At 40.6% G+C, this 286,048-nt stretch overlaps 3 protein-coding genes and 2 long non-coding RNA genes across 11 annotated transcripts; 2 read left to right on the top strand and 3 right to left on the bottom strand.

Moving 5' to 3' along the window:
- Positions 1–69,039: 69,039 nt before the first annotated feature.
- On the bottom strand, positions 69,040–70,194 carry LOC110679174 (ribosomal RNA processing protein 36 homolog). Its single transcript, XM_021853271.1, has 3 exons — positions 70,087–70,194; positions 69,834–70,021; positions 69,040–69,773 (listed from the first exon to the last, which is right to left on the bottom strand). Exons 2-3 carry the CDS (start codon positions 69,918–69,920, stop codon positions 69,066–69,068), a joined length of 795 nt encoding a protein of 264 aa, XP_021708963.1. The 5' UTR covers positions 69,921–70,021; positions 70,087–70,194; the 3' UTR covers positions 69,040–69,065.
- Positions 70,195–77,974: 7,780 nt separating this feature from the next.
- Positions 77,975–78,589, top strand: LOC110674548. Its single transcript, XR_002498974.1, has 3 exons — positions 77,975–78,252; positions 78,314–78,379; positions 78,435–78,589. It is a non-coding gene; the product is annotated as an uncharacterized LOC110674548 (long non-coding RNA).
- A 1,803-nt stretch (positions 78,590–80,392) lies between these two features.
- LOC5575196 (spastin) lies at positions 80,393–262,844 on the top strand. Of its 7 annotated transcripts, none has more exons than XM_021853233.1 (8): positions 80,393–80,719; positions 85,469–86,147; positions 138,836–139,006; positions 153,805–154,089; positions 168,873–169,096; positions 169,714–170,578; positions 261,075–261,159; positions 262,743–262,844. In XM_021853233.1, exons 2-8 carry the CDS (start codon positions 85,553–85,555, stop codon positions 262,819–262,821), a joined length of 2,304 nt encoding a protein of 767 aa, XP_021708925.1. In that variant the 5' UTR covers positions 80,393–80,719; positions 85,469–85,552; the 3' UTR covers positions 262,822–262,844. The 7 variants fall into 7 exon arrangements, with proteins under 7 accessions (XP_021708925.1, XP_021708915.1, XP_021708916.1 ...); XM_021853253.1 differs by lacking the exon at positions 262,743–262,844 and having other exon boundaries at positions 80,395–80,719; positions 85,469–85,476; positions 85,808–86,147; positions 261,075–262,049; XM_021853223.1 differs by lacking the exon at positions 262,743–262,844 and having other exon boundaries at positions 80,394–80,719; positions 85,495–86,147; positions 261,075–262,049.
- On the bottom strand, positions 142,557–143,493 carry LOC110679165. Its single transcript, XM_021853261.1, has 2 exons — positions 143,139–143,493; positions 142,557–143,074 (listed from the first exon to the last, which is right to left on the bottom strand). The coding sequence occupies exons 1-2, from the start codon at positions 143,168–143,170 to the stop codon at positions 142,870–142,872; spliced, it is 237 nt and encodes a 78-aa protein (XP_021708953.1). The 5' UTR covers positions 143,171–143,493; the 3' UTR covers positions 142,557–142,869.
- On the bottom strand, positions 206,396–218,059 carry LOC110679170. The gene is made up of 2 exons (XR_002502279.1): positions 218,006–218,059; positions 206,396–206,733 (listed from the first exon to the last, which is right to left on the bottom strand). It is a non-coding gene; the product is annotated as an uncharacterized LOC110679170 (long non-coding RNA).
- Positions 262,845–286,048: the final 23,204 nt, after the last annotated feature.

Below are 286,048 nucleotides of genomic sequence, written 5' to 3'. Positions count from 1 at the left end.
GGAGCACTCGATGGGTTAAAATGCCAATATATTCCATCGTTGGCACATTCTCTGGAGACCTGCTCACGGTGTTTTTCTTCTTTCAGCAAACCGAATAATTCTTGCATTTGGTTTTTCGCTCCTACAAAATTAGTCCCGTTGTCCGAGTAGATGTCCGTACACCGACCTCGGCGCGCAAAGAATCTTCGCAATGCCTGCAGGAATCGTTCCGTAGAGAGGTCTGACACCAGCTCCATATGGACGGCCTTTGTGGCCATACACACGAAGAGAGCTACGTATGCCTTTGACGGTTTTCGTCCTCGACCAACTCGTAGATACACCGGTCCAAAATAATCGACGCCAGACTTCGAGAACGGTCTCGAAACGGTAACTCTTGCTGCCGGTAATTCACCCATTTGTTGTCGTATAGTTGTTGGTTTTGCACGAAAGCATTTTCGACACTGATGAACTATCCTTTTCGCCAGATTTCTGCCACCGAGTGGCCAATATCGCTGCCGGATTGTACCCAGAAGTAATTGGGGACCAGCGTGCAGATACATCTCATGATAGTGACGGAGAATCAACTCAGTTAAGACGTGCCTAGCCGGTAAGACGATTGGATGTTTAGCTTGCTGCGTCTCTTCAGAATGAGCCAACCGGCCACCGACTCGTAGAATACCCTTTTCGTCAATGCGTGGATTGAACCAGCGCAGGGGAGAATTTCGTGCCACAGGTGTGCCATCTGTTAGCTTGCTGATTTCGTCCGGAAACGATTCCGCCTGAACCTTACGGATGATGATTTGTTCTGCGACTTGTAACTCGTCCGTGGAAAGGAATCCTGATCGTTTTTCAGTCACCGGACACCGCAAGTTGTTCAAGAAGCGCAACCAGTATGCGGTCATCCGAATCAACCTTGTAAAGGAAGAGAATTTTGCTAACAAATCCGAAATAAACCCAGATTTCTTCGACATATTGCACTCCACCACGTTGCGTCTCCTTTCCAATTCATCTCCTGGGATGGTATCCACGAATTTAGGCCATTTTTCAGGGGTTTCCAGCAGCCAGGTAGGTCCATGCCACCACATATCGTTTCCGAGGATGCTGTTTGGTGAGATTCCTCGTGAAATCAGATCAGCAGGATTAGTATTTCCTGGAACATGTTTCCACTGACCAGCTTCCGTCAAACCTTGAATTTTCGCAACTCTGTTTGCGACGAAAGTTGTCCACGTTCCTGGTGGCGATTTGATCCAGTTAAGCACACAGGTCGAATCCGTCCAAAAATGGACCTTTTCTTCTGCTTTCAGCGATTCTGCCACCTTTTCCCAGAGCTGCGATAACAGAAGCGCGCCGCAAAGCCCAACCGTGGTAGAGATTGAACCTTGAGTGGTGCCACCTTTGATTTCGAAGTGAGCAGGTGCACCGAAACTGAACCATCATCTCTCTGACTCCGAACGTAGATTGTCGCACCGTAAGCGACTATCGAGGCGTCCGAAAAGCAGTGATACTCTACAGATACTGATCCTGGACTGATTACGCAACGAGGGATCCGAATTTCGTTTAAAATGGGAATTTGCTCATGGAATGTTCGCCATTCCTCACCCACCATTTCGGGTAGAGGGTCGTCCCATTGGATACTGCTGCCTGTTTCGTTCTTCAGACACCAGAGTCGCTGCATGAAGACCTTTGCTGATGTGATAGTTGCTCCCAGCAGACCAAGCGGGTCGAAAAGCCTAGCTATGTAGCACAACACCTGTCGCTTTGTGAGGATTCGATTTTCCGTGATAGTAGGGATCTCAAATTTGAAGCGGAATTGATCTGCGTTGGGAAGCCACGTCAGGCCCAATGCCTTCACCTCTGCATTCTGGTCCCAATCAATACCATTTGAATCAGGTAGCGCAAGATTTTCGCAAGGAATACCTTCCAGTACTTCAGGACGGTTGGAAGCCCACTTTCGCAATTTGAATCCACCACTGTCCATCATTGCGTCGACTTGCCGTCTCAATTCGATAGCAGATTCGACGTCGTCTGCTCCAGAAATAACGTCGTCCATGTACACGTCCTCTTCGATTGTAGGTGCTGCTAGTGGAAACCTTTCTCGCTCATCGAATGCCAGTTGTTTCAAGGTTCGAGTGGCGAGATATGGTGCGCATTTGGTGCCGTATGTTACAGTGAGGAGCTCAAACGGTACCACCTTCCCATCCGGAGTACTCCACAGGATGCATTGTAGCGGCGTGTCCTCCAAACTTGTCCATATTTGCCGAAACATTTTCTCTACATCAGCTACGACCATCACCTGACGAATTCTACTGCGGAGAACGATCGACCTCAAATCTTGCTGAACGACGGGTCCAGCATACAGAGCATCATTCAACGACACACCCGTAGAAGTTTTACAGGAGGCATCGAAGACCACTCTCACCTTCGTCGTGGTACTTGACTCCTTGATAACTGGGTGGTGGGGCAGAAAACACTGTTTAACTGTCATTTCCTCGCCTTCGTTCACCATTCGCATGTGACCGAGCTCCAGATATTCGGTCATGAAGTCGCTATACTGTTTCCGAAGACGTTCGTCTCTTGACAACCTTCGTTCCACCGCTCGCAGCCGCTTCAGAGCGATGTCCTTCGATTCACCGAGTCCTGCCAAAACCTCGTTGTTCTTGGGAAGAGAAACCGTATATCGTCCATCCGAGCCTCGCTGGACTGTGCGCTCGTACTGCTCCTCGCAGAGCGCTTCTTCTGGAGAGTATTTGCTGGCGGCTCCCACTTCCTCGCAGGACCAAAACCGTTCCATTAGTTCCTCCAGATCATCGGAAACTGCCATGTTGCAAGTGTATTTGGTGCCTTGACTTGCCGAAGTGACTTCGCCTGTCACTATCCATCCAAAAACAGACTCGGTGAGTACAGGCAGGCCTATGCCCAACTGGATTTCCCTTTCAGACGGGAAGAAACTGAAGAAAGCTTGGATTCCTAACACCAAGTCGACCTTTCTTGATCGGAAAAACTCCGGATCCGCTAATTCGATGTCCACCGGTATGTCCCATCCATTTGCCTTAACTGTAGAGGTTGGAAGGCAAGCTGTAACCTTCGGTAGGACCAGAAATTCCATCGTTCGAGAGTATGACGAAGTTCGAGATCTGACGGCCGCCTTGATTTTACGAGATGCTCTTGTGCCAGACTGTCCAATTCCCATAATCGAAATGTTGGCCCTTTGAACTGAAACCCTCATCATCTGGTACAGATTCTCGGAGATGAAGTTGCACTCTGACCCTGAATCCAGTAGTGTGTAACTTGCAGGCCGTGTTACTCCCAGCCTAGATGAGACCCCCGTCTCCAAGCCTCAGGGTCGGCGCTACGCTCGTGACACTCCGCGAAAGAAAACACTTACAGATCGGCTCTAGTAAAACTCCCTCTATTTCGTGGTCTATGTGCACACTTATATTTCCACTTCCTTGACGTCCTACTTCCTGTTCTACTCCTGACCCTCTCCTAATCTTTCCTTCTCTTTACCTTCGTCCGTCCTTAACACCGGACGACGCCTCCCACTTTCTTATCCTACTCCTACCTTACAATTCCTTCACTTCTTCGGGGCCCCGTTCACTGCAGCACCTTCTCCACTCCTCCTTCACCGTTGCTCCTTCACCGACCGCTCAGACGTCTCCTTCTCTTCTGGCCAGGGGTGACGATGCTTCCTTCTCTATTCTTCTTCGGCTGCAGCCTCTCGTGGACCTCCTGCCTGTCCCGTGCGCCCCTCGAGTGTGGTGACGGACTCGAGGCTTCAGTGATCCGTGGATTCACTGGAAAGCCTGGGTTTCCAAGCGCACTTGGTTGTCGTTCTGGGGTACAGGTCTTCACGGATTCACTCCTGAATTAGTCGCCTAGGGTCAACGCAGGGATTACGGTGGAACGGCTCAAACGACAATGGCGATTTTAAATAAAAACCGCGAGGTCCTGGATGTCCAGTTCAACTTCACTTCCTTTCTCCTCTTCAAAATATCTAGTTTCTTAAACTTCTTCAAACTTTCTCTTATAACTTTATAACTTTTTGGAAAGCACTTCTGCTGTCTTCAACGATCACCAGGCTTATCATGTTTCGTTTTGGTGATCGTTGACCCCGAACCTCTGGCCGTTGACCCATGTCCATCTACGTCATCGATGATCCGCCTCATCATGGCCACCCATTTCGCCACCCCCATGGCCGCCCATTCGTGTGGTTTAGCGCAGCCCTGGTGGTGACTAGCGGTACTACTCTCGTCCTTCTATAGGGTGGAGCTGTGTTGGCTGCGTTCGTGGGAGCTTTCGGGACATCTTACTTAAATCTATCTACAAACGTTTTCTTTTTTTCAACAATACATTTACGAAACTAAACGCGACAAATCTCATCAACACTAGACATCACACTGACACTGGTTACACTCTCCCCCCGCTCGGGTAAAAAAAAAATATTAGTGGAGCTAATATTTTTTTCATTTACACACTCAACACTCTGACAACTTAACACGTACCTCTGAACCTGAAATTCACAAACTTCGTTGACAGACACTTATTTTTTTACAATGAAATAGACAAAATCTTGACACACTGCTCCACTCCTTCAATTTCAGAAATCCACCCGGGTAAGAGAGCATTTTATTTTAGCATATACATGGGACGGGGTCATAAGGCATCATCGTTGGCTTAGCCAACTCCACGCAATTTAAAGGTCCAACCTTCTACTGACCATCAACGTACTAAGACTCCGGTCTCCAACGTACCCAAGATACTAAATTTTATTGACCAACATTGATGAGAAACAATTTAAAAATATTTACAACGAATTAAAAAAAACCTATCACCAAATAAAAATGTTGCTTATACAACTTTAAAACTACTACACAATCTACAATTGAAACTACATGCAAAATAATCAAACTAAATTCCGGAATTATTATTTACAAAAACAACGTTGCAGAGATACCCTCTACTATGGTACGAAACATTTCGTTTAGTACTTTGTAATATTTCTCAGTGTCGGAGTTCACTGTCGATCGGCCGATCTACTATTATATACGCGCGTTATCGTTATCATGATCAACTGTGTGCTGTTCGGGAAGATCGAGCTATACTTATGGACTGCATATGTGGCTATTGTTAGCACGTGGTAAGTATCCAATGTGGTTCTAGTTAGGATAAATTTGTGAAAACAGGCATTTTAGAGCTTTTTTTTTATATCATTTTAATGACATTTCGTCGACGAAAGTTTGGCCAAATGATCATTTTGATGGTTCAATTCTCATAAAAAGGCCTAGCTTTCCAGGTTTATTCCTGACTAGAAGCTCATTGTGGTGCTTGCCATGAGGCATGATTCCAGGTAAGTACCTTTAATTGTACTGTGCACCGTTAAACTATTGTGAGCGGTTAATTGGTTATCCTAAATTTGTTTGTCTATTGATGTGTTTCCTACAATTATTGTGGTAAGAGTTTATGTGGCTCGATCTTGCCTAGCCCATGCTCTATGGATATACTATTTTCCATACTCACTCTCATCTACCACTAACATAGCAACCTTAGACTGGTCCATTTACAAGGAAGCTAGCTAAATGATAAAACGTACTTTGCATTTGAATACATATTTAATTCTATAATTTCCAACACGGTTTAAAACAAACAAATTAAAAACAAAAAGAGAAAATAACACATAAAATTTTACTTCACAAAATTATTAAAATATTCTACGGTTTCCTAGGATTTTTGAATGGATGCGATGCCTCGTTCGTTAACGATGGGCATTGATGAATGAATGCATCTGCAGCTGCACACATTTGAATGTGTCCGTTTGTTCCATCCCCGAATTGAGCTTATGCGAATGGTATCTGACGTGACTTCCTGATGAGGATTTTACGGAAAACCTGTCGTCAACCGATCCGACCACTCGATTCTCAGGAACAAGACGTACCATGGAGAAATTGTTGACTACGCCTTTAAATCTGCCGACGAAAAGACGCCGAGAGATTTGCCATTCATATCGGAGACTTCGTATGAGCTGGTACCTTTTTTGGCAACAATGATGCAGGGAGTGTAGATTGGGCCGAGCTTGGCGTTGTAGTCGTGCCCAGCTGAGGATTGTCGGAATAACCTCTTATACACTCGCTGTCCTACATCGAATGTTGGTGAGTACCTCTTGTGCCGTAAATCGTACTGCCTTTTCGTACTCTCGTGTGTCCTTTTTAGGTTTTTTACAACCATCTCCCACACCTTTTTGGACACACCTCTCATCTTCTCCATGCGATCTTCAACGGTGAGTTCCTCGTTACTCTCTAAACGATGATCAGATCCACGAGTCATGATCTCATTTCCGAACACGATTCGATGTGGAGAGAATTTGGTTGACGAGTGAACTGTGTTGTTCAACACGTATTCCATCTCCGACACTTTAGTGTCCCACAGACGTTGATCTGATCGGACGTATGATCTGATCATCGCGTTGATTGTACGGTTCAAACGTTCCGCAGGATTCGCCTGACTCCTGTGACGAGCATTCGCTCAGTGTTGAATCTCGTACTTTTTCAACAGTTCTTGGAACTCTTTCGACAAGAACGTTGTTGCATTGTCGGAAATCAGATATTGGGGCACCGACAACTTTCGCAGCCACAACTCTTCCACGATCTTGCACAGACTAGCGGACGAGATCTTCTTCACCGGGACAAGCAGGCAATACTTAGAGAAAATGTCAAGAATGACCAATAAGTGTGCATTTCCCTGCTTGCTCCGGGGTAAAGACTGAATGTAGTCCATACAAATGATCTGGAACGGTTTGGTTGCGATCCGTTGTTGGCCCATTTGAGGTGCAGTAGAAATTGTCGACGGTTTGTTTTCTTTGCACGAAACGCAGTTGTTTATATACTTTTTTAGGTTGGCACTCATTCGAGGCCAGTAATACCGCCTTTTGAGTTTTTCCACACATTTTTTCGAAGCCGATGTGCAAGTTATCATCGTGCTCCTGCTTCATGATTTGTGGACGAGATGATTCTGGAACGCATTCCTTCCACTGGAAGCTGTAATCCAGGACATCTGATCGGGCTGACACAAGTTTGTACAATTTGCCACCGTCTATTCGGAAATCCATATAATTTTCGGGAGCTTCTTCGACAGCATTGTACAAATTTTTGTACCACTCGTCCTCATCCTCTACTTCTAGAGCTTCGATTGATCGGGAAAGGGCATCCGGTACAATGTTGTCCTTCCCTTTCCTGTGCTTCACTTCCATGTCGTATTGCTGTAGCGTAATACTCCACCTGCTCAGACGTGAAGATGACCTCCATTTGGCCTTCATTATAAAGGTCAAAGCTGACGAATCGGTCATTAGAATAAAGTGTGTGCCCTCAATGTAGCACCTGAATTTATCAATGCAGCGTAAGGCGGCTAGTCCCTCTTTTTCCGCTGCATGATAGTTCAGTTCTGCGCCCTTCAACTTTTCGGAATGGTACGCAATCACCCTTTCCTCCCCATTCTGGACCTGCGTAAGAACTCCAGCGATTGCCGTGTCACTTGCGTCTGTTTGGACACAAAAGGGCAGACTAAAGTCTGGGTTGGCCATCACAGGCGCTGATATCAGCCTCTCTTTGATGGCCTTGAAAGCTTCATTTGCTGCGTTGTTCCACTGCACTCTCTTTGGCTTGTTTTTAAGCAAGTCGGTGAGAGGTGCAGTGAGTTCACTAAATTTGTCGATGAACCTACGGTAGTAGTTGACCATACCGAGGAATCGCCTTAATGAACGCACCGAGTTTGGGACCTCAAAACCCAATATCGCTTGGACTCGATCTGGGTTAGGTCTAAGACCTGCTCGGGATAAAATGTAGCCCAAATAGGGCAGTTCTTGGCAGCAAAAGTTAGACTTCTCAAGGTTTATGTAGAGATTTGCCTCCTTGAGACGTCTCGCAAGTTCTCGCAGTTTTTGGATATGATCCGCAAACGTATGACTGGCCACTACAATATCATCCAGATATACAAAAATGAAGGGTTCCAGGGCACCATACCCTAAAACACGGTCCATAAGTTTGCTTAAGGTGGCTGGGCTGTTTACCAGTCCGAACGGTAAACGTGTGAACTGATATAGACCCTTCCCTGGGACTGAGAATGCCGTAAATTTACGAGATTCTTGCCCCAAGGGCACCTGTAAAAAGGCTTGGGATAGATCTATAGTGGACAGATACTTAAATGGTCCTAAATGGCTTAAAATGCGATTTTGGTGGGGGAGAGGGTACGCATCCCTTTTTGTGCGCTCGTTGAGCTTTCTAGCATCAAGGCACAACCTTACTTCTTCGCTATCACGTTTCTTTACTGGTACTACAGGTAGAGCCCAGTCAGATTCAGAAGGTTCGATGATGTTGTCTTGGAGCATTTTGTCGACGGAATTATGGATTTTCTTCTGTATTTCTGGACTCCAGGGGTACGGATTCTTCCGAACAGGTTCCGCTCCCTGAAACTCCTCCTTAAAATCTATACGGTGTTCAATAAGATCCGTCTTTCCAAAATTCCCAGGACTGGCTACCAAGAACAACTTTTTCACCTCCTCTAACTGTTGAACCTGCTCTTCGCTCAACTGTTCTTCTTCTTCTAGATCCCTGTTAGTGTCTTCGTCAACGGACTCAACAGACTGGCTAAACGTCGGACGAATCCCAAATTTTCGCCAAAAATCGTACCCTATGATGCATCTACGATTGAGTTTTGGAGCAATCACTACGGGTAAGATCTTCGTTTCACCGTTGAAACTAATTGGAATGTCTGCTGAACCAATCACCTCTAACCTTTCTCCAGCTGCTGTTCTCAGATTTGTGTTCGTGGGTTTAATTTTCAGTTTTAATGAACTAATCAGCCTCCTACTTCCTACACCTAATACAGTCCTCTCCGCACCGCTGTCTAACAAACCTAACACAGAAATACCTAGAATCTCAACCTTCGCAAATGGTCTCGGATCGTTGCTCAGCGTGACAATGGTTGCGATCTCTTCACTTCCTGAGTTCTCACCGAGTACCTGCTCATAGCCGAGTTGGTTCAGTATTTCTGGAGGTTCTGACGCGACAATTTCGTGAGGACTTTCTACGTTATTTGGGAGACTGACTTGCCTCACTGAGCAGTCTCGTGCATGTTTTTTGATTGACAGTAAGGGCAGTTTTTCAATGTGAATCCAGGGAATCCACATTTGAAACAAAACATATGTTTCTCCTTAGGACATTCCTCAAAACTGTGATCATTTTCATGGCAGTTGAAGCAAATGCCCTTCTTAATTGGAATGTAAGCCTTGACAATACGCTGTAAGGCACTACTTCCACTCGGTCCTGGAGTTGGACTTTTCTGTCTCTGAGGATTGTGAGTTTTGTTGTCTGATTTCTCCGATTTCTTGTACTCATCCCTTTTTTGGTTTTCCTCACCCGAACTGCGCTGCTTCCAATAACCTTTCTGCCCATTGCCTTTATTGAAATTCTGCCTGAAATTTCCCGATTCCTTCCTCCTATCTGGTTCATTTTTGTTGTATCTATCCGGTCTATTTGGGAAATTCTGTCGGTGGTAATTAATCTCATCTACCCGAATTGGCCTATTATTGAAGAATCTTTCATTTCTCTGGTAAAGTTGCCAGTTTATCGCATCAAACTTCTTACCGAATTCTTTCATTTTAGCTACGTCGGTCACGTTGGCAGCAAGCATGGCGATACGCACGTCCTCACGCGTATTGCGGAAGAGCACATCAAATTTGCGCCTATCATCCCAGGGGTTGGACATACCTCGGAAAATACGGACCATGTCCAAGTAATAGTCCTGAAACTTTTCCTTGGCGCCCTGTTTCCGATTATACGCCTGTCTTTCGTAGACGTAATCGATGTCAATTGGTAAGAATTCGTTTTTAAGTTCGCGAACTAACACTTTCCAAGACCCTAATTCGTAATCACCATTCACCTCCATGAACCAAGCTCTGGCTTTGTTAGTGAACAGGTGATGAGCACTCTGAAACAGTTCATCTTCAGAGAACCCTTCTGAACGAGCATTGAACTCAACCTCCTTCACAAACTCATTCAGGCGTTTACCGTTGTCCATGCCGTCATACCGAATCGTCCATTTATGCACCGGCAAACGGTTGCTATTTACTTTCGTCCATTCTCTCTCTGACGATTTCGGTTGGCTAGGATCAACCACTACTTTTCTTGGTTCTGCTAACTGCTCTGAACTATCCATTGAACTGTTCCTGTCTTTCAACCACTCCAGAAAATCTGTCGGCTTTGGCTGAGAAGATTTTGGTGGAACCTTCTCAGTTTCGCCTAAGTGGGTGCTGTTGAACGTTTTGGATTGTTGTTCTTGTATCACTTGTTTTGGTTGCTTAGCCTCCAAAACTTCGATACGTTGAAGCAACTGGCTGACTACCTCTAACAATTGCTTGTTTTCGGCGGACAGCTTTTCCTGTTCTTTCTTCAACTTTTCTACATTTTCGTCTTCCTCAAGATTTCCTTCAACGGCATTTTCATTCTCATCTACTCTTTGCGTCATTCTACGCTCCTGTTCTCCTCCATTCTCATCTCCATCTAAGTTGACTAGCTCTTCTATTTCTTCTTCAAGCTGTTGATTTCCTTCAACTAACTCGCCTCTCATACGATTTAAACTTTCGTTTACAATCGCTAACTCGGCTGCTCTAATCTCCGGGAGATGTGAGGTGGCAGAAAAGTATGTGTTTAACAATCGCAAACACTCTCCAGCAATTACAGCCAGGCTATTCATACACTCTTCGCTCAACTCCCGATCTTTCAATCTTTCCATACGAAATAGAATGTGAAATACCCTGCTCTTGAACACCTGGTCTGGAGCTTTCTTCGATCGTCTGTTCTCCAAAAATGCCTTGATCGAATTCAATTTATCGTCACATGTTTCTAACTCTTCAACAACATTTACTTTGGCAAAATCGTATGTAACATTTGACTGACTATCCTCTTCTTTCAGACGACTACGCAACGCTCTCTCCAAACTGGCACGAGGTGCGAGTTTGTCCATGCGACGGATCACTAACTCATGTTCGAGTTCATCCACGGTGAGGTGGGCAGTATTCAACGTACTGTACTGTGCACGCAGCACTGACATCTCCATGATTGCAGCTCTATCCACCGGAAATCAGTAGAATTAAATTAAAAAGAAAACTATTTCAGCACAAAGCTGTAAAATTTGAAAAAAAAACCTAGTTTTGTAAACGGTTTCGTTTTTCGAAAGCTAAATTAATTTGAAAAAGTACCTAAAATTTGTTCACGCTTCTTAGCAAAAGCTCTAAATAATTTGAAAATCCTAGAAAAATGCTGACCAAGTCTGATTGGTTCACTCGGTTAAAATTGAAATATAGTTCCTAGATTTGCTCGGTGTTTCTCTACACTCTTCTCCGAAACACACAGGTCAAGATAACTTCCGGAATTCTATCGCGAAATTTAACAAATCACTCCGATTCTGTTTTAAATTCGTTCTCAACAATGATTGGTAGCTATCTTGCCACTTGGGACTTCCAAGACCTCCGTTATGGTAACAATGATTACAAGTTCTGAACAACTCCAAAGTAGTTCGTGACGTCAATTCCGTAAGTGACTTCGGGATGTTTTCCCAGAGACCTCCGCAAAGAAAAGTTATCAGAATCTAAAGTGTTTCCCTAGCACGGAATGCCAAAGACAATTCACGTTGGGTGCCAAAGTGTAACTTGCAGGCCGTATTACTCCCAGCCTAGATGAGACCCCCGTCTCCAAGCCTCAGGGTCGGCGCTACGCTCGTGACACTCCGCGAAAGAAAACACTTACAGATCGGCTCTAGTAAAACTCCCTCTATTTCGTGGTCTATGTGCACACTTATATTTCCACTTCCTTGACGTCCTACTTCCTGTTCTACTCCTGACCCTCTCCTAATCTTTCCTTCTCTTTACCTTCGTCCGTCCTTAACACCGGACGACGCCTCCCACTTTCTTATCCTACTCCTACCTTACAATTCCTTCACTTCTTCGGGGCCCCGTTCACTGCAGCACCTTCTCCACTCCTCCTTCACCGTTGCTCCTTCACCGACCGCTCAGACGTCTCCTTCTCTTCTGGCCAGGGGTGACGATGCTTCCTTCTCTATTCTTCTTCGGCTGCAGCCTCTCGTGGACCTCCTGCCTGTCCCGTGCGCCCCTCGAGTGTGGTGACGGACTCGAGGCTTCAGTGATCCGTGGATTCACTGGAAAGCCTGGGTTTCCAAGCGCACTTGGTTGTCGATCTGGGGTACAGGTCTTCACGGATTCACTCCTGAATTAGTCGCCTAGGGTCAACGCAGGGATTACGGTGGAACGGCTCAAACGACAATGGCGATTTTAAATAAAAACCGCGAGGTCCTGGATGTCCAGTTCAACTTCACTTCCTTTCTCCTCTTCAAAATATCTAGTTTCTTAAACTTCTTCAAACTTTCTCTTATAACTTTATAACTTTTTGGAAAGCACTTCTGCTGTCTTCAACGATCACCAGGCTTATCATGTTTCGTTTTGGTGATCGTTGACCCCGAACCTCTGGCCGTTGACCCATGTCCATCTACGTCATCGATGATCCGCCTCATCATGGCCACCCATTTCGCCACCCCCATGGCCGCCCATTCGTGTGGTTTAGCGCAGCCCTGGTGGTGACTAGCGGTACTACTCTCGTCCTTCTATAGGGTGGAGCTGTGTTGGCTGCGTTCGTGGGAGCTTTCGGGACATCTTACTTAAATCTATCTACAAACGTTTTCTTTTTTTCAACAATACATTTACGAAACTAAACGCGACAAATCTCATCAACACTAGACATCACACTGACACTGGTTACAAGTGCACGTGCTGGATAGCGAGAACCCTGGTCGTCCTCGATCACGACGACTGCTGTAGCCAGAAGAATCTGCGATGAAACACACTGTGCCGCGTTGGAAGAAGTAGATTCAACCGCTGAGGCATTCGCTGCCTTCGAATTTGCACTTGTGTCGTTCTGCTGAGAATTGTCTCTCAGATTCGCCTTCCCTGAAGATTCTTGGCTTCCGTTTGTTTCTCCTGCCTTGAAACACAGCAACGTATGGTGTCGAGCCTTACAATACCGACAAGAAAACTTTGACGAGCATTCTCGAGCTAGATGACCACGCTTGAGACAATTGCGGCAGAGTGACTGAGCCCGCAAAAGGGACTCTCGACTAGAAATTGACATCTTCAGAAAGTCTGGACACGTGTGAAGTCCATGAATCTCCGTACACGAGGGACACTTAGCGTTGTTCGACTGTACGGCGTTATTGCTGACTTTCGATGAAAATGGCTTCCGTTTCGGTTGAAGGACTTGATCGACCCTTGATTCTACCTTCGTCGGTAGAGCCTCGAGAATTTGGATTCTCCGCTGTAGAAATTCCAGCAAGTCCTTAAAGGTGTCCTGCTGTTTCGTAGACGAATGTTCTTCCCACCCTCGTCGTGTAGTGGGATCGAGACGAGAACTAAGGAGTTCCACCAGCAATAAATCCTTGTATTCGGCTGGTTGGATTATCTGGTCGAGTGTCTGAACCACACGGTCGAATCCATCAACCAATTTGTGGAGTTCCGTAATTGATTCCTGGCTAAGCGAAGGCAGTTTGATAATTGCTTGCACTTGCTTCTTCTTTAGAAGTTTGTTGTTATTGTAACGTTTTAGCAACGTCTTCCAAGCAACTTGATAGTTGTCCCTGGTGATCTTTAGCGGATCGATTAGTGCCTTAGCCTCGCCTGCTAAGCACCCCTTGAGATAGTGAAACTTCTCAACTTCCGGTAAATCTGGCTTCTCGTGGATCAAGGAGGTGTAGAGATCCCTGAAACTCAGCCAGTCATCGATATTACCATCAAAACATTGAAGTTTGATTTGAGGCAATCGAACGTGATCCATTACGCCATGTAGAGTGGAATCTCCGGACCGAATTGATTGATTCTGGATGGAATTGCTCTGGAACACTTGAGCCTTCTCCGCTAGAAACGATTTCGCATCGTAGTAACGATTTTCCATCTCCAATTGATCCTTCTGAAGACTCTCTTGCTCCTCGAATTCCTCGTGCGCTTCGATTTCCCAAATATTTTCACTAATCTGTACCCATAGCGAATCTAACTTTTCAAGACGAACATTGATTTGACTAGCGGAAGTATCATCCTTAAAGTTCCTTACAAACTGGCAAATATTGCTTAAAGATAATTTAAGCCCCTTCAGCCTTGTAATCAACGACTTCAGGGAATCGGCATTTCTTGTGATGGGTTTCGACATGGTTGCTTGCCTCTCACGTTGGAACTCGCACTAAAGTTGGCAGTTAGGCAGGATACTCCACTCGCAGTTATGTAGGAATCCAAAATCGAGAGAAGACGGAAATGTAGTATGCAGAATTGTCCGCTTCGGCTGGACATATACTGTTCAGCTCACCTGTGAGAAACAGTAGCACCACCGAAGCCAAAAGCAGCCAATTTCGATTTCGTTCACCGTAACGTACGATCAGTTATCTCAGATTCCAATGTAATGCGAAGGAGTGAAAACCAATGTAGTATCCAAATTTGAAACTTCGGCTAGACATATACTGTTCGCCTCACCTATGAAACAACAGCGTGCAATGGTAGCCGAGTCCAAAAACGCCTCAATTCGTCAAAATATCAATTTCGTGAGTAGAAATAGGAAATCGTCTCGTTTCAGATCCAATTCGGTGCAGCGAAGGTAGAATAATCAATGTAGTTTCATAAAACGGCCTGCTTCGGCAGGACATATACTTAGTCTCACCTGGAGAACTAAAGATGGCGCTGAATGCAGTAGTTCAAGTCCGAAAACCAACGTAAACCTCAGGGATTGCGTCCATAAATGAGTTGACTCGCAACGGTCCAATTTACATCGAAAGGAATTAAATTTATTCAAGTGTGTAGAATCAATCATCCAGCTTCGGCTGGACATATACTTTAAAGTGTATTTACCTGACCGCGATGGCCGTTCAGTGATGCCCAGGCTTCGAAGCTACTGCGACGGCTTGCTAGCTGTCCAGTGGTCGCAATCGATCGTTCGTCGTCGTTGAACACAATCAAATCGTCGTCCTCGTCGTACGTAATCGTCACCGCTTTCGCCGATGGAGGGAAGTCCCAAATCAGTTCTTCGCGAACCGAATTCTTCACCGACGTATCCGTTGATTGATGGTCCACACTCTCCACACCGAAGAATCGCAGCGTGGCAGCTCAATACACCAGATTGCCGTCCAGTTGGGGCTCGATGAATCACAGTCACACAAGAGATCGAAGGGTTTGCGTTAGTGGGGAATATTGAACATGCTTCGGCAAGACATTTACTATATTTGTTCTTACATACCTGACCGGTAGTAGAACAACGCTCCGGTTATTCTACAATCCTGTAGACGCTCCAAGAATGCAGGCCGAGTTCAATTTCCCACTCGAAGGCTTCAGTCGATGTCGCTTCTAATTAATGACGGCAAATGGTTTCGGCGCGAACCGTCCTTCCGATCAATTCCTATTGCCTAGATGAAGGATGGCGGATGGATCCTTTCACACGATCTTGAATGGCCGAAGGATCCTTTGAAGACGGCTTGAGATGGCGACTACTCCCTTTGAAGATCCTTGAGATGGCGATGGATCTATTCAAGGCACTGTAGTATGGCGGAAGTCCTTTGTCCAAAGAATGGCCTTTTGATGGACGTTCTTGGCGCGAAGTGGTCGAAGCGTCGAGATTCGACCGATCTGATGTCTGGCGGTAGTGGAAATCCGGCTCGAAGGACCAGCTTATGTCGGGGAATCGTCCGACCAAAATTGATTTTGACCTCCACTCGACCTTCACCAGAACGTACCTTCCTTAGTCCTTATCCAATCCAAATCCTTGTTCCTGGCAGTCCTTGATCCTTTCTTCCTTCAGATCCTCGTCATCCTTGTGCCTTCCTTCGCATGCAGTTAAACACAAACAGTTTCACTTAAAACACAGACTTTATTACATTAAAATACACTACATAACTTTATTAATTACGACACTATTTATTCTTAAGGCTAACACATTAAACTTGGACAAGGGTTCGCCCCTTGCGACTGTTCGCGACGACGAATTGGTATGAAGTGATTCTCTTGATCATCCTCTGGCTCTTCTCTCGATGACCAGCGATGACCATCGGATCCGCAGTAGTAGTGGCACGTCGGTGCGAACCGGGTCACTAATACGACCGTAACCGGAACAGTAGCGCAATTACGATGTGATCGCACTTGGAGTCCCTAAAACTCTGTGAGTGTAGTTACGGTTGGCTGCATCCATATAAATGTTGTATCTTGCAGACAGGTCCAAAATTCGTCCGTTACCCTATTCCTTACAGCTTATTTTTCATGAGACATGTTTATTACTCTTTGTGCAATGTAGGTTTATTGGATATTGTATTTATGCACTCACTAATTCGTACTATAAGTAAGAACTCCTAAAAAAACACAAAAATAAAAACAAGAGACGTCATAATATATTTAGCTAGCTTAATTTTTCGGGAACATAACATGACAATGACGTGTCATGGGTGCTGGGGAGCTGGTTATGTTTACAAATATCACCAAGCCGCTTTAAGGGACGGCTTTAATTTCATCCACGATCAAACAAACGAATATACTTGACACGAACGAAAAGAAAAAAAACCTGAACGGAAAACCTATGTTGAAACACTCGATCATGCCACCAACACATTTGTAACTCACTCCCACCATTAACAGCTTCAGATCAAACATAACCCCAAAAAAACCATTTCGGTAGTTCATGAATGGTGCTATGCCCGCGGCGTTTTTGGGGCCCCTTTTTTTTGTGGTCTAAAATCTAATTTTTCTTCCTTCCCAATAAATTTCCACCACTCCGGTGGAAATTTTGAAAAACCACATAGTTGCTGGCTGCTATTTTCACAACTGAATAATTATTCAACACTTTCCGGACGATTCGGCTTTTCTTTCACTTTTACTCACCAATTTTTAAACTCGTCGTCATTGTACCGGTGTGCTCGCGTCTATGTCCAACTGAAAACTGCCGTAGTTCAATCGCTCTCTTACACACACACACACACATTCATTATCTCTCGGTGTACAGATCTGTCCCATGACCAAAGTAACTCACGTTTCAGGTATACTAGTTTTGCGCACAAGATGAATGTACATTTGGTAAAGATATCACTTCGATACAGTCGTGAAATACGGAGACGCATCATCAGTGGAAGTCGCGCCTACTATGGGCTCCAGAAGAAGCTGCGGTCGAGAAAGATTCACCCTCGCACCAAATGTACCATGTACAAAACGCTTATAAGACCGGTGGTCCTCTATGGACATGAAGCATGGACCATGCTGGAAGAGGACCTGCAAGCACTTGGAGTGTTCGAACGAAGGGTGCTTAGGACGATCTTTGGCGGAGTACAGGAAAACGGTGTGTGGCGGCGGAGAATGAACCACGAGCTCGCTAGGCTCTTCGGCGAACCCAGTATCCAGAAGGTTGCGAAAGCCGGAAGGGTGCGCTGGGCAGGGCATGTTGCAAGACTACCGGACAACAATCCTGCAAAGATGGTGTTCGCGTCGAATCCGGTTGGCACAAGAAGGCGAGGAGCACAGCGAGCGAGGTGACTTGATCAAGTGCAACAAGATCTGGAGAACGTGGGCCAAAATCGAAGTTGGAGAGACACAGCCATGGACCGAGTAAATTGGCGTAACATCGTTAACGAGGTTTTATCAAATTAATTGATGTAATACCATCTAAATAAATAAAATAATTGTGTTTATTCCTCGAGTGGCGTGAGGGGAGAATAGTCGTCTCACTTTGAGTGAGCGATTCCGACACTCGAATGCAGTGAGAATGGTCACTATGAATGAACTCGAGTGAACTCTCGCTGTATTCCGAGAGTCGGTGTTTATCGACTGTGGTCGTTGTCTCGTGACTTTTCCATCCTGACAAGAGTCGTAACGTCTTGACGTATCGACTGACTAAGGAATGGATGTGGAGAAGTAAGTTTCATAAAAAAAAATTGAATTCAGGCATGTGCATTATCAAGTAGGTTGATCTATTGGAGTATTAGCCCAAAATTTCACGTGGCCTCCCCCTGAGGGTCCGACGCGCTGCACTTTTCTTCTTCTTTTTGGTGCTACGTCCCTACTGGGACAGAGCCTGCTTCTCACCTTGGTGTTCTTATAAGCTTTTGTTGCCAATTGACCATTTTTGCATGTGTCTATCATGCGGCAAGCATGAAGATATGCTATGCCCAGGGAAGTCGTGAACATTTCCTTCAAAAAACAGATCCTTGACCGGTGGGAACCAGTCGAACCCACGACCCTCAGCTTGGTCTTGCTAAATAGCTACACGTTTACCGCTACGCCAATCCAGACCCCACACTTCTCTCACCTCGTTTACTTCATGCATATAAGAGAATAACATTGGGGATCATTCCAAAATGCCGTATATCATATGAGTGGGGGAGCGATTGGTTTATGAAAGTGTGACATGTGCATGTATTTGATATTTGAAAAAAAAGTGTAAAAGAGGGGGGGGGGGGGCTTGAGGGGCTTGAAATTCCTAAAAAACGATGGAAGTCATACTTGAATTCTCGCGTAACATTACTAAAGGACCTATCTAACATTGAGAGGCTCTCTTTGTTTACTTTCTCTTTCATTAATAACTGAGTCACATTAATCTCTTCTGTTGCTTTTTTTGTATGAAACGCTAGTCAAGGAAATTGACTTTCGATCTATAGTGAAAAACTTCCCAAAATCTTTAGTATTCCACTCCCGGTCAACCAGTCAGTAATTTTCGATAGCGATCGACATCGATTCGTTTTGAATCGTTGGCGATCGCCATCGCTAGATAAAGATCTATAAATAAATTGTAACACTGGTTGATCGGGCTGTTATAATCAAGACGAAAATGTTTTCGTTAGGCTGATTAAATCATAAACGCGAATTGTTCTAATACTTCATGATTTGATTGAAGAAATGCGCTGTTTTCTAATCAATTGCCTATCAAAAGCAAAAGTATCTCTACATGATATGAAAAAAAAACTTGGAAACTGCTCAGCAATTTATTTAATTATTTCTGAGAACTATCGATATTAAAAAATTTCAATCTTTAATTTAAAGTTTAAATAAGGTACTGTGGGGCAAGTGGGTAATGGAATTCGCATAGTTGAGATTCTTAAAATTCTAGGGACTTTAAATTGAAACAAATGAGGTTGTGTATATTTTTTAGCTTGACTCCCACCATATATAAGCAGCATGCTGAAATTGATTTTTATGAAAAATTAAAGAAAAAATACAGAAAAAGTTTTTGAAAAATGTCTCTTTACTTTTCACTTGTCTCACAAGTGGGGCAAGTGAAAAGTTTATCGTTTTGAGCAATAATTTCAAAAACTAACAGTTATATTCACGATTCCTATTACCTTTAACATTTATTAAGGCGTCCCAATGAACAATAACATAAGTAACATGTAAACAAAGAACATTTTATTCTTGTTACTTGAAGTTTCTTCTGTTCAGTTATGTTGGGTGAAATGATTCGACAACATTATAACTGCAACATTTCCAATGGTAGTTCTTACATCATGGGACAGCAAATGCTTTTCTGCTCTGTAGAATTTTCACCGCTCGTTATTTGTTTTTATGAAAATCGGATTTGGCGTCGGATAACTCTTCGTAAGAAATCAAACGGAATCCTTCAATAAAGTATTTCGAAACTTTCTTATGTGGGTAGACCAATACCCCATTTTTTATGTTTTGAACTAGCTTTACATAAACATTCCACGAGATTTCCGTGCGTTCTCTTATATTGGAACTTTTCAATCAACGTCTTACTTTTAATCGGTTGTCCGAAGTACACATATTAATATTATAATATTTGGCAACCTTTATTTAGAGAAATGCCATGATAATAGCTTTTAACGCTTTGAGTATAGTGTTTCTTGAATTATCAGCACGTTCAGCTATTCTATGATAATTGCGCACCTTATATACTTATAGCTACCTAAGGAGAAAACACAAATTTTATCTCTAATGAGAAACTTTTCACTTGCCCCACGTGATTGGAAAATTGACGGTGTTTTAATTTAGTTGTTTTTAGTTCTATGTCGAATTAATTCTAAAACTTTTTTCATTGCAGTTTAAAACTGTCAGAGGGGACAACTTAAAAGTGGTACAGAAAAATATTTTCCGCAACTTTTTTCCGCTGAAAATATTAAAATAAAATTGCACGCCGCCAACTTGTTACGGAGTCATATTTAACAGGTTAACAATCTTTCGCTGTATTATGCAATAATGGTTGAAAAATCTCAGGAATCTATTACCTATCGTAATGTTTGGAATGGTTTCGAAGGTTTACGCATGAGTTTAAAACGTTAATTAACATATTCAGTAAAATATACCAATTATTTTCACTTACCCCATTTACCCACTTGCCCCGCGGTACCTTAGTAGTTAATTCGGTTTTCATTTAATTATAGGTATTCCACTAATGAGCTCAAATATGTATTATCTTAAAAGCTCGTTATAATTTTCACTGAAAAAAAAAATATTCTGGGTTAGAACGATTTGCCCTTGGAAAAAAAGACGAACATATTTTCGTTAAGCTGATCAAAACCATAATACGTATTTTTTTTTAACTTTTTTTGAGCAAATATAATCTTTTCTAAAGATAATTTAAAAAAAATCATACCAATAGTCAAGAATTGTTGTTCAATACATATAACATCGTTATTTTTGAATATTTACTTTTTTAGGTTTATTTGAAAGATTTAAGTTATCGATGAATGACCTCAAATTTTGACCAATAATATAAATGAACATTTCATAAAAAATATTTGGTAAAAGAAAATTTGAAAAAAGAGTAATAACACAGCGTAACAAAAATGACATTTTTGCGTGTCTCAAGGATTCAAATTATGTGTCTCGAGTAGATTTGGGGTTGCTGAATCTGATGCCATTTCAAGAAATGTTCCAGCACGTCACAATTTTTAGCTACAGGTCGCCAAATTTCTATAAAACTCTGATTTCATTGATGTTTACATAAAATTTAAAGTATGATTTATCAAACTTTTTTGTTATTTAACCCACTAAGCATGCTATTTTGCAGTGAAACTTTCAATTTAGATTAAATTTGGTTGAAATTGCGCGATTAAATTTAGATTAAACCGATTTTTTCGACATGTTTGCTGTTTCCATACAACATTCTTCGTTTCTCTCATATGGGAAAATACAATACTTTTTCAAACCATCAAAAACTAATTTCTCCGCATCGAAAGTATTATAAACTTTACCGATATGTATTTTTATACTCATAAAGATTGAATTATGTGGCAAATTAGGAAAATAAATTTCCTTAAAAGCCGGCAAACTTGCATGCAAGTTGGCTGCAATAGTCAATTTTTACATTTTCAACAGACAATATCTCGAAAACTAGATATGCTATGATATTTTTAAAAACGGCAATGGAATCAGCAATCCTTAATTGAGTGAATAGCTGTATTTTGGTGCTTGAGACAAAAACGTGTTCCGCAGTGTAATAGGTTCAATTGCCGGAGTCATCTTCAAAATAAGTCTTCCCAAATTTAGCCTCAATTTTAGGCTAGATTTTGGAAAATGTTGCTGTTTAAATTTGAAAAATTTCAAAAAATAAATGTTTCATCAAATCGGGGACTTTTTGCTTATGAATAGGTCACATATTATAAGTTTAAATTATAATATATGACCTATTCATAAGCAAAAAGTAAATCAGAAGCTTGTGCCGTCTACAAATTATAGTTTAACTTTGAATGAGAATCATACTTGGGTACGTTGAATGGTTTTTCTTTTGATCTTCGTGAGTGCAGCTCTAGTTGTTCGTTTGATTCTAGTTGTTTTGCAATGTGTTTGTATCTTATCGTTTTATTTGTATCTTATGTTTTTTAATACCGGAGTGTTCCTAAGACGTTATTCCAGGATTACCTTTAACGAGTTGGACCATGAATTTCCGGAACACGTCTTGGGATTTCCTCAATTTTTTATCAGGAAATCCCTCAGAGATCATTCCACCATGTGTTTCATCAGGAACTATTCAAGGTATTCTTATAATAACTCAACAAAAGCTCTACGAGTATTATTCCAGTAATTCCTCCCGCTTTTTTTAGTTGTCTCGAGGAATCAATTGATATCTAGATTTTTGCAGTTAATGACTACTGTAGCAATTTCTTTGAGGTTTTCTCAGGTGATTTTAACAGGAAAGAAAGAAATAATTCAAATACATTGTAGAGATTCTTTGGGGGATGCCCATAAATCACGTGGTCATTTATCATGTTCTTTTGTCCACATACACAAAAAAATAAAATTTTCGAGACTTTTTCGGCGATTTATTAAAAGAAGCTACTTATCCCAAAATTATTTTATTTATTTATTTACCTTTCAAATTGTACATCGGTTTTTCCAATATATGCTGAGATATTCCAGACTACGTTTTGACTCATTCTCCAGTAGATAATTCTTTAAAAGTTTCTGAAAGATATACTGAATATATATGCTGTTGAAAAAAAAATTAGAACATTTAATCACTGTAGATATGATTCAGTACAAACCCTGCAATTTCTGTTGTTAGAAAACCCTCATTATATTCGTAAAGAATTTGATACCTGAAATTTTGAAGAAAATGTGAAAAAGATCCATTAAAATTTGAATTTAGCGATGTGCGTCAACATACACTTCGGAATTCCTCCACGGATAATTTCAGGGATCTTCTAACGTTAAGACATTCATCCGGTGTTCCTCCAGCAATTCATCTGGATCAGAGGCGCGTCCACGGTCGAAACCATGGGTAGGACAAATTTTGGCAAATATTTTTTGCACAGTGAAGCTACGAAAAATTTTACCTCTGGACTGGACATTGAAAATTACTATATTTGAATGGCTCAAACGTAAAGCAGTGTACGTGACATTTTGGTCGGTTTTGAGTTGAATTGAGCTAATTGTACTGTTTCCAAGCGTTTTAACGATTTTTCCGCTTAACAGAAAAAAACATTAATCTTTAAATACCGGCTTGTATACAATTTGTATAGAATGAAAAACTAATAAAGTTGATTTTCTTAAAACTAGGTGTTTGTCACTGATACCCCTTTGCTTATAACTCCCGCATTTTTATGCCAGTCGTTATCACAAGACTAAGAAATCTTTTCGTCTTTACAGAGCTGGTAGCGACTGAATGCCTTTAATATAGGAAATTGCAGACCTTTTGACAGAAAAAAATATGCCTTAAAGGAAACCAAAATATTCTGAAAATCGACCAAACAGGAACTTAAACAACAAAACGAATCGTAATGAAAGCCATTAGATAAGAGTGTGATTCTTCATAGCATCATGGCAGACATTTCTCTAAAATCTAAGACATTTTTTGAGAATTACTCGTGACATTACGATAAGTTCTTCTTCTTCTTTCTGGCGTTACGTCCTAACTGGGACAAAGCCTGCTTCTCAGCTTAGTGTTCTTATGAGCACTTCCATAGTTATTAACTGAGAGCTTTCTATGCCGATTGACCATTTTTGCATGTGTATTTCGTGTGGCAGGTACGAAGATGCGCTATGCCCTGAGAAGTCGGGAAAATTTCCAATCCGAAAAGATCCTCGACCGGTGGGATTCGAACCCACGACCCTCAGCTTGGTCTTGCTGAATAGCTGCGCGTTTACCGCTACGGCTATCTGGGCCCCTATTACGATAAGTATTTACGACAATTATGACGACAAAACTGAACGTTTGTTCAAAGTTGTCTTGAAAGGTCTCTCAAGTGACTATAAATCACCTGAAGAGATCAAAAATGGAATAAATGATTTACTTGGATTTTCCCCAGTCCAAGTAATCATTATGAAAAAGAGAACCCAATCTGGCATTGTTCGGAAAGGGCTTTCTCAAGAATATTATTTAGTTCACTTTAACAAAAAAGAACTAAATAATATTAAAGCTTTAGAAAAAGCAAAACTTTTGTTTGATGTCCGTGTGACATGGGAACATTTCCAGAAACCTGGAGGAAATTACCAGAACCCCACTCAGTGCCGTCGGTGCCAAAAGTGGGGTCATGGTACAAAAAATTGTCGCATGGATGCTAAATGCATGATTTGCGGAGGTTCTTCTCACGCCAAAGACGTCTGTCCAGTGAAGGAAGATACCACCAAATTCGTATGCTGTAATTGCGGGGCTAACCATAAGTCCAATTTTTGGAATTGTCCTTCACGCAAAAGGGTCATTGAGGCTCGTGCCAGGCAGATGAAAGATAATATCCGTTACGATAACGGTCGTTTCCGGAATTTGCCTGGTAGAGTATCGAACAATGCTCATTTTTCAGTTAACGATCGCTTGATCACATTGGCGTAGCTAGGATTTTTTTCTGGAGGGGGCCTAGGGGGGGCCTGGAAAATTATTGTTTTCAAAAGCATGCCTTGCAATAATCACGGTTTTGTTTTTAATTGTTACTTTGTCTCATTTCGCGGCACATCAGTGATATTTGTAAATTTCAATTTTCGCTACGGAAAAGATTCATTCCTTCAGTAATCCGATCAAAAATCCTTCAAGTATTCATGCAAAAAAAAGCTCACAAGGAATGTTCTTCATGATTCTTTCACGAACTTTTCCTGTATTCCATTATCTGTTTTGATCAGATTCCTTTGAAAATTCCTGCGGGAATTTGAATTATTTTCGTACTTTTCAGTGCCTTCTCCAAGAACTCTTTTACTAATTTTTACTGAGTTCGTCCTGTGATTCTCACGGTAAATCATTCCCAGATTTTCTGATCTCATTAGAATTTTGAAAAAGTCAGATAATGCATTAAAAATTCTTTTAATCATTACTCCTGGAAGGACCTCTTCGTACATACTAAACATTCATTCCAGTTGTCAATTTAAAGTATGCTCCGCTTGTTCATTAATAAGGCCGGAACAAATTTGTAATATACTTTTGTCTCCCCCCCCCCCCCCCCCCCCCTTTCAAAATTTTCAAAAAATCAGAAGGGGAAAGTAAATAAAACATCTTATTTTCAGTGTAGATTTTCATTATTCTTCGTGTTTTTAGCTAGCTTTGTAATTCGTATTTACTGTATTATATGAGCTAACAGGTGTTATTGGATATCAAGTCCTCAATCTGTTTGTTTTACTGTAACAGAGTTGTCTATGAAAAGAGATTTTTTTTATGATTTACATGAATTCTTCTTCTTCTTAGCATTTGCAAGAGAGATTTTGCAATATATTCTTGAACTACTCAAAAAATGTTTATTCATTCAAGAAGTTCCATCAATCAATCAATTCTTTCAGTTCTAGAAATAACTGTCATTTTTTCCGAATGGTTATCTAATGATTCTTCCATAAATAACGTTTTAAAATTATCCAATCCACATTATTTAATTCAAAAACTACTTCAGGAATAGCTCAATATTTTTAGGGATTGCTTTACAAATTCCTCTACGAATCACTTCATATCGGATTTCTAGGGAAACACATACAGAAAAGATTTGAAAGGAGTTTGTTGGTAATTTTTTGAATAATTGTAGCTTTAAATATGCCGTTTTGTCTGTAATTTCGAACACTCGGTATTTATATGGCGATATGGTTGAAATGTTTCACTGAAATATGTCATTACATCACCAGGAAACGGCAGTCAATTGCAATTCAATTTTAACGTAGAACTAGTTCAAATGAAATTATTTGCTAAATTGTTCATTTGAATACGATTTATTCGTGCTGTTCGAAATTTGAATCAAGGTGTTCGGAATATAAGACAGAACAAACACAGTTTTCGGCATTTGAATAAAAAGTTTAAGGCGAAGTAGGCCGTCATTGAAATTTGTACGCGTTGTTGATGATTGTTGCTAATTCATCTTACGATTTCAAATCAAAGAAAATCAGTCAGTGCAAACACACCTGAAAAAGTATCAGCATACTTAATGCATGTTTGCACGTACAGTGATACTTTTCAAGTCAACATAAACTATCAAGACTGATTTTTTTCACTTTGAAATGCAAGCTGAAAAGTCATCATTGTTGCGTAAACGAATGACGGGCTACTTAGCCTTAAATGAACATTTTTAACAGTAAACCGAACAACTCTCAGTTAGACTATGCGTAGAAATCAAAATTTTCACAAATATCAGCTAATTTATGTCTATCAGCATTTGAAGTCACTGTTGGCCTTAAGTGTTCGGAATATGAGTCAAAACGGTATTTCGGAAAAATTTATCAAATTCTTATTTTCTTAAATTCTTATCGTAAAATTTAATTTCTAAAACTTGTTGGCAATGTACCTCACAAAAAAGCTTAAGTATTTCTTGTAGGATTTGCTAGAAAAAATCTTGTTCTGTTTAGTTGTTAAAACGGATGGAATTTTTACTGAAAGTGTTTGTAACTAATATCTTAGATAATATATTGTATGAACTCCGAAACTTCTACACTATGGTAAACATATTGATGTAGAACCAATTTTTCCTACCTTTAAAAATCCAAACAAACTTTTTTGAATGGTCTATTATCGATTATTTTACAGTACTGTAGAAGTTTAATGCGAAAACATTGCCTGTATGTTTTAAGAACATTACGGAATATGTATTGTGGTTAAATTCGTGATGTATGATTTTATTGAATTACCCAGCAAACACATGATCGTATATGGTAGGGTATAAGAGTATAAAGGTGGAGGCGATATACTACACTTTGCATGCAGCCTTATGGCACATGTACGTATATCACCTCCACATTTGTACTTTTATGCACCATCTTATACGAGTTAGTGTTTACTGGGTAAAATCTCAGGGGAAACTTTTGCACTACTTTGAAAATTTGTTGTGGAATTTCTGATGGACTTTTAAAAATCAGGAAACACACGTATAAACATTCTGCCATTTTTCGAAACTCCTATAATTTTCCTATTTCTAAATCCAGGGAAACAACAAAATGTTGAAGCAGGTAGAATAATAGATGGGCAATGGTACAATGAATGATAAGTTATTATTTATAATCTTTTCTCTAGAGGTAAATTAGAGGATAGTTAGAACTTCTTTGATGAATTTACAAATAAAACAAATCTATCAAGAAGCTCCATCAGAAACTTCTTAAGAAGTTATCCTTGTCATCTATTATTTCTTTACTTTTGGTTCTCTAGAATTCCGGGGATTTGAAGAAAAATTTCTAGAAAAAGAAAACATAGAAGAATTTTTGACGCAATTTTTTATGTATTTTGGAAATATTTATTAAGGACTCTAGATGAATTTCTCGAAATTTGTAATAAAATTTTTGGAAGAACTATTTGAAGGAATTTACGGAAGAAGTTATAGTTAAAAGTGAGCGTAATTTTTAGGTAAATTCAAGAACATATTCCGGAATCAATTTGTTAATAAAAAGTAGACAGAATAAATTTATGTCCACCAGGAGGAATCCACTTTGAAAGTATAATCAAGTCCCACAATATTATTTGACTAATTTCCAAGAGATTTGCAAAAGTTCTGAAGCCGCCCTTCAATATTCTATCTTTTCAATTTTTTTTTTCGAGCATTATTCGGGTTGATTAATGTACGGATTTATTTAGTGAATTCTCATGAGGAAATTATCATCACTGGACAGTGAATTTGCTGCTTTAGCTGAAACAGCATTATTTGGATAATTCAGAAAAAAAATCGAATTTTGGGAATCAAATTTCCAGTATTTTGACACTTTTTTGTACCACGGTATTTTTTGCAAGACGTCAAAAAATCGCATATAACAAATATAACAAATATTATTATCTTCATCAACGAGATTTGCAGCCCGAGGCTGGCTCATCTCGGTCGTATACAAACAAGTTCTATCAGTAACCATTCGATCGACAGTCGGACGGTTAAGCTTTCGGTTGTAGCGCGATTCACCAAAGCCAGAACCGCCACGCTGATGTTGTGTGAGACAGGCTAGGTTTTCTCATAGTTGTACAACATAGAATAACGTTACTACTGAAAAGATTCTAATGTCACCAACAAGAGTCATGTACATAGATTCATAAGATTTTGCTTCATGGTAAATAGTTTTTTTATATCTTTTATATTTTTTTGTCATCAAAATTTCTGGGGGGGGGCCTGGATGGCTCTGGAGGGGGCCAGGCCCCCCTGGCCCCCCTGTTCCTACGCCAATGCTTGATCATGAATCATACCCATCAGGAAGATCATAATCATGCTCATTCACAAACTAATTTTAATCCGTCGGGTAGCCGTTCGAATCTTTCAATTTCGAATATATCTACCCACGGTAAATCCTTTGCCGATATCGTAGCAGGAAATTTGAACTCCTCCCCTGTTCGATCCATGGGTACCAATTCTACTTGTTTCAAATCAAATGGAAAAAAAACCCTACCGCCACAGGTAACTCCGCTTCTTCGTCTACCGGAAATTCTAATGGGAAATCACATGACATGTCGGCCTCTGATTTTAATTTTCTAACTGAACAATTGAATCTAATGATTGATGCAATGTTCAAAGCCACCACTATGGCTGAAGCAGTCCAAGTAGGTGTAAAATTTACAAATCAAATTGTTATTGAATTACGTTTTTCTAATGGATCCAAATAATAAGTTAAATATTTTAAATTGGAATGCTCGTTCTCTGAATGGTAAAGAGGACGAGCTGTTTAATTTTCTTACGGTTAATAACGTGCATATAGCAGTTATTACCGAAACGTATTTAAAACCTGGATCTAAACTCAAAAGAGATCCTAACTTTTTTGTTTATCGTAATGATCGACTTGATGGGGCATGTGGGGGAGTTGCAATCATCATTCATAGGCGTATAAAACATCAACTGTTTTCATCATTTGAAACACAGTCTGGTAAATATACTTTCATAGCTGCCTATTTGCCTTTTCAATGCTCTGGACAGCAAGTTAATTTGCTCCAAACTGACTTGCGTTAATTGACTCGCAATAAGTCAAATTTTTTTGTCATTGGTGACTTTAATGCCAAACATCGGTCATGGAATAATTCTCAAAGTAATTCCAATGGCAGAATTTTATTTGATGAGTGCTCTTCAGGATATTTCTCAATTCAATACCCTGATAGCCCCACATGTTTTTCCTCTTCTAGAAATCCATCTACGATTGATTTGGTCTTAATCGACTCTAGTCATCTTTGTAGCCAACTGATTACTCATGCTGATTTTGATTCTGATCATGTCCCTGTTACATTTCAAATATCCCATGAAGCGATTCTCAATCCTATCAGCTCCACTTTCAATTATTTACGAGCCGACTGGAATATATATAAAACGTATGTTGACTCTAATCTTGATGTTAACATTTCTTTAGAAACTAAACTTGATATTGACAATGCTCTTGAAACTTTAACAAATTCCATTGTTGAAGCCCGGAGCATTGCAATTCCAAAATGTGAAGTAAAATTTGAATCTGTGATTATAGACGATGATCTTAAACTCTTGATCCGTCTTAAAAACGTGAGGAGAAGGCAATTTCAACGCACTCGCGATCCTGCTATGAAAATTATATGGCAAGATTTGCAGAAAGAAATCAAGAAACGTTTTGCTCAATTAAGAAACAAAAATTTTGAAAATAAAATTTCTCAATTGGACCCTGGCTCTAAGCCCTTTTGGAAATTATCTAAAATCTTGAAAAAACCTCAGAAGCCAATACCGGCATTGAAAGAGGAAAACAAATTATTACTAACTAATTGCGAAAAAGCTCAAAAACTTGCTATGCAGTTTGAAAGCGCGCACAATTTTAATTTAGGACTTACTAGTCCAATTGAAAATCAAGTTACTCAGGAGTTCGAAAATATTCTCAATCAAGAGAACGTTTTCGAAAATGCCTGGGAGACTGATTTGGAAGAAGTGAGAACTATTATTAAAAAATTCAAAAACATGAAAGCTCCTGGCGATGATGGAATTTTCTACATCCTCATCAAGAAACTTCCAGAAAGTAGCTTATCATGTTTAGTTGATATATTTAACAAATGTTTTCAATTAGCATATTTTCCTGACAAATGGAAAAATGCTAAGGTTGTTCCAATTTTAAAACCAGAGAAAAATCCTGCAGAAGCTTCTAGCTATCGTCCAATCAGTTTGCTTTCCTCCATCAGTAAACTTTTTGAAAAGGTTATTTTGAACAGAATGATGGCCCACATCAACGAAAATTCAATTTTTGCCAATGAACAGTTCGGATTCCGCCATGGACATTCGACCACTCACCAACTTTTACGTGTAACAAATTTGATCCGTTCCAACAAATCTGAAGGCTATTCTACTGGTCTTGCTCTTCTAGACATAGAAAAAGCATTCGACAGTGTTTGGCATGAAGGTTTGATTGTAAAATTAAAAAAACTTTAATTTTCCAACATACATTGTTAGAATAATTCAAAGTTATCTGTCAAATCGTACACTTCAGGTTAATTATCAGAACTCCAGATCTGAAAGACTTCCTGTACGAGCTGGTGTTCCTCAAGGCAGCATTTTGGGACCAATATTATACAATATTTTCACATCTGACTTACCTGAGTTACCTCAGGGATGTCAAAAATCTTTGTTTGCGGATGACACAGGCCTCAAGCCTGCGTGTCATCTGTAGTCGATTGCATACGGCTGCTTGGTCGTTCATAGAAGTTAATATTCAATGTTATCTTCTTTTCCAAGCAGCCTAGATAGCCGTGTAGTGTCGGTAGTGGTTGTCTCAACTGGCTAAGAATAACACTACGGATTGCCTGATCCTGTAGTAAAAATCTACTAATCAGGTAACCCCAATCCCAAGGTGTGATGCGACCCGTGCTGATGGATGAATGGTTGAGGGGGTTCAAAATATGCTCAATCGCTAACGGAGCCTGGAGAGCACCAGGGCGAACTCTCCAGTATGTAGCTCTTACTGCATTAGGGCGGGGCAATGATGCAGTGGACCGTCTTTCCCCAGCGACTCGTGGGACCAAAAAATGAGTGCAAATAATCAAACCAAAATAAAAGGTGTCGACTGCCTCCCTCAGTTCGAAAAAGGTGACGACTGCCTCTCCCAGTCGGACGAAACGGAAACAGAGAATGCTTTTGGTAAGCTTGGACTGACCGAAGATGAGCTTCTCAGTAGTTCGCATGAAAACATGGAAACCGACCTCCCTCTGACACTCCCGAACGACCCAGGACTCCATCCTTCGGTTGAATCAATGGACGACGAAGAGGATGGAATTACAGTCACAATAAACTTGACAGGATCGCAGCCATCAATCACAGGATCGAACGTCACCTCGGGTCCTATTGATGGGAAGACCGATCAACATCCAACAGATGACGCGAACAAACAAAAACCTACTGGCACCAAAAAGATCACTCGGAGCCAAAGGAAGCAGCTAAAAGCACTCCGACAAAGTGGCTTAAGCCGCCCTGAGGCCCTATCCAGAATCACGGGGGGTGAGGCTATGGCGTCAACTCCTTCGAAACGCACTCGGCAGGACCTTGACAAGTCTACAAATGCTGAAGAAGAACATAAGCAGAAACGGATGAAACAACACCTGAATCCGAGAAAGCGCGTTGGGCAACAGGAAACCAACAGCTCAACAGCCTCGACGATCAACAAACCCCCTCCAGAAGATAAAAAACAGACTAGTCTAAGCTACGGTGAAAATACCAGTCGCAGGAGAGTCGGAATAATCCCAAAAGACTTCCCCACGACCCAACTTTCAACGACTCAGCTGGACGTTCTCCAGGAGGCACTGCTGCTTCGGGTTGAACAACAACGGAACGCGACAATGAAGCTTCTCTAACCTTATCTACAAGTCTGGCCATATGGTTCTTATTTGTAAGGATCAGGAGACTGCGGAATGGGTAAAGGAGATAACACCTGCATTAAATCCCCTGGAAGGCGTTGAGTTGGTTGCAATGGATGAGGATAAGATTCAACGTCCAGAACTGATTCGAGCCTTCTTCCCTCAAAGCGCACAATACACCGATGATCGTATCAAAGCTCTCATCGAGAGTCAGAACGATCTGATAACCAACAACTGGCGTGTCATGCAACGGCTCACTCCTAACAACAAGCATGTGGTGTGGGTCTTTAATGTAGATGGACCGTCCATGGAAAAACTCATTCAATCCAAGTTCATCCCCAAATACCGCTTTGGAGAAATACAGTTGAGGAAAGTAAAGAGCACAACCCCAAACTCCAATGACAATCCAACTGGACAGCCGACCCAAGAGAAATCTGAGGAGGCCTCTGTGGTGTACAGAGTCTGCGTTATTTAAATAATAATAAAGTGATTCATTCCGTGCATATGTCAATGAAAAAATAAGGTCTGTTTGTCTCAGTGTTTTCGTAATTTGTTCTGATCACGACGAGCTTTCCTTGTGACGTGTGAGCTAGCGAAAGCTCATGTTTGGTTTTGTTCGAATTGGTTCGAATATGATGCGAACACGCACAGCCTTCGGTTGTATTTGTGGAGGCATGAATGAAATGCGTGTTTAATAAACTATGACTATGCGAGGAAGAAAAATGAGAGAGGATGATACAATGCATAGGTGTGCAAGAAACAGAACGATCGGTGATTGATGATTGATGCATGAGTATGAGTGGCAGATTTCGGAAAAGATTGCGGTTGAAATCTGATCGGTTGGCTGGCAGGTTCAGTTCATTAACAGATTTTGCGGCGAACGCATATCGTTTGCGTTCGTGAAAAGTTATTTCGCGGAAGGCAAGCGTCATTTACCACAATGGCGTAGTTGGTAGGTATTCGTTGATGAAAATATGGAACTTTCTTGGAGCGACAGGTCTCCACACTGAATTAATTTGGAACGGTAAGATTCCGATCGAATTTTTCCGGAGCGACAGGTCTCCGATGACGATTTTTCCGGAGCGACAGGTCTCCGTGATAATATGCCGAAGCGACAGGTCTTCGAGCTAGTATATTCTGGAGCGACAGGTCTCCGAATTGAAGTTCTCCGAAGCGACAGGTCTTCGAGATAATTTTGCTTGGGGCGACAGGTCCCCAAGAAAAATTTTATGGAGCGACAGGTCTCCGTGATAATTTGAAAATACGATCGGAGGTTGTCCACAATGAAATTTTGTGGAACACGGAAGATTATTGTAACTAATGCGATACGATGTTTACTCTCAATTCCGGATTTTTATGCAGAAGTTAAGAAACAAATGCGTATGGTTTTGAGATTCAATTGAAGAAATCTAATTTTTATTGAATTCGGATTAGGATTTGTTTTCGAATGAAAATTGATATGATAGTGATTTAGATCTATAATGTTTGAACTTTAGATTAGATTTGGAATGGATTTCAATGGTAATTAGATAGAAATGAATTTTGCTGGTATGTGGATTGAATTGGATTAGGCTGGAATTTCATTCGAATACGCTTTGTGCATGAAGTGATGAGTGATTTAAAAATTGAATTCGATATGATTTGAAAAAAAAAGTAAGCCTCAAACTTATCTGAACTTTTATAAATTTAAATTGGAGGCGAACTTTAATTCGTAGAAGTGAATTTTGATACGATTTGGATTTGATTCGGATTGAAATCGCGCTGGATTCAAATTGGACTTGTATTGAATTTTGATTACATTACATATGGATTGGATATGTATCGGAAAAAAATCTGAATTATGATTGATTTCAATTAATTTGAATTTGATTTGAATTGAACTTTGATTGGGATCGGATTGGATTTAAATTTGGATTAGGATTGGATTGCATTAGACTTGGATTTGAATTGGATTTATATTGAATTCATATGCTTGGATTTGAAGTGGATTGGATTAGATTTGAATTGGATTTGGATTGGTGGTCGATTGGATTTGATTTGGACAAGATTTGGATTGGAATACATTTGGATTTGGATTGGATTTTGATTGAATTTGGATTGGTGTTCGATTGGATTTGGATTGGATGTGGATTGAATTTGGATTGGATTGGATTTGGATTGGATTGGATTTAGACTGGTGTTGGATTGGATTAGATATTGATTGGACATGAATTGTATTTTGACTGGATTTGGATTTAGATTGGATTCGAAATGGATTGGATTGGATTAGATATGAAATGGATTTGGATTGGTGTTCGATTGGAACTGATTTGAACACGATTTGGATTGGAATGGATTTGGATTCGATTTAGACTGGTGTTGGATTGGATATTGATTGGATTTGAATTGTATTTTGATTGGATTTGGATTGGATTTATATTGAATTCATATGCTTGGATTTGAAGTGGATTGGATTAGATTTGAATTGGATTTGGATTGGTGTTCGATTGGATTTAATTTGGACATGATTTCGATTGGAAGGGATGTGGATTGTATTTGAATTGTATTTGGATTGGATTTGGATTTAATTTGGATTGGATTTGAATTGGATTTGAATTGGATTTAGACTGGTGTTGGATTGCATGGGATATTGATTGGAACTGAATTGTATTTTGACTGGATTTGGATTTGAATTGGATTAAGATTGGATTTGAAATGGATTGGATTGGATTAGATATGAAATGGATTTGGATTGGTGTTCGATTGGAACTGATTTGAACACGATTTGGATTGGAATGGATTTGGATTCGATTTAGACTGGTGTTGGATTGGATATTGATTGGATTTGAATTGTATTTTGATTGGATTTGGATTGGATTTATATTGAATTCATATGCTTGGATTTGAAGTGGATTGGATTAGATTTGAATTGGATTTGGCTTGGTGTTCGATTGGATTTAATTTGGACATGATTTCGATTGGAATGGATGTGGATTGTATTTGAATTGTATTTGGATTGAATTTGGATTTAATTTGGATTGGATTTGAATTGGATTTAGACTGGTGTTGGATTGCATGGGATATTGAATGGAACTGAATTGTATTTTGACTGGATTTGGATTTGAATTGGATTTGAAATGGATTGGATTGGATTAGATATGAAATGGATTTGGATTGGTGTTCGATTGGAACTGATTTGAACACGATTTGGATTGGAATGGATTTGGATTGGATTTGGATTCGATTTAGACTGGTGTTGGATTGGATATTGATTGGATTTGAATTGTATTTTGATGGGATTTGGATTGGATTTACAGGGTGTCCGCAAATTATCCGTACAAACTTTGAAGACATGGCTCTATACAATCAAGCATAATAAATTCAATATTCTTGCATGGTTTCAAACATTGGCTTATTATATTCTTAAGAAGTGAGTTTGACATAATTCCGATTTCAAATAATTGCAAAACCAACCCAAATGTGTTGAGGTGTCTTAAAGGGAGCTATTTTCCGAGCTTTATGACGGAAAAGAAATGTCCATAGAACTCACTGAATTTGAACCGTACAATTTTCTATTTCCAGTCTTACTTGAAGCCATTAACCTGTAGATTACTTCAAATAATAATTGGACATTTGGATTCATCTCTTTTAGGTTTTAGGGATAACACAGCTCCAGTATGACTAGCGGCCCTCAGGAAAAACGTCTCCTAAAAATTTAAATTTGCCTATCTCAGTAACAAGCAATCATTTAGAATTTTTTCAAAGTTGTATTTTGTGTTAACATATAGATGTATTATAAAAGTTACATGGACATTTATTTTTCATTGTTTTCAATGCGAGATCATCTCTCCAATATTTTGCTGTTCGGATAATTCGCGGACACCCTGTATATTGAATTCATATGCTTGTATTTGAAGTGGATTGGATTAGATTTGAATTGGATTTGGATTGGATTTGGTTTGGACAAGATTTGGATTTAGATTGGATTTTTGATTGAATTTGGATTGGTGTTCGATTGGATAAGAATTGGATGTGGATTGAATTTAGACTGGATTTGGATTTGGATTGGATTTAGACTGGTGTTGGATTGGATTAGATATTGATTGGACATGAATTGTATTTTGACTGGATTTGGATTTGAATTGGATTTGGATTGGTTTTCGATTGGATTTGATTTGGACAGGATTTGGATTGGAATAGATTTTGATTTGGATTGGATTTTGATTGATTTTGGATTGGATTTGGATTTGGAATGAAGTAAGACTGGATTTAGATTTAATAGGGTCCTAAAGCCCTGTCCCAATTTTAGTGCCAAACGCTCAAGTTTAGGCCAAAAACGCATGTTTACTCAATTTTCTAATGTTTTCCGTTGGTTTAAGCCCAAAAAACATTTTTTTAGATTTTGTCACATCCTTTGGCTTAAACTCAAATTTTGGGTGTATTTTGTTTTCCGTGTCCCTTACGAAATGTCAGATAGGAACAACCCCAGTGGTCGAACTAAACCCCTGTGGTGTTTTTGTCGACTAAGCGAACGTCAAACATGATCACAAGTGTCAAGGTTCATTTATGGAACAAATTTTTAAATTAAAGTTTAAACATGATATAGCCATTATTTGAGCGGGGAAAAATGCTTAAGTAGTTACAGTAACATGCTTTTTCGTGTTATTGAATAAAAACAAGATTTCATTAAAAATTTTAGGACCCAATTAGATTGGATTTGAATTGGGCTTGGATTGGATTGGATTTGGATTAGATTTGAATTGGGGTTGGATTTGTGTTCGATTGGATTTGATTTGGATAAGATTTGGATTGGAATAGATTTGGATAAAATTTGAATTGCAATTGCAATTTGATTGGATTTGGATTGGTTTTGAATTCGATTGAATTTTAACTGGATTTTGATTGGAATTGGGTTTTGATTGGATTTGAATTGGTTTTGATTTGTATTTTGACTGGAATTTGATTGAGTTTGGATTAGAATTGTATTTGCATAGGATTTGAACTTGATTTGGATTGGATTTACATTAGATTTGAAATCTTGAATTGTATTTTAATTGGATTGATTTTGAATTGGATTTTTATTAGATTTGGATTGGACTTGGTTTGGATTCGATTTTGATGGGATGTAAATAAGATTTGGGTTTGATTGAATTGTATTTGAGTTCGAACAAATAAGGATTTGAATCTGATTTGGGTTTCATCTGTAATAGATTATTTAATTTGAATTTTGTATTAGATATAGATTGTTTTGGATTTGAATGGAGATAAAATATCATTTCTAAAATCTTACTGCTAATCATAGTTTGTTGCAGTTACATTTCAACGGTTCATATTGAACTATAATTATATATAATATATAGCAATACAGTTTGATGAGTATATCATTTGTCTCAAATAGTGAGTAGAGAAGGGAGCGATTGTGGTGTACAGAGTCTGCGTTATTTAAATAATAATAAAGTGATTCATTCCGTGCATATGTCAATGAAAAAATAAGGTCTGTTTGTCTCAGTGTTTTCGTAATTTGTTCTGATCACGACGAGCTTTCCTTGTGACGTGTGAGCTAGCGAAAGCTCATGTTTGGTTTTGTTCGAATTGGTTCGAATATGATGCGAACACGCACAGCCTTCGGTTGTATTTGTGAAGGCATGAATGAAATGCGTGTTTAATAAACTATGACTATGCGAGGAAGAAAAATGAGAGAGGATGATACAATGCATAGGTGTGCAAGAAACAGAACGATCGGTGATTGATGATTGATGCATGAGTATGAGTGGCAGATTTCGGAAAAGATTGCGGTTGAAATCTGATCGGTTGGCTGGCAGGTTCAGTTCATTAACAGATTTTGCGGCGAACGCATATCGTTTGCGTTCGTGAAAAGTTATTTCGCGGAAGGCAAGCGTCATTTACCACAGCCTCTAGTAGCATCCCACAACCAACTCCCACCATACAGGCTAGCTTGTCTTCCTCTGATGGAAAAGATGCATATTTGACCTCACTTCCTGGCCCAAGCGGTGTCACCTCAATGGCTCCCAATAAGGGCAGTGGAAATGTCAAAAGTGTAAAATTGACCACAGGGGATAAGCCAGCAGGCCTAGGTAAGGGAAAGGACAAAAACCAAAATCTAAGACATCCCCCAAAATCAAAAGTTGATGATCCGCAACATCCAAAGAAGGACGGCAAACGTCCGGAAAATGCGGAACGCCTCAGCAATGATTAAAATCCTCCAAGTGAATCTCCATCATGCTCAGTGCGCAACAGATGTGCTTTGCAGGAGATTCACAAAAGAACACCTTTCCGTGGCACTGATTCAAGAGCCATGGGTCAACAAAACTCGAATACAAGGTATTCAACTAAACTCGTGTAGGTTGGTATATGATGACAGCCAGCTCTCTCCCAGAGCAGCTATTCTAATACGCAATGATACTAAATGTTTTCCAATTACAGAATTCATCAAAAGGGACATCTGTCCGATCAAAACAGTTAGTTCGAACAGAGATGTTCCATGGTGGAACTTCAGCCTTGATAAACTCAGAAAAACTGCTCGGAAGGAATTCAACCGAGCCAAACGCACTTCTGATTGGAGTCTATACCGAAAGGCTCTGACAGAGTATAACAAAGAAATGAGACGAGCAAAACGGAAATCATGGGTTCTCATGTGTGAAAGCATTGAGAAAACTCCCGTAGCTGCTCGACTTCATGAAACTCTTTCGAAGCAACACTCCAATGGTTTGGGAAGTCTTCAAAGAACTGACGGTTCACTCACTGTGGAACCTCGTGAAACACTGAGTGAAATGCTAAGAGTTCACTTTCCTGATTCAATCCCACAATCGAGTCTAAATGCTGAAGGTGCCAGACTTGACGTCTCAGTTCCACACGGGTTCCTATCAGGGGACTCAGGAGCAAAAAGGGACGCAATAAAGGTTGCCAAAGAAGCTTTTACTCGCGATAGGGTTGTTAGGGCAGTGAGATCTTTCGAGCCATTCAAATCTGCTGGCATGGATGGAATCTTCCCAGCGCTTATCCAAAAAGAGGAAGAGACACTGATTCCACACATGGTAGAGATTTTTAAGGCAAGTTTAGTTCTGGGACACATTCCAAATGATTGGCGTCAAGTTCGAGTTGTCTTTATTCCAAAAGCAGGAAAAAAGGACAAAACCAACCCTAAAGCATTCCGACCGATAAGCCTATCCTCGGTAATGCTTAAAATCATGGAGAAGGTATTATGCGAGTATATAGATTCTAAATTTATGAAAACTATGCCTCTTTCTAAATCCCAATTTGCTTATCAAAGCGGAAAATCAACGGTCTCAGCACTGCACACGCTAGTGAACAAGATCGAGAAAACCTTTAATGCAAAAGAAATCGCTCTTATAGCATTTCTTGATATTGAGGGCGCGTTCGATAACGCTTCTTATTCGTCTATAGGTTCGGCAATGTTGAGGAGAAACTTCGACCCATGCATTGCAACCTGGGTACATGCTATGCTAGCAAATCGACAGATCTCATCTGAGCTGAGTGATTCGCGCATTACTGTAATGGCTACAAGGGGATGCCCTCAAGGGGGTGTACTATCTCCCTTATTGTGGTCATTAGTGGTGGACGAACTGCTAGATAGCTTAGAAAGAAGGGGTTTTGAAGTTGTTGGATACGCAGATGACGTAGTCATTATTGTACGAGGCAAATTTGACAGCGTTATTTCATCAAGGATGCAAATTGCTCTCAATCACACACTCTCCTGGTGTCAAAAAGAGAAACTAGGAATAAACCCTTCAAAAACAACAATTGTACCGTTCACAAAAAGACGAAAGGTACAACTCCACCCTCTTTTCTTGAACCAAATACAATTAGTTTACTCAAATGAGGTCAAGTATCTTGGCATCACACTTGACGCAAAACTAAATTGGAACACCCATCTTCAAACAATCATAAATAAAGGTCTCAATTCACTCTGGGTTTGCTCAAAGACCTTTGGTAAAACATGGGGTCTAAAACCCAGTATGATCATGTGGATCTATAAAACAATCGTTCGGCCTAGAATAACCTATGCGTCCCTTGTTTGGTGGCCTAAGACAAAGGAAGCTACGGCTAGAGCTAAGCTGAACAAAATTCAACGTACTGCCTGTATTGCCATAACCGGTGCAGTTCGTAGTACCCCCTCGTTTGCCCTAGATGCTATACTCAATCTGCCCCGGCTGGATCAATTCATAAAGCTGGATGCTGAGAAAAGTGCTCTTCGGCTAAAACGATCAACAGTCCTACTGTCAGGGGACTTAACAGGTCACCTCAGTATATTAAACGAATTTTCGATAAATCCTATTGTTGAAAAATGTAGTGACTGGATGGAAAAAGTGGTAAACTATGACTCGCCATTCACGGTGGTCTTTCCTTCTCGTGAGGAATGGGAAGGAGGTGGACCCACCATTTCACCGGGATCTATTAAATTCTACACAGATGGTTCAAAAATGAATAATTTGACAGGGTCTGGAGTATACGGACCGAAAACCAAAATCTCTGTCTCTCTTGGACAGTGGCCTACAGTATTTCAAGCAGAAGTCTATGCAATCAAGGAATGTGCGCAGCTGTGTCTGAAAAGAAATTACAGGCATGCCACCATCTGTATTTTCTCTGATAGTCAAGCAGCGCTTCAATCTTTGAAGGCTTTCACTTGCAACTCAAAACTTGTGTGGGAATGCATTCTTGCACTGAAATCCCTAGCTGAACGCAATCGAGTTACACTATATTGGATCCCAGGACATACGGGTCTAGAGGGTAACGAAATTGCCGATCAGCTAGCAAGGAATGGATCAACCAATATGTTCATTGGTCCAGAGCCATTCCTTGGCATTTCAAACTCTGCACTAAACACGGAATTGAACAACTGGTTGTTCGGTCAAATTCAATCAAATTGGAATACAGTTTCCAATGCGAATCAGTCCAAAAGGTTCGTAACAATAAACACGACACAAACACAAAAACTTATAGGTCTCAACAAAAGGGATCTCAGAACATACATCGGTCTAATAGTGGTTTTCACGCCCAATGGTATGGGTACCCTAGTATAGATGTAGTTGTGAACCTTAGAGGAAAACAATATGCACTCAGTCTCGAAAAACACGCAGAAAACGGGTTTAAATTTTTCAAATTGGGTAATATTTCCATATGCATTTTGGTGAGTCTAGAAAGCGTGTGCAAGTTTCTTTGAGGAAAACAAAAACAAACTGTGTATGACGAGCGTATGCTAGGCTTCGTGTGTTCAAATGTCACTAAGCTCTATAACTGGTCACTGCCCAAGCAGATACCACTTATACAAGATCGGTGTCGTCCAAAACACAAATTGCCGTTTCTGTGACGAGACGGACGAAACCTCACAACACCTTCTCTGCTCTTGCAGTGCACACATCCATCGTAGGTTCAAAATATTTGGCAAGCACTACTTACAGCCAGCTGATATTTGGAACGCATCCCCCAGGGAGGTGGTTAGCTTTATTAGGCTGATCACGCCAGATTGGGGGAACTACAACACTGCAACCTAGGACTTCTGCCCATCAATGGCAGATGGTTCAAAGTTCAGTCAAATGCGCAAAGTATTCCGGAGGCACATTTGCTACTGGAAAACATTGTGTACATAGAGTAATAGGGTATATCACAATAGTCCTAAAAAATGGACGCAGTGATCCCACACCCGACAGAAGAAGAAGAAGTAGTCGATTGCAAAAAAGTTTGGATATTTTTTCTTCATACTTGCAAAAATGGAAGATTTCTCCTAATGCTTCCAAAACTCAACTAATAATATTCCCACATAAACCAAAAGCTCTTTATTTGAAACCTTCAAGTAGACATGTTGTCACGATGAGAGGGGTTCCAATAAATTGGTCAGATGAAGTTAAGTATCTAGGGCTCATGCTAGACAAGAATTTAACTTTCAAAAATCACATTGAGGGCATTCAAGCCAAATGTAATAAATATGTAAAATGTCTCTATCCCCTTATTAATAGAAAATCAAAACTTTGTCTTAAGAACAAGCTTTTGATATTTAAACAAATTTTCAGGCCAGCCATGTTGTATGCTGTACCAATATGTGTTGGAGTAAAGTAGTGGCAGCCCCCTGGTAGAATAGACACTCATCATTGATGTTCAATGATGACAGTTGACGATGACTTTATGTTGAATATGTATATATTGTGTAATGAAGAAATTGACAAAAACAAACTGTTGTATTGTGTACATGAATATTTGTTGTTAGTCCGTACTAGTCCGTTAAAGAGTAAAGTTGTTTGTATCGAGTAAAATCCTGTGTAATCTTTCTTCGTTTTATCACGCGAACCCGGGGACGGATATTATCCGGTCAAACGGTAGTGTAGCCGTGTCTACTGCGCCTGGGTTTCCAACAGGTTTTGGGCCCAGATTACGCGAAGAAAGTGAGATGTAAAACTATGTAGAGTGAAAAGTGTTGTGCAAATGCACGTTCTGATGAATCGTCATTATTATCCCGGAGGATGCAACTGATGTGTTGCTGTTGAAGAAAGTTCAAGTAGGAAAGAGGAGTTGGCGTAATTGTCAGGGCCAACAACGGAAAACTACGGACAGGTGTGATTGTTTTGTTCGAGGAGTGAAATTGGACGTTTCGCCAAAGGTTGTGCGGAAACATTTTGTTGTGAATTCATTTTGTTATTTCCCCTGCTTGATTTGTTTTGTTCTACGGACTAGTGTTGGGAAAGAAATAATTGAATTGGGAAGAACGCTCTGCACAGTGGTCCAGGAGGAAGATTTTGTTTTGTGCCAATACGTGAGCTGAAAAGTTGAAAATGTCTGAAACAAAACTTGTTTTCGATCGGCTGAATGAATTCAACTGGGGAACTTGGAGGTTTCGTATGGAGTTGATGCTCATGAGAGAAGATCTTTGGTCAACGGTTAAGGATTCAAAGCCCGAGTCAGCGGATATAACATCAGCATGGATGAGAAAAGATGAGAAGGCTCGAGCGATGATCGGATTGGCATTGGAAGATAGTCAGTTGAGCCACATTTTGGACGCAGTAAGTGCAAATGAGATGTGGGAGAAGCTCAAAGGCTATCATGAGCGAGGATCGTTGTCGAACAAGATCCATGTTCTACGTCGCCTTTGTTCAATGCGATTAGAAGAAAGCGGAAACATGTCTGATCATCTGATGAAGATTGCGGAATCGGTCCATCGCTTGACACGGATGGGAGAGCCTTTGAAAGAACACCTGGTTGTAGCGATTGTTTTGTCGAGCTTACCAGAATCCTACAATCCGCTAGTCACCGCTCTTGAAGGTCGCCCAGAAGAGGACCTCAAATTGGAATATGTGAAGGGGAAGCTTCTAGATGAATGGCGGAGAGGGTGTGAAGATCGAAAACAAGGAATGGCGGAAGAGCAAGTGTTGAAGACGTCAGTGTTACCAGAACAACGAAGGTCCAGCGTCCGGAAGTGCTATTATTGCGAGAAGGAAGGTCATATTCAATGGTATTGTCCTGTTTTGATGGAGGATAGATCAAAGGTAAAAAGAAAACAAGATCAAGAAAAATCAATGGCAGTGCAGCATCCGAATCCAGGAAGTAGTCGAGGTAACGGAGTGTGTTTCATGACGACTACAAGGAATAATGTGTCTGTCAGTGAAAAGTGGGTTATCGATACCGGTAGTTCGAAGCACATGACTAGCTCGACAGCGAGTTTGGGCTGGTGGAATCCTTGTGCTGAAAAAGTGTCGCTGGCAGACGGACGAACAGTAGTGGCCAAAGGAAGCGGGCAAGGGCAAATCGTCGGATGCGGATTGGAAGGCGAGTCCGTGAAAATAAAAGTGAAAGAGTTGCTATTTGTTCCTGGATTACATACTAATGTGTTATCAGTGAGTCGAATGACTGATGAAGGCTACTATGTGCAGTTTGGTCCAAAAGATTGCCATATAATGGATGCTGGAACTGTAGTCGCTGTTGGTGTGAAAAAAGATGGTTTGTACTACCTTGTGCAGTAGTAGAGTAGTTTTCAAAGTTAGGAGGAGCTCGATGAAGTAAGTTGGTTGACCGGTCTCAGTTTTGAGCCAGGAGGAGTCTGGTTATTGAGAGGGCTGCACTAAGGAGGAGTGTTGGAGTAAAGTAGTGGCAGCCCCCTGGTAGAATAGACACTCATCATTGATGTTCAATGATGACAGTTGACGATGACTTTATGTTGAATATGTATATATTGTGTAATGAAGAAATTGACAAAAACAAACTGTTGTATTGTGTACATGAATATTTGTTGTTAGTCCGTACTAGTCCGTTAAAGAGTAAAGTTGTTTGTATCGAGTAAAATCCTGTGTAATCTTTCTTCGTTTTATCACGCGAACCCGGGGACGGATATTATCCGGTCAAACGGTAGTGTAGCCGTGTCTACTGCGCCTGGGTTTCCAACAATATGGACTAGCTGTTGTAATACCAGGAAGAAAGCTCTGCAGAGAATTCAAAATAAAATTTTGAAAATGATTCTGAGACTTCCTCCCTGGTATAGTACCAATGAGTTACATAGAATATCCAATGTTGAAACATTGGAACAAATGTCAAATAAAATAAAGAATAATTTCAGGCAAAAATCGTTACAATCTTCTATTGCCACGATTAATGCGTTATATGTTTAGGTTAAGTTAGGTTAAGTATATTCAAAGCATTTTTTTTTACTCTTATAAGCAGGTGAAATCAACTTACCTGTAAAAAATCTGAACTGCTACGGCAAATGAAATGTAATATGTTGTTAACGAAATGTTAATTAAATCTTAAATTTGTTTTACCAAATTATGATGATAGTGTTGTCTAATAACACAGAACACCTAGATATAAGAAATGAATGTAATGTTTGGAATGATACTAATAAAAAAATTAAAAAAAAAAAAAAAAAAAAACGTCTTCTAAAATACAATTAATATTTTTTCCAGTTATTTCGAGTGATTCGTTTGCAGGATTATATAAGATTTTAACTAGGGATTTCTGGAAAGATACCTCCTGCAATTGTTCCAAAGATTGCTTCTAAGATTTTAAGGAGGTAACATGAATGTATTCTTGAAGGTATCCACGTGAACAGGTGGGGGAATTTTTGTAAAGTTTTTTGAAAAAAAAACCTTAAGTTATGTTATTAAATACTTTGGATTAATTTAAAAACATTGTGAATTTCCTTGGAATAAATTCTGTAGAAATCTTTGGAAGATCTCCTAGAGTAACAACTGCAGAATTCGAATAAAGGATTAGTGGAAAAATATCTGGAGGGAATTATACGAGAGATTTGGAAAAAAAATCAAAGTAATACCTGAGGAAACTATTGGAGGTGGTAGCCTTAGAGTTCACAATGATTTCCTGGAGCAAATTCTGGAGAAATTCTTATAAGCATCCTTTGAAGAATAGCTGGAACAATTTCTGGGAGAACTTTTATACAAAAGTCCAACAGAATTTCTAAAAAGATCCCTGTCCCTGTAGTACAAGGAAGAATTCTATATAAAATCAATATGGTAATTGCTGATGTTTTTCCTCGTGGAATTTGAGATGAAATTCTCGAAGAGCCCCTGTTGAACCCTTTATAGTTTCTTTTTCGAATTCTGGATAATTTTACATCAGGATAAAAGATACTTCAGAGAACTTGCATTAAAGATAGAGACTTTTTAGAGATTTGTATTCAAATTGAGATTGAGTCTCTAAAAAGAAGCTGTCTGCCAGTCCTTTTCTTAAAATCATTCATTAGATTATGTTTTGTTATCATGTTATCATTCATATTAGAAATTATGAACATCCCTTATATTTATATCCTTTCTAAATCAACAAATTTGACAAAGAAAATTGACCAAACTGCTTGCCGCTACAACCAGTGAGGTTGATCTAGTTTCCTCATCTACTTTTAGATAACAAATGGCTGAATTATCTTGTGAATCTGAGTTTTTTTGTATCGAAGTGGCCTGGCTAATCACAAAAGTTTTCAGAAGAAACGATTTAAAATGTTTCATCGCGCAGAAACTCCATCAAATATTTCGCTAGAATTTCTTCAACAATTCTGCAAGAAAATCTTTCAAAAAATCGTCATAATCTGCTCTAAAATTTGATCAAATATTTTTTAGAAATAAACATCCAGGAATTTTTACGGCATTACTTCCAGGAATGCTAACGATACGTATTCCCAGAACATATACATGGTGGCTTGTAGTTATTTTAAAAAAACTTTCCATTGAATCCTTCAGAAATGCCATAGAGTATTTTGCTCAATTTGTTTTTCTTACAGTTAAGAAGTTTCTGGTTTCAATTATTACAGTAAGTTTCGTAGGATTTTAACTATAGATATTCTCAACCGTTCTCCTCACGTGCAAGAACCTTTAGGGTCAGTTCTGTGCCTGTGCCATGCTTTACTTTACTAGACATGAGAATATCATGGAAAAACTTATCGTGTCTTTCAACCTTCATAAAAATAAGTACAACGTTGATCGAGTTTGTATGTATCGATATACATATTCAATAACAGATAGTTTAATTTATTTTTATAGCTTACAATTGATCTTAAGACAGTTGTCTTTTTTTGTCGAATCGTGGGTAGGACAATCCTTTGACTGTCCTACCCAGGTGTTTTAGTGCGTAGTACATGTCCTACTTGTCCTACCCACTTCCCGCGCCACTGATCTGGATTGCATCCAGCGATTCCTCTGAACCTCTACTGGGAATTCCGCCGGAGTACCTCGAATAATTCATTAAGAGTTCCTCCGGGAATTTCTCAGAAACTCCATCGAGAATACCTTCGAATTCCGGTCGGGTTTTTCTACAGCTTTTCCGGGATTTTTCTCGGTGTTTTCCAGGAGTTCATCTGAAGCTCCACCAGAAATTCATCAAGAGTTCTTCCTGGAATTCCATCGTAAATTACTCCACAGTTTCTCCATAAATTCACCGGAGTTCATCCGGTTTATTCAGGAAGTTCTCCCAAAAGTCTCTGTAAGCACCCCCGAAAATTCATACAAAAATTACTTCATGAGCTTCTCCAAGAATTACCGAGGACTCCCATCCCGAGAGTTCCTCCAAAAATTGCTTAAGTTTTCCTCCAACTCCACTAATAATTTCTCCGGAGATTCCATGATTTTTACAACAAATACCAGGAATTCTACGAGCCATTACTTCGGGAATTACTCCAGAAATTCCGTTAGGGGTCATTCCAGGTGTTCTTTAAGTGATTTCTTCAAGAACTCCTCCAGGGATTCCTCTGATGTGCCACCGGAAATTCCTTCAAAGATTCCTCCGCCTTTCCTTAAATAATTCCTGTGGAGTTCCTACAGCAGTCACATCGCATCCTTCCAGATTTTACTACAGGATTTTCTTTTCGAGTTCCTCCAGGAATTTCTTTGTAAGAGGATTCCACTGGAAGTTCCTCCAGGAATTACTCCGGGAGTTCCTCCAAGAATCCCCCGACAGTTCCTCTGAAAATTTCTTCAGAAGTTCCTCCAAGATTGCTTCAAATTTTTCCGGTTATTTATGCGGAGCTCTGCCGAAAATACCTTCAGAGCTTCTCGGGAAAATCCTTCGGATTTCTTTCATGGTTCCTCCAGAAGAGGTTGTGATAGATTTCGCTTTCAGGTTGGCCAGCGTTTTGTGGCGTAGATGATTGCGTCCTGTCTAGCGTGCTTCGTGCAATTTCCTGAGAAATTGAAGATTATTGGTTTTATTACAGAATTGCTCTTATATTTTTTCTACAAGGCATTACTCCAGTGATTCCTTCTGGAATTCATTCAAGGATTATGAGGCCCTTAATAGTCATAAGAATAATTCTTGCCTGCTAGATTTCCTGATAAACTATTCATGAAAATCACCCCTCTAAAAATATTTCGAGGAAAACATTACTTGACTGTCGTGTTGAGCATTTTGAGTGGTATTCCAAGTGTTGCTAAACATTGTAAATCAACTATGTGTCTCATATGGAACAACAACTTTTAATTTGTTTGTAACAGCTCTTCTTCTATTATTATCAAGAGGTTGTAAGATAATATGTATCCATAACCAACGTTGTTTACACTCTTATTCAATCAACTTTCAAAAACACTTAGAAATGAGGAACTGAAGCGATGTCAAGGTTATATTCAACGTTTGATCGTGACTTTATATATTATGTATCCGGTAGAAATCAAGACAGACATTTATTTATAATTATTGTTTTCTCGGGCCCCGTGCGTCGCAGCTACTATGTGAATAGTGCGCTGTGTTCATAAAAATCGTAAGAATGCAGCGCCACACTAAAAAAACTGATTTCAAAATCGAGCGAGTTGAGGCGCGTCGCGAGTCTCACTGGCGCGCTCCGGTTTGGTGGCGGTGCGACAATAACACATACCCTAATTCAACTGATGTGGCTATTATAAAATGCTAGTTAAGCAACATGTTTATTAATTGCCCTGAATTATTTCTTGGGAATAGTAGATATTTTTGGAATTGTACTATTACTTCCAATATTCTTCTAAAATTTCAGCAACTACTTATTCTATTAGTTGTTTTACCAATTTCTTTCTTCTTTTTTACGTTTCATTGTTTTAATAACTACTAGCAGTTTGGTTCAACAATATTTCTTGTTGAATTTGACAGGTGGTTTCAATGTGATTCAAAAAAATAGATTTTTGATTTGAAAATTTATTTTTTGAAACAACAATATTTTTTCATTAAAATAAAAATTTCCATTTTTAAAACAATGGTCTGTTATTTGTTGATATTATAATATTTTTATTTGAAATATTAATCCTTTTTATTCTTCCTGGCCCCTCTCTTTTTATTGTCCTTTATTTTGAAATGAACAAAAACGACTATGGCTTTCAAAAAGCTTAGTTTATTTACACTTCTATGTGTTACAATTCACTATAATACATTAAAAATCTGTTATATGTACTTGCGTCTAATTGGCGAATGAATTTGATCCGCACCGCAAACGACGGGGTTAGACTCGTCTGCTTAATTTTCGTTTGTTAAAAACAACAAATATAACTATTGTTTTGAATAGTTGTCAATTCTCTACGTGTTGGAGTTCTTCCTGAAAAAAAAACGTAATGGAATCACTGAAGAATTATTGAAAGATCCCCTGCCAATTTCGGTTATGTAAAAAAATGTTGTTTAGAAGAAACTTATAAAATTATGCCAGATCCTTGAACATCTTCGTAAGGAATCTATTTTAGAAATCTTGGGTAAATTCCTATAAAATCCCGAAAACGAGATTTAGATGAACGTCTTTCTGGATGAATTCTCGGGAAATGCCAGAATACTAAATGAAATCCATGTAGGAATTTGTTAGGAAATACTCAGAGCAATTTTTAGAGGTATTTTTAGTGTAATTCCTGGTCATATCCTTCGTTTATTCTTAGAGTGATTTCTGAACTATCATTTTATTTTTAGTAAAATGTTATATTGTCGTGAAACTGAGTGTTGTGAAATATAAGACTATCTAAAAGCTGATTTGCTGCTGACAAGAAAAGTAATCACCTATCTCGATGCGTGTAAAATTACTCGCATGGAATGGTCAAGAAAACCACACTTCTTTGATCGCACACGGTGAAAATTGAAAATACTAATTAGTATAGTGTTTAATATTTCCTTGACATTTTTCATGTTTATCCCTTGCGATGCATATGAAACATGCACTACATGATTATAATTTATACTTTGTAATGAATATTTAACGTTTATCTTTTCCTGTGCATAAGCATGACCTTTTGCTAATCTTGAAACTTGTGTAAATTCATTTTATTTTCCTGGCAAACCAGCAAGCAACGACACGTTTGCTGATAGTTTTCCATCGTTTTGTTTGACTGTTTCGTTAGAAATACTTTAAAATAATGGCAAAAACAGGACCGGGCTGCTGAAATTGTATGCAGAGGTAATTTAAACATTGAAAGTTCTAATTCCAAATCAAATCATTTAGGATATTCAAGTACGCAGTTGAAAAGAAATGTCATTTCAAATGGGGCTCTGTAGGAAATATCTTGACCCATTCAGTCAAGCAATTTCTTTACTTTTCTTGAGAGAAACAGCATACTTAGCTTAAGCCTAAACTGTTTTCAGGTGTTTCTATTATTATTCCATGGCTAAAATTTGAGAATAGTTTTAAAAAGTACAAACATGAAAATATATGAAGAAGTCAATAGAAATCTTGTAGATTTTTTTTAAGGTGAAGATGAATCGAAGCCAAACCTCAAATTTTCAAGAGCACGGATCTGGAGAACCAAACACCCATTTGAGCTGAAAACTTAATCGATTGGTCACCACCAGCGAGTAACCAATCGATTAAGTTTTCAGCTTAAACGGATGTTTGGTTCTCCAGATCCGTGCTCTTGAAAAATTGAGGTTTGGCTTCGATTCATCTTCACCTTAAATTGAGCAATTCTTAGTGTGCTCTAATGGTTTTTCTTGCATTTTCCAGGATGTTCTCATATATCTATAGATATCTATAGATCCTATAGGAATTATTAATATCATATATTGGCAATCTGATTATCCGTAATTGAATAAGTTTTATTATCCTCAAATGTTGTTTTCCTTTAACTTTCTTTCATTCCTAACTTAAATTTGCCAAACTTACCGGAGACAAATTTTATAATTTAACCTAAAAGTTTTTTTACAGTTTCTCGGGTATAAAATATATAAAAAAACAATATTGCAAAATTCAAAAACAAATTTTTGATGTTTTATCTAAGCTAAATTGCAAAAGAGCAAAATACAGTGAAACCTCCATGAGTCGATATTGAAGGGACCATCGACTCATGGAAATATCGAGTCATGGAACATAGACCCTTGGGAAGCTGTTTCAAGGGACCATCATAGTAGTAAACATGAAATTTTGTTTATTGTATGGTTCTATGAGTCGATATCGAGTCATGGAACATCGACTCATGGAGGTTTCACTGTATACCAATTCTCCAATTGAAATCATATTATCGTACGTTATCTGACCTTATCAATTGTTCTAGACAGATGATACAAATATCACAAACAAACAGACGTAACACTTAGAACAAATCTCGATCAAAACCATAGTCATGAGGATATGTACTCCCAATGCTAAAATCGGTGTTTTTAGTCGACGGGCCAACAGATGGTGGTAGTGTTTAAACGCCAAATATGAACAAAAACGATGCGAGCGCTTCGGGTGGCGCATTGGCCACCTACCATATTTTTGAATCGACCGTTGAAAAGATGGTCGATGGACAATGGTGAGAGTTAGACGTCCGTTTGTCTGTGCAAATATTTTCATTTCAAACCACGAATGTCTTTCGAAAACATAGTTAATAATAATCCTACAGTACTTCTGTATAACTTATGTGTATAAAATGGATGAATTTTGCTCCAAAATGTTCTAGTTACTATGTAACAAAAAAACATGGTTTGGGTCATTTGGCGCAATTTGAGAAGTCCTTCATATACAATATATAAAAATCAGAAAAATCGAAATAAATAACGATTTGAAGTATATAAGTCCCTTATTTGTTAACCACAAAAAATAATTACCTTATTCACGTTATCTCAATATAAAGATGAAGTTAACTATTGATTGTTTTGGAACAACTTACCCCACCATACCTTACATGCGAACAGTTTGTAAAAGTATTAATATTGTCACAAAGTTTAAAAAAATTCTGCTGCAATCTCATTTCTATCTGAATTTCCCGATTGAAAATGAAATTTCCGACCTTTCCCTGCAAATTTCCCGATGGTTCAATTACCCACTTTTCCCGCATTTACAAATTTTCCCGAGAGTGTGGCAGCCCTGTACTTTGAGAATTCCTTTTTAAAATTTATAAGAATATTCCGAGGAATCATTTTTTCCCTTTTATCCTTGCAGTGAACCTTCTAGAGATACCTTTAGAGTCCTTTAAGCGAATAGTTCATCAGGAACATCTTCTCAGATTCCTTGAGTGAATGGGAATACTCTCGGTGACTCTTCCTGGCATCCTTCCAAAACATTCTCCAGAGATCCCCCACTTATTCTTCTATAAATTCCTCCAGAGTTTTTCAATGGATAAGAGGACTTTCGCAGAGTTTGCTCCAGCAAATTCAACGCAACTAAATCAAGCAATATTCACTAGGATTATTTCAAAATTGTCCTAGGGAGTTTTTCAAGATTTTCTCTGATGACTCTAGTAGTAGTAGTTACTCTAGCAGATCATTCAAAGATTCTTACAGGAGTACTTAAAAAAAACCCGATTACTCGTTTTTGAAAAAAAAATATCATTTCGGATTTTTTACAGGAAAGCCTACAAGAATTCTTCTCGAAGTTTCTACACCGAATTTTCCAGTTATTCTTCCATCAATTTTTATATAAATTTCTTCTTGAAACCTATTATGGTTTCTCACAGAAATTTCTCAAAAATTCCTTCAGAAGTTATTGCTTGGGGATATACAAGTTTATAAACAATTGTGTTTATTCCTCGAGTGAGCGATTCCGACACTCGAATGCAGTGAGAATGGTCACTATGAATGAACTCAAGTGAACTCTCGCTGTATTCCAAGAGTCGGTGTTTATCGACTGTGGTCGTTGTCTCGTGACTTTTCCATCCCGACGAGAGTCGTAACGTCCTGGTCTATCGACTGACTAAGAAATGGATGTGAAGAAGCAAGTTTCATCAAAAAGTTTTGAATTCAGGCAAGTATTTATCAAGTAGGTAAATCTATTGGAGTATTCGGCCAAAATTTCACGTGCCCCCCGCCCCCCCCCCCCCCTCCGAGGGGACGACGCGCTGCACGTTTCTTCTTTCTGGCGCTACATCCCAACTGGGACAGAGCCTGCTTCTTAGCTAGGTGTTCTAATGAGTACTTCGACAATTGTTCACTGAAAGCTATCATAGCCAATTGACCATTTTTGCATGTGTATTTCATGTGGAAATCACAAATGCCCTGCAAGTTTCAGAAAATTTCCTTCGCGAACAGATACTTGACCGGTGGGATTCGATTCGAACTCATGACACTCAGCTTGGTCTTGATAAATGGGTGCGCGTTAAACGCTACGGCTATTTGCCCCCCACACTTTTCTCATCCCATTTACTTGATTCTTATTGGGTACCATTCAAAAATGACGTCCGTTATTTGGGGGATGAGGAGGTCTACGAATGTGTCACATGTGCGTGTATTTAGTATTGGAAAAATTTCGGAGGACTCATACAAAAAACGTAACATAGGTGGGGGAGGGGTCAAAAATGTTGAAAATTTGTCTTTGATTTAGCGTGACATAATTTGTGTACTATCCCTGTAAAGAAATTGGCTCTAAGGGCCGATTTCTTCACCTTCGCTTAAGCTGTAAACCACGTTTACCCATATGTTTAAATTAGGTTTAAACAAAGATTTTGAAGAAACCGCTTATAAGGAAGGTTAATGATCATTTTTTGACTATCAATGGGGCCATCCTTAGCCGAGTGGTTAGAGTCCGCGGCTACAAAGCAAAGCCATGCTGAAGGTGTCTGGGTTCGATTCCCGGTCGGTCCAGGATCTTTTCGTAATGAGAATTTCCTTGATTTCCCTGGGCATAGAGTATAATCAATATACGAATATATGAATGCGAAAATGGCAACTTTGGCAAAGAAAGCTTTCAGTTAATAACTGTGGAAGTGCTAATAAGAACACTAAGCTGAGAAGCAGGCTCTGTCCTAGTGAGGACGTAATGCCAAGAAGAAGATGAAGAAGACTATCAATGGTTTCTGATTAACATGCATTGTATATTCTGCATCAAGCTATACATTTTTATTTTTGTGTGTGCAGAAAATTCCTGAATAATTTCACAATTTGGAAATATAAATGAATTGCATATTTTATTTTACTAGAAATGGAAGGAAACGATGAGGAACTACTGTATAACGGCTTAATTTTATGAATACATGCTAACCAACAGATGTAATAGTATTTAAATTATTTCGAAAAAAATCTCGGGGTAATGTAAAGTTTTTTTTTTTTTGATGATTTTTTTCTTTATATACTAAAAGATTCTTCAAAATTTATGAAATGTTGACTGAGAATCAGAAATTTGGGAAAAATATTATTAGAAGACAAATGTCTTATTTTGTACTGGTCATTTGTTACAAAAAACTCAATGGTAATTTACTCATATTTTCAAATTCATGTTATTTCTAATAACTGTTTTGAAGGGTAGTACAGTTAACTCTCCCTTACTCGATATAGAGTTAGAGAACCATAGTAAAAGTTGGTTATCATGGCTACCTTGATGGTCCCTTGGATCGCATTTGCACTGGTTTTGTGTTCTGTAACTCGATACCTCCCTAACTCGATGGTCCCTTCAATATCGAGTAAGGAAGAGCTGACTGTAGTATGGATGAACCTCAATTCAACAGTGTATAACGATATTATAATAAAAGTAATTTAATCAGTTTCCAAATTGAGGCGTGCTCATCTTGCCCCGTCCTTCCCTACGTGTTTTCGAGAAATTTCTGGATAATTTTACCATGGGATTGACATGAAGTTAATTTTTGTTATGTTAAATAATTTATCAAAATTTAGAAGAGAATTAAAGAAATTCGGAAAAACAATTGATTTGTTTTGTGAAATCTCTGGAAGAATTCTCGCGGAACATTACTAAAGGACCTATGTACAAATGAGAGATTCTCTTCTCTCTCGTTCTCTTTCGATTATAACAGTGGAACACTAAAGATTTTGGGAAGTTTTTCACTATAGATCGAAAGTCAATTTGCTTGACTAGCGTTTCATACAAAAAACGCAACAGAAGAGATTAATGTGACCAAGTTATTAATGAAAGAGAAAGTAAACAAAGAGAGCCTCTCAATGTTAGATAGGTCCTTTAGTAATGTTCCGCGAGAATTCATAGTTGAGTTTCTTCTTAAATTAATTCCCACTTAGAAAAATTCCTCAAATAATCGGTCGTTAAATCACTGGATGAAATTATAGAGAAATTATTTTATAAATACTATGGACCGATGCACGTGTTCACTAATGTGACGTTTGAGCGGTGCCAAATTCACTCGTTATCATATCTACATAAATAACACGGCACCGCTCAAACTTCAAATAGTGAACTCGTGCATTGGTCCATGGAGAAAATCATCAAACAATTGTTTGGACCATTTCTGCATAAAAACACTCTTGAGGTATCCTTAGATAAATTACTGGTTGAATTTTAGTGGGAATAGGTTATCTGGTCATATTCGCATAATAGTCCCATGTATATAGGAAATATCATAGAACATGTGACTGTTATGCGAATATGTCGGGCCTGTTTGGACCCCTCAAATCTTATATATATATATATTTTTTAAATTGTTGTTATTTTTTTAATTTTTTTTTTGCATTCCGCCATACAAACATTTTTGGGGTACGTTTTAGTAATTTTTCGTGCATAGATAATAGCGCTACGCGTTACCATGTTATGAGTAGCGAATCCATTGTTACGAAGTATCACAAGATAAATAAACGTTAGAAGAAATACCATCAGTGCACCTGTACCCACTCATGCCCCTTTTTTCGCCCACTAGTGTAGAAATTGATTTTCCGTGTCAAAACCTACCATATATTCTAGCAATACTAACAACTTTCAAATGAAGTTGTCTGACATTATTTTCATTCGATTAAATAATTCTTTAGGGGCAATGGGGGCAATATGAACATACGGGGCAATATAAGCCACCCCGGTTTTTACCTCAAAAACAGTGTTTTAATGTCTAGTGTCATTATGATCTGCTAAAGGATGCCGCAAATAGCCACCACAATAAAAACCGTAAGAATATTCGTTTGAACACTCAAGATTTTTACAAAAATGTACAAATTTGTCCTTCGTCATGAAAAAGCTTATAATTTTGGCAGTTTTTAGTTAAGCCTATAAGACAATTATATTTATAATTCTGATAAATTTTACCAATCCATTGATACTTCTGATCATAATGAACAGTTCGTGAGCGAAATTAGATTTGTTCGTAAACAAAATTATTGAAAAACAATATATTATTTTCAAGATTAAGGGGCGGGGCAAAATGAGCCACCTAGATTCAAGCAAAACAAATGATGTTTTGGGCATAAAAATGCATTGCCTGCAATAATGTACTCTTCACCACTAACTCTTCTCTATACTGTTTTAAATAAAAATCATTCGATTGAAAGAGGTGGCTCATACTGCCCCGTAGGGTGGCTCATAATGCCCCATATGGTTGGTGACCACGTAGAAAAACATGGTTTTCCAAAAAGTTCCTGAAATAATTTGCAAGTTGATGCTAACATTAATTATCGACGTAACATGGAAGATAACATTTTATAGTACAAGTCACTTGCATTTAAACCATAATTTTTGCTGTTTTTCTATGCATTCCATGACGTTTTCCTTAGGCGGCCCATATTGCCCTGATTACCCCTATATTGAAAACACAAGACCTCGTGAGCGGTTATTGGGTCACTAGGTATTTTTGTGTGTTCCAATAACTGCTCATGCAAAAAATTAAACAATTGTTTTAAGAAATGTCGATTTTAGTATACAGCCTTCTTTATTGCAGTAGTAGCTATGGTTTGACCATAAAAAATATCAGGATAAATAACGAAATTTTCATTTTTCAGTAAGTTCGTCACGAAGTCTGTTTACCGTGAGCGGAAATAGAAACACTTAGATGCTTAAACAAATGCAATCAAATGTTTTTTTATTAAAGTTTTTCAAATTATTTTTATTTTGCCGCTGATTACCTATACTTTGAGCTACATTGTGACATTGTGTATTGATCGACACAATAGTTAAGGTACCGTGGGGCAAGTGGGTAATGGATTTCGCATAGTTGGGATTCTTCAAATTCTAGAGACCCTAAATTAATTTAAATGAGGTCGTGTGTATTTTTAAGCTTGACTCCCACCAAATACAAGCAGTATACTGAAATTGATTTTTATGTAAAATTGAAGAAAAAAGTACAGAAAAAGTTTTTGAAAAACGTCTCTTTACTTTTCACTTGCCCCACAGGTGGGGCAAGAGAAAAGTTTATCGTATTGAACAATAAATTCAAAAAGTAACAGTTACATTCACGATTTGTATTACCTTTAACATTTGTTAAGGCGTCCCAATGAACAATGACATAAGTAACATGTAAACAAAGAAAATTGTATTCTTGTTACTTGAATTTTCTTCTGTTCAGTTATGTTTGTTGAAATGATTCGACAACATTATAACTGCAACATTTCCAATGTTAGTTCATCATGGGACAGCAATTGCAATTGCTTTCCACCGCTCGTTATTTGTTTTCATAAAAATCGGATATGACATCGGATAACTCTTCAAGATAAATCAAACGGAATCCTTCAATCAAGTATTTAGAATTTTTTTATGTGGATACACCTATACCCCATTTTTTATGTTTTGAACTAGCTGTACATAGACATTCCAGCAGATTTTCGTGCGTCTTATATTGGAACTGTTTAATCAACGTCTTCCTTTTAATCGGCTGTCCGAAGTAAACATATTAATACCGTTATATTGGGCAACCTTATTTTTTAGAGAAGTTCTATGATTTGGGCATGATAATAGGATTTAACGCTTTGAGTATAGTGTTTCTTGAATTATGAGTACGTTCTGTTGTTCTATAATATTTGCTAACCTTTTATACTTATAGCTACCTAAAGAGAAAACACAAATTTAATATCTAATATAAACTTTTCACTTGCCCCACGTGATTAAAAAATTGACGGTGTTTCAATTTAGTTATTTTTAGGTCTATGTCGAAATAATTCTAAAACTTTTTTTTATTGCAGTTTAAAACTGTCAGAGGGGACAACTTAGAAGTGGTACAGAAAATTATTTTCCGCAACTTTTTTCCACTGAAAATGAAAATAAGATTGCACGCCGCCAACTTGTTACGGAATTATAGTTGACAGGTCAACAATATTCCGCTCTATTATACAATAATGGCTGAAAAATCTCAGATATCTCTTACCTATCGTAATGTTCTCAATAGCCTCAAAGGTTTACGTATGAGTTTAAAACGTTAATTCACATATTCAGTAAAATATACCAATTATTTTCACTTACCCCATTTACCCACTTGCCCCGCGGTACCTTATTTTATAATAAACATTTGAACACAAAACTTCCCTTAAATGAGCGGAATCTGATGCACTGATGGTATATTAAAAGCTTCCTTTGGAAATATCGAAAAGAAAGCAATCGAATCTCGCGATTACTCAGCACCACGTTCTTGCTGGCACCCTTTAGCTTCACCTTAAGGTCCTGGATCTCCGAGCGGACCTTGCGTTGCTTCTTGCGCATCTTGACGTCCACTGGGCGGATTAGCATTCAAATATGCTCAGCGCACAGCTCCGCGAGCAGCTCGCGGAATTCCGCCTTGATCGATGTGGCCATGTTTCAGCGAGACGTTTTTCACCTTGTAGACCTGCTTGTCCTGGTCTTGAAACTGGAGCACGGCGATTCTCGATTATAAACAGAAACATAAACAGCATAACATGCGATTAGGGCGAATTAGGTATAATCTTCACTCGCAACAAAATATTAATTCGTGGTTATTTGAAACTGTTTTCGAAAACATGTTGCAATTAGATTTGATTCGATAGGTATTAAATTACACATCGATCAATCTCTGCAAAAGATGAATGGTTTACAAGGGACTAGACTTAAACCCTCAATGTTTACAAATTGGGTTCCGCCCTAATCGCAAGTAATGCAGCTTATTATGATTGACGTTTCTTCTGATGAACACATCCAATGAGAATATATACCGAGGTGCGGAAGAAGACATTTAGTGTGCGTGACATCCGTGTACGGTGCAAAATGTTTCACAACTACAATCGAGCGAGCTCCCATAAGAAGCCGTGTAAATTAGTGACGTAGTTATTTTTGTTTACGTTTTTTCTCTTTACTAATACATAGCCGTTGCTTCTTCTTCCACACCTTAGTATATATTCTCATTGGAACACATCTATTTAAACGTGAGGTTCACTTCGTCGCTCGAATGGAAATGAACTTCTCACCTCATTCGAGTCGACTCTCGGAATCGCAAAAAAGAGTTCATTCGAGAGCGAAGTGACCATTCTCGACTCCTCTCACTCCAGTCGTGGAATAAGCACAAATAAGAACATTTAAAAAAAATCTAAAGATATTCCTGGTGGAATCTTTGGACAAGTTTCTAGAATATCCATAGCAAAATTCCAGTTTGAATTCTTGAAGGTATCTTACACAAAATTTTTGGAGTAAATCCATAGAATGCTCGTATAAGAATTACTGAATGAAATCCTGAAGAAGATAATTTAAGATTTGATCTTGGGAGTAATAACTGATGTTTGAGGATGAATGAGTAAATATCTGAATTAGATTCTGAATAAATTCGTGGACAAAATCACGAAAATATGTACTTAATGTACGTACAACGAGCAATATTACTAGTCATAATTCCAAATAAACAATGACATATCCTTCTAAAAAATTTTGCCCAGAGTTCTTTCAGGAAATTCATTGGAATACCTTCAAAAATGACCCTGGGAGTTCCTTCCAAAACCTCCCCGGGAGTTTTTCTTGGAATCATACCGGGAATTCCTCCACTTGAATGCAATTCTCAGCACCTCCTCTGAAAAATTCCACAGGGCATTACTCCGGGAATTCTTCCAAGAAATTTTGGGGAAAATATTAACGAAATTCCCGGATGAAGTTCCATCCAACACATTTCCTCCAAGGATTCCTATTATTCCTCCAGGAATATTTTTGGGAGTTTGTCATGAAATTCCTTCCAGAGTTCCTCCAACAATATACGAAAGTTTCACCAAAAATTGATTCGACAGTACTCCCGAGAGTTTCTCAAAGAATTCCTGAGGTTTCCCTTCCCGGATGTTCATTCAACAAATTTTGCGGGAGTTCCTGCAATAATTTCTTCTTCGCCATATTTTTTTCGGACATTCCAGAAATTTCTTAAATAGTTCCACCAATAATTTCTCTTATTCTATTATAAACTTACCGATAAATTTTCGGAAGATTTCCCGGAAATATTAGTGAGAAGTTCTTGGAGAAATACTTGAAGGAATTGCTATAGGAATCTCGGAGGAATTTCTGGTTTACTTCAGAATTTTGGGAGGATCTCCCGAATAAACTCTTAGAGAAATTTCCGAGAAGGAACTCCTCAGAAATGTTTAGAAGAACTCCTGAAGGATTTTTTGGAAGAACTCCCAGGATGATTCATGGCAAAAAAATTTTCAGAAGATTTCCCGGAAATATTAGTGAGAAGTTCTTGGAGAAATACTTGAAGGAATTGCTATAGGAATCTCGGAGGAATTTCTGGTTTACTTCAGAATTTTGGGAGGATCTCCCGAATAAACTCTTAGAGAAATTTCCGAGAAGGAACTCCTCAGAAATGTTTAGAAGAACTCCTGAAGGATTTTTTGGAAGAACTCCCAGGATGATTCATGGATAACCTCCCGAGAGAATCCGTGCAACTCCCGAAGAAATTCTTGGAGGAACTGCAATGGAGCTCGTGGAACAACTCCGGAGGATTCCCTAAAAGAACTTTGGTGGACTTACCAGAGGAACTTCGGAGGGATGCCGGAAATTTTCTGGATTCCTGGAGGAACCTTGCAGGATTAGATGGAGGATTTTCCCGGAGGGAAAACACGGAAGAATTCCTGTAGAAAATACCCGGATCAGCTCCTGGAGGGAATCCTTGGATGAAATCGCCGGCGGAATTTTTGGAAACGATCCGCGAAGGAATTCCGAAACGACAGCATTTTTTCCAAATTTCTTCTTTTCCATTCAAATTGTCTCCATCACTAAACTAACCGACCGAAGCGAAACGAATCAAAACAACATCGCACTTGGAAAAGGGCCACATAATGAAATTGGATTGTGTCAACCTATCAATGAATAAAAACGTTAAAAACTCTTTGATTATTATGTAAGTCATCCTCAAAAATGAAATTTATTTATTTTTTTGCAATATAGCTTAGTTTGAGTTGAAAATTTAGGAAATTAACTCAAATTCAAGTATATTTTATTAGCAGTAATAAATTAATACGCTCTTATCGCAGCGTTGTCCAGAAACATTTGTAATTTGACAGTGGACTGATGCACGAGTTCACTATTTGACTTTTGAGCGGTGCCGTGTTATTTACGTGGCCATAGGCCAGGAGAAGTGGATGAACTTGTCATTCATTTTCATGTCAATTTTCATACAAAATCTACTTTTTCTCTGCTATAAATTCACTCTGGGTGAACCACTTCCCCTGGCCTATGGCAACGAGTGAATTCGGCACCGCTCAAACGTCAAATTAGTGAACCCGTGCACTGATCCGTTCTCCGAATGAACGCTGTGAAATGAACCAGTCGTCTCACCTACCGCTTCGTCGCTCGCATGAAAATGAACTAGTCACCTCATTCGAGTCGACTCTCGGAATCGCAACAAAAGGTTCATTCGAGAGCGAAGTGACCATTCTCGATTCCTCTCACTCCACTCGAGGAATAACCACGAATAATCAAGCTTATTCCACGACTGGAGTGAGAGGAGTCGAGAATGGTCACTTCACTCTCGAATGAACTCTTTTTTGCGATTCCGAGAGTCGACTCGAATGAGGTGAGAAGTTCATTTCCATTCGAGCGACGAAGTGAACCTCACGTTTAGATGTGTTCATCAGAAGAAACGTCAATCATAATAAGCTGCATTACTTGCGATTAGGGCGGAACGCAATTTGTAAACATTGAGGGTTTAAGTCTAATCCCTTGTAAACCATTCATCTTTTGCAGAGATTGATCGATGTGTAATTTAATACCTATCGAATCAAATCTAATTGCAACATGTTTTCGAAAACAGTTTCAAATAACCACGAATTAATATTTTGTTGTGAGTGAAGATTATACCTAATTCGTCCTAATCGCATGTTATGCTGTTTATGTTTCTGTTTATAATCGAGAATCGATCTGAGAGTAACTGTTGTTGTTCAACTAAATTTTCTCACGGATTTGATTTGTGGACTTGTGGTAAGCGCTTATGTTTGCTATTTTTGCTTACATTATTACATATCTAGTACTTTATAGGAACAAAAACAAAATTGTATAGGCGCACGCATTATGGAACCGACAACGCCAAAAGGCCGTGACCAGATCACCTCAAATCAAGTAGTGCTTCCACCAGCAAGTCTTCCAAAAATTCTTCAGTGGTACTTCAAGAGATGCGTTGTGGAATTTCTTCAGAATTGGTTCCAGGAAATGCATGAGGCATTTCTATATGGTTTGCTTTAAGCATTTACCCCAGAAATTGCTCTATAAAATCCTCCAGTGATTATCCAGGGCATCAATCTGGGCGTGCGGGGCCAAATCATCATGATCCAGCTGGGTACGACCCGGGACGAGGCGTTCATCTTCGACGTGGCGTCCTATCCGGACATGCTGAAGAATGCGTTCGATACGCAGTCGGCCCACGCCGTGCTCCAGTTTCAAGACCAGGACAAGCAGGTCTACAAGGTGAAAAACGTCTCGCTGAAACATGGCCACATCGATCAAGGCGGAATTCCGCGAGCTGCTCGCGGAGCTGTGCACTGAGCATATTTGAATGCTAATCCGCCCAGTGGACGTCAAGATGCGCAAGAAGCAACGCAAGGTCCGCTCGGAGATCCAGGACCTTAAGGTGAAGCTAAAGGGTGCCAGCAAGAACGTGGTGCTGAGTAATCGCGAGATTCGATTGCTGAGGTACCTGGACCTGACGGAAGACGAGAAGGAAATACTTCGCGTCTCGTACAAAGTGGCGAAGAAGCTAGACAAGCTGGAGAACTTCGACCGGGTCTGTGGCGATGCGAGCGACTCCGACGATGATTGTGACGTCATCGAGCAGGACTACCAGAGCCTGGACAGCATGCCGTCAGATAACTCGCTACCGGGCACGTTTTCACCCAAGAACTCCGAAACGCCGAGCTTGACCGAGTCGATGCAGCTGATGGACGAAATCCTGTCCAACACCACCATGGACCGGATGGCCAAGATCGACAAGCTGGAAGCGATCCTGTCGGCTGCGACCCTTCTAACAAACGATCAGCCGGCGAAGAAATAGGAACCTAAGGGACGAACGCCAAAGTCCTCCTCCGTAATGGTTTGAGGTTTTGCTTTGATTCATCTTCACCTTAAGTAACACGTTATGGCTTCTTTGAAAGTTAATTTAATGTTTAATATACGCCAATACTACAGTAATTTCTCCGATCATTCCGACGCATGATATTATCCCGAGATTTATTTGCTATTTTTTAAATTTTCTAAGCCATTTTTTTTCACGAAATCTTTTATAACTTCTTCAACAATCTTGTGGCATGACCAGATGTTGCTTAAGAATATTCTACTGAAGCAATTCTCATATTTTTTTTTCTTTTCGATATTTCCAAAGGAAGCTTTTAATATACCATCAGTGCACCAGATTCCGCTCATTTAAGGGAAGTTTTGTGTTCAAATGTTTATTATAAAATAAGGTACCGCGGGGCAAGTGGGTAAATGGGGTAAGTGAAAATAATTGGCACAGACAAACAGACGTAACACTTAGAACAAATTTCGATCAACATCATAGTCACGAGTACATGTACGCCCAATGCTAAAATTGGTGTGTTTGGCCGACGGGCCAACAGATGGCGATAGTGTGTAAACGTCAAACGCGAACAAAAACGATGCAAGCGCTGCAGGTGGTGGATTGGCCACCTACCATATTTTTGAATCGACCGTTAAAAAGGTGGTCGATGGACAATGATGAGAGTGTGACGTCTGTTTGTCTGTGTAATTGGTATATTTTACTGAATATGTGAATTAACGTTTTAAACTCATACGTAAACCTTTGAGGCTATTGAGAACATTACGATAGGTAAGAGATATCTGAGATTTTTCAGCCATTATTGTATAATAGAGCGGAATATTGTTGACCTGTCAACTATAATTCCGTAACAAGTTGGCGGCGTGCAATCTTATTTTCATTTTCAGTGGAAAAAAGTTGCGGAAAATAATTTTCTGTACCACTTCTAAGTTGTCCCCTCTGACAGTTTTAAACTGCAATAAAAAAAAGTTTTAGAATTATTTCGACATAGACCTAAAAATAACTAAATTGAAACACCGTCAATTTTTTAATCACGTGGGGCAAGTGAAAAGTTTATATTAGATATTAAATTTGTGTTTTCTCTTTAGGTAGCTATAAGTATAAAAGGTTAGCAAATATTATAGAACAACAGAACGTACTCATAATTCAAGAAACACTATACTCAAAGCGTTAAATCCTATTATCATGCCCAAATCATAGAACTTCTCTAAAAAATAAGGTTGCCCAATATAACGGTATTAATATGTTTACTTCGGACAGCCGATTAAAAGGAAGACGTTGATTAAACAGTTCCAATATAAGACACACGAAAAAACATAAAAAATGGGGTATAGGTGTATCCACATAAAAAAATTCTAAATACTTGATTGAAGGATTCCGTTTGATTTATCTTGAAGAGTTATCCGATGTCATATCCGATTTTTATGAAAACAAATAACGAGCGGTGGAAAGCAATTGCAATTGCTGTCCCATGATGAACTAACATTGGAAATGTTGCAGTTATAATGTTGTCGAATCATTTCAACAAACATAACTGAACAGAAGAAAATTCAAGTAACAAGAATACAATTTTCTTTGTTTACATGTTACTTATGTCATTGTTCATTGGGACGCCTTAACAAATGTTAAAGGTAATACAAATCGTGAATGTAACTGTTACTTTTTGAATTTATTGTTCAATACGATAAACTTTTCTCTTGCCCCACCTGTGGGGCAAGTGAAAAGTAAAGAGACGTTTTTCAAAAACTTTTTCTGTACTTTTTTCTTCAATTTTACATAAAAATCAATTTCAGTATACTGCTTGTATTTGGTGGGAGTCAAGCTTAAAAATACACACGACCTCATTTAAATTAATTTAGGGTCTCTAGAATTTGAAGAATCCCAACTATGCGAAATCCATTACCCACTTGCCCCACGGTACCTTAACTATTGTGTCGATCAATACACAATGTCACAATGTAGCTCAAAGTATAGGTAATCAGCGGCAAAATAAAAATAATTTGAAAAACTTTAATAAAAAAACATTTGATTGCATTTGTTTAAGCATCTAAGTGTTTCTATTTCCGCTCACGGTAAACAGACTTCGTGACGAACTTACTGAAAAATGAAAATTTCGTTATTTATCCTGATATTTTTTATGGTCAAACCATAGCTACTACTGCAATAAAGAAGGCTGTATACTAAAATCGACATTTCTTAAAACAATTGTTTAATTTTTTGCATGAGCAGTTATTGGAACACACAAAAATACCTAGTGACCCAATAACCGCTCACGAGGTCTTGTGTTTTCAATATAGGGGTAATCAGGGCAATATGGGCCGCCTAAGGAAAACGTCATGGAATGCATAGAAAAACAGCAAAAATTATGGTTTAAATGCAAGTGACTTGTACTATAAAATGTTATCTTCCATGTTACGTCGATAATTAATGTTAGCATCAACTTGCAAATTATTTCAGGAACTTTTTGGAAAACCATGTTTTTCTACGTGGTCACCAACCATATGGGGCATTATGAGCCACCCTACGGGGCAGTATGAGCCACCTCTTTCAATCGAATGATTTTTATTTAAAACAGTATAGAGAAGAGTTAGTGGTGAAGAGTACATTATTGCAGGCAATGCATTTTTATGCCCAAAACATCATTTGTTTTGCTTGAATCTAGGTGGCTCATTTTGCCCCGCCCCTTAATCTTGAAAATAATATATTGTTTTTCAATAATTTTGTTTACGAACAAATCTAATTTCGCTCACGAACTGTTCATTATGATCAGAAGTATCAATGGATTGGTAAAATTTATCAGAATTATAAATATAATTGTCTTATAGGCTTAACTAAAAACTGCCAAAATTATAAGCTTTTTCATGACGAAGGACAAATTTGTACATTTTTGTAAAAATCTTGAGTGTTCAAACGAATATTCTTACGGTTTTTATTGTGGTGGCTATTTGCGGCATCCTTTAGCAGATCATAATGACACTAAACATTAAAACACTGTTTTTGAGGTAAAAACCGGGGTGGCTTATATTGCCCCGTATGTTCATATTGCCCCCATTGCCCCTAAAGAATTATTTAATCGAATGAAAATAATGTCAGACAACTTCATTTGAAAGTTGTTAGTATTGCTAGAATATATGGTAGGTTTTGACACGGAAAATCAATTTCTACACTAGTGGGCGAAAAAAGGGGCATGAGTGGGTACAGGTGCACTGATGGTATTTCTTCTAACGTTTATTTATCTTGTGATACTTCGTAACAATGGATTCGCTACTCATAACATGGTAACGCGTAGCGCTATTATCTATGCACGAAAAATTACTAAAACGTACCCCAAAAATGTTTGTATGGCGGAATGCAAAAAAAAATTCAAAAAATAACAACAATTTAAAAAATATATATATAAGATTTGAGGGGTCCAAACAGGCCCGACATATTCGCATAACAGTCACATGTTCTATGATATTTCCTATATACATGGGACTATTATGCGAATATGACCAGATAACCCATTCCCACTAAAATTCAACCAGTAATTTATCTAAGGATACCTCAAGAGTGTTTTTATGCAGAAATTGTCCAAACAATTGTTTGATGATTTTCTCCATGGACCAATGCACGAGTTCACTATTTGAAGTTTGAGCGGTGCCGTGTTATTTATGTAGATATGGTAACGAGTGAATTTGGCACCGCTCAAACGTCACATTAGTGAACACGTGCATCGGTCCATAGTATTTATAAAATAATTTCTCTATAATTTCATCCAGTGATTTAACGACCGATTATTTGAGGAATTTTTCTAAGTGGGAATTAATTTAAGAAGAAACTCAACTATGAATTCTTTCAGAGATTTGACAAAACAAATCAATTCTTTTTCCGAATTTCTTTAATTCTCTTCTAAATTTTGATAAATTATTTAACATAGCAAAAATTAACTTCATGTCAATCCCATGGTAAAATTATCCAGAAATTTCTCGAAAACACGTAGGGAAGGACGGGGCAAGATGAGCACGCCTCAATTTGGAAACTGATTAAATTACTTTTATTATAATATCGTTATACACTGTTGAATTGAGGTTCATCCATACTACAGTCAGCTCTTCCTTACTCGATATTGAAGGGACCATCGAGTTAGGGAGGTATCGAGTTACAGAACACAAAACCAGTGCAAATGCGATCCAAGGGACCATCAAGGTAGCCATGATAACCAACTTTTACTATGGTTCTCTAACTCTATATCGAGTAAGGGAGAGTTAACTGTACTACCCTTCAAAACAGTTATTAGAAATAACATGAATTTGAAAATATGAGTAAATTACCATTGAGTTTTTTGTAACAAATGACCAGTACAAAATAAGACATTTGTCTTCTAATAATATTTATCCCAAATTTCTGATTCTCAGTCAACATTTCATAAATTTTGAAGAATCTTTTAGTATATAAAGAAAAAAATCATCAAAAAAAAAAACTTTACATTACCCCGAGATTTTTTTCGAAATAATTTAAATACTATTACATCTGTTGGTTAGCATGTATTCATAAAATTAAGCCGTTATACAGTAGTTCCTCATCGTTTCCTTCCATTTCTAGTAAAATAAAATATGCAATTCATTTATACTTCCAAATTGTGAAATTATTCAGGAATTTTCTGCACACACAAAAATAAAAATGTATAGCTTGATGCAGAATATACAATGCATGTTAATCAGAAACCATTGATAGTCTTCTTCATCTTCTTCTTGGCATTACGTCCTCACTAGGACAGAGCCTGCTTCTCAGCTTAGTGTTCTTATTAGCACTTCCACAGTTATTAACTGATAGCTTTCTATGCCAAAGTTGCCATTTTCGCATTCATATATTCGTATATTGATTATACTCTGTGCCCAGGGAAATCAAGGAAATTCTCATTACGAAAAGATCCTGGACCGACCGGGAATCGAACCCAGACACCTTCAGCATGGCTTTGCTTTGAAGCCGCGGACTACAACCACTCGGCTAAGGATGGCCCCATTGATAGTCAAAAAATGATCATTAACCTTCCTTATAAGCGGTTTCTTCAAAATCTTTGTTTAAACCTAATTTAAACATATGGGTAAACGTGGTTTACAGCTTAAGCGAAGGTGAAGAAATCGGCCCTTAGAGCCAATTTCTTTACAGGGATAGTACACAAATTATGTCACGCTAAATTTCAACATTTTTGACCCCTCCCCCACCTATGTCACGTTTTTTGTATGAGTCCTCCGAAATTTTTCCAATACTAAATACACGCACATGTGACACATTCGTAGACCTCCTCATCCCCCAAATAACGGACGTCATTTTTGAATGGTACCCAATAAGAATCAAGTAAATGGGATGAGAAAAGTGTGGGGGGCAAATAGCCGTAGCGTTTAACGCGCACCTATTTATCAAGACCAAGCTGAGTATCATGAGTTCGAATCGAATCCCACCGGTCAAGTATCTGTTCGCGAAGGAAATTTTCTGAAACTTGCAGGGCATTTGTGATTTCCACATGAAATACACATGCAAAAATGGTCAATTGGCTATGATAGCTTTCAGTGAACAATTGTCGAAGTACTCATTAGAACACCTAGCTAAGAAGCAGGCTCTGTCCCAGTTGGAATGTAGCGCCAGAAAGAAGAAACGTGCAGCGCGTCGTCCCCTCAGGGGGGGGGGAGGAGGCACGTGAAATTTTGGCCGAATACTCCAATAGATTTACCTACTTGATAAATACTTGCCTGAATTCAAAACTTTTTGATGAAACTTGCTTCTTCACATCCATTTCTTAGTCAGTCGATAGACCAGGACGTTACGACTCTCGTCGGGATGGAAAAGTCACGAGACAACGACCACAGTCGATAAACACCGACTCTCGGAATACAGCGAGAGTTCACTTGAGTTCATTCATAGTGACCATTCTCACTGCATTCGAGTGTCGGAATCGCTCACTCAAAGTGAGACGACTATTCTCCCCTCACGCCACTCGAGGAATAAACACAAATAATTCTCCTTTCTTAATACGTTGGATTCGAGAAGCTACTTCAGGTTTGCTTCTTTTTTCCATCACAAAAATAGTGACTTAAGTGACCAAGTCACTAAAAAGTGTCTCGCTACCAGCCCTGAAACACGTTAGGCAGCATCCATTTATTACGTAACGCTAAAATTGGAAATTTTTGACCCCCTCCCCCCCTCCGTAACGCTTTTTGTATGAGCCGTAACGCTTGAGCCCCTCTCCCTAGATCGTTACGTAATTTGTGGATGCCGCCTTATCAGATGTATTATGAAGGCATGTGATTTATTCACTAGTGTCTTTGATAAAACAATCATTTTTTAGTAGTTTCTTATTAATTTAAGTTGAAAAATCAAGTTTCTTCCTATCTTTCGCGGTAATTTTTCTTTTGCGCTTATCAATGTGTTTACCGATTTTACCTTCTTCCTTAAGTTTATCATACTTCTCCACCAATTCACGGGCCTTTTTCGTGCTGTTCTTCTCATAGAATGGCCGTTTTCCTTCGTCGATTGCTTGCCGAGTTTGAAGTTTTTCGTCCTGCCGTTTCTTGTCCTGCGTTTTCTGTTTGTTGAATTCGTGAATCTGATTTTCTGTCCTACGGATGGCAAATTTTATCTGATCAATTTCTTCCGGATCTTCCGTTTCTTTTAGCTGTTTCTTAAGCTTCTGCAACTCGGTGGTTCTCAAATCGTTTATAAACCCGTATTGTTCGCGGAATTGTCTGCCGCTGAAGTAGCCATGTTTAGAATCAAATCGAGGATCTTTGGAACGGGATTGGGAGGCCTCACGACGATTTTTCGTTATTCCAAATGCGGGAACCTTCCGTTTAGCTGTTAACTCTTCCGGTGGTCCATCAGAGTCGCTTTCTTCATTTGAAACACGGGTTTCCCTTTTCGTTCCCTTGACCGATTGAGAAACAGTATTTTTATCATCTTTATGTGTATTTCCAAAAACAGCTTCATTGTAAACTTTTGAACCAAGGCGGCGTTTCAATTGAAGCAATTCTTCAAAAGGCATCTGCCGGTAGTCATCATCTGTTAGCTGGACCTGTAATAATTAGTTATCATTATTATTACTCCTTTTACCGCCGAAAATAAGAATTCTTACCCTCGATGTGCTGCCGGAATCTTCAACGGTATCCTCCAAATCCGAATCATTATTGTCGCTAGATAGCATTTCATCCGATGACGACATGCTGCTCTATTTAGTTCAACAGGAGGATTTCGTTGATCTTGTAGTTTAATGTGCCCTGTTAATTTTCCTTTCCTTTGCTTTATATAACGTGACGAAATACACTGATTAAGATAGCATAGATTAAATTTAACTAGATTTTATTACTAAAATTTAACGAAATAAGAACCTAAAATGCTAACGTAGAAAACAGCATGCGCCAAGTTTTATAAATAAATATAAACAAAAACCACCCCATTAAACATTTGACAGTTCAACAGCCGACTAAATTCAATGAGAATATATACTAAGGTGTGGAAGAAGAAGCAACGGCTATGTATTAGTAAAGAGAAAAAACGTAAACAAAAATAACTACGTCACTAATTTACACGGCTTCTTATGGGAGCTCGCTCGATTGTAGTTGTGAAACATTTTGCACCGTACACGGATGTCACGCACACTAAATGTCTTCTTCCGCACCTCGGTATATATTCTCATTGGACTAAATTGGTTGAAAAATCGGTCGATTGTTGCACCGACGCTTATGGAAGTTTAACACAGCGATCAACTGACTAATCGCCATATTATATCGGGTGGCCGACGAAATCTGGTGTTTAGTAGGTCAACTTGCTTGGATTTTACTTAAAATACCGATTCATCCACCTATTTAGTAGGATCACGTCGGCCCACCCTATTAAATCGGGTGATATTCGGTTGATCACTGTGTTAATCTTCCATAAGCGTCGGTGCAACAATCGACAGATTTTTCAACAAATTTCACGCTCGTTCAGATCTACTCAAAAGTGAGTAGATTTCGACTCACTTCGGAACAAAGTGGAACTACTCAAAAGTGAGTAACACCATCGTTACTCACTTTAGAGTAACATGGACCAATGCACGAGTTCATTATTTGACGTTTGAGCGGTGCCGTGTTATTTACGTGACCATGGCAACGAGTGAATTCGGCACCGCTCAAACGTCAAATTAATGAACTCGTGCATTGGTCCATTGTCAAATGTCAATATGGGAGTAACACTTACTCACTTCGTTTAATCTGAAATTTGCGAAAGTGAGTAGATGTCACTCAGTTCAGGAAATAATATTTTTGGAAATAAATTTATTATGTTATTCATAAAATCAGGAGAAATATACAAAAAACATAACATTTATTCATTATCTCTTACATTACTATATGAATAATACATGATAACAAGTAAAAAAAATGATATTTGTGTTGAAAATTTTGCTGCTCTGGAATGGATCCCCGGATGTTATAAATCTCTGGGGGATTGATGAAACCATGGAGGATGTACACTCAAAATAATCCAAACGTCATTGTTACGTGAAAACATACGTGATTTTTTCCATCGCACTTTCCACGTAGCTCTTACGTTAATCATAGGTAACCCAGAATGAACGCATGAACTTTTGAAGTTCGTCCATTCCACCGCCGCTAAACGTAAGAGCTACGTGGATTTTCCGGTAGCCTTTACGAAGCGTTTCAATAGGACCTAGATGGTTTTGCATTAAATTTAACTGTTATAAAGACCAATCTTATTTCTAATGGGCTTTGGAAGAAAACTAATTCCCAATGTAAACAAACTTAAAAGATTGTAATATTTTTATTTTCAGAGCATTTTGAATCCTGTTTCCCCAATTTTGTGAGTTTGGTCTGCCATGTTGAAGCCTTCGCGTGCTATAATTGATAGAAGTTATAAATCAAAATCACGTATAAAATATGAAGTAATGCAGGAATTCTTCTGTATTCAAAGCATATTTACCTTGAAATCAATCTTACACAGTGTTTAAAGCAGCAGCAGCTTCTGAAGTTCTTCAAAAATCAAGCGGGCGCCATCTTAGGATTTGAGCTCAACAGCGAATGTACGTACACTATGCAAATGTCAAAATGAACTCAGGCACCTACGTGAATTCCACGTAAGCGCGATAGGTAACCTCAGTAAACATTACCGAGTCACTATTTAGTGGTTATGGATGGTTTAGTGATCTTTATCTTAGTCAGGTGAAGTGAAGGTAAAATGAATTTGGAATGATCTACGTGATTTTTCACGTAGCAATGACGTTTGGATTTTTTTGAGTGTAGTTTGACCGTGCCAGTAGCCTTCCCGGTTAGACTGTAAAGAATTGATAATTAGTCCAATAAAAAGTACGACGGTAAAACTTACTGTTTATATTTTTTTTTTCTTGCGGTTGTTCGATCAAAACCAGGACTTGGTCATTTTCACTCCGACCTCGCTTCACTTGATATCAGGATTATTGACTTCGCAGCACTAATCTGGAATTCGCCGGTTGGACTTCCGAAGCGAAGTTTCAAGCAAACTAACTGTCATTGCTCTGCCGGCTCGGCTTTTGTCTCGACTGTTTTTGAAAACAGTCCGACATCACGTCGACAGAAAAATTTTCACCACGACGGAGGATTTGTCATTTCGAGCGCGCGAAATTTTCACAAGTCTTTGACGTTTACAAAGTGAGTCAAATATGTTTGTGTTTACTCAAAAGTGAGTAAGGTCGTTTTCTTTCATGATTGAGTAAAAAGCTACTCACTTTGATAAAATAAGGTTACTCACTTTTGACAGCTAACTTGAAACTTCAAAAGTGAGTCAAAGTTACTCTCTTTTGAGTAGATTTGAACGAGCGTGATAGTCAGCTGTTGAACTGTCAAATGTTTAATGGGGCATGTTGCCTTCTAGTGACGTTCAACACGCACACTTCCAAAGATGTTGTCCCACAGTATACTTCACGCTCATTCCAGTTAACTCAAATTTGAGGGAATAAAACCCAAAATCACAAAAATAGGGCTCATTCACAAATTTCATAACGCTAAATGGGGTGGGTGGGTGTCCTCAACATGTTACGGCTCATACAAAAATTGTAGAATATTCATACAAAACGCGTTACAAGGGGGTGGGTATCAAAAATAATCAATTTAGGCGTTATGGTTCATTCACAAATTTCAACGCCAAGAATGGTATGATTTGATACCCACCCACCTCGTCGTAACGCATTTTGTATGAATGTTTTACAAATTTTGTATGAGCTGTAACACCTTAAGGACACCCACCCACCCCCTTCAGCGTTATGAAATTTGTGAACAGGTCCTAATGAAATATAAGAATGAACCCGTATTGTGCACTGCTAAAACACAGACAAACAGACGTCACACCACAGACAAACAGACGTAACACTTAGAACAAATTTCGATGAAAATCATAGTCGCGAGAACTTATACGCCCAATGCTAAAATTGGTGTGTTTGGCCGATGGGCCAACAGATGGCGGTAGTGTGTAAACGTCAAACACGAACAAAAACGACGCGAGCGCTGCGGGTGGTGGATTGGCCACCCACCGTATATTCGAATCGACCGTTAAAAAGGTGGTCGATGGACATAATAGAAATAATAAACCATAGAAGAATAATGTCGCTGGTGTTCCCTTTGATCTCGCTCAGAAACATGTTGTGTACATAAGTGTCAAACTGCATACATTTTCGCGTTGACATTTATAGCCCCGCCTATCTCCGCCAGCAAAAGATGTTCCTACTGCGACGTCAGCGACATTCTTCTTCTATGGTTCATTACTTCTATTATGGACATCGATCAGAGTGTGACGTCTGTTTGTCTGTGGTCACACTCTCATCATTGTCCATCGACCACCTTTTTAACGGTCGATTCAAAAATATTGTAGGTGGCTTATCCGCCACCTACAGCGCTCGCGTCGTTTTTGTTCGTGTTTGACGTTTACACACTACCGCCATCTGTTGGCCTGTCGGCCAAACACACCGATTTTAGCATTGGGCGTATATGTATTCGTGACTATGATTTTGATCGAGATTTGTTCTAAGTGTTACGTCTGTTTGTCTGTGGTAAAAATTTCAATCATGCTCCATTGGTGATCTATAAGGTAAAGTTAAAATGTGAAGATGGCGATGTCCTAGAATTGTGATTGGCCTGTTCACAAATTTCATAACGCTGAAGGGGCTGGGTGGGTGTCATCGAAATGTTACAACTTATACAAAATTCGTAAAAATATTAGTATAAGAAGCGTTACGAGGGGGTGAGTGGGTGTCGAAAATGGTAATTTATGGCCTATGCACACTCAATCACGATTTGCTTGTTCGATTGATTTTGATACCGGGTACGAATTGTAAATCATAAAAAATACCGAACTTTCAGCTGTTTGATTGAAAACTTCTGAGGTTCAGTAATAATAATTTACTTTTTACCGAACTACGGTATCTGTCATCAATAGAAGTAATAAACCATTGAAGGAGAATGTCGCTGTCGAAACATCTTTTGCATGCGGAGATAGGCGGGACTATAAATGTCAACGTGAAAATGTATGCAGTTTGACATTTATGTACCCAACATGTTTCTGAGCGAGAACAAAGGGAACACCAGCGACATTTTGTTCTCTATAGTTTTCTATCTCTATTTATCTGTCAGACCCAATTTTGCAACATTACCTAACAGGCCGAAAAGTCAGTAAAAACAATTACCGACTATTGGGTCCTAAATTGTTTAATGAAATCTTGTTTTTATTTAATGACACGAAAGAGCATGTTACTGCACCTATTTTAGCATTTTTTCCCGCTCAAATAACGGCTACATCATATTTAAACATTAATTTAAAAATTTGGTCCATAAATGAACCTTGACAGTTTTGATCATGTTTGACGTTCGCTTAATCGACAAAAACACCACAGGGCTTTTAGTTTTAACACTGGGGTTGTTCCTATCTGACATTTTGGAAGGGACACGGAAAGCAAAATACACCCAAAATTTGAGTTTAAGCCAAGGAGTGTGACAAAATCTAAAAAAATGTTTTTTGGACTTAAACAAAAGAAAAACGTTAAAAAAAAATTGAGTAAACATATGTTTTTAGCCTAAACTTAAGCGTTTGGCACTAAAATTGAGACAGGCCCTTAGGACCCTATTCAGTAGTTGATTTTTTTTACTGACTCGTCGTCAAAATCAAATCATAACAAACTGATGCGCATGCGGGAATGTGTCAAATGAGAATCTCCTGCTGTAGAATCATCCGGTGCCAGGAGACACGTCTTTTGCACTCAAACTTTTCCTGCATCTATGTTGCGCTTTCTCGTGGTAAGTAATCGAAATTTAGTGACAAACTCAACTATTTTCAGCAACCAAAAAAGGCTCAGCACGATTTTAACTGCTTCCGTTGGTAAATTCGGTTGGTTTGCATACAAGAGGTAAATTCATCTGCATCATTGAGTTTGCCTCTTGTATGCAAACCAACCAAAAAATAATGATTTTGTCACACATTTTTCGATTTTACTTCCACTGAGATATGAGCATACCGTAGATGTTTATTCTGACGAAAAATGCTTAATAAGGGACATGTCCATTGTCAATTCGTTTTATTTGTATTGATTTTTGTGAAAAAAAAAATCCAGAGGAGCAAAGCGTGAAGCATAGGAAACTGAAAATCCAGTAAAAACGCTATACAATTTTACTGACCAAGTCAGTAATCTCCATCAATCAAAAGTTATTTTTTCGGTAACCGGAAAAATTACCCAAAAATCCGTAGTTCCAAAACCCAGTAAAATTTTACTGGGGTCGGTAATCTGAATCCAGCTTTTTAAAAGCGCTAATGGCTGCCGCAAACACACTCACCTTCTGGTAGGGATCAGTCGATTTGACGTTTAGCTTGGGTCGTTTTATATTGAACGGACCCAAGCCAAACGTCATATCGACAGCTCCCTACCAGAAAGTGAGCCTGTTTGCGGCAGCCATTAGCGCTCGTAAAAACCTGAATAAGGACCTAAAGCCCTGTCCCAATTTTAGTGCCAAACGCTTAAGCACAGACAAACAGACGTCACACTCCCATCGTTGTCCATCGACTACCTTTTTAACGGTTTATTCGAAAATATGGTAGGTGGTCAATCCGCCACCCGCAGCGCTTGCATCGTTTTTGTTCGTGTTTGACGTTTGTTCACTACCGCCATCTGTTGGCGCGTCGGCCAAACACATCGATTTTAGTATTGGGCGTACATGTCCTCGTGACTATGAATTTGATCGATATTTGTTCTAAGTGTTACGTCTGTTTGTCTGTGGCTTAAGTTTAGGGCAAAAACACATGTTTACTCAATTTTTTGATGTTTTTCGTTTGTTTGAGTCCAACAAAAATTTGTTAATGTTTATGTAGATTTAGTCATACTCCTTGGCTTAAATCCAAATTTTCGGGTGTATTTTGTTTTCCGTGTCCCTTCCGAAATGTCAGATAGGAACAAGCCCAGCGTTAAAACTAAACCCCCTGTGGTGTTTTTGTAAACTAAGCGAACGTCAAACATGATCTCAAGTGTCAATGTTCATTTGTGGACCTAATTTTAAATTAAAGTTTAAACATGATATAGACGTTATTTGAGCGGGAAAAATTGCTAAAGTAGTTGCAGTAACATGCTCTTTCGTGTTATTGAATAAAAACAAGATTTCATTCAACATTTTAATACCCTATAGGGTCCTTTAGCTTTAGCCCTGTCTCAATGTTAGTGCCAAACGCTGTAGTTTAGGCCAAAAACACACGTTTACTCAATTTTTCAATGTTTTTCGTTTGTTTGAGTCAAATTTTTTTTTATGTTTTTTTAGATTTTGTCACACCCCTTGGCTTAAACTCAAATTTTTGGGTGTATTTTGTTTTCCATGTCCCCTCCAAAATGTCAGATAGGAACAACTAAAGAGTCTAAATTATAAAGAGACGAAATCTGATCATATTCAAAATAAATCAGCTAGCAACTATGCCAAATCTATTAAGGCTGAGCTACAATGATGTGAGCGGCAACGCGGCGCGGCAGGATTTGACAGTTAACCCATACATTTTCTGTCAAAACCTGCCGCTCCCACCATTGTAGATCAGCCTTTACGCAGCACTGCCAATGTTGAGTCCCACGCTAAAAGTGAGTCACAGGTTTTATGTGTTGAATTTTCACAGTTTAGGTAAGGGCTCATTCACAAATTTCATAACGCTAAAGGGGGTGGGTGGGTGTCCTCATGATGTTACGGCTCATACAAAATTTGTAGAGTATTCATACAAAAAGCGTTACGAGGGGGTGGGTGGGTATCAAAAATGGCAATTTTCGGCGTTATGAAATAAATGAATGAACCCTTAAGAATGAAAAATTGACTGAATGTGTGGAAAACCAATGTAATTAGTAGAGCATTCTCTTTGCAAAGCATGGAAATTGCATCCGACACTCATGGGTTTATTCACAAATTTCATAACGCTGAAAATGGTCATTTTTGACACCCACCCACCCCCTCGTAACGCTTTTTGTATGAATATTCTAACAAATTTTGTATGAGCTGTAACATCACGAGGACACCCATCCACCCCCTTCAGCGTTATGAAATTTGTGAATGTATTGTATGTATGTGAATGTATTCAGAAAATATGCTACTTCAGAAGAAGCAAAATTTTCGTGGGCGGTAACATTTTTGTTTGAGCCGTTTTCAGTTTGTGTGAAAAAGTGTTTGACAAGTCTCCTGCTCGATTGGAATGACATTGACAGTAAACTTGGAATTCTAATTGGAACATTTCGCTTCTTTGCTTATAGTTTCTTTAGGAACAACCACAGTGCTAAAACTAAAACCCTGTGGTGTTTTTGTCGACTAAGCGAACGTCAAACATGATCTTAAGTGTCTAGGTTCATTTATGAAACCAATTTTTAAAATGAAGTTTTATACTTCAGTCGTCGCGCTGTTGTATTTTGTACAACAGTGGTGAAAAAACCTCGCTTAGGGCCCATTCACAAATTTCATAACGCTGAAGGGGGTGGGTGGGTGTCCTCGTGATGTTACAGCTCATACAAAATTTGTTAGAATATTCATACAAAAAGCGTTACGAGGGGGTGGGTGGGTGTCAAAAATGACCATTTTCAGCGTTATGAAATTTGTGAATAAACCATTATCGTACACAACATCAACGTGGTGGTTCTGACGGCGGCAAACCGCGCGACGACTGAAAGGTTAAATATGATATAGCCGTTATTTGAACGGGAAAAATTGCTAAAGTAGTTGAAGAAACATGTTTTTTTTTGTTGTTGCCGACACTGGCAGCACTGATTATTCAAATACTGATCCTGTTCGTGATACCCCCCAATCGGATTCTGCACACACCAACTGACATCCATCAAAGTATCTCGGCTCATGTAGCGAATGACAGACGTCAATGCGATTAGGTAGGCCGAAGTGTAAAACCACAAGTCATGTGCGAACATACGGTGTGAATTATCCTCTCTATTTCTTTAATTTACTATTATTATTCAATTACCACCTTTGGGATTGTGCACAAGTGCGAAACGAATTTATAATTTCTTCATTGTAAGTTAAACGAGAATTTATTAGCGAAATCGAGCCTACAAAATGAATTAACTTTATATAGGTTAGCGACACCCATAGGTCCGAATAGATCCCTTCAATCGTGATTGCGATATCACTATTCTGAACTGTAAGTTATCAATTAATACTCTGTTACAATTTATTACTATAGAATTATTCTATAGGTATCTGAAGAGCCTCGGAAGACCAGCGTAAGCTAGAAATTGTTGGGTTAGACCGAAACTAAGAAGACCAGATTGTAAGTGGTAGCATTCAGTTTTCTTTAAAATTTTGCGCCTAATAAATCTTTTCCGTAGCTTTAAGAATTCGGCAAACTGAACTACAGTGCGATTCTCTATCGAGGTCCGAAATTCTACCCAACATTTGTGTTATTAAATAAAAACAAGATTTCATTAAACATTTTAGGACCCTATTGGCTGTGTTTGTTTTATGTAAAACTCGTCAGTGTTACGTCTGTTTGTTTGTGGGCCTATTCCCTGGTCATAAGCTGAGACGAGACTCGCGAAGACGGTCTTCTTTTTCTGTGATTGCTGAGTTTTTTTCTTATTTTACTTTGTGTTTATACCAATCATGTGCAAGCCGTTCAAACTTTCACATGACCCTCTCAGCAAAAAATAATTGCGTTTGCATCACAACGAATCATAAATAGCCTTTTGAGGGAAATTTCATGGCAGCAAACGTAGCAGACATTAGAAATAACTAATCTTATGTTGAGATTTATCAGCAACTTTGGAAAAAACAGCTCTGCTGACTGATATTTTCACTCACAGTTTATTTTGAATGCAATACTTTTCACGTTTGCAGCCATAAAATCGGTGGGCTGCATTTGACGTTTCGTGACAGTGGAATCTGGGCTGCATATGACGTTGATATTTTTCCTCTTCGCGAGTCTCTCTCAGGTCGTAAGTATACTCAAAGTTGAGTATCACTGTAAGATCAAAGTACCCTTTAAAGGGTAAAAAAGTCCTCTTTTTGAGAGAAACTAGTTTAACTCATAAAAAGAGTAAAGCATGAGTACTCTTTAAAGGGTTGGGTTAACGTCTTGTACGTCAAATCAACGAGTGAATTTTACCCATTATTGCAATAAATTTTTTACCGAAAATGGGTAAAATTCACTCTCTACATTAATCATGTTTATTTTATTTACAAAATTTGATTTCTTGACATAATTTTGTAGAAAAGCATATTTTAATTAGTTTACACATAGAAGACAATTTATTTCAACAATTAAAATGATCGGTATAATCAATTATTCAAAAAAATCAATGAATATGTATGTTTGATGATGTAAAATGATTGCGATGGTCTCTTCGATGACTTCTATGAACTGCTGATGAACTTCTCATCTTGAAACCTAGAAATAGCATCAAATCAAATAAATATGCTTCACAACATATTTTTATTCACTACCTCTGCTGAAAATTGTTGAAACACCGATTTAAACACAAGTTTAACGATTAAATTGACCTCGACTTGTCCGGTTCTAATCGCACAGCGGTTAACATTCTTAATACATTTTTCACTCATTAAAGGGTAAACAGTTTGAATTTGAAAATGGGCAAAAAAACCTTTTAGAAAAATTGACAAGTACCCATTATTTTGACAGCTCCATATATCCGCAAATAATGGGCATTTTTTATACATTAAAGGGTAATGATGAGTTTACAGTGTAAACCAAAACGAGCGTGTTGTGAACTGTGGCCTGAAAAAAACTCATGTAACTGTCAAAATGGGCATAAAGCAAACTGAAAAAAATATTGCTCTTTTTTTTCCTCACATTCCTGCAGGAAGCCCCGAACAGTGTAAATAAAAAAACTTTATATTTACATCTCTTTTTAACCAACAGGATGAGCCAACACTCGTTTGTGCTGTCTCTGCTCTCGGCGTTGTTTGCCTTTCCCTCTGTTGTACAACTTCGTATTAGCCAATGAGAATATATACTCAGGTGTGGAAGAAGAAGCAACGGCTATGTATTAGTAAAGAGAAAAAACGTAAACAAAATAACTACGTCACTAATTTACACGGCTTCTTATGGGAGCTCGCTCGATTGTAGTTGTGAAACATTTTGCACCGTACACGGATGTCACGCACACTAAATGTCTTCTTCCGCACCTCGGTATATATTCTCATTGGTATTAGCTTCCAGACGGTGGGTCAATTCAGTTCTGTGTCCGATTTTTCGGGTTTTCTAGCTGTCGTAGATTTAGCCATCAGTTACTCAATTTTCGTTGTCTCTGTTCCATACTGTTCTTGAGTTCTTTTTTGTCTCGATGGAATCCTAGTGAAAATTAGCACGAGAAATTAGGGATTTTCGTGTACTGTTTGGCACCCGCGAGATTAGATAGTGATCGTAACAAGTGTTTTTCAAGTGGTAGAAAATGTGAACACAGTGAATAATGTTCGAAGGATAAAATTTGCAGCCTCAATCTACCATTCTGCGCCTGCTGTGGTAATGATATACAAAGAACAAAAGAAGGCGATTCGTAGTGGCTTCGATGCGTGTGGTTCTGGATGGATAATTGAATAAAGATTATATATCTTTATCATAGTTTACAGTGGTCTACGATGGCAAATAAGCAAGATGTAAAAAAATAATATACATTTTTTGCTGTTTCACCAGGTCCGTCCCACTCGGGCTCAGATTGGGTACCACTTCTAGTACTGCATTTGGTCCCTCGGTAGTGCAAAAGGTACCCAAGTTTGACAGATCACAGTACACTTTTCACGGCATTCTAGATTACCTTATGAGCCAAAAACTTTTGGCCAACTGCAAGGGACATGGAGGTCTTTAATTTGTCTTTGGTTTCACCATGAAAATCATCGATGTTTGCAATTATCTATTGCGACTATTCGCAGAACAGTCCCATGTCGTTTTTCGATGGGAAGCGTTTTGCTTAATTTTATTCGATCTGCCCAAATTGTCTACTTCGTTGCAAGCATGTCCAACACCAATCACCACGCCAAATAATTCAATACAGAGTCAGAATTAGGGCGAATGTGAAGACTAATACATTCTCAGTAAAATCGGTTTGAAGTTCAGCGGATGTAATTTTAATTCTATATTATGTTTCCGATCAATTTAATCGCTGATGCATTTATGTTGAATCCATTACAATATTACTTTTGCAGCAAAACATTTAATTTATTTACATATTATGAATAACATGTTAAAATAAATAAAAATCCATCATGCGCCATTCAACAAAATTTAGAATTGTTGTGCCCCTCGATTTTTCGTCTACTTCAGTTTGACAGCAGCGATTGCGCCTTTTGACCTCGTCCTTCTGGTTTGACTATCATCAGCTTCGCCGTTTTGCTACGCTCTTTCACACGAACCTTCATCACTATCGACCTTCTGAACACTCTGTTTTAAATGCGCCCTGCTGCCACACTCAATCTCAAATGCGCCCGATTACCGCAGGGGGGGAAGTTGGGCGAAATTGACATCAGAGTTCGTATCGAAAGAGAATATCAAATGCGCCTTTATGTTTTTCTCACTTTTTTCGTGAAAAACTTTATTTTAAAGGAACAGATGTAAATTATATGATTGTAATAATAAAGTAGGTTATCAGTAATCAAATAAAGTGTTAGGTGAAGTAAACTCAGTTTGTTTACAATTGTTAGTTAGGCCGTTAATCTGGTACTGTATTGAATTATTAAAATATTCACATAAACAGTCCGCTATTAAGAACTGTCATATCATGTTGGGGTTTAGGCGGGGCATAATGAACAAATAGAATAACAGGGCTGATAGCAGAGGTCTTTTTAGCGACTTGATGCAGCATGACAATGCAAGTCTCAAAAGTCTCATATGTTTAATGGATTGTTTCTAGAGTCACTTTGTTCTGTTTGAATCATTGAACTGGGAATTTTTTGAAAATTATCCCGTTCTACGGTAGCCGCAGAGTTCTACCGCAGGCTTGAAAATCATTCTATCATAGAATCAAACCATCTGACCAAGTATGCTTGAAGAGCATCAGCGTGGTTTCCAAGGCATCATCGCAGTCAATCCCAGGAAAGTTATCTGTTAAAAGCTAAGTATGCTGTTCCGCTCAAGAAAAGTAAAAATTTCTGCTCAAGAAATACTCAAGAAATTTCCTACAGTGAGCTCCATTTGAATTGACATTTCTTTTCAACTGCGTACTGCGATCAAAGAAAAATGCCTTTCTTGAGCATTTCTTGCAAGAAATTTCCCCGCATCTAGTTAGGCCATTACTTTTCTGTTCAAGTGCATACTTCGCTTAAGCTAGGTTTGCTGTTCCGCTCAAGAAAAGTAAACATTTCTGCTCAAGAAATGGTCAAGAAATTTTCTACAGTGAGCTCCACTTGAATTCAAATTTATTTTCTACTGCGTACTGCTATCAAAGAAAAATGCTTTTTGTAATTTCTCATCGTAATAGGCTGTTTTTCATCACGCCAATCTGTCATGAAACGGCCTACTTTCCTGCACTGAAGTATGCAGTATGGTCACATTGAGACACATTTTTTTAGATCTCAGGTAGCAATGTACTAGCTCAATCGATCACATCTGCACTGGCTCATGCGCCGTCTCATGAGAAAATCTCAATGTGTCAGTGCATTTGAGGCTCGCAGGCGAAAGTTTCAGAAGCAACCAAAAGTGTTTTAAACCACAGGTTAAACTGCCCAGCATCTGAATAGAGAAACTTGTGCTGGCCACCTAAGCATAGACACAGATCGTAGCGGTTTGTTTCGGTGGGGTAATTGTACCAGGCAAACATAACTGTATATTATACAGCGTATAAAAGTACTTCTGGTAAGCGCATGTGACGAACCTCACGAGATCTTTCATGAGCAGGCATTGCAGAATTCGTTCTCAATTGATTTCGAAGCACAATTAAAGCATGAGAAGAAAATCATCCCATCGGTATCAGTCCATTATCTGATATTTTTCGCAAGTTAGGTATAACAAGTTTGAGAGAGCCCAAAGAGCGAGAAATGGTAAAATCCATTTTTCTCAGCTGTTTACCAGGGTAGGTGTTTTATTTTACTGGCACGATAAACAATCCCCGAAAATCCGATAGCGGTTGTGTTCCCCAGGTTTGAAGTGTGCTTAGATGGGTTTCATAACCCACTGCTGTTCCCTGGATTCAATCTCTTCCCATGAGACTCGCTCACTAAGATTTAATTTGTACGTAGGTATCTGTATCTCGTGGCTCACATAATCACTGAGTTGCGATATTAAATATCGCATTTAGGTATATATGATAAATACGACACTCTGAGTGGACACTGCACTGTTTTTCAAGCGGAAATACTTTACAATAGCACGTAATGGGTAAAGTCAGATAGTTCTGTTCAGATAGCCAGGCTGCTTTAGAAGCTCTTGCTTTGACCAACTCAAGATCGAGGCTTGTTATTGCATGTCGAACTGAGGAACTAAATTATGTCAACTCACTAAACCTTGTGTGGAAACCTGACCATTCAACCATTGCTGGAAATGAATTGAATGATAAACGTAGCACGCAATGGTGCATCACATGGCTTCATTGGCCAGTTATCTCCAAGTGCAGGGTGAAGCTTCACACCAATTATTGACCAGGCATTCAGCACAAGTAATAATGGAATAGTTTGGAGTAGTGTTGTCAAACCAAATTGTACATCACTGGGCAGTCAAAGCTGAATTGAAGTCTCCTTGTCGTAACGTTCACTGACCACTGTTGACTCAACTATCACATGGCATGTATTCAGCGTATTGACTCATTTGTGGGTGCTATTTGTGATTCCGATTATGTAACTTTGTATCATCCAGAGACGCGTCCGTCCATATTTAAAACCATGGGTAGGACAAACGTTGACAAATTTTTAAGTCCAAGGAAGTTAAAAAAAATTCAAATTTATGGACAGCTGTTTGAATTGAAAGTGACTGTTTTTATGCCGGTCGTTAACATAAGTCTGAGGAAGCTTCAAGATCATTGGTTAGATAAACTTCATTAGCGATTAAATATTTGATCAAAATTTATATCATTTTTCAGACCAGTTCACTTAGACAGAACAAACAACAAAAACTAGAACAAACAACAAAAACTAGAACAAACTGCAAAACTTAACAGCCCGTGATGTTGTTCTATAATTTCTTATTTAAACATCAAAATGCTGTTGAAACATCAATTTTTTGTTTTAATTATTCGCGGCATTGTGAAATAAAGATTTATTCACTTCCAAACAAGAAGTTGTCATTGCTTTCCCAAATAAGAAATTTTAAACAGGTATCGAATTATTGAAAGAAATTTACCTCCTTATACTTTCTCATACGTGGGACAAAGCCTGCTGTTGTGTTTTTGGAGCACTTCCACAGTAATCAACTGTGAGCTTTCTTTACCAAATATACCGTGCATACACTTGTATATCGTGTATATCTAACACGAAGATACTAGGGAAAAAGCACCAATTTTCGATCCATTCATAAGATTATGGCCTACTTTGTTTGGAAATCCGAAAATTGGCACCGAATTCTTGTAGGTCGAAAGTTAGTGCTTTTCCCCTATATGCCCTAGGAAGTCAAGAAAAAGATCCCAAAAAGATTTTCGACCGGTGGGGTTTGAACCCCACCCAGCATGGTTTTGCTGAATAGCTGCGCGTGTACTGTTACAAAAGGCCTCTGGCACATCTAGCATAATAAAAATGTTAGAAGTAGTGGCAAACTCGCCAAGGGTGAAAAGCTACTCAAATAGAGATAAACTAATTATAAACTAAAATACTTATCCCAGAATGCTTAAAATGTTCCAAATACACAAAACAATGATTGTTAATTTGCCAACCTAGACCACTGCTTCATAAAATACAAGTTTCTGTCAAACTCATGAAATTTGTGATAATTTAGGATAACGCCCTGAAATTCATTTGCAACCAAATGTGTAGCTCGTCACTTATGAGCAAATGTATGAATAAACATCCAAACTATCACCACTGGAAGATAAAAAATGATCTTCTCTTCATCTAAGCGTTGGTCAAAAACGTGTAAATCCATACATATCCTCAGAAACAAAGAATTGCACACGTGGTAACCACCAATGGCTTTTAGGGCGTTGTTCTATATTATGCGAGGAACGGAAACAGTTATTTGCAAAAAAAATATGATTGGTGCTACTAGACACCACTGTTGAAACTAATTTCTTGCAAGTGCATACTACCATCCCTTCTAATCTATACAATTAAAAATTGAAATGAATCATTAAAGTTCTTGGAGTAATCTTCGATATACAGAAGGAAGCAGTTTTCATTTGGCTGCTCTCTGCATGTGCATTTCTTCTGGCCCTGACTGATGGTTCGCAATAAATATTCTGTGAATAATGCTGGCAAGTCGCCGAGTAAAAAGTCGCGCATCAACATTAAGCAACATGACGGTGCAAGTGATCAGGAAGGTGGAGAAGGAAGTTCCAGTGCGACATTAATTGAAGGAGAAAGTGCAACAAACGGAGGAGCCCAGCGATGTGACTCAGTGCATAAACAAAATCTTTACATTATTTCGTTTCCCGTTATTTTTGTGTTTAACGTTTTGCGTTCTTTGCTATACCAGTTATTCATTATTTTTCGGTACATTTATAATTTCACAACAAAAGTGGTTTACAAACCAGTGAGAAAAGATTGCGGGCTAGAAATAGTCATCAACGATCGGCAACAGTCAAAAGCAGAAATACTACCGGCTTTAGATCCACAACAACAACAGGCACATCCGCTGCAGTATTCCAGTAGTGGTGTTTTACTTAACGGAGAAGGTCGCGAAATGGCTGTGCAACGTTCAGCTAGTGGTAGCCAAGTTGGTCCTGGAGATCCATTACTGGCTAAGCAGAAACACCATCACCGTAGAGCTTTCGAGTATATCTCCAAAGCATTAAAAATCGACGAGGAAAATGAAGGTGAGTTTTGATTCATACTTATAAATATCGTATCTTTACATGTAGTGCTTAACATGGCAGGTAGCAGATCTCTTTTTAGAGACTCGGCCGCTATGTTATTGACAGTCTCTAAAATGTATCTATGGTCTAATCCACCGGTGTACTAAATTTGCTCGGTCTGAGAATTGTGACACTTGAGCAGGGCACGCTCCCGTATGGTCTTATCCATTTGTGTACTAAATTGACTCGGTCGAATAATTTTGACACTAGAGCGGGTCCAAATCTCGTGGGGATCATACGGGAGCGTGCCCCGCTCAAGTGTCACAATTCTCAGACCGAGCGAATTTAGTACACCGGTGGATTAGACCATGGTCGCCACGTGATCTGGACCCGCTCTAGTGTCAAAATTCTTCGACCGAGCTGGTTTAGTACATCAGTGGATAAGACCATTCTACATATTTTAAACAGATTGGTCCTACTATTTCGCTTTGTCTCCTTGTACTAAATCGTGGTGCAAAATTCATATGACCCCAGAGAAGGCTTTATATACTCGTTATTTTTTTCCGAGACTTAGATTTATCATCGAAAAGCTTCAGATTGTTTTCTAGTGATTTCTTCAGGGACTCCACATGGCATCGCCCTAAAAATTTCTCAAGAATTTTCTAATAAATTCTCTCAAAAATTCGTTCAGAAATCTCTTGAGAATTCGCTCCAGGAAACGCAATGCAATTACCTCCAGTAAATTTTACAGGAATTACTCTTAAAAAAATCCCAGATACCCGTCCAGGATTTCCTCCACCAATATTTTTACTGATTTCTTCAGTAATTATTCATCAGATGTTTCAAAGATTCCAACAGGAGCTCTTTAAGGAAAATTTTCAAAGACTTATTCCAGATCTTCATTGCAAATTCGTTAAGGGATTTCCAGAAAACCCTACAAAAATACCTAAAGGAATTCCTACGCCGATTTTTTTTTCTGTTATTCTTCCATCTATTTTTTATGGATTCCTTCATGAATTCATCGACGGTTTGTCTAGGAATTGCGCCAAAATTCCTCCAAGGACTATTTCAGCAATTCTATTAAGAACTGTTTTGAAAATTCCTTAACAATTTAGTTTATCCAGATTTTGACGTAGAATTACGTCTTTCTTCTCTAAACAGGAGTGAAATTGGAATTTCAAAACCAAGAGCGTTACGTTAGCATGAAATATTTCAAACGCTTATAACTTTTTGCTGGTTTAACGAAATTCCTTGATTAGCACCTCAATCGAAGGACAAGACATCAAAAGTTCATTTCGTTCACTTACTGAATCCCACATACCTGTCCAAAAAGTTTAATAACTGTTTTAAAAGAGAACGTTGATTTCAAGCAAATCTATAAATAGGGGTACTAGAGAAAAGTTGACGTCATTTGCTTTTCACTCTCCGATTGGCTCGCATCCCGAAGAGGAAAGAATAACTTGCCAATAACTTATGCATACCATATTTTGGTATCATACCACAATTAGGTATTGTTCAGTTATCAATACCTCATTTTGGTATTATAATGGTATTTAAAAAAATGTTTAAAACAATTAAAAATACTTCATTTGGGTATTCGACAGCTATTGAGGACTGCTGGAGGTATTGAACTAGTATTGAAAAATTTCACTTTTATATGAAAATCCATCAAGTATTATTTAGGTATTACAATACCTGATCTAATTATCAGCTTGGTATTTGTAGAATACGCAGAAGGTATTATTTGAGGTATTTTACCTCTTATGCAGGGCTCATTCATACCTCATTCAGGTTGTAAGTATTGGAAATTATCTGGTATGGAATACCTCAATTTGGTATTCAGTAGTTATTTTCTTCTGCTCGGGATCTCAGCAGGCAACAGGTCGGCTTGCTCTGACCGGGCGTGCTTCTCAGGCACAGACATCGATAGCGAAGAACCTCCCCGTTTATCTTGCTTCGCTCAAATCAAACTGTCAAACGGAGCGAGCCGTCCGAAGCCAAAGCCATCACCGCTGCCGCCGCCAAGAAGAAGAAGAGGAAGCAGTCCACAGAAGAATTTGCGGTCGAACTGTGAACACGGTCGTGCTAGTCATTGTTGTTTGCGTTCACCCAGCCATCGTCATCGCCGCCGCAAATTTCATCGGCCGAGGAGCTGTTGACCCGCGCTTCAAGATTTCGACTCGTGATTAATCAAATTTCAAGAGAGCAAAATTTCTAGATTTCGACTAGCCCGTTGCTGTTGTGCGCTATCCACGCCACGAAACATTCAGCTGGTTCGTCGTATAAGCAAATAACTTGCTCAAATATACATTTGAGTTGAGGATTCCCCGTTTGACCATGGCAATCAACTGATAACATCCCGCAGTATTATTTATCTGTAAGAAGTAAGAGCAACGAAGCTAAGAAAGCCATCGGCCCTTTTCAGGGCCATCAAATTAGTGGAAAAGAGTTAAAAGAGAAATATTTATTTATGACTTCTTATATTCCTAAATCAATTTCACAGCTTCATACAAAATTTCATTTGTCATGAATAATTTATGACTCAACAATTTCAGACTGTATTCGCGGGCGCTGCTGCAGTGTCGTCGGGTGAGTGCTCAACATTTCACAACGATTGTAAAATAGAGTGGCAATTCCAACAGCGTCCTTGATATCAGCGTCATATTTTATAGGAACACTTTGATTAGAAAAATTATCACATATAACAAAATTGCGACATATTTCGAAAGCTTTTGAAAAGATTCTCATTGAACAAGTGTAATAATTTTGGCACCCATGGATCAGAAATTAACCTTCATAATGAAGAAAACTATTGATTATCAATAGTTAAGTATTGAATATTTAGGGAATGTCAACCCTTCCAACAATTCATGTTCGACCAATTTCTCAAGCATTCTAAGCCAAACACATTATTGGCACATACCCATTTCCCAGATTGGTCGATCAGAAAGCGAAGAGCACAAAAGGGAGGAGCATCATCTGTTATTCTAAGGTTATAAAACATGCTTCCTTCGTCGGATTCAGTTTCATTCCATTTCCGCTTTCGAGCTGGTAAGAGCTCCTCCGAACTTGCTTAGTCAGAAGTACCTCGCTGCTTGAAACCTGCTGAGCTGTTAACCTTCAAGCTGTCAATACAGCATCTGGTTTGTGAAATTCAAGATTAAGCTACGTTTCCAGATTTCAACTATATCCCTGTGATCCGCTACCCTGTTGCTGTTGTGCACCCATGAAATATTCAGCTGGTTTGTCATATAAACAGAGAACTTATTCACATACAGGGGATAGGCAAAATGATTGAGATAGGCAAAATTTTGCCCAAATTCAAATGCTTATAACTTTATGAAAAATGGATGAAATTGGATGCATCTGGAAGCAGTCGACGGCAAATTTGGTCCAGTTTTGCCAGACATGTTCCAGTTTTGCCGGACATGTTCCGAATTGGCCACATCCCCCGGGGCACCTGGAACCTACTATAAAGTGGTTATGGCAGCCGGTGATGCTGGAAATGCTTCGGAAAGCATATCCTTTGAAAATCATGAAGTTTGATGCCCATATTGATATGGTTCCGGATATGTTCCTAATTGACCACTTCCCCCAGGGCACCTGGAACGTTCTATAGAGTGGTCTGTGCATCTAATGGTTCTGAATACGCTGCAGGAAACATCATTTTTAAGGTTGCTGTCCGCTTGGATATAGCTCCGGATAATATTTACATGATTTGAAATACAAACATGACTGACCATGCTTTCCGGAACCAGTTTTACGAAAATGGTCATATTTCTGAAGATTTCCAACCAATCTTAATGCGTCCGGTGGCATTCAACTTCCTATTAGTTCTAGTTTCTAGGAAAATTGCAAACATCTATCTAACTTTACACCACACAAAAATACAAGCGACAGAAAAAATGACATTTGGACATGATCTCAGAAAATCCGGAACATCTCCGGTGTCCAGTGGCCAATATGCATATCCAAGGAAGTTCCTAAAACTGGACCAAATTTGCCGTCGACTGCTTCCAGATGCATCCAATTTCATCCATTTTTCATAAAGTTATAAGCATTTGAATTTGGGCAAAATTTTGCCTATCTCAATCATTTTGCCTATCCCCTGTATATACACTTTGGTTGGTGTTTCTCTGTTTAACCATAAAAATCAACTGATAACATCCCGTAGTGGTATTCATCTGTGACAGCTTACAAGCTCAATCGGCCCTTTTGAGGGCCATCAAACGTTCTTCAAAGGGTTTATAGAATTATATTTCCTGTTTTATCTATCATGGTCTTAATCTAGCGGTATTGTACAAAACTTGATTTGGTTCACATAATTTATCCCACATAATCTCATGAAATTTGAGAATTTATTCGTGGACGCCGCTGCAGCGCCGTCGGACCGTAATAACATCATAGTACTCAGCATTGTATGGCATTTCTAACAGCATCGTTGATTTATCATATAATGGGGGAACACTTCCTAAATTCTCGAGTACGGAAATTGGGAAATGTATTAAAATTACAACAGATTTCAAATACTGTTCACTAAACTGTTTCTTGACCAGTTGTAATAAGCATCTATTGATCTGAATTTTTTCTAAATGTTAGTTTCAAAAAATATTATATAAAGCAGAGCATTCATATTAACGCTTGTATTGGGTTTCGAATTCTAATTTCCATAACTTTTACGCATATTGATCAGAAATATTGAAAATTTGCTCGAAGGCAAAACATTCGTGTTTTTCATTTATTGTAAACTATTGAAATAATATTTTATGGTCCATCCGAACGCGTCCATGAATTTTCGAAGATATGTAAATCCCTAACCAAGACATAAACTTCATATACCTTATGTCCCAGATTGGTCGATCAGAAGAAGGCGAAGAATACGAAAGGGAGGATCATCGTCTTCCATTCAAATTATGTAAAACATACTACTTTCGACTGATTTGGTTCATTTCATTTGAACCTTCGAGGTAGTAAGAGCTCCTCGTGATAATCGCAGCATCGGTATAGTCAAGATACAATCCCGTTAGGCCAGTGTTGATAGACTCACACTCAAAATCTCAATCAATACGCTCTCCCGTGAGAGCAAACTCATAAGAGATCTGCTTCGCAAATCTCACAATCTTGAGATTTTGATGCAAAATCAACTCAATCAACTCAAACCGTAAAAAATGATTCAGTCGCAAAACCCGGCAAAAACTCGTGAAACCCGAATGTTGTTGTTTACGTTAGAAAAGATTAACATAATTTTACCAGCCTTACAAGAAATTATTGCAGTGTGTGTGTAAACTGTGGAAATACGAGACAATGAGTTAAAAAGGTGAGCCAAATCATCCATGATTTTTCGACTGCTGAGTTGCATGATTGACAACTCACGCATGAAAAATCTCAAGCGTGAGTTGTGAGAAATTAAGTTTTTCACAAAACTGCGTTAGGCACCCCCTTACAAGAAGCCTCATAATCGGATGATCCGAGAAGCTGTCAATCTTTGGGTATGTGGAATCGCTCAAGATTGAGCTACGTTTCCAGATTTCAACTTAATCGCTGTGGTTGTCATATAGCCTATTTCCCAGATAAGAAAGCGAAGAAATAGGCTAAATAGGAAATAAGCTATATGAAATTAATGTCTTTGATGAGCATTATGCTGTTTTTGCATCCCGACGGCATTGCAGCACCGTCCTCGGAAACTTCCTCAAATTATCGTATTGTCGATTATTCGTAATAAATCAGATATTGTATGGTGCTATGAGATGAATTAAGAGATTATAGCAAGTATGTGGTAAACATATTAGGAAATATTACACAGATAACTCTTTAGAACACATTTGTTGACTCTGAAAAGGGCCGATTGAATTGTTGAAATCGAGGAACACATTTTGACGGCGTACTGGTTGAAATCCTCCTTGCCCGATGAGGTTTGTGGTGGCGGCTTCTTCAGGGTCTTCTTTATCACGGCGGACTGCGAAACTTGGTGGGGTTTGGCTTAGGAACTGCCTTCTTTTTCTCCTCCTTCTTCTCGGTTGCCAGCCACAGTCACAGATTAGGACTGCGATAGCGACCACAACTATCTCATTCTCATGTGGACTGCTTCCTCTTCTTCTTCTTGACGGCGGCAGCGGTGATGGCTTTGGCTTCGGACGGCATTTTCTTTCGCTTGCTCGACAGTTTGATTTGAGCGAAGCAAGACATACGGGGGATCCTTCGATATCGATGTCTGTGCCTGAGAAGTACGCCCGGTCAGAACAAGCCGATCTGTTGCCTGCTGAGATGCGAGCCAATCGGAGAGTGAAAAGCAAATGACGTCAAATTTTCTCTAGCACCCGTATTTATAGATTTGCTTGAAATCAACGTTCTCTTTTAAAACAGTTATTAAACTATTTGGACTGGTATGTGGGATTCAGTAAGTAAACGACATGAACCTTTGATGTCTTGTCAACGTAACCAACGTAATGCCAAGGTTTTGAAATTCCACTTTCACTTCTGTATAGAAAATTATTATTTTAGTATCAAACTGAGCGGCATAATCAAATGCAAACGCATTCAGCTTCCAGTGGTTAGTGCCTGACCCAGAATTGATCGAAGTTGTGTCCATAGTAGTTCTACGTCAATCCCGCGGTAATGTAACAGACATTACCCACCCCATTTATTTAGACGCGTTAGTTCTGTAGTCTTTCAAACAATTGTCTGATAAAAATGTAAAACCTCCATGGATTCTTCAAAATTTCATTTAATGTTCATTGAGCATTCCTATAAATATTTCTACATGGATACCGTTCGATTTTTTTTTTTTCAAAGAAAATCGTTAATTCTTTAAAAGTTAAAGTTAGAGGGAGATCCTTGCAAGAGTTCATCAGGAATTTCTACATAAGTTTCATCAGAAGTTATTAGGGGCAATATGGACAACATGAACATACGGGGCAATATGAGCCATCCCGGACTTGAACTGAAAAAGTGTTATGTCTAGTATCATTAATCTCTGCTAGAGGATGCTACAAACAACTACCACAACAAAAACCGTAGGTAAGAATATTCGTTTCGTTATGCAGGGAACGTTATTCTTTGAGACCAACGGGATGACGAGGTTTTGTATATTTTTTTGGCTCCTCAAGTCAATCCCGTGAATAGGTATTTGTGTTTTTTCTAAGCACGATTACTTTTATTCGACAGCTTATCAGTTGCTTACTCCATAGCTTAATTTTGTTCGAAGATTCAGATTCTTACAGGGCACCCTTAATGTAATTTATCTATTTGATATCAGCATTGCTGTGGTCGGAAGCACCAACATGTACCGATACGAATATACACTACCCGTCATAAATACGGACTCACTCAAATAAGTATTGCAACACACAGCTGAATATTGAATCACCCTGAAAAGTTTAGCATCACCTCAAAACAGGTAATTTCACATTGCTATATCTCGAGATCCTTACGACCTACAAAGGAGCGATCTTCAGCGAAGTTGTTCAGGGGATCAAGGACATCCGGAAAGCGATTTTGCCGCTAGGTGGCGCTAGTGAGCATTTAAAATTGAGCATTTTGAACTAGTTCTAGCTTGTGATCCATAAGAGATAGAAAGTTCGGGTCTTCGGCAAAGTTGCTCAAGGGTTCAAGGACATCCGGAAAAGGATCAGTTTAGTTCGCGATTTTGCCGCTAGGTGGCGCTAGTGAGCATTTCAAACTAGTTCTAGCTTGTGATCCATAAGAGATAGAAAGTTCGGGTCTTCGGCAAAGTAGCTCAGGGGTTCAAGGACATCCGGAAAACGATCAGTTTAGTTCGCGATTTTGCCGCTAGGTGGCGCTAGTGAGCATGTAAAATTGAGCATTTTGAACTAGTTCTAGCTTGTGATCCATAAGAGATAGAAAGTTCGGGTCTTCGGCAAAGTTGCTCAGGGGTTCAAGGACATCCGGAAAGGGATCAGTTTAGTTCACGATTTTGCCGCTAGGTGGCGCTAGTAAGCATGCGAAATTGAGCATTTCAAACTAGTTCTAGCTTGTGATCCGAAAGAGATAGAAAGTTCGGGTCTTCGGCAAAGTTGCTCAGGGGTTCAAGGACATCCGGAAACTTAGTTCGCGATTTTGCCGCTAGGTGGCGCTAGTGAGCATGTAAAATTGAGCATTTTGAACTAGTTCTAGCTTGTGATCCATAAGAGATAGAAAGTTCGGGTCTTCGGCAAAGTTGCTCAGGGGTTCAAGGACATCCGGAAAGGGATCAGTTTAGTTCACGATTTTGCCGCTAGGTGGCGCTAGTAAGCATGCGAAATTGAGCATTTCAAACTAGTTCTAGCTTGTGATCCGAAAGAGATAGAAAGTTCGGGTCTTCGGCAAAGTTGCTCAGGGGTTCAAGGACATCCGGAAAGGGATCAGTTTAGTTCGCGATTTTGCCGCTAGGTGGCGCTAGTGAGCATGTAAAAATGACCATTTTGAACTAGTTCTAGTTTGTGATCCGAAAGAGATAGAAAGTTCGGGTCTTCGGCAAAGTTGCTCAGGGGATCAAGGACATCCGGAAAGGGATCAGTTTAGTTCGCGATTTTGCCGCTAGGTGGCGCTAGTGAGCATTTCAAACTAGTTCTAGCTTGTGATCCATAAGAGATAGAAAGTTCGGGTCTTCGGCAAAGTTGCTCAGCGGTTCAAGGACATCCGGAAAGCGAACAGTTTAGTTCGCGATTTAGCCGCTAGGTGGCGCTAGTGAGCATTTCAAACTAGTTCTAGCTTGTGATCCATAAGAGATAGAAAGTTCGGGTCTTCGGCAAAGTTGCTCAGGGGTTCAAGGACATCCGGAAAGCAAACAGTTCGCGATTTTGCTGCTAGGTGGCGCAAGTGAGCATGTAAAATTGACAATTTCAAACTAGGCACTTTCAGACCTGCAGCACTTGAATATAAAGCGAATCAAACCTGAATCACTTGAATATGGAGTGAATCCGACATGAATCACTTGGATATGAAGCGAATCAAACATAAATCACTGGAAATAAATCCCAAATCTCTTGAATATGAAATCAATCAGACCTGAATCACTTGTACATAAAGTGAATCAAACTTGAAACATTTGAAAATGAAGTGAATCACTTGAAATCATTTGAACATTAATTAATCAAACCTAAACCAGTCGAATATGAGTGAATCAGATAAGAATCACTAGGATATGAAACAAACTGAATCACTTGAAAATGAAATGAATCAATTCTGAATAACTTAATAATAAAGTGAATCTGACGTGAAACACTTGCGAGTATGGAGAGAACTAAACTTGAATCTATTGAATATAAAATGAATCAATCCTGAGTCACTTGAACATGGAGTGAATTTGACATGATTTTTGTTTACTTCATATACAAGTCAAACCTGACTTTCTTGAATATACTCTCCACAACTTGATATTCTATAACTCGATATACTCTATAACTCGATCGATTTTTCGGTCCCCTCAAATTCCCATATATCGTGCTCTCCATAAGTCGATATTTCTATAACTCGATATCTCAATTATTCGATGTCACGTGAGAGGAAAATTTCCCTCCATAAATCGATATCCATTTTAAAATCCTTCTTATACTGGGAAACTTGGACTTATTCTGGAAGTGAATAAATACTTGCAAGTTGTAATAAATGTTTAAAAAATTAAAATAAAAAAAAACGCAAGGAAAATAATGGGATATTTGTTTGTAAAATAATATCAACAAAATATTATTGCTTTCTTACAGAAGTAATCATATATGTATTGGAAATACTGAAATTTGTTTCTTCGATTTTGGGATTTTTTGCGTTGGTATATTCTATAACTCGATAATTCTTTAAGTCGATGGTCCCTTGAATATCGAGTTATGGAGAGTCGACTGTAGAGTGAATCAAACCCGAAAGACATGAATATAAAGAGAATAAGACATCAATCACTTGGATATGAAGTCAATCAAACTTGAACCATGAAGAGATTCTGACTTGAATAATTTGAATATGATGAATATGAGTTCTGACTGAGTCACTCGCACATGGAGTAAGTCATACCAGAATCACTAGCATATGAATCAGATATGATACATTTGAAAATACATTTGATCAGACCTGCATCACTTTAATTTAATATGATTCCATCCCTAATCACTTCAACTTCCACATGTCAAAGAATATCTGAACAGCATTCTGGAAATTCTATCTTATCAAATTCATAATGTTAAGGTACAGTCATCCCTCCAGAGTAAACTGTTTCCTGGATGCCCTTGACTTTCCGAACAACTTTGCCGAAGATTCAAACTTCCTATCTCATCTGGCTCGAAAAATAGAATTTGTTTCATATATTTGATTAAATATGCGTACTAGTGCAACCTAGTGGCAAAATTAGGAACCAAAAAATTTGATATTTGGATGTCCTTTACTTTATTTCTGTTCTTTACTTACCGAAGGCTCGAACTTTCTATCTCTTGTGGATAGCAAGCTATAACTAGATCAAAATGCTCAGTTTTACATGCTCACTAGCGCCACCTAGCGGCAAAATCTCGAACCAAACTATCTGTCTTCCGGATGTCCTTGAACCCCTGAGCAACTTTGCCGAAGACCCGAACATTCTATCTCTTATGGATCACAAGCTAGAACTAGTTTGAAATGCTCAATTTTACATGCTCACTAGCGCCACCTAGCGGCAAAATCTACAACCTAACTGTTTGTCTTCCGGATGTACAACTTTGCCGAAGACTCGAACTTTCTATCTCTTATGGATCACAAGCTAGAACTAGTTCAAAATGCTCAATTTTACATGCTCACTAGCGCCACGTAACGGCAAAATCGTGAACTAAACTGATCGTTTTCCGGATGTCCTTGAACCCCTGAGCAACTTTGCCGAAGACCCGAACTTTCTATCTCTTATGGATCACAAGCTAGAACTAGTTCAAAATGCTCAATTTTACTTGCTCACTAGCGCCACCTAGCGGCAAAATCGCGAACTAAACTGTTCCCTTTCCGGATGCCCTTGAACCCCTGAGCAACTTTGCCGAAGACCCGAACTTTCTATCTCTTATGGATCACAAGCTAGAACTAGTTTGAAATGCTCAATTTTACATGTTCACTAGCGTCACCTAGCGGCAAAATCGTGAACTAAACTGATCGTTTTCCGGATGTCCTTGAACCCCTGAGCAACTTTGCCGAAGACCCGAACTTTCTATCTCTTATGGATCACAAGCTACACGCAAAAAAATCCGTTCTGATATTCGTGAACAAAATATCATACGGAACGGAACGCACATCTTATGCCTATCCGTGATTTAGTTCACAGAAGTGTGATTCATCACATCTTACTTTCATGAACTTTTTCACAAGTTTGAGAACAAAACTCTTGTCTTCATATTTGCATCTTCATTCCATAACGCTTCCAATGCCATGATTTAGAAATCACGATATCAAAAGCCACAATATTCAAATGTGTGATTTGGTTCCTGATAGCTAGAACTCTGTTCACGCGCGCTGTCAAGAATAGTAACGCATGCGCAAAACCACGTAGTAAACAAACGAGATCAAAAGTGAATCAGCCATTCAATTTCTTGCAAAAATTTGCTGTTTTTCCAGCTAATTGTTTAGTTTAGGTGGAGTATTATTTAAATGGATAATCAAGTATAACTTATCCAGTCGTTGTTTCTGTTGAGAATCAAGACTGCTGCCTAAATGGACCAAATTTGCAGCTAATAGCGTATGTGTTTCCCCAAATGCATAGCTGTTTCTTTTCGACGGGTGAACTACGTGGCTTTGACTGTCGCTACTGATGCAGTTTTCTGAGCAATTTATAGAAGTGCCATTTGTGTATCTACAATCAAACCGCAATGAAAATGTGCCGAAAATGCGTAAATTTTAGAAGAAAATTTGGTTAAATTATTCTTCAGAAAGTGGGGAATGGAATAGGTTCTCGAAATTTGTTATTATAATCACGGACCACCAGAGCGCGACGCAGAATGTAGTTCTTATATTCGTGATACAATTTCTCGAATACCAGAAAAAATATCACGTTTATGTGATCTCTTTGATCTGTCAGTACTCAGTTCAGCAGGCGTTACGTATGATTTGTGGAAGTTGGTTCATGAATCCGTGAGTTAAAATCATGGTGTATTTTCGTAAAGCAAAAATCAGCTTATTCCAGATTTCGTGACTGCTAGTGCTCATTTTTGGGAACGGTTTTATTTGCGTGTAGAACTAGTTCAAAATGCTCAATTTTACATGCTCACTAGCGCCACCTAGCGGCAAAATCGCGAACTAAACTGTTCGCTTTCCGGATGTCCTTGATCCCCTGAACAACTTTGCTGAAGATCGCTTCTTTGCAAGTCGTAAGGATCTCGAGATATAGCAATGTGAATTAACCTGTTTTGATGTGATGCTAAACTTTTCGGGGGTGATTCATTATTCAGCTGAGTGTTGCAATACTTATTTCAGTGAGTCCGTATTTATGACGGGTAGTGCTACCCGTTTTTGTATATTGTCTTAAATTTATTGCCTATTTTCCGGCTTACGACGTTGTGACCAAAGTATGTGATTTCTCTAAGATTTAATTTTAGTACTTTTTTAAGGTTCGACATTTTCATATATTATTTTATCAGTTCAATAAAAAATATACACACATTCAACAATAGACGTTTATTGAAACAAACATAAACGTAACATCGTTTTAGAAATACCTCATGGAATTTTTCCAGATTTTCTCTAAAAATTTCGATCGATTTTATGCATAGAATAAATCTATCAGTATATCGCTTCAAAATTTCTCAACGAACTTATAATGAACCCCTCGTAGAATCCATAGAAAAAAATGGAGGAAATCATTAATAATCCGTGACGTTTCTGGAGAAATCATTACTTGATTTCTTAAAAATTACCCAAACAATCTTAAGCAAAATCCTAGCGAAATCGATGAAAAAATTACTATGTGAATTCCTGAAGGATTTAGAATTTTCTTTAAAAGAAGTTGTGTAAGAATCTTTTGAGAATTTCCAGAAGTAATGCCTGCGGTCAAAACGGCAAGATAAATTTATTGCTAAATACTGTAAATGAAATTGTATTTTCAAAATTATTGATCTTTATTCTGACACTAATGCACCTGTTTGGTGTAAAGTGTCGTTAATAAAACAAACAAACAAACAACTACGCGTATCCTTCACAAAATTTTCAGGAATTTATAGATTAGTTGATTCCTCCAGAGATTTCTTAAATATTGCCGCTTGAAATTCTCACAGGCTCCCTTTCGAAAAAAAAAACTCTATTTAATATTTGTTTGAATTTGCTTGATGTATGCTTTAAGGAATTCTTTATCAGTTTAACGCTGATACATCCAGTAATTTCCACAAGTTTTGTTCTTGAAATTCTCCCAGAGATTCCTGCAGGAATAATTTGAGTAGCTCTATATCAATTTATTTAGTCCTTCAAGATGTTTTCCTGGTGTTTCTACGCAATTTCTTTAATAATTTATTCTCGGAATTGCTCTGAAACTTCTATCAGAAAATCAATTTTCCCTGGATTTCTCTATAAATTAATCTTGAAATATCGCAAGTTCCTCTAAAAATTTCTCTTGGATTAATTATAAAATTTCGTGCAGGAATTACTCCTGTAGTCTCTTCTAAAAATTTTGAGTAATTTCTCAAGTAAATTCTTCATAGATTCCTCACAAGTTTATGTAGTTTCACTAATTAAAAAAAAAATGAATTTAGCGATTAATATGTAGATTCCTTCTCGGCTTTCTCAGGTATGGAAAATCCTACAAAGATGCTTACAGGTGTTAATTAGGATTACTCTAGGATTTTAATCATAGATTACTTTATAATTTCCTTCTGAAATGATTTCCAAATTTCATCACGTATTCTTCTAACAATTTGGTGGAAAAATATTGACAATTCTGTAGGATAATTAATCGAAAAACTTCATAAGGACTTTGGTGAAAATCCGCGGAGGATACACTGGGTAATTTTTATGGTCAATAAAGAATTATTGGAAAAAAGTGTCTAGAAATGTCCCGATAATTTTCTGGAAGAACTTCTGAAGTAGGTTTTGAAGATATCAATTGAACAATTACCGGATTACCTAATTCATGGATAAATTCGTTGAGGACCTTTTCAACACTTCAGTAGTCGCGCTTTTGTATTTGTACACTTGCGGAAAACCTCGCTTTCGTACTCAGCATCAGCAGGGTGCTTCTGACGATAGTCAACTGGGCGACACTGGAGGAAGATTGAGAAGTAGTGTGTTTTCGACAGCTTCCCTTCATGGGTGTATTTTTGGGCTCATAATTTGCATCATATAATCGCATCTTACTGCCGAATTTCAGAAGATGAGGCCCTACGGAAATAAAGACCCCCCCCCCATGACGAAAAGAACAAAATGGCCAAAAATACGTGAGTTCCCCTATATGAAGGAAATACCCCTAGATGAATGTATGGAGTAATTTCTGGAGATAATTTTAGAGAAACTGTGTACTGATTGGGATCCTGATCATATTGATTCCTCTAGCAATCGAAAGAATTAAAACGTTTGTGAAATTCGTTTTGGAGCCTAAGAAATAACATAAATAAAATCTTTTATATTGTATCCAAGTGTATGAAAACAAAGACGGGCCCTTTGAAATTCTGTTCATTTATTCAGATTCAGTAATTGCTATGTATACGGCTTTCTGCACGTCATTGTGAAAATAGGCTAGAACAGTTACGTCTGGCCTTGGTCTCAATACTACTGCATTTGTAGTGGCTAGCATGCATGTTTAAAATAGCGTGCACGATTAAATGTCCAGACACCGGTTATTATCCAGGCCTGCCTTTGTCTGGAAAAACCTCTCTAATATAAGTTTACTACCGTTACTATGTATTTAAGAATACCGAAGAAATGAAAGCATTTTGATTTATTGATATCTAGCCACAGACAACAACATTCGCCAGTCAGTGTCTAACCAATATTTTATGGGTATGCATAAACCACATATACTTTTCGGGAGAAAAAAGGCCATATTTATGTGGGGCCAAAAGGGTCGTTGCCCAATACATCGAATAGGTAAGCGCAACTATTCACATATAAAAACAAGAATAAATTATACCATGACTTAAATTAAAATACCAACGAAGCAATGTATCCGATGAAAAATACATCAAAAACATATAAAATGGTCGGCGTTAAGTTCGTGTGGACCAAGTACAAAACTTGAGAAAAACTGATTATTCTGTCATTAGATGCACAATTCACTTTGATTAGATTTGATGAATTTTGTAAACTGCGAACGATATGTAACAAATTTACTATGATTAATAAAAATCGATCAATGTTTGCAGTCAAGTGCTTTTACCATTGCAGCGAAAACGTGCTGACAAATGCGAGAAATCCAAGTGATTTGTCAGATTTTTCGACATCGAATGATTCTTCTTGTCATCCATCAATCCTTCCTTTCTTGATGGTTGATACACCGTAGCGTACCGCCATTGCCGGGCGTATTGTAGAGCTTCGAACACTTCACGCTTGACAACACCAAAGCCCTTCCGGTCTGCCTCTTTCAACGTTTACGCTTCGTGGCCATAGAGAGCCGAATTTTCTTTCCTTTTTTTTTTTTTTTTTTTTTTTTTTTTTTTTTTTTTTTTTTTTTTTGTAAAAGTATTGTTTATTTCAGTTGATTTGTTTAAAAACTAATTACATTGAATATTTTGCACTTAATCATAATTCAACATTCAAGTAAAACTCTAATTCATCTACGTCTACTCTGTTATCACACTTATTGACAAAAGCGACGTAATTAATGATGTGTTTCATTGCATATAATCTTTGTGTTCTGTTCGTGTTATGTAATTCTGGGTGTAGCATTTGTTCAAACGAAATTCTCCGGCCATTCAGGATGTTCATCAATACGTTTTGCAGATGTTCCCATGCTGCAGCCACTCGAGGACACTCATTGAACTTATGCTTGAGAGTTTCAATCGCTGCATTGCAGTGAACGCACTGGTCGTTGTCCGCTCGACGAATAGTACACCACAGCTGTTTGTGTTCCACTTTCTCGTTCACTAGGAGATACCAATGACTGCGTTGAGCTGGAGTAAAGTTGTTATTTCCTATATTGAACCACACGCGTCGCCAGTTTACTGCAGGATACCGCAATTCGACCCTTGGCCGATCGGTTTGATCGACATAATAGCGATGTAATTGATCGGAGGACATGTTTTGTAGAATTTGGGTGGGCAGGCTTTGGCGCGCCTGCAGGATAGTTTTTAAGCAAGGAAGGTCAGCAGCGACATTAGGATTTGCTTGGGAAATTACGGAATTGTAATATGGGATTGAGCCAATCTCTCTAAGGTGACGATTAATTAGCAAAGATTTCGCTTTCATAGATATTAGCTGGAGTTTGAGCCCACCCTGTTCCTTCAGTCTTGCAAGCTGTATCATCGGTATGCGTGCAGGTTGCCCTCTCCACAAGAATGTTCCGATGGTTGCCGTTATCTTAGCTGAATGTACAGAGTAGGTTGGTAGAATCGATGCAAGATACCAAGCTTTGGCCGTGATGTAAGTGTTGACAAGAAAAATCTTCTGATGTAGGGTAAGTGTGCGAAGCGAATTAAGCCAAACTTGCTGTGCTATTTTCCCAACTAATCTGTCCCAGTTAAGGCCGCACGGGACGTCATTATAATCATCCTATCCATTTGAAGAAGCAGATCTCAAGTACCACTCCATATATGGATGTGAAAAAATTATCACTATATTCTATATATGTGGTGCGATTAAATTTTCAACTTCATCGGTTCACTAAAACTCGAGATTTGCTTCGGCAAAGTTTTGATGATAATTGTTAGAGTGAGACAAAAGATAGGGAAAATAACACGGTCTCCCGTGTCCCCTTAAGGGTTATCATGCGCCGTATTGAGTTTGCAAACAAAACGCCTAGTATTTTGATGTGGTTTTCGGTTTTCAACCAATCCACAATGATAGGGTGGCCGTTGATGAAGCCGACGTCGACAGAAGTTGTTTTACGAAGGTTCAATACGGCACCTGAAACTCTTCCGAAGCGTTGAAATAAGTCACGCATGGCATGAACTTTTTGCGCCGATGTGGCAACCACACTTACATCATCGGCATATGCGACGATCAAGTCAGTGCCGCAGACCGTTTCGAGAGAGGTCAAGAGAGGATGCAAATACAACACAAATAAATGCATCGAGATTGGATCTCCCTGTCTCACCGATCGTTGAATGGGAAAGGCAGTTGTTAGGTATCCGTTTACAAGCAGACGAGATGATGAGAGAGCAGAGATTCTAGATAGCAGATCCACGAGTTGGGGATGGATGCCGAGAGAACGCATATTACTGTACAGAAACGAGTGTCTCACCCGATCGAAAGCGTGGCCAGCTGTGCAATCCTATCCTTTAGCGCTAGGGTGGCTTGAAAGATATTGTTGTGTCCGTTTGAACACTTTTGAGCATTGCTTAGTATGTGGTTGGCCTTCATCACGCTGTCCAAACGCGCTTTCAGTATGCGGGAAAACAGTTTATAGTCGAAGTTTAGAAGCGAAATGGGTCTGTACGAAGCAAGAGTGTTGCCAGTTCCTGACTTTTTCACAAGTACTATAACGCCTTCAACAAACGTGTGAGAAAATTGTGCATTTAGGGCTTCGTTCATTATCAGATTTATCTCTCGATGAATGACATCGAAAGCTCGCTGGTAAAATTCCTTGGGAATTCCATCCGGTCCAGGCGATTTCTTTGACGCACTTGATTTGATTGCGGCCCAAACATCCGCAGTGGTAATCTCTTCCATGCATCGTTCGTTCGTTGCGTCGTTTTGCGGGATAATCTGGTCACACTGAAATTCATCAAGTCGCTCCGTCTCACCATTCGTTTCTCTATATAGTTCGGAGAAGTATTGCAGTATTTCGTTTTGAATCGTTTGCGAGTCGTTTATGGTTCCACCTTGTTCATCATCGAGTCGTGTAATAGTGGTACGCTTCTTTCTCCTATCGCCCAGCTGAAATGTCGAGAGAGGCTCTCCCGCTAGTATTGGCTCATTTATCCGCGTGAAAGTATGAGTGAAACGACGTTGCAGTGCCAGTAACTCCCCTTTCAGGCGATTTATCGTAGACAACATTCTAGGATTTTGATAGTACCCGTTGTAGGCACGTCTCAGCTGGCTGTACAGATTTTCGTGTGCATGATGATACTCATCGTATATCTGTTTAGATTTCCAGCGGAAGAAACTGACGATTTTCGACTTGGCAAATTCCAACCACCAATCCATCCAGCTGGCAAAGTTTCTTCTTTGGCGCGTCCAGAACTGCCAACGAATTTGAAGCTCTGTGATATTTTCTTCGGAGAGAAGGTGGGGACGGAGCGACCAAAATCCTCGCCCCTGAGGTCGACCGAGATGAGGCAGGCATACTCGAAGGGTCACAGCCATGTGATCGCTGAATGAGCAGACGTGAGTTTCTATCCTACGTAGCTGTTCGCATAGCCCTCCGCTTACGTATATGCGATCTAGACGTGATGATGAATTCGCTGTAATATAGGTGTGTCCGGCGTCTCGAGAGCGTAATTTTATCCAAGCATCGTTGAGCTGTAGCTGCTGGACAGTAGATTGCAGAGAGGGGCTCGAATTAGACCCTGTTGCGTCGCTCTGTCGCAGTACGCAGTTGAAGTCTCCGGCTAGTAACAAATGCTCAGTTCGGTGACGGAGATAGTATGCAATAGTGCTATTGAAAAATCGTTCTCGCTGCGCACGGTACGCTGTGCCAGACGGAGCATAAATACAACAAAGGGTTGTATCGAGGATGCGGACTGCGGTTAGACGGCCATCCAAACTTCGCTCCACATGAGAGAATTGAATATGGTCTTTTAATGCGATTGCTGTGCCTCTTCTGGAATGGTCGACGTTGGCAATTACATTGAAGCCGGGGAGAGTGAGTTGCTCGTTCTCAACTTCTTGCATGAAAACAATGTCCAGTTGCATTGTTTGGACGAATGTTCTCAGCGCGTTGATTTTGTTGTTGTTCGTGATGGTGTTTAGGTTGATGGTAGCAATATTGTAGCTAGTGAAGAGAGCGGCTCAGAGTTTCAGGTCGGTGACATGATTGGTTTCGCTTTTGTCGTGTCTTATTTTTTTACCAATCGGGCGTCTATCAGAGTACCGACTGGAGTTGGAAGTGTCGGTCTCGTTGCCATCAGAATTCTTCGCTGAACGGCGCGTTACTCTCACCCACGGTTCGGCTTCTGCATCTTGTTGTTGATCGGGTGGCAGATTTGTCATTTCGGCGACTTCGGTAGCACGATGGATTACACTAGCAGGAGGAGGCATGGTGGTGCTAGTCGAGGGTGTCGGGCTTGGTGCTGCGTTAGTAGGGAGCGAATCTTTTGGAGGTGTAGATTTCGGGAGGGCTAGCTTCGTGCGCTGTTGTTTCGAACCGATTTGGGTTCGAGAGGGGAGCGGGTTTTTGGCGGCATCAGCGTATGACGTGCCGCTTGTCGCCAACTTTTGCACCAACAATTTTTTGTTCTGTACACATGAAACACCATTATGTACAGATTCGCCGCAATGACGACAGCTTTGTTGTTGCCCATAATAAGACACGAGCGTGGTTTCAGAGTCGATTGTCACGTAGGATGGGATGTTTTTACGGACGATCATCCGTACGACTCGGACACCGGTCGGGAGTCCAGCAAAAAGGTGCTTCTCATCCCAAACCTCCTCTCGAATTGAGAGTAACTCTCCATACGACATCAGAAATCTAGCAATTTTGCTGTTCGTGACGTCCTCAGAGAGGTTGAAGAGCTTGACCTCAACCGCTCCGTCTTCCATAGCTAGACGTAGCTTGAAAGACTTTCCATCTACTATGAGCTCGTGTTTATAATCGTTGTTTTCGACTACCTTTTGTGCCACTTCGAGCGAAGTAGTTTTGACGAAGGCGACTCCAAGGTTGCGACTGTATTGGATACGTTGCACCTCATCTCGCTTCAGCTTAAGCGTCTCTCCGACGAATTGGTGAACCTCTTCGGAGGATGGCTTCTTCGGCACGTTTCCATAATCAATACGGAAAGTGTTCTCGCGACGGTTTTTCGTGGCCATCGTGACACGATGCCAGCGAAACGAAAACTAAAGAAACTCGCGGTACTTTACTAACGGTGCTTCTACAGAATCACTGAAAATCGATATAAACCGACGGTTGGCTTCCGCAGACGACTTATGAAACGCGGAATGCGTCTGATCGGCTCGGAAGTTGAGCACAAACTTCCGTTCGCAAGTTGCGGGACCCTTGCTGGTTACGTAGTCCGTAAAAGGCCCTATTCGCAGCCACAACACGTCTTTTCACTTCGCGGGAAATGTCGTTGTCACATGTCATAAGTGTTCCAAGGTAAAGAAATTCTTCAACAAAACACATCCCCATCAAACACTACCTTAGTACCTACACCAGCCAACTCTATCTCTACCTGCAAACGTGTACTTTGTTTTGGTAGAATTTATTGTGTATTTCTTTCACTACTGGACTGCGAAGTGCGGTCTCATAAGTGCGAAAGTGAGAATAAAAGTGCGGGATTGCTTTCAATCCTGTTAGTGTCTTCAGAGCACTTATTCTTTGATTTACAAAGAATAAGTCCCCCGAAGACACCTACCCTATTTAATGCAATTGCGCACTTTTATTAGCGTTTCCGCACTTGTAAAAACTTCTGCGATAGTCCAGTGGTGAAAGAAATGCGCAATATATTCAGGCCTATTCTTGCTGTCTCCCTCTGCAAAGGCACGAAAGCGTCTTCAACTGACCTACGATCGATTCCAATAACGTCGATATCGTCCGCAAAGCCAAGGACCTTATGCGGACGTATGATGATAGTGCCGTTTTTCTGCACGCTAAATATCCTAATATCACCCTCGAGTGCAATGTTGAACAGTAAATTCGAAAGTGTGTGTCATCCTGATTCAATCCGTCTAACGTCACAAATTATTTTGACACCTCGTCTGCAATCCGAACACTTGATTTCGAACCATCCAGCGTAGCACGTATCAGATTTAACAGTTTCGCCCAGAAAACCATGTTTAGACATTATCTTCCACAGTTCATTTCTTTTCACTAAATCGTACGCCTTGAATTCAATAAACAGATGGTGAGTCTGCAAACTATACTCCCGAAATTTATCTAGGATTAATCGCAGCCTAAAAATCTGGTCCGCTGTCGAGCGGCCCTAATGAAAATCAGCTTGGCATTCCTCGACGAAGGACTTTTCGAGCGGTCTCAGTCTGTTAAACAGGATGCGCAGCAGAAGGGTAATTCCTCTAATTAGCGCATTCCAGTATGTACCTTTTATTGTAGATTAGGCGTATGAGGCCATTCAACCAGCCGAAGGGCATTTCTTCGTCCTCCCATACCTTCAGAAGTACTCAGTAGATATACTGATAAAGATGTTCCTCCCGTGCTTAAGAAGTTCGACCGGGATCTCGTCCTTTCTAGCAGCCTTACAGTTCTTTAGCTCGCTGATAGCCTTTTTAACCTCTTCTAGGGTCGGTAAGTCCACATCTTGGTTGTCGTCATCAATGTTCATCCTGTTGCTGAAATTACTTTATCGGTTTTATCGGTCAGCAAATTCCTTTCTCGATAAGGGCACTGGTACGGTATTATGCCGCGCGCCATTGAACTTTGCATAAAATCTCCGCATATCGTTCCGGTTCATGCTATACTGAGCTTCATCTACCACACTTTCTTCGTGCTGCCTTTTGTTTCTGCGGTGGATTCGCTTTTCTTCGGCTCTCGCTGTCCTGTACCGCTCTCTGTTATGTTAGATACCGACCACAAACATACGGCTTCTGGTGACATTCTTCATATCTGTCATTTTTTGGCACTATTCTTCGAACCAGTCGTTTCGTCCTCGTTGTTGACCAGTGCCAATCACTTCCCGTGCCGTTGTTGTCACAGCCACGTGGATAGGGTCCCATAGACTGTCGACATCTCCAGAAACGCGATTCTTCCCAACCGCTCGTCTAGCTGCTGGCGGTACTGTGCAGCAACCCCATCAGTCGACAAGCGTTGGATATTGAAGCGTAGCGTTCAGTTAGTTCTGGAACTCGTGACGCTGGATAACCGTGCCCTAATTTTAGCTACAACGAGATGCTGTTATAAGGTTTTGACGTTTTGAAATTTAGGGGTCTATTTTATAACTCGAGTCGATCAAAATGACTCAACTGGAGTCACTGTCGACCAAAAAAATCGCTCGACATGGCTCTGTCACTCGAGTTTTTCGACAGTTATCACTCTATGTGACTGAATTACTAAGGGAGTCGACGGGTGACCAAGGATGGAAAAAAATCGTCTCTAGTGACAAACAATACGGTATTTGAACGGTCTAAGAGGGCCGTCGTTCTTGCAGCAACATGATTTGAACACCTCACTACGCGCGCGTCGTACCGATATCTGAAGCATCCGATGAACTGTTTGTCGTGGGACAAAGAGTTTGTCGGATGTTGTTACAAGTAGCGAACAACTTGAATCATGCCGCATTCGCGGTATTATTTACCGCTCAATTATCTTCCGAATGGTTTTAGAATCACAAACAGTGTATATGGAGGTAGGACTTTAAGTAAAAGTGGAAAAATCCTCAAAATAATTAAACTTTTATTCGCGAACAGTTAATCGCTAGCACTAGTGCAACACGATGCATTATTCGCGGAGTGTAGTTTGTTGTGATAACTTGACGACAAAAAGTTAATCGTTGTTGCTATGATCGCAGGATAAAGAACAACGTGAGGCATCATGGATTTTGTCATCATTACTAGATTTCCATCATTGTGGGTGACATCTGAAATATGCATGCTTACTTTGATCGACAATGACTACAAATGAGTCACTTGAATCCGCTCGATTTACAAAATAGACCCCTTATATGCACACGACGAAACACGTGTCAAATGTACAAATTGGAATTGAAACTGCGAAAAGAAACCACGTGCTCCGGTGGGGATCGAACCCACGACTGCCTAGATGGGCGCTTCATCCTACAAGCTGCCGAGCTCCTTGAGAGACCTCGACGCTCGAAGGCGAACTGAACTCGATTACCCCAAAGTACATGGGATCATCATTTCGCAGTCTAAACTTCGTTCGGATAATTGAAATGTACATTTGACAAACAAAACGTCAAATTCTTATAACAGCAAGATTCCTTAGACGGGAATTGCCTATAACATGATCATTAATTAACTGTGCAATTAATATGAGCAACGGTCTCTCTACCGTAATCGATCGGCCGAGATCCGATCTGGTCGGACGACGACCACGCACTAAATTTCCTGACCAATAAGTGATTGGTAGGTAGCGATTCTGCTCTGTCGCCGCTACTATGGTGAGCCGCCATGCACCACCGGAAATTTATAAATATGTATAACATAATTCGATGCATTTCATTTTTTATTTTTGACCATTTAGATGGGTGGTCGAAAATTGCAACAATTTCTGTGCAGACATTCTGTGTTACATTTTGACATTTGGTCATGTCAAAAAGATGTGATTTATTATTATTTCATTTTTTTAGTCGATTTCAGAGTCCGATAGAAGCTTATGCTAGTTATATGGTGTCTGTATGGAATATCCTAGAACCCGCTTATTGGGCCAGTATATTTTGAACGGTACTCATGTTTTCCACTTGGTCCACTCTGATTAAACGCTTGTCTTCAATGCCCTGACCTTGCAAAACTTTGATTTCCAAGCTATTGTAATGCCACTGATTTCGGGATTGAAGATATGGATTATTGATCTCTGTGTTTAAGATTAAGCCCATTTTTCTCAAAATAAGAAAAATGTCGCTTGGTCCACTCTGACTCAGCGCCGACCAAATGTACAAAGATATTTATGGTAGATACTAATGAAAATAGTTTGTAAAATTCTAACCATGGTTCGTTTCCAAGTTTGGAAAATATGTTAGCGGCTGTCCATTGAGCACGTAGTCATTTTTTACCGAATTATAGACCTCCTTCATCCCGTTTGTGGACATTTATCCATACAAAAAAAATAAAATTTTTATGAACCGTGGTCATTGACTTTATCCCCCCCTACCTCACGTGGCTTGTGGACGACCCCTTATTCAATAGTAACCCATATCATTATTATACCGTTTAACGGGGTGTGCAATTGAAAATTTTAATCAACCTTAATCGGTTGAGCTGTTCAAAAGTTAAATTTTTTTTAATTAAAAAATCTAATGCGCTGAGACCTACAGTGTGTGTCGATTAAAAATGACTGTTTTTTTTATTTTCAAAAAAAATATATCTCAAAAACTAAAAAACATACATCGCTGAAAATTTAACAATAAACGTAAAATTGTCTGAACTTTCAAGAAAAAATAAGAACAGCAGTAGCCCATTTTGTTCCAAGGTCTTCAAAACACGAAAAAACGTTTTTTTTTAATTTTATTTTCTTGTAAAAAAACATTTTTTTGTGAAATTTTATATTTTTCTTGAATAGTTAAAATCTTTAGCATTCATTTTGTCCAAGAAAATTGAAAATCGGTCAAGCGGTTCAAAAGTTATGATTTAAGGTGATTATAAAACGAAGCCAAACTTTGAATTTTCGAGTGCACAAGACGAGAGAATCTGACAACAGTTCGCGTTGAAAAACAATCAAATTGCTTGCTTGCTGGTGGTGACCAATGAGATAGATTTTCTATACGGAGCGCTGTTTCGTTCTCAAGTCTTGTGCTCTTGAAAATTTTAGGTGTGGCTTCGTTCTATAATCACCTTAAAAAAAAATAAAAAATTTGCAAGGTCGCGATTTTTTTTGGTCACTTTGATCAACAAATCCAAAAACACGTGTAAGGTACCGCGGGGCAAGTGGGTAAATGGGGTAAGTGAAAATAATTGTTATATTCTACTGAATATGTGCATTAACGTTTTAACCTCATGCGTAAACCTTTGAGACCATTGAGAACATTACGATAGGTAACAGATTTCTGAGATTTTTCAGCCATTATTGCATAATAAAGCGAAAGATTGTTAACCTGTCAATTATCACTCCGTAACAAGTTGGCAGCGTGCAATCTTATTTTAATATTTTCAGCGGAAAAAAGTTACGGAAAATAATTTTCTGTACCACTTTTAAGTTGTCCCCTCTGACAGTTTTAAACTGCAATATAAAAAGTTTTAGAATTAATTCGAAATAGTCCTAAAAATAACTAAATTGAAACACCGTCAATTTTATAATAACGTGGGGCAAAGTTTCTTATTAGAGATTGAATTTGTGTTTTCTCTTTAGGTAGCTATAATTATACAAGGTTCGCAATTATCATAGAACAACAGAACGTGCTGATAATTCAAGAAACACTATACTCAAAACGTTAAAAGCTATTATCATGGCCAAATCATGAAACTTCTCTAAAAAAAGGTTGCCAAATATTACGACATTAATATGTTTACTTCGGACAGCCGAATAAAAGGAAGACATTGATTGAAAAGTTCCAATATAAGAGAACGCACGGAAATCTCGTGGAATGGCTATATAAAGCTACTTCAAAACATAAAAAAATGGGGATAGGTCTATCCACATAAAAAAGTTTCTAAATACTTTATTGAAGGATTCCGTATGATTTTCCCCAAAGAGTTAACCGACGTCATATCCGGCTTTCTTAAAAACAAATAACGAGCGGTGAAAATTCTACAGAGCAGAAATGCAATTGCTGTACCATAATGTAAGAACTAACATTGGAAATGTTGTTATAATGATGTGGAATCATTTCAACAAACATAACTTAACAGAAGAAAATTCAAGTAACAAGAATTAAATTTTCTTTGTTTACATGTTACATATGTTATTGTTCATTGGGTCGCTTTAATAAATGTTATAGGTAATAGAAATCGTGAATATAACCGTTAGTTTTTGAATTTATTGTTCAAAACGATAAACTTTTCACTTGCCCCACTTATGGGGCAAGTGAAAAGTAAGGAGATGTTAGCGTTAGCGTAGTTACGGTATACTTCGTAGATTGGAAAGTGAAAAGTAAGGAGATGTTTTTCAAAAACTTTTTCTGTACTTTTTTCATCAATTTTACATAAAAATCAATTTCAGCATACTGCTTATATTTGGTGGGAGTCAAGCTAAAAAATATAGACGACTTCATTTGTTTTAATTTAAAGTCTCTATAATTTGATGAATCCCAACTATGTGAAATCCATCACCCACTTGCTCCACGGTACCTTATCCTTATTTGGTATAAGGAACAAAATCTCCAACCAAACTACTGTTTGACATCATTGCAGTTGGAAAAAGTTAATAAAGGACGAGGAAGTGCAGAATTTAAAGAAATATCTACTACAAAAGGGTTTTTAGGTTGAAACAAATATGACAAATAGCAATGTAACATGTACAACATTAAATTCAATATAAATCAATCGCTTTTGCAATATAGACAAGCATATTTTCAACAAAAATTAAAGAATTTCGTAAAGCATATAGGGTATCTACGTGTTTAACGTAATTAAGAAGTTTCTGGCTTTGATTACAGAAATGTACCCAATTTAAGTAAATACGTTTTGCTAACAGATTAAAGACTGAACTCAAGTTATATCATAACTAAGCTGTCAATGATAAGTGGTGAATTTTTTAAATTTCACCAAATAGTGATCGTATAAGAGAATGTTTGTAAGCGTTTCATACATTCCAGAATCTTATCAATTCTTAATATTTTAAGAAAAAGCCACAAATGTTATAAATTCCAACGAAAATAGATTTGACATGAAGTATAATTTGAAACTAATACTCAATTAACACTATTTTTGGCTTTGGCGAACTCGCCTTTACTCATATCATTTATAAGGATTCTCTTAGCAGTTAAAAATTATTGAACCTTACTTGGAACAATTACCAACTAGTTATTATGGAATTTATCTTTGAATTTATTCAATTCATTTGAATTTATTTATTTATTCAAATTTATTATTTATTAATTTGAATTTATCTTTGAAAAACACAGTATGAACGAGAGTATGAAACTAATACTCAATTAACACTATTTTTGGCTTTGGCGAACTCGCCTTTACTCATATCATTTATAAAAATTCTAAAGCAGTTAAAAATTATTGAACCTTACTTGGAACAATTACCAACTAGTTATTAGGGAATTTATCTTTGAATTTATTCAATTCATTTGAATTTATTTATTTATTCAAATTTATTATTTATTCATTTGAATTTATCTTTGAAAAACACAGTATGAACGAGAGGTTATGTTACTCAATTTGGTTCAATCTAGAAAAAGAGTGTTTCCAACCCAAGATATCCCACAACTACACTTAAATTACAAAAGTGATTTTTCCTACTTTGCCTGCGCATAGGATGCAAAACTACTTCAGAAATTTCATAATTCACTCTTGCAATGGAACCGAAGACTTGTCAAGATCAACGTGCACTTAACCCTCTAATATCCTTTGCAATCTCGTGTATTTTTCGTAGCTCTTAAATCGAAATCATTTCATTTTTGGCTTAACCCTTGGACCGTAACACACATATAAAGAATGTTTTGTATAACTTGAAACAAATTTGTATTTTTTGAAAATCTTTGAAAATTTTGTGTATTTTTTAACCTACTAATGCTTGGGTAAATTTGAACATTTTATATTATTCTATCATCAACCTGTAGGGAATATCTATAAATGGGTTAATTATAAGTCATATGAGTGTTAATTCTTGGAGTGTGTAGAAAAAATGAAATAGATGATTTGTCATGAGAGTCATCATATTTTGTTCAGTGTGTAAAAAGCTCAGTGCAAAAAGCTCACTGCACTGGGATCAGCTTCTGCTGAGTCAGTGTTGTGAACGATCTCAGCCGAGATAAAAAGGGCTTCGATCGGACCGGCTAGCAACATGAAAACGCCACAAACTAGAATATTTGGTGTGCAAACCTTTTATCACATCTACTTGGACATCACTTATTCTCTCCTACTAGTCCCTATCTACTAAGCTAATACTTCTTCACTCTTCTTTTCTTCTTGGCATATTAGTACTCACGCGCGCCTGCATGGGTGCACCCTGCTTTCTCGCTGCTTCCTTGAGGCATCCATGTCTCTGGGCGTGGGCCAGAAACGAGTGTGACGCTGCTCGGGCAAATCTTCAAAGGAGGTCGCCAGCGAAATTGCGGCGGTGGCGCCTCGCTCCTCGGAGTGATTGTCTATTCTGACAGGCGGCCTCTGAACTGGATGAAATGGTCCTTTCTAATGCAATCCAAGCTTCTATCGCGCTTCACACGCCGGTGAACGCTTGCTCCGGTGGGAGTAATTACTCACTTCGTAATGAAGGCTTTTCGATTCCACACAGCTTAATAGGGCAGCCGGATGCCAATCTGCAGAGTGTCGGCCTTCTTCAGGAATTATTTACGTGCTTGTCGATCTGACTGAATTTGACAGAAAAGCATCTCGTTAATTTGCATCTCTCATGTTTGCCAGGCATTACTCACCGATGATTTGTGTTGCAATACAGTGCGGTGGTGTCCAATTTTGCGCAACTGGTGGACTGCGTGATACCCGGAATCCTTCCTGTGTCGCGTGCCGCATGCATGAAACGCGATTCTAATTCGGACTGTTCCGCCTGGCACTGTCGCTTGTTGGAGCTAGTCCTTTCTCTGTTCCGAACTGGAGAATGACACTGTTAGCGTCCTGCTTTTTGGATCAGCTAAGACATTTTATTCACCTCGGAGTCTGACGGCGTCGGGGATTGTTTGGTGAGGTTGTCGGTTCGGAGCTGCTTCGGCGCTTTATTCCGGATGGTGCACGTGTGTTCTTCGTGGACTGGGGAAATCGTGTGCCGCCGGCTCAGTATGGCGATGGTCTAATTATTGTGAGATTACACCTTAGCCTGTGGTCATTATTGTCATGTTTAGGCTTTAGACTCACCTTGTGCGAATCTGTTACACTATGCCGTGCAAGCGGATGGTTTTCCCGGTTGCGATTAACCGTGTTTGCACTGGAGACCGATTTCGCTCTAGTCAGCAGCGTGCTGACTCTTTGACAGCCACTTCACTACTCGTTCGCTTTTCGTTTTCGCTGTCCAGCATTGATGCGAAAGGAGGACCGGATGCGATGGTTGATGTTGACAAGCAAACTCCGTGTATTGTGCTTGATTTCAAACTAGTACGCCCAGCGGCATGCAGGTTCCCAGGGAGTTTATATATAACCGTTTGAACTTTAAGGTATGCACACATAACAAAAATAGCTTATAATTTCTTTAACGTAACACAACCTTACCACAGGCGCAGAGTTTTTTGTGAGCGCGGACAGGCAGCTCACAAAAAACTCTCAGACTCACTTCTACAAGAAGTCGCAGAGAGACTGGAGCAGATCCGAAGGTTATCACTTAAGCAGACCTTAAGATTTTGATAACTGCAGCAAAACTAACTAACGTGAGCGAGCTTGCTCACCAGATCCAAAAGCTCAAACACAAACAAAACAAACATAACGGCAGCGAATCCTGCCAAAGGTGATCTGAACGCTCACTAATGAGCAAATGTCTCTGCGCTAGTTCTTGACCCATCTACTGTGCTTTGCCGTTCCTGTGGCAAACACTCAAAACGATCTATGCTAGTTTTAAGGGCTACAATAAAACTAGAGATCAAAACAAGTAACGAAATGTACATCTAATGTTGGCTGATATAAGAACGATAATAGTGGATGTTGTCAGTTACGGTTGAGAAAAGGACGCATTTCCTCGACCTAAATCACTACGAGCCCATATAGGTGGCTTTACCGCGCCCCCCGGTCGCGTTACTTTAGAGGAAGATTTCGTAGTGACCCCCATGCAACCGACTACCACTTCAATCAAGACCTGTGCCTGGAGATCAGTCAATGCTACTCGGTTGGATTCACTCCTCCGACAGCGATGTGCCCGATCGGTTGTTCGGCGACGTGTACGCTCTTCAGGTCCGACGACTTGTGGTCGACTGCAATGGGCTCCACTGATGATTGCTTGATGGCCCGTTGTGTTAGAGGTTCAGACCGTGACCGACAGATGATACTGGTGTGCTGGTCCACTGGTATGCAAGGCAAGGCGAGGTTACGGTTCATGATCTTGGTCCTCTAGCCTCTGCCGTAAAACGTGTTTTGGTGAGGCGTATGCTCGTTGTCAACAGCTCCTTGCTCACTGTCTGCATAGCTTGTCCGGCATTTGGAGCCAACTTATTAGTTTTTGGAGTCCCAATCTCCCTCGCCGGCTGTGCTCTCCGACTTCCCTTGCACCGACACTGTTTCTGGTATTTGGGGCCATCCTCTAACTTTCAGGGTTCCAGTCCCCCGAGCCTTCTATGGGCTCTGAACTTCTCTGGCGTTGTGTCGTGGTTGTCTCTCCTTTTACTTTCTTGGTATTTGGGGCCTCCCTACTTGCTAGCTAGCTTTCAGGGTCCCAATCTCCCGGGCCTTCCGTAGGCTTTGTGCTTTTGCTGCGTTGTCGCTGTTTTTGGTATTTGGAGCCTCCCTACTAGCTTGGTCGTTTTCGGGGTCCCAATCTCCCGAGCCTACCGTAGGCTCCGCTACGAACTCCTCCTCTCCCAGTACAGTCCAGGTGCGATTCCGCTGCGCCTGATAGTGGCCGTAAGCTTCGAATCCGCGTCGAACCGAACTCAATCGTCGATCTCCGGCTCTCCACTCCTCCTATCCAGAAGCCAGCTGGTGCACTGCAGAGATCCCTGTTTTCCGTTTCCAGAAATACAAGGTGCGATTTCTCACGCTTCGCGAACGGCGCGCGGTACACTTTCTGGCGCGATGAAAGTGTGATGTACCGCTGAATTATCTCCTTAAGCCGCTGGGGAATTCTGTTCTACGATCGCAGTGCGTGTGTTGTTTCCTTCTCGGCGAAGGCAGTTGTCTGCAAAGTGTTTGCTTTCATAGCTGAATGCTGGTCAAGGTGGAGAGGTAGTCTAATAGAATGTTGTTGCTCATCACACCTGACAAAAAATGCTGATTTCGGCTCAGTCTCGTCTTCTTCGGCTGGGAAATGCCGCTGAGCGATGGCTTCGATTCTGGTGCAGAGAGATGAAACTTGTGCGGAGCAGCACCGTCTAGGTCCTCCGTGATTCCGGAGCGCGTTGAGTTTATTCTTCACTGCGTTCCTTCTGCTACCCATGGGCGTTGTCCTCTAATCGTTCTGCACACAGGAATTTTGACCGCTTTGCGTGTTTTGATGAATCTCCGTAGATAATCTGTGGTTGGCAGCTATTGCTGCTTACATAGCTTGATAAATGCTTCACTAGTCCGGTTTTATGTCTTTGGCATGGTACTGTCCTCGTTTGCCATCCCTAACGTCCTCCAGCATGTACAAGTTACTACCCAAGACCTTAATCACTGTAGCTGGAACGAACTTGGAGTCGAGTTTGCGATTAATGTGATCTACCTTGGATGATTGCGTGAACGTTCTTCGCCATACGAGATCTCCGACCTTGAATACGATGTCCCTTGTTCTTAGATTATACCGCTGCTTTGTCTTTTCGTGGTTAATCTTGATGCGTTGCATGATAAATTCATGGATTCGACGGATCGTCGAGAGACGTACTTCCTGCGCTACTTTCGGATCATCGGGCGTGTAAAGGTCAGTGTGTAGTATCAACTCCCTACCAAAGTTTGCAAAGTGCGGACTGACACTGGTAGCTTCGTGTTTAGCTCCGTTGATGGCTGCTACGATGGCTTGCAGGTTTTCGTTCCATCCACGGTGATCTTCGTCTAACAGGGATGATGTTATGCTTGGAGATCAAAGCCTTGAATGCTGCTGACAGGAATTGCTTCCCATTGTCCGAGAGGATGATGCGAGGTCGAGAATAACGCAAGAAGACGTGCTGTTCTAGAGGGATTCCACGGAGGCATGCAAGTCGATTCTGATCGACCATTTCAAAAATATCTGAAACTTTGCACAGTTTTTCAGTTCCATCTAAATCGTCATTTTCCGATATCAAATCTTCAAGTTGAGTCACGACTAACTTTTCAGGGTGTATGTGAAAATGGTTCAAAAATATTCAAAAAGCTGCACAGCAAAAACGGTTCGTTCGATTGTTAGACAACTAAAGAAACAAAGTTAGACAACTAAATAAAGATTCCAAAAAAAATACACACAGTAAAAAAATATTTTTTTTGCATTAAAAAACTCAAATATCTCAAAACCCTATCGGAATACCAACGTAATTTTTTGAGGGAAAACGGTCCATTATATTAGCTATCTACCATAAAAATTTGGTGATGGTAAGCCAATAAACAAAAAAGTTATGACATTTCAAATATTTCACAAATTTGACACTTAGTGAAAAAAAATTTTTTTTTTCATTGTTAATTTTTTTTAGGACCGCAGTTTGTTGCTGAATTTTTCGTTAAGGGTACCACATGAGGTTAACAAGTTGTTTTCATGATATTTTATTTAATTATTCATAACTATTATAGCATCTATTAGAAAGTTAGACGCGATCCAGTGTTGTGATCTAAAGTCTTGATAGTGTCATATTTTTATTGTACGTAACTGAAGAAAAATTCTCTCAATAGTGTTGAAACCTTTTGATAAAAGAAACCTATAAGAAATCTAATATTGAAGACAAAAGCTACAAAAAAAGTTTTCTGTACAGGTATACGACTAGTTTACCTGCAAAAAGTTTACCTCGTAGATAACAAGGCGGGTCTATACCCAGGTGATCTAGTATACGTAAAGCAGGTCGGTTTTCTCGGCGCTGGTTTTCTCCACAAAGTTAAAATCTGATTACACCTGGGTATAGACCCGCCTTGGTAGAGAATAGACTTTGTTAATCATATTTGGGAGAAAGCGAGTAACTTCAACAACATCAAAAACATGATAGGTATATACCATGAACATACTCACGAAAAAGCTAAAAATATACTACCGCTATGGTTATAAAAGATTTAATTGTAAAATTTTTCTTCAGTCAAGCAAACGACACCAAACTAGTCAGTAAAAACTTAAAAGTGATTTTGTTTATTAAAATCTAACGAGCAACATGAGTAGTCGCTTTCTCAACTGTTGCAGGCCGTTTGCAGAAAAAAAGTGTTCGAAAGAGCTACGAAATCTCACCGAAAGCACCATAGATAAACTGAAAGCGGCTGGTTATGCTCCAATGTCTACATTGAATACAAATTTACGCATTTGTACGTCCTGCCGTTTAAACGTTGACAAACGGGCAATCTGTACATCATCGGTGGATCAGGTTGCAGGAAGTTCGAAAACAACAACAACTGAGGAATTACTAGATGCACCGACAACAACTGAGGAGTTACCAGAAGTACCAGAAGTGCAGATAGTCTTGCCACGGTACCATCAGCGACATCTGTTTCAACAAATCAATCAGAAGATGAGTGCATCCAGAAGGTCAACATCGAACGCTTCAACGAAGGGATAGCTGGAATAAAAGTGACTCCGATTAAATGGACGAAGATGGGTTACGTCAATTATCCCGAGAAAAAATACCGTGAAATCAACGAAGCTGTACGAAGAAACCTCTTGAAATTAGGACCTGAGGATGTTGAAAATACAGACTACGATGAGGTAATTATGAATATGAAGAAAAGGTTCTCGAATCTAGCCACGACAAGGAAAGAAAAATTATTGATTTTGTCGATGCTGCCAAGCTCGTGGTCTATTCAAGACGCCATTGATGAGTTCAAAACCAATAGAAATACAGCAAAAGAGACAAAACAATTCAAAAATAACTGTCTTGCAACCAAAAATTCTAGGTCGAGTACTTCATTAACAGATGAGACAAAAGAAAAAATAATTCAATATTTTGAAGACGATGAAGTAAGTAGAGCTATGCCTGGCCAAAAAGATTATGTATCTGTAAAAAAAGATGGAAAGCGTCAAGCAATCCAAAAACGATTAATGATGACTACTTTGAAAGAAGCGTATACACGCTTCAAGGAAATTAACGAAAATATTAAGGTAGGTTTTTCCTCATTTGCAAGCCTTCGTCCAAGGCAATGCAACCTTCTATCCAATTCAGGAACACATAATGTTTGTGTGTGCACAACACACGAAAATATTAACCTAATCTTACTTTGTTTGAAAAGAATCAATTTATCAAAGGATATTAAAATGTTAACTGGTAGTCTTTTGTGTGAAAATACAACATCAAATTGCTATCTACGATCTTGTTCGGATTGTCCAGATTCTTCATCATTGGAAAATACTTTATTCGCTGAGTTTGAAGAAAATTATATTGATCAGTTATCAAAAAATTGAATAACAATAAATAAATAAATAAGTATTAATAAAATGTTTTCATGATCTCATAACGCATACCCAAATCCAAAACTTTTAAAGTTTATATATAACATTTAGAAACTCATCGATCATACTCTAAAAAAATATCCCGGTAAAAAAAAAAATATTTTCGTGTAATCTGTTGATTCATTTTAATTTATACATATATACATATACATATAATATTTATACATATAATATACATAATACTAATGAATACATGAAAACGACTTGTTTAATTCACGCAAGGCCCTTAACAATAAAATCAGCAACAAACTGCGGTTCCCGTAATAATTTACACCGAAAAAAAAAATTTTTTTTTTCTACTAAATGTGAAAATTGTGACATGTTTGAAATGTTATAACTTTTTTGTTTATTGGTTTACCATCACCAAATTTTTATGGTAGATAGCTAATATAATGGACCGTTTTCCCTCAAAAAATTACGTTGGGGTTTTGAGATATTTGAGTTTTTGTGTCAAAAATGATGTTTTTTAATGCAAAAAAAAATTTTTTTTTCACTGTGTGTATTTTTTTTGGAATCTTTATTTAGTTGTCTAACTTTGTTTCTTTAGTTGTCTAACAATCGAACGAACCGTTTTTGCTGTGCAGCTTTTTGAATAATTTTGAACCATTTTCACATACACCCTTTTGAAAAGTTAGTCGTGACTCAACTTGAAGATTTGATATCGGAAAATGACGATTTAGATGGAACTGGAAAACTGTGCAAAGTTTCAGCTGAATAGAAAAAAATGAATTAAAAAATTTACCAAATATTGGTGCTGTTGCTTGGAATCACTCTCTAGGAAGTCAACCATTTTTACTGAATCTGCAGAACGCATGGGATGAACGACGACGTATTTTGTCACCCAGTCTACCACGACCAGCATTACCGTGTTTCCGGCGCGAGAACGGGAGAATGGACCTACGAAATCAACCGAAACCAACTCCCATGGTACGCGAGCAGGTTTGGGGCCGCCCATGTTCGGCATCATTGTTCTGTTCGGCGCCTTGCTAGCTTTGCAAGTTTCGCATGCCCTAACGTACCGTGCTACGTCTTCCATCATTTTCGGCCAATAGAAGTGGTTCTGCAGCTTCTGCCATGTCTTTTGGAAACCAAGGTGAGCTCCTGAGGCTGAATCATGGAACTTCGCAATCACTCCAGCTCGCTGGTTGAGCGGCACGACCTTCTTCCACTTGTGTGTCAGGGCTCCTTCTTCATTTTTGCTGCTGCAGTTCTTGTAAAGCTCTTGGTTTACCACACGGAAATCCGGAAATTTATCCGTGGCTTCCTGCACTCTCTCCATTAGCTTCTGGTACCACTGGTCGACGGCGGCATCTGCGGAAAACACAAGCGTACTAACAATTCTGGAAAGCGCGTCCGGAACAATGTTGATTTCGCCCTTCCGGTACTTTATATCGAAATCGAATGCGTTTAGTCTCAGTATCCACCGGCTCATGAGCGCTGTCGGGTTTTTCATTGATCTCAAATAGCTTAAGGCTGAGTGGTCGCAATGTACGGTAAATTTTGTGCCTTCTACGTACCCTCGAAATTTCTCTATTGCTCTTATCACGGCTAGGCATTCTCTTTCGGTTACTGAGTATTTCCGCTCCGAGGACGACAGTTTCTGAGAGAAATAAGCAATTGGGTGCTCTTCTCCGTCTGTTTCCTGCGTCAAGACCGCCCCAATGGCTACGTCGCTCGCATCGCAGGCAATAGCGAACGGCTTGGTGTGATCCGGCATTGCTAGAACAGGCGCTGATACAAGTTCTGACTTTAGTTTCAGGAACGCATCTTCTGCATCCTTCGTCCATCGGAACTTCGTTTTCGTTTTAGTCAGCTCCGTCAGCGGCACTGCTATTTTGGAGAAGTCCGCTATGAACCTGCGGTACCAATTGCACATTCCTAGGAATCGCTGCACCTCTTTCCGACATTGAGGAGCTGGGAAGCGCACGATGCAGTCGATCTTCTCCTGATCTACATTCCATCCGCTCTGCACGCAAATAAAACCGTTCCCAAAAATGAGCACTAGCAGTCACGAAATCTGGAAGAAGCTGATTTTTGCTTTACGAAAATACACCATGATTTTAACTCACGGATTCATGAACCAACTTCCACAAATCATACGTAACGCCTGCTGAACTGAGTACTGACAGATCAAAGAGATCACAAAAACGTGATATTTTTTCTGGTATTCGAGAAATTGTATCACGAATATAAGAACTACATTCTGCGTCGCGCTCTGGTGGTCCGTGATTATAATAACAAATTTCGAGAACCTATTCCATTCCCCACTTTCTGAAGAATAATTTAACCAAATTTTCTTCTAAAATTTACGCATTTTCGGCACATTTTCATTGCGGTTTGATTGTAGATACACAAATGGCACTTCTATAAATTGCTCAGAAAACTGCATCAGTAGCGACAGTCAAAGCCACGTAGTTCACCCGTCGAAAAGAAACAGCTATGCATTTGGGGAAACACATACGCTATTAGCTGCAAATTTGGTCCATTTAGGCAGCAGTCTTGATTCTCAACAGAAACAACGACTGGATAAGTTATACTTGATTATCCATTTAAATAATACTCCACCTAAACTAAACAATTAGCTGGAAAAACAGCAAATTTTTGCAAGAAATTGAATGGCTGATTCACTTTTGATCTCGTTTGTTTACTACGTGGTTTTGCGCATGCGTTACTATTCTTGACAGCGCGCGTGAACAGAGTTCTAGCTATCAGGAACCAAATCACACATTTGAATATTGTGGCTTTTGATATCTTCTTCTTCTTCTTCTTCTTTCTGGCGTTACGTCCCAACTGGGACAGAGCCTGCTTCTCAGCTTAGTGTTCTTATGAGCACTTCCACAGTTATTAACTGAGAGCTTTCTTTGCCGATTGACCATTTTTTTTGCATGTGTATATCGTGTGGCAGGTACGAAGATACTCTATGCCCTGGGAATCGAGAAAATTTCCTTCACGAAAAGATCCTCGACCAGCGGGATTCGAACCCACGACCCTCAGCATGGTCATGCTGAATAGCTGCGCGTTTTCCGCTACGGCTATCTGGGCCCCGGCTTTTGATATCATGATTTCTAAATCATAGCATTGGAAGCGTTATGGAATGAAGATGCAAATATGAAGACAAGAGTTTTGTTCTCAAACTTGTGAAAAAGTTCATGAAAGTAAGATGTGATGAATCACACTTATGTGAACTAAATCACGGATAGGCATAAGATGTGCGTTCCGTTCCGTATGATATTTTGTTCACGAATATCAGAACGGATTTTTTTGCGTGTGATTCAACACATAGCCCAGATACTTCATCTCCTCCAAGCAAAACTTGGATTTTTCTGCGGATATGGTCAGACCGGTATCCCTCAGCCGCTTAGCCACCTTTTCAAGCATCTCAATGTGTTCTTCGATCGATCTTGAACAAATGATGATATCATCGAGGTAGTGGAACACATGAGGCTCCAGATCTGCAAAGAGATGGCCAGCCGCGCCAGAGCCTGACTCGCTGTGCATAACCCGAATGGATCCACTTTAAATTGGAAATGGCCTCTTTGTGGTACCGTAAACGCTGTCACCGGACGGGATTTATCTTCCAAAGGTAGTTGCCAGAATGCATCCTTCAGATCGATCGCTGATATGTAATTGCACCCGCTGAGGTTGTTCATGATGGCGGATATCTGTGGAATGGGATACCCCTCGTTCACCATCACTGAGTTTAGGTGGCGGGCATCTAGGCAGACTCTGTACTGACCAGTCTTCTTTTTTACTGCAACCAGCGGATTGTTCCATGGTAAATACAGCGCTTCCTCTATCACGTCGAGCTCCAGCATCCGGTCGATCTCCTTATTCACTTCTTCTAGCATGTACTTCGACATTGGATAGTACCGTTGCTTCCGAGGTTTCGCATCTCCGACGTCAATGCGATGGACTTATCGGTCCGTTCTTCCCAATTTTCCGGGTTCTGCTTTTGGAAAATGGCTTATGGCTTCTACCAATCTCCGCTTCTCTTCTTCGGACAGCGACTTCATTGGAACTTGCTGAGGATTGTCTTCCATGTCATGCTCCAGGCTTATCGTGCAACAGACCGGTTTGATGCTGAATGCGTTCCAGAAGTTCATTCCGAAGATCACACACGTCGGCAGCGTAGGGAGTAGCAACATCGTCACGACTTCATTCATGTTGTTGTATGCTATAGGTAAACGAGTGTATGACTGAATGCGATGCTCCGTGCCATCTGCTGTTCTTATGCCTCCAACTAGCGCTATCTTCTGCAAGCCCAGATCTTGTGCCATCTTCACATTATCACCTCCTAAAATGGAGCAGTTTGCACCGCTGTCGAGGAGACCCGTGAGTTGCTTTCCTAGTACTTCCACCACTGCATGCGGACGATTGTCATTGTCGGGATTGATGATCAGTGAACTGATTTGGACTAAATCGGGTATTACTGAGGGATCGTTATAGTGAAGCGAGGATTCTATACCCTCGGTTACTAGTTCCCCGCTTGCGCGTTTCCCGAGCGTTGACGACATGTCGGGCAACTTCGCAGCGAGAATCCTTTTTGACCACAGCGATAGCAGAATAGCACTGCTTGTGGTTTGGCACAGTCCATGAAGCGATGTCCTTCTTCATCACAGTTCCAGCACATCATCACAGCTGGAGGTGCCCGTGCATTGGATGCATCAGCGGCTTGTTGGTTGCTGGAATTGGCGACTGATTGTTGTGGGAATTGGTTGGACGACTGTCTTCCTCCTGCTTCTCGTCGCTCGAACCTTAGCTTGAGCGCGTTTACTTGTTGGAGTATGGCTTCCATTCGCTGGTCCATCTTCTCTTCATCTTGCGTGGTCTGCTCAGCTTCCGGAATGTATGAAGGCAGCAACCCGTTGTCTCCATAGCTTTGCAGCTTCTCTGTTTCCAATGCATGGACCTTCCCAAATCTTTGAAGCGGTTGCTGAAGCTTTGACGAACGCAATGAAGAATTCGGTGTGGCTAGTGCTGGCTCGATCAGTGCTCCATATGGCAACGAGATTCTTCGTTGGTGTTGTTGTAGCTTTCGAAGTACATCTAGTTCCTTGCACGCCTTTACTAGCAAGCGTGTGGAGTGGTGCGATGCTGCGATGGGAGCGTAGGTGGAATTCATGTTCTTCTTGATGATGAACAGCTTCTCAGGATCGGTCATCGGAGGGTCGACGTACTGGAACAGAGTGGTAATGTCCTGGTAGAACTTGCTGAACGGCTCATCTTCCCCCTGCAGACGATGGTAGGCCTCTGCTCTCAGGATGTAGGCGTAGCTTGCTGGAAGGAATTCGTGCCTGATTAGTCGCTTAAAATCCTCCCAGGATACCAACTCTCCGGTCACGTAAACGTTGCTGTACCAGTCGAGCGCGTCATCCATTAGAAGGTGCTTCACGTTCTTCAGCAATACGTCCTCAGGAACTCCCTCGGATGCTGCGAAGATTTCTACGCGTTGCAGGAAGGTATTCAACGAAGAACCGTCCTTCTCGCCTTTATACCTGAACGGCCAATTGTGGATTGCCTTCAGTGTTCTTCTTTCTTCCAGCAACGGCCTTGGGAAGTATTCTTGCGGTCTCTGGTTCAGCTGTCGTAGAAGATCGGCTCGGAGTTGGTAGTAATATTCTCTGGCATTAGCTTCACCTGCTTCTGCTCTTGGTGGTTCGTACGGTGGAGGTGGTATGCTACTAATAGTTGGCTCACGGAGGCTGAAATTTTTCTCCATGGTGAATCTGTTGCTTGTTGCTACCCGTTGCCGTAACGCTCCCCGACCTCTTCCACGGTTGGCAGCCAACACTTCCAAGGATTCTGCTCCCCTTTCGTTGTCGTGTTGAGTTGAGTTCATTCGCTGCGACCTGTTCTCCAACGCTTCAATCGCTGGAGATGTGGACTGTCGTTGCGGCTGTCCAGTTTGCGCGATGTCCACATGATTCGACGAACTTGAACGAAAAGAAGGGTTTCCCTCTGCGTCGAACCCTCGGATATCTGCCTCGGCGGACATGGACATCTGGTTGGTCCTTTTTGGAACTGCACCGGTGCTGCTTCTGTTCACACTTTCACTGTTCACTGGTCTAACACTTTTCTTCGTTCTTCCCAGTGCATCGTCCACATCCTCTAACGAGAACTGCACTAGTAGTGATAATGTGGCGTGCGTGTCGACGAAAACCTCCGGCGGATCGATCATGACCAATCTATCGCGGTAGTGAATTAATCGCGATCGTACCAAACGCACGGCTGGAAGATCCCCACGTTTCAACGCTGCTTCTACTTCTGGTATTAATTCGCGCACACGAGTTTGACATTGACTGATATTGTCCCCCGCATCCATAACATGAGCGGAACTGTCGTAAATCATGCCTCTAATCTCATATTGTTGCATGAGAGCACGCAAGCGAACGGCTCTTGCCCTGAGAGGAAGTGCTCCGAGATTGTTAACGTGGCGCAACGCCAATTCGTAACAAATCTCTTCTTCAGACAGGCTTGCTGGATCCATGATCCAAATGGTCTTAATTAGCCAACTTGACAAGAACTAATAAAATGATAGGTTCTACAAATGTGTTACTAAATAACAGAATTGTGCTACTAACTCAACACAAATTCTAAAAACTACAAACCACAAACTAAAATGGTTCGTTTTGTTGGGCGCCAATGTTGTGAACGATCTCAGCCGAGATAAAAAGGGCTTCGATCGGACCGGCTAGCAACATGAAAACGCCAGAAACTAGAATATTTAGTGTGCAAACCTTTTATTACATCTACTTGGACATCACTTATTCTCTCCTACTACCCAGACAACCAGAAATCGCATAAAAGTTCACATTATAACTCGTTTATTCATACTATTTACATCGAACTCGCAAAACACCCTGGATGAAATCGTCAGTTTGATAAGTTTCCTCGCATAAAACGATGTTTCTCTGAGTTCATTTGTACATTCTGTTTCGTTCCGCACACTTGTACAAAATAAGTCGAATCAATCCGTAGCAGCTGTCAAATCACCATTTGTTATCATAAGTTGAGTCGCATAAGATCACAGGTTAGTTCGGTAGAATATTTCTACGCTCGCATTGTATGTTATTATTCATCACATAATATATGTACGTATATCGCCTCCACTTTTGTACGTAGAAGGCCCTTTCGCGACATCTTATAAGGCGGCATCTATTTATTACGTAACGCTAAAATTTGAAATTTTGCCTACCCCCTCCCTCCCCTTCGAGCGTTACGTAATTTGTGGATGCCGCCCAAGTGAAATTTTGCACGTACAATGCCTCCAGGTGATTTCTTTATACGTACATTTTGGTTGTCTGGGTAGTCCCTATCTACTAAGCTAATACTTCTTCACTCTTCTTTTCCTCTTGGCATATTAGTACTCACGCGCGCCTGCATGGGTGCACCCTGCTTTCTCGCTGCTTCCTTGAGGCATCCATGTCTCTGGGCGTGGGCCAGAAACGAGTGTGACGCTGCTCGGGCAAATCTTCAAAGGAGGTCGCCAGCGAAATTGCGGCGGTGGCGCCTCGCTCCTCGGAGTGATTGTCTATCCTGACAGGCGGCCTCTGAACTGGATGAAATTATCCTTTCCAAAGCGATCCAAGCTTCTATCGCGCTTCACACGCTGGTGAACGCTTGCTTCGGTCTCTTGCGTGCGACGCCGCTTCTCGGAGTACTTCCTATCTTGGCTGGCGGCCTCTGAGCCGGAAGAAGTGGTCCTTTCCTATCGGTCCCAAGCTGCTGTCGCGCTTGCTCCGGTCCGTCGCGTTCAATGCTGCACCAACCAAAACTCCCCACCGTCCGAGATGTCACCGCTACGAAAGGTCGCAGGCTGTGAAATAAAAAAGAAAAGCCCTGATGCGTGCACGTTTTAGTCTCCATGTGTCACCAGGTGTGTGGGAGTAATTACTCACTTCGTAATGAAGGCTTTTCGATTCCACACAGCTTATTAGGGCAGCCGGATGCCAATCTAGAGAGTGTCGGCCTTCTTCGGGAATTATTTACGTGCTTGTCGATCTGACTGAATTTGACAGAAAAGCATCTCGTTAATTTGCATCTCTCATGTTTGCCAGGCATTACTCATCGATGATTTTTGTTGCAATACAGTGCGGTGGTGTCCATGGTGGTGGTGCGATGAGAATATCTGATCTGGAGTGTTACGTCTGTTTTTGTCTGTGCTTCAACAGCTATTAACTAAGAGCTTTCTTTGCCCATGTTGCCATTTTCGCATCCGTATATCGTTTGACAGATACGAAGATACTCTATGCCCAGGGAAGTCGAGGAAATTTCCATTACGAAAAGATCCTGGACCGATCGGGAATCAAACCCGTACTCTAACCACTCGGCTAAGGAAGACCCCAACGTAAAATTATATTTAGATCAAACATAAAAATTTGAGTATTAGAGTGTTAAAAGTTCTCAAAATGGACAGTCTCGCAATAAAACAGAATTCGAACTGCATTTTCTTAATCGGAAGGTTTCAGAATATTCTAAGACGGTTTTTTTCCATACAGGGGGAAAAATGTGTCATAGGATAGGATTTCCATAGATTTTAGTATGAAAATTAGATACTGTGAACTCTTCATAACTCGTAATGGAAGGGACCATCGAGTTATAGTAACTAATACAAATGCGACCCATGGCTACCTAATGAAACCCAACTTTTACTTTGGTTTTCTTACTCGGAACATCGAAAGACAAAATTTCATCAATAGAATATTTTGAAACCTTCTGATCTGAAATATAGTTCAAATCTCCAGCGAGAAAAAAAGATGTACCTCTAGGGCAGGGGTAAGATACTGTTAATAAAGATAAGAGAAATTAATAGTATACGGATAGTAACGGATTTTTTTGCGTTAAACAAAATTAATCATGTTATCATAATTTTGTTTTTGATCAAGAAGGCGGCAGTTTTCATGCATCGCTTTCATGCGATAAAAAATGGACATAAAAAATTGATAAGATTAAAGGTAAATTTTGGGTATGTACACATGGGTAAGTAGTTGATATGTGTAAGACATACACAAGTTATAATTTATTAATTGCAGTAGCATTGCAGTTGCTGATGGTTCTGAGAGCTCCACAGTAGCACTTCTGGATGCCACCAAAAGAAAGGATATATAATCCCTCGTTCTGAACAGAGGTTCTATTATCACAGTAGGGAGATTGAATATACAATAATATGTTAAGGAAAAAAGTAGTCGAGAATAAACAGTCTTTCTGTCGTCATTGTTTAAGATTTAATACTGAAATTGGAAAATGTGTCGAGTTAATCACAGCTTCACCTCTCTCTCTCTCCCAAGTATCCACTGTCTCCTGGTAGTGTATCTACTAGAGATGGTCAGGTCTCGGGTTTTCGAACCCGAAACCCGACCTGAACCCGAACCCGGCGGGTTTGGGTCGTGTTCGGGTTTGAAAATTTTAAATTATTCGGGTTTGGATCGGATTTATTAGAGTTTAGTCGGGTCGACGGAATTGGCAAGAATTGTAAATAAAGTAACAACCTGAAAGCTTCCTTATGCATCAGAAACGATGAATTTATCATTTTTTCGAACTTGGGTTTTATTCGAGTTTTCCTTACAAATATTTTTAGGGTTTCGGGTCGGGCCCAGGTTCGCTTTTCAATTATTGTTCGGGTCGGGTCCGGGTTTGAAGAAATAAAATAAGTCGGGTACGAGTCGGGTTCGGGTTTGAAAAATGATTTGATTTGATTTGATTTTCTTTTTTATAGAGGCTTTCAGCCTTAGGCGGGTTCACCTCTTTGAAAAATGTGAAACCCGACCATCTCTAATATTTATTATCAGAGTTAGTTTGTGGGGGGGGGGGCGACTAATGCTAATCAAATGGGTGCGAGTCAATTCGACTCGTCTCACCTCAACCAACTTGCAGAATAAAATTAATTGATTCATTCCGCGTGGTAAAGATTGATAAATTATGGGTGAAATTATGAAAAAATTCACGTGCTCGGCTGGGATTCGAACCCAGTACTCTTGTATGCTAGACGAGCGCAATACCAACTAAGCTTCCGAGCCACTTGGTGACACAATAACTTAGAAGCTTACTACTACTACTTTATGGCGTTACGTCCCAACTGGGACAAAGCCTGCTTCTCAGATTAGTGTTCTTATGAGCACTTCCACAGTTATTAACTGAGAGCTTTCTTTGCCGATTGACCATTTTTGCATGTGTATATCGTGTGGCAGGTACGAAGATACTCTATGCCCTGCCACAAGATACTCTATGATCCTCGACCGGTGGGATTCGAACCCACGACCCTTAGCTTGGTCATGCTGAATAGCTGCGCGTTTACCGCTACGGCTATCTGGGCCCCATCCAACTTAGAAGCTTACAAGTTTCAAATAGAAATCCCCACAGATCACACAGACCCTTTCCATAACCCATATCCATCCATCTCAGGTAAACTACACACGCGCGCAGAGCGAGTGCGATTTATTTAGTGTTGAAACTGTTTGTTTATCATACCTACATCGCTTCCACAACAACTGTATTGTAGAAAACTACAGATGCGGGAAGGCTATCAAAGTGTCGTTCGCATTCAAGTGACGACATGACTACTACAAAGAGGCAGTACACTCTAATGTATATTGACGCATACGCATATAATAATTATGACACCTACTAGACGAGAGGTCAGCGACTTACTATAGAGCTTAGTGACATTTGAACACACGTAGACTAGCATACGTTCGTCATACACAGTTTGTTTTTGTTTTCCTCAAAGAAACTTGCACACGCTTTCTAGACTCATCAAAATGTATATGGAAATATTACCCACTTTTTAAAATGTATACCCAGATTCTGGGTGTTTTTCGAGACAGAGTGCATATTGTTTTCCTCTAAGGTTCACAACTACATCTACACTAGGAAACCCATACCATTGGTCGTGATAACCACTATGAGGGCGCTCATAGATGTCATGGAGTTGGATGTTAGTATGGGAATGGTCTAGGATTCACTATAACCGAGTATTTTTTTCTGTTCGGAAAATAAACCACTGCGACCAATATTTGATCTATTGTACAGTATGGCCCATAAAAAAAATGCAAAAATCGTCATATCATGTTTTATGGTAGTTTTTACATAGAAAATGTAAATGAAACATAAATATTATTCATTACTTGTATTGTTTAATCTATTTAGACTCAGTTTTTCGCTTTGGATATGATTTTTATCTGTTACTTTCACCTTACCAGGGAGGAATTGGAAGCATACCTTCAAATTTTATCATGCGGCCGTCGAGTACAATATCTGTGTGATGAAAGCTTCTAAAACATCAACGATGGCGTGGGATTCTTCACAGGCCTTGTCTCCAGCATACGCCCATATCAAATGACAGATTTGGTTCATAAATTTTTCAACAATAAAGTGTGATTTTTGAAGGTGGAAAGTTTATCACCAGAGTATACGACAATCAGACGCTGTTTCTAGCTTTGGGCGGATAAAACCTTTGAACTTATTTGCTTTATTACATTATTTAGGACAGTAAGAAAAATATGACAAAAATTGTCCTGGATAGCGAAGTTGTGCCAGAATATACTACAATAATCAGAAATTACATTCACTACCAAAAACAATGAGAATAACGCTTGTGGATGCTATATTCACGTTCAAACAATTTTCGCATTTTTTATGGGCCATACTGTAGTATATCCCGTATCCTTTGTTTAGTGCATGTCGTGTTACCTTATAATTATTGAGAAGTAATAAAGTATTCGGTTTTCATACAGTTGTAATTCCTTACTTGATCGCAGGAAAGGATTCTAATTGAAAGGTTTCGCTATTTATACCCATTGAAGAATGTGGTGGGTACACTCTCCACAGGCGCGCCACTTTATCAGTCAAAATCGGATCCCTTGATAAAGCCAAGAAATTGCACCGATATTGTCCATGCATCAGAATCCTAGTCCTTACTTCTTCAAACTAGAGAACTAAATAAATAAAAGGTTAGAACACAAATTGTTGTATGCGACTCATTTTTTCCCTTGTCTCACGATCATTCTCGGCAACTGGGAAAGCCGAGACTTGTCACTTTCAACAAGGTTTAAAAATGTAACAAGGACTAGAAAACGTTCCTTTGATTACTAAAATATCATGTTCTCTTCGTTTGAAGCAGTCAGGAGTGATACGACCGGATTTAAATTCAGTGTAATTTAGTTTATTTTCGTAATTGAGTGTAAGTGTGAATGTAATGTTTATATTATCGTTGGGAGTGACGCAGCGAAGAAAATAATGTCACTTCATGCGCTTTTGTCATCCTGGGATAGGGCACAGGTATTACTACCTTGTGTCCTAGCTACACTGATAGGCAAAATAAAGTGCCCACCTTACCAGTTTTTGAATTTCTCTCATTGATTTGGTTCAAATTAAAGTTAACACACCTCAATCTTTATTGATATTTTATTTTTGATGTTCTTTTAAAGTTGCACTTACGAAATTTCGATAAAAAAAAGAATTTTACTCAAAGAAAAAAAAAATCAATTTGTATTGAAAAAAATGTAGTGACAAAAAAAAGTGCCCACTTCCTTCTTGGCCCCAAAAAAGATGATTTAAGAAAAATAAAAAAGCTATTTAATAGTTAATGTGTCCTCCTTTGGCCTTAAGGTCTGAGGTCACGCTCGACCGTTAAGGTGAAGATTAATCGAAGCCAAAGTTCTAATTTTCAAGAGCACGGATCTGGAGAACCAAACATCCGTTTGAGCTGAAAACCTAATCGATTGGTCACCACCAGCTAGTGACCAATCGATTAAGTTTTCAGCTTAAACGGATGTTTGGTTCTCCAGATCCGTGCTCTTGAAAATTTGAACTTTGGCTTTGATTCATCTTCACCTTAAAAATTTGAATTCACCACGTTTTACCGTTGAAAACGCACGTGTTGGCTCTCTGAGAGAGAGTATTTTCCCGGAAGATTGAGGATGACAGTGTTGCCATAAAATATTTCAAATGATATCCTTGTATATTGTTTCTCCGGTCATCATCATTATTAGGTATGAAGTCCAGTTTACAGGAAATATAATTCAGTTGTAAATATTTAGCTTGAAATTTTGAGAACTGTAATATCCGTCGGTAAACTGGAAAATAAATACATATTTACTAAATGAACTAGAGACATCGACCGCTAATGGTTGTATTGTTGACGGTGTATTTGTCCAGGTCATTTTTTCGGTTCTGCACTCAACTTGTTTGATTTCATATCAGTCAATAATTGTAATACATCATATTTTATGAAAGATTTGTGGGATATTTAATGTAAAAAGCGCTGCAAGCAATACATCAATCAGCTGTATAATCCATAAACAAAATTATATTCAGTATGCTGCATAAATTATGAAACAATAGTCAGAAATAAAACGGTTATGCTTTATAGTTCTAGCTAGAGGTTTATCATCTGTGTTGGATTCAATTATATTTGAACCAAATTATCAATACAATTATGATGATGTCAATCATGCACAATTTTTGCAAAAATATGTGACATGGATATAATATAATACTATTGATATTTTCGCATCAAATAAGACACTCACGCATAAGCACACTTCTGAAATACTTGATAAACTTGCATGGTCACCATCACTGTGCTATTCGGTACACTTGTCCCGAAACCAAGAAATACAGTTTTCAAATACCGCAGTGATCGAACATAAAAAAATAAAGCTTATAAAGTTAAAAGAAGTGTGAACATTGATGCGGATTTTATATTCAATAAATGTTAGGTATACTTCTTCACATATTTCATATTTAGACACCACCATACAGTGAAATAACACCTTCTGGCATCCACAAAACAGTCAACAATCTCACTCTCTATTCTCCTTGCATGCCAGCACAACGCGCGGAGCAGCGGGAGAAGGTAAAAAAATCCCACAAGCAGGTGCTGTCGATACACAGCGTAAATGAAAACGCGGTCATACAAAATATCCTATGTCCTGCGTTGCAGAAAGCGATCGAGTCGCAGTTTTCTGCTTCTCCTTTATTGCTTTCTATCGCAATACCAACTGCATGTAGCGAGAGAAAGAGTACAAGGCAGATAAACAAACGATCATCCTGTCCATGCGGGCTGCGTTTAGTAGTTGGGCATTTTTTTTAAATTATCGGACAGGTTTGGGCCGGAGGTTCTCCGATTTGCATGAAATTTTCACCAGAGGTTCTTCTTCTTTCTGGTATTACGTCCCCACTGGGACAGAGCCTGCTTCTCAGCTTAGTGTTCTTATGAGCACTTCCACAGTTATTAACTGAGAGCTTACTGTGCCAATGACCATTTTTGCATGCGTATATCTTGTGGCAGGTACGATGATACTCTATGCCCTGGGAAATCGAGAAAATTTCCAACCCGAAAAGATCCTCGATCGGTGGGATTCGAACCCACGACCCTCAGCTTGGTCTTGCTGAATAGCTGCGCGTTTACCGCTACGGCTATCTGGGCCGATAGTTTTTCCGTTATTTTTCCGACAATTTTCTCCATGGTGAAAAATTTTCTGGGGAACGTTTTTCTTTTTTTATTTTTAATAGATTGCTGAGGAAATTTCCTTTCGATTTCACTAAAAAACTTTTGTTCTACGAAGCATAGTTCAGGAGATATGAATTTTTAAAGTTTGAGGTATATAGGAAAATCGTGAAAATTTATCTAGAGTTTTCCGGAAAAATAGGCCATTAAATTTTTTTTGAATTTCATTTTTGGTCATGTATCTACGAGCTCTACCTCTGGTGAAAATTTCATGCAAATCGGAGAACCTCCGGCCCAAATCGTCCGATAATAAAAAAAAATCCCCAGTTGCTAATTACGCAGAGAAAATAATTTCGATCAATCATTTCGAGTTGGATAGCTCGAATGTTCAGAAGTTGATTTTTTCGATCAGCTATCTGCTCGATGGCAATAATGCGACATTATGTAGGATTGAGAGAATAGGAAACGTGAGTTCTTCGAAGAATATTTTTATGATTTTGGACTTCACACGTTTAGAAGAAATTTCAACAAACTGCGAATGTCTTGAAAATTCAAGGTTTATATACAAATAAATTTTGGGAAAATATCTGCAACATATCAGATGGTATGATAATTTTGCAAATTGCTGAATTATTTTTGAAAAATAGGACTTCTGACAGAATATTTCGACCAGAAGAAAGGTTTTAAAATTATGACATTTTTTTTTTAAATTAATTTTTACATTAATTTTGTGCGTTCAACAATAAGGTGAAAACTATTTTTTAAAATTGTCATAATTTCAAATGAATTTGTTTTGTTTAAGTTTCTAAGCTTATTTCAAAATTGTACGTGAATGCTTAGAACATCTGGGGTAATATTGGCATAGTTGGCGATATTTGGGACTAATAAATAAATTGAGATTATTCATGAGTTATTTAAACATGCTAAGAACTTCTGAGAGAATAAATGAAGGTGTCAGAATAATGAAAATTTGAGAATTCATACCTGTTCCTAGCTATGGAATTTTGAGAGTATGAAAAATGCTGGGTTTTTTTTAAAATTTTCTAAAAATTACAGATTCTAAAATTATGAAAAATTCAGAAGTTACAACAGAAAAAAAGTTAGTTCTATAACATAATTTGCATCACATAGGAACGTTTGAAAAGTGTGATTGATGGAAAAAATATTATTAAACAATTCGTGAATCTTGGAAAACCTATTCGGAAAATAGGAATATTTTTGAATCATGGAAATCTCTTACATTATGATTAAAATATTGTAAAGCAGCAAATATGCAGCAAATAAGAATGATTAAGGCGTATAGAAATTTATCAGGTTGGACCTGAATATTCTGAAATTATTTGAATAAAAGTAGTTTTGGGAGAATATTTGTGTAGAATCTAAATGATTGATGATAATGTAAAATTTTGAGATTTGTATACTGTGATTTTGATTAGATCTAAAGTAGAACATTGTGCCGGATCTAAATTTTTGAGGATAACATTCCGTTTTTTTCTGAATAACTTGTGATTACAAAGGTATTTTGAGAAGATGTTCGTGATAAATCTGAAAGTGAAAATTAATCGAAGCCAAATTTATACTTTTTAAAAGCACAACTCTACATAAACACATTCAACTGAAAATTCGAACGATAAGTCAGCATTCGCTGGTGGAGAACAATCGATCATGTTTTTAGTTTAGTTTATGGTTCTTCAGATTAGTGTACTTGAACATTGAAGTTTGGCTTTGATTCATCTTTACCTGAATGTTGGAAGATAATGGAAAATTATTAGATTATTTCTATATTGTTTGTTAATACTGTGAAGTTTTGGAAAAATATATATGTCAATTGGGAATGTTTGAAGATTACAACAAATGTTGAGGGTATTTATGAAATATATGGATAACCATAAGAACGTCGTGAAAATATTGAAATTCATTCGTCTAAAATTGAAAAAATTGCCAGTAACAAGTTATGCTCTTTAGGTTAGTATTCAAATTTGGTTGAAGCCTGAACTATGAAATCTTCACAAAATATTCTAAGAAAGATTTCGAAGAGCTCCTCAGTCGGAAATTACGATATTCTGAGTAGGATTCGAGAAATTCTATTCCAATCGCTGAAAATTTCAAAATCCTCTCCCGTGCGAGAAGCGTGACCTCAGACCTTAAGGACTTGCTGGAGGTGCTTCGGCATGCTTTTCACCAGGTTTTGTAGGTGTTGTGGATCTAGTTCTTCCCAGGCGCGTTCCAAGGCTTCAAAATAATTATTTTTGTTGGTAACACCAGTTTTTTCAACCCTGGCATCGAGAATCGCCCACAAATTCTCGATGGTCTGGGGGTGTTTTTCATGGAGTGGAGTAGGAAGCCTCGTGAAAATCGACGGAATAATGACGGTAGATTCCTACATTAACATCTTGCGGGAAAATCTGGAGGTTTCGCTGATCCAGACGGGCCTTGAAGAAAAATTAATATTTCTCTAGAACAACGACCCGAAGCATACTGGAAAGAAGACCAAGTCTTTCTTCCGGTCTTGTCGGATTAAACCGCTGGAATGACCTCCACAAAGCCCAGACCTCAACCCCATCGAGAATTTGTGGGCGATTCTCGATGCCAGGGTTGAAAAAACTGGTGTTACCAACAAAAATAATTATGTTGAAGGCTTGGAACGCGCCTGGGAAGAACTAGATCCACAACACCTACAAAACCTGGTGAAAAGCATGCCGAAGCGCCTCCAGCAAGTCCTTAAGGCCAAAGGAGGACACATTAACTATTAAATAGCTTTTTATTTTTCTTAAATCATCTTTTTTGGGGCCAAGAAGGAAGTGGGCACTTTTTTGTCACTACTTTTTTTTTCAATACAAATTGATTTTCTTTTTCTTTGAGTAAAATTCTTTTTTTATCGAAATTTCGTAAGTGCAACTTTAAAAGACCATCAAAAATAAAATATCACAAAAGATTTAGGTGTGTTAACTTTAATTTGAACCAAATCAATGAGAGAAATTCAAAAACTGGTATGGTGGGCACTTTATTTTGCCTATCAGTGTAATAAGCTTTGGTTTAAGCGCCATTACTCGTTCTCTGAAACGAGAAAACAAATTTACACAACCCCATTTTACAGAAAGAGTCTTGAAATTGCTTATTTTCTTATTTTAATCGGAACAAACTCATCAAATCCATTCACTGTCTTAACGTCGATTAAAGAAGCCGTATCCACAAAAACTTCGGCATGTTTTCCGTTATCAAAACACACAATAACAGGAGCAACACTGGTTTGAAATATTTTTTGAAGGATTTTTTTTATAAATTTCATTGAACTTTAATTTATGTTTTACGATCTTGATAAAAAAAACTTGGGAAAAACTGAGTTGAATGCACACCTTCTAATTTCAATTACAGTAATTTCTCGATTATATCACGGACTCAAAAACTGTTGGCGTGATATAATGAAAATGCACTTTTCTGCCATATAATTTTCATCAAAATTTGAGCTTTGTATTGCAGAAATAAAGCTAATCAAATGAAAAGCACGCCAAATGAATATATGTTGATTGTTTGGGGTTGTTTTTCAATGTAAAATATATGAACTTCATATAATTATTGAGGCGTGAATAAATCGAACAAAAAACCGTGCTAAAATCGAGAGTGAAATAATGATGCGTTCTTAAAACGAGCAGTGATAAAATCGAGAAACTACTGTACATTTATTTTATTCTTTAAGGATTAAAATGTGAAATTAAAGATACGAAAAGTAAAAAAACCGGCCATGCTTACCACGATAAGCAATTTCAGAAACAACAAGAAAAGGGGAAACTAAGTCCTATTTTGTATTGAATGTAAGATGAATTTGTGAAGTTAAAAACGAAACAGAATGACGACCTTTCGAGAAGATGAAAATTTGTATTATTATTGTAAGATAATAACAACGTATTTTGTTTTTCATACAAAATTATGGTAACGGTGGATAGGTTAATACTACAAAGTGAGGCCACTGCCGACAAATATATAAAACTCACATTTTATTCCTATTTTTTTAAATTTAGCTACACCAAAAAATGTTTCTCTTTATTTCAGGTCAAAAAGAACTGGCTATCGAGCTGTATCGGAAAGGCATCCTAGAATTAGAGCGTGGTATTGCTGTGGAGTGCTGGGGTGGTCGTGGAGAAGTATGGGAACGAGCACAGCGGTTGCACGACAAAATGCAAACTAATTTGTCCATGGCGCGCGATAGGCTTCATTTCCTTGGTAAGTTAATTTCCATAAAATGTCTTGTCTAATTACCTTAATTCAGAGCAGCTACATTTGACATGTGTGAAAAAATTTTAACAATTTCTTATTCGTTAAACAGCACACGTTTACGTTTTGTTAGAGGTTTTATAAGGGAGCGAAGTAATGCTAAATATATATAAATAAATAAATAAATCGCTAGACGAATCCATAGAGGAATTTCTTTTGAGATTTTTTATATAGAATTCATATGAAAATTTATGGAAGAAACGCTAGAAGAACTTCAAAGCCACCCCTGATTTATTTTCAGTCTGGATATTATATATTATATATATTTATTACCTGATTAGAAGTCTGGAATTCTAGACGATTTCAAATATCTCTAAAGGATGACTCTTAATCTTTTTTTAAATAAGAGGAATTATTCAAAGTATTTTTGGGGTAAACTTTAGAATAATTCATTAAAAATCATTTAAGGAGTTCTTGAAGTAACTTCTAGCATTTCTGTAAGACATTTTAGATGACTTCTGAGCAGTGTTGATAGACTCACACTCAAAATCTCAATCAATACGCTCTCCCGTGAGAGCAAACTCATTAGAGATCTGCTTCGCAAATCTCACGCTTGAGATTTTGATGCAAAATCAACTCAATCAACTCAAACCGTAAAAAATGATTCAGTCGCAAAACCCGGCAAAAACTCGTGAAACCCGAATGTTGTGGTTTACGTTAGAAAGGATTAACATAATTTTACCAGACTAACAAGAAATTATTGCCGTGTGTGGGTAAATTGTGGAAATACGAGACAATGAGTTAAAAAGATGAGCCAACTCATCCATGATTTTTTGACTGCTGAGTTGCATGATTGATAACTCACGCATGAAAAATCTCAAGCGTGAGTTGTGAGAAATTGAGTTTTTCACAACACTGCTTCTGAGAGGTGTTTACGGATAATATTTTGGATGAATATCGAGAAGAAATTTATGTCTTGCAAACTAAATTACAATTGAATTTTTGAGGGGTATTAATTTTAACATAATTTGAAATCGACTCCATAACCGAATTTTACAATAAGTTTTAAACCTCGGAACTATTAAAAAATGAAAATTGTGCAAAAGCATTGAAATTTAGACGTCATACCATTGACGAACTGCAAACTATACCAAAGAGTTCATCTATGTTTGTTCAGGCAACTAGTGTTTATTCTCGCACCATGACCTCCTACAAAATTTGTTAACAAGCTGCGCACGATAAATATAAAATACTCAATTTTTGGTAGAAAGCAAGGTGTCATTATGATCGATTGAGCCTCAAATAAACGAACTATTGAAATCATAGAGGATTTCAGGAATCAGGAGATATCTAAAACGAAATTCTTTGAAGGAATCAGGGGATATCTAAAACAAAATTCTCATGAAGTCCGTAAAAAAATATTAAATGAACTCTCAAATCAATCTTCGCGGTAATATCTTCAAGAATCTTTGGACAAATATGTACCTGAATCAATTTCTAGAGAAATCATGGAAAAAATAGGTACATAAATATTGTAATATCCGAAAAAATCGTATAAATATTCGTAGAAAACTGTCTGGTCAGATTATATGAGGAATCAATCTTTAACTCTTAGGTTATGTTAGGTTTCTCTTAAGTCTATTAAGTCTGTTTTTCCACTCAACAGATCTATGAACAATTCATATTTTCAAGACATCCAGTCGCTACCAGCACTGCACATAATGTATTGTCAAACCATCGCATAAAGAATTTCTTGATCTGCACATTGCACACAGTGTTGGGAAACTCGTACTCACGAGTTAAAAAATACTCACACTCGTACTCGTTTGCGAGTAATACTCACACTGTGAGTTACCCATTCCTTACTCTTACTCACGCGAGAGTATGACGTCATAACTCACTGCGAGTATTACTCACGTAAAGAGTAATACTCGCGGTGAGTATGACGTCATTACTCTCGGTGAGTGAGCAAGTTACTCTTTGTGAGTATGGTGAGTAACCAAATTCCAAACCAAAATAAGATTGTACATTTATATGTTTTATACTAGGTGAACGACTAATTCATAGTATTAACAGTTGTTGTCAACTTCTTTATTGTGATATGCATTTTTTTAGCATGGATGTTTAAATATTACTGAATTTATAGTCAGTTTTCAAACATGAATTAACAAGTTATAATGGCAAAAGTTTATTTGTGTTCAAATATATTCCAGACCAATTTCATTCTTTAAGTAACAAAAAATAATACAGATACTTTTTCTAAATACGCTTATGTTATTGATATTCAAATTTGAATAGCAATATTGGTAACATTGGTAAACATACATTTTATTTGCGATTGACATCTTGCCCATTTGATATGTTGTGATGAATTCAAGGCTGCTCTATAGGTGTTCGATTAGCTGCTAATTTTTGACGGTTCACGCCTTTTTGCATTTCTCCTATTGAGGCTCGCTATATATATATAAATAGCTTTCGATTTTTTATTTTTATTTTGAGGTAATTTCGCCAAACCATAAATATTTTCAGCAAAATAAATGTAATCTGCAAGTTTGTTATAGAAAACTAAAAAAAAAAGTAAATGGGCTTTGGGGTCGTTACGTAATGTGATCGTTACGTAAGGTATCCAGTGTTAAGTTATATACCGTTTGAGTAGCTAAATTACTGACAATGGTGCTGAATTCTTTGAAAAATCGCTAGAGGAATTTCTATACGAATTCCTGGGAGAACTGGTGATCCATAAATGGAAAGTCCTTGAAAGTATTTCAGAAGAAATCTATGAAGAAATCACTCGAGCAATTCTCGAACCTTTCTTCGAGGAACCTGAGAAGACATATCGAGAAAAAAAACCTGTGGACTAATCACGTTGAAGTGGCTGTAGTTACTATAGGGATCACTTTGGTTAAAAAAGAGCCTTCAGAGCATCTATTAAAAATATAGACTTGTATTGAAATTGTGACCAAATCTCTTAAAAGAGATCTAGAATAGTGAGAAAAGACGATATCAACAAAAGGATTTCACTATATCACATCCCACCTCATAACAAATAGGATAACATGTAACGAATTTTATAAACGATTTTTGTACAAACACCCATGTGCAAATTATCACACAATCCTATTATTCGGTAAAATTAATCTGACAAATTTTGTGCGCCACACATTTTGGTCTAAAACACCAGTAAAGTCGAAATAAAATTCTCAAACACGGCTTGCGAAAGATTAGCCTGTTTCTTCACGTCTTTGGTCTAAAGATCTCGTGGTGCCCACTAGACTGGCCCTTAAACAAAAAAGTTGTAAAACTCAACGGGGCACCCCCTAGATATGAGCCTTAGGGTAAGAAAAACGTTCTCTTAAAATTTCAACTCAATTGGTTGCTCCACCAGCTGGCGCATTCGATTTGAAGTTTGTATGGGATATTCGTCTCAAATATATTGAAAATTGAACCTATGTCACTGTTTCGTTCCGTATACTAATTGTTCGCGTTCAAATAAGCCCAGAATGACAAATACACTAGTTGATACCCTAATGAACATAATTGCAGAAGGTTGTATCTGGATTTAATATCATTTTCATTACTCTTCCAATTGTTGAAAGTTAGGCACTGCCCACCTGCCGCTGCCAACACCAGCGGTGTGACCATATCGATTGCCTGGCGATTAACTAGCCGCTCCGCAGCTTTTGAATAGACCTGCTACCAGCCCTGCAACATTAGCATCAAATTCCCAGACTTTTCCCGGTTATCTCGAAATTCCCGACTGTGTGGCCACCCTTTTAAAACAGAAAATCACCTTACTTGCTCAGGATTTGAGCCGAGGACAGCTGATCATAGTAGTAGGCTCAATGCAAGGGCGTGTACTGGTTGGAGTCCGGCTAGTCAACGGATTTCTCCGCTCCGACCAGTTCCTCGGTAATTTCCCCTTGGCCGGTTTTCTCATGATAGTTCAGACATATTTCGCTGGGAATGTTGGCCTCGGTGTTCCCGCGCTGCAAATTGGTGAGAACTGTATTCGTGGATTTGTACGGGAGGAATGCACTCTTTCGGTTGCCGCTTGTAAGCGGATTGAAATCCACTTTTCTGAAACGGTGAATTAGTCAACATTCAATAACATATGTATAAAGAACTATGTAACAGATTTTACCTGTCTTCATCGGAGTACGGGAATGATCTCATTTCAACGAAAAAGATACTGTTTTGAGTACTAATTACTTATAAACAGTCAATTATTTCACAATGTTGGACAAAAAGGCAACAAATATTTGGAAGTAAACAAATTGTTTGTTGATATTTTTTTCTTTGACAACAGTGTCTTCCAAAAACATTCGAACAGAGTGAACGTGATTACAGTAATCCCAGTTAATTTCAAAAATGTATAAACTTGGGTTAACAGATCATTCAAATTTCCTATATCAAGCGTGTGATAGAATAAGGGCGTAAGTCGCGATTTCCCTTCATCGATCCTCTCTTCTGTAAATAAAGGTGACAAGATGCGAGTTTGTTAGCATGTTTTCATCTCAGAACGCAAGAATGCATCGTTACCTAGGAGTTTGAATTGAAAAAATGCTGACAAACTTGCATCTTGTCACCTTTATTTACAGAAGAGAGGATCGATGAAGAGAAATCGATCATGTGACTTACACCCTTTTTTCTAGCACACGCTTGATATATTTGTTTTATTATAACAGACCATTACGCGTATATAGAATTTGGCCATTTTAGGCCCAGATAGCCGTAGCGGTAAACGCGCAGCTATTCAGCAAGACCAAGCTGAGGGTCGTGGGTTCGAATCCCACCGGTCGAGGATCTTTTCGGGTTGGAAATTTTCTCGACTTCCCAGGGCATAGAGTATCTTCGTACCTGCCACACGATATACGCATGCAAAAATGGTCATTGGCATAGTAAGCTCTCAGTTAATAACTGTGGAAGTGCTCATAAGAACACTAAGCTGAGAAGCAGGCTCTGTCTCGGTAGGGACGTAACGCCAGAAAGAAGAAGAAGGCAAAATTTAAATGGAAATGGCATATCTGTGTAGTGAATGTTATTGTGCTCTGCAAGATAAATCCACGTAATGCGATTATCTGAAAATGTCTATATACCGTCGCAGTGATAATGAAAATCATCAAATGTTTTAGATTTAGCAAATTTGAAACATTTGCGTCCTTGAAGAACGAAAAAAAAACCAAGCCTACTTGAATTTTGACGTTGCGTTTGAATTGCGCGCATATCTTCTGCGCGTTACCGCCGCCGCTGGATGTGGATTTAATATAAGCGCCGCAATAATAAAATGAAGCAGAAATCAAGGTGCGTTGAAAGCACACATATGGTATGTATCAATTAAAAAAGTAAACTACTCCTGACTAGTATGTCTTTTAGAACACCGGTTCATTGACACAGAGACAACGATAGATCGTTGCACGCCTGACATAACCTTGAAACTCCATATAAAAAATGTCAATTCCAGCAGTGAATGTCAAGTCCATATAAAAAAATCCAAACAATTTTAGCAGTGAGTGTAAAGAGCAAGACAGTCAATTGAGCGTGATAAAAGAGGGACAGAGAAGGAGAATTTTTCATGACGTCAGCATGCACTCTTCTATGTTTGATTCGAGCAGTGTGTAATGTACTGTAAAGGCGTTTACGACACAACATACGGAGCGCAATGCCCAAAATAAATTACAGCTTGTGGTAAGAATTCATATTAAAACAAGGTTTTGGGTCCATCAAATAGTTCCTAGAATGAACATTTCATCTTACCATTTGATTAAGAACGCCCTAAGGATAGCCTTACATATTACTTATGATTTATTTGGGCCATTTGCAAGCTTTTTGAATATTTACAATACTTCAAGTGAGTAAAATTACTCACGAGTGAGTAAGTGTTAGTCTAAAACTCACTCACGAGTATGAGTTGTACAGCTGAAACTCACGCCTGAGTATACTCACGCGAGAGTTCAAGCTGTACAACTCATACTCGCGAGTGAGTTTTCAGTTTTCAGTGAGTACTCACGAGTTTCCCAACACTGATTGCACATTGAACAGATTACTCACAATATTAGTATGTATGCTCGTTGCTGATGATTTAAAACAACATGCCCTATCTTAGCGAGCTATGCGTTTATTGAGCTGACGTAGTAATTGCAATTAACTGAACATCAATGGTTTCGTCACAACCGGCCTCTATTTGTGCGTATGAAATCAATCAATGCACACACATGGTTAGTTATTGGTTTTCATTGGGTACTTACCACTTTCTGTTCAATGCAACTGTATCAGCGCTGGTGAAGGTTAAATTAATAATATAAAACACCTCCGCACAGCTGCCTACTATAGTCAAAACTATTTTTATCTTCGTGGAGATAAGAAGTTTGTGCTGCGGAAAGCATCAACATGAAGAACTTACTAGTCTTCACTATAATCTTTGTATTATCGGGAGTAGTGTTTAGTGGTGACTTGAGTTCCAATAGTGATTCCAAAGTACTACATCAAGAAAATTCTCGAGAATTGAGGCATATTGGCGCAAACGGATATGTATATGGATACATGTCCCCTTATGTTGGATATTATCCACCACATCCTTATCATGTTCAACCCTTAGGCATCGTACCAGTTCCTATACCTATATACGGAGGCGGAAAACACCATAAATCGAAGGTAAGAATTGCAATGACTGCTCAAATATCTATTATTTTTTTAATTTCTTACAGAAACATTCATATGGACTCGTACCCCATTACCCATTGTATTACTAGAGGTGATCAACATAATAGCCTTGTTGATTGTAAAAATAACATAATTGTTAGTGCATACTTTTAAATTGAAGTTTTTATTGTTCAACGTTTATATAGTAATGAGAATAAATGAAAAAAGTCAAATTACAAATTGGTTTTTCTTTTATTTGTTCGCACATGAGTATGAAAAACGGAAGTGTAGGGGTACGAAATGCCTTTAACTATCTAGTTTCCTATCCTATCTGGTCTCGTTTCAACAAAAGTCGAAATTGTTTTCATTATCTGGGTATAGTAACATCTGCTAATAGTCTTCTAAGTTGCAGTAAAAAACACACTTTCAGCATGGCTTTGTTTTGTAATTGCGAACCACTAGCGCCCAAAAAAAAAAATCTGTATAGAAATACTTAATTAATCCATTATGAAGGGTTCCGGGTCATTTGGCAGAACGCCATTTTGGCCGAATGCCGTTTGGCCGAAATTGAAAACAATAGTGAACTACTGTTAGCATGTATTTGTAATGAATTTCAAAACTGCTAGCTCGCTGCGCTCCACGCCGTCTTGTACCAAGCGGGTCCGACACGAACACCATCTTTGCAGGGTTGCTGCCTGACATTCTTGCAACATGCCCTGCCCATCGTATCCTTCCAGCTTTGGCCACCTTCTGGATACTGGGTGCGCCGTAGAGTTGGGCGAGCTCGTGGTTCATCCTTCGTCGCCACACACCGTTTTCCTGCACACCGTCAAAGATCGTCCTAAGCACCCGACGTTCGAAGATTCCAAGTGCTTGCAGGTCCTCCTCGAGCATTGTCCACGTTTCATGCCGGCCTTATGAGCGTTTTGTACATGGTGCATTTGGTGCGGGACTGAGTGAAGAACTAGCCATATGTGTTAAAATTCACGTTAATAAAGAAAAAAAAAAACATTTGGTGCAGGTGTGACCGCAGCTTCTTGTGGAGGCCATAGTAGGCCCGACTTCCACTGATGATACGCCTCTGTATTTCACGGCTAACGTTATTGTCAGCCGTCAGCAAGGATCCAAGGTAGACGAACTCGTCGACCACCTCGAACGTATCCCCGTCTATCGTAACACTGCTACCTAGGCGAGCCCTGTCGCGCTCGACCCCACCAGCTAGCATGTAGTTTGTTTTGGTCGCATTCACCACCAGTCCAACTTTTGTTGCCTCGCGTTTCAGGCGGGTGTAAAGATCTGCAACCTTTTCAAAAGTTCAAGACAATGTCCATATCATCCGCGAAGCAAACAAATTGTCTGGATCTCGTAAAAATGGTACCCCGGCTCTCCGCATAACACCTTCTAGCGCAATATTGAACAACAGGCACGAGAGTCCATAACCTTGTCGTAGTCCCTGGCGGGATCCAAACGAACTGGAGTGTTCGCCTGAAACCTTCACACAATTTCGCACACCTTCCATCGTCGCTCTTATCAGTCTCGTGAGCTTCCCGAGAAAGCTGTTCTCGTCTATGATTTTCCATAGCTCTACGTGGTCGATACTATCGTATGCCGCCTTGAAATCGATGAAAAGGTGATGCGTTGGGACCTGGGATTCACGACATTTTTGGAAGATTTGTCGTACAGTAAAGATCTGGTCCGTGTCGATCGACCGTCAACGAAGCCGGCTTGATAACTTCCCACGTTTACTACAGGTGACACACGACGGAAGATAATCTGGGATACCCAGACAACCAGAAATCGCATAACAGTATACGTAATGGCTCGTTTATTCATACAAGTTTCATCACATCCGCACTACACGGTCGACGAAATCATACGATTGATAAGTTTCCTCGCAAAAAATGCTGCTTTCAGAGTTTTTTTTTTGTACATTTCGGTTTACAAAATAAGTCGAATCAATCCGTAGCAGCTGTGAAATCGACATTTTTAATCATAAATCAAACCGAATACAATTACAAATTAGTGCGCAAGAAAATTTATACTCCCCCATTGTATGCCATTTTCAATCGTATATAATATACACGTATATCACCTCCACTTTTGTACGTATAAGGCCTTTTCGCGACATCTCATATATAAAAATATGCACATGTAAGCATCGTATACTGCAAAAGACGATTGTGTTATATGTACGTATTGATTATATGTACGTGTTTGTATTATATGTACGTGTTGATTGTCTGGGTAATACTTTGTAGGCCGCATTTAGAATGCTGATTGCTCGAAAGCTCTCACAATCTAACTTGTCGCCCTTCTTGTAGATGGGGCATATTACCCCTTCCTTCCACTCCTCCAGTAGCTGTTCTATTTCCCAGATTGTGCCTATCAGCCGAATAGTCAGTCATGGTCAATCTCTCCGGGCCCATCTTTATGAGATCAGCTCCGATACCATCCTTTCCAGCAACTTTATTGTTCTTGAGCTGGTGCATGGCATCCTATACCTCCCTCAAAGGGGGGTCTGGTTTGTTGCCATCGCCCGCAGTACTGAAGAAGGCATTTCCTCCATTGTCCCGACCTGCATTGCCTGAGCTCTCAGCGCCATTCAAGTGTTCGTCGAAATGCTGCTTCCACCTTTCGATTACGTCACGCTCGTCCGTCAAGATACTCCCATTCCCCCTGCACAGCTCGGCTCGCTTCACGAAGCGTTGAGCTAATGCTTGAACTAACGTGTTTCTTGAGACCGGGAAAGCGGTTCCATTTCCTCGCACCCCGTCTCCTCCAGGCGGCGTTTTTTCCCCCGAAAGAGGCGAGTCTGCTGTTGACGTTTCCGTCTATAACGTTCCACGTTCTGCCGGGTCCCTTGCTGCAGCATGACCACCCGCGCTGCATTCTTCTCCTCCAGAATCTGCCCACATTCCTCGTCGAACCAATCGTTCCGTCGACTCCATCCCACGTACCCGACGTTGCTCTCAGCTGCTTTCACTGTTCTCCAGCAGTCCTCAAGAGGGGCTTCATCCAGCTCACCCTCTTCCGGTAATGCAGCCTCGAGGTGCTGCGTATATGCAGTTGCGACATCTGGTTGCCTAGAGTCATACCGAGGCGGCCGTCGGTACCGGACGTTGTTAATGACGGAGAGTTTTGAGCGCAGTCCAATCATCACCATATAGTGGTCAGAGTCGATGTTAGCGCTACGATAGGTCCTGATTAGCTTAACTTAGCTTAGACTGACTACACATATCAATGGTTGCTATTCCGTGATTGACCAAAGTCAGTGAAAATGCACAAAGAATCAACTAGAAGTTCGGCTGGGATTGGCCATAATCTTCCTCGGTGTGCACAATTCAGTGCCTCTATTTATACAGGGTCAATAACGGCGTCGGCCACATCCTTGCAGTCAGGTGGGATTGGGGGAAGGAATGTTAGTGTGTAACCACAGACAAACAGACGTCACACTCTCATCGCTGTCCATCGACCAACTTTTTAACGATCGATTCAAATATTGGGTAGGTGGTCAATCGACCACCCATAGCGCTCGCGTCGTTTTTGTTCGTGTTTGACGTTTATACACTACCGCCACCTGTTGGTCCATCGGCCAGTGTTTTTAGCATTGGGCGTACATGATTTCGCGACTATGATTTTGATCGAGATTTGTTCTAAGTGTTACGTCTGTTTCTCTGTGGTGTAACCTTTGCTTTTTTGAGACCGTGTTTGCCTCTGCATCTCCACGAAGGTTACTTGGAGGGATGTTGGCAATGGTGAGGATCGTTGGGTCACAGGATTCACTTCGATAAGCGATTAGACCAATAAATAATTATTTGGGACATATAAACAAATATAATATTTTCATTTGATATGAACAATTTCTATGTAGAGGAAAATTATACCGACACTTGAGGTGACGAACCATTCAAAGTTTGTTGAACAAATACCTAAATGTAACATTCCTACACTGCCCATAAAGGCATAACTGTCCCATATGGAATTACTAGGCATTGAGAAAACAGCGCTCAAAGTTTGAAGCTTGCGTTTTCATACAAATGGTTATAATTTTCTAGTAAATTTTTGAATGCAATATTCATTTAGCTTCACCCCACAGAATACTCAATTTGCTAATATTGATTAGTAAAAAATATAAAGTTGAGCATAATTCCTGTTTCGCAGTTGCTATTGGGGTTCAAAGTTCATATAGAGACTGTTATGCCTTTATTTTTTCAATATGGGACTGCACAAACTTCATATTTTTCCACACTATTTTCAAACAAAGTGTATAAATTTTCATATGCCTAGTGAAGTGCATATTAAACCATGAATGTTGCGATGAAAAAAAGTGTTAGTTCGAAAATCAATATGGGACAGTTATGCTTCTATGGGCAGTACAGCTGTCAGGACGAAAGCATGTGTTATTATAATTTAGTTATTTGAGAAGAAACAAAAAACTCGATTGGTTGGAACATCAGAGAACACTCTTATTCTTATGCCGACACTTACAGTGGCGAACCATCCAAAGTTTGTTGAATAAAGTGAACCTTTCGCAAGTCTACACTTGTAGTGTCGAACCATTCAAAGTTTTTTTCTTGAAGGTAAAAAGAAAGGGGTGTTTTGAAAAAAAAATAAAGATAAATAATTCATGAATCAGAGTTTATGTCGACACTCACAGTGACGAACAATTTATAGTTTGTTGAAAAATAATATTTAAGTCCCACCGTTGTAACGATTAAATGTGCAGTCATACTTATTTTATGGACTAGAAATATAGTAGCATGAAACAAGCTCACCAATTGATCCGTCATCCTTGACTGAGCAGCAACAATCCACTTTCAGCTTCACTCGTTTGCTCGGCTATTCAAAAGCACTCAGACCAGCGCGCGACCCGAGAGGGAAAACAACTGACGACTGTGCACGGGATTTCTTGACGCACTGCCCAGGAGCAAGCGTCAAGGTCGAAGGATCAAAAGAACTAATCGAATGCGGCACTTTTTCACTTTACTCGACCGACGCGCGACATGTTTGATCCTGCCACCATCGCTCGCCCCCGCTGGAGCAAGCATCAAGGTCGAAGGATCAAACACTACTGTTAGCGCTACGATAGGTCCTGATGTCGATAATGGCGGAGAAGGCGGCGAAATCAATTAGTCGTAAGCCGTTTTCTTTCGTCAGTCGCTGGGCGCTGAAATTTCCAATAGTCGGTCTTTACTCTTCCTGGCCAACCTAAGCGTTTAGATCTCCTATGATGATTTTGATATCGTACGCTTGGTAAGCTACCCAGACAACCAGAAATCGCATGAAAGTTCACGTTATAACTCGTTTATTGATACTAATTATATCAAACTCGCAAAACACCGTGGATAAACTCGTCAAATTGATGAGTTTCCTCGCATAAAACACTTCTTTTCTGAGTTCATTTGCACATTTTGTTTCGCCTCGTACACTCGTACAAAGTAAGTCGAATCAATTCGTAGCAGCTGTCAAATCAACATTTGTTATCATAAGTTAAGTCGCATAAGATCACAGGTTAGTTCGGTGGAATATTTAAACACTCGCATTGTATGTTATTATTCATCACATAATATATGCACGCATATCGCCTCCACTTTTGTTCGTAGAAAGCCGTTTCGCGACATCTTATAAGTGAAATTTTGCACATACAAAGCCTCCAGGTGATTTCGTTATGCGTACATTTTGGTTGTCTGGGTATCGTACTTGCATTCGAGCTGCGCGTAAAAAGCGTCTTTATCGTCATCAGTACTTCCGGAGTGAGGGCTGTGCACGTTTATTATGCTGAAGTTGAAGAACTGGTCTTTGATCCTCAACTTACACATTCTCTCATTGATCCGCTACCACCCGATCACGCGCCTCTGCATATTACCCATCACTATAAAAGCTGTTCTTAGCTCGTGTGTGTTGCCGCAGCTCTGGTAGGTTTATGGACAATGAGTCGGGATTTTTTTCCTTCTTTGAAAAAAGATTGCACTTTGCTGCTGTAACTATGAAAACCAACGTGTGCACTCTCCCGGGAAATGCGCTGCCTTGTATTGTACACGCGATTCTGTATATGTGGTAGAAAGCTTTTTGCACTACAAATGCCAGTGTGTAAGTAGCCAAAGCGTCAACTCTGGCCGGTGCACAGTTTTGCTACATCAATCAATTCGATCAGTGCGAGCGTGCGGATAGGGAGGAAGAGAGAAACCTATCCACGAGAGAGATCCATTTTGTTTGCTTTCTTTTGGCCTTCGCGCCTTCGGCATCAGTGATTTAGCATTCAGTGAAGTGCAGACGTAATTTTTCAGAAGGCTAACGGTAGGAAGTTATCTTCAAGTTTGGCATTCAGTTTTCGCGTTTTTTTACAATACTGGTTCAAAACCTCTCTTTTAACATACAGTATTAGCGCGGTGGTACTTGACCATCGCAAGTATCAGATGACAACCTGAAAATTAATTCGAAAGCGGTCGCGCCCACCGTCATTGCCAGCATTTCACGCTCGTTGTGTGTTTTAAAAGCGAGCGTTTTTCATGATACGTGCACTAAGTACTCAATGCGACTTATCTTGTATCGATTCTATATCAAGATGTACGGGTTATTATCACAGCCCTGTGTTGCAATATTACTAGCAATATTACTAGCTAATATTAGCTAGAATCCAGTGCTTTATAAATCGACACTGATGACCCGCATAACTATTTTTTTTCATATTCAAAATCGTTAAAATTGAAAAAAAATGTTGATTGAATTGATAAATCAAAGTAAACAACCCGATTAGCATCTGAAATCTTAAAAATCGACTGAAAGACTAGAAGAAAATTATATTTGAATACAAAGGTTAGTAACCACTGATTACACATTTTTATTAACTTAAAAAAATGGTTTGAATCCAAGATATACCTAACAATGGCAATAATAAAATGACACAAAATTAGAAGTGCACAGGTTGATAATTAAGCCATGCGACGCCTCTGTGTATATGTAAAATTGTTGATATACAGATTTTAAAAATTTAAGAATGTTTGCTATCATTTCTCCTATGTTGGATTTTCAACGTAATTGTGCAGAATTCTCTTACCTCCTTTGTGTTTTAACTTCGATAACTTTTGCAAATATGTATGCAAATATTCATTGTTAGCCGTTTATAAACAATTCTTCCGGATCAAAAGGCTGTCATACGTAAACGCAGGAAGATTTTAGCGCTACGTAATCAATGAACGCTTGGTACATGTGTGAAACTTACTCATTGACATTATTAATACATTCTAGCGTGTGTACTAAATATTTAACTATGTAATATTTTCTAATTTATACATTACAACCTTTCCTTGATTCCCCAATGCAAAATTGTACACTTCAGATACCAAAGGAGTCATCCATATATCACATAAAAACTCCGATATCAAACGTTTTTAAACGTTCTTAAACGACTTTATGCAAAAAAAAGCAGTTCAACTGCAGACAATCAGATAGAAAATAAAACTTTTTACAAATTTGCCGCATTTATTGCCAAACGCCAAAAATTGTAAAAAAATCAGATTTCATTAATATGAAGATGAATCGAAGCCAAACCCCAAATTTTCAAGAGCACGAATCTGGAGAACCGAACATCCATTTGAGCTAAAACGTAATCGATTGGTCATCACCAGCAAGTAACCAATCGATTAAGTTTTCTGCTCAAACGGATGTTCGGTTCTCCAGATTTGTGCTCTTGAAAATTTGAGGTTTGGCTTCGATTCATCTTCACCTTAACAAATACTAAAATTGTAAAAAATCTTTTAAAAAAATGACGTCATAAAGTAAAGTCAAAACTATTTTAAAAGACAAATAGAAAATACCAATACTCATGAATTATTACCCGATTATTTTTTTCGTTTATATAAAATAAAATGCTGCTTCGTAGATGCGTTGTTCAGCGTTTTCTAAGCTATGTTTATATTAGTTCAATTATACATTTAGACGTGTAAAATGTCACTCCATTAGTACGTCGGAAGATTCGGTAAGCATTTTCTCCCCTCAAACTTGAACTGCTTGTTCTTGCTTTTTAAATCAGCGACAACATCCTGTAAATTTTATTAAATCATTAGTTTGGGTTCATTGTTCAACATTTCTGCCTTGATTTTTTTTATGTCGTTTGATTATATTTATTTTTTTACTATTTGTTTTTGTTTTGTTTTTTTTTTTCGTAGAATGCATGCTAGAAGCTAATAGACTTGAAATAACCGACAAGCACAAACTGGAACGGTCCAACACGTTTACCATAAGTACAAATCCTCATCCTACAAATCATAATCATATGGCGGCACCTACCATCAATGCTAAACCTGCAGCACACCACAATCGTACACAATTCAAAGTTCCATCGGCAATTAGCAGACCTCGAGCGCGACAACAAGAAAATCGGTTGATGATGCTGAACAATGAGCCTTCGTCCAGCTCTACAAAACAAAAAAATGTGTCGAGTGATACAGACGGTAAGATACACTACTCGTAAGCCTTGTATGCGCAATCTTGAACTTTTGTAACCTGGCGAAGCAACGTAAGCGCCATTGAAAACGTTGGCACAATTTTGGTTGGCGGTCGTCAACCACTAGGCAATATTAAAAATTTATCCTCAAAAATTCTTAGCTAGGACTAATCCTTCTATCCATCGGTTCATCCACATCAAAATTGTCTCATTTTTGTATTTATTTTTCTTATTTATATAGATTACCACATTTGTTTTCATTTTATGAAATTTATAATATACTTTTCAATGACGCATAACTTATGCGGCATAAGCCAGTAAGTCGAAAAGGGAGCAGTGTGATGGGTATACTACTACTACTACAAATCGTATTTTGAACTGGTAATATAATAAGCCCTTTTATAAGATATTTCATAATAGATGTTCGTTGATTTTTCTAAATGAAATTTTAACCCTTTCTTTCCCACAGCTTTGATTTTGTCTCAAGCACCAGAATGCCGCTATTTACTTAATTAAGGGTTGCTGAATCCATTGCCATTTACAGAAATATCATAGCACGTCTAGTTTTTGAGATATTGGCTGTTGAAAATGCTAAATTTGACTATTTCAGCCAATAGGGTCCTAAAGCCCTGTCCCAATTTTAGTGCCAAACGCTTAAGTTTAGGCCAAAAACACATGATTACTCAATTTTCTAATGTTTTCCGTTAGTTTAAGCCCAAAAAACATTTTTTTAGATTTTGTCACATCCTTTGGCTTAAACTCAAATTTTGGGTGTATTTTGTTTTCCGTGTCCCTTACGAAATGTCAGATAGGAACAACCCCAGTGGTCGAACTAAAACCCCTGTGGTGTTTTTGTCGACTAAGCGAACGTCAAACATGATCAAAAGTGTCAAGGTTCATTTATGGACCAATTTTTTTTAAATTAAAGTTTAAACATGATAAAGCCATTATTTGAGCGGGAAAATTGTTAAAGTAGTTACAGTAACATGCTTTTTCGTGTTATTAAATAAAAACAAGATTTCATTAAAAATTTTAGGACCCAATTTGCATGCAAGTTTTCCAGCTTGCATGGCAATTTATTTGCTTAATTTGCCTCAGAACTCAAACTTCATGTGTATAACAATACTTATTATCAATATTCATAATACTTCTGATGCTCAAAAGTTTTTTTTGTTGGTTTAGAAAAGTATTGTATTTTGGCATATAGCTAAGAGAAACGAAGAATTTCGTATGGAGACTGCAAGCATGTTGAAAAAAATCGATTTAACCTCAATTTAATCGTGCAATTTCAATCAAATTACAGTCGAAGCTTGTTATAACGACATCGCAAGGGACCGTCGTAATAGAGAAAAGTCGTTATAGGGAATAGATATAACACCAAAAAATGTTTCAAGGGACCGAAAAATGTCGCTACAGAGAGCTATTGTCGCTATAAAAGTTGTCGTTATAACGAGCTTCGACTGTATATCTGAAATGAATGTTCGAGTCCTGTTTTGCATGCTTGGTAGATTAGATCATAATATTTTTTTGATAAATCATTGTTTAAATTTTATGTTAACATCAATGCAACCAGTGTTTTATACAACTTTGGCGACCTGTAGCTAAAAATTGTGACGTGCTGGAACATTTCTGAGAATGGCATCAGATTCAGCAACCTCAAATTTACTAGAGACACATAATTTGATTCTTGAGACATGTAAAAATGTCATTTTTGTTACGCTGTGTAATTTGACTGCTAAAACAACGTGTTTGGAGATAGTTACAGAACAAAAGTTGTTACATATTATCTAAAGTATTCGAAATTATTTTAACTCTGTCCCATGGTAGTAACTCAATTCATTTTCGACGAACTTGAGACAAACCGAATCAGATGAATACTACGCAATAGATACTAGAATATGAATCCATACTCATTACATTGATTTAACAGTCAATTAATTGTTTCAATAGTAAAACTATTGCATTTACAGTAAATTTACTATTTATAAACAATTTGAAAAAAAAAATTGATTTCGAAAAAATAGCTCTTTTTTCGTAAAGGTTGTTTGTTTATCAATAGTTTTATAATCTGGTCATGTCATGTTTTGTGAGACAAATGAGCGTATAAATTCATTTTAATCATTATTAGGCTAATAGTACTCAATGCGATTCAGCTAGTATTATTGATGTTTCCTAACGATATAAATCTCGCATAACATATGATCTCGCCCTTAAAGCCATTGGTAACCACGTGTGTAGTCCGTTGTTTCTGAGCATTTGAATGGATTTACACGTTATTGACCAGCGCTATGATGAAAGAAGGATCATTCTCTACCGGCCAGTGATGTTGGTTTGAATGCTTATTCATTCATTTGCTCAGAAACAACGAGCTACACACGTGGTTACCAATGGCTTTTAGGGCGTTATCCCAGAGTACGCGAGAAATATATGTTTTGTCCCTCCCAACAAAATCAAAACAAAAACCCTGGCGCCACGTTTTATCAATGTTGGGTTGTTGATTTCTGGCTCTTGTCACCTCAATATCAGCAATGATGTCATTTCGTGGTTAGAGATAGAGTTATTCTGCCCATAACTGCATATTTGTCACATTCGACATTTCGTCAATTGCGAGTTAATACCTTGGAGAGTCATCAAATGATAAATACTTTCGATCAACTTACTAAAATCTATGAGATTTGTTCTAGAAAATTCGAAAAAAAAAACACCAAGTTATTTTGTCACACTGGTAGTTGTAATCGCATAACAGTCACATTGATATTATACTTGAGCCCCGTAGATCAAACAAGATACCCAACCATGGACCGACGTTATTTCATTAAAAGAACAGCGGATCATCTCCCGACTGCGGACTGGATACACCCGTTTATCGCACAACATGGAAGGCTTGCCTTTCCACAGAATTTGCACCACTTGCAATACACACAACAAGGTGGAACATTTCCTATGCGTCTGCCCTCAGTACGAATTTCATCGTAGAAACCATGGACTAACGGGGAGCATTCGGGATAACCTATGCAATGATACGACTACACTCAACACTGTCATCTGTTTCCTGAAAGATTCAGGACTATACTCCCAAATATAACTTTACCTCTACTTTTTCCCGCAGTCGGGGTATCTCTGCCGGTGGAGGGTTTCGACCTTCCTCCAGGAGAGCTCTACCTTGTTCTTGCCTCCCCTCCATTCCCGGTTTAGTGTGAAACAATTATGTTTAGTTTGAACCTGTTGCTGGCGACTAATTTTATCTCACCGAAAACGTGTTTTTCAAATTTTGTGGTAGTTTATTTGTATTTTGATATGCTGCTTGAAAGTCTGCAAAACTCCTTATTAAAAGCAGCCTTTCTGGCGCTTTTCTGACAAATGGTGATGAACTAGCCGTATGCGCACCACATTCCCGGAATATGCCAGTAGGTAGCCAATGTTCTTAGAAGTTATTGAAATGTCTTCTGTTGAAGTTGTTTTGCAAAACCATGAAGTTTGGTGTGTCGCAAGGAAGAATTCAGAATTATTCTAAAAGTAGCCACTTCCCTGAGGGCACCACATTTCCGGAATATGCCAGTAGGTGGCCAATGTTGTCAGAAGTCATTGAAATGTCTTCTGCTGAACTTGTTTTGCGAAACCATGAAGTTTGATGTGTCGCAAGGAAGAATTCAGAATTATTCTAAAAGTGGTCACTTCCCTGGGGCACCACATACCCGGAATATGCCAGTAGGTGGCCAATGTTGTCAGAAGTCATTGAAATTTGTTCTATTGAACATGTTTTGCAAAATCATGAAGTTTGATGTGCCGCAAGAAAGGTTTCAGAATTATTCTAAAAGTGGCCACTTCCCTGAGGGCACCACATTCCCGGAATATGCCAGTAGGTGGCCAATTTTGTCAGAACTCATTGAAATGTGTTCTATTGAACATGTTTTGCAAAATCATGAAGTTTGATGTGCCGCATGAAAGGTTTAAGAATAATTCTAAAAGTGGCCACTTCCCAGGAAATTGCGCCCCCCTCTACCGGGGATTCCTGGGTATCCAGATCCAATATGTGCCCTCTAAATGGTAAGAATCTATCTGAAATTTGACCAATTTTAGATCAGCCAGAAAATAAAATATATGTATTACATAACAGGCTTGTAGAGATGAAGGAGAATCGTTCATCCCTTGCAAAGATTCCAGGACTTCCAGAACCGGTTCTGGGGCATTACTAACTGCCTCTGGAAAACTATGATCTTTGTTGAGTCACGACTAACTTTTCAAAAGGGTGTATGTGAAAATGGTTCAAAAATATTCAAAAAGCTGCACAGCAAAAACGGTTTGTTCGATTGTTAGACAACTAAAGAAACAAAGTTAGACAACTAAATAAAGATTCCAAAAAAAATACACACAGTAAAAAAATTTTTTTTGCATTAAAAAACATAATTTTTGACACAAAAACTCAAATATCTCAAAACCCTATCGGAATACCAACGTAATTTTTTGAGGGAAAACGGTCCATTATATTAGCTATCTACCATAAAAATTTGGTGATGGTAAACCAATAAACAAAAAAGTTATGACATTTCAAACATGTCACAATTTTCACATTTAGTAGAAAAAAATTTTTTTTTTCGGTGTAAATTATTACGGGAACCGCAGTTTGTTGCTGATTTTATTGTTAAGGGCCTTGCGTGAATTAAACAAGTCGTTTTCATGTATTCATTAGTATTATGTATATTATATGTATAAATATTATGTATATGTATAAATATTATATGTATATGTATATATGTATAAATTAAAATGAATTAACAGATTACACGAAAATAAATTTTTTTTTACCAGAATTTTTTTTTAGAGTATGATCGATGAGTTTCTAAATGTTATATATAAACTTTAAAAGTTTTGAATTTGGGTATGCGTTATGAGATCATGAAAACATTTTATTAATACTCATTTATTTATTTATTTATTGTTATTCAATTTTTTTACAATATCGAACACTTTTGCATCATTATCAGTACAGTTCGAGTATAGTTTTGCTTTAATTTTATTTTCTGACAATGGAATGAAACAGTGAAATTTTTGGGTTCCTTGGATCGTTTTCGCGTTATTATATTGCTCGCTGAGCTCTGATGCCGTTAATTCGTACTCTTCAGTAGTAGTAAAACAAAATGATAATTTTGTAAAATCTTCTTCTTTTCTGCGATTCGCCCAATCAAATTGTTCTTTTGCAGTTTTAATTGGATGCTCACGTTCTTTGGCTAAATTTGCTCTTGTGGCCATGCGCTTTATGGTTCCTCCAATAGCATCTGTTCGGTTCCGAACGTTTGAATTTTGTTTGCCTTGTTTGATTGTTTGTTATTCCCTGTCATAAAATCTATGTTGATTATTTCCCTTTTCCCTAAAACTCAATAAGAAAAGTAACCATTTGTTCCCATTTGTCCCAATTCTCATCATTCCCTTTTTCCCATTATGATTGTCTAACTTCAATACCTTTCCGATATTAGTTATAAGTACAGTAACATCCATCAAACACTAAGTAAACTTCTCCCGGTTAGCTCTCCGTCGTTTTTGTTTTGTTTGTTTCGTCATTTCCATGTAATGGGAGGAGCCTAGCACCTGTCAAATGAATCTCACGATAGAGAAAGTGTTAGTATATAAGTAACCCACATTGCGCAGAGCGCATCAGGCTCATCATTCCGAATCGAACTGCCGTTGTGAGCGGTTGCGTGTTCTTTTTGAGTTGCGAGACACAAGTTCGAATTCTTCCCCGTTCGTGTGCGAAGTGCACTTTTTGCGATTTCCCGCTCCCGCGACTGCTCTCCGGCGCTAACCTACCTCCTTGGGGTGGCTAGCCAGAAGGCATCTCTGCAAGCAGAGCAACCGCGGCGTAATAGAAAGCAAAAGGCGGACTCCGCCTCGATCCCCGCCCCGCTGGCCGACAGCGGGCAGACCAGCGCGCCGAAACGAGCCAGGAATGAAGATGCCAACCCGGCGGCATACAGCAGGTTGCTGGCAAACAACCAGTTTGCCTCCCTGCCTGTGGACCAAGCCCCCCCGGGCGCGAAAGTTCCCCCCCTCTTCACGGCGTCGAAGGACCTCTCGGCGCTGCGATCCGAGCTAGCGGCCAACAACATCCGGCCGCTGTTCAAGCTGTGCCATACCGGCACCAAAATCATGTGCGCTTCGGGCGCCGACTTCGACAAGGCCGGCAAGCTACTGAAGGCAAAAGGGGTGGAATTCTACACCCACGATGCCCCCGGTAGCAAGCCGTTGAAAGTTCTCATCCGAGGGCTACCGGAGTTCACCCCAGAGGCCATCATCGATGAAATGAAGGCGGCTGGACTCAAGCCGACAAGTGTGTTCCCCATCCGGCGAGCACAAGGAGGACGACACCGGGACCAGCTCTACCTGGCCCATTTGGAGAAGGGGTCCACCACCATGGCGGGCCTGACGAGGGTGAAAGCGCTCTTCCACATCGTGGTGGAATGGGAGCGCTACCGCCCGAAGAAGCGAGACGTGACGCAGTGTGGCAACTGCCTCATGCTCGGTCACGGGACACGAAACTGCCACATGAAGCCCCGCTGTGGCAAATGTGCCGGTGCGCACGCCACTACGACTTGCCAACCGATGGAGGGCACCGAACCGAAATGCGCCAACTGCGGTGCAAACCATGAGGGCAGCAGCCGCAACTGCCCCAAACGTGCGGAATTTCTGGCAATCCGCCAGCAAGCATCCGCCAAGAAGCTGGGACGGCAACGCCAGCGCCAACCACCTCCACCGATGACTGAGGAGCACTTCCCGACGCCCCGGTACCAAGTGCCCAATCTATCACCGCTTCCATCAACCCACCGGCAAGCATCCCGCCAGCCGGCCCCTTCTGTTCAGCATCGCCTCGCGGCCGCCGCCGCCGCCCCACCGGTGCAGAATGCGCCCCCTCCTGGATGGGGGAATCCTGGACGCAGTGCCCCCGGCACTCCTCCCTCCGACGACGGCTCCCTGTATACTCCGGAGCAAATGTTGGAGTACACCAGGGACTTGTTCCAACGGCTGCGCGCCTGCCGTTCCAAGTCGGAGCAGATCAACGCCGCCAACTCGGTGGTATTCGCCTTTCTCGCCAAATATGGCCCGTGAGGCCACCACCAAGATCCTCAACTGGAACGCTTGCTCCCTCCGGAGCAAAAACCGAGAGTTGTCCGCCTTCCTGGACCAGGAAGGCATCGACATAGCCGTGATAACGGAGACGCACCTCAAGCCGGAAGTTAACATCTTCATCCCCGACTTCCGGCTCGTGCGGCTTGACCGGTGCGGATCCGAAGGTGGAGGCGTTGCGGTTGCTCTGCGGAGGAACGTCAACTGCACCCTGCTGCTGAGCTTTCAACTCCAAATCATCGAGGCCGTAGGTGTTCGGGTGGAAACCTCCATCGGCCCAATTACGATCATCGCGGCGTACTGCCCGAAGCAAACCAACATCAACGACGGAACATCGCCGGCCTTAAAGCAAGACCTCGTCAAACTGACACGGCGGCAGGGGCAGTTCATCCTGGCTGGCGATCTGAACGCAAGGCACGAGACCTGAGGAAACCCCCGGCGAAATAGGAACGGCCTCATCCTACAACAGGACCTGGAGGAAGGCCACTACACCATCCTGAGCCCGGATTCACCCACCCGCCTGAGCCGGTCCGGGGCCCATGCGACCATTGATGTCTTCCTGACCAACATGGCCGACAACATCTCCCAACCGGTCGTTCACCAGGACCTGAGCACGGACCACTACCCGGTGGTGGCAGAAGTTGGTTCCCTGGTCAACCGGCATCGGGTCACCCGGCGCAACTACCACCGTGTCGACTGGGGCCAATTCCAGCGGTGTGTCGACGCTAACATCCAGTACGAGGCTCCCCTGGCGTCCGCTGAAGACATCGACCGGCACCTGCAGAGCGTCGAAGAGGCCATCTCCGTGGCCCGAGAACAGCATGTACCAGCATCTGGTCAGGTGAGCAACCCCCTTTTTATCGATCGTGTTACCAAAGATCTCATTCGTTTAAGGAACACCAAACGCAGGCAGTACCAACGCTCTGGTCTGCCTGCATTGAAAAGCGAGGTCAATCGCATATCCAAAATAATCAAGGCCAGAATGGTGGACCTCAGGAACGATGATTTTTCCAACAAGATCCGCTCTCTCCCAGATTGTGCTAGGCCATTCTGGAAGATGACCAAACTTTTGAAATCCAAACCCAGACCTATTCCACCGTTGATCCCATTAGACAACACCGACTCTAAGGATCGCTTGATAACCCCTGCGGAGAAGGCTGCTGAGATAGGTCGGCATTTCGTCAGCTCCCACAATCTAGGGCTAGACATTCCTAGCCCACACGAAGCTGCTGTTTCTGAACACGCAGCTAACCTACACCGATCTCCCAACGACTTCTCGGAGGAGTTGGAGATCACTGCTGACGAGTTGCTGGCCTATCTCAAAACATCCAAAAACATGAAGGCCCCAGGTTTCGACAACATCCTGAACTTGGAGCTCAAGCAATTGAGCCTCCAGTTCTACCAACATGTGGCACTGATTTTCAATCAGTGCCTCCGACTTAGCTACTTCCCCTCATCGTGGAAGTCAGCAAAAGTCATCCCCATTAAGAAACCTGGGAAGGATCCTTCCTCCCCCAAAAGCTATCGACCCATCAGCCTTCTCTCAGGGTTATCAAAGCTTTTTGAAAAAGCGATCAACAGACGGCTGCTTTCGGCAGCCGATCAAAACAACATCTTGCTCGAGGAACAGTTTGGCTTTCGACGCGGTCGTTCAACCGTGCACCAACTGACTCGAGTAACCAACATCCTCAGGCGGAACAAGTCCCTTGCCAAATCCTCCGCCATGGCGTTGCTCGATGTTGAAAAAGCATTCGAAAACGTCTGGCACGACGGCCTGGTGTACAAGCTGCACCGATACAATCTTCCCACCTATTTGGTGAAAATCATCAAAAATTATCTGTTTAACAGAACGTTCAGGGTTTCCCTCAATGGAGTCAACTCAGACCCTCACAACATCCCCGCAAGTGTTCCACAGGGCAGTATTTTAGGCCCCCTACTATACAACCTGTTCACCTCGGACATGCCTCAGCTCCCTGAAGGCGGCTCACTGTCACTGTTCGCTGACGACACATTAGTCGTCTATAGCGGCAGATTCACGAGAGCATTAACATCTCGACTCCAGAGAGGCCTGAACGTCTTGTCAGATTATTTGAACAGCTGGAAGATCTGTATCAACGCGGCGAAGACCCAGGTCATCCTCTTCCCCTATTCCAAATCCCCCAGACTTGTTCCGGCTGAGGATTGTAAAATCACCCTCGGTGGATCAACGGTGGAATGGTCTGATGCAGCCGACTACCTTGGGCTAACGCTAGACAGCAAGCTTCTCTTCAGACAGCAGGTTGACAAAACGGTCATTAAAAGCAACATCTTGCTCAAAGCATTGTACCCCCTGATCAACCGGAAGTCAACTCTGTCTCCGAAGAACAAGCTTGCTGTTTACAAACAGGTCATTCTTCCAGTAATTGAATATGGCGTACCAATCTGGGATAGTTGTGCTAAAACCCACCATCTGAGGCTCCAGAGGACCCAAAACAAGTTCCTCCGGATGATCCTCAACAGTCCTCCGAGAACGAGGACAACCGAGGTCCACCGTCTGGCCGAGATCAAAACTTTAGAGGAGCGCTTTGGTGACTCGATCGAGAAATTCAGGGCTCGTTGCCACCAATCTGGCCAGCAGGTCATCCGGGACCTCGTTCCCCCCTAGGTTATCAAACTTTTTTTGTAGTGTAAATAGTAGTAGTTAGGTTATCAAATTTTCTTTCTTTAAAACTACCAGAGCCTTAAAGGCCGATGAATTACACTAGGGTAAAACCAAACTTATTTCAAAACCAGAACAAAAAAAAATCCAAATATCAAAGGAAGGACCTGAAGGTCAACCACTTAAAATGTAAAATTTGTTACTATGTAAAAAAAAATCTTGAAAATAAACATGAATTTAATGCAAATGCAGAGCGCATCAGTTTTGTTGTAACCGTCATACAGTGAAGATCGCGAATAAACCGAAGTCAAAAGAGAAGCCGGATTTTTCATTCTCCAGAGAGCACCGTCCGATTCCGATTCCGCTGCCAAGACTGCTTTTTGTTGCTGCTGCTGTTGAACCCGTTGCCGCATTACAGTCCATCCGTTATTGGAGAACACCCGGCAAGGCAATACGTGTTGGTCCCCTCATTCCGATCCGCAATTAGATCCCACCAGTGGTAGTCTACTGCGGACACCGGTTTGATTGCACACGGACAACCGATTGCAAGCCAAGGTCAATCCCGCCGCTGCTGGAGCACCAATAAGAGATTTCGACAGTGTGTCCCAGCGATCCGATCCATTTTAGATCCTTCCGGTAGTCTATGGTGGATATCGTTTCGCATAGCACACGGATTACCTGTTGAGCTCTGATCTGTTGGTTGTTAGCCAGTAGCAGGCAGTGCTGGGAATGGTAATAGTAGTAGGCTTGAATTTTCGCGAAAATCACGTGACTCTCCCAGTACAGTAGTTCAAAAATGTGAATCTCATCAAGTAGCCTCTGTTAGGTGCACGAATTTTCTAAATCATGAGTGTCATTGAAGGCTCTAAATGCGGGAAATGCAGCGGGAAATAGAACATTTTCCTACAGTAATTTTGGGTTGCCCTTAGCAACGGGTGTTTTGCAATTTTCAAGGTATTTTGCCTACAGCAGCGATGGGCGTGAGTTTCACTGGCTTCGCTGACTGTGATTGGTTTTGTTTGGCTACTGTAGAGTGAATTTCAGATTTTTTCCCAACCCTGGTAGCAGGATTTGACTGCCAGTTGAGAGGCCTTCCCCCGGATTTCCACGTTGTGCAACCGCACAGCATCACAAGGACCTTTGCCATGTGACGTAGCAAAGAAATGCCATTCTGCATCAATTCCGTACTTTGATTTAAATTGACATAGGCTCGAAAAATTCTTACGGTTTTTGTACTGCGATGCTGCTCCATCAGACATGAAATATATCTTTCTGATTTCTTTATCCTTATCAACGCGTAAAAAGTTAATCATTTTGGCAATGAACAAATTTACAGATACTGAGTCGTGTCTTAAATCTTCGGAAATTACAATAAAACTAAAATGTTCAATTTGCGTACTTCCATTGAAATAAATAACGAATGGATGAATTGTAGCTTGTTGTACGTTCCAGTGATGGGACTGCACTTCATCTTGCAATACGAAGCTATAGTTTTCAGAAAAATCACAAATTACTAAAAATTCATCATCTTGTAATGTATTTTTCGTATTTTTAAAAAAACGGGATTGCTCTGTTTTAATAAAGTCGTGAGGAATTAAACTTTCTAATTTCAAGCAAAAAAATGACACAAACTCATCTACAGGTTTTACAATAGTTTCTAGGTCACACCTATCCGTGGTCACCCATTGCTCAAATGATAACTGATCAATATAATTTTCTTCAAACTCAGCGAATAAAGTATTTTCCAATGATGAAGAATCTGGACAATCCGAACAAGATCGTAGATAGCAATTTGATGTTGTATTTTCACACAAAAGACTACCAGTTAACATTTTAATATCCTTTGATAAATTGATTCTTTTCAAACTATGTAAGATTAGGTTAATATTTTCGTGTGTTGTGCACACACAAACATTATGTGTTCCTGAATTGGATAGAAGCTTGCATTGCCTTGGACGCAGGCTTGCAAATAAGGAAAAACCTACCTTAATATTTTCGTTAATTTCCTTGAAGCGTGTATACGCTTCTTTCAAAGTAGTCATCATTAATCGTTTTTGGATTGCTTGACGCTTTCCATCTTTTTTTACAGATACATAATCTTTTTGGCCAGGCATAGCTCTACTTACTTCATCGTCTTCATAATATTGAATTATTTTTTCTTTTGTCTCATCTGTTAATGAAGTACTCGACCTAGCATTTTTGGTTGCAAGACAGTTATTTTTGAATTGTTTTGCCTCTTTTGCTGTATTTCTATTGGTTTTGAACTCATCAATGGCGTCTTGAATAGACCACGAGCTTGGCAGCATCGACAAAATCAATAATTTTTCTTTCCTTGTCGTGGCTAGATTCGAGAACCTTTCCTTCATATTCATAATTACCTCATCGTAGTCTGTATTTTCCACATCCTCAGGTCCTAATTTGAAGAGGTTTCTTCGTACAGCTTCGTTGATTTCACGGTATTTTTTCTCGGGATAATTGACGTAACCCATCTTCGTCCATTTAATCGGAGTCACTTTTATTCCAGCTATCCCTTCGTTGAAGCGTTCGATGTTGACCTTCTGGATGCACTCATCTTCTGATTGATTTGTTGAAACAGATGTCGCTGATGGTACCGTGGCAAGACTATCTGCACTTGGTACTTCTGGTAACTCCTCAGTTGTTGTCGGTGCATCTAGTAATTCCTCAGTTGTTGTTGTTTTCGAACTTCCTGCAACCTGATCCACCGATGATGTACAGATTGCCCGTTTGTCAACGTTAAAACGGCAGGACGTACAAATGCGTAAATTTGTATTCAATGTAGACATTGGAGCATAACCAGCCGCTTTCAGTTTATCTATGGTGCTTTCGGTGAGATTTCGTAGCTCTTTCGAACACTTTTTTTCTGCAAACGGCCTGCAACAGTTGAGAAAACGACTACTCATGTTGCTCGTTAGATTTTAATAAACAAAATCACTTTTAAGTTTTTACTGACTAGTTTGGTGTCGTTTGCTTGACTGAAGAAAAATTTTACAATTAAATCTTTTATAACCATAGTGGTAGTATATTTTTAGCTTTTTCGTGAGTATGTTCATGGTATGTACCTATCATGTTTTTGATGTTGTTGAAGTTACTCGCTTTCTCCCAAATATGATTAACAAAGTCTATTCTCTACCAAGGCGGGTCTATACCCAGGTGTAATCAGATTTTAACTTTGTGGAGAAAACCAGCGCCGAGAAAACCGACCTGCTTTACGTATACTAGATCACCTGGGTATAGACCCGCCTTGTTCTCTACGAGGTAAACTTTTTGCAGGTAAACTAGTCGTATACCTGTATAGAAAACTTTTTTTGTAGCTTTTGTCTTCAATATTAGATTTCTTATAGGTTTCTTTTATCAAAATGTTTCAACACTATTGAGAGAATTTTTTTTCAGTTACGTACAATAAAAAATATGACACTATCAAGACTTTAGATCACAACACTGGATCGCGTCTAACTTTCTAATAGATGCTATAATATTTATGAATAATTAAATAAAATATCATGAAAACAACTTGTTAACCTCATGTGGTACCCTTAACAAAAAATTCAGCAGCAAACCGCGGTCCTAAAAAAAATTAACAATGAAAAAAAAAAAATTTTTTCACTAAGTGTCAAATTTGTGAAATATTTGAAATGTCATAACTTTTTTGTTTATTGGCTTACCATCACCAAACTAGATAGCTAATATAATGGACCGTTTTCCCTCAAAAAATTACGTTGGTATTCCGATAGGGTTTTGAGATATTTGAGTTTTTGATGTTTTGTGATGTTTTTTAATGCAAAAAAAATTTTTTTTTACTGTGTGTATTTTTTTGGAATCTTTATTTAGTTGTCTAACTTTGTTTCTTTAGTTGTCTAACAATCGAACGAACCGGTTTTGCTGTGCAGCTTTTTGAATATTTTTGAACCATTTTCACATACACCCTTTTGAAAAGTTAGTCGTGACTCAACTTGAAGATTTGATATCGGAAAATGACGATTTAGATGGAACTGAAAAACTGTGCAAAGTTTCAGCTCAATAGAAAAAAATGAATTAAAAAATTTACCAAATTTTGGTGCTGTTGCTTGGACTCACTCAGATGTATCATCAAATAGATGTGTTCTTGTGACTTTTTTTACCTTTTCTTCGGATTGACCCAAAACACCTCAAGAAGTTCTCGGAAAGGAGGCTGATTTATACGAGAAAATCAAATTTTTTGAAATTTGGATTGCATGTTTGGGGATTGTCTCATGGACCGAGAATTGGTTCGATGTGCAAAAAAAAATAGGCTTTTCGCATGCGAGAAAAAAATCAGCTATAAAAATTACTATTTTCGATGACTACGACCATTCTTCGAACTACCATGGAATTTCTGACCAATTTACTATGTTTACGGTACATTTGGCAGAAATAATGTTTGTCAAAGTGATTTCGACTACAGCTATTAAGTTAAGATAAGTTAAGTTCTTCTTCTTCTTCTAGTTAAGTTAACCCCCTAAAATGACAGTTTTTACCGCACTTCTTTTGCGTGATGGGAATAAACAATTGACCAAAATTTGGTCGAAATTGGTGATGGTCGATTACATATTAGTATTAAATCCCATTCACAAAAATTCAAAACGCTGGAGGAGGTGAAAGGGTATTCTTAATATGTTACAGTCTATACAAAGTTTGGTAAATAATCATATAAAATGCGTTATGAAGGGGTGGATAGGTGTCAAAAATTGTAATTTTCGGCGTTATGAAATTTGAAAATGAACCCTTATTTTGTGAACACTTGATATGGATGACCCAACAAATCATGATGACACGTTAAGCATAGCCAAGTGTCTCTACGAATCGGTGTCGATCGCTATCGCTCTCTTTTATGGGCTCTACATGAAGAATGGTTGCCCATACTTGATGCTGAGAATGAATGATGGACCTTAACCTTACAAGGGTATTTTTGTCATTTTAGTTCGATCAACAAATAAAATTCAATTGACTGTTTATTTTTTTTGCATTTAGTGATGATTATTATTTTCTCGTTTTAGCTTCCGGAAGAAAACTAACAGTTGGCTACAAACGTCCAGGCAATCTCGGAGTGATGAACAAATCTCAAACTCTACCTCGCAGTATGGGTGGCACAAGAACAACCCCGACTGGTACTAGTGGTGGCACTATGAGTGGTGGTATTATGGGAGGAAATGGTGGTGGTGTACCAAAAATCGTGCCAAAACCAGCAGCAACACCACCCGCCATTCGACGGCAATTTTCGGTAAATTTTACACATTAAACATATTAAATAATACACTTGTCAAGGACGTTGAGTTATTACTCAAATTACTTAAGTTAAGTTATTATTCACAGTATAAGTATAGTACAGTAGTCGCCCGGTCCTGATTCAAAAGGGGATAGCATCGGGTCTCAATATTTCCGATAATTTGACTTTTAAAACGGTGTTTCTAGAGAAAAAAATCTTGTACAAAAGTTGTTTGCAAATTGGCTAATTGACCTAGCCAATTTACAACAACTTTTGTTCAAGCTAAACACTACCAAGAAAATTCATTAAAAAATCAATAGTTGAATACATATATACTAATAGTTTGACCATTAGGTCATTAGGTTTAGTGAAACAAATGAGCGTAAACAAGTTTACTCTAATCGTTATTCAACAAATCGTACCAATTCAAATTATTACCAGATTCCTTCAATAACAAGCGCCGCTTGGATTTGGTCGTCATAGAGCATTCTTTCAAAACTTAACGCTACTTACAAAAATATGTTTTTTTTATAACAGGACAAAATATTAATAAAGTAATCAAAATTTTATAGCCATAGTAACGTTCCATTGTATAACAAATACCTAATTAAAGCATTACTTTTTGGTTTTAGATACCGGGTAATTCGCCAATACGGAAAGCAAGTAACGGCTATGGTCGTAGCGGAGGCAAAGATACCCCACCTCGTTCGAGAACGCCTTCTAATAATCCATCCACTCAGCAACAACAAATCAATGTGAAAGGAGTTGAACCGAAACTAGTCCAAATTATTATGGACGAAATTGTCGAAGGAGGCGCTAGAGTAGAATGGCAAGACATTGCTGGTCAGGAAGTAGCTAAACAAGCACTCCAAGAAATGGTTATACTACCATCTGTGCGACCGGAACTTTTTACCGGCTTACGAACACCAGCTAAAGGCTTACTGCTTTTTGGCCCACCCGGTAATGGTAAGACGCTACTGGCAAGAGCAGTAGCTACTGAGTGTTCCGCCACCTTTTTCAGCATATCGGCCGCCACTTTGACCAGTAAATATGTAGGTGATGGTGAGAAACTAGTCAGAGCTTTGTTTGCTGTAGCGAGGGAAATGCAGCCGTCTATAATCTTCATCGACGAAGTAGATTCATTGCTTTCCGAACGAAGTAGCGGAGAACACGAGGCAACCCGACGCTTAAAGACCGAATTTCTAGTCCAATTTGACGGCCTTCCGGCAAACTCGGAGTCCGATAAAATAGTTGTAATGGCAGCGACGAATCGCCCACAAGAACTAGACGAAGCAGCCCTACGACGGTTTCCAAAAAGAGTGTATGTTACTCTCCCTGATTTGAGCACTAGAGAACTGCTTCTTAGAAAGCTGTTGGAGAAGCAAGGAAGCCCTTTGAGTGACGCCGACATGAAACGTTTAGCAATACTAACAGAAGGGTATTCCGGGTCGGATTTGACAGCGCTCGCGAAGGATGCTGCATTGGAACCAATTAGAGGTAAAACATTGAGTATGACGATTTAACTGAATGAAAACATTACATTACTGTTATTATTTGAAGTGTATTGTGTCCGAAGCGAAGGTCGTTAGCTCGAACAGTCGTTCAGCTACACGCAGCGAACTGGACTATCGAAATTCATACATTTTACCTTATGAAAGATGGAACGATTATCGCAATACGAACGCTTTATGTATCGTTTTAGCATCACTCTACACCAAGACGTCGATAGGCGCGGGGTGTACGCACGAGCCTATCGATCGCAAGGTCCTTGGTTCGATTCCAGGTTGCCGCGAAAACTATTTTTGTATTCAAATTTCGGTTTCATAAGGCAAATTTATGAAGTTCAACCCGATTCCTTGTGGCGAATTTTCATAAGGGGTTCCTATGTTTATCGACAGTCCATTTGCCTGAGTGTATGTATTCTTGTCTTGTGTTATGAACCCTTGTAATAAGGTACCGTGGGGCAAGTGGGTAATGGATTTTGCATAGTTGGGATTCTTCAAATTCTAGAGACCTTAAATTAAAACAAATGAGGTCGTGTATATTTTTTAGCTTGATTCCTACCAAATATAAGCAGTACACTCCAACCTCTTTTTACGACCGTTTTTTTACCGACGGTTCTTTTTCCGACCACTTTTTTACGACCGAAATTCAGATTAACGACCGTTTTAATAAATGATCATTATCTTGAAAAGTATTCAAAATAGAGGATCATGATGTTCAGCAAAATTGTTCAGTAGTTCAAGGGCTAACATATGGTGGTTATTCAATTGCGGAATTCTGCCACTAGGTTGCGCTAGTGAGCTTAGAACTTTTGTTTTGCGGATAGTTCAGGATCCTGACCACTTAGAGAGATGGCGTCTTCGGCAAAGTTGTTCAGTAGCTCAAGGACTATCAATATAAACGCTATGAGGTTCAAAATTTTGCCACCAGGCGGCGCTAGTCAGCATGAAACTTTTGTTTTGCGAATATCTCAGGATCCAGGCCACTTAGAAAGATGGCGTCTTCGGCAAAGTTATTCAGTAGCTCAAGGACTATCATTATTCTAGCCAAGAGATTCGAGATTTTGCCACCAGGCGGCGCTAGTGAGCATAGAATTTTTGTTTTCCCGATAGCTCAGGATCCTGGCCACTTAGAAAGATGGCGTCTTCGGCAAAGTTGTTCAGTAGCTCAAGGACTATCATTATTCTAGCTAAGAGATTCGAGATTTTGCCACCAGGTGGCGCTAGTGAGTATAGATTTTTTGTTTTCCGGATAGCTCAGGATCCTGACCACTTAGAAAGACGGCGTTTTCGGCAGAGTTATTCAGTAGCGCAAGGACTATCATTATTCTAGCCAAGAGATTCGAGATTTTGCCACCAGGCGACGCTAGTGAGCATAGAATTTTTGTTTTCCGGATATCTCAGGATCCTGACCACTTAGAAAGACGGCGTTTTCGGCAGAGTTATTCAGTAGCTCAAGGACTATCATTATTCTAGCCAAGAGATTCGAGATTTTGCCACCAGGCGGCGCTAGTGAGCATAGATTTTTTGTTTTCCGGATATCTCAGGATCCTGACCATTTAGAAAGATGTCGTCTTCGGCAAAGTTGTTCAGTAGCTCAAGCGCTATCATTATAAAGGTTATGAGATTCGAAATTTTGCCACCAGGCAGCGCTAGTGAGCATAGAATTTTTATTTTGCGGATAGCTCAGGATCCTGGTCACTTAGAAAGGTGGCGTCTTCGGCAAAGTTGTTCAGTAGCTCAAAAACTATCATTATTCTAGACAAGAGATTCGAGATTTGACCACCAGGCGGAGCTAGTAAGCATAGAATTTTTGTTTTGCGGATAGCTTAGGATCCTGACCACTTAGAGGGATGGCGTCTTCGGCAAAGTTGTTCAGTAGCTCAAGCGCTATCATTATAAAGGTTATGAGATTCGAAATTTTGCCACCAGGCGGCGCTAGTGAGCATAGAATTTTTGTTTTGCGGATAGCTCAGGATCCTGACCACTTAGAAAGATGGCGTCTTCGGCAAAGTTATTCAGTAGCTCAAGGACTATCATTATTCTAGCCAAGAGATTCGAGATTTTGCCACCAGGCGGCACTGAGCATAGAATTTTTGTTTTCCCGATAGCTCAGGATCCTGGCCACTTAGAAAGATGGCGTCTTCGGCAAAGTTGTTCAGTAGCTCAAGGACTATCATTATTCTAGCTAAGAGATTCGAGATTTTGCCACCAGGCGGCGCTAGTGAGCATAGATTTTTTGTTTTCCGGATATCTCAGGATCCTGACCATTTAGAAAGATGTCGTCTTCGGCAAAGTTGTTCAGTAGCTCAAGCGCTATCATTATAAAGGTTATGAGATTCGAAATTTTGCCACCAGGCAGCGCTAGTGAGCATAGAATTTTTATTTTGCGGATAGCTCAGGATCCTGGTCACTTAGAAAGGTGGCGTCTTCGGCAAAGTTGTTCAATAGCTCAAAAACTATCATTATTCTAGACAAGAGATTCGAGATTTGACCACCAGGCGGAGCTAGTAAGCATAGAATTTTTGTTTTGCGGATAGCTTAGGATCCTGACCACTTAGAGGGATGGCGTCTTCGGCAAAGTTGTTCAGTAGCTCAAGCGCTATCATTATAAAGGTTATGAGATTCGAAATTTTGCCACCAGGCGGCGCTAGTGAGCATAGAATTTTTGTTTTGCGGATAGCTCAGGATCCTGACCACTTAGAAAGATGGCGTCTTCGGCAAAGTTATTCAGTAGCTCAAGGACTATCATTATTCTAGCCAAGAGATTCAAGATTTTGCCACCAGGCGGCGCTAGTGAGCATAGAATTTTTGTTTTCCCGATAGCTCAGGATCCTGGCCACTTAGAAAGATGGCGTCTTCGGCAAAGCTGTTCAGTAGCTCAAGGACTATCATTATTCTAGCTAAGAGATTCGAGATTTTGCCACCAGGCGGCGCTAGTGAGTATAGATTTTTTGTTTTGCGGATAGCTCAGGATCCTGACCACTTAGAAAGACGGCGTTTTCGGCAGAGTTATTCAGTAGCGCAAGGACTATCATTATTCTAGCCAAGAGATTCGAGATTTTGCCACCAGGCGGCGCTAGTGAGCATAGATTTTTTGTTTTCCGGATATCTCAGGATCCTGACCACTTAGAAAGATGTCGTCTTCGGCAAAGTTGTTCAGTAGCTCAAGGACTATCATTATTCTAGCTAAGAGATTCGAGATTTTACCACCAGGCGGCGCTAGTGAGTATAGATTTTTACCCTTCTTACAACCATAAGAAGGGTATAAAGATCGCTTGAAAAACCGACTTTTGATCCGAGGCCCGGAGGGCCAAGTCTCATATACCAATCGATAGAGCTCGACGAACTGAGCACATGTCCGTGTGTGTGTATGTGTGTGTGTATGTGTGTTTTTTTTTTTCATGCATCTCTAGGAGTTAAAAAAATCTTCTCAAGACTGGCCTGTATTTGTTCATGCTCATGCCACAGTGTATGGTTTGGCACTGTGTGGGATTCGCAATGGGGCGCCTACCCACTAAAAAACAGTCTCCTAGGTACACCGTCACCGTAAAGAATTCTTCTCCGGCACCACCTTGCGGTATTACTTCGAAGAAGAGGCGACACATGCTACGCGCACCCTTCATTAAGCCCTTCGGCTCCATCAGTAATTTGTAAGTTCCATTATTAATTTGTTTCGCTTTCAGCGAATGCCATGCCATGCTGAGCCCTTCGGCTCCCATTAATAATTTGTTAGTATTCCTAGTTTGTGATCTAAACATGCCATATTCAGCCATTCGGCTCACGATACCATGGGTGCCAGAAACTCCCTGACGAAGGAAGTTCTCACGGTGCTGGACGCGTGCCATTTAGCACTCCAGGTTCTCGCGCACTACTCGGATAGTCCCCGGCGGTGAATCTACCCTACCCCGACGAAGACTTCCCCGGAGGTGGAAGTTCTTCCGGTACCGATGCTGCCCGGATAGGTGCCAAGGTCGATCCTGCGATTCCGGTTGGTGGATGACTTCCGGTTCACAGGTGCCCTGACGACCAATTTGGCAAGACAATTCAAACCGTCTTCAGCTCAAGGCTGCACAGACTGAACAATCACAAACATTAGGCAACGGACAACACGAAACACCTAGTAGCCCAATGATGAATTTTTCGTTTGACGAAAAGTTTCTACCGACTGGAGTGGGAATCGAACCCACACTTCATGGCACAATATGCCTAAACGACTGACGCCGCTAACCGCACGGCCACGAAGCCTACAACTTCCGGTGCTTTTCCACGATCTACTCGGTCCGGTCCCCGATCATGCATACCTACCGGTTGGGTGCCGAGGTCGGTTCGGCGATTCCGGTTGGAGACTGACTTCCGGTTTACCGGCACCTCAACGACCCAGAACCAGTACTGCGTCGCGTTCTGCTCGGTCTAGTCCCTGGCGGTGGATCTAGCCATTTAGCTCTCCAGCATTTGTGCGCGGCTCGGGCAGTATACGACCGGGCTACGAAACCCGACCCGAGTTGTCGCCGCGCGCACTTGCTTGTTCCTCCCTCCACTTCCGCTGAAGCAATGACATTATTTTCGTCACCGCCATATTCACCGCGTTCCACATCACCTCATCGCTACACATTCTATCCACTACGTTGTCTACGGTTACGTCAGCCCTGCAGACCGCTGTCATCTCGCTACGTTCCGCAGCAAAACGTGGACACTCGAAAATGACGTGTTCCGGCGACTCCTCTACGACTGGGCACTCAGCGCAGAGCGGCGACTCTGCGTGGCCGAACCTGTGCAGATATTTCTTGAAGCAGCCGTGACCTGACAAGAACTGCGTCAAGTGGAAGTTGACTTCTCCATGGGATCTGCTCACCCATTTCGCCAGATTTGGAATAAGGCGATAAGTCCACCTTCCCTTCTCAGTGGTATCCCACTCGCGTTGCCATTTCACCATCGTGTCGGCTCGGGCAATCTTCCGGGCTCCTCCAGTACTACTAGCTTCGTAGCACTCCTTATCCTCTTCCAAAACGTAGCCGATAGGGGCCATTCCGACAATCACGCATACTGCCTCCGAAGATATAGTTCGGTAGGCACTCGCTACCCGCATGGCCATCAGCCTATACGTGCTGCTAAGCTTGACTCGGTTCCTCTTCGTCTTCATTGCGGTTCCCCACGCCGGGCTAGCGTACCTCAGGATCGACGTAGCCACGCTAGACAATAGCCTCCGCTTACTGCTGCAAATCGCCGAGTTATTCGGCATGATCCTGGACAGCGCCGTGGCTGCCCTCGCTGCTTTCTCGCACGCGTAATCGACATGGCAGTTAAAGTTCAGCCGATCGTCGATCATTACGCCGAGGTGTTTTAGCTCCCGCTTTGAGGCTATGGTGTGTTCTCCCACTGTAATCTCAGCCTTTTGCACCACTTTTCGGTTGCTGATAAGCAACAGCTCCGTTTTTTGGTGGGCTATCACCAGTTTCTTCTCGTACATCCAGTTTTCGACTGCGTCCACTGCTTCTGTAGCGAGAACCTCCACCCTTTCCAGTGAGTCACCAATGACCACAAGCGTGATGTCGTCTGCAAATCCAACGATTTTGACGCCTGTTGGCAACCTAAGCGTCAGCACTCCGTCGTACATAGCATTCCACAACGTTGGACCCAGGATAGAGCCCTGTGGAACTCCCGCATTTACCGACCTCGACTTCTGTCCTTCGCTAGTGCTGTAGCTCAAGACCCGGTTTTCGAAGTAGCTTCCTAGTATCTTGCACAGATAATCCGGAACCTTCATTTTATGTAACGCCACAGCAATGGCTTCCCAGCTTGCACTGTTAAAGGCGTTTCTCACATCTATCGTCACGACAGCACAGTAACGGTTACCTCTTCGTTTTTTTGTCCTTGCTTTGTCGGCAGTGTCAATCACTGTTTTGATGGCATCTACCGTTGACCTTCCTTTCCGGAATCCAAACTGCCACTCCGACAGTCCACGCTCTCCCTCAGTGAACGCCATCAGTCTATTGAGGATGATCCTCTCCAACAGCTTTCCGAGTGTGTCGAGCAAACATATCGGCCGAATGTGTGTGTGTATGTTTTTTTTTTTTTTTTTTTTTTTTTTCATGCATCTCTAGGAGTTAAAAAAATCTTCTTAAGACTGGCCTGTATTTGTTCATGCTCATGCCACAGTGTATGGTTTGGCACTGTGTGGGATTCGCAATGGGGCGCCTACCCACTAAAAAACAGTCTCCTAGGTACACCGTCACCGTAAAGAATTCTTCTCCGGCACCACCTTGCGGTATTACTTCGAAGAAGAGGCGACACATGCTACGCGCACCCTTCATTAAGCCCTTCGGCTCCATCATTAATTTGTTAGTTCCATTATTAATTTGTTTCGCTTTCAGCGAATGCCATGCCAAGCTGAGCCCTTCGGCTCCCATTAATAATTTGTTAGTATTCCTAGTTAGTGATCTAAACATGCCATATTCAGCCATTCGGCTCACGATACCATGGGTGCCAGAAACTCCCAGGCGAAGGAAGTTCTCTCGGTGCTGGACGCGTGCCATTTAGCACTCCAGGTTCTCGCGCACTATTCGGATAGTCCCCGGCGGTGAATCTACCCTACCCCGACGAAGAGTTCCCCGGAGGTGGAAGTTCTTCCGGTACCGATGCTGCCCGGATAGGTGCCAAGGTCGATCCTGCGATTCCGGTTGGTGGATGAATTCCGGTTCACAGGTGGCCTGACGACCAATTTGGCAAGGCAATTCACACCGTCTTCAGCTCAAGGCTGCACAGACTGAACAATCACAAACATTAGACAACGGACAACACGAAACACCCAGTAGCCCAATGATGAATTTTTCGTTTGACGAAAAGTTTCTACCGACTGGAGTGGGAATCGAACCCACACTTCATGGCACAATATGCCTAAACGACTGACGCCGCTAACCGCACGGCCACGAAGCCTACAACTTCCGGTGCTTTTCCACGATCTACTCGGTCCGGTCCCCGACGGTGGATCAAGCTTACCTACCGGTTGGGTGCCGAGGTCGGTTCGGCGATTCCGGTTGGAGACTGACTTCCGGTTCACCGGCTTGTTCCTCCCTCCACTTCCGCTGAAGCAATGACATTATTTTCGTCACCGCCATGTTCACCGCGTTCCACATCACCTCATCGCTACACATTCTATCCACTACGTTGTCTACGGTTACGTCAGCACCGCAGACCGCTGTCATCTCGCTACGTTCCGCAGCAAAACGTGGACACTCGAAAATGACGTGTTCCGGCGACTCCTCTACGACTGGGCACTCAGCGCAGAGCGGCGACTCTGCGTGGCCGAACCTGTGCAGATATTTCTTGAAGCAGCCGTGACCTGACAAGAACTGCGTCAAGTGGAAGTTGACTTCTCCATGGGATCTGCTCACCCATTTCGCCAGATTTGGAATAAGGCGATAAGTCCACCTTCCCTTCTCAGCGGTATCCCACTCGCGTTGCCATTTCACCATCGTGTCGGCTCGGGCAATCTTCCGGGCTCCTCTAGTACTACTAGCTTCGTAGCACTCCTTATCCTCTTCCAAAACGTAGCCGATAGGGACCATTCCGGCAATCACGCATACTGCCTCCGAAGATATGGTTCGGTAGGCACTCGCTACCCGCATGGCCATCAGCCTATACGTGCTGCTAAGCTTGACTCGGTTCCGCTTCGTCTTCATTGCGGTTCCCCACGCCGGGCTAGCGTACCTCAGGATCGACGTAGCCACGCTAGACAATAGCCTCCGCTTACTGCTGCAAATCGCCGAGTTATTCGGCATGATCCTGGACAGCGCCGTGACTGCCCTTGCTGCTTTCTCGCACGCGTAATCGACATGGCAGTTGAAGTTCAGCCGATCGTCGATCATTACGCCGAGGTGTTTTAGCTCCCGCTTTGAGGCTATGGTGTGTTCTCCCACTGTAATCTCAGCCTTCTGCACCACTTTTCGATTGCTGATAAGCAACAGCTCCGTTTTTTGGTGGGCTATCACCAGTTTCTTCTCGTACATCCAGTTTTCGACTGCGTCCACTGCTTCTGTAGCGAGAACCTCCACCCTTTCCAGTGAGTCACCAATGACCACAAGCGTGATGTCGTCTGCAAATCCAACGATTTTGACGCCTGTTGGCAGCCTAAGCGTCAGCACTCCGTCGTACATAGCATTCCACAACGTTGGACCCAGGATAGAGCCCTGTGGAACTCCCGCATTTACCGACCTCGTCTTCTGTCCTTCGCTAGTGCTGTAGCTCAAGACCCGGTTTTCAAAGTAGCTTCCTACTATCTTGCACAGATAATCCGGAACCTTCATTTTATGTAACGCCACAGCAATGGCTTCCCAGCTTGCACTGTTAAAGGCGTTTCTCACATCTATCGTCACGACAGCACAGTAACGGTTACCTCTACGTTTTTTTGTCCTTGCTTTGTCGGCTGTGTCAATCACTGTTTTGATGGCATCTACCGTTAACTTTCCTTTCCGGAATCCATACTGCCACTCCGACAGTCCACGCTCTCCCTCAGTGAACGCCATCAGTCTATTGAGGATGATCCTCTCCAACAGCTTTCCGAGTGTGTCAAGCAAACATATCGGCCGAAACGAGCCTGGTTCACCGGGGGGCTTACCCGGTTTCGGTAGCAGAACCAGTTTTTGCCTTTTCCACTGTGCTGGGAAATGTCCCTCATCTAAGCAGATCTGGAGTGATGTCCGAAACATATCTGGGTTGGCCGTGATAGCTGCTTTCAACGCTACGTTGGGAATACCATCTGGGCCAGGCGCTTTCTTCGGCTTCATTTTCTTGGCCGCCTCTATGAGCTCCTCATTGGTAATGATTGCTCTTTCTTCGCCTTCCTGGCCATACGGTGTCGGTGGCCAGACCGTTGGCGCGTGTTGTGGGAACAACCCGTCGACGATAATCTGCAACTTCTCTGGGCATGTTTCAGCGGGTACGGCTGGACCACTGATCTTGGCCATCGCCACCCTGTATGCATCTCCCCACGGATTTGCATTGGCATCGCGACACAACTCCTTGAAGCACGTTCTCTTGCTCAGCGAAATTTCTCTTTTCAGATCGGCTTTCGCCGCCCTCAATGTTACTCTTCGCTCTTCCCTCTCACCATCGGTTTTGGCTCTTTGCATCCGTCTCCTGGCTTGGAGACATCTTTTGCGGAGGTTGCCAAGTGTCTCATTCCACCAGTATACCGGACGACGTCTGTATTTCGGCTCGACCTTCCGTGGCATGGCAATGTCGCATGCTCGTACCATCGCAGCCGTTAACTCCTCCGATCTCAAGTTCAGAACCTGCTCTTCTCTTCTGAGGGCTTCCACGAAAAGCTCTTCGTTAAAACGTTTCGTTTTCCACATCTGCTCATGAGGTGTACTCGCTCTCTGTGAGCATTGTGTTCTTCCACCAATTCTATACCGGACCTCCTGATGATCGCTATGAGTGTACCCATCGCAGACTCTCCAGTTCAGGCCTCCCGTCAACACAGGACTACAGAAAGTGATGTCGATTATTGATTCCCGGCCATCTCTACGGTAGGTGCTGGTTGTTCCTTCGTTACCCAAGTCTACGTCCAGCCTTGCCAGCGCTTCTAGTAGACTACGCCCTCTTGGGTTGGTGAGACGGCTGCCCCACTCAACTGCCCAAGCATTGAAGTCGCCAGCGATGACGACTGGTCTCCGGTCGGCTAGCTTATCGGTTAGCTCGTCCAGCATCTCGTTGAACTGGTCCAATGTCCAGCGGGGGGGTGCGTAGCAGCTACACACGTACACATCGTTAAGCTTTGCAATAACGAAGCCTTCGTCCGCCTGGAACACTATTTCCTGGATAGGATACCTCCCCATCGACCAGATTGCCGCTGTCTTCGCCTTATCAGCGATCCAGTTACCGTTTCCAGCTGGTACTCGATACGGCTCGGCAAGGATAGCTACGTCGCACTTCGATTCCGATACGGACTTCCACAGCAGCTGTTGCGCTGTGTCACAGTGGTTGAGGTTTAGCTGAGTTACCTCCACTGCGGTTTAGAATTTCTCGCTTGCTTGAAGGCCGGACACTTAGGGCCTCCCGTCGCGTGTCTGTTGCGACTTTTGTCCTTGCAGATCAGGCACCTTTGCTTATTGTTGCAATCTTGCGCCTTGTGACCTTCGTCGCCACACCATCTACAGAGCTTACTTCTGTCTGGTCCTTCGCAGTTCCGTGCCAGGTGGCCGTATTCCAGGCACCTGTAGCATCCCTCCGGTCTCTGGGAGATCTTCAGTGGACATACTGAACAACCGACTCGAATTTTCCCGACTTCCAGCGCTTTGTTGGCTGCGTCTACTGGGATCTTTATGGACGCCGCCTGTGTACCAAGCGGTGCTCTTCTTAGCCGTACTGTCATCTGCACCGTTTCCAGATCGCACTGCTCCTTTATGGCGGTCCTCACTTCCTCTTCGGTGGTGATCCAATCCAGATCCCGCAATTGGAGTGTCACTTCAGGGCACATGGCTTTCACCTGCACCTTTTCGCCCATGACTCTCTCGGTTAGCTCTTTGTATGTCGAGCTTTTGTTCACCGAGTCTTTTTTTAGCTCGATGAGCATGTCTCCCGTCTGGGTGCGTCTGATCTTCTGAACGTCGGCACTAAACTCCTTTAGTTGAGGGTCCGTCCTCATGGCCCGCAAGACTTCAGCATAAGTGTCCTCGCTAGTTTTGACGACAACAGCTTCGCATTTTGCCTTCTTCCTGATTGGCCTTTGCTTTCTGGCACTCTCCTGTTTGCCTCTCTTCTTCTTGTTCCGGACCTCTTGCCATGGGATATCGCCAGGTCCCCCTCTGAGCACTTCATCCGCCGGTTTTGGATTTACGTTTTTCGGCTTCTTGGATACAGCCTGTCTTTCGTCTCCTGGTGACGACCTATGTCTTTTGGGGGTGAAACTTGGCGTAGTTCCTATTCCCGCTGACCTTTCTTTCCCCTTGCTGTCTTTCCGAGGGGCTATGCCGGTTTTTTCCGGCTGCACTACCGCAGCTGCCAGGGCCTTTTTGGTCGCCGCTAACTCGGTTTCAACAGCTTCAATCCTCTGCATCACTTTCCTCCAGTCCTTGACGGCGGATCCGAGGGTTCCTTGAATCCTTGCCACGAGGTCCTTAATGTCTTTGTGCACGTTGTGCCTCTTATCGACGAATTCCCGAAGCTCATCTACGACGGTTTTCGCCGCTTCCACCTTCGATTGCCTCGGGGGTAACTTCCACGCACTTTGCAGCTGATGTTGCTGCTGTCTCTCACGCTGCTCCTGCTCACTTTGCGACTTATCCCGCCGCTCCTGTTCACGTGTTCGCTGCTCGTGCAGCTCATCTTCGCTCTGCTGATGTTCCAGCTGCTGCTGTTCCAGCTCCTGCTGTTGGCATTGCTTCGGTGGCGACCTCGGCAAGCCACTTTTTGCGAACGGATTCGCTGTTTCACCTACGTTGATGTTGTTAACTTCCATGCTTAAGGGTCCCCCCTCCAAGCCGCTATCTCCACCCGTCGTAAGTAGTCGTCCTTGTGATCCCATGGGTACCTTTGCTTGCAGTGAGGTCCACGCGAGGGCTGACACGGTCCTTCATGGGGTACCGGGTTCAGAGCCAGATCGACGCTAGTCAGGAATATCCATCTGAGCCTACTTCCACCAGCTAAGGTGGCGAGCTTTGAACGTACTAGGAGGCCTGCCACGGTTTTAACGGGACGGGGGCAACCGTTCCATTAGCCCACCTGCCGTTTCAGAATAGTGTCACCCATTCTTACTAAGGAAGTGGAATAGAGCGATTGTCAGCTCTATAACGTCGTGTTGATACAGTCCTTGACCTTGTCCTTGTCCTTGCAGCCAGTATGCCGTAATTAGGATCTTACTGGCATCGATCCTAATGTGCCGGTTGGCACTCCAATGGTTGGGCTAAGGCACTTTGAAAGCGGTACCAGGTCGCTTGTTCAGGGTTACTTACAGATATGTGGTTTTTTGTAGAGATTCACCAGAGCCCACTGATGAACCCCCGCCACATCCTAGGTAGACCATGCTTGAGCCCCTGGTCAGATGGACCAGACGCTCGGCCACCTCCCGAAGGAAGTACCAAAGGTGGTATTCCATACGGCTGTATGTATGAGTTTCGCTTGGAAAGGGTAAAAATCCCAAGCTTCCACCTGGCACCTCCTCACTCTAGCTGATGTCAGAAGGACAACAGTGCCCAGGTTGCACTACCAGCTAAGTACGCAACCCTTAGCTGGCGGTCTTTGTCATCGTTAGACCCGTGGAAGCGTGAGGTAGGGGCTTGTGAGGACCAGAGCTATGTTGGACGCTCCTTCCTGGTTGTCGACTCACCATTTTGCAACCCATGTGTGTGTGTATGTGTGTGTGTGTATGTGTGTGTGTGTTACAAAAAATGTCACTCAATTATCTCACAAGGGAAGGTCACGATGGTGTTACACGGGGTTTTCAACCGGACTATTTTTGTTAGATTCTACATGTCGAAATATGAAAAACCCCAAAGCCTTTCGGGTGATGGACCAGTGGTGTAGCCAGGAGGGGCTCAGAAAGGGTCGATTTTGTACGAATATAATATTATTAAGTCATTTGAAAATTTGTCAAAAAGATTTATCTCAGTATTTATTACGATAGTAATGAACAGAATTGTCATTATTGTATGTTTTTAATGTATTTTTATGCCATTGGTGTAACTAACAACTAATTGGTGGTGTTTTATTGAAATAGTGTATCAACAAGGAACCCATCCTGATTGCGCCTAAGGCATGGAAAAAATACATTTTAAACAAATATCAATGTCAATTCTGTTCACTATCATCACAATAATTCCTAAAATAAATATTTTTGTCACATTTCCAATTAGCTCAATAATATAACATACGTACAAAATTGCCCCATTCAGAGCCCCTCCTGACTACACCACTGGTCCATCACCCGAAAGGCTTTGTGGTTTTTCATATTTCGACATGTAGAATCTTACAAAAATAGTCCGGTTGAAAACCCCGTGTAACACCATCGTGACCTTCCCTTGTCAGCTGTTTGTCAACCGATTTAAACACTTTTAGCTCTAAATGAAAGCTACAACATTCCCATAGAACGCTATTGAATTTCATTGCGATCGGACATTTCGTTACAGAGTTATGATTCAAACAGTATCGTGAAGTACTAGAAAAAGCATATTCTAATATTTTCAACTGTCTGCATTTTGATCGATATCTCAGCAATTTTTGAACCGATTTGAGTTCTTTTATCGGCTAATGAAAGCTCTGACATGACTATGGCTGTCTTGGCCAAATAAGTTGTTGAACATCAATTTCAGCAACTTTTCCAAGCAGCCTAGAGAGCCGTGTAGTTATCGGTAGCGGTTGACTCAACTGGCTAAGAATAATACTACGGATCGCCTGATCCGGTGGTAGAAATCCACCAGTCAGGTAACCCCAATTCCAAGGTGTCATGCGACCCGTGCTGATGGATGAATGGTTGAGGGGGTTTAAAAGATGCTCAATCGCGAACGGAGCCTGGTGTGTACCAGGGCGAACTCCCCAGTATGTAACTCTTACTGCATTACGGCGGGGCAATGATGCAGCGGACCGTTATTCCCCAGCGACTCGTGGGAACAAATATGAGTACAAATCAAAACAACAACAATCTTGAAAGTGTCGACTGCCTCTCTCAGTCGGAGCCAATGGTAGTGGAGGACGTGCAGAGCAATACTGAGCTAACCGAAGAGCAGTTACTCGCAAGTTCGCAGGAGGATATGCTTACCGACGCAACCGAAGTAAGCAACAAAAATTCAACAAACCATCCGGACACCCAACTGGACATGGACGACGATAATAACGATGGTATAAATGTTATCATCAACATCCCAGAATCTCAACCATCAGGATCTGAATCCAAAACGGATCCTTCATGTCATCCGAACAACGCGAATGACCAACAGACGACAAAAATAAACCTCACGAGAGGACAAAGGAAGAAGTTTAAAGCACTGATGCAGAGCGGCGTGAGTCGATCTGAAGCCCTCATTCAACTCGGGAAGGGTAAAGATGAGCTAGCTTCCTCTAAACGTGGCAGGACGGACCTAGACAACTCGGCTACCAGTGAGGACGTCCCCAAGCAGAAACGAACCAAGAAACGCCTGGATCCCAGAGATCGAGCTGAGCAATTCAACCACGATGGCCCAATGGCTCAGCAGTCAAGTGACGGTCACCAAAATAGCGGAGAAAACCAAACGGCTGGTCATAGCTACAGTGACATGACCAATCGTAGGAAGGTCGGAGTTGTTCCGAAACACTTTCCCACATCCCATCTTTCCACGACTCAGCTTGATGCTCTTCAGGAGGCCCTGCTGCTAAAAGTGGAGAAACAGCGTAATGAGCCGATGAAACCAAAATTCTGCAACCTGCTCTACAAGTCTGGATACATGGTCCTTGTCTGCAAGGATCTCGAGACTGCAGACTGGGTAAAAGAAATAACTCCTTCACTCATCCCTTGGGAAGGTGCCGAGTTGGAAGCAATGGATGAGGAGAAAATTCAGCGCCCAGAACCAATTCGTGCGTTCTTTCCCCAAAGTGCGAAATACTGTGATGAGCGGATAAAAACGCTCATCGAGAGTCAAAACAACATCACAACCTCTAGTTGGCGTATTCTCCAAAGAAGCACACCAAACGATATCCATGTCGAGTGGATATTTACGGTTGATGGGCCGTCTATGGCGAACCAAACAAAATCCAACTTTATCCTCAACTATCGCTTTGGCGAAATACAGCTGAGAAAAATAAAGGGCAAAACCACTCAGTCGAACGAAAATTCAACTAATAGGGTGCCCCAAGAGAAATCTAAGGCAGCCTCTAGCAAAAACCCACAATCAAACCCCATTAAAAAGGCCAGTCTGCCTGTCTCTAAAGATTCAAGCTCCAACCAAACTCCTAGCTCTAGCGGTGGCAGATTGGTGCCATCTAAGAGCAGTGGATCTGGTAAAAGATTGAATTCGACTACAGAGACAAAAAAGGCTGGCCTAGGGAAGAAGATTGACAAACACGAACACCCGAAACATCATCCAAAACAAATACAAGATGATCCGCAGCATCCAAAGAAGAACGACCTCCGTCCTGGAAACTGCGGCACACCTAAAAATGACTAAGATCATTCAAGTGAATCTCCATCATGCTCGAAGCGCAACGGATGTGCTTTGCCGGAGATTCACAAAAGAACTGTTCACTGTGGCTCTTATCCAGGAGCTATGGGTCAACCAATCTCGAATACAGGGTATTCATGTAAATTCATGCAAGTTGGTATATGATGACAGCCAGCTCTCTCCAAGAGCAGCTATTCTAATACGCAATGACACTAAATGCTTTCCAATTACAGAATTCATTAAACGCGACATCGTAGCAGTCAGGGTGGAGGTTCCTACCGCTAGAGGGAAGGCTGATATCGTCATGGTCTCGGCGTATTTTCCAGGCGACGCGGAAGATGTTCCTCCTCCAGAGATTGCTGCGCTAACCTCTTACTGTAAAACAAAAAACATTCCCCTTGTCATCGGATGTGACGCGAATGCGCATCACACTGTATGGGGAAGTACAAATATAAATCCTCGAGGTGAGTACCTTTTACAGTTTCTATCCTCAAACAACATAGACATATGTAACACAGGTGACAAGCCTACATATGTAAACGCCATACGACAGGAAGTGCTGGATCTGACTTTATGTAGTCAGTCCATCTCCCACAAAATAACAAACTGGCATGTTTCTGATGAAATATCTATGTCAGACCACAAACACATAGTCTTTGAATGGGAAGGGGGTCTAACTATTGCAAAATCGTTTAAAGATCCTAAGAAGACTGATTGGGAAACCTATTCAGTCACTCTCCGATCCGAAGACTACATCATAAATCCTAATATCAAAACAGTTCTAGAGTTAGAAATGGCTTCTGACTCTATACAAACTGAAATTCTTAATGCATATCAAGAAAGCTGTCCGACTAAAACTGTTAAGTCGAGCAGAGATGTTCCGTGGTGGAACAACCATCTTGAAAAGCTTAGGAAAACGGCACGGAGGGAGTTCAACCGTGCCAAACGCTCTACTGATTGGAGCCTATACCGAAAGGCTCTGACAGACTACAACAAGGAAATAAGGCTAGCTAAGCGGAAATCATGGGTCCTCATGTGTGAAAGCGTTGAGAAGACTCCCGTAGCTGCCAGACTTCATAAACTAGGAACATTGATCTTGGCGATCTGTCCATCGACACTATTATGCCCGTACCAACTCCACCTAAGTTCTGGTTATACCTGTCTGGTTTCCAACCACTGATCTCGACCGATGATGTACAGAAGATTGTGACACGCTGTATGGATCTTTCTTCGCCGTGTGATGTCGTACGTTTAGTGCCGAAAGGAAAAGATGTTTCAAACATGTCGTTTGTTTCCTTCAAAATTGGCTTTGATCCGTCGGTGAAAGAGCAAGCACTGCAGGCGTCAACTTGGTTGAATGGACTGACATTTCGGGAGTTCGTGGAACAACCAAAAAACTACAGGCGTACGGTGGCCAATCCCATGGACATCAATCAGACACCTGTTTAACGTGTTGCATTTCGAACTATGAAGACCGTGGAATCGCCATTCTCCCTTATCCGTCATCGCAAATCAAGCTACCACTGGGACGCATCGATGTTGGTCTTATGGAAGCCCTGGAACCCCCCACCACAGTCGAGCCATTCCAGCCACCGTTCAGCAGTCGTCCCGGTCCTGTGTGTGGGAGCGGTGTAAAGGGCTTCCAAATCGATATTGCAGGCAAGTACAATTTTTCAATGATCTCGATGACTTCTGATCCGTTCATCGATTCCAGCCTATCTGCATCAGCTTCATCTCGTTCAACAATTCAAACTTCACCACTGGGACGCAACGATGTTAGCTCTATGGAAGTTCCGAAGCCCCCCACCGCAGTCGAGTTTTTCCTGCCAGCGTTCAGCAGTCGTCCCGGCCCTGCGTGTGGGCGTGGTGTAAGGGACTTCCAACCCGATCTCGAAGGCAAGTTCAATACCGTCATGCAATCAACGATTCTTGATTCGTCCATTCCTTCTAGCCAATTTCCGACTGAACCAGTCCGGTTCTGTAGTGACGATGTTGACCACGATATGACTACTGAACCGATGCTTCAAATCTGCAACGACGACGAACAAGGCACTGGGGTCTCGATTTATTATCAAAACGTCAGAGGACTACGGACAAAAATCACGGACTTCTACACTTCTGTTACTGCTTCGCTCTACGATGTGGTCGTTTTGACTGAAACCTGGTTGGATGAAGTGATTCCATCATGCATGCTGTTTGGTAATGATTATGTCGTTTATCGTGGTGATCGTACACCGCTAACAAGCACCAAGAAACGTTCCGGCGGTACTCTTATCGCAGTGAAGCGCACAATCCCGTCCAATTTGATCCCGATTAACGACGAGGGACTTGAGCATGTGTGGGTGTCCCTGAGAATCAAGAGAAGTAGTCTTGCTATTGGAGCAGCATATATTCCTCCGGATAAAGCGTCGGATGTGCAATTGACGAATCGCCATATTACAAGCATGGAATCTGTTATCCCTAAACATGATGCAGTTGCTGTATTTGGTGATTACAATCGACCAGGTCTTCGATGGATAAGAAACGTAAATCACACATGTTCAGTGGACGTCACTTCATCTTCTCTGACGCAGTCCAATGCGGCATTGCTAGACGGAATGAGCTCAAACAATATGTGGCAATTGAACTACATAAAAAACTGCTACGGAAACACGTTGGATTTGTTATTCGTTAGAGAAGAATTGTTGAACGGTTTGACTATTGAGGAAGTCGACGATCTTCTGGTTCCAATTGACATTTGCCACAAGCCTTTTTCTTGTACCATCGAAAACTGCGAACCCTCGCAAAATACCTTCGAGGACGAGTTTGACATCAATTCGTTGAATTTCCGAAAAACCGACTTCATTGGGTTGAGCCAACACTTGACGCTAGTGGACTGGGCGGTTGTCATAGAATGTCCGACTATAAATGAAGCTGTTGAAAGATTCACGACTATCCTTCAGAACGCTTTTGCTATTTTCGTTCCACGTCGACGTTCTCCGAAAAAGCCAGCTTGGTCGAACACTGAGCTGCGTCGTTGGAAAAGGCGTTGCAGCACAGCAAAAAGATTGTATCGCAAAAATCGCACTGCAGCAAACAAGTTGGCATTTCAGTTGGCGAGTCGCCAATACCGCAGTTTGAATTGCAGATTGTACAAAGAACACACTGCCTCCACAGAACAGAATTTAAAACACAATCCGAAATGTTTTTGGAACTTCGTAAAATCCAAACGCAAAGAAACTGGTTTGCCGTCTTCAATGTATCTGGATCAAAAACGTGCCAATACTTCGTTGGACAAATGCGAATTGTTCGCTTCTTATTTTTAGTTCCATGTTTGATTCGAACTCTGGAAGCACTGATGCTGCCATGGAATTGACTCCTGCTGGATGTGTAGAAGTAGCTACATTCGAAGTCTCAATTAAAGCAATGCAGAAAGCGACGAAGAAGTTGAAATCATCATATCTTCCTGGACCTGACGGAATTGCCTCGTGTATCCTGAAAAAATGCAGTCAAGAATTACTGGAGCCTCTAGTTCATCTTTTCAATCTTTCAATGAGAGTCTGTACCTTCCCTACACGCTGGAAAGCATCGTTTATGTTTCCGGTGCATAAAAAGGACAGTAAAAATGATGTACGGTGTTATCGTGGTATTACGTCGCTTTGCGCGTGCTCAAAGTTATTTGAGATTATTGTGTCGGATTACATGTATTGCCAGACGAAACATTATATCTCTACGAGCCAGCATGGATTTTATCCAGGAAGAAGTGTATCAACAAATTTGAGTGAATTCGTCTCGTTTTGTCTACGGAATATCGAACAAGGCCGGCAGGTAGATGCAATTTACACGGATCTGAAAGCAGCGTTTGACAAGGTTGATCACAACATATTGCTTGCAAAGTTGGGCAAGCTTGGATGTTCGACTAGTTTTGTTGAATGGCTTCGTTCGTACCTCTGCGATAGGAAGCTGGCTGTAAAAATAGGATCTTCTATTTCACGATGGTTTGTGAGCAGTTCTGGTGTTCCTCAAGGAAGCAACTTGGGCCCGCTTTTGTTCTCGCTGTTTATGAACGACGCTATTATACATATTGGAGACGGCTTCTGCCTGGTATATGCAGATGATTTGAAGCTTTACGTTCTGATAAATGGTAAAGAAGACTGTCATAAGCTCCAAACTCTCCTTAACAAGTTCGTATCGTGGTGTCGTGTCAACAGGATGCAGCTTAGTATTTCCAAGTGCTTCGTTGTTAGCTTCCATCGAAAAATGAGTCATGTGTCGTTTGACTACACTATCGACGGAGAGTTGTTAAACAGAACTCAAATTATTCGAGACCTTGGCGTGTGTCTGGATTCCACTCTTTCATTCAGGAATCACCATGAAGAGATCATCGACAAAGCACGTCGCCAATTAGGGTTTATGTGCAAATTGAGCAAAGAGTTTAGAGACCCGTACACGCTCAAATCGTTGTACGTTAGTCTTGTTCGACCAATCCTTGAAACCGCTTCAATTGTTTGGGATCCCTACCACAGCACTGTAGCTTCCCGTATAGAATCCATTCAAAAACGGTTCATCAGATTTGCACTAAGAAACTTGCCATGGAGTGATCCACTAAATCTACCACCGTACGAGGGTCGCTGTCTTCTGATAGGAATTGAAACATTGGAGCAAAGAAGAAAACGGGCTAAAGCTCTGTTTGTAGCTAAACTAATAGCTGCGGAGATTGATGCGCCGAACTTGCTTCAAATGATTAGCTTCAATACTCCAAACTACGCCATTCGCCGTCCCGAGTTTCTTCGATTGCCATTCAGACGACGAGACTACGCTTCCCAAGAACCAGTGCGATCAATGATGGAGTGTTTTAACGAAGTTGTTCATCTGTTCGATTTTAATATTACGACCAAGAAATTCAAGACAAGGCTTTTGCGATATGTTTATAACTAGTTCTAAGATTTTATTCATTAAGACTCAAAAGTCGGATGAAATATACAAATAATAATAATAATAATAATAATAATAATAAAACTCTATCGAAAGACCACTCCAATGGTCTGGGAACTCTCCGAAAGACTGACGGTTCGCTCACTGTGGATCCCACAGAAACACTGAGTGAAATGCTGAGGACTCACTTCCCTGATTCAATCCCTGAAGCGATCGTGAACGCTAATGGCAACAGACATGGCGTCTCTGGTCAACAAGAGCTCCTGTCATGGGACTCAAGTACCAAAAGAGACGCATTGAAGGTTGCCAAAGAAGCCTTTACGCGAGCAAGGGTGGAAAGGGCAGTGAGATCCTTTGAGCCATTTAAATCTGCTGGCATGGATGGAATTTTCCCAGCGCTTATCCAGAAAGAGGAGCAAACGCTTATTCCTCCCATGATAGAGATTTTTAAGGCCAGTTTAGTCTTAGGACATATTCCAGATGGCTGGCGTCAAGTTCGAGTTGTCTTTATCCCGAAGCCGGGAAAAAAAGACAAAACCAATCCCAAAGCATACAGACCGATTAGTCTGTCGTCAGTGATGCTTAAAATAATGGAAAAGGTCTTAGGAGAGTTCATAAATTCAAAATTTATGGAAGCAATGCCTCTTTCCAAATACCAATTCGCTTACCAAAGTGGAAAATCTACGATCTCAGCACTACACATGCTAGTCAACAAGATCGAGAAAACATTTCATGCAAAGGAAATCGCCATCGTGGCATTTCTTGACATTGAGGGTGCATTCGATAACACTTCCTATTTGTCTATAGTGTCAGCAATGCATAGGAGAAAATTTGACCCATGCATTGCTACCTGGGTACATGCTATGCTAGCAAATCGCCGAATCTCATCCGAGTTGAGCGGATCGTATGCCACTGTCATGGCCACAAAGGGGTGTCCTCAAGGAGGGGTACTTTCACCTTTGCTATGGTCTCTAGTGGTGGATGATCTACTTAATAGCCTGGAAAAAAGAGGTTTCGAGGTTGTTGGCTACGCTGATGATGTTGTCATCATTGTACGCGGCAAATTTGAAAGCGTTGTCCTTGCAAGAATGCAATCAGCTCTCGATTACACGCTCTCCTGGTGTCTGAAAGAGAAACTGGGGATAAATCCTTCAAAAACTACGATTGTTCCTTTCACAAAGCGCAGAAAGGTACAGCTGCAACCTCTTTTCCTTAATCAAACACAATTGGTTTACTCAAATGAAGTCAAATACCTTGGCATTACGCTTGATGCTAAACTCAATTGGAACACACATCTTCAAAACATGGTAAATAAAGGTCTCAATTCTCTGTGGGTCTGCTCAAAGACCTGTGGAAAAAAGTGGGGCCTAAAACCTAATATGATCATGTGGATATATAAAACCATCGTTCGGCCTAGAATAGCCTACGCTTCCCTTGTTTGGTGGCCAAAAACAAGCGAGGTTACGGCTAGAGCCAAGCTGAACAAAATCCAACGCGCCGCGTGCGTCGCCATTACTGGTGCAGTTCGCAGCACCCCTTCATTCGCCCTAGATGCAATGCTTAATCTGCCCCGGCTAGATCAATTCATAAAGCTGGATGCTGAGAAAAGCGCTCTGAGGCTAAAACGATCAATAAACCTTCTGCCAGGTGATTTAACCGGTCACCTAAGCATACTAAACGAATTTTCTATAAATCCAATTGTAGAAAAATGCAGTGACTGGATGGAAATGGTTGTGAATTATGACATATCATATACGGTGTTCATTCCTTCTCGCCAAGAGTGGCAAGAAGGTGGACCGAGTATTCCTCCAGGCTCAATCAAATTCTACACTGATGGATCGAGAATGAACAATCGTTCTGGATCTGGAGTGCACGGACCAAAAACCAAAATCTCTGTCCCTCTCGGACAGTGGCCTACAGTTTTTCAGGCTGAAGTGTATGCTATCATTGAATGTGTGCAGCTCAGCATAAAGAGGAATTACAGAAATGCCACAATCTGTATTTTCTCCGACAGCCAAGCAGCTCTTCATGCTCTGAAAGCTTACACTTTTAACTCAAAATTAGTGTGGGAATGTGCTCTTGCTCTAAAAACCCTAGCCATCCGCAATCGAGTTAAACTATATTGGATCCCCGGGCATATGGGTCTAGAGCAGTGATTCCCAAAGTGGGCGAATTCGCCCCCCTGGGGGCGATTTTCAGTTCCAGGGGGGCGATTATTTGTAAAATGGAATTTGGGGGGCGAAAAGAATAAAAAGGGGGCGAAAATGTGATAAACTAAAAACAATGATTCATAACATTTGAAGAAATCACTCAATTTAATAGAGGATTATGCTCCAATACTTTGAAGAATAATAGGGTCCTAAAGGCCTGTCCCAATTTTAATGCCAAACGCTTAAGTTTAGGCTAAAAACACATGTTTACTCAATTTTTTAATGTTTTTCTTTTGTTTAAGTTCAAAAAACATTTTTTTAGATTTTGTCACACTCCTTAGCTTAAACTCGAATTTTGGGTGTATTTTGCTTTCCGTGTCCCTTCCGAAATGTCAGATAGGAACAACCCCAGTGTTAAAACTAAATGCCCTGTGGTGTTTTTGTCGATTAAGCGAACGTCAAACATGATCAAAAATGTCAAGGTTCATTTATGGACCTAATTTTTAAATTAAAGTTCAAATATGATGTAGCCGTTATTTGAGCGGGAAAAATTGCTAAAATAGTTGCAGTAACATGCTCTTTCGTGTCATTAAATAAAAACAAGATTTCATTAAACATTTTAGGACCCAATTGATTCCACATCTATCTATTTTCCTCTATGTGTACCTCTTAACGTGCTCATATTACGATCATATTTATCAAACAAATATTAATTCACTATTTTAACACTAGAATCACAAATTGATAAATGTTTTTTTTCGAAAAACATTTTTTGTATCTTTTTATAGTCACAGATAGCATTGAAGGTATGTGACAACATGTGAAAATTTATATAATTTTTTAGAAATTAATTCCAAAATATAAAAAGAATAATTATAAAGAAGCTACAGATCAACTGATTTCGGCACAGTAGTGGCCACGAGCACGGAGTGCCTAAATAAAAAAAAAAAAAAAAAAAAAAAAAAAATGGATTTTTTTAACTAAAATTTCTATTCTATGTTACATTGCAGGGAAAAAAGGTTATGAAAATTTTCTGGATTTTCCAAAGGATTTTCAAAGTTTTGGATTTGTTAAATTTTTAAACACTTATTATTCGAAGCTTCTGAAACCTACAGTTAACTCTCCATAACTTGAAGGGATCATCGAGTAGGAGGAACTTGTACTGACATAATTAAAAAAACTGGTATTTCAAAAGAAAATAACTTTCAACCAATCGAATAATTGAGTTTCGCAATACAAAAAATGGGCCAAATCTATTTATTGCAGTGCAAACAGGCCAAGTAGTCTGTAATACACATCAAAGTTAGTATTATATTATATATTGAATCAATTATTGTAAGTATTGAAATTAAAAAAAGTATGTCAAATAGGTTTGTCGATAATTAAGTCGAGGAAATTTTTGGGAGTATAATATACTTCAAACCACACATGTTTAATATATTAAGACTTGATAACTTAATCAATTTTTGGTACACTTATGGTAATATATCGATCAAATTTCAAAAGGCTATCAGGGGGGCGATTGCAAAAATATATTGGCCTCAAGGGGGCGAAAGTTAAAAAAGTTTGGGAAACACTGGTCTAGAGGGTAATGAAATTGCCGATGAGCTAGCCAGGAATGGATCGGCCAATACATTCATTGGTCCTGAGCCATTCTTTGGCATATCAAACTGCTCACTAAATATTGAACTGAACAGCTGGTTGTCCAGGCAAATTATATCCAATTGGAAAACAGTTTCCAATGCGAATCAATCTAAAAGATTCGTCACAATTAATTCGAAACAAACACAAAAACTCATTGGTCTCAACAAAAGGGACCTCAGCACCTACACCGGTCTTATAACTGGACACTGCCCCAGCAGATACCATTTACAAAAGATCGGAGCCATCCAAAACGCAAATTGCCGTTTCTGTAGTGAAACGTGCGAAACCTCACAACACCTTCTCTGCTCCTGCAGTGCACATATACAACGAAGATCCAAAATATTTGGCAAGCCCTTTTTGGAGCCGGCCGATATTTGGAACGCATCTCCCAGGGAAGTGGTCGGCTTTATCAGGCTGATCGTAACAGATTGGGGGATTCACAATGCTGCAACTTAGGACTTCTGCCCATCAATGGCAGATGGCTAAAAGTTCAGTCACCGCGCAAAGTATTCCGGTGGCGTTCCCGCCACTGAGGGTCTTTGTAAAAGCAAAAGGGTATATCACAATAGTTCTAAAAAATGGACGCAGTGATCTCACACCCGACAGAAGAAGGAGAAAGGAAGCTCTGACATTCAATCATAAGCCTTCAAATTTTTATTGAAATCGGATTACTAGTTTCAGAGATATCATTGGAAGAATTTTCTATAGTACTGGAAAAAAAATTTCTCTTAAATATTTTTTTTTTTACATTTTGATCAATTTCTCAGCTATTTTTAATCCAATTTAAGCTCTTTTTTCGTCGAAAGAAAGCTCGGATATCATTCACAACCATATTGCAATCGAATTATAAATTACAGAGATAAAAATCATTATTTTCAAAAATTTCTAAAATTCCCCTTTTTACCCTTCTTACAACCAACTTCTTACAAAATAAGAAGGGTATAAAGATCGCTTGAAAAACCGACTTTTGATCCGAGCTCGACGAACTGAGCACATGTCCGTGTGTGTGTATGTGTGTGTGTGTGTGTTTTTTTTTATTTTATTTAATTTTTTTTTTTTTTTTTTTTTTTTTTTTTTTTTTTTTTTTTTTTTTTTTTTTTTTTAGTTTTAGAAGGTGGTAAATTACATTTACGAACTAACCCAGCGTTTCACGTTCGATATGGAGGCTAGTCATATCGAATTCGTCCATCGTGCGCCAGAGTGTCGGGCTCCTTTATACCGACTAAAGTCCACCTTCGCCCACGAACCATTCCCCCCGGAACTGCCTCTTGGCATTACTTCATGGGGGAGGCTATTGTGCTAAGCACTGCACTGCTCCTTGCTTCTTACGCTCCTGTACTTCCCTTGCTCTCTTCGTACTGCTGGCATCGCGCCAGGGCCATGTTTCTACTACCGCTTCTGTCATTGCTACGCTTCGTTGCTCTGCTGCGACGTGTTTGGGGCTGACATCTCGCCAGAGCCCTGCGCAACTGTTGCGCCTGCTGTTAATCCGCCGATTCTCGAGTTCTCCAGGTTGGACCAGTTGGATGCCGAGGTCGGTCCAGCGATTCCGGTTGGAGGGTAGCTTCCGGTTCACTGGCGCCCCGACGACCCAAAACTGGTGGTTGTCACGATCGCTACTGGGCATAGTCCCCGACGGTGGAGCTAGCCTACTCCAGCGGAGAGTTCCCGACGTAGGAATGTCTCCCGAAACCGATAACGTTACGCGTTTGTTCCCGCATCACTGCTGCTGACCGGTGAAGTGCCGAGGTCGATCCAGCGATTCCGGTTGGAGGATGGCTTCCGGTTCACTGGTGCCCCGACGACTTAAGCCGGTGACTCGCTACGGACTACTCAGAATAGTCCCCGACGGTGGATCTATCCTACTCCGACGAAGATTTCCCCGACGGCGGAAGATCTCCCGAACCGATGCTTTCCGGGCTGATGCCGAGGTCGGTTCTGCGATTCCGGTGGAGGGAAACTTCCGGTTCACAGGCGCCCCGACTACCATTTGCCGGAGCTGTTTCGCGATCTACTCGGCTAGTCCCCGGCGGAAGGACATAGCCTACTGTGTGTATGTGTGTGTGTATGTGTTTTTTTTTTTTTTTTTTTTTTCATGCAACTAGGAGTTTAAAAATCTTCATAGACTGGCCTGTATATGTTCATGCTCATGCCAGTGTAATTTTTGGCGCGGTGTGGGATCCACTTAGTGCCTTCCCCACTAAAAACACTCTCCTAGGTTTAGTACCATCACCATCACCCTCCGGAACTACCTTCCGGTATTACTTCGAAGGGGAGGACAACGTGCTGAGCGCACCACTTCAATTTATTATTCTACATGCTGAGCCCTTCGGCTCCTGAGCCCTTCGGCTCCTGTTAGCAGTTTTAAAACCGTTCAACGACGTGCCTCATGCTGAGCCCTTCGGCTCCACTCGTTAGTAATTTGTTAATACCTATTTTCGCCCTTTGGCGACCCGTCAATTTGTTAGTACCTACATGCAACATTCTGAGCCCTTCGGCTCCAGTTTGTGCACCACTCTGAGCTCATACAAAGCCCGCACTCGTACGGTTACGGCGACCATCTCCTTTCCATAGTTCAGCTGGTAAGATGCCGAGGTCGGTCCAACGATTCCGGTTGAGCATAACTTCCGGTTCGTAGGCGCCCCGACTATTCAAAACCAGCGTTCCGACGTATTCTACTCGACCAGTCCCCGACGGTGGACTTAATCTACACCGACGGAGAGTTCCCCGGCGGTGGAATTTCTCCCGACACCGATTCTTCTACTTCTACGATACGAGCCGACCGGAGGGGTGCCGAAGTCAGTCCAGCGATTCCGGTGGAGCCTAGCTTCCGGTTCACTGGTGCCCCGACGACCCTCAACCGTCGCTATGACACGTCTACTCAACTAGTCCCCGGCGGTGAACCTAGCCTACACCGACGAAGAATTTCCCGGCGATGGAAGTTCTTCCGAGACCGATTCTTCTTCTGCTGCTGCTACTGCTGCTCTTCAATTTTTTACGGGCCGACCGGTAGGGTGCCGGAGTCAGTCCAGCGATTCCGGTGGAGGCTAACTTCCGGTTCACTGGTGCTCCTACGACCCGGGACCGGTGCTACGTCGCGTCTACTCAGCTAGTCCCCGGCGGTGGATCTAGCCTACTCCGGCGGAGAGTTCCCCGGCAAAGGAATATCTCCCGGAACCGAGCAGTATCACTTTCCCTTCGTCCGCTCTTTTAGAGTGTCGAAAACAGTCCGGCGCCCTTCTTCGTTCGGCAGGGCTGCCTACGTCATCTGACGCTGCTCCTCTCGCCATGTCCGCTGTAGTGTTGACATAATCTGAACAACAGATCGGTTCACCGCGTTCCACTTATCTTCATTACTACACATCTTTAGGACGATATTTTCCACGTTCACGTCGTCTCCGACGATGGCAGTCATTTCGCTTCGCTGCTGTGCAAACCGTGGGCAAGTAAAGACTACGTGCTCTGGTGTTTCTTCTATGTCTCGGCATTCAGGGCACAACGGTGACCTTGCGTGGCCGAACCTGTGCAAGTACTGCTTAAAGCAGCCATGACCAGACAGGAATTGCGTCAGTTGAAAATTAATCTCGCCGTGCGCTCTAGTGGTCCATATCGACACGTTTGGAATCAGTCGGTAAGTCCACCTGCCCTTCTCTGCGTTGTTCCATTGCTGCTGCCATTTACTAAGCGTGTTGGCTCTCGCTCTGTTCCGGCCTCTCCCTGTGGCTCGATCCCTGTAGCACTCGCTATCCTCCTCCAGTAGAAGGCAGGAATCATTCCGGCTATTACGTGCACGGCGTGCGATGATAATGTTCGATACGCACTCGCTACACGCATTGCCATCAGCCTAAACGTACGGTTCAACTGGGCACGATTTCGTCCTGTCTTCAGTGCCGCCGACCACGCTGGAGCTGCATACCGGATGATCGACGTTGACACGCTCGCCAGTAGCCTCCTCTTACTACTGGTAATCGCAGAATTGTTAGGCATAATTCGGGATAAGGCCGATATCACCTTTGTCGCCTTATTGCAGACGTAGTCGACGTGACTGTTGAAATTCAAACGGTCGTCCAACATCACGCCCAGGTGTTTCACTTCTCGCTTCGAGTTTATGATGCACTCACCGACCATGATGCTCACATTTTGTACTGCCTTCCGGTTACTGATCATAACCAATTCAGTCTTTTGATGGGCCAACGCTAGCTTCTTCTCTCGCATCCAATTTTCCACGGCATCTATCGCCTCCGTTGCCAGTACCTCCACCTCTTCCCGTGATTCGCCGATCACTACAAGCACTACATCGTCCGCAAAACCGACAATCTTGACTCCTCTGGGCAGGTTCAGCTTCAGCACTTCATCGTACATGACATTCCAAAGGGTGGGACCCAAGATGGATCCCTGTGGAACGCCCGCCGTAACCAACAGATTTCTGATCCCGGCATCTGTTTCATATATCAGTGTCCGGTTCTGAAAATAGCTTTTCAGAATCTGACATAGATACTTAGGCACCCTCAACCTGTGCAACGAGTCGGCAATTGCTACCCAGCTGGCGCTGTTGAAAGCGTTTTTAACGTCAAGAGTGACAACCGCACAATATCGGTTCCCTCTCCTCTGCTGCTTCTGTGCCGTCTCCATGGTTTCCACTACCATTCGGATGGCATCTATCGTAGATCTACCTTTCCGGAATCCATACTGCATGTTCGATAGACCGTTCTCGTTCTCCGTATACTTCGTAAGCCTGTTAAGAATCACTCTCTCCAACAGTTTTCCGACAGTATCCAACAAGCATATCGGCCTATATGCAGAAGGATCGCCGGGCGGCTTACCTGGCTTTGGTAGCAGCACCAGCTTTTGTCGCTTCCAAATGTCGGGAAAGTTTCCGTCCTCCATACATTTTTGCAGTGTAGTCCTGAACATGTCTGGATTCTCCTGGATTGCCGTTTTAAGGGCCAAGTTTGGAATCCCGTCCGGACCCGGTGCCTTCTTCACTGGTAAGGCTTTCGATACCACGACCAGTTCCTCGTTCGTTACACGGGTCTCTTCGTCGTGTACATCCTGTTCATCGTACGGTGTAGGTGGCCAGACCGTAGGCTCGTGCGTCGGAAAAAGAGTTTCGATAATAAGCTTCATTTTCTCCGGACATCTGTCGGGTGGTATTGCTGGACCTTTCATCTTTGCCATGGCCACTTTGTAGGCATTCCCCCACGGGTTTTCGTTGGCATTGCGGTAGAGCTCTTCCAGGCACGCTTTCTTGCTGAGCTTGATTGCCTTGTCGAGTGCGGCCCTTGCCGCCCTATAGGGCAAACTTCTTTCCTCTCTTTCGACGTTGTTGCTAACCCTCTGCATCCTCCTCCTAGCTTGGAAGCAATGTGCGCGTAGGTCACCGATCGTCGAATTCCACCAGTAGGCTGGTCGTCGACAGTTTCTAGGTTTCCCCATCCTCGGCATAGTTGCATCGCACGCCCGCGATAGGGCTGCAGTCAACTCCTCTGCGCTTAGGTTTACTAAGTTATTCTCACGCCTCATCGCTTCCACGAACACGTCCTTGTTAAAAATCTCTGTTTTCCACCTCCGCTCGTATATCTGGGCTCCACTCGATTCCATCTGCACACAGCGCCCAAAGCGGTACCGAATCGCTTGGTGGTCGCTGTGGGTGTAATCCTCGCATACTCTCCAGTTCATATCACGTATCATTCCTGGGCTGCAGAAAGTGACATCGATGATAAACTCTCGACCATCCTTACGGTAGGTGGTGGTGGTACCGTCATTGGCGAGATCGACGTTCAACTTAGCTAGGGCCTCCAGAAGGCTGCTCCCCCTTGGGTTCGTGAGGCGGCTGCCCCATTCGACCGCCCAAGCATTGAAGTCTCCAGCTACTACCACTGGTCTTCGGTCGGTTAGCTCTTCCGTCAGTTTGTCCAACATCCGGTTGAACTGTTCGATCGTCCATCGTGGAGGTGCATAACAACTACAGATGAAGACACCGTTGATTTTGGCTATAACGAATCCTTCATCTGCGCAGTGCACCACTTCTTGAATGGGGTATTTTCCCACTGTCCATATCGCTGCAGTTTTGGTTCCGTCTGATATCCAGTTTCCATCTCCGGGTGGAATTTGGTATGGCTCCGAAATTATCGCAACATCGCATCTATGTTCCGCAACAGATTGCCGCAGAAGATGTTGTGCCGTATCACAGTGGTTGAGGTTGATTTGCACTACCTCCACTGGGACTTCGTTGCTCTCGCTCGTTTGGAGGCTGGGCATCTGCTACCGCCTGTAGGGTGTTCGTTATCCCCCGTAGCAGCGCAAATTAGGCATTTCGGAGGCTTCGAGCAATCCTTTGCCTTGTGACCTTCCTCGCCACACCTTCTGCATAGTTTGCTCCTATCCGGCCCTTGGCAATTCCGTGCGAAGTGACCAAAGCCCAGACACTTGAAGCACACGTCCGGTTGCTGGGAAACGCTCAGCGGGCACACAGACCAGCCCACACATACTTTCTTCACTCTCAACGCTTTATTAGCTGCATCTACTGGCAGCTTAATTGATGCTATCTTCGTGCCATCAGGCCCATTCCTGATACGGATGGTCATCTGGACCTCTCCTAGCTCGCATTGCTCCTTCAGGGCTAATTTTACTTCCTCCTCCGTGGTAATCTCGTCCAGATATTTACACAGGAGAGTCGCTTCCGGGCACAAGGCTCTTACTTCCACCTTGTTTCCGAGAGCTTTCTCGGTAAGCTCCTTGTACGAGATGCTGCCTGCCTTGGGATCTCTTTTCAGCTCAAAGAGCATCTCTCCATTACGAGTGCGCCTGACCTTTTGCACGTCTTCCCCTAGCTCCTTAAGATCCGGGTTCATCCGCATAGCGCGTAGAACTTCGGCGTACGAGTCGTCACTCGCTTTGACGATGAGAGCCTCGCTCTTATTCCTCGTCCTGACGACCTTACGTTTTTCGGGCGGTTTTTTCTTGCTCGCTTTCTCCTTCTTTCTATTCTTTTTGCCAACGACCTGCCATTCAGTGTGGCTGTTTACCACGTCGGTTGCTTCTGGTGGTGGTTTAGCTCCAGTGACACGGACATCCTTGTGTCTCTTGGGACCACCTGGTCTGACATCTCCAGGCGATGCCCTTGGCCTCTTCGGTGTGAAGAAGGGCGTGGACTGCACCCCTGGGGGGATACTTCTCGCCGCGTTGACCTCCCTCGTAGCTGTGTCGGCTTCTGCCCTTCGCATTTCCGCTGCGCGACATGCCTCTAAGGCAGTTTTAACCGCTAACAACTCCTTCTCCCCTGTTTCTGCTCTCTGCACTACGTTTTTCCACTCCTTTACAGCTGAACCAAGAGCGCCTTGGAGCTTAATCACCAACGCCTTGATGTCTTTGTGCACGTTACTTCTCTTATCCACATACTCGTGCAGCTCGTCCATCAACTTTTTCGCTGTCTCTACCCTCGGTGGTTGTGGTGGTTTCGTCCACACGCTATACTGCTGCTGACCCTGCTGCTGAGCCTGCTGCTCGTTCGTGGGCTGCTTTTGCACCTGCTGGGTTTGCGGCGGCGGTGTCCTCACCAATCCACTCTTGACAAACGGATTTGTCACTTCTTCCTCAACTTCAATTACGCTTACTTCCATTCTTCAGGGTCCCCCCTCCGAGCCGCTATCTCCATCCGCCGTACGTAGTCGCCTTCACGATCCCATGGTTATCTGTACCTGCAAGCAACTATACCTGCAAGCATTGAGGCCATGCGAGGGTTGACACGGACCCTTATGGGGGCCGGGTACAGTGCCAGATCGGCGTAGATCGGGAATGTTCCATCCGAACCTACGTACTCATCAGAACTGATGGACAGATTTCGAACGTATCCGGAGGCCTGCCAAGGTTTTAACGGGACGGAGGCAATCGAACCATGAGCCCACTCGCCGTTTCAGGTCGGTGTCACCCTTCCTCAATCAGGGAGCAGAATGGCCCGACTGTCAGCCCAATAACGCCATCCAATCCGTGATCCGTAGCTTGTCCGTTGTTGAACGCCTTCACCAGTATACCATAATCAGGATGTTACTGGCATCGATCCTGATGTGCCGGTTGGCACTCCAATGGTTGGGCTAAGGCACTTTGAAAGCGGTGCCAGGCCGCTTGTACGGAGTTGCTTGCGGATATGTGGCTTTTTGCAGAGATCCAACAGAGCCCACTGTTGAACCCCCACCACATCCTAGGCATCCTCTGCTTGAGCTAACTGGGAGGAGCTCGGTCACTTCTCGAGAGAAGTGCCAAAAGGTGGTAATCCATACGGATGCATGGAGTTTTTTCGCTTAAGAAATGCTTCCTAAGCTCCCACCCGACTCGCAGAGGGGGGGTTCGTCAAGCCCCTGGACTCCTGTCCCTGCTGCCCCCCTGTGTGTGTATGTGTGTGTATGTGTGTGTGTATGTGTGTGTGTGTGTTACAAAAAATGTCACTCAATTATCTCAGCTGTTTGTCAACCGATTTAAACACTTTTAGCTCTAAATGAAAGCTACAACATTCCCATAGAACGCTATTGAATTTCATTGCGATCGGACATTTCGTTACAGAGTTATGATTCAAACAGTATCGTGAAGTACTAGAAAAAGCATATTCTAATATTTTCAACTGTCTGCATTTTGATCGATATCTCAGCAATTTTTGAACCGATTTGAGTTCTTATCGGCTAATGAAAGCTCTGACATTCAATCATAAGCCTTCAAATTTTTATTGAAATCGGATTACTAGTTTCAGAGATATCATTGGAAGAATTTTCTATAGTACTGGAAAAAAAAATTCTCTTAAATATTTATTTTTTTACATTTTGATCAATTTCTCAGCTATTTTTAATCCAATTTAAGCTCTTTTTTCGTCGAAAGAAAGCTCGGATATCATTCACAACCATATTGCAATCGAATTATAAATTACAGAGATAAAAATCATTATTTTCAAAAATTTCTAAAATTCCCCTTTTTACCCTTCTTACAATAAGAAGGGTATAAAGATCGCTTGAAAAACCGACTTTTGATCCGAGGCCCGGAGGGCCAAGTCTCATATACCAATCGATAGAGCTCGACGAACTGTGCACATGTCCGTGTGTGTGTGTGTTTTTTTTTTTCTTCATAGACTGGCCTGTATATGTTCATGCTCATGCCAGTGTAATTTTTGGCGCGGTGTGGGATCCACTTAGTGCCTTCCCCACTAAAAACACTCTCCTAGGTTTAGTACCATCACCATCACCCTCCGGAACTACCTTCCGGTATTACTTCGAAGGGAAGGACAACGTGCTGAGCGCACCACTTCAATTTGTTATTCTACATGCTGAGCCCTTCGGCTCCTGAGCCCTTTGGCTCCTGAGCCCTTCGGCTCCTGTTAGCAGTTTTAAAACCGTTCAACGACGTGCCTCATGCTGAGCCCTTCGGCTCCACTCGTTAGTAATTTGTTAATACCTATTTTCGCCCTTTGGCGACCCGTCAATTTGTTAGTACCTACATGCAACATTCTGAGCCCTTCGGCTCCAGTTTGTGCACCACTCTGAGCTCATACAAAGCCCGCACTCGTACGGTTACGGCGACCATCTCCTTTCCATAGTTCAGCTGGTAAGATGCCGAGGTCGGTCCAACGATTCCGGTTGAGCATAACTTCCGGTTCGTAGGCGCCCCGACTATTCAATACCAGCGTTCCGACGTATTCTACTCGACCAGTCCCCGACGGTGGACCTAATCTACACCGACGGAGAGTTCCCCGGCGGTGGAATTTCTCCCGACACCGATTCTTCTACTTCTACGATACGAGCCGACCGGAGGGGTGCCGAAGTCAGTCCAGCGATTCCGGTGGAGCCTAGCTTCCGGTTCACTGGTGCCCCGACGACCCTCAACCGTCGCTATGACACGTCTACTCAACTAGTCCCCGGCGGTGAACCTAGCCTACACCGACGAAGAATTCCCCGGCGATGGAAGTTCTTCCGAGACCGATTCTTCTTCTGCTGCTGCTACTGCTGCTCTTCTGCCGACCGGTAGGGTGCCGGAGTCAGTCCAGCGATTCCGGTGGAGGCTAACTTCCGGTTCACTGGTGCTCCTACGACCCGGGACCGGTGCTACGTCGCGTCTACTCAGCTAGTCCCCGGCGGTGGATCTAGCCTACTCCGGCGGAGAGTTCCCCGGCAAAGGAATATCTCCCGGAACCGAGCAGTATCACTTTCCCTTCGTCCGCTCTTTTAGAGTGTCGAAAACAGTCCGGCGCCCTTCTTCGTTCGGCAGGGCTGCCTACGTCATCTGACGCTGCTCCTCTCGCCATGTCCGCTGTAGTGTTGACATAATCTGAACAACAGATCGGTTCACCGCGTTCCACTTATCTTCATTACTACACATCTTTAGGACGATATTTTCCACGTTCACGTCGTCTCCGACGATGGCAGTCATTTCGCTTCGCTGCTGTGCAAACCGTGGGCAAGTAAAGACTACGTGCTCTGGTGTTTCTTCTATGTCTCGGCATTCAGTGACCTTGCGTGGCCGAACCTGTGCAAGTACTGCTTAAAGCAGCCATGACCAGACAGGAATTGCGTCAGTTGAAAATTAATCTCGCCGTGCGCTCTAGTGGTCCATATCGACACGTTTGGAATCAGTCGGTAAGTCCACCTGCCCTTCTCTGCGTTGTTCCATTGCTGCTGCCATTTACTACGCGTGTTGGCTCTCGCTCTGTTCCGGACTCTGTGTGTGTATGTGTGTTTTTTTTTTTTTTTTTTTTTTTTTTTTTTTTTTTTTTTTTTTTTTTTTTTTTTTTTTTTTTTTTTTTTTTTATAGTAGGGTTCAAAAAAGCTTCAAAAGCCTGGCCTGTTGTGTGTTGGCACGGTGTGGGACTCACGTTAGGCGTGCTTAACCACTAAAAAACTTTCCCTACTGCTCCTGTGCCTCGATCTCCCCCGGAACTACATCAGGCAACTTCATCGGGGGAGGGCTGTGCTCATGCACTTCTTCAATCTCAGCCTCTAACTGTTCTGCTAGTTCGCTGTTGGAGCGTTTTGCCCAATTCCGGCGGTTGAACATCTCGCCGGGACTTTGGACAGCTTTCTGTGCGACGACGCATACTTCCCTTGGGCTGGCCTCGCATCAGAGCTCTGTTGATCTTCTACTGGACGCTCATGTGCACTTCGTTGCTCTACGACGACTTGTTCTCCGCTGCTGCTGTTCGAGCTCTCCTTGTTGACCAGTTGGATGCCGAGGTCGGTCCAGCGATTCCGGTTGGAGGATGACTTCCGGTTCACTGGCGCCCAGACGACCCAAAACTGGTTTGTGACGATCGATGCTACTCGGCTTAGTCCCCGACGGTGGAGCTAGCCTACTCCGGCTACGCGCTTCTTCATGATTCGATACAGGCCGGTGGAGTGCCGAAGTCGGTCCAGCGATTCCGGTTGGAGGATGGCTTCCGGTTCGCTGGCGCTCCGACGACTCAAGCCGGTGATACGCTACGTACTACTCAGAGTAGTCCCCGGCGGTGGATCTATCCTACTCCGACGAAGATTTCCCCGGCGGCGGAAGATCTCCCGAACCGATGCTATCCGGGCAGATGCCGAGGTCGGTCCTGCGATTCCGGTGGAGGGAAGCTTCCGGTTCACAGGCGCCCCGACGATCATTTGCCGGTGCAACAACGCGATCTACTCAACTAGTCCCCGGCGGTGGACTTAGCCTACTCCGAAGCTGGCCGGGCAGATGCCGAGGTCGGTCCTGCGATTCCGGTGGAGGGAAACTTCCGGTTCACAGGCGCCCCGACGACCATTTGCCGGTGCTATTTCGCGAATTACTCAGCTGGACCCCGGCGGTGGACTCAGCCTACTCCGACTCGACGTTGGTCGGCCAAGTGCCAGGGTCGGTTCTGCAATTCCGGTTGGAGGATGGCTTCCGGTTTGCAGGCGCCCCGACGACTATTGTGGTGAACCGTCGCGAATAATTGTTCCGTGGATTTCGGATGATACACATCTCTCTCGGTTTGAAGTTAAAACACAAGTGTCGTTTATTTTATCCATTAGTTCTGTCGTTACATATTGATGGAATGTGGATTAGGTGAGACTCGAAAAATACTATATTCCCACGTATGGTTTTCTACTACGTAAGCATTCTTAGCGCAACTAGAATGGCGCGTGTAGACTGTGAAACTGGAGACATTTTCCGTTGAAGACTTATGGTCGTGAGAAAGCTTCAAAACGTAGAATTCTATGGAAATGATAAAGTGCTGATTTAATGAAAAATGGTTGAGCGTTGCTAAGCGTAAGCGATTTGATTTAATAATGTTGTGGGGATGTTAAGGTTAAATAATTACACTACACCTTCCCCGTTAGCGGAGAACAACGTAATACAATGAGTTGTTCTTTTGTATTGATTTTGGGAACTAGCATTGTTCGAGCCTTTACAAACAATTTAAAAAATACACTTTTATTCTTTACATGATCTTTCGCTTCTGATGTTGTGATTTAACATTTTTGTCTTTTCCTATTTTTTTTTTATTTTTTTTTTCTTTTATTTTTTTTTTTAGTTTGTTCGTATAAATTTCTCATTCATACCTTATCCTTCCCCTCTCGGGAACGTTGGAGTCAAATATTTGAAATAATTAACGTTTAATTAATCTTGATCTGTGGACTGTAGATATTTTATTACCAATTTTTATTACTGCATTAGACTCGGTTAAATCTAAAATTTTGAAAGGACCTGCATTTAGTGAATCTAATTTTTGTCTATTTTCCAATTTTAGGTAAACGGTATCGTTGACTTGAAGTGGTGTTGTATGTAAATTTTCGTTTAAAAATTTTGTTCTATTGCTCTTTGTTTTCTGGATTTCCTCTAAGACTCTTGTATGTGCTACTTGCATTCTGTATTTTAGTTCCTTTTCGTATGAGTCAAAGTTGTATAAAGGTTGAATTTTAGTATCAGTTGATTGTAAAGTATTACATTTCCTTCCAAAAACTAATTCGAAGGGAGTATAATCATGATCTACGTTAGGAGTGGTATTGTAAGAGAACGCATAATAAGGCATCCATGTATCCCAGTCATTTCTCGCTTCATTGGAAAAAATCCGAAGGTATTCATTCAAACACCTATGGTTTCTTTCCAATGCACCAATAGTCTGTGGGTGGTATGCCGTAGAGCATGTGTGGTCAATTTTAAGAAGATCGCAAATTTCATCGAATACTCCTTTATATTCGGTACCTTGATCCGTTTTGATACTTTTCATGGGACCGAATTGAAGGATACAATTATTTATGACAGTTCTAGCTACGGTATTCGCTGATTTATCTGGTATTGGGGCAATTATCACATATTTTGTGAAATCGCATTGCATGGTAATCGCATATCGGTTTCCGTTTTCGGTCATTGTAAACGGTCCAACGGTGTCTATAGACACAACGTCAAACGGTTTCATTGGGGTTGTTGTTACTATTTGTTTTGTTTTCACATTAGGAAAGTGTTTATTGTGTTTACATAATGTGCATGCATTGACAAATTCAACAATGCATTTTTTCATATTAGGCCATGTATACATAGATTTCACCTTTCGGTATAACCGGTTAATACCTAAGTGTCCTCCTGTTGGCAAGTTATGAAATTGTTGTAGTATATTATTTACCTGGTCTCGACTTGTCAAGACCTTGGGTTTTTCAAATAATAATACGGTAGTATTCCTTAGAATACAATTACCGATTTTCTTAAATAGATCCATGCTTAGATATTTGAATATTATGTCACTTTTTGCCATGGCTATCTTATTGGGTATGTTCCGTCCAGTATTTTCTCTGGTATAACTAGCATTTATCGTGGGCGCCCCATTTTCAATTTCTTTTAAAATATTGTTCATATGCATTAATATTGTTTCTTTATTTCCGTTTATCGGAATCTTGAAGCCTAAAGCTGTTCCTTTGGTGTAATTTTTCTTGTATATTACAACATCTAAAGTATTATCACTGTTTCTCACAAATGATAATTTTGGCAGCATGAATGCTTCCTGGCTACCAAGTGGCTCATACACTCGGAATTGATCAGGTTCCTGTGCTTGAGTACTGATAGGGGTTGCACCATTTTGCCTTTTTTTCATTGCACGTGTTATAACGTACAATTGTTTAAGACCCTCTGCATTAATTTGTATTCGAGATAATGCATCGGAAACTTTCGTTTTTCCTTTTATATAAATAACTTCGAAATCGTATTCCTCTAAGTCTAATCTGATGCGAGTTAGTCTCGAGGATGGATTTTTCATAGAAAATAAATGGATCAGCGGTCTGTGATCTGTTTTAACATAGAACTTTCGACCATAAAGATACGGCCTAAAATGTGTAATAGCCCAATGAATGGCTAGAAGCTCTTGCTCAGGTGTGGACTTATTAGATTCTCCTTTTGTAAATGCCTTACTGGCAAATGCGATAGGAAATTCCGTATCACCATACCGTTGAGCAAGGACAGCTCCACAAGCCATTTTGGAGGCATCTGTTGTCAGTATGAAGTCACGTTTAAAATCTGGAAATTTCAAAATACGCGGTGAAAGTAATTCGTTCTTTAGAATGTTGAATGAATTTTGACAGTCTTCGTCCCATTTAAAAATTACATTTTTTCGAAGCAGTTTGTTAAGTGGACAAGCTATTTCTGCGAATTTAGGAATGAAACGTCGATAATAATTGCAAAAAGCAACAAATCTTCTTGTTTCGTCTGCAGTTTTGGGCACCGGGTAATTGAATATAACTGAAAATTTAGATTTATCGGGTAATATACCCTGTTCTGATATGTGATGACCCAAATACGTTACATCACTCTTGAAAAAATGACATTTCTGAGGCAATCAGATTAAATTTTCTTAGTTGGTCAAAAACTTTTTGTAGATTCAATATATGGTGTTTTATCGAGCATCCTACTACGATGATATCATCAATGTAAAGGAATGCACATTCAGATGGAAGGCCACTCAACGCAATCGACATCATGCGTTGGAAGCTATTAGGACTTATATTATCAGTGCGCATCGTACCTTCGTGCTGTGCGTACACGAATTCTCTCTGCTCTTGGAAGTTTTCTTAAAAACTACCTAAAGCAATAAAACAGTACTTTTCAGTGCTACACAAACAGTACTTTTCAGTGCTAAAATTAAAAACGGTACTTTTCAGTGCTACTTAAACAGTACTTTTCAGTACTATTTTTTCTACTATTGATCCCTTTACGATCCTTGTTTGGACCCGTGCCTTCGATTTTTCGTTGGACCCGTTGGCGAAAGCTAGCGGTGGTAATCCTTCTTGGACACCGTCTAGGGAAAAAACCTCTCGAAGGTCACGTCTTTCTCGTTTATTAACTAAACATGGTATCAACAACTAACAAAAGGAAGGGTGAATCTCTGAATTCACTACTTCCTTCCAAAAAAGTGAGTTTTAAAACTGTCACTACACGTGGCAAGAATGGAAGAAAGGACGCTTCCCCGGAATGCGAAGTTTCTTCCAAGGGTGAAATGAATAATTGTATTGAAATGAGCAATCAGTTCGATGCTCTAGACAAATTTTCCGAACACCAAATCGAAGCAGCCTCTAGCCCAGGCTCTTTGATTCAAGTGAGGAAGCAAAGAGTGCCGCCTATCGTGGTCAGTTGTTCCGAATTTGGGGGATTTAGGCAGGAGATCTTGAACTCCATTAGGGGAATCAAGGTTTCCTTCCAAATCGCAAAGAAAGGAGACTGTCGCGTTTTGCCGGAAACTCTTAAAGATCGCGAACTTCTTCTCAGATATCTTGAAGAGAAGAAGCACAAATTTTTTACTTATGACGACAAAACTGAACGTTTGTTCAAAGTCGTCTTGAAAGGTCTCTCAAGTGACTATAAGTCACCTGAAGAGATCAAAAATGGAATAAATGATTTACTTGGATTTTCCCCAGTCCAAGTAATCATTATGAAAAAGAGAACCCAATCTGGCATTGTTCGGAAAGGGCTTTCTCAAGAATATTATTTAGTTCACTTTAACAAAAAAGAACTAAATAATATTAAAGCTTTAGAAAAAGCTAAACTTATGTTCGATGTCCGTGTGACGTGGGAACATTTCCAGAAACCTGGAGGAAATTACCAGAACCCCACTCAGTGCCGTCGGTGCCAAAAGTGGGGTCATGGTACAAAAAATTGTCGCATGGATGCTAAATGCATGATTTGCGGAGGTTCTTCTCACGTTAAGGACGACTGTCCTGTGAAAGAAGATACCAGAAAATTTCAATGCGCCAATTGCAAGGGCCCTCACAAAGCTAACTTTTGGGAATGCATTTCACGCAAAAGAGTCGTTGAGGCTCGTGCCAAGCAGATGAAGGATAATATCCGTTACGATAACGGTTGTTTCCGGAATTTGCCTGGTAGAGTATCGAACAATGCTCATTTTTCAGTTAACGATCGCTTGATCATGAATCATACCCACCAGGAAGATCATAATCATGCTCATTCACAAACAAATTTTAATCCGTCGGGTAGCCGTTCGAATCTTTCAATTTCGAATGTATCTACCCACGGTAAATCCTTTGCCGATATCGTAGCAGGTAATTTGAACTCTTCCCCTGTTCGTTCCATGAGTACCCATTCTACTTGTTTCAAATCAAATGGAAAAAACCCTACCGCCACAGGTAACTCCTACCCCGCTTCTTCGTCTACCGAAAATTCCAATGGGAAATCATCAGATGATATGTCTGCCTCTGATTTTAATTTTCTAACTGAACAATTGAATCTAATGATTGATGCAATGTTCAAAGCCACCACTATGACTGAAGCAGTCCAAGTAGGTGTAAAATTTACAAATAAAATTGTTATTGGATTACGTTTTTCTAATGGATCCAAATAATAATTTAAATATTTTAAATTGGAATGCTCGTTCTCTGAATGGTAAAGAGGACGAGCTGTTTAATTTTCTTACAGTTAATAACGTGCATATAGCAGTTATTACCGAAACGTATTTGAAACCTGGATCTAAACTCAAAAGAGATCCTAACTTTTTTGTTTATCGTAATGATCGACTTGATGGGGCATGTGGGGGAGTTGCAATCATCATTCATAGGCGTATAAAACATCAACTGTTTTCGTCATTTGAAACTAAAGTTTTTGAAACCTTAGGTGTTTCTGTTGAAACACAGTTTGGTAAATATACTTTCATAGCTGCCTATTTGCCTTTTCAATGCTCTGGACAGCAAGTTAATTGGCTTCAAACTGACTTGCGAAAATTAACTCGCAATAAGTCAAATTTTTTTGTCATTGGTGACTTTAATGCCAAACATCGGTCATGGAATAATTCTCAAAGTAATTCCAACGGCAGAATTTTATTTGATGAGTGCTCTTCAGGATATTTCTCAATTCAATACCCTGATAGCCCTACATGTTTTTCCTCTTCTAGAAATCCATCTACGATTGACTTGGTCTTAACCGACTCTAGTCATCTTTGTAGCCAATTAGTTACTCATGCTGATTTTGATTCTGATCATGTCCCTGTTGCATTTCAAATTTCGCATGAAGCGATTCTCAATCCTATCAGCTCCACTTTCAATTATTTACGAGCCGACTGGAATATATATGAAACGTATGTTGACTCTAATCTTGATGTTAACATTTCTTTAGAAACTAAAATTGATATTGACAATGCTCTTGAAACTTTAACAAATTCCATTGTTGAAGCCAGAAACATTGCAATTCCAAAATGTGAAGTAAAATTTGAATCCGTGATTATAGACGATGATCTTAAACTCTTGATCCGTCTTAAAAACGTGAGGAGAAGGCAATTTCAACGCACTCGTGATCCTGCTATGAAAATTATATGGCAGGATTTGCAGAAAGAAATCAAGAAACGTTTTGCAGATTTAAGAAACAAAAATTTTGAAAATAAAATTTCTCAATTGGACCCCGGCTCTAAGCCCTTTTGGAAATTATCTAAAATCTTGAAAAAACCTCAGAAGCCTATACCGGCATTGAAAGAGGAAAACAAATTATTACTAACTAATTGCGAAAAAGCTCAAAAACTTGCTATGCAGTTTGAAAGTGCGCACAATTTTAATTTAGGACTTACTAGTCCAATTGAAAATGAAGTTACTCAGGAGTTCGAAAATATTCTCAATCAAGAGAACGTTTTCGAAAATGCCTGGGAGACTGATTTGGAAGAAGTGAGAACTATTATTAAAAAATTCAAAAATATGAAAGCTCCTGGCGATGATGGAATTTTCTACATCCTCATCAAGAAACTTCCAGAAAGTAGCTTATCATTTTTAGTTGATATATTTAACAAATGTTTTCAATTAACATATTTTCCTGACAAATGGAAAAATGCTAAGGTTGTTCCAATTTTAAAACCAGACAAAAATCCTGCAGAAGCTTCTAGCTATCGTCCAATCAGTTTGCTTTCCTCCATCAGTAAACTTTTTGAAAAGGTTATTTTGAACAGAATGATGGCCCACATCAACGAGAATTCAATTTTTGCCAATGAACAGTTCGGATTCCGCCATGGACATTCGACCACTCATCAACTTTTACGAGTAACAAATTTGATCCGTTCCAACAAATCTGAAGGCTACTCTACTGGTCTTGCTCTTCTAGACATAGAAAAAGCATTCGACAGTGTTTGGCATGAAGGTTTGATTGTAAAATTGAAAAATTTTAATTTTCCAACATACATTGTTAGAATAATTCAAAGTTATCTGTCAAATCGTACACTTCAGGTTAATTATCAGAACTCCAGATCTGAAAGACTTCCTGTAAGAGCTGGTGTTCCCCAAGGCAGCATTTTGGGACCAATATTATACAATATTTTCACATCTGACTTACCTGAGTTACCTCAGGGATGTCAAAAATCTTTGTTTGCGGATGACACAGGCCTCTCCGCCAAAGGACGAAGCCTGCGTGTCATCTGTAGTCGATTGCAAAAAAGTTTGGATATTTTTTCTTCATACTTGCAAAAATGGAAGATTTCTCCTAATGCTTCCAAAACTCAACTAATAATATTCCCACATAAACCAAAAGCTCTTTATTTGAAACCTTCAAGTAGACATGTTGTCACGATGAGAGGGGTTCCAATAAATTGGTCAGATGAAGTTAAGTATCTAGGACTCATGCTAGATAAGAATTTAACTTTCAAAAATCACATTGAGGGCATTCAAGCCAAATGTAACAAATATGTAAAATGTCTCTATCCCCTTATTAATAGAAAATCAAAACTTTGTCTTAAGAACAAGCTTTTGATATTCAAACAAATTTTCAGGCCAGCCATGTTGTATGCTGTACCAATATGGACTAGCTGTTGTAATACCAGGAAGAAAGCTCTGCAGAGAATTCAAAATAAAATTTTGAAAATGATTCTGAAGCTTCCTCCCTGGTATAGTACCAATGAGTTACATAGAATATCCAATGTTGAAACATTGGAACAAATATCATATAAAATAATAAATAATTTCAGGCAAAAATCGTTACAATCTTCTATTGCCACGATTAATGCGTTATATGTTTAGGTTAAGTTAGGTTAAGTATATTAAAAACTTTTTTTTTTCACTTATAAGCAGGTGAAATCAACTCACCTGTAAAAAATCTGAACTGCTACGGCAAATGAAATGTAATATGTTGTTAACAAAATGTTAATAAAATCTTAGATTTGTTTTACCAAATTAGGATGATAGTGTTGTCTAATAACACAGAACACCTAGATATAAGAAATAATGAATGTAATGTTTGGAATGATACTAATAAAGAAATTAAAAAAAAAAAAAAAAAAAAAAAAGGACTTATATTAAGACCGAATGGCAGTCTATTAAATTCAAAATGTCCAGTGCCAGTTGAGAAGGCAGTGAACTTTTTGCTTTCGTCTTCCAGTGGGATTTGGTGAAATCCTGACATTAAGTCAAGCGTCGAAAAATATTTCGCTCGGCCTAAATTATCAAGGATTTCATCAACTCGTGGTAATGGAAATTTGTCCGGAAGGATTTTCTTATTCAATTGGCGGAAGTCCACTACTAATCGCCATTTCTTATCTCCTTCCGATGTTTTTTTAGGGTCTAGCAAAACCGGAGAGTTAAATGAAGAATATGAATTGCGGATTATGCCATCATCTAGCATTTTCTTTACTTGTCGTTCAATTTCAGCCTTGTGGCACTCCGGTATTCTGTAATTTTTAATGTATACCGAAGTTGGCTCATTTAGTTTGATCTCTTGCTTGTAAAAATTGTTCGTAGACAATTTGTCGTCATCGAGTGAAAAAATGTCATTATACTGCGTACAAAGCTGTTCTACATTGGCTTTTAAGCTGGGTTCTAAATGATCAAGCTTTAATTCATTCAATAATTTTCGTTTTCTATTTTTCGTCGACTTATTGGCCTTTAGATTGCCGTTTACATCATATTTGGTTAGTGGGAATATTTGCGGGTTGAAATTACTTGGAACCGCGACAGAATCGTCCGTTGTATTTAAAAATTTGACAAACGAACTAGTTTTACTGATAATTGAATTTGCGTAAAATACACCAGGGTGAATTTCACCTGCTATTATTACACTGTCTTCAACGATTTGTGGTAAGTGCATTAATTTTATTATTTCGCACCGTGGCGGGATAATGTTTCTGTTATTCCTGTCATTGATTGGAATAGTAATTATATAATCATTGACATTAATCGACAGTAGCCAACTGTCATAATCTATACAGCACCGGTACCTGGTTAGAAAATCTCTTCCTAGGATGCCGTCTGCTGGTATTGGGAAATTATCATTTACAATGTGGAATGATTGATTAAATCTAATGTTATCATAATTAATATATGTTGAAGTGTTTCCAAGAGTTTCGGTAACACCACTTCCTATTCCAGATATTTTACATTTATCAAAAGGATTGTATATTTGATTTGTTCTAATTTTATTAGACTTAATTAGAGAAATTTCAGAGCCAGAATCAACAATGAGTTGACATTGAGAATCTGAAAACTCTGCATTTATATGTACATAACTAGGCGAGGACAAGTTAACAGTAAAAACTGTCCTCGATGGATTTATAAAAAATGTTGTGTTTGTCCAATTGGTACTTGTTGCTGTTGGGGATGAGCATGATGACTATTTCTATTTTGTTCAGGCGCATGCGGATTCGCACTATTATTCTGCTGCCCTGGTTGAGCCTGATTGTTTTGTGCATAGTAAACCGTATTTCTATTAAAAGGTCTGTTAAAACCTCTTTGTGGTCGGCTGTAGTTCTGTTGTGGGTATGCATAGCGTTGGGAATGCTGATGTGGTGGTGAAGATCGGAAATTTCGTCGATCATTTCCCCTGTAAGAGGAACGACCTCTGTAAGATGAACGGCCTCTGTTAGATGGACGACCCCCAGTTCTTTTGTTGATAGAACACTTGTGGGCCGGCAGAAGTCGACACTTCATTTTCTTGCAGTTTTTGGATGGCATTATTTAATTTGGTAAACGTGCCAGCCTCAAAATAATCCTAGTGTCTGGGTTTTTAGTCCCAGAAATTAGTGCATCAACACCACTTTTGGTGGCCATATTTGTCGCTACATCAATCGGGATCTTGTTGTTTATGTAAACTGATTTTAGTTCTTGAGTAAGTTTTTCAATCTCATTGCAGAATGCTTCTGTGTTTGAAGATTGCTTAACATTTTTCAGCTTAGCTAAAATGTTATCGGCGGTTTTTCTTGAAGAGCAATTTTGCTTTAAGGCATCTACAAGTTCGTTTAATGTGGCGTTTTCTGGTACTGGCCTGTCTTGCAGCACCAGCGAGACGTGTTTTGATAAAACGAATCGCGACAGCTTTAGCTGCTGCTTGTGCCGCTGGTGTAGATTCTGCGTTTGCGCTGTCGACTAAGTCAACGAAAAGCGCTACTGAATCAAGAAAATTGTCCAACTTTTCCGGGTTACCTTCATATATTTCAATGAGTGAGGTACCCGTTTTGATATCTATTTTTGCCATTTTTGGTTGTATTACAGGCTTCACAAGTTTGGATTTTTGTTTTAATTTGTTTATAAAAAGAATTGCATATGTTATCGAAAACAAACTAATTTTGTGTGTTCCAGCCCATTCCAACTTGGACGATATTAAGACATGTATATTACCGTATACTTGTCGAGAGCATTTGTTGAGAAAATTGAATTCTGATTCATCAAGATCAGCTTCTACCTCAGCTAGAGTGTTTATAATTTTATTGTAAGTCAATTTAGCTTTATTCAATTTTAATTCTAGCGTTAATCTTCTGTATCTCCTATTTGGAGCTTTATTCAAATTTCTTAAGATTGAATTTAACACTTTTATTCCTTCTTCAATGATTAGCTTATTCTGTGTCACACCCATTGATAGGTCATGATTATACGATTATACTTTTTACAAAGATAAGAAAACTTAAAGTAACTTACATTATGATTCGTCTCGACATGCTGGTTGGGATCCTTCTTCTGGGTTCATCTTTCTGGTGTGCGGCTTCTCTCATGAATCTTTTAGTAAGTATTTTTTTTTTTCACATGTCACTGTTTTCAGCTGTTCAATGTTTCATAAAAAGGTTCACTTATTTTCTGATGGAGCAACAGTCTGCGTCAATATCATTTTTAAAAACGAATTCACTCAACACTGTTTGAATTTATTAGCATTGAATTGAACTTGAACTATTCTCTATTGAAGGGATTTTCTGCTGTTGATTCACAACATTCGTACCTTCAGTTCTGAACATGTTGAATGCACACTGTTGTTTTTTTTCAGTTAGGCACTGCTTTTTTTTCGCAAATCATTGCCACTGTTAGAAGTCACTAGTTTTGCCATTCAAAACTTTCGCAGAACCAGTTCGAAACATTATGGATGCTTTCACTGTGCTGGATATTTTAACTGTTTTTGTCACTCATTATTCATTCCGACTGAAACCAAACACAACGCATTCCGTCGGCCCATTTTAGTATTTTTCACACATGTTGCAACTGGGCCACACTTCGAGCTGCTTTGAGCGCTTGCTTGCGGGAATGTTTTTTTAATAATAGGTAGCAAATGAGCAGAAATTGAAGTACCACCGCTACCAGAATCACTGTCAGTTTTAGGTCGTGCGCAGTGTGGTGTTCCGAGTGTTCTTCTAATTGGTTAATTATCACATTTTGTGGATCACCGCTGTTGTTCACTATCTTGGAGTTTGACTTTCCCATTTTCAGTATTGATTGGTTCAAAGTTCGTATCACAAAAATCACTGCTCACAGGTCGCCATGTGGTGAACCGTCGCGAATAATTGTTCCGTGGATTTCGGATGATACACATCTGTCTCGGTTTGAAGTTAAAACACAAGTGTCGTTTATTTTATCCATTAGTTCTGTCGTTACATATTGATGGGAATGTGGATTAGGTGAGACTCGAAAAATACTATATTCCCACGTATGGTTTTCTACTACGTAAGCATTCTTAGCGCAACTAGAATGGCGCGTGTAGACTGTGAAACTGGAGACATTTTCCGTTGAAGACTTATGGTCGTGAGAAAGCTTCAAAACGTAGAATTCTATGGAAATGATAAAGTGCTGATTTAATGAAAAATGGTTGAGCGTTGCTAAGCGTAAGCGATTTGATTTAATAATGTTGTGGGGATGTTAAGGTTAAATAATTACACTACACTATTAACCGATACTACGCTACGCCCGCTCTACTCGGTCTAGTACCCGACGGAGGATCTAGCCTACTCCGATCGCGACCCGGAGCTCTCTGGTCTTCACGCCATCTCCTTTGCAGCAACGACATAATCGCCGTTATTCCCCTGTTCACCGCATTCCAGGTGCTTTCATGCTGGCACATGTTCTGCACGATGTTGTCCGGATTTAGAACGCTTGCGGTTTCTGACATCATCTCGCTTCGTATATCCCTGAATCGAGGGCAGTCGAATATAACGTGCTCCGGTGTCTCCTCGATATTTGGACAGGCCGGACAATGTGGAGATTCTGCGTGTCCGAATCTGTGCAGATATTTCCGGAAGCATCCATGGCCTGACAGAAACTGGGTCAGGAAGAAGTTAACTTCTCCATGTTTTCTGGTCGTCCACACCGACACGTTAGGAATGAGCCTGTGGGTCCACCTTCCTTTCTCCGAGTTATCCCACTCCTGCTGCCACCTGGCCATTGTGTCCAACCTAATGGTATTCCTCACATTCTGTGTGTCCCTTTGCTGGTAACATGCGATGTCTTCAGCCAGAGTGATGCAGATGGGGATCATTCCGGCGATAACGCACACTGCCTCCGATGATATAGTGCGGTAGGCACTCGCAACCCGTATAGCCATGAGCCGGAACGTACCTGCCAGCTTATCTCGGTTACGTTTGGTTCCCAACGCTGCAGCCCAAGCCGGGACTCCATACCTCAGTATAGACGATGATACGGTCGCTAGAAGACGCCTCGTGCTGCTTCTTGGTCCTCCAATGTTGGGCATGATCCTGGCTACGGTGTTAGCAGCTTTCGCTGCCTTTTCGCAGGCATAGTCTACGTGGCTGTTGAAGTTTAGCCTGTCGTCGACCATTACTCCGAGATGCTTTAGAGAGCGCTTCGATGGGATTGCGTGCCCTCCGACGTTGATTTCCAACTGCTGTACCGCCTTGCAGTTGCTGACCAGCACCACCTCCGTTTTATGATGAGCCAACTGCAGCTTGCTCCAGTCATCCACGATTCGATGGTGTCTAGCGATTCCGCCGTCAGCATCTCCACCTCCTCCGCAGTCTCACCAGTTATCGCAAGAACGACGTCGTCTGCGAACCCGACGATCTCGACTCCATTCGGCAGTGACAAGGTTAGCACTCCATCGTACATCATGTTCCACAACGTTGGACCAAGTATGGATCCTTGTGGAACTCCCGCCGTGACTTCAATTGACATCCGTCCCTGGTTCGTGTCGTAGACCAGTACCCGGTTCTGGAAGTAACTTTGCAGAACTTTACACAGATATCCGGGAACCCGCATTCTGTGTAGGGCTGCGGCAATAGCCTCCCAACTGGCACTGTTGAACGCGTTCTTGACGTCTATTGTTACCACTGCGCAGTATCGATTGCCTCTCCTCTTCTGCTTGGCCGCTTTCTCCGAGCACGCGATGACTGCCCGAACAGCATCCACCGTCGAAGTCTTTTTACGGAATCCGAACTGCCTTTTCGACAATCCGTTCTCGCCTTCCGTGTAGATCGTCAGCCTGCCGAGGATGACCTTCTCCAAAAGTTTGCCAAGAGTATCCAGCAAGCATATTGGTCTATATGAAGCAGGATCTCCTGGCGGTTTTCCCGGTTTTGGCAGTAACACCAGCTTCTGCACCTTCCATCTGTCTGGAAAGCAGCCTTCCGCTAGACACTTCTGCAACGCTGTCCTGAATATGTCTGGGAACGCCAAGATTGCTGCCCTTAGCGCAACATTAGGGATACCATCTGGTCCGGGAGCTTTGTTCAGCTTCAATCCTTTCGCAACCGTTATCAGCTCGGCGTTAGACACTTGTATACCGGCATTTTCCTCATCTACGTCAGCGTACGGTGTGGGCGGCCACGCTGTTGGAGCATGCGTAGGAAAGAGACCGTTCACTATCGCCTTCAGTTTGTCGGGACACATTTCAGCTGGGGTAACTGGGCCCTTGATCTTCGCCATCACTACTCGATAGGCGTTGCCCCAGGGATTTGCGTCAGCTTCCCGGCACAACTCCTTGTAGCAGTTCGTTTTACTCGTCGATATTTCCTGTTTGAAGGCGGCTCTGGCCAGTCGGTAGGTCACTTTACGCTCTTCCATGCTGGCTTCGGATCTAGCTCTCTGCACGCGTCTTCTGGCTCTTAAGCAGGCTGCGCGAAGGGTGCTGAGTCTGTCGTTCCACCAGTATGCAGGACGTTGATTTCTTGGCTCCAATTTTCTCGGCATAGTTGCGTCACACGCTCTCGCCAACGCTTCTGTCAGCTCTCCTGCATCCATGTTTGGAGCGTCGCTTACTGCTCGGAGTGCTTCGACGAATCTTATCGAAATGCTTCGTCTTCCACCTTCGTTCTCCATTCCTCCTCTGCCATACTGCACAACTTCTCTGGCCAACGCAGTAGTGGATCGCTTGATGGTCACTGTGGGTGTATTCTTCGCTAACTCTCCAGTTCATATTGGTGACCAGTGACGGGCTGCAGAAGGTCACGTCGATGATGGACTCCCTACCGTCTTTGCGAAATGTGCTAGCGAGACCGTCGTTGCACAGCCTTACGTCGAGCTTCGCTAGAGCTTCCAGCAAACTGTATCCTCTCGCGTTGGTCAGTCTGCTACCCCACTCCACGGCCCAAGCATTGAAGTCTCCTGCTATTATTACCGGCGTTCGACCGATCAGCTTGTCGGTTAGCACATCCAACATCTGGGTGTACTGCTCCAGTGTCCATCTCGGGGGGGCGTAACAGCTACACACGAAGATTCCGTTAATTTTAACGATCACGAAGCCCTCGTATGAGCGTTCGACAACTTCTTGGATAGGGAATCGGCCCATTACTTGAATCGCCGTCGTCTCTGCTCTGTCTGCTACCCAATTGCCGTTATCGGGAGGAACCCGATACGGTTCTGCAATGATCGCAATGTCGCACTTTGTTTCTGTTGTCGACTGCCACAACAGTTGTTGTGCGGCGTCGCAATGATTGAGGTTCAGCTGCGTTATCTCCATCATCATTACTGCCCTGCCTTCGCCTTCTGATATTTGGGGCACTTGAAGCCACCCGTCGTATGGGCGTTACCTTCCTCCACCTTACACAGCATGCACCTAGGTGACTTCAGGCAGTCCCTGCCAACGTGACCTTTTTCACCACATTTCCTGCAGTGTTCGGACCTGTCCGGGCCTTTGCAGTTTATTGCCCGGTGGCCGAAATCCATGCATTTGAAGCATCTCTCCACCGGATTTGTCTCCCGAGGGATCAGTTTCAGCGGGCAAACCGACCATCCCACCTTGATCTTACCAGCCTCGACGAGTTTTTTGGCTGCTGCGACTGGTAATCGGATCGTCGCTATTTGCATACCTCCGTAAGCTCTCCTCAGCCGGATGGACTGCGGTGCTTCTTCCAGGTTGCATTGGGATAACAGTGCACCGCTCACGTCGTCTTCTGTTGTGATCTCGTCCAGTTCTCTGCATTCGATCACTGCCTCCTGGGATAAGGCTCTCACGCTTGCCTCGTTGCCCAGCGACTTCGCGACGAGCTCTCGGCAGGCCGAACTCTTGATCGACGGACCTTTTTTTGCCGCTTCCTCTCCTTACGAGCTGTATTCTTCTCCTTTTGACCTTTCACGGTGCGCCATCCACTGCCGTTCTGCTCACTGACGCACTCATTGCCGCTTCTCTGCTTTTTGGAATCTTCCTCCTCTCCTGGTGTATCCCTCGTTCTTTTTTCCGTGCGGGTGGTCGGATTGCTCCTAGGCGTCTCCTGTTCAACGGCTGTTGCATTCACCGAAGTTAATGCTTTTTCGGCTTTTTCCGCTCTACTCCGCAATTCCTTCTGCCCGCGTTCTGCGGCTGTAACGAAAGACTTGATGCTCGTGACCAGCTGCTTGATTCTGAGGTGGACGTTGTTTTTCGTCTTGACGAACTCATAGAGTTCATTGACCTTCCTCTTTACTTCCGACAGCTCCGACTTATCATGCTGCCGGTCGTCTTGAGCGGTGCTACTCCCCGACTTTGGTGTGAGCACTTGACTCAGGAAGCCTGCATCCCGCTGGTTTCCCGGTAGCTCACTCGGTGTGCTGCATCTGCTAGTGCTGGCTGCTACCGTCTGTGGTATCACTGGCGATCTCTGCATCTTTCCGCTCCTTGCGAATACTATCGCGTCTTCGTTCCCTCCACTAGATTCTCCATCCAAATCGATTATTTGCTCCATTCGATTGGGTCCCCCCTTCGAGCCGCTATCTCTACTCGTTGTAAATAGTCGCCTCTCGTGATCCCATGGTTGTCTATGCAAGCAGGGAGGCCATGCTAGGGTTGACACAATCTTTCATGGGGGTTGTGTTCAGAGCCGGATCGGCGTAAGTCAGGAATGTTACATCTGAGCCTACTACTCACCGAGGTTGGTGACGAGTTTCGAACGTACACGAAGGCCTGCCAAGGTTTTATCAGGACGGAGGCAGTTTCCTAATAGTCCTATTCGCCGTTTCAAGTTGGTGTCACCCTTCCTTACTCAGGGAACAGTAGAGTACGCTGCCAGCCCACGACTGTTAGTCGACGTATCCAATCCTTAATCCGTGTCCTGTCCGTTGTTCTGCGTTGTGGCCAGTATACCATAATCAGGATTTTACTGGCTTCCATCCTGATGTGCCGGTTGGCACTCCAGAGGGCTAAGGTACTTTGAAAGCGGTACCAGGTCGCTTGTTCAGGGTTACTTGCAGATATGTGGTTTTTTGTAGAGATTCACCAGAGCCCACTGATGAAACCCCGCCACATCCTAGGTAGACCATGCTTGAGCCCCTGGTCAGATGGACCAGACGCTCGGTCACCTCCCGAAGGAAGTACTAAAGGTGGTATTCCATACGGCTGTATGTGCGAGTTTCGCTTGGAAAGGGTAAAAATCCCAAGCTCCCACCTGGCACCTCCTCACTCTAGCTGATGTCAGAAGGACAACAGTGCCCAGGTTGCACTACCAGCAAAGTACGCAACCCTTTGCTGGCGGTCTTTGTCATCGTTACACCCGTGGAAGCGTGAGGTAGGGGCTTGTGAGGACCAGAGCTATGTTGGACGCTCCTTCCTGGTTGTCGACTCACCATTTTGCAACCCTGTGTGTATGTTTTTTTTTTTTTTTTCATGCAACTAGGAGTTTAAAAATCTTCATAGACTGGCCTGTATATGTTCATGCTCATGCCAGTGTAATTTTTGGCGCGGTGTGGGATCCACAAAGTTCCTTCCCCACTCAAAACACTCTCCTAGGTTTAGTACCATAACCCTCCGGAACCACCTTCCAGTATTACTTCGGAGGGGAGGCTAACGTGCTGAGCGCACCTCTTCAATTTGTTACTCTACATGCTGAGCCCTTCGGCTCCTGAGCCCTTCGGCTCCTGAGCCCTTCGGCTCCTGAGCCCTTCGGCTCCTGAGCCCTTTGGCTCCTGAGCCCTTCGGCTCCTGTTAGCAGTTTTAAAACCATTCAACGTTGTGCCTCATCCTGAGCCCTTCGGCTCCTCACGTTAGTAATTTATTAGTACCTATTTTCGCCCATTGGCGACCCGTCAATTTATTAGTACCTACATGCAACATTCTGAGCCCTTCGGCTCCAGTTTGTACACTACTCTGCACTCATTCAGGGCGCGTACTCACACAGTTACGACGACCTTCTCCTTTTCTTTGTTCAGCTGGTAGGATGCCGAGGTCGGTCCAACGATTCCGGTTGAGCATAACTTCCGGTTCGTAGGCGCCTCGACTACCCATTACCAGCGTCCCGACGTACTCTACTCGACTAGTCCCCGACGGTGGACCTAGTCTACACCGACGAAGAATTCCCCGGCGGTGAAAATTCTCCCGAGACCGATTCTTCTTTTTCTACGTTTCGAGCCAACCGGAAGGGTGCCGAAGTCAGTCCAGCGATTCCGGTGGAGCCTAGCTTCCGGTTCATTGGTGCCCCGACGACCCTAAAACCGGCGCTATGACACGTCTACTCAACTAGTCCCCGGCGGTGAACCTAGCCTACACCGACGAAGAATTCCCCGGCGATGGAAGTTCTCCCGAGACCGATTCTCCTGCTGCTGCTGCTACTGCTGATCTTCACTTTTTTACAGGACGACCGGTAGGGTGCCGAAGTCAGTCCAGCGATTCCGGTGAAGCCTATCGTCCGGTACACTGGTGCTCCTACGACCCGGGACCGGTGCAACGCCGCGTCTACTCAGCTAGTCCCCGACGGTGGATCTAGCCTACTCCGTCAGAGAGTTCCCCGGCAAAGGAATGTCTCCCGAAACCGAGCAGCCATTCTTCCTTTTCGTGCGTTCACTCTAGCTAGCAGATCGTTGGTCGCTACGCCACTTCCTCTGAAGCTCGGACATAATTCTCGATACCGTGCTATCGACAGCGTTCCAAATGCTTTCTTCTCGGCACATCTCTTCGACAACGTTATCGACAGTGACTCGTCGCATGTCCCTCCTCACTTCTTCGAACCTAGGACATTCGAAGACTACGTGCTCCGGTGTTTCCTCCACATTCTCGCACTCCGGGCAACAAGGTGAAGAAGCATGTCCGAACCGATGCAGATACTTCCGGAAACAGCCGTGTCCGGACAGAAACTGCGTCAGATGGAAGTTCACTTCTCCATGCTTCCTATTAACCCACAGTGACACATTTGGAATTAGACGGTAAGTCCACCTTCCCTTCTCCGCGTTGTTCCACTCTTGCTGCCACTTAGCCAACGAGTCCGTTCTGACGATCCTTCTCACATTTCTGGTGCCTCTTCGCTCATAACACTCCACGTCCTCGGCCAGGGTGATGCAGATGGGCATCATGCCAGCGATAACGCATACTGCCTCCGATGAAATCGTCCTATAGGCGCTCGCTACTCGTATGGCCATGAGTCGGAATGTGCTGTTCAACATCCTCCGATTACGCTTGGTTTTTACCGCTGCGGCCCAAACTGGGACTCCATACCTGAGAATAGACACCGCTACACTCGCTAGGAGGCGCCTTTTACTACTTCTCGGTCCTCCGACGTTCGGCATGATCCTCGCTATCGTGTTGACCGCCTTCGACGCCTTTTCGCAGGCGTAGTCCACGTGAGCGTTGAAGTTTAGACGGTCATCTACCATCACCCCCAGATGCTTCAAAGCACGTTTTGATGAAATGTCTTGTCTACCGATGTTGATTTCAACCCTCTGAACAGCTTTGAGGTTGCTAACCAGCACTAGCTCCGTCTTATGATGAGCCAGCTGCAGTTTTGCTCCGGTCATCCACGCTTCAATCGTGTCAATCGCTTCCGTCGTCAGCATTTTGACCTCTTCCAACGTCTCGCCAGTCACCGTTAGAACGACATCATCTGCGAATCCAACGATTTCCACTCCGTTAGGTAGCTCCAGCATTAATACTCCATCGTACATCGCGTTCCAAAGCGTTGGACCAAGGATTGAGCCTTGTGGCACTCCTGCCGTGATCCTGATCGACTTTTGACCCAACTCCGTTTCATATACCAGGATTCTGTTTTGGAAATAGCTTTTTAGCATACTGCACAAGTAGCCAGGAACTCGCATTCTATGCAGTGCTAAGGCTATAGCCTCCCAGCTGGCGCTGTTGAAAGCATTTTTGACGTCAATCGTCACTACGGCGCAGAACCGATTGCCTCTCCTCTTCTGTTTGGATGCCTTCTCCGCATTCTGCACATCTGTCCGGATTGCATCCACCGTCGAGACCCCTTTCCGGAATCCGAATTGTCTCTTCGATAAGCCACTCTCGCTCTCTGTGCATTGTGTCAGCCTGTTAAGGATGATCCTTTCCAGGAGCTTACCAAGTGTGTCCAGCAAACATATAGGTCTATGCGATGCTGGGTCCCCTGGTGGCTTCCCTGGTTTTGGCACCAACACCAGCTTCTGAACCTTCCAACTGTCTGGGAAACAGCCTTCATTCAAGAGTTTCTGCAGCGTCGTCCTGAACAAATCCGGGAACGCCAATATCGCGGTTTTTAGTGCTACATTGGGGATCCCATCCGGACCGGGAGCTTTCTTCACCTTCAGACCCTTCGCCACTGCTAGTAGCTCTTCATTAGAGATTCGCACACCTCCGGGTTCTTCTTCCTCGTCTTCGTATGGCGTAGGCGGCCACACTGTTGGGTCATGATGCGGAAACAGACCTTCCACGATAATCCTCAACTTGTCTGGACATGTTTCGACTGGTGTCGCCGGACCCTTAGACTTCGCCATCACAATACGGTAGGCGTTGCCCCAAGGGTTTTCTTCGGCTTCTCGACATAGCTCCTTGTAACAGCTGGACTTGCTCCGCTTAATCTCTTGTTTGAAAGCAGCTCTAGCTTCACGGAAAGCGATTCTCCGTTCCTCCCTCTCTACTTCGGTTCTTGCTCTCTGGACGCGTCTTCTGGCTCGGAAGCATGCAGCACGGAGGGTACTAAGCGTCTCATTCCACCAGTACGCTGGGCGCCTTCGGTTCCTAGGCTCCAACTTTCTCGGCATCGATGCATCACAAGCCGTTGCTACCACTTCTGTCAACTCTTCTGCGTCAAGGTTCACCCTGCTGTATATTCGAAGCGCCTCAATAAACACCTCCTTGTCGAAGTCCTTTGTCTTCCACTTCCGCTCGTATGTCCTCATTCTCATCGGCGCTGGGGAGATTCGCCGGCCGATGCTGTAGAGAATCGCCTGATGATCACTGTGGGAATATTCCTCGCTCACCCTCCAATTCATGTCATCCAACAACAATGGGCTACAGAACGTAACATCGATGATGGACTCCCGACCGTCTTTACGGAATGTACTGACAGCCCCTTCGTTGCACAGCCTCACATCTAGCTTCGCCAGAGCTTCGAGTAAGCTGTACCCCCTGGCGTTGGTCAATCTGCTGCCCCACTCTACGGCCCAGGCGTTGAAATCTCCTGCTATGACTACCGGCGTTCTTCCCACCAGCGTATCTGTGAGCAAATCCAACATACTATTGTACTCTTCGTCTGTCCATCTCGGAGGCGCATAACAGCTGCATACGAAGACTCCGTTGACTTTGGCAATAACAAAGCCGTCGTGTGAGCTATCGACTACTTCTTGTATGGGGAACCTGCCCATCACCTGTATTGCCACCATACCTGCTCTATCAGCCACCCAATTACCGTTTTCGAGGGGAACCCGATATGGCTCCGCAATTATTGCTACATCGCACTTGGTTTCTGTCGTGAACTGCCACAACAGTTGCTGTGCAGTGTCGCAATGATTGAGATTCACTTGCGTGATCTCCATCCTTATTGGCCCGCCTTCGCTTTTTTATACGCCGGGCATTTGAAGCCTCCCGTCGGATGATCGTTTCCGTCCTCCGGCATGCATAGCAGGCACCTAGTCCGCTTTGTACAGTCCCGAGCAACGTGGCCATTTCCGCCGCAATTCCAGCATAGGTCGGACCTGTCCGGGCCCTTACAGTTTCTCGACTGATGGCCGAATCCCCTGCATTTGAAGCATCTCTCCATTTGCTTGGCGACTCTAGGTACCAATCTCAGCGGGCACACCGACCAACCAACTTTGATCGTGCCTAACGCCACCAGTTTGTTGGCAGCATCCACTGGCAACCGTATTGCCGCCTTCTGTGTGCCTCCATACGACTTCCTTATCCGCATAGACATCTGTCCTTCTAGGTTACACTGCTCGGCCAGTGCCCACTTCAGGTCTTCTTCCGTCGTGATCTCATCCAGATCTCTGCACTCGACCACTGCCTCCTGCGAAAGAGCTCTTACGTTGGCCTCGTCGCCCAAGGATTTGGCGATGAGCTCCTTGTACACCGTGCTCTTGACAGAGGGGTCTTTCTTCAGAACGAAGATCATGTCGCCCTTCTGCGTGCGCCGCGTTTTGACAACGTTTTCGCCCAGTTCCTTTAGCTCCGGATCTTCCTTCACTCTTTTGAGGAGCGCAGCGTACGTTGTTTTGTCGTTCGCTTCCACGACCAGAGCATCACCCTTGTACCTCAGCCTAGGAGGTTGACGTGTTTCTTTCTTCTTCTGTTCCGGCTTCTTTCCTTCCTTCACTTTCCGGTTTTTCTTCTTCTTCTGCTGACTTCCGACGATACGCCATTCACCTTCACTTCCAGCATCTCTCTGGTTGTTGACGCCTTTCTTCTCGTTTTTGTGCTTCTATGCATCCTCTTGATCGCCAGGTGATTCCCTGATCCTTTTCTCCGAGCGGGTATTCTGGTGACTTCTCGGCGTCTCCTGAACATCCGTCGAAGGTCGTTCCGCTGCTTCCGTAAGAGCTTTCTCAGCCGTTTCCGCTCGCATTCTGAGCGCATTTTGCTCACGCTCAGCTGCTGATACGGCGGACCTAATGCTCGTCACCATGTGCTTAATTTTCAAGTGCACATTATTTCTCTCCTTCACGAACTCGTAGAGCTCGTTAACCTTCCTCCTAATGTCTGCCAAACTCGACTTCTCCAGTCGCGACTCGTTGTGGGTAGTGCTGCTACTCGAATTAGGTGTGAACACGCGGTTTAGCAACGTCCTCTCCTGCTGTGTTGCTTGTGGCTCACTATGTACTTGGCTAGTACTCGCTACGGTGTCCAGTGGTGTAACTGGTGATCTCGCAACCCTACCACTTCTTGCGAACGCGTTCGCGTCTTCTCCAACTGCCTTGGTGTCATCAATACTCTCCATTTTAGTGGGTCCCCCCTCCGAGCCGCTATCTTCATCCGTCGTACATAATCGCCTTCGCGATCTCATGGTTATCTCGTGCCTATGAGCGTTGTAGGCAGTGAGGCCATGCGTGGGTTGACACGGACCCTTATGGGGGCCGGGTACAGTGCCAGATCGGCGTAGATCGGGGATGCTACATCCGAACCTATGTACTCATCACGCTTGATGGACAGACGTCGAACGTACTTGAAGGCCTGCCACGGTTTTAACGGGACGGGGGCAACCGCACTATTGGCCCACCCGCCGTTTCAGGGAAGTGTCACCCATCCTTACTAAGGGAGTAGAATAGTGCGGCTGTCAGCTCTGTAGCGTAGATATGTCGTGTTCCTTGTTCCAGTTCCTCAGTCCATGCCGCCAGTATGCCGTAATTAAGATCTTACTGGCGTCGATCCTAATGTGCCGGTTGGCACTCCAGATGATGGGCTTAGGCACTTTGAAAGCGGTACCAGGTCGCTTGTTCAGGGCTACTTGCAGATCTGTGGTTTTTTGTAGAGATTCACCAGAGCCCACTGATGAACCCCCGCCACATCCTAGGTAGACCATGCTTGAGCCCCTGGTCAGATGGACCAGACGCTCGGCCACTTCCCATGGGAAGTACTAAAGGTGGTATTCCATACGGCTGTATGTACTAGTTTCGCTTGGAAAAGGTAAGAATCCCAAGCTCCCACCTGGCACCCCCTCACTCTAGCTGATGTCAGAAAGACAACAGTGCCCAGGTTGCACTACCAGCTAAGTACGCAACCCTTAGCTGGCGGTCTTTGTCATCGTTAGACCCGTGGAAGCGTGAGGTAGGGGCTTGTGAGGACCAGAGCTATGTTGGTCGCTCCTTCCTAGTTGTCGACTCACCATTTTGCACCCCTGTGTGTATGTGTGTGTGTATGTTTTTTTTTTTTTTTTTTTTTTTTTTTTTTTTTTTTTTTTTTTTTTTTTTTTTTTTTTTTTTTTTTTTTATAGTAGGGTTCAAAAAAGCTTCAAAAGCCTGGCCTGTTGTGTGTTGGCACGGTGTGGGACTCACGTTAGGCGTGCTTAACCACTAAAAAACTTTCCCTACTGCTCCTGTGCCTCGATCTCCCCCGGAACTACATCAGGCAACTTCATCGGGGGAGGGCTGTGCTCATGCACTTCTGTGCTCATGCACTTCTTCAATCTCAGCCTCTAACTGTTCTGCTAGTTCGCTGTTGGAGCGTTTTGCCCAATTGGCGGTTGAACATCTCGCCAGGACTTTGGACAGCTTTCTGTGCGACGACGCATACTTCCCTTGGGCTGGCCTCGCGTCAGAGCTCTGTTGATCTTCTACTGGACGCTCATGTGCACTTCGTTGCTCTACGACGACTTGTTCTCCGCTGCTGCTGTTCGAGCTCTCCTTGTTGACCAGTTGGATGCCGAGGTCGGTCCAGCGATTCCGGTTGGAGGATGACTTCCGGTTCACTGGCGCCCAGACGACCCAAAACTGGTTTGGGACGATCGATGCTACTCGGCTTAGTCCCCGACGGTGGAGCTAGCCTACTCCGGCTACGCGCTTCTTCATGATTCGATACAGGCCGGTGGAGTGCCGAAGTCGGTCCAGCGATTCCGGTTGGAGGATGGCTTCCGGTTCGCTGGCGCTCCGACGACTCAAGCCGGTGATACGCTACGTACTACTCAGAGTAGTCCCCGGCGGTGGATCTATCCTACTCCGACGAAGATTTCCCCGGCGGCGGAAGATCTCCCGAACCGATGCTATCCGGGCAGATGCCGAGGTCGGTCCTGCGATTCCGGTGGAGGGAAGCTTCCGGTTCACAGGCGCCCCGACGATCATTTGCCGGTGCAACAACGCGATCTACTCAACTAGTCCCCGGCGGTGGACTTAGCCTACTCCGAAGCTGGCCGGGCAGATGCCGAGGTCGGCCCTGCGATTCCGGTGGAGGGAAACTTCCGGTTCACAGGCGCCCCGACGACCATTTGCCGGTGCTATTTCGCGAATTACTCAGCTGGACCCCGGCGGTGGACTCAGCCTACTCCGACTCGACGTTGGTCGGCCAAGTGCCAGGGTCGGTTCTGCAATTCCGGTTGGAGGATGGCTTCCGGTTTGCAGGCGCCCCGACGACTATTAACCGATACTACGCTACGCCCGCTCTACTCGGTCTAGTCCCCGACGGAGGATCTAGCCTACTCCGATCGCGACCCGGAGCTCTCTGATCTTCACGCCATCTCCTTTGCAGCAACGACATAATCGCCGTTATTCCCCTGTTCACCGCATTCCAGGTGCTTTCATGCTGGCACATGTTCTGCACGATGTTGTCCGGGTTTAGAACGCTTGCGGTTTCTGACATCATCTCGCTTCGTATATCCCTGAATCGAGGGCAGTCGAATATAACGTGCTCCGGTGTCTCCTCGATATTTGGACAGGCCGGACAATGTGGCGATTCTGTGTGTCCGAATCTGTGCAGATATTTCCGGAAGCATCCATGGCCTGACAGAAACTGGGTCAGGAAGAAGTTAACTTCTCCATGTTTTCTGGTCGTCCACACCGACACGTTAGGAATGAGCCTGTGGGTCCACCTTCCTTTCTCCGAGTTATCCCACTCCTGCTGCCACCTGACCATTGTGTCCAACCTAATGGTATTCCTCACATTCCGTGTGTCCCTTTGCTGGTAACATGCGATGTCTTCAGCCAGAGTGATGCAGATGGGGATCATTCCGGCGATAACGCACACTGCCTCCGATGATATAGTGCGGTAGGCACTCGCAACCCGTATAGCCATGAGCCGGAACGTACCTGCCAGCTTATCTCGATTACGTTTGGTTCCCAACGCTGCAGCCCAAGCCGGGACTCCATACCTCAGTATAGACGATGATACGGTCGCTAGAAGACGCCTCGTGCTGCTTCTTGGTCCTCCAATGTTGGGCATGATCCTGGCTACGGTGTTAGCAGCTTTCGCTGCCTTTTCGCAGGCATAGTCTACGTGGCTGTTGAAGTTTAGCCTGTCGTCGACCATTACTCCGAGATGCTTTAGAGAGCGCTTCGATGGGATTGCGTGCCCTCCGACGTTGATTTCCAACTGCTGTACCGCCTTGCAGTTGCTGACCAGCACCACCTCCGTTTTATGATGAGCCAACTGCAGCTTGACTCCAGTCATCCACGATTCGATGGTGTCTAGCGATTCCGCCGTCAGCATCTCCACCTCCTCCGCAGTCTCACCAGTTATCGCAAGAACGACGTCGTCTGCGAACCCGACGATCTCGACTCCATTCGGCAGTGACAAGGTTAGCACTCCATCGTACATCATGTTCCACAATGTTGGACCAAGTATGGATCCTTGTGGAACTCCCGCCGTGACTTCAATTGACATCCGTCCCTGGTTCGTGTCGTAGACCAGTACCCGGTTCTGGAAGTAACTTTGCAGAACTTTACACAGATATCCGGGAACCCGCATTCTGTGTAGGGCTGCGGCAATAGCCTCCCAACTGGCACTGTTGAACGCGTTCTTGACGTCTATTGTTACCACTGCGCAGTATCGATTGCCTCTCCTCTTCTGCTTGGCCGCTTTCTCCGCGCACGCGATGACTGCCCGAACAGCATCCACCGTCGAAGTCTTTTTACGGAATCCGAACTGTGTGTGTGTATGTGTGTGCGTATGTGTGTGTGTGTGTTACAAAAAATGTCACTCAATTATCTCAGCCGTTTTTCAACCGATTTAAACACTTTTAGCTCTAAAAGAAAGCTACAACATTCCCATAGAACGCTATTGAATTTCATTGCGATCGGACATTTCGTTACAGAGTTATGATTCAAACAGTATCGTGAAGTACTAGAAAAAGCATATTCTAATATTTTCAACTGTCTGCATTTTGATCGATATCTCAGCCATTTTTGAACCAATTTAAGTTCTTTTATCGGCTAATAAAAGCTCTGACATTCAATCATAAGCCTTCAAATTTTCATTGAAATCGGATTACTAGTTTCAGAGATATCATTGGAAGATTTTTTTAAAGTACTGGAAAAAAAAATTTCTCTGAAATATTCATTTTTTTACATTTTGATCAATTTCTCAGCTATTTTAAATCCAATTTAAGCTCTTTTTTCGTCGATTGAAAGCTCGAATATCATTCACAACCATATTGCAATCGAATTATAAATTACAGAGATAAAAATCATTATTTTCAAAAATCTCTAAAATTCCCCATTTTTTAATTTAAACCTGCACATAAATCTTAAAAAAATCGCTGGCAAAATCATTTTAGGACATCAATTTTTCATTTTTCGATATTATTTTACAGGATGGCAACATGGGTTTATATACCCTCTTAAACTATGATAATAAGCGTATGAAAACTAATAAAGTTCGAGGCGGATTTTGACGTGCAGTTTCCTGGACTTTTTCGCAAACCATTAAACTATTAGGGCAGATAGAACATAGTCACAACATCCTAAAGTTTAGTTATACACCGGGGATTCGCTGGTTGGAACACGACTGCCTTCCATCTAGCGAATCCGACCCGTTAGTAGGAAAGACTGACAGCTGGTGAAAATGCTCCACACGAACGCATCTGGACAGCAAATCGCCACAAAACGCACATATACATACGCATTTGTTCTATATATGGAGACTTCAAAGCGACGATACTCAGACGTCAAAGTCAGTTTGACATTTTCTGTTGACATTTGAGTGCTTTTAGTTGGAATATTTTCCAACCAGCGAACATCCAACCATCGAATCATTCCATGTAGCGGAACCCCAACGAGCGAATCCCCACTGTACTGGTACAAGGTTTCAAATGAATGATGAATAATAATTATCTCATACCTGTATGGAAATGTAAGAAGGGTTCAGTCTCACCATCGGTGGATTAAGTCAGGTTTTTAATTTAAACCTGCACATAAATCTTAAAAAAATCGCTGGCAAAATCGCTAAGTGGCCAGGATCCTGAGATATCCGCAAAACAAAAATTCTATGCTCACTAGCGCCGCCTGGTGGTAAAATCTCGAATCTCATAACTTTTATAATGATAGCGCTTGAGCTACTGAACAACTTTGCCGAAGACGCCATCTCTCTAAGTGGTCAGGATCCTGAGCTATCCGCAAAACAAAAATTCTATGCTTACTAGCGCCGCCTGGTGGCCAAATCTCGAGTCTCTTGGTTAGAATAATGATTGTCCTTGAGCTACTGAACAACTTTGCCGAAAACGCCATCTTTCTAAGTGGCCAGGATCCTGAGCTATCCGCAAAACAAAAATTATATGCTCACTAGCGCTGCCTGGTGGCAAAACTTCGAATCTCGTAGTTAGAATAATGATAGCGCTTGAGCTACTGAACAACTTTGTCGAAGACGCCATCTCTCTAAGTGGTCAGGATCTTGAGCTATCCGCAAAACAAAAATTCTATGCCCACTAGCGCCGCCTGGTGACCAAATCTCGAATCTCTTGGCTAGAATAATGATAGTCCTTGAGCTACTGAACAACTTTGCCGAAGACGCCATCTTTCTAAGTGGCCAGGATCCTGAGCTATCCGCAAAACAAAAATTCTATGTTCACTAGCGCCGCCTGGTGGCAGAATTTCGAATCTCATAACCTTTATAATGATAGCGCTTGAGCTACTGAACAACTTTGCCGAAGACGCCATCCCTCTAAGTGGTCACGATCCTAAGCTATCCGCAAAACAAAAATTCTATGCTTACTAGCTCCGCCTGGTGGTCAAATCTCGAATCTCTTGTCTAGAATAATGATAGTCCTTGAGCTACTGAACAACTTTGCCGAAGACGCCACCTTTCTAAGTGACCAGGATCCTGAGCTATCCGCAAAACAAAAATTCTATGCTCACTAGCGCTGCCTGGTGGCAAAATTTCGAATCTCATAACCTTTATAATGATAGCGCTTGAGCTACTGAACAACTTTGCCGAAGACGACATCCCTCTAAGTGGTCAGGATCCTGAGATATCCGGAAAACAAAAATTCTATGCTCACTAGCGTCGCCTGGTGGCCAAATCTTGAATCTCTTGGCGAGAATAATGATAGTCCTTGAGCTACTGAATAACTTTGCCGAAGACGCCATCTCTCTAAGTGGTCAGGATCCTGAGCCATCCGCAAAACAAAAATTCTATGCTCACTAGCGCCGGCTGGTGGCCAAATCTCGAATCTCTTGGCTAGAATAATGATAGCCCTTGAGCTACTGAACAACTTTGCCGAAGACGCCATCTTTCTAAGTGGCCAGGATCCTGAGCTATCCGCAAAACAAAAATTCTATGCTCACTAGCGCTGCATGGTGGCAAAATTTCAAATCTCATAACTTTTATAATGATAGCGCTTAAGCTACTGAACAACTTTGCCGAAGTGGCTAGGATCAAAATAAAAGTCCTTGAGCTACTGAACAACTTTGCCGAAGACGCCATCTCTCTAAGTGGTCAGGATCCTGAGATATCCGCAACTGCCTGGTGGCGCAATTTCACTTAAGCAGTGTTGCCAGCTACGAAAAAAATTTTGAACCCTTCATGAAAAACTGGATTACAGATGAAGAGTATTGCTATGTTGCTAAGCATTATATTTTTCTGTTCCGCTCAAGTTTTATGGTTTTGATCTTTACTTTATTCTTCCTAAACAGTGTTTCCAGCCACATGAACATTTGTGATTCGGCCGACTGTATTGGCACGCAACACTTCCTTCAACTTTGGTGAACATTCGGTATCGTTATCTTTAATTTTTTTTGGTATTTGCATATCACACCCCCATAAAATTGGCTCTTTTGATAACAATCGATCAGTGTTGCCATCTATTACCAAAATATGAAAACTTGATCGGCCATTTTGGAAAGTTCTCAACCCATGCTTCAACTTTGCCGAATATGTCGAATCAGTATTTCCGCATCTAGACGTTGCATTTTTCAAAAACATAATTATAACCCTGATTTTTTTTTACGACCGATTTATTTTACGACCCCCCGATAACGGTCGTAAAAATAGGTTGGGGTGTATACTGAAATTGATTTTTATGTATAATTGAAGAAAAAAGTACAGAAAAAGTTATTGAAAAAAGTCTCCTTACTTTTCACTTGCCCCACAGGTGGGGCAAGTGAAAAGTTTATCGTTTTGGACAATAAATCCAAAAACTACCAGTTACATTCACGATTTCTATTACCTTTAACATTTGTTAAGGCGTCTCAATGAACAATAACATAAGTAACATATATACAAAGAAAATTTTATTCTTGTTACTTGAATTTACTTCTGTTCAGTTATGTTTGTTGAAATGATTCGACAACTTTATAACTGCAACATTTCCAATGTTAGTTCTTACATCATGGGACAGCAATTGCATTTCTGCTCTGTAGATTTTCCCCCGCTCGTCATATGTTTTTAAGAAAATCGGATATGACGTCGGATAACTCTTCAAAAGAAATCAAACGGAATCCTTCAATAAAGTATTTAGAAACTTTTTTATGTGGATACATCTATACCCCATTTTTATGTTTTGAACTAGCTTTACATAGACATTCCACGAGATTTCCGTGCGTTCTCTTATATTGGAACTTTCCAATCAACGTCTTCCTTTTAATCGGCTTCCCGAAGTAAACATATTAATATCGTAATATTAGGCAACCTTTTTTTTTTTGAGTTCGGTTTGATTGTCGATCGGGTGAGGACGCGTTTGTTGCGCTCCGGTTTTATTCGATATTTGGTACACGTCGGTCGCGAGTAGTGGAACGGAAGTGTGTGGAATTTGTTAAGCTAAGTCTGCGAAATTTTTTTCCGGTTGCTGTGATGTCGTGTTTGAGTCGATTCTGTGTATTTTGAGGCATTAAAAAAATCTCATTTGCCAGGGCGTTTGTGTAAAAAAACAATGGCCGCCGCAGCGCGCTGTTGGTATCAGTGGTGCGTGTGATATTGTGAAGAGGAAGAGAAGTTGAAGCACAACCACTAGTGTGGTTCTGGTGAGAAATGCAGCGGTGAATACACCAAATTAAAATGAAATGAAATACCACACACGCACAGTGCCATAGATGTGTGTTTGTGTCTCAGCGCATCTAATTGCTTTTGAATTAAGTAACTGGGCGATAGTGATTGGTATGAGTCTGATTCGTGTGCGCATGGAGTGCAGAATCAGGATGGAGTGGATGGAGAGTTGAGCAGATGCGGTGTGGTGATGTGGCAGAGGGGAAATGCAGTGCAACCAGCACAGTGATGAGTGTAGACCATTTGGCCGATGGCATACCGAAAGAGAAGAGAAGTGAAGTGAAGTGTTGGCGAAAAGAGAAGAGAAGAGGTAAAAATGGTATGGCATATTGTGAGAGGTTTCGAAAGAGTTTCAATGCGCTCCGTGTTTTCATTGATTTTATGCTTCGGCAGCAGCATGCTGTCTGCGACCAGAGAGAGAGCGCGCACGGCTGCTTTATTCGGTTTCTTCTCCTTTTCCATGTCCCATTCGCATCAACAGAGGCCTGTAAAGGCGACTCTGTAGAATGTAGCAAGTTTGTTAAAATCATTTCTCATCAAGCAGGAAGACTGCTTCTCGATGGCGTGCGAATAAAATTCAATAAAACTACATGGTAAATGTAATTTAAAAGCACGAATTGAATCGTTTCAAATTGCATCTTCATATAGTAAACTGTTTTGAATGTAATATTTACATAGGATTGCATAAAAATTGAAAATTGTATCGGTTTCTGAAAACCATATTATGGATCAAATTGTGACATATTACGGATCAGTGCGCAAAATCAAGAGATTTTCAACTCAATGCATCTGTTTTGCTTGATTTGGCGAAAGTTAACAATGTGTCACATATTACTGCAAAAAATAGCAGTATTAGTGCTGGAAACAAGGGTAAAATGCCCTTTTTTGTGATACTGCATTGTAGTAACTGAGACATGAACTGTTTTCGCTCCATACCAAGTTTTCCAACCATTTTTGTCAGCTAAAAAAGGAAATTGACAAACCTTGATGTTTTATTAGTTTTATCCTTAGTGCTTTTGTCTAAAAATGTCGAATCCAATGCTTAAAATGGCAGAAATCTACATTCTTTGGATGTGATCCATAACCGTGGTAAACAATCATTTCCTGGTCCATATTATGGATCACTAGTTAAAAGTGCTAATATTTGGTATTTAGAATCAACAATCAAAAAAAATGTTTTCCAATGATGAATTCATACTGAATCGAAGCGAACAAGCATGTTTTATGCTATAACATTTGAATTTTACCACCTGTGGGAGCTTATGAATGCTGACGGCACTTTTTGCAGAAAACGACCATATAATGTTAGCTGTGTGGTACCAACTAAACATTTGTCAAATACACCGTTATTTAGCGGTTGAATGTTGTGCTTAACATTAAAAATGGTAGAAGACAAATAGTATAACATGGGAAAAATATGTTTTACGTCAACGTTTATGTTTTAGGCAAGTTATTCGATGTTGAACGCCAAAGTGATCCGTCACTGTGGGTGATTCGTAACTGTGTGGGCATGGTACAACATAAAAATTGGAAAAAATATAACAGAATAAATAAGTTGTTGTTAATCTGATTGAATACACGATTGACTACATTAATTAAATAACCAATGAATAGATTTTCGTGACATAGTTTTCAAATATGAATCACTATATTATCAAAACAACTACTAAAAAGTTAAATTAATTAATTCAAGAGAACAAAAATAAATCAAAACATGTATGGTACTGGTTGTGTATAATGATGATAGCTATCAAGCCGACTGGTATATATATATGGAACATAAATTGACTCTAATCTGTTTACATTTCTTTCGAACAAAACATGATATAAACAATACTCTTGAAACTTTAACGAATTCCATTGTTGAAGCCAGGAGCATTGCAGTTCCAAAATGTGAAGTAAAATTTGAATACGTGATTATAGACTATGATGATAAACCGTCTTAAAAAAAAGTGAGGAGAAGGCAATTTCAACGCACTCGCGATACTGCTATGAAAATTATATGGCCGGATTTGCAGGAAGAAATCCAGGAACGTTTTTCTCAATTGAGAAACAAAAACTTTTGAAAATAAAATTTCTCAATTGTACCTTGGCTCTAAGCCCTTTTGGAAATTATCTAAAATTTTGAAAAAAAAAACCTCAGAAGCCAATACCGGCATTGGAAGAAGATAACAAATTACTACTAACTAATTGCGAAAAACTCAAAAACTTGCTATGCAGTTTGAAAGCGCGCACAATTTTAATTAAGGACTTACTAGTCCAATAGAAAATCAAGTTCTTCAAAATAGACTTCGAAAATATTCTCAATCAAGAGAACGTTTTGGAAAATTCCTGGGATACTGATTTGAAAGAAATGAGTACTATTATTTAAAAATTCAAAAATATGAAAGTTCCTGGCGATGATGGAATTTTTTACATCCTCATCAAGAAAATTCCCGAAAGTAGGTTATCATTCTTAGTTGATATTTTTAACAAATGTTTTCAATTAGCATATTTTCCTGACAAATGAAAAAATGCTAGGGTTGTACCAATCTAAAAACAAGACACAAATCCTGCAGAAGCTTCTAGCTATCGTCCAATCAGTTTGCTTTCCTTCATCAGTAAACATTTTGAAAAAGTCATTTTGAACAGAATGATGGCCCACATCAACGAAAATTCAATTTTTGCCAATGAACAGTTTGGATTCCGCCATCAACCACTCATCAACTTTTACGTGTAACAAATTTGATTCATTCCAACAAATCTGAAGGCTATTCTACTGGCCTTGCTTATCTAGATATAGAAAAAGCATTCGACAGTGTTTGGTACTGAAGGCTTGATCGTAAAATTAAAAAAAAAAAAAAATTTCCAACATACATTGTTAGAATAATTCAAAGCTATCTAATGCTTCCAAAACTCAACTAATAATATTCCCACATTAACCAAAAGCTCTTTATTTGAAACCTTCAAGTAGACATGTTGTCACGATGAGAGGGGTTCCAATAAATTGGTCAGATGAAGGTAAGTAATACTTACTAAGTATCTAGGGCTCATTAGACTGGCCCACCTTAGTATGGGAGAAAAATAAAGTTGTATAATTCCACGGGGCACCCGCCAGGATTATTCTTTAGGGTTAGAGGAAGACTTCCTGAAAGTTTCAGCTCATTTGGCCGTTCCATGAGCTGGCGCAATTGAATTGAAGTTAATATGGGATTTTCAGCTCCAACATATAGGAAACAGCACATCATCTCCTGTTTGAGTCAGGAAAATTGTTGATCGCGTTCGATTGAAGCCAGTTTGTCAAAAACACTACTTGATACTATAGCAAACAATATTGTAGGAGGTTGTATGATGATTAAAATTGATAAAGTTGGTGTTTTAACTATCTGAAGTAGATTTGCAATATTGCTTAGTATTCCTCCAACTTAGCTGGGTGGTACCCACTAAGCGCATCATAGCCACCTATGACGCTGGGCAAGCTGCGGCACAAGGTGCATGCACATGTGTGTTTGTACGGGAGTGCTGATCTGAACCTAATTTTCAACTACTAAAAGGGTAATGAAAATGAGCTTAAACCCAGATACAACCTTCGGCAACTATGTTCATTAGCGTATCAACTAGTGAATTTGTCATTCTGGGCTCAATTGAACGTGATTAACTAGTGTACGAGACGAAACAGTGACATAGGGTCAATTTTCAATATATTTGAGACGAATATTCCATACAAACTTTGAATTGAATGCGCCAGCTGGGGGAGCAACCAAATGAGTTGAAATTTTGAGAGAGCTTTTTTCTTACCCTAAGGCACATATCTAGGGGGTGTCCCGTTGAATTTTACAACTTTTTTGTTTAAGGGCCAGTCTAAGGGCTCATGCTAGATAAGAATTTAACTTTCAAAAATCACATTGAAGGCATTCAAGTCAAATGTAACAAATATGTAAAATGTCTCTATCCCATTATTAATAGAAAATCAAAACTTTGTCTTAAGAACAAGCTTTTGATATGCAAACAAATTTTCAGGCCAACCATGTTGTATGCTGTACCAATATGGACTAGCTGTTGTAATTGTAACCAGGAAAAAACCTCTTCAAAGAATTCAAAATAAAATTTTGAAAATGATTCTGAAGCTTCCTCACTTGTACGTATAGTACTAATGAGTTACATAAAATATCCAGTGTTGAAATATTGCAACAAATGTCAAATAAAATAATTAATAATTTCAGGCAAAAAAATTACAATCTTCTATTGCCACGATTAATGCGTTATATATTAAGGTTAAGTTTAGTTAAGTAAATTGAAAACGTGTTTTTTTTCTTCTATAAGCAGGTAAAATTAACTCACCTGTAAAAATCTGAACTGCTACGGCAAATGAAATGTTATATGTTGTTAATAAAATGTTTAAAATCTTAAATTTGTTTTACCAAGTAAGGATGATAGTGTTGTCTAATAACACAGAACACACAGAAGAAATGAATGTAATGTTTGAAATGATACTTATAAAGAAATTAAAAAAATGATATCTATCAAGCCTACCGAATATTTTTTCAAAAAAGGTTATAATTTTCGAGAATTTTGAAGTTGAATGCCTTTTCCACACAAAATTGAATTATTAAACTTCTGCTGTTATGAACGAATAATTTCTTTAAATTCACTTAACACTTCAGTCGTCGCGATGTTGTATTTTGTACAACACTTTTGAAAAAAAAACTCGCTTTTCGTCCTCAACAGCAGTGTGGTGGTTTTGACGGTGGTGAACCGCGCGACGACTGGAAGTTTAAACAATACACTAGTTTTAGATATAATATCATGTTTGTATCTATGGAATGAAATAGTATGTTAATTGCATACCTTTTCTACGAGTACTGTAAATGTTTTATGGGAATCTTTTCTAAGCTTGAATCATCGATATTATAAACAAGATCACGAATGGTTCCAATTGCAGTTAATTTTTAAGTAAATATTGATTTTCCGAACGAGTAATAATCGATCAAATTTGAGAGCAATTTCCCGCTTTATTAAAGTAAAAGCTATGGTTTTAATGATTGATAACAAATCGACTCTCTTATTTATAAGTCAAGGAACATTGTGGTTTTCTTTTTTTTTTCTACGGAATGGCCGAGTGATAATTTTGAGTTGGGGAATTTTATTGTATAAGATCAGTTCAGTGGTACAAAGCACACATTTTTTTTTTTTCAAATATAAAAAAGAACTTTTTTTTTGTGTTTGTTAATTTAGTTTACTCCCAACTGTTTTCATCAGTTCAAAATTCACGCGCAATATTAGTGCTGCCAATAATAGTTCAAATTATCTTCAAGCGTTTTCGCGCGTCGAAGCACCACACGAACTGCTTTCACGCTTGACCACACTTTCCATCCCTCTTCGCATCACTTCAGTATGCCAGGTAAGCGCGATTTTCATACAACATGCATGGAGAGACCTTCAACGCGTACGCTCCTCTTTCACATCCTCGCTTTCTGTCTGTACTAAGTAATATAGTTTGAGATTTTATCAAACATGCCTTGTCGATGTTTTATATACCGCATTGACAAGTGATCCACAAGGAGCAAGTTTGTTTTACGTAAGCCATAGTGTTGCACAAAATATCTAGATATTTCACAAAATGTTATTGAACTGGTGCTTGATATTGAATCGTAATCAAGAACTCTAGGAAGATTTCCTGTTTTTTGAGGCGTTTTACAAACAGTTACTTATCCGATCGAATTGCCCGGAACCCATAATGGCGTTGTTTTGTTTCACATTGGGCTGGATAGATTATTTGGGAGGTGAGGTTGGGACGGAGAATATTTCTTTTACCTTGAATTTCAATTTTCGATGGAAAATCCATCTGAATATTTTTTTTTTCAAATTTAGATGTCAGTATTATCATTCTGTATTTCTGTTTATTTGCTGTCAAATCATCTAACAGCAAACAATCTGCTCTTCAAATCAGCAAAATGGAGTCACATAAAGCCAAGAGTACTCTGAAAATTACACAAGAGTGAATGTTCAAACTGATGAAAGTTTAAATCAAAGCCTGAGCTTACATGATCAACTGATCATATTCTTCGACATCTTTTTATCTCGATTTATGAGGAAAATGTATACAGGAAACAAGACAAATAGAAATAAGGAATAGATGATTGACGAATAATAATTATTTATGATTGTAATAAAATTGTTGAAAAATCTAGATATTTAAAAGAGAGATTAGTGCTGAACAAGCAAAATATTAGTCACCCCTGTTCTTGTTTATATTCAAATGCCATTACGATCGAAAACAGTTTTTCATTTTCGCCAACAATACCAAGTAGGGATTCTTCCACCACATTTAATGATAAAAGATGTTTTGAAGTAGTTATCAACTGGAAGAAAGCAATAAAATAATATAGAAAACAAAAATACTGATTACTGTGATGCATCAAAACCGGACACCTAAGATGATACACATATTCAAATGCTTGCATACGATTGGTTAATCGTTATTTTATTATGTATTACTTTGAGATGATAGCTTTTAGGTTAGAACTTGATAATTTTCACCAAATTTACAATGAATTTAATGAAAATTGAGTTAATTCTGCATCATGTCGTGTCCATAAATCCGGAAACATGAATCAAAATCCGGACATCGGTGCATCAAATTCCGGACATTCAAAAAATCGCAGTAGTTCTTAAAAAAAAAAAAAATAATAACCATTAAACATACATTGATATCACGATACAAAGATTCATGGATTTGTAAAATTAATGTTGTTCCTGTGTTGGATTATACAGAAACATCATAAAACGTAGGTTTTGAAGTCTTCAAAAAATACTTGTAATATGTGCATCGTTCCCCCAATAATTACACATAATTTACAAACATTTTCGATTAATACTATTTAAAATCACAACGGTTCAACATTCAACGAGTTTTCCAGGTTTTCGAACAATTAGGGTCGGTGTTCCCTTAGTGGACAGTCCCCTATAGTCGCACTAGTGGCTTTTTACGGCCGTTTTGCTATAATTTTTTTCAAAATATTTTTTGACATGAAGGTCAGGACCTATTAATCTAAGTACCATTTATACACAGCTTGATTTTTTTCAAAAAATGATCGAAATAATTAGTTTTGCTTAAAATTTGAGCTCCCTTGCGCCTATTGTTAACCTATTGTTCCTATAGTAGCACTACTGAGAGAAACTATTTTTTATTATACAAAATAATTGATGAAATAAGAACTTTTTTTACATCAATCGAAAGCTTTTGATCCACACTGTGAAGGAAAAATATAAAAGTTTTGTAAAAATACGATTTTGATAAGTATTTTTCCAACGCCGTGATGCTAGTGCTACTATAGGAACAGGAATTAGAAATAGTGCTACTATAGGCACATGTATTCCTATAGTGGCACACGCGATAATAAATACAAACATTTGAGTTTTCGTAGTTTTCATATTTTTCCCACAAAACCAAGATAAAAAGCTTTCAGATGATGTAAAAATAATGACGCTAGCGTTATTTTTCGATTTTCTATGATTTTTTGTTCTTAGCTATGCGGCTATTGGTACATCGACCCTATGATGTTGTATTTCTTTTTGAACTTTGAAAAATTGTATGCTAACACCACAGACAAGCAGACGTCACACTCCCATCGTTGTCCATCGACTACCTTTTTAACGGTTGATTCGAAAATATGGTAGGTGGTCAATCCGCCACCCGCAGCGCTCGCATCGTTTTTGTTCGTGTTTGACGTTTGCTCACTACCGCCATCTGTTGGCGCATCGGCCTAACACATCGATTTTAGTATTGGGCGCACATGTCCTCGTGACTATGAATTTGATCGAGATTTGTTCTAAGGATTCGAAACCACACATATAAGTATCCGGACAGTCTTCTTCTGGCAAAGAATTACATGCATTTCATAAATTTCTTCGAAACTATTGACTTTACCGAGAACAAAATACAAACAAATCACTACAGAACATGAATCACATATGATAAGCACGTAACAAACGCGTGATGAATCGCCGAAACACGATGGCGCATTGAGTAGAATTTCTTTGGTTATCGTTAATTTTGAAAGCAAACGCGTCCTAGCGGAACCGACTTTTGTTTTTGTCTTTAATTATGTTTTACAAGGCTAACTTGATGTCAATTCATGTTACAATGGTCAACAATAGTTAACATTAATAGTAGGAATAATATTCTCACACTAGGAAGGATATTTAACATTGAAATGATTGAATTTCACCAGAGTGTCCGGATATTGGTCCTGTCCGGATTTTGATTTATCACGGTAACAGTTTATCAATAAATCAGTTGTAATTATGATAAGTTACTAAACTTAATTCATTTAATTATAAAATTCCCTATTTGTGGATTTAATTTACTAGCAAACGTTCTGATCCGTGCTCCATTTACGCCGAAAACAAGCGCAGTCATATCATATTTCTCTAGCGTTCACTAGCGTTCTTGCGCGTCGAAGCAGCAAATGATTTCCACAGATCTCTTTGAACCTCTTTGCTTCGCCTTCAGTATACCAGGTAAGCGCGTTTTCCATATAGTTGGCATTGAGAGAGCTTTGACTCTTTTCTCTTCTCTCCTTTTATCCCTTCTCCACTCCTGCAATATGTCATCGCCCTTTTATGAAGCAAAGGCGATATGATGTTAGTGAGGGGTGCATGGTCTAGAGGTGCGGTGCTTACAACTACTGCGATACCGACCTGTATATAAATGTTGCTGGCATCGGCCGTCTCCACCGGCGTCATTTGAAGTGAGACAGGTGAGAACGGAGAGCGGGTTTGGCGGATGGAAATCTGAGACTCACTATTCTCAGGGCGATGACATATTGCAGCAGTAGAGAAGGGATAAAAGGAGAGAAGAGGAAAAGAGTCAAAGCTCTCTCAATGCAAACTATATGGAAAACGCGCTTACCTGGTATACTGAAGGCGAAGCGAAGAGGTTCAAAGAGTTCTGTGAAGATCATTTACTGCTTCGACGCGCAAGAACGCTAGAGGAATGTGATATGACTGCGCTCGTTTTGGGCGTGAATGGAGCATGGATCAGAACGTTTGGTAATGCATTAAATCCATAAATAGGAAAATTTATGATTGATGTATTAAATTTTGTATCTTTTTTTTGTAATTTAATTTTAATCCTTTTACAGTCATCTCTCCCTTACTCGATGTTCTGTATCTCGATATTTCCCCTAACTCGATTGAATGTGCGGTCCCTTCAATCTAGCATGCTTTGATACCTCTGTAAGTCGATACCTCTCTAACTCGATATTTTAATGAAAAGTTCCAAATGTCCTCCAAACGTTAATAAATTTCATGAATTTGATTGTTATTATTACATTGATAGTAAAAATAAAGTTTACTGCCAATTTGTGGGTGCTATTTTTTTATTTTTGCTGAACGGTAAGAAGTGTCATATAGGTAAGTGTGGTAAAATTGTATTGTTTTTTACGTGAAAATAACTATTCTGAATGTATTTTGTCAAAATTATAAAAAGTTTAAAGTTTTCAAAAATATGTGTCCTGTATCTCGATACCTCTCTAATGGTCCCTTCAATATCGAGTAAGGAGAGTTACCTGTAATTACAACTGATTTATTAATATACTGTTAATCAGTATTTCTGTTTTTCAAATTATTTCATTGCTTTCTCCAGTTGATCACTACTTCAGAATATCCTTTTTCATTAAATGTGATGGAAGAATTCCTACTTGGTTTTGCTGGCGTAAATGAAAAACTGTTTTCGAACGTAAACAAGAATAGGAGTGAATAATATTGTGCTTGTTCAGCTCTAACCTCTCTTTTAAGTATCTATGATACTGACATATTACATTACTAACATTTTTCAACAATAAAATAATAATGACTAATTATGATTCGTCAATCGAATATAACTTATTTCTATTTGTTTTGTTTCCTGTATATATTTTCCTAATAATACGAGATAAAAAGATGTCGAAGAATATGAACAGTTGATCATGTGAGCCTGATGTTTGATTTAAACTATCAAGAGTTTAAACATTCGCTCTTGTATAATTTTAAGAGTTCTCTTGGCTTTATATGACTCCATTCAGGCGAATTGAAAAACAGATGGTTCACTGTCAAATGGTTTAGCAACAAATAAACTAATACAAATATCTAAATTCGAAAATCAGATGGATTTTCATCGAAAATTCAACTTCAAAGAAAATTCAATATTATTCGTCCCATTCTCACCTATCTAAAATAAATCAATCCAATCCAACGTAAAACAAAACCAAAACAACGCCATAATGGGTTCCAGCCAATTTGATCGGATAAACCTTGAGTATCTGATTTTGCAAAACGCCTCTAAAATAATGAATTCACATAAGAATTCTTGATTACAATGCAATCAAGTGACAATTAAATTTTGTGAAATTTTCAGAAATTCTGTGCATTTCTATGGCTTACATAAAACAAACTTGCTTCTTGTGGATTGCTTTGTCAATGCGGTATAGAAAAAAACGATAAAACATGTTTGTTAAAATCTCAAACCGTATTACCTAGTACAAACAGAAGTCGAGGATGTAAAAGAGAAGCGTACGCGTTGAAGGTCTCTCCATGCATGTTGTATGAAAATCGCGCTTACATGGCATACTGAAGGGATGCGAAGTGGCAAGGAAAGTGTGCTAAAGCGTGAAAGCAGTGCGTGTGGATGCTTCGACATTCATAATGTGCGTGAATTTGGATTTGAAAAAAACAGTTTTGAGAAAATTCAATTGACAAACACAAAAAGGGTTCTTATTTATATTTGTAAAATAAAATGTGCTTTGTACCACTGAACTGATTTTCAATATTATACAATAAAATTTCCTAACTCAAAATTATCATTTGCCCATTCCATAGAAAACAATAAAATCTCACAATGTTCCATGACTTATAAATACGAGAGTCGTTATATTTTCAATTATTATAGTCCCAGCTTTTACTATAATAAAGTGGTAAATTGTTCTCAAATTTTACCTAAAAACGAACTGCATTTGGAGCCATTCCTGATCTTGTTTATGACATCGATGATTCAAGTTTAGAAAGGATACCCATTAAACGTTTACAGTGCTCGAAGGAAAGGTAGACATTTAAAAGAATATTTCATTCCATAGATACAAACATGATCTTATATCTATAACTAGTGTGTTGCTTTAGTAAATGTAAAGCAATTCTTCGTTCATAACAATAGAAGTTTAAGCATTTAATTTTGTGTGAAAAAAAGGCATTAAACTTCAAATTTCTCGAAAATTATACTTTATTTTAATATTCGGTTCACACTTAAATTATTTCACTGACCTCAGTAAAATGTTTCGCCGAGAACCCAACAGCTGAGAATTCGGTAATTTTTTAATCCACATTTTTTGCCGAGATCTCGGCAAACTTTACCGAGATTTGGTAAACATCCGAGATATCGGTAAATGTTTTGCCAATTTTGTTCTCGGCGATTCTGTTTAAGTGTGTTGGCCTAATAGCCATCATTATGCACAACCAGTACACACTTAGAAAATATCACCGACTCCGGTAATTTTTTTAGCGAAATATAAACCGCTGAGCGCTCGGTAATGTTTTCGGTAAAGCTAAGGATTACCGAACAATAAAATAGAATGATCAGAACAAAATAAATTTCATATTGATTTCAAAGTCCATCGATTTATTTCGCGTTTTCGTTTTTATACCGTTTGAAGATGAACTGCTCGTCTGTTATGAAGATGGGAAACCAGTGGCATCACCAACAACTCGAACGCGCGCTTCAAATCTTGAGCTACAATCCTAGCTCATATGCAACTGTTCACCTCTTTTGCAAAAAACTGCCACCGAATCCTTCATAGGTGTTTATGTTGGTTAATGTGATGATGCTATTCAGAAACGTAATTGGGCAGTTACAACAACGACAAGTACTACAACGAAAATATTTTATTCAACCTTAAACAATAGGTTTTTTAATAAAATCACTCAGGTCGTACCTACAGTACTGGACAGAATAAAGTACGCATTGGCCTTTTTTCATACAAAATGATCAAGTTTGGAGTCTTATATCTCGGTTTCTAGCTGTCCGATTGACCTGAAATTTTCACCGTAGCTTGAAAGTAACCAAATTTGCTAGGCTAGTAATTTATAGTTTTTCATTAACGAACTTTTAAGTTATCGCAAATCTCAAATATTGATAAAAATGACAAAATTTTAAAGTAAAAATAATTTTTAAATGAAAATACTTAGAGCAATATGTCCTTCTGCAAAAATGTACAATTTGATAAGACACACAAGTTTGCAGAACATAATTTTTCGGTAAAACTGATTGTTTTCAAAATATTTTCAAAATTAAATTTTGCAATTTTTTGCAAATTGAGAGATTTTCAATAATTTAAAAGATTGTGTTTCAAATGCAGTGATATTTAAATTGAGTAAAATCTATGTTATATCTAGGCTGTGGTGAAAATTTCGGATCAATCGGACCACTAAAAGCTGAGATTCAGATCTCCAAACATGACCATTTTGTATGAAAAAACGGCCAATGCGTACTTTATTATGTCCAGTACTGTACTTACGGAAAACAATAAGAGAATATTAAACGGATGCAATACTATCGCGTTGACTATCACACCGAAACAAAAATGGCGGCCTCAGAAATATCAAATTACAATTTGATCGGTTAAGGTGATTATAAAACGAAGCCAACCTTCGAATTTTCAAGTGCACAAGACTGGAAAATCTTTCAACAGTCCGCGATAAAAATCAATCTACAGTTAACTCTCCCTTACTCGATATTGAAGGGACCATCGCAACTGCGATCCAAGGGACCATCGAGTTAGCCATGAAAACCAACTTTTACTATGGTTCTCTAACTCGATATCGAGATACGGAATATCGAGTAAGGGAGAGTTAACTGTAATTACTTGCTTGTTGGAAGTGACCAATGGGATAAATTTTCAACGAGGAGCGCTGTTTGGTTCTCAAGTTTTGTGCTCTTGAAAATTTGAGGTGTGGCTTGGCTTCGTTATATAATCACCTTAAGCATTGTAGCACTACGAACTGAAGTACGGTAAAAAATTACAGTCTACGGCGAATCTAAACAATTTACAGTTTTTTCGGTAAATAAAACGACGATTTCGGTAAAAGTGGACGAACATTGTTTTGATTTTTTTATATATAATATAGGGGGGTTCGGTAAATCTCGTTTGTAATACCGAAACTTCAGTTAAATATTTATTTACAGTACGTTGCCGGTAAAAAACATTACTGAACAACGAGAAAAAATCTAAGTGTGTACCAAATATGTTTTGATCTTGAATTGATCAATTTGTCTTTTTAAAAGTTATTTTGGTAGTGATTCAAATTTAAGAACTGTGTCATGAAAATCTGGATTAACTATTCATTGATTATTTCATTAACGGGCTCAATCGTGTGTTCAGTCATGTAAATTAACAACAACTCATTAATCCTGTTATAATTTTAATTTTGTATATACTATTAATCATAGCCTAGGATTGCTATTTCTACTTGTTTCGTTTAAGTTTTATGGGTTAATTCACAAATTTCATAACGCCAAAAATTGTCATTTTTTAGACCCAACCACCCCTTTGTAACGCAATTTGAATGAATATTTTTCAAATTTTATATAAGCTGTAACATCTTCAATACACCCACCCACCCCCTTTAGCGTTATGAAATTTGTCGGCCCTACATTGTAATTTCTAGTGGATTGGACTGCCGAATGATGACGAAAAACAACTTGCTTTGTGATTTGAACGGTTTTCTTGTACGTCATCATGAAGCAATGCTCCTGCTTGATGAAATGATTTTTACCCCCTTGCTATACATTCTACAGAGTCGCCTTTACAGGCGCCAGTTGATGCAGATGGACATGGGAAAAGGAAAAAAACCGAATGAAGCAGCCATGCGCTCTCTCTCTGGTTGCAGGCAGCATGCTGTTGCTGAAGCACAAAATCAATGAAAACAAGGAGCGCATTGAAACTCTTTCGAAACCTCTCCCAGTATGCCATACCATTTTTACCTCTTCTCTTCTCTTTTCGCCAACACTTCACTTCACTTCTCTTCTCTTTCAATATGTCATCAGCCTCAGACACGTGAGTATATGTATTGGTGTGACCAAAATGAAAAAAAAGTTGTGAGCATCTCAGGTAAATATGTGTACGTAATGCGTTATGCGAGGCTTTGTAATTGCAAACAGGAAAACACACAGAAACATATGAAAGCTATTATTTAGTATGTCAGTTCGTCGATTAGTTTAGAATCTCGCAGTAAGTGGATACACGTTGTTGAATCAGGGCAGGAGTACGGCTTGAACAATTTTTCTGACCATTGACACATATTGATCGTTTCAGTGCTCGAGCAGACAATTGCGATAAATTGATAAAAAAGCATTAAAAAGCATTCCATATTTTCATTATGTTTGTGTTGTATTAGGTGACAGCCGAAGAATAACAAGTGATGCAATATGGAGATAACGATGAATAACAAATACAACCTAATAATTGATCGTATGCCTGGAGATGGAAATTGCCTGTTTTCTGCTATAGTGTACCAGTTGACGGAGCTGCACTATACACATGAAGTGTTTCAAGATGCAATCTTTGTAATGCGCCAGGAATGTGTGAAACATCTGTATTCATGTATTGATACTTACCGAAATCTGATTATAACTGAGGCAATAGAGCGAGGGGAGTCATGACCGGAAGAAAATATGCACGGTGCGATTATATCAGGGTATTTGCAGCAACTCAGTCACGATGGCGTTTGGGCAGGGTCGGAATCGATTGCTGCGGTTCGAGATATTCTTGGAGTGACAATAAGAATTTTTTCGAATGAAACACATCCTATAGTGTTTGAGGATTGGGCTTGCAGTGCGACGGTTAATATCTATTATAATGGTATGAATCATTACGATAGTGTTCGCGAGGTAATAGAATTGTATGAACAACAAAAAGCAAATCGCGTCGAGAAACATCTACAACTAAATAACACATTAGCGGCTACAGATTTGAATAAGGTCAGTGGTCTCGCTAACAACGAAATTGTGGACCAGGAAGAGGAACCCAGAGTATCATTTCAAAAGTTGTATGATATGTTAGGACTCCCTATCTTAAAATATCTAGTATCGCCAGTTGCATCCGATTCGATATATTATGCAATCACTCATCAACTATTGAACAGTCTGGAGAATAGAGAAGAATTTAAAACGAAAATAATAAGCATTATAGAAGTTTCGTCAAATTACGCGCGACGAAATCAGGAATTCCTTAAAACGAGGGCAATATCAGCATATGAGAGTAGAAAACAGATTGGTGTTAGCTTGTTAGAGTACAAGACAATAATAGCTATTGTAAACACGTGTTCCATCAAAATAATAATGTATGACCGTAACGGTAATGTTTGGAACTGCTTTGTACCTGATGGAGCCGGAGTAGATCATGTTAAGCACGTAAATATATACCACACAATTGACGATGGAAGTGGCCGATTCCACAGCGTTACGAAGGTATACCAGACAGGAGTTGTTCGTGAAATTCGCTTTTCTGGCGATGATTATGCTCAAAATTTACCAAGCCTGTGCAGTTGGAATATTCGAGGATGTTGCGACTCAGCAAAACGGGATCTGATAAATAACGCACTGTTGCGACGAAATGTACATCTCGCATGCTTGCAGGAAGTGAATGTGGATGCAGCCGAACTACAGACCAACGATTACGTTTGGTATATCTCAAGAAATGGAGGTAATCATCTACGCGGTCTAGCGTTTTTACTTCGAAAGGGAGTTGACATTTCAATCGTAGGTGTGGATAACGCTTTCGAGAACATACAAAAGATCGAGGTGGTAATCCCAATTAGAGGTAAAAGGGTTGCCCTTGAGATAATTAACATACATGCTCCAAATCATGGCTACAGTAAATTTTTGAGTGATCTAGGTCGATGTTTTATGACAATCAAACACTTCAAGAATCTCATATGTATCGGGGACACTAATGCTCAGATAGGAGGAGATGATCTGGACGGTGAAGACAGCTCTCTTTTTGGAAAATTTTTGGGCCATTCTGAATCAAATGCGAACGGCGAACAATTGAAATTTTTCATTAGGCGACACAATCTTGCTGTAAGGAGTACTATGGCCAACAGGTCATGTCTAATCACATGGGCTAGAGGAAGTAGGGGCTCTCAAATCGATCATATTATGACAAAAACAAACTCCAAGATGTTTTTGAAGAATGTCCATGCTACCTGGGATTCAACCGTAGTCACAGACCATAAACTGCTGTATTGTCTTATCAATACTTCTGAATGTTGCTTTGACATTTCGTCAGGCGAGAGATCTTTGAACGATTGTTCACGAATCAAATGGAATTTGAAGTTGCTTCAACAAGAAAAATTCAAAGCAAATTACCATAAAGCTTTGGCTGATAAGAAAATTGACATCTTCCAAACAGGAACATCAGAAGCGTGGAAAAACTTTGTTGATAAATTGAAGCAAGCAGCTAACTCGTCAGTATCTGATTTGCATAAAATACCTTTATCACCATCTCGCAGAAAAGCGCTGGCGGATGTGAAGGAATGGTCTTTCAGAAATAAGATGAAACCCTATAATCATAGCGCAATCAAACAGAAGAAAAATGCAAAGGCTACATTTTCTCGTTTGTGTAAAGAGAAGGAAAGCAGAGATCAGAAACAATTTTTAGAAAATTTGAAAAATTACAAGGTTGGTGAAAGAATCAGTAGAGCGCATCAGTATATGAAAAAGCATAGGAAAAACTCTAGTAGCACGCGGAAACCGAACATTTCGATGCGTAAATGGAGAATTGGATAAGAAGGAAACTTTCTTTTACCAGAAAAAATCGACATGTCTGGTGAGGTACAATGTAACATGCCTGACATCGATAATTTGGACACTATTATCAGAGAAAGTAAGAATAATAAAGCGCCTAGGCTAGATAATATACCGGCCGAGTTAATAAAGTATGCCGATACTGTAACAAAAGATGAGTTCAAAGGTATATTGAAGCGGATATGGTCAGAAAATTCATTACCATCTCAATAGAGACAATCATTGCTTGTACCGATCCCTAAAATATTGAGATTTGAAATGAAAATGATTACCGGAGAATATGTCTGAGTAGCACGGGGTACAAAATGTATGCATCTTGGGTACTTGAACATCTGATAAAACATACAGTTCCCATTGGACATCACCAGACGGCCTTTCTTCACGGGAGGTCAACTATGGATCATCTCTTTGTTACTAAACGGATTTTAGAAGAGAAATGGAATGCAGGAGACGACTTGATCTTAATGTCACTGGATATAAGTAAAGCCTTTGACAAAATTTCATTGCGGGATTTTCCAAAAATATTGGAGCAAAAGAATGCTCCGATTGAAATAATTCGTAGAGTTGTTGAATGCGTAAGAGAGGAATCGTACCAAACCTTGTGGAATGGACAGAAAACGTTACAGGAAAATCGCCGCATGGGGATAAAGCAAGGATGTCCGCTTTCACCGTATCTGTTCGACTTGATAATGGAGGACGTTCTGCGAAAGACAGAAGCTGATTTGAGAGGCTTTTTCGTCTTAGATCAGGTACATAATATAAGATACCCGATAATACTAGTGTATGCTGACGACATTTTGATCATCGTATGTAATAAAGAGCAATTGGACAGATTACTACCAGTGCTGAAGAAGCATCTAGAAGATGCAAATTTAATGCTAAATGATGATAAAACAAAAATAGTGGTAAGGACGCCTACAGGAGAAACACCACCGTCGCTGACAATCAATGGACGCATATATGAGGTATCCAACGAATTAGACTACCTGGGAGTGACAATAACAGATCGATTGTGCCGTCGCAAAACGAACAAATCCCGATGTAAAAAGGCAGTGAAATCGTCAAAAGCAGTGATTGTCTTTGCTAAAGAAAATAAGCCTAGTATTGAAATTGGAAGGCTGTTGTATGATTCAATAATCTCACCAACAATGACGTTTGGATCACAAGTCTCTGTTATTACCAAACGTACTCGTAAATCCATGCGGAAATATGAGAAACAAATAGTAGAGGAATTGGCTAGTTGCTGTACAGGAAACAATGACAAACCAACCGGTGCTGAAATACTACGAGGAAAAACGGTCACCAAGAAGGTTAGGGCACTGCAAATGAGATTTTGGAGTCACGTAGTACGGATGGAAGACAATCATTTGTTAAAATTAGCTGCTAAGTACAAAAAAGACTATAGAAAATTAGGAAGACCATCATTTACTTGGCTTGACGTTATTAAACAAAATGTTGATAGATTTGGAGATCTGAGTTTTCAGGAATGGGAAGATTTAGCAAGAGACAGAGAAAAGGTTACAAACAAAATTGAAGAAATTTATGGAAAAGCGGAATCCACTGATTCAGATGATTGAAGATAATGGCGGTGTTTGGGGAAATAAATGTATATATAAGTATTAACCAGTAATTCATTCGTAAAACGCAATTAATTATTCTACACCAACTCCCAAATGTACAAATACAGAGACACACAAAAGAAATTTCCGAAGTTATTTTTATTATTCACTTTATCTCATACCCAACCATCCATTATTTCTTTATTTTTTGTTTATATTTATCATATTACTAATCATAAAAAAGTTCTCTTACAGAAGTGATCCAGATTGATCAGGTAAATTCAAAACCAATTTCACCTCATTTATGATTATATAATACCAATAATGCTCTAAGTTGTCGAATAGAGCTCTTCCTCATTACCACCCTACTCTACTAACACAACTACCTCATCCTGTGATGTCTATGAAGATAGTTTGGGTTCCCTGTATCTTCTAAAGTAGACGTTGAACGTTCCTTCCCTTCCCTTAGCGATTGTGAGGACGTGGCCAGGTGTACAATTTGATACTTGTTTTGTTCATTTCTAATATGTAGAAAAAAAAAGCGTTAACTCCAAAACGATTTTTTTGCGACACTACTTATTAGATTTCTCAAAACGAAAAAAGTTGAGAATTGCACAGCCACACACGATTTGTACAGTCGTTTATGCTATGCTATGCTATGCTATGCTAATATTAGGCAACCTTATTTTTAGAGAAGTTCCATGATTTGGCCATGATAATAGCTTTTAACGCTTTGAGTATAGTGTTTCTTGAATTATCAGCACGTTCTGTTGTTCTATGATAATTGCGAACCTTGTATACTTATAGCTACCTAGAGAGAAAACACAGATTCAATCTCTAATGAGAAACTTTTCACTTGCCCCTCGTGATTGGAAAATTGACGGTGTTTCAATTTAGTTATTTTTAGGTCTATGTCTAATTAATTCCAAAACTTTTTTTATTGCAGTTTAAAACTGTCAGAGGGGACAACTTAGAAGTGGTACAGAATATTTTTTCCGCTACTTTTTTCCACTGAAAATATTATAATAAGATTGCACGCCGCCAACTTGTTACGGAGTACCAGTTAACAAGTTAACAATCTTTTGCTCTATTATGCAATAATGGTTGAGAAATCTCGCTCCGCCACCCGCAGCGCTTGCATCGTTTTTGTTCGTGTTTGACGTTTACACACTACCGCCATCTGTTGGCCTGTCGGCCAAACACACCGATTTTAGCATTGGGCGTACATGTCATCGTGACTATGATTTTGATCGAGATTTGTTCTATGTGTTACGTATGTTTGTCTGTGGTAGTTAGTTAAAGCAGCGCCGGTCTAGCGTACACGGAGTCGTGAGTTTGATTCTCACTAGAACACGCATTTTTTTCGCAAATTCTTGTCTCAATTTGTCAAACAAACACATTGGGCGGAATGAATAAAAAGCGTTGAACTTTACTACATGTAGCATCTTCTCAAAAACAAAATCCACAAAGTTTACTACACTTTTGGTATGAATAAAAAAACTTTCGAACATGTAGTACCTACTACTTTCGAACATGAACAGTGGGTGATATGAATAAAAAACTTTGAACTTTACTACATGTAGCATCTACTCAAAATCAAAATCCACAAAGTTTACTACACTTTTGGAATGAATAAAAAACTTTTCGAACATGAAGTACTTACTACTTTCGAACATGAGCAGTGACTGAAGCTGCACGTTAAGAAATTTCCATTCAGAGTGCAGAGTGATTCTGCACGTAAAGAATAATCTATTCAGAGTGACGCTTAAAATTAATACAATCATGCATATGAAGAAAATGCATGGAATCTAATCGATTACGCGACAATTTGCACAAATCATGAAGGTGCTGTTATTTGACAAGATTTGTAGTGTAATTTTGCGATTAGTCTGGTATTCTCTCTATGTCTATGATTTTATGATGATGGTACATCAAAAAATTTTCTGGGTGGTTTTCGGCCTTCGCCAACGCCGATGATTTTTTAAATACTAGCTTAACATTTATGAAGAGATCTTGAGATTACAGCTATCAAATTAGGAACCACATATTTTCTAGCACCAATACTGAGATTCTGGTGAAATTGCGGTAGAATTTTGATGCTCCCCGTGTGTTTTCTTAACAGCAAGTTGAATTCCGATGTTCTAAGTGTTTCTGTGATATTCTCGTTATTTTGGTGGGATTTCTGATAGTATCCTTGGAATGTCTAGAACTTAGAATATAGAGATTTTTATGAGAATTGTAGTGATTCCATTGGTAGTCGTTAGAATTCAATGAGGATCTCCCCTAAAACACCAGGGTTCCCTTTGAAATTATTAAAATTCTTAACGATTCCACAAAAAATCCCATTGAAATCTATAAAATATTTACCGACATTCAAAACGTTTATATTAATGCTTTACTTTGAAATTCTAACGGAACTGGAGATAAACGGAATCTTCAAGGTTTTTACAATAATTACAAAGATTGATTTTCGGAATTACAAATATTCACACAATAATTCGCAGGAATCCCACCGCAATCTCATAGATTCTTACAGAAATATCGTCTCAAAGATACCCACAGAATTCCAAGAGATCAATATTCGGAATCCCATTCCCACCCCATTTCTAGAGTTTTTACCAGATTCCTAATATTCCCGCAATATTCCTAGAATGGTATTTAAATTTTCAGAATTATCATAAAAAATCCGAAATCCCTATCGGAAACTCAAAGTTCCTACAGGAATTCCGGAATTCAAAAGGAAATCTGAGATGTCAGAATTTACACCTAAAATTCAGAATTACTTTATCAATATCTGAATTCCTACCGACATCCTAAAATTCCTAGAAAAGAACATAATTATCGTAATGCCAGAATTAACACGTATATTACAAATTGCTACTGCCGATAATCTTACCGGAATCTCAGAATTGGCGGAGCGAAAGTTTTCGTAATCTCAGAATTCCTTTGCAAAACTCAAAATACCTTCCGATACATCAAAACTCATATCGTTTTCCCATGATTTTTACTCAAAAGTAAATTATTCCATTCAATTCCGCAAACTCAAAGCATGTGTAGCAACAATAGAGGTAATAAACTATAGAGGAAGAATGTCGCTGGCGTCGCTGTCGGAACATCTCTTGCTGGTGGAGATAGGCGGGGCTATGAATGTCAACGCGGAAATGTATGCAGTTTGACAGTTATGTACCCGACATATTTCTGAGCGAGAACAAAGGGAACACCAGCGACATTCGTCCTCTATAGTTTTCTATCTCTATTGTAGCAACCTCTGAAGCTAACTACCAGTAGCTTTGTAGTAAATGCTACCTTTATTCATAGCAATGCGTTGTTTGTAGTATGTTCGAAAGGTGTAGAAAGGAAAATGACACAAACATGTTCCACATATAGCGTTTACTACCGAGAATGTAGTAAACTCAACTTTACTACATTTTATTCATACGGCCCAGTGACTGATGCCGCACGTTAAGAAAATTCTATTCAGAATGCAAAGTGATTCTGCACGTAAAGAACAATCCACAGACAAACAGACGTCACACTCTCATCGCTGTCCATCGACCAACTTTTTAACGATCGATTCAAATATTGGGTAGGTGGTCAATCGACCACCCGCAGCGCTCGCGTCGTTTTTGTTCGCGTTTGACGTTTACACACTACCGCCATCTGTTGGTCCATCGGCCAACTACAGTGTTTTTAGCATTGGGCGTACATGATTTCGCGACTATGATTTTGATCGAGATTTGTTCTAAGTGTTACGTCTGTTTCTCTGTGAATAATCTATTCAGAGTGACTCTTAACACTTCAGTCGTCGCGCTGTTGTATTTTGTACAACACTGTTGAAAATACCTCGCTTTTCATTCACAACAGCAGCGTGGTGGTTCTGACAGTGGCAAACTGCGCGACGACTGGAAGGTTAAAATTAATGCAATCATGCATATGAAGGAAATGCATGGAATCTAATCGATTACGCAACAATTTGCATAAAATCATGAAGGTGCTATAATTTGACAAGATTTGTAGTGTAATTTTGCGATTAGTCTGTATGCTCTTTATGTCTATGATTTTATGATGATGGTACATCAAAGAATTTTCTGAGTGGTTTTCGGTCTTCGCCAACGCCAGTGATTGATGATTTTTTTTTTTGATGTTAGCTTAACAGCTATGAAGAGATCTTGAGATTACAGCTATCAAATTAGAAACCACATATTTTCTAGCACCAGTACTGAGATTCTGGTGAAATTGCGGTAGAATTTTGATGCTCCCCGTGTGTTTTATTAACAGCATGTTGAATTCCGGAAGTTCTAAATGTGTTTCTGTGATATTCTCGTTATTTTGATGGGGTTTCTGATAGTATCCTTGGAATTTCTATAACTTAGAATGTAAAATTTTTATGGTAGTGATTCCATTGGTAGTCGTTAAAATTCAATGAGGGGTTCCCTTTGAAATCATTAAAATTCTTATCGATTTCACAAAAAATCCCATTGAAATCTATAAAATATTTACCGACATTCAACAGGTTTATATTAAAGCTTTGCTTTGAAATTCCAACGGAACTGGAGATCAACGGAATCTTAAAGGTTTTTACAATAATTACAAAGATTGATTTTCAGAATCACAACTATTCACACAATAATTCGCAGGAATCCCACCGCAATCTCATAGATTCTTACAGATATACCGTCTCAAAGATACCCACAGAATTTCAAGAGATCAATATCCGGAATCCCATTCCCACCCCAATTCTAGAGTTTTTACCAGATTTCTGATATTTCCGCAATATTCCTAGAATGGTATTTATACTTCCAGAATTATCATAACAAATCCGACATCCCTATCGGAATCCTAAATTTCCTACAGGAATTCCGGAATTCCAAAGGAAATCTGAGAATCTGAGATGTCAGAATTTACACCTAAAATTCAGAATTACATTATAAATATCTGAATTCCTACCGACATCCTAAAATTACTAGAAAATAACATAATTATCGTAATGCCAGAATTCACACGGATATTACAAATGGCTACTGCCGGTAATCTTACCGGAATCTCAGAATTGGCGGGGCGAATGTTTTCGTAACCTCAGAATTCCTAAGCAAAACTCAAAATACCTTCCAAAATATCAAAACTCATATAGTTTTCCCATGATTTTTACTCAAAAGTAAATTATTCCATTCAATTCCGCAATCTCAAAGCATGTGTAGCAACCTCTGAAGCTAACTACCAGTAGCTTTGTAGTAAATGCTACCTTTATTCATAGCAATACGTTGTTTGTAGTACGTTCGAAAGATGTAGAAAGGAAAATGACACAAACATGTTCCACTCGTGTTCCACATATAGCGTTTACTATCGAGAATGTAGTAAACTCAACTTTACTACATTTTATTCATACGGCCCATTGTGTCTTCTGATTACTAGTTCCCAAAAGTATGTTTCAGACATACCAGTAAATCTGGTATATGCCAGTAAAGGACAAACATTCATTAATGTTCATATTTAACTTTGAGTTCATGCACATATTAGGAAAATTTTATTTTCTATAAAACACTGTTAAACACATGGGACACAGATGGTTTAATATAGTTTCTCATTTTTTTCCATACACAGTTACAGTTTTTAAATATGATTTTCAGAAATAGGGATAGTCGTGGGTAGTTCGCCTGGGGTTGGAATGAACACCCCTTGAAAGCAGCATAAATTCTTTAATATTCATCTGAAATAACATGAAACCTTAAAGCTGACATGAAAATGAAGCAATAGGCTTGTTATAAATCAGTGTACTAAGCTTAAAGAAAAAAGAAATACCTAAATGATGTTCGAACAAAATTGCCCCGAATGGATCTTTCAAATTTCATCATTGTAGAATAATGATGTTTGAGCGTTAGAATGTTCTTTAGAAGCTAACTCAAAAGTGGTAAAAATTCATAGGGGAGTTTCATGCGAACAAAATTTGTATCCGTGTAAATTGTTTTTTTTTTCGGTTTGCCAGGTTTACAATAAATAATTGTAATTGATACACAGCAGTTGCAACGTAAAAATAATGTACCTAAATTTGTTTTCTCTTTTCCAGAGCTCAATGTAGAGGAAGTTAAGAATATGGACCCAACCAAATTGCGCAGCATTCGAGAGTCTGATTTCCACAATTCATTGAAAAGGATCCGCCGCTCAGTGGCTCTCAACAGTCTGGCAGCATATGAAAAGTGGTTACAGGATTTTGGAGATGTTACCTTATAAAGCTTGCTGGGTTAGCTCGATAATGCCATTCGTTTACTAAATTTACTCTTAGGTTGTTAGTAATACATATTCGTTAATACGCAGTATTATTATGCTGTGCATATGTAACTACTTATTGTAATTTGAGTCATACCGTTATGATTTTTTCTAGCAGATTAAGGGGTCTATTTTATAAGTCGAGTCGATCAAAACGACTCGACTGGAGTCACTGTCGACCGAAAAATTCGCTCGACTCAGCTCTGTCACTCGAGTTTTTCGACAGTTGTCACTCTATGTGACTGGATTAATATGGGAGTCGACGGGTGACATCTGAAATATGCATGTTTGCTTTGATCGACAATGAATACAGACGAGTCACATGAATCTGGCTCGATTTACAAAATAGGCCCCCTAAAATAATCATTCATAATAGTACACAAAAGCTTATATGTAGTACTGGTCGACCGAAGATCATTTTTTCGATCTAATTTTAATAAATAACAGAAACTATCAAAAATAAATTTAACTGGGTATTTGTACATAGTGAATAACGGCTGACTGCTAGATTACTTTACTTGCTTGGTATTGATTAAGTTATAAAATAAGCTGATGTAAAAAATACCGCGAAAAATACATCAAATTTTAACTGCTACAATCTTTTCTAGTTATACTCATTTACGGTGCTACGTAGTGTTTTGTTAATTTTAAACCCTGATATAGATATGTAACACTTAGAAAAAGACTTTTTCTTTGTTTGCCATGCGGAATACAATATCTGATTGAAATAAAAATAAAATAGCACAAAGGATAAACACAAAACTTTAACTTCAAAGAAATATTGTAGCTTGTACTGCTGTGAATCACTGTGAAATCAATCCGAACGGGATATTAAATTACTTATGATTAAAATAATTCACCAATGGTTGAACGGCTAAAATGCTTGCTAATTGGGTCCTAAAATGTTTAATGAATTCTTGTTTTTATTTAATGACACAAAAGAGCATGTTACTGCAAGTATTTTAGCATTTTTTCCCGCTCAAATAACGGCTACATCATATTTAAACTTTAATTTTAAAATTGGGTCCACAAACGAACCTTGACACTTTTGATCATGTTTGACGTTCGCTTAATCGACAAAAACACCACAGGGCTTTTAGTTTTAACACTGGGGTTATTCCTATCTGACATTTCGGAAGGGACACGGAAAGCAAAATACACCCAAAATTTGAGTTTAACCCAAAGATTGTGGCAAAATCTAAAAAAATGTTTTTTTGGACACAAACCAAAGAAAAACATTTAAAAATTGAGTAAACATGTGTTTTTGGCCTAAACTTAAGCGTTTGGCATTAAAATTGGAACAGGTCTTTAGGACCCTATTGTCAAACACGCCATACAATACTCGGACTGTTCAACTATAGGCCAGATTGTTGGCCGCTAAACAATAGAGATGGTCGGGTTTGACATTTTTCACCCAACCAAATTGCGCAGCATTCCGAGAGTCTGATTTCCACAATTCATTGAAAAGGATCCGCCGCTCAGTGGCTCTCAACAGTCTGGCAGCATATGAAAAGTGGTTACAGGATTTTGGAGATGTTACCTTATAAAGCTTGCTGGGTTAGCTCGATAATGCCATTCGTTTACTAAATTTACTCTTAGGTTGTTAGTAATACATATTCGTTAATACGCAGTATTATTATGCAGTGGCATATGTAACTACTTATTGTAATTTGAGTCATACCGTTATGATTTTTTCTAGCAGATTAAGGGGTCTATTTTATAAGTCGAGTCGATCAAAACGACTCGACTGGAGTCACTGTCGACCGAAAAATTCGCTCGACTCAGCTCTGTCACTCGAGTTTTTTCGACAGTTGTCACTCTATGTGACTGGATTAATATCATTGTTTCTGATACATACGAAAGCTTTCAAATTGTTACTCTGTTCACATTTCTCATCAAACCCGACTTTTTTCAAGCTCGAACCCGGGTACGGGTCCAATAGGCGAATTACCTTAGTTCAACAGTTTTGCACTCCATCCATCCGGGAAAAACACGGGAATTGCAAATGACCGGGAAATTGTAGAACACACCGGGAAAAGCACTATGGGCGAAACTAGAAATTTTGTAAGTGGGACACGACTGCCTAGCAATTCACACTTTATATCATAACTGACATTATGACTTTTTGTGAGTTGATAGAGTTAGTTTTTCTAGCAAAATCCGGTAAAACAATCATTGGTTTTCAGGAGATATCTTCTTACTATTTTAACCGGTTTCTTGTTAGATCTTTTGTGAATTTCTTCTTCGAGATTTCCTATGGTTTTCTGTAGATTTACCAAGTTGTGTTCAGAATAATAGTAGTGAAAGCCGATTTTTCATACAAAATGCTCAACTTTGGCATGTCGTAACTTTATTTCCATATGAGCAATCGGCATGAAATTTTGGCGGTGAACTACAAATATAGTACCCATAAAAGCATAACTGTCCCATATGGATTTTCAAACCAACACCTTTTTTATCGCAACATGTTTGATTTAATATACAGGGTGTTTGGTTTCATGTTTTAATAGTTTGAGGGTCGATAGGTCTCCATGAGATATGAAAAAGTGCCCATGGAACATAGGGTCGCAAATCACTGCTAAGTGAGTTATTCACGATTTTAAGATTTTCAACTTGGTCATCTTTGAAACCTCATATCTAATTAACTATGCGTCATACATTTAATCTCAGCGCATGAATCGAAAGCTTATGATCTAATCTATCTTAGTTTCTTGGACGTGAATTTTGTAGAAAATGATTCAAAGGCTCAAATTACGAAAGTTTGCAAAAAGTGACGGAAAAATCAGCATTTTTCGACGTATTTTCATGAATTTTATTGAAATTATCGTAATTAATGTTCTACAAAATATGCAATAACTTATTAGCTACCAAAGTGTCTTTGAGAGCAAAAGTGTATCTCTTGTAGATTCGTCACAATATCGTGTTGATAGTTATGCTTCAAACAGCAAAAAATCAAAAAAATTGATGGCTGTTTACCCTATTTGTTCGTCCGTTCGTGTGTTGATGCCTCCGCGTGTGAATGAAGTGCTCGGAGACAACAGATGTCGGTCGTTCCGAAGCGAAGGGGAAATGAAATCGCTTCGCAACATGCGCCATTTTCTCTTCGCTGCGGCGTTTGGTTTGCAAACAGTCGCATAAATAGATTTAGTGCGGTCGCCGCACGACCATCGCAGAAGCGAAAGTGTGCTCATAAAGACTGATCCTTTTAAATTCTTCGCACTAGTAGCTGAGCTACGGTGCAGAGCAGATGGGGGGTGCGCTTGCGCGTGTAGCGAGAACTCAATTTATGCATTTCTCGCCTATGACGTTGAACTTTTGATGCATTTTGAAGGGTTTTAGGTCGTCTATTAATTTCATAGAGGTGGACAAGGGACAGTAGAATTTATGACGTGCCATGCACGCCGTTGTAAAAGTACAACATTACCAAGTAAATCTCGCCCGTGATACACAGCACGAGCGAGGTGAATTTTTAGGTTCAATAAAGTAATTTAGATATCGCACTAATGCTCAGCGTGAACTGTTGGAGCAGCAGGATGAAATATTTCACAAAATTAGTGACCGGCTATCCTACTATAGCTTGGTTTTCTGTATAAGGTGTGGGAAGGGTTTGACCACGAAGACCCACCAGGTACACAGTGGTACCGACAAAACCACCGGGGGAATTTCGGTACGCGAACGGGAAAGAACACGGAACACACAGAGTAACGTTTGCTCGTCGCGGCGGTCGGTTTATTACTACAATAACATAACATAAACAACAACATACATACGAATCACAGGGTCGGCGCAAGGCAATGATGATAAACATCGTCAACATAAAACAGACTGGTCCAAATTACAACACTCCTCCTCGATGTATTCATCACTTGTCTTCACAGTTACACAAAGTCTTGAAAAGTTCTCAATGGACAACACAGTCTCCACAAAGTTCCTCCTCTTGCACCGAACACTCCTGCTTCGTCAAGTATACCACAAAGTTCACCAAGTTCACAGACTATCCACGATGTAACACTTAGCATCGGTTTCCCTCGTCATAACAGTCATAAAATTCTTCTTCTTGGTGGCACTCCTCCTCAACGAGATGCCCAGCTGCAGTTTTCCGGCGGTTGCCACTCTCCACTAAGCCTTCTGCAGTCTTCAGAGCGTACAGCTCTCCACAAAGTTCTGCCACAGCTTGCATTTCTCTGCTACGACTCACAATCTGGCACCTGGACTCCACAAAATTCACATTCAGTCCCTTTTGTGCCAGCTTCCGGACTGAAAGGAATCCACTGTCCAGCTCCGGAACGTACAGCACGTCTTTCACCACAACTTCATTCACTTTCCCGTTGTCAGTGACGCACTTCAGGAAGCCTTCTCCTACACCGGCGGATCTCAGCATCGAGCCATCCGCCAAGTTCACCTCGATCTTCACGCTTTCGTCGATTTTCTTGAAGAATTCGCGGTCGCTGGTCATGTGGCTCGAACAGCCACTGTCCACGTACCAGCCGTTCCGCTTCCGCTGTCCGCCAACACCAAAACAAATTCCGGGGTTTTTCTTCACAGCTTTCTTCACTTCCGGCCCTTTTTCTTCTTTTTCACGCAGCTCTGGGCAATCCCTGCGGAAGTGGCCAGGTTTCCGGCAGTAGTAGCACACTCGCTGTCGTTTCACTCGCTTCTTGCTACCGTTGTTCACTTTCAGAGCACGGTCACTGCGCTCACCGGTTACCTCTCGCTTCTCCATCCGTCGGTGGTACTCGTCCATCAGCCGCTGCTTCACGAATTCCAACGTTTGGTCCGCATCTGGCCGGCTCTCCAATGCCGTCACCAACCCGTTGTACGACTCCGGCAGGCTCCTGTACACCATCGCCACTTGCAGCGAACTCTCGAGCTTCTGCCCCGCACACGACAGCCGATCGAACAATTCTTCGATCGCGAACAGGTGCTTCTCCATATCCGCTCCTTCTTCGTAGTTGAAACTACAAAGCTTCTTCAGAAGCGACACTCGCGACGTTACCGTAGCCGTGGTACTTCTTCAAACGTTCCCACACTTCGACAGCTGATTTCGCGTCCTTCACCAAGGCTAACTGATTGTCTTCCACATTTAGAACGATCAAGGCCTTTGCCTTCTGATCCTCTTTTGACCACGCCACAGTCACTGGCATCGGTTTTTCTTCCGAACCGTATGCCACAGATCGACACTGATCAACAACATTTCGATCTTCACCTTCCACGTTTGATAATTTCTATTATCCAAACGGGCGATAAAAACTTTCTCAGCCATTTCACAAATATTCGTTTTTCCGTTGGCGCACACTGTACTCACGAAGGTACAGCCAACAACACTATCGAACGTATGGGGCCCAGATAGCCGTAGCGGTAAACGCGCAGCTATTCAGCAAGACCAAGCTGAGGGTCGTGGGTTCGAATCCCACCGGTCGAGGATCTTTTCGGGTTGGAAATTTTCTCGACTTCCCAGGGCATAGAGTATCATCGTACCTGCCACACGATATTACGCATGCAAAAATGGTCATTGGCATGGTAAGCTCTCAGTTAATAACTGTGGAAGTGCTCATAAGAACACTAAGCTGAGAAGCAGGCTCTGTCCCAGTAGGGACGTAACGCCAGAAAGAAGAAGAAGACTATCGAACGTACCCGCCGTACAATACACACGCGCCGGCGGTACACCACACAGAGTTAAGGCTGGAGCACAATGGATCCGGTTGACAATCCGTTTTTTTGACAGCTATTTTAAATGAACGGGATCATATGCGCCAACGCACAATGCATCCGGATTGACTTTGCGGTTTGGTACTAAACTGTACTAAACGCAAACTCAACCGCATAGTCATCCGGAAGAATAGAAAATTTTCAAATCTTGCGCTTGAGTTTGCGGAAAGCTTGTTTGTTTTGACCGGTTTCTACAGTGTACGGTTGTTAAGTTTAGTGATTTTTGTGCATAATTAGTCCAATTTTCACTAAATAAAATACAACCGGATCTGTGGTGAGGTGGTGAGATAAGCATTTCGTTGGTGGGCAATGCATAATCTCGGCTGCAATAGAAGCGGTGATTCATCACAGTGAAGTTTGAATAACATTTCCTGCATGGAGTCGATGCTGCTGTTGGTGATGTTGCGGATAGCTATGGTCTTCTAATCTATTTCTGTTCTATTCATCGTTGGTCGATGAAGGAAACGACCATGTAGCGAAGTGCAACGAGGGTCATATTTCGTAATTAACGATAATATTGGTTCCGTAAATCTTCCAGAGATACTTCAGGAATTTTTCTATGATTTCCTCCTTAAACTATTTTCATAAGTTTCTTCTGGGATTTTTACAGAAGGTGCTACAGGATTTTTATAAGTTCCTCCAAGAGTTATGTGTGGAATCCCTGTTTGAGTTTTCTCTGGAAATTTTCCAGTAGATTCTTCTGAAATTCCTATAGGCATAACTTTTGGATTTCCTCCAGGAGTTGCTTATGTTATTTTTCTGAAGTGTATTCTATAACTCTACAAGGGCTTGTTTCTGGAATTCCTCTAGGAGTTCCTTTTACAATAACTACAAAAATTGCTTCTAGATTTTCTTCTAGAGTTCCTCTTGGAGTTTTTTTTTTTCTGGAGTTCTTTTTTAATTCCTTTCAATGAAATCTTTTTGATTTCTTTTAAGAATTCCTTTTGTATTTTATTAGAGGTTCCTTCTGGAGTGCCTCTTCATTCGAAAGCTGCTCCTGAATTTCATCAAGAAGGTGCTTCTCTCATTTCTCTAGAAGTTCCTCTTGAAGTTACTTCTAAATTAATCTAGATAAGTTAACTCTGAAATTGCTAGTAAATTTCTCCAGGAGTTCCTTCTGTGATTTCTTTTGGATATTTAAAAAAAATGTGAAAGAGTTTTCCTAGGAGTTGTTTTAAAAATTCATCAATAAATGACTTCAGATTTTATTTCAGAAAATCCTCCAGGGTCTCCTTCTAGAATTTTCTCCTATTTGTAATGGAAATCTTCCAGAAGTTTCTACTAGAATTCCTTCTGTGGCTGCTTCAGAAAATGCTTCAAGTATTTCTTCTAAAATGCTTCTAAAGAGTTTTTTTTTTCTGGAATTCAACATTGATTTTTTCTTTAAATTTTCGCCAGAATTTTCTTCTGTAATTCCTAGAATTTCTCTGGCAGTTCAAATTTCAGAGGCAATTTCTTGGATTGATGCTTCTTGAATTCCTCAAAGAATTATATCCAAAAATTTCATCAAAAAATGCTTTGAAATTCTTACAAGAGTTGCTACAGAAATGGATCATTAAAATAACCAAAACGGCCGCTATGAAATGCAAAGATAGCGCCACCATAGACGTGTGTGTTTGACAGAACAGCAATGCTGTCACAATGTTATATCCCATATACGGTGGCGCCGCTGCTCTGATGCGGTGAGTGCCAAATAAGTGACCTTCAATGATCCATTCTCCAAAGAGGTAATCCTGGGTGTCCTTCATGAGAACCTCTGGAATTCTTCCACGAGTCGCTTTTAGATTATTTCAAAAATCTGCTACTGGAATTCTTGCTTCTAGAATCTCTCCTAGTATTTTCCGGAAATTGCTTGCTGAAAGAGTTGCTTCTAAAATTCCTTCATTAATTCCTTCAGAAATAAATTCTAGGGTTGCTTCTGAAATCCTTCAGAAGTTCCTAGTGGAGTTTCTCCAAGATTTATTTCTGGAATTCAGAAGAATTGTTTCTAAAAATTGTAAAGGAGTTGCGTCTGGGAATTCTCACATAAACGCTATCGAAATTACTTCAAAAGTTGCTTCGGGAGATGATTTTGAAATTCCTTCTAGGGTTCAACCTGGACTCCCCCGAAAGTTGCGTCGAAACTCCTCAAGGAATTACTTCTAGAATCACTTTAAGAAACCATCCTGGAATTAGAGTTGCTTCTGTAATTTACCATAGAGTTGATTCCTACCTGATTTCTGCTGAAAGTTGCTCTTAGAATTTCTTTGATTATGGATTTCCTCCGATAGTAGCTTTTGGGTATCGTTCAAGATAGTCACTTCCTTCAAGAATTTATATTGAGTTCCCCAGAATGTATTGTCTATAATTGCTCAAAGTGTTGCTTTTGGGATTCCTCCCAAATTTTCCCCTGGAATTCCGCCAAGGATTGCTTCTATGAATTCTCATGGAGATGTTCTTGGAATTTTATCAATAGGTGGTAATGGATTTTCTTAAGGAAATGCTTCTGGAACTCTTTTAAGAGTTCCATTGGAAATCCTCCAGGAGTTGCTTCTAGGATTTCACAAGAAGTTGCTCCTCAATTCCTGAAAATGTGTAAAGAGTTGCTTGTAAGAAGACTTCAAGAGTTCCTACTGGAGTTATTCCGAGATTTGTTATGGAATTCCTACACGAGTTCCAACTGGAATTTCTCCGGGAGTTACATCTAGAATTACTGTAGAAAAGGCTTTTGAAAAATCGCAACAAGTTGCTCCTGAAGTTTTTTCAAGTTTTGCTTCTGAAATTTTTACCGGTAGTGCTCTTGCAATTCCTTCAAAAATTACTTCTTCAATTTCTCCAGAAATTTCTTCTGAAGTACATATATGTTTTGCGAATTTGATCCAGAAAATCCTTCAAGTGCTGCCTCTTTGATTCCTGATTTTTTTTTAATTTCTTTATTAGTATCATTCCAAAAATTACATTCATTTCTTATATCTAGGTGTTCTGTGTTATTTGACAACACTATCATCCTAATTTGGTAAAACAAAATTAAGATTTAAATAACATTTTGTTAACAACATATTACATTTCATTTGCCGTAGCAGTTCAGATTTTTTACAGGTGAGTAGATTTCACCTGTTTATAAGAGAAAAAAAAACGCTTTGAATATACTTAACCTAACTTAACCTAAACATACAACGCATTAATCGTGGCAATAGAAGATTGTAACGATTTTTGCCTGAAATTATTTATTATTTTATTTGACATTTGTTCCAATGTTTCAACATTGGATATTCTATGTAACTCATTGGTACTATACCAGGGAGGAAGTCTCAGAATCATTTTCAAAATTTTATTTTGAATTCTCTGCAGAGCTTTTTTCCTGGTATTACAACAGCTAGTCCATATTGGTACAGCATACAACATGGCTGGCCTGAAAATTTGTTTGAATATCAAAAGCTTGTTCTTAAGACAAAGTTTTGATTTCCTATTAATAAGGGGATAGAGACATTTTACATATTTATTACATTTGGCTTGAATGCCCTCAATGTGATTTTTGAAAGTTAAATGATTCCTGAAATAGTTTCTCCTAGAGTTCCTTTGATAATTGCTCCCGGATGTCGTTCAGAAGGTCTTCCCACGAAGTTGCATGAGTATATTTTACAAAGTTGTTCTTGCAGTCCCTTTAGTTGTGTCTCCTGGAATTCCTTTAAGGCGTCCTTGGGTATTTCTCGAGAAATTTCTTCAAGAGTTTTTCTGGAATTGTTCTAGAAATTCGTCCTCAAATTCCTCCAAGAGCTGCTTCTAAAATTCTGTAAAAATTGCCTCTTGGATTCTTTTAACTCTTTTGTAATTGTTTCAGAAGTTGCTTCTGAAATTCTTTCTGGAGGTCTATCTGAAACCCTTGAAGAGTTGTTTTGAAAATTGAAATTTCTCTAATTGAGTTTTATCTGGAATTTTCCCGAAAGTTCGTTCTACACTTACTCTACAAACCGCTTCTGAATTCTTAAAGTTGTAGATTTTGGAATTGATTTAGTGGATATTCCTGAAATTTCACACGAAGTTGCATTTGGCCGTCCTTCTTGAATAAAACTGTTCTTAAATTTCCTTCAAAAATTGCTTCTGAAACTCTGTCTGGAGTTCCTCTTGGAATACCTGTGGGAGTTGCTTCAGGGATTTCTCAAGGAGTCGTTTCGCGAATTCCTTCAAAAGTTTCTTCTGGAGCTCCCTCTGGATTTTTTCAATTCCCTATGGAATTACTTATTGGATCCTTTTAGAAAATCCTCCTGGTATTCCTCCAGGAGTTGCTTCTGAAATTTCTAGATTTGGAGTTCCTCACGTTAATGCTCTTCGAATTCTGCCATGCTTCTGGAATTACTCATTAAGTTGTTGTTGTTGTTGTATTGGAATTCCTTCAAGAGTTCCTTTTCGAAATCCTCAGAGAATGGTTTCTGGAATTTCTCAAGGAGTGGCTTAAGGAATTCTTTTAAGAATTTCATTCGGAATTTCTCCACGAGTTTCTTCTGTAATTTCTCGCAAAGTTGCTTTTCAATTTACTTTGTAGTTGATGCTGGTATTCCTCAAGGAGATGCTTCTGAAATTCCTACAAAAGTTTCTGTTGCAATTCCTCAAGAAGATACTTTTGGAATTCCTTAAAAAGTTTCCATTGGAATTCCTCAGGGAGTTGCCTGTAAAATTCTTCAAGGAGTTGCTTCTAGAAATACTGAATGAATAACTTCTGGTGTTTTAATGAACTCTGATATTTATCTGGGACTTGCATTCATTTCTTCAATTTATTAGTTTCTGAAATTTGCCACGGAGATTCTTAAATAATTTCTTCAAAATTTGCTTCTAGAAACACTTCCAAAAATTGCTTCTGTAATTTCTTCAAGAATTTCTCCTGATGTTCTCACAAGAGTTTCTTCTGGAATTCTTCCAACATTTGCGTCTGGAATTTCTTCAATAAACTATTATAAAATTCCTCCGCTTGTTGCTTGACATTCTCTTAAGATTCTGGAATCCATTATTAAATCCTCAGCAATATTTAAAAATAAAAAAAACAAACAAAAATCCCTGGGTAAAGGTACAACCTTGTGATCAGCATGATTGCTGGTCAGGTCCTGGGGCTTAAATGTATCTTTACTCTAAGAAGAAAGATGCACACTAGTGGTGCTATTGGTGATGCACCAGGAGTTTTATCAATAATTCCTCTATACATTTATTCACAGATTCCACAAGAAATTCCTCCGAGGAAAATTCTTCAAGCATACCTTCAGGTGGCATTCTTCCAGAGATTCCTTCAAAGATTGCTCTACAAACTATTCAGTATTTCCTCCAATGATTCCATTAAAGATCAATCTAAAAAAATCCTCAAGTTATTTCTTCAATAGTTCTTCAGAATTTACTTCAAGGCTGCCTCCAAGAATTTCTTAAGAGATTGCTATAACAATTTCTTCAAGAATTTCTCTAGAAGTTAGTTCCACAGACAAACAGACGTAACACTTAGAACAAATCGCGATCAAAATCATAGTCACGAGGACATGTACGCCCAATGCTAAAATCGGTGTGTTTGGCCGACGAGCCAACAGATGGCGTTAGTGGATTCTATCACGCGTTCCTCCTAGGATTGCTCCTTAAAGTCCACTAGGAGTTGCTTCAGAAATTCCACCAGGAATTATTTTATAAATTCTGCTTTGTACCCCTGAAGAAACCCTACGAGGCATTCGTCCTGGGATTCCTTCAAGGATCTACCAAAAATTTCTCCGAGTATTCCCAAAGGAATTTATCCATCAATTTCTTTCAGTATTTTTGCAGGATTTTTTCCAAGGAATTCACCAGGAATCGACTTAGATAATCCTTTAGGAGCTTCTTCAGGGATCGCTTTAAAGTTCTTCCAAAGTTATATTAAGGAATTTCTCCAGGGAATTCCCTGGGAATTTCTCCAGTGATTTCTTTGGTGATTCCTCCAAGGATTTTCCAAGACATTGCTCCATTGATTTTTCCAGAAATTTTCGTAAAAATACTTCCATGTGCTACTCTAGGTGTTCAACCCCTTATGAAATTGCTTTGTTTAATACTCTGAATAAATTAAGTGATATCCCTGGAGGAATTATCTTTTGGAACTTTGCAGAAAATTCCAGGAATACCTAGGGTTCCTGATTGATTCTTTCGTGGAAATATTTATGGTTTTTCAGAAAAAAATCTTGTGGACTCTTTGGAATTTTTTTAATGAATTCCTTGGAGGATAACTCCCCCGAATAAAGAAAAGAAATCCTGGTAAAACCTTTCAAGTATTTTCTGGTAGAACTACTGGTGAAACTCTGGTATATTTTTCTGGTGGACATTGTAATAATGAAATAATCAAAGGAAATACTGGTGAAGTCTCTGAAGGAATTACTAGTGGAATCTTTAATGAAAACGATGTCAAATCCCCGATATGACTGTTACTGGAGGATATACTGGTGGATTCCCAAATCTCTAGTTAAATCCTTATATTCTCCAGTAAAAGCGCTGGATGAACTCCTGAATACCCGCAAGAATGTCTGGAGATATTCCACGGAAAATTCCTTAAAAAAATCCGGGAGTAACCTCTTGAGGATTTCCGGGATTAATTCTATAAAGGATTCCGGGAGGAATCTATTGATGAAATCCTTAAAAGAAATTTCTGGTAAAATCTCTGGAGGAATTCCAGATAACCTTCGAGAATCCTTGGAAATATTCTGGAGGGAATTCCTTAAGGCCTTCCGAGATTAATTCCTTGGGGAATTTCGGGAGACATCCCTTGATTAATTCTGGGAGAAATCCCTTTCAGGAGGAATCCTTTGAGGTATTATGTGAGGACTCCATTGAAGAATTCCTGGAGTAATCTCTTGAGGAATTCCCTAGAGAAACCAATGGAAGAAAATTCTGATAGAATTCCTGAATAAATTCCGGGAGGAATCCGTGGTAAATGACCTGATGGGCCCAAAATAACCTTAGAGGAATTCTTGAACGAACGTTTAGAAAAAAATCTGATAGAATCCTTGACAGAATTTCTGATGGAATCTCAGAAAGTATCCATAGAGGAATCCCAGGAGGATTTTAAAATGAAATCTTATAAATATTTCAAATGGAACTTCTGATGGAATCCTTGCAGAAACTCCTAATGAAATCTATTAAAGAACTTCTGATGAAATCCCTGGAGGAATTCATGATGAAATTCAAAACAAAAACTCTTAATAGAATTATAGGTAGAATCTCTGAAGAAACTACTAATGGAAATCCTGGAGAAACTCCTGCTGTAATCCCTAGAAGAACATCTGATGCAATTTCTGAAGTAACTTTTAATAGAAACTCTGAAGGAACTCCAGAGGGGATCCCTACAGGAACTCTTGATGAAATCCCTGATGGGATTCCTGATAAAATATCAGCGGAACTCCTTATGAAATCCCAAGATTATATCCTGATAGAATTTCTTGAAGAACCCCTGATATAATCTGCAAAGAAACTCCTGATGGAATCCCTAGAGAAACTTCTGAAAGAACTCCTGTAGGAATTCCAGGTGGAATCTCAGAAGAAACTCCTGTTGGAATCCCTGGAGGATCTATTAATATAATCCCTAGAAGAACCTCTGATGTTATCCATTCAAGAACCCCTAATGAAATCCCTGGAGAATTCCTAATGAAATCCCTGGAGGAACTCCTGATGGAATCCATGAAGGAATTCTTTATGAAATGCCTATAGTCACTCCTGATGGAATCCCTGGATTAACTCCTGATGGAATCTCTGGAAGAAATCATGTTAAAAGATTCAATTGAACTACAGAAGCTTCTGATAGAATCTCAGGAGCAATTCCTGGTGGATTATCTAAAGAAACTGCTTATGAAATCCCTGAAGGAACTCCTGATGAAATCTTCAAAAGAACTCCTGATGAATCTCTGGAGGAGTTCCTGCTGAAATATTTGAACTAACGTTCAATGTAATCTCTAGAGGAACTCCTGATGGAATCTCTGTAGGAACTTCTGTCGAACTTTCTGAAGGAATTACTGATAAGGTTCCAGAAGGAATTTTTGATGGAGGATCCTAATATAATCTCTGGAAGAATTCCAGGTGGAATCTTCGAAGGAACTTCTGATGGAATCTCTAAAGGAACTCGTGATGCAATGCCAGGAGGAATTCCTGATAATATTTCCGATGGAAATCCAAATAGAATTCCTAGAAGAACTACTTATGATATCCCTAGAAGACATCCTGACGAAATTCCTCGACGAACTCCTGATACAGTTTCTGAGGAACTCCTGACTGAATCTCTGGAGGAATGTTAGGAGTAATCTCTGAAGGAACTCTTGATGGAACCCCTGGAAGAACTCCGGATGGAAACCCTAAGGGCATTTCTGATAGAAGCTCTATAGGAACTCCTGATGGAATCCCTGGAGAAACTTCAAAAGAAAATCCTTGGAAAAATTCCTAAAGATATTCTTGAAAAACTCCTGATGAAATCTCTGGAGGAACTTCTGATGAAATCCCTAGTAGAACTCCTGATGAAATTCCTGGAGGAATTCCTGATATGATTCCTGATGGGAAATAAGAAAGACTTTTGATAGAATTCCTAGAGAAATTTACGATGGAATTCTTAGAGGAACTTCCGGTTTAATCCCTAGAGAAACTTCCAATGAAACCCTTATAGGGTCTCCTGATGAAATCCTTCGTGGAATTCATGATAGAATGATGAGAAGTAGGGGGAGATCCCCCAGTACCGGACACTTAAGCCACTAAATTCATAATTCGAAAACTAGTGATTTTATGGACTCGTGTTACCCATTTATGATAAAAATTATCATTTTTATAGTGTACAAAAATAAATTTGAAAATATAAATATGAATTTTGACAATGTATTTTGATGGTGTATTTGAGTACCAAATTGATCGATCTTGAAAGGTGGCACCCAATACCGGACACGATCTGGAAATGCCTCGAATTCTGTAAATTTGAACATCATTGAATGTGTACACTATAGGAATAGTTTATAATTACCAATTCAATGCATTGCAACATTTACAAGAATAATTTGAGTTTTTCTCAATTTGCAAGATGCTTATTAAAAACCTCTTCCATATATGATGAAAAATAGCACATTTTACGATGTTGTTCTGAATGTTCATTCTTCTTAATTTTATTGCATGTTTGATACCATGATCGTCGGAACCCATGAAAAATGAAAGTATTTTGAGACACTGACGCAATAATTACAAAGATATCATATAACAAATCAAGCTGTCCTAAACTGAGGGACAGGAGGTGCTTAACGAAAATTGTAATTTGTCCATATTTAATTCAAATATGGTACAAAATACATTCATACTATCAAATAAGAATTATTTCCGATCATGCTTGCGTGATGCAAAGTATTTTTTCATATTGAAAACAATTACTTAATAGGCTCAACATTAAGAGAATACGTCAATTTTTAAAAGAAATTTTGATGTAGTTCCTGATGGAATTTCGTGAAGAATTCCATGTGAACTTCACTGGTAAAAATCATGATTGAAGGAATTACCAATGAAATTCATGAAGAAATTTTGGTAGAATTTCTAAAGAAATTCTTGCAGCGTTACCAGTAGGAATTCCTTGTGAAATACCTTGTATCAATTCATGTTACAATCCATGGAGGAATTCCTTATTGAACTTATGTTGGAATCACAGATAGAACTCCTGGTGTATTTGATAAAGAAATAAGCTAAAGATTGTGGGAAAACGCTAGTGGAATATACAGAAACAACTCAAGAGCGCACATTTGCTAGATCACCATGGCGTCGACGCTGCATAAATTCACGCATTTTGACTTTCCATTCATCTGCATCGCCACTTCATGGAACGCCGAAGCTTCAATTTGACAAATAGTGACCCAAAGTCACCCCGAGTGGGTCAATATCACCCCGAAAGATGGTATCTAACCTGTTGGCCAAGGACCTGTTTACGAATCGGTTCTAGAAATCTTTTGTCCTCCAGCCGAGCACGTGGATTTTTGTTTCTGTAAATATTCTTGCAAACCTTCTTGATTGCAAGGTGAATAAGATCAACTAAATTTTTAACTAATAACAAAGTTGTTCCACAGAGCTATTTACAAAAAACCACACAAAATTCCTCCTTTTCCATATCCTTAGGCAAAACACTTCACTACCGCTATATGTATGACTGATTCATGTTCTTTTGGCCTTGCATCATTCATACGGGTATTGGAAGTCAAGAGTAGAAGCAAAACTTAAAGAACCTTCTGGTCAAAGATGTTGCGTTGCCTACTTCCCAAACTCCAAAACCCCCTTGGTGTATTATGGACGGTGTGAGTTTTCAAACTTATGCTGGAGACTTGGCCCCTGACCCCCTTGTACATCAATAAAATAAAATAAAATAAAATTTCGTCTATGTTTCTTTGCGCATTGTCTCAGGGATTTGCATCAAGAAGTATTGAGCAGTTATCAAATAATCCCACCTAACACCTTCCAAGGCATCAGTCAAAACTGTACTGTGATTTTTCTGAAACCTTGATGATAGTGTTTAATTTCCTATAAAATTCTTAATTCGACTCGGTTCAGCATCTACTTGATGCAAATCTTTAAAATGTAAAAAAAGAGATTGTTCTCAACTGGTTAACTGCAACCAAACGTATTGATTGTGCGTTGATTATCCGTTTTGCGTACGTTTTCCATTTTAGTACCAACCGGATCAAACGGATTGATAAACGCAAACTCAAACGCAAAACGCAACGTATCCATTGTGCTCCGGCCTTTACTGTTCGATTTCAATCGATCACCACCACGGCTACGGCAACTTTTCGCGGCACAAAATGGCACAAAACTTCTTTCTTCGGCTCCGCGGGACAAAATGGTGTGCAGTCTAATCACAGCCTTACCGGCACTCTGGACGCCGTTCTGGATTTGAAACCAGACGAACAAACGGCTCCAACGACCACACCAAACACTTCACAGTCCCGGTCGCAGCTGTTCTTCTCACACAGCAGCTGGACCTTCAGCCAAAAACGAGCGCAATTAAACGATTGGCTCCCACCGACCGGCACCACACAGGAGAATCGTTCGCGAAACAATTTCACACCGCGACTGTTCCGAAGCAAATTTTCCGGTTCTTCCACTACACTGGGCCCATTAACTTGTGGGAAGGGTTTGACCACGAAGACCCACCAGGTACACAGTGGTACCGACAAAACTGCCGAGGGAATTTCGGTACACGTTAACGGGAAGAACATAGAACAACACCAAGTTGCGTTTGCTCGTCGCGACGGTCGGTTTATTACTACAATAACATAACATAAACAACAACATACATACGAATCACAGGGTCGGCGCAAGGCAATGATGATAAACATCGTCAACATAAAACAGACTGGTCCAAATTACATCATAAGGTTGCTTACAAATTATGTTCAATAGATCAATAATCTCTCAGAGAACTTTTCTTATAAAATCAAATAATAGACCTACATGTAATATAATTTCCAGTGACGTATCCAGAAAATTGCTCAGGGGAGATGAACGACGCAAAAATAGATGTTTTTACAAAAGTTGGGATGGCTCAAGACATAGTTTTGGGAACTTGAAATCAGAAGACACAGTGTGTTTGTTTGACAAATTGAGACATGAATTTGCGAAAAAATACGCGTTCTCGTGAGACTCGAACTCACGACTCCGTGTACGCTAGACCGGCGCTTTAACCAACTAAGCTACAGAACACCTTATGATTCTGCGGAATAGAAAGCCAAACTGAATCCGAGTACTAACTATGAACACATTTCTTTTTCGCAAATCCATGTCTCTTTCGGACTTAGATGCCAAACCCCCACCACGCTCACGTTTGTATCTCCCGATCGCAAGTGAGAGCGAATTGTTTATGGATGCTGAGTTCTTACGCTCTACAGCCGCATACCTATAAGCCGAACACTTTCGGCACGAAATTCAGTATGCGTTGAGCTCTCAGTGCGGTCGCACGCTCTACGACCAACTGCGCCAGGAGGACGCAACTCGGGATACATTAATGTATTTTGTGCAGTCACAACAATTAAAAGTCACAATTTTTAGATAAGTTCTTTTCTTAAAAAAAATGCCTTGCAATGTTTGTAATACGAAATCAAATATTTTGAAATAAAATAATTCATCAAATTCCAACATTTTTACTTCATTTTTAAAACAATTTATGATAGATTGAACGATATATTGGGACGTATGTTCCAGTGGAATTAAAACGCAGTATTTAATTAATTAAACGAAATAAACGAATGTATTCAAAGAACGATGTTTACACAGCGAGAGCACATTTTACTTTGAAGGAAATAAGATGGCGGTTCTTGCGTTACACTTTGCTGCTGCAGCATTGGGGTTGCCACCGCTGCTGCGAATGTAGAGATGTGCACGCGAGTCGTACACATAATAGGGGTGGCACGAAAGTTGTCTCTCCAATACTCCTCCTCAACCTTTGTTGCCACCACTTGCAGACAAACCCATCATCTCCGAAAACTAACTTTGCTTGATCGTACCAAGGGGCTTCGTCAGAACATCCGCTACCATATCTTCCGTTGGACAATACTGCAGTTTGAGAATCCCGTCATGGCACAATTCCCGCACGTAGTTCTCACGCGTCTCAATATGCTTTGAGCGCCGAGTGGTTCGCTCCGAGCTAGCAAATGTGATGCAGCTTTGGTTATCCTCCATCACTTTCACAGGTACGTCGTATGGTTCACCAAGATCGTCTAACAACTTCAGAAGCCATACTAGTTCCTGACTCGCTTCACTCAACGCCACGTACTCCGATTCCATCGAAGACAACGTGACACTCGATTGCTTTCGACTGCACCAAGATATCGCACCACCAGCATACAGGTACACAAAACCAGTGGTCGACTTCCTGGAACGGATATCAGCAGCCCAATCCGCATCAGAAAATCCGACCAGATCGCCACCAGAATTACTGTACTGCAAACGCCAATCACTTGTCGCTTTTAAATAGCGAACGACACGCTTCGCTGCTACCCAGTCCGCCTCGGTAGGTGCACTAACTTTACGTCCGAGTATCGACGCACTAACTGCTATATCCGGCCGAGCACGAACCGCTATGTACAGCAAGGCGCCAACGAGGCTGCGATACTTTTTTCCCATCACTTAAAGCACTGCTTTTGTCCTCTTCTTTCACGTATCCAGCGTCCATCGGAGTCTTCGCACCTTTGGCATCACGAAGTCCGAATTTTTCGACAACACTCTTAATATAACCTTTCAAGGACAAACTATATCCATTTGGTTCCTTCTGTACTTCCATGCCAAGGAAGTAACTCAAATCACCGAGATCCGTCATGTCAAAGTACTTCTTCAACTGTTTGTACACCACTTCTATTTCGGAATTGTCCACACAACCGACGAGAATATCATCCACATAGACCAGCAGGTACACAATCTTCCCATTCACTTTCTTCGTGTACAAACAGGAATCCGTTGAGCTTTGCTTGAAGCCCATGCTTTTCAACACTGTATCAAGTCGCTTGTTCCAGCATCTTGCAGACTGCTTGAGTCCGTAAATACTCCTCCTCAAACGACACACCATGTGCTCCTTACCTTTCACCACGTGACCGGGTGGCTGCGCCATGTACAACTCCTCATCAAGTTGGCCGTGCAAGTAGGCAGTTTTCACATCAAAATGTTTGAGTGTCATTCGCTTTCTACTTGCCATCGCCAACAGAAGCCGAAAAGTCGAGTGTGTGGTAACCGGAGCAAATACCTCGTCGTAATCTTCGCCGAATTTCTGGGAGAAACCCTGCGCTACCAAACGCGCCTTGTGCTTCACCACCTGTCCAGCTGCATTCCGTTTGAGCTTGAACACCCAGCGGCAACCAACAGGCTTCCGTCCTTCAGGTAGGTCGACGAGATCCCATGTTCCATTTTGCGAATGGGATTTCAGCTCATCCAGCATGGCTGATTTCCACTCTTGCTTCTGCTTACAGGCCAGCGCTTCCTTGAGATTTTTCGGTTCTACTTCACCGGCCACAGTTCCAGCGACGAATATTTCTTCAATCAGCCTGCTCGGAGGAATTCCTTTCGTTGAACGCTGCGAACGACGAGGAAACTCATCGGCCGAAAGATTGTCATCGGCACTATCATACAACGTCGAATTCAAATCGACTTCAGAACCCACACTATTAACGTCCGAAAAATCACCATTTTCTTCTTCCAGATCCGAATCACAATCAGGCTCACTGAGAGGCGACGACAGAGGCACTTCAAACACTTCTGTCGCTGCAGGTTCCGCGCGGACGGCTTCTTTTACACTACACAGCTCAAGAAATTTCGCATCCCTGCTGATAGTAATATGGCCCGTCTGCACATCCAAGAAGCGATATGCCTTTCGACCCTCCTCATAGCCAACAAACACTAACTTCACGGATTTCGCATCAAGAGTCTTCCGTTTCTTCTTCGGAACATGCACGTATGCCTCACTACCGAAGATTTTCAGATGGCAATATGATGGCTTCTTCTTGCTCCACAACTCGTACGGCGTACTCAGGATAGACGACGACGGGCAGCGATTCTGCAAATAATTTGCAGTATTGATCGCCTCACCCCAGAATTTCTTCTCCAAGCCAGATTCAACCAACATACAACGCATCATCTCCTTGAGGTAACGATTTTTCCGTTCAGCCACGCCGTTCTGTTGCGGCGAATACGGGGCTGACATCTGCTGAACGATACCATTGTCCGCGAAAAACTTCCTCAACGCACTTCCGGAAAACTCGCCGCCCCCATCGGAACGGATACACTTGGGAAAACGGCCAAACTGATTCTTCATCATGTTGCAGTACTCACGAATTTTCGATTCCGCGTCGGACTTGTGCTGCAGCAAATACACTACCGAATACCGACTGTAATCGTCCACTAGCACAATGTAATACCGATTGCCCCGCGGCGTTGCAACTTCCATCGGACCTCCCAAATCACTATGGACAAGTTCACCAACTTCACTGGCTCGGCTCTTCGACGCCTTCGGAAACGAGTCGCGGCTCATCTTCCCTTCGAAACAGGGACCACATACCGACGAGACGTTACACTGATTTATTTCTAAACCATGTCCAAGTTTCTCACGCACTATTCTCATTACAGCCTTTGAATCACGGTGCCCCAGACGACGATGCCACAGGTGTTCGCACTTATCACTGTGCTTCACTTCGGTATGAAATGCCTTGTCAGGAAATTGCTTCAAGTGGTACAGGCCACCATTCCGTTGGCCAACCAAAACAACTTCACTCCCTTTAAGCACCTTGCATCCGGACTTCTCGAACAACACAGTGAGTCCAAGGTCTGCAATCTTGCCCACCGAGAGCAAATTGCCAGCGAGCGATGGCCCGTTCACGCAAGAAATCTGTCCGGAACCAGCACCAGTCGATTTCACGATGTTCCCATCGGCCAAGCAAATAGACGCTTCCCTTGACTCGAGTTTCCCAAGGAAAGAGGCGTCGTTCGTCATGTGGGAGGTGGCACCAGAATCAAGATACCAAACACCTTTTTCACCAACACTCCCAGCAGCCAAACACATTTCGAATTCCTTTTTACACTCGGCAGCCACAGAAACTTTCTCTTTTTCTTGCCGATCTTGGGCAAGCTTCCGGCAATCACGACGGAAGTGTCCTTCTTTCTTGCAGTAGTGGCACACTTTGTCTTTTGCCACCTTCTGCTTCACACTATTCGGCTTATTCTTCCTAGCCGGCTCAGTCACAAACACTTTCTCACGTTCGGGACTCTTCTCCACACGACGACGACCTTCATCCAAGAGCTTACCCTTGACGAAATCGACCGTGAGATCGTCATCCGGCCGGCTTTCAAGGGCAGTAATCAGGCCATCATACGACGATGGAAGACTGGACAGCATCAAAGCCACAAACCAATGGTCTTTTAGCTCCTCTCCCAATGCCGTAAGTCGAAGCCGCAGCTCAGTCATCGTTTTGAGGTGCTCTGCCATATTTCCTCCTTCCGGCATCCGCGTGGACACCAGCTTCCGCACGACGTGAATCTTGCTGGAAAGAGACGCTCGCTCATGGTAGTTCCGCAGAGCATCCCACATTTCCTTCGCCGACGTCTTCTGCACCACGTGGATCAGCTGTGTGTCTTCCAAGGCCAATCCCACCAATGCCTGCGCCTTCTCATCGTTTGAGATCCAGGTCGCATCAGCATTTTCAGGCTTCGGATCGGTCACAACACTTAGCACCTTCTCCCGCGTCAACAGAAGCCGCATCTTGAACTTCCAGATGGCATAATTCTGGTCGTTCAGCTTCTCAATCGAAACTTTGGTGTCGGCCATTTTGTTCCCGGCACTGTACACTTTACTGTCCTCGATTAAATCGGAATTCACGAATCGCGACGAACAAACCACTCAATTAAACTACCGCACTTTCACGCAACTGGGCCCATAACCTATTGGGACGTATGTTCCAGTGGAATTAAAACGCAGTATTTAATTAATTAAACGAAATAAACGAATGTATTCAAAGAACGATGTTTACACAGCGAGAGCACATTTTACTTTGAAGGAAATATGATGGCGGTTCTTGCGTTACACTTTGCTGCTGCGCATTGGGGTTGCCACCGCTGCTGCGAGTGTAGAGATGTGCACGCGAGTCGTACACATAATAGGGGTGGCACGAAAGTTGTCTCTCCAATACGATAACGACACAATTTTATCAAGCAGGTTGATGCGGTTCTTGTACAAGAATAATAAAATACAAATAAACCTTTTGTTATGCTCTAAATCAAATATCAAATCAGATTAGTAACTATCCAAATATTTTTAGTTCAAAATTTATTTATTTTTTTCTCTTTCTGTTGAGTTACTGAGCCTTATTTTTTTAGATTTGAATCAAAAACCAAGAGAAGTTTTAATTTTGAACGATAACATTTGAAATATTTGCAGTTTGCTCTAATAGATGGAAAATTAGAAATCAAATCGAATATAATTTAACAATTGATTGTATTTAATGAACTTAAAACAGTCACAGTCACAATTAGAAATTGAAGCTCTTTCCAAACTTTAGTCAAGTTTTAAACATCAAGTTAACTGTTACTTTAGCGATGGCAAAATCATTTGAAATTTGACTCATGGAACACATTTACGATATAAATGTGTATGATTGTACACGAATTAAATTATTAAAACAAAATACCTGATGGAAACCCACCAAAACCCGGGAATATGAGAATATGTAATTTTTAAAACAAAACTAGTGTCATGTTATTCAAAGCTTCCGCAGCAAATTACGGATGCTAATGGTCGTCACTATGGCAAGCCTGTAAAATTTCGTGAAGGGAAATATCCTTCATCATTTTAGTAACAGAACCTCCGAATTGTCAACCCTCCGAGAGAGCGAAAGTGTAAACACGACACGTAGCAAAATTTTTTTTGGAATGAACAATATTTTATTAATAGTATGTCTTACTATCAAGAACTTTGGTGATTTGGTGATCGCCAAAGCCTTTCACTAATTTGAATTTAAAATCCAAAGGTTTATTTTGAAAAATAAAATTCAATTCACATTTTCAAATCTGAATAAGCCAAACATGCCTGTAAGAGCGTTTTTCGTATTTCAAGTAGTTTCACATCAAAAACTTACTCCAAAATCCATTAAGGTGGAGAGGGAGGGAGGGTTGACCCTCAAACACATCCCCTCCCTCTGATCACTTGTTTCTGTTTTGTAGACAATATGGTCTTAATTTTCTTCCTGGCGTTATGTCCCAACTGAGACAGAGCCTTGCCCCTCAGCTTAGTGTACTTATGAGCACTTACATAGTTATTAACTGAAAGGTTCTCTCAGCCAAAGTTGCTGTTTTGTATGCGTATATGGGCAAAGGCATATACATTTTAAATGTTTTAAAGTCCACGAAAACCCTTCAAGCTCTGAAATTCTTTGGAAATGGGCATGTAGCTTAAGGACAGCCATAAAAGCACTGCAATATTAAATAAATGAATAACCGAATAAAGTATCTGTCAAATAATACAAACTCTAGTGGAATTAAATGGTATAGTACTACATTCGGGTTTTCTTTTATTTATAGGTATTCCACTAAACAGATCGAAGATTTATTACACAATGTTCTTATTTTTTCTCATGATCTCAATTAAAGCTTTTCACATAAATCAAAAGCATGATTACTGCATCCAGATGAAAATATTAATTTTGAAAATTTTCAAGAGTCTATCCTGCAATTTCCAAGTTGTTCATTAGTAAATGACCAATTAACTATGCTACGAATTGTAATATGAAAACAATTAATTCCTGGTTTCTTAAGACACCAAAAATATGGAATAGATTCAGCGGGTAAAACTTTTCTTTGGAAACCATCCAAGAATTTCTCCACAAATTCCTTCAGGAATTCTTTCAGTTAACCCTCTCTTTCCCACGACTTTGATCGACTATTTCTTTACGAAAAAAGCATGGTCTTAATTTTTCGAATTCGGTAAAAAAGTTTTTGGTTGGTTTTCAATAGTAAATTGATTGTTTATCAATAGTTTTAATATTGAAACAGTTAGTTTACTTTAGGATTAATCTGATGAGTATATAAACATATTCTAGTAACTATTACAAAGTATTCATCTAATTCGGGTTGTCTCCAGTTCGTCGAAAACTAGTGGAGCTCTGGAGCTACCATGGGAAAGAGAGGGTTAACCCCTCTACCGGCAGCTTCATTTTTTACCGCAAGAAAAAAAATCAAATCGCGATAACTTTTTTGTCTCTCGGTATTTTTACGCCATTTTTTCACAAGTTCTCAAAAAAGTCTTCTAGTTTTAGAATCCGTGTCAATATTGATCATTGGTCATCTGGATCCAAAGATATTCCGAAATTCCTTGGGGGACCGACACATAATTATAACCCACGTATATATCTCAGGCTACAGAATTTTTATCGTATTCAGGTATTCACTCTTCGGAACAATACATTAATGAGAGTATGTTGTGAAAAAATGAAGCAATTTGGAGCAGCCGTCTTTGAGTAATGAGCATTTATGTTGCTGGTACCACGCTGGCCAAATAAAGATCTTGAAAACTTCACAAAACCTCATATCGTAATTTTCAGATATCACTAAGAA

Source organism: Aedes aegypti, chromosome 1 (assembly GCF_002204515.2).
Source record: "Aedes aegypti strain LVP_AGWG chromosome 1, AaegL5.0 Primary Assembly, whole genome shotgun sequence".
Lineage (NCBI taxonomy): Eukaryota > Metazoa > Arthropoda > Insecta > Diptera > Culicidae > Aedes > Aedes aegypti.
The sequence above is the reverse complement of the archived record's forward strand: the minus strand, read 5'-3'. Positions and strand labels throughout refer to the sequence as shown.

Bases quoted from the DNA above. Each gene is read 5' to 3' on its own strand.
- LOC110679174 (XM_021853271.1), bottom strand. From the start codon at position 69,920: ATGTCGTCATCGGATGAAATGCTATCTAGCGACAATAATGATTCGGAT. The intron at 69,774-69,833 runs GTAAGAATTCTT...TAATTATTACAG, and splicing joins ATTCCGGCAGCACATCGAGG to GTCCAGCTAACAGATGATGA.
- LOC5575196 (XM_021853233.1), top strand. From the start codon at position 85,553: ATGGTTCGCAATAAATATTCTGTGAATAATGCTGGCAAGTCGCCGAGT. The intron at 154,090-168,872 runs GTAAGATACACT...TTCTCGTTTTAG, and splicing joins TGTGTCGAGTGATACAGACG to CTTCCGGAAGAAAACTAACA. The intron at 170,579-261,074 runs GTAAAACATTGA...TCTCTTTTCCAG, and splicing joins TGCATTGGAACCAATTAGAG to AGCTCAATGTAGAGGAAGTT.
- LOC110679165 (XM_021853261.1), bottom strand. From the start codon at position 143,170: ATGAGATCATTCCCGTACTCCGATGAAGACAG. The intron at 143,075-143,138 runs GTAAAATCTGTT...TCACCGTTTCAG, and splicing joins CCGTACTCCGATGAAGACAG to AAAAGTGGATTTCAATCCGC.